The sequence below is a fragment of the Tympanuchus pallidicinctus genome, unplaced genomic scaffold (genome assembly GCF_026119805.1).
Source record: "Tympanuchus pallidicinctus isolate F22 unplaced genomic scaffold, pur_lepc_1.0 scaffold2, whole genome shotgun sequence".
NCBI lineage: Eukaryota > Metazoa > Chordata > Aves > Galliformes > Phasianidae > Tympanuchus > Tympanuchus pallidicinctus.
In genome coordinates, this window is record NW_026294721.1 from 17,081,774 (window position 1) to 17,349,842 (window position 268,069).

Here is a 268,069-nt window from a genome sequence, read left to right on the forward strand (position 1 = left end):
TCATTCAACATTGCTGAGGTTCAGCTTGGTTTGGCATCTTAACTATAGCAGAATATAATCCCTAGTTACTTAATGAAGATCCTCTTTCCCTATTAATACTGCTACTACATCACAAGTTTTATGGACTTATACTTGTCTTTCAGCACATCCCTTTGTAAATAGGCATCGTCTTTTTGTTGGTTTGCAACCAGATTGGCTTGTAATCTCACGCATTGCAAGCTCTTTGTTACCAGAGGCAAAGCTGAGGTTTCTCTAAGTGTACAATCACCTGTTGAGCAACAGGGAACATCTCCTCTGTCATGCTTTGCATGCCATCAGGTTTGGGGCACAGTTATTTGTTTCCCTCCTGTGAGATGGACATAAATTTAAGTTTTTGTGTATTTACTGTGTTTAAATATCCCATGACATTTATTTCCTGAACTGTGAAATTCGAAAGTCAATACCCAATCTTTCTTCATGTCTGTGACAACTGTTGATATTTGCAAAGCATTATGCATCATCATAGCTGTGACCTCTGAGTTAGGTGAGTGTGGTTCAAAACACGAATGTGGCTGTAGCACAAATGCCCCTGAAGGTTACTGTTGCTTTAGGACAGATCTCTGGACTAGTTAAAATGTGCTCTGCTGCTCTACTTTGGTTGTACAATTACACTATTTCAGTTCTAGAGCTGGTTTGGCAGTATGTCATCAAACTTAATACTGACTCCATTGGTCACACAAATGTACATCAGACCTCTGTAAAGGTCATTGATAGGCAGCAAGCTCAGACTGTGGTTTAGCTTGTGGTACATCATAAAAGGAAATGTGGTGGTTTTTTTCCTCCACTTTTCTTGAAGGACTGTTCCTTACTATTCATAGTGCTTTACTACTCTTGTCTTCTAGCTTTACCTTTTGCCATAAGTGTGGGTTTGGCACAGGGCATCAACCACCTCTGTAGGAAGCCTCTCTCAGTGTCTGACCACCCATACCATAAATAAATTATTCCTAATGTCCACTCTGAACCTCCTTTGGTGCTGTGCTGGTTCCTAGTGTCCTGTCATTTGTGGGCTTCTGAGCTGCTTCTAGCACCCGCTGAGTAATGTGGATGTCAGTAGGAATATTGGAAGTACCAGCTGAAAGCTTGTCCTCTTTTTCTCTTCAGCTCAATATTTGTTAAATTTTCAGGAATTGATTTAACTTTGTTCCATCGCCTAGCATTTGAATGAATACTGATTTTAGAAATATTTATTTTGCTTTTTCTCTAGTGGGAATAAAGGATTTACAGAGAAGCTGTATTTTTCGGAACGAAGAAAACTAACCTCAGCAGCATCAAGACCATGTCAGTCTATTTCTCCAGAAATGTCAGTTTGTAACAATGTCATTATCTCTACACGTATCTCTCTGAGTTCTTTGATGATATTAGTCACATACATAAGTACTTTTTAGTTCTTCTTGGCAGTTCCTTGGTATTTTTTAAACAGCTACTTTTAGATGTATTGATTTAAACATCTGCATCAAATAAAAGGAAAGGAAGTCTTGTTGAGAAGAAGGACTTTTGATGTGAATTAATGATCAAAGAATGGTGGAATTATAGTTTGCTAAGATACCTGGAATAGGTAAGCACTGTCCTCCAATTGCTCTTAAGAGTTGATGTAAGAGATGCTTAAGGAAGTGATCAAAATTGGAAATTATTTAACACATTTCTTATTGAACATGTTATATTATGATTCTGGTGTAGCTTCATCTTTAGTTACATTTCTCACATGGTACTTTGTTTATTGTCTTTATCTGCTATATTTCCCTTTTCTGAACTTCTAAGTTGTAAACTTCCATATACGGTGACCTTCGCGTTTCTTTGCCTCTAAATGATACGTATACATATATATTTTTCCTGAGCTTCAATGTGGCTTGGTGCTATTAGGATGCAGAATTACTTTCACACACTTTTCTGCATCAGAGAGCATTACATCCCTGATATGGACTACAAAAAAAAAAAAAAAAAAAAAAAAAAGGCAGTTGTTTTCTCTGTTGTGTGACTGTTAGGTGAAACATACACATAAGATTGTTCCGTCTGTAGTCTTTGTCATCAAGACAATTGGCATTTGGTGATAAACATCCAAAGTTTATCTGCTGATTTCTATTGAAATTTTTGATGATTTCCCTCTGTATGAAGGGGAAGTCTGTAGGCTAAATGAGGTACACCATCAGGTCCCTGCCAGGTGGCTGCCTCTGCTACAAAGGTGGCTCTGTTAACTGAGTTGCTCAGATTATCAGCTCATAATCTTTTCATGTGAAAATGAGCTCAAGTAGCTCTGGATCCCAGCAATTTCTATTCAAATGACACTGCCCACAGATGTTTGCATGGAATTGTTGTGGTTAGAAGAGGATGTACAGTCAAGCCTTACTGAGAGTTAGTCATGAACTAAACCTTCTGGGTTTGCATCTCACAAACCTTTCCTCTTGTTTGAGCAGCAATACAATTTCCCGTCCAAGAAATCTTTCCTTTAGAAGATTTATCATTAAAAAATGCATGAATCACAAAGAGTTTTGACAAATCAGCCTTCCCAAGAAATTAAAATATGTTAAATACCTCCAGCTCTCACCTTTCCTGACTAATTGGGGTTTTAGGCAGCACTTCAAAAAGGCAGCTTAGTTAATTTGCTCCAATTTCTCTTTAAATGCTTAAATGACCAAGACCCAAATATATGACCAATGAGACACTGGAGTATTGTGTTGTTCCACTGAGTTGCACTGAGGTTCTTAAGTCATCCAGTGTTTCTTCCAAGTTCCTCATTATTCTTACATAAAATATTAATGGATAAAACTCAATGTTTACTGTGCCTTCTGCAAAATGAAAAAAAATGTACAAGTAAATTTGAATCAATTGTAATAGAAATAGAATTAATTGAAAGTTCTTAAAGGTGAAGTGTGGTGGAGTCCCTGGTCCGTGGGATCCTCGTTCTCATATGCAGTGTTTTCTGTATTGGGTAAGACTCAAATTGCACCAGCAAGCCTGACTGAGTTCCCAGGAAAGCCAGGAGACATTTCCTGAGTTTTTCTAGATTCTGTTTTAGTACTCAAAGGCTATGAAGTGGTTCCCTGCTCTTCAGAGGCTTCTTCTGTCCTGGCCTATTTATCTAACAGTGAACAGAGGAGGCTGACCACCACATGTTTAGCCACCATCCTAAGTTGGCCGTGTTTGTCCATGCCTTTGGCTGTGAGCAGCAGTATCAGACTGAGCAGGTACTTCTTAAAAGGTGTGAGTTATGTGACTTGGCACCACATGAACACTATGGCAGCTGCAGTGAATGACACACTAGATAAAATCTCTCTGCTGTCAGGTAGGAAAGTATTATTTACAGTAATGACCAAAAGCGTCCCCCATTTTGTTTCTCAGACATTTTTTGCACATTGCTTTGTCTGTATCACTTTGTATATGGCAAATAAGAGTTTTTCCAGTGAGTTTACATACCCCACATGCAACCCTGGACATTGTGTTCTTATATTTTATTATGTGTTTTAACAGCAGCTGAGGTGATGCAGTGCTCCACAAGGCAGTACTTACCTCCAAGATCTACATAATGGGAGAGAATAAAGGAATTTTAAAAAACAAATTTAAGTGCAAAAGCCTAAACATCAAAAGGCATCTGTCAACAAGAGTAAAGCAGAATGAATCCTCCATACAACATTTCTGGTTGTGGGGATGATAGGTGTAGTTTAAGTAGTGGCTACTGTAGCCTTTGCTTGTATACCTAGTGCAGGAGGAGTTATTCCATGGCTAAGTATATTTGTCAGGTGTTGCTCAAATGGTTTCAGACTTTATCACCAGAAGACATTCAGTTATGTGGCTATCTGTGTTTTCTATAAATTGAAATGTTCATGTTGCATATTTGAGGGGGAAAAGAGAGTACTGTGCAGGTTAGCTAGTGGTAGGCCTCAGAGCAATATAAAGGACAAGAGTTATTAACATATAAAGACAGATGGAAGTGAAATGCAGGTAGTTTGTGCTCAACTACAACTTTTTTTTTGGGGGGGGGGGAGGGAAGGGGGTACAAACAACATTTATTTTTTAAGCCTGCTGAATTCTTTATCCAGGTTCTTGTGAAACTTTGAATATATCCTCAAAAAGGAAATACTATTTCATTCCACGGGAAAAGTATTAGCGTGAGAACCGAGATATGATGAAGGACTACCTGATGGATGTATGTCAGTAAGTCAGTATGTAATGTCAGTTCACTGTGTACTACCAAAAATTCCTGAGGACTGTAATCCTGTAAATCAGTCTAAATGTGATAATAAAAAGGAGTGGACATCAAGAATATTAGCAGTAAACTGTTATCTGTGTTAGGTGGAGATGTAAGCCTAGATAGAACAGTTTATCTCGACAATAATTATCTGTGCTGTCCTTTAACACTGGAAGAGGCACCTTCCAACCACTAGAAACTCCAATGGTGCACTAATGTCACATTTAAACTTTATGAATATCTAACCAAGGCCACGTGGCAGAATTAATGCTGTGGCAGAAGTGACCTTAGAATTCAGGTCTTTCTGAAGCAGAAGAGAAATAAATAAAGAAAAAGTGGAGCTATATCCTACAAACATTTCTAGCAATCCTTGCAATCCAAAGTTCACAAAAAAAGATGCATTTCCTTATTTGTGAATAGTTTTACTGTATCACTGGGATCTATGGCATAGACAAAGCATCAGCATGGTATGCTCTGAACATCCGGAACTGCGGTTTTCCTTTCCTCTGGCAAGTTGTAAACTCTTTGGGGCCAGTGAGGTTTTCAGGTCTATCCTGTTCACTAGAGTGGGTGAACAACAGCATTATGTGGCAGGAAATTACAGCACAGATGGATTGGCTGGTGGCCTTGAGTGAGGATCAGCTTATACATTAACAACTCAGACTTCCGCAAGAGCACTACAGCCCTCATGTTCCTTTCCTGCCTCTATGCGTGTATGACCTTGCAAGTAATAGCGAAGCTGCCAAATATGCAATTTATGGGGCCTAATGGAATTATTGTGCCATTCCCCAGCCCTGCCAGCTCTTCCTCATTGCTGAGGTATGAACCCCAGATTACTCCCAGAAGATGGTCCAATTGTGGGTGCTTACTGTCCTGTCCCGGTGCAGGAGGCGGGTGTCTGTAGAGGGGACAGATACAATGATGGTTATGACATAGATGTGTTCTGAGGCTTGTTAGGGATTCTACCATTTCCTTACCTCTTGTTTAAGCCCAAGCATTACTTCAAATGGTGACAATATAGGCTGGGATGCCCAAGAGCAGCTGGACCAGGTGACCAAGAGGGCATCCCATTGTCAGGGGGAACTGCTCCATGGGTAGGCACTACTTGAACCTGTCACCTCACTGAGAGGTGCCAAATTCTGAACGTTTTTCAGCTTTCTCAACTTGGCCATCTTCTGTTCACCAGCATGCATACTATTACTAAACCACTTATTTTAAGAAAACACTTTCAGGTTCTTAGATAGGGTTGTTTAAAATGAGTATTTCCCTAGATTCTCTTTCTATGAACAATTTTAAACTCGGGACCATGTAAAATCTAGAAAGTTTAAGATAGAAACTACAAAATAGGGAAGTACTGGTGGATCGCCTGTGGTGTGACATCTATTCCAGGTAACAGTAACTTGTATATCAGGAGTTTCTCTTCACCAGTTGTGTCTCTCTTAATCCTATATCTTCAGCATGCTGTAACATAAGAATTCCTTTTAATGTGAAATATGCTCTGCACACATCAGTTGTTATGTTGCTATTGCAAATAATTAGCCTTATGTATTTTCTTTACAGAATACGTCAAAGAAACTGGAAACTGTTCTATATGCCTCTAATTTTCTACTGTGTCAGAGTACTTAATTTTTCCAGGTAAGTGCATGAGATGTATCATAGACATGAAAGGGCTGGTACAGCTGGTAACAGCACTTATATTAACTGCTTCTACGAGTTGACGGTTCTCCATGTTCCCATTTTCCACATTTTCCAGCATTCCTCTGAGTGCTTGTACTTCCTCACACTGTTTACTAGTTCAAAAGAAATACCCACGTGTTCCCAAAGATACCCCATGGCTTTCCTCTAGAAAGGGATGCTGAGCTGCCCTTAGTTCTTTGCATACTTGTTGCAGGGTGCACTGGAACCTTTGTAGGACCAGGGAGATTAACTTTTCTTGCAGCACTTCTGGGGCTGCAGCCTGGCACGGCAAGCACACAGCTCCTCCCTTCCTCTATTCTGAGTTGCTCCAACATGTCCTTTTGAAAATGACTCTATTTTAATGTCTATATTTCTCTCTCTTTTACTCACTAATATTTTTCAAATGAAAAAGCTCTGCGGATGTTTTTAAACTCATATAACATTGACATGAAATGCTAATATTGTAGATGGTATGTGAAAAATCTTGATGTGTAACTTCAAGGTTTTTGGAGAAGACTGATAAAGTCATATTTCTCGTAACTGTAACAGCCTATGAGGCACTTGGAGAGCCAGCTGTTAAATGGATAGCAGGCCAATCAGATCATGGCATGGGGATCAAGGACAGCACGTAACATATTTGTAAATGGGCTTTACATAATTTATTGAAATTAGCATAAAGTTACAGCTTTACAACACTGTAAGTCTTGAGTTACGCATTGTCTGTAACAGAGAAGACTGTTTAAATCTTAATAAATGCAAAATGACACTTGATACCTCCGGCTGAAAGAAAAAGTCCTTCCAGTGCAGTAAAGAAGCAATTATTGTCTTCTTGCTGCACTATTTCATACATGTTACAAAGAAGCACTTATTTTTAGAGAAATGGAAGTCTTAGTTTTGTGTTATTGTCATTATATTGATACTGCAACATTTTAAATGAAAGTATATGAACCAAGTAATGATTATGAAGACTGTGCATCTAAAGAATGATATTTATCAATACTGAAATCAACTGCTTAATTAGGTCATATGATGCCAGAAAATTTAAGCTCGTCAATAAGCATAGCATTGGGGTTATGTTTGGTTTTTGAGGAACCTTTATAGAGCAAACCAATTATATACTCAGGTTTACCAATTTATCTGTTTTAGAGATATAAAATTATATTTTCCTATATAGTGGAATTGTTCACAATCATTTTACGAGTAATAGCTAATATCAATTAGAACTGCAGTACTACTACTTTTGGTTTGAATGTCAAGCCAAAGTTTGCATTAGGAAAGAAAGTTGAAGATGGAGTTGCCTAAACAACACAACAGAGAACATTTTGCTTTGATTTCATTTTTAACTTCCTTGGTTACATTTCCCTGCCTCACTGCTGAAAGCCTCCTTCTGCCAATAAATATTGAGCCCAAAGTTCAGAGATTTAGTCAATAAATCTCTGCTTTGTGTGTCCCCACATTGGTGGAAGACTTCCTTTGGAAAACACAAACATTGGTCACGTTAACCCTTTAATGCCCTTTTAAAAAGTTGAAGGAATATTTGTGTAAATGTATGAACAAGCCAATATGATGCCTTACATGCGTGTAGATAAGTGTATGCAAGTTTTTCTAAAGCAGTAGGAACTGTGATCTTTAGTAGATTATTATTTTTAAATGTTGTCAAGATGCCATGCCATAAACAGTGGAGGTGGCCTTATTCTAGTGGCTCCTCTTACTAAATACATCTTAAATACGTATGCACCTGAAGTCTACATAAAGTCCATGAGAATAGAATTATGTTTAAAACAAACAGAACAAAAAATTACATTTCTCTGTATGTAATTTTTTTGTGAAGGCTGAAGACTGACATCCAATTTAAGCTGCAAGAAAGTGGGTTTGATTCCTGTGCCATGCAGAGTGCCATGCTCACTGGAATAAAACCCTCCAAAAACACCCACACTTTTCATAGGCAATAGCTGAATTTGATCAAAATAGTTTATGTGGAATGGATTGCTGTGACAGAAAGAGAATTTTTTTCTGGTGTGTGGCACAGAGAAATCTCCTAATTGTACAATCTTGCAGCTACGCATCAAAATCCATTTGTTGAATACGACAAGAAAACTGCTACTGTACTCACTCCAAGAAGGTCTTTCCTTGCATGGGGTTCTTTGAACAATTTGACCTGAGATCCTTTACTCATTATTCTGACAGAAGTGTTAGTTGATAATCACAAACTGCTAATGCTCAGAAACTTTATCTTAAGGAAAGTTACTCCCTCAGAGATGCATAAAATGACAGAAAGTTTAATTTTACTGTTAATTTTTCAGATTTTGTTTAAAGATATGTACAAGATTAGCATGTTATAGGATAATTAATTGTATGGGAAATAAGGTTATAGAGAAGAAATTTATTCTCTCACCTTATGGCAATGGATATCCTCTGGAGATCTGAGTTTAGACAGAATTATCTAAAAGCCATCTCAGGGATGAAAACTTTGAAAGGAGATACTGCCAAGGATTTTGCAATAAGTAACAAACGTCAATTTTGGTTTCTACACTAGAATTCGAGGTATTTAATGCTTCATTTCAAATGTGCAATTCTATGTGGAATTAATACTCATTTACTCTTTGAAAGAGTAGTATTTCTGTGGGAGATTCTTTCAGTAAAGTCATCATCAAATCAGCCTTTTGATTTGGCGTGTCATTTAGGTAGAAGACAAATAAGTGTGGCAATGGTAAATGTCAAGCGTGATGTGTGGAGGCCAGCAAACTGGCCAGCTCACGGGCAGCAGAAGTGTACAGGTTGGGAACGTGAGAGGAGTCCTCCCTGCAGTGTGAACACGCTTAGCTGGCTGCCTGGTAATTATACTTGCTTATTCTGCTACCGGCAACACCGTGCCCAGTGTCAGCCAAGGGTTAACAAATTGTGTAGGAGGAAAACAATGGATTTAAAAAAAAAGTCTTTGAACTGTCTTTGAATAATAAAGAAGCTAACAATACCTACTTTCCCGAAGCACTTTGAGATCTGTAAATTAAGGTTTACATAAGAGTGTAAATATTATTATTTATTTAAGAGCTCTCACATTTCTCTTCACTTCTTCTCTTCTTCCTCCTCCCCATTACTTGCTAGTGGGAAGATGCTATTTGCATTCATTAATATGTGTCCAAAATGGGAGGCAGTAGCCGGATGTGGAACATAAGATTAACTGAGAGAGAGAACCAGAGGAGGAAGGCGAAGGGGCTATGCGGTGGGAATTAGACTATAAAATAGGTAAGGAGGGGTTAGCAAGAGGGGAATCATATTGGATTTCTTTTGTGATTAAAAATTTCTTACCCTGGAGAATTCAGCAGATCTTCATTTTGGACCTGTTTTTTTTCTCAAATCTTTTAGTTAAACATTCAAGACAAATGATCAAAGTTGAGAGCAGTTGTGATAAAAATATATTGTAGCAGTGTCTGGGTTTTCATCTTCAAAGTGACACAATTCATATTTTATGAGTTCTGATTGAAATCACGTTCAGGCTTGCACTGGTGCTATTTTGCACGTTGCATCGTGGGTACATTTTTGTTTGCTCTTTTGCTTCCCCTGTAGTGGGTAGGACATATTTAGGGTCTCCAAGAAGAAAAAAAAAAAAATTGTCATGTGTGTGTCCTTTATGGAGAAACCTGCTATCATGTAGGATGCAAACCACAAACCCCACTAACTTTTGCCCCAGTGAGGCGTTGGTACTGATGAAAACATTTGAAGCATGGTTGTAATGAGAATAAACTGGTTCTATAGTGGAGGGGCTGCTCAATTATTAGAAAACCAAGTCCCTCTTTCCTTTCAAAAATATCTATCTGTCTAAAGCTGTTGGACATATTAGTCCTTTGTAAGAACTGTTCGTGTGTTGAAATATTTATTTCCCCTTTAATTTATGAAAGCCCTTCCTGTAGTTTTTGTGACTCCTTCACATTTTGTTTCTCTCACCCATTCCTGGCACTGACTCTGTTGAATGTGATTTCTTTATGACTCTACTTGCTATTCAGCTCCAGAAATATGCTAACTACAGTATCTCCATTAATTATTTTACCTATCATTGATGTGAGAGACAACAAACTATACAGTATTGTAATTCATAACCTTGCGATAGGTTTCAAACTCTTTATATGTTGAATCAAGAGCTTTCTTATTGCTGTCATAGTAGTCAGGAGTTCTTTATTATCTCTGACTATTGTAGAAACACTGGGCAAAAATTCTCAGGAATGCATCTACACCCACCAGATGACTTCCTGGTAGACACCGAAGTCTCAAAGACAAATTTACACTTCCTAATGGGATATAAGTGTGTTAATCAACTGCAAAGTTTTAGCATTTATGAACGTTCTTTAACAAAAAGAATGGGGCATCCTATATAACACCAGGGAAAGAGTCTGCTGCAAATATTGATCCCAGCTGTACATCAATGTGGAATTTCATAATCACAGTGCATATCTGACTGTGCTTTTTCATTAACAAACTGCATTGTTAAGATGTTTACATGTCAAATACATTTCAGACAATAGAGAAAACCAGGGCTTGAACTCTTTTCAGTAACTGCACCATGCAAGAATGTTCTCCTCAGCTGACTAGGGCTAAGTCCTTAGCTAAATAACTGTTGCAGTTGTAATTTGTCTTTAAGTCTGCACTGATCTCTTTTTAATGCTTTGTGTCTTTACGGACCTGCAAGAGGAAAGACTGATTTAAACTAATGCAGTTCCCAAATACAGATGGCTACATTTGTTCAAGGTTTCAAAACAAGTTAAAATGTACAATGTTGTTTCCAAATGCTGGAAGTAATACCACTCTTCAGTAAAAAGCCATACAGTTGTTTCCTTCTGTCTCAACGTGTCAAAGATCTGGTGTTTAGCTCTACATTCTTTGAGTTTATGGAACATTGAAAATTAAAGTGTCGGATGAACATTTTCTCTCTTGATCATGCCTGCTGTCTTCTTAAGCTGTGTCTACTAGAAGAGTAGACTCGATCATGTGAATTTTGTTGTTCTTGAAAACACATCTTCAGCTACTCTGATACCTTGATACCTTTGCAGGATGGGATGATCATTTATGTTACTTGCCTTTAATTATTTAAATTTTGTTATGAGGTATTTTGTTATGAGGTATGTTATTAGGTACAGTGGTTTTCTATGCTAAGGCCTGGGTTTTAAAGATGTACAGGGTCAACCCCTTGCCAGCAAATTTCCCATTTGTTTGGGAAAACCGTAAGAGAACTTGCAGAGATGATACCTGTTTTGCAGGCACATTTCCCTCCTGTGTGATGGCTTCCTGCAAAACAGAACAGCACCTGGACAGAGTTCAGCTCATGCTGGATTTGCACGTGCCAGGAATTTTTTCTTGTGCTCTGTTTGAGATGTTACCTGTGCTTGCACCTCCTATAACCCATACTATCTCTGGTGAGTTTTAGGCTGGTGTAGGTTGATTCCAAGAAACTGCAGAGTAATTTAGCACCTTTGTAATAGGAAGTAATAACTCTTGACATTTACTTGAATGTTTTGTTCTAGAAAACATTCTCTATCCAGGAGTGTTTTTTGGTATAAGGTCTGTGGCCTCTAGAAGGGGAAAAAAAGAATTAAATTGGTCTTCAGTAGCATCATCTCTTGAATCTGTTCCTGAAGAATGAAAATTTAGTGCATTGGGCTATAGCTCTCACGGCTTGGTATCTTGTGAAGTGTTTAATCCTCTTCTCCTTTGATCCTGAATGAGGCAAAGGCTCCTGTCAATGAACACCCTCCTTCATGCCTTGAGACTCCTTATGGAGAAAACCAGCCCCAGGCTGCCAGAGGCAGACCCTGCGTTGCCTGCCTCTCCATAAGTGACTAGGTTTTTCTTTCAAAATTTTTTTGGAAACATGATGAGTCTGATCCCAGCCTAAAACATTAACGTGGTCAGTGCATAATATTGTGCTTAGCAAATGAACAGCCTCGGAATAAAAATCCTGTCTTAAGACGTCATCACACATGAATGAGTCCCAGCCTGGCACTGCAAAGGTGAGCATCTCGTCACTTCTCACCGTCAGAGCTGGGTTTCACAAACAGTGACTCAGAGGAGAATAAACCACAGCTTACAGAATTAGAAGGATTCCCAGTCAAAAGTTTCAGCTACTTCTGAGGTGGAGGTCATCAATCACAAACAACTATTTTTATAGGCAGTGTTAAAGGACAGTTTTGTTAAAAGAACGGAGCCTCTGAAAATGGACCTTGATGCCATTTCCTAGCACTTCTTCCCCACTTCAGGCTATTTTCAAGTCCCCGTGGGCTCCAACATCACCTGTAATCAGGGTAAAGGCAGCGGTTAGCTTTACACCAGCAGGTGCTTGGCGATTCTGAAGATGGGGCTTGGAGGCTTTGCAGCCACCACTTACACATACTAAACATTCCTGAGACCGATGAAGGTGAGGAGCAGGTTCTGGCCCCCAGCCCCAAAGGCTGGGTGTCTATTATGTTGAAAGGTGCAAAAAGCAAGAGTTTTATTTTTCTCGCTGAGTTACTGAGTCACTGAGCTGCAAGGAAATAGCACTGCATATGTACAGACGAAGCAGACCTGCTGATTCAGTTGCTGCTTTACAGCTTACTTTCTCAATACAGATTGCCTGCTGAAAAAGTAAAAATTCAAAGAAAATAAAGCTATGGTGCCTGAGATAGCCCCTCAAGTTCCCCATTAAAATCATCAGTAAAATACTGATTTGTGCCTTCTTGGTAATAGCTTACTGTATTTATTGGGTAACATATCTCTTTACTGTAATCTTCCTTGATAGTGCTCCGAACGCAGTTATCAAAGGTGTCCTCACAACTTTAACTCATTTATAATGAGAACCATAGCCAAAATGCTAATGAACTCTCCTTAATCGTAAACACGGAGCACTGATAAGAAGGAAATTTCATCCTCTGTTCTCAAAGAAGTTCTTACGTGTTTCCTACTTACACCACGTTTTATCTGATTCCTCTTCACTTCTGTTCTTAGGCAGATTAATAGGCACCCGAACAGGCAAATAACAGTACTGCCACTTCTCTGCATCCTTCTGACAGACTTCTGAGATTGCAAAATATTGTTTGAAAATTACTATTGGAAAAAAGATTACTGAGTGATCAGGCAGACTGCAATTTCCCCGGCTGGAACAAACCGTCCCATAGCACTCACATGAACACATTAGTAACTCTTACTTAAGTGCTGATGGGACGTTTTTTAGAATGTGATAAGTGTGAAATAGCCTGTAGTTTTATCACTCTCGGTTGCTGCCCACTCCTTTTGAAAAAGGGTTGATCGTGATTACTGAGGTAGGCACTGCCTTCGGACTGTAAAAATGTTACTGCGTAATGATGAAAGCAAACTTTGCTCAACACCTGTCTATATATATTGCAGGTTGCAGTGGCTGCCCAGTTGGTCCGTTCGCTCTGTTGCCTGGGGAGAAAGAAGTGGTAAGTAAAGCCAACTAAGAACAAGGAGTGCTGTGGTTTTTATTTCGTTTTCTTTCTTTCTTCTTCTTCTTTCCCCCCTCCCCCCAAAATTTTAAACTTAATTAGCTTATAAATCAACAGCTCTGCTTTCACAGCTCAAGAAAAAGGCAGCAGAGAGCTAATGTAGGGAGCAGGAGGGGCGTGTGAAATGTCACCCGGTTGGTAGCATTTTCAGCTTGTGTGCTTCACTGCATTTATATTTTAAGGAAGCAATAACAAACTGTAATTCTAAAAACAAACTTTGCTTCTTTTTGTTTGCAAGTAACTAGTTGCTATTTAAAATATCACAGGAAAAGACCCAGTGTATTTGCAGCTGTCACTAGCAAAACCAACAAAAACACAAGTAACAACTGCCTATAAGATAAGATGTTATTGTTTTCAGTATTATTTGGATTGAAAAGTGGTGAGATTTTAAGTCATGGTGGTACTGGATACTGGAAAATGCCCGCGATATGATTAATGAAACATTGGAATGAAATACTGTCGGTCCATGTGCTGGAGCAGATAGCCGCAGTGTGTGCAGCACTACGGCAGGGCCAGGCTATTCTCCACGGAAACATTTTCTTATGCTAATTCAGTTTGATACACTGGGGTAGAAGGAATACATTAGTCTAATGCAGTTAGCTCAACTAATGTGACAGTAGACAGAAATCAGCTGGTTTCTCAGTAACTTTTATTAGCAGCTCTTCCATTAGATCAGTAAGTCTTTTTAATGTCATTATTCTTTCCTCTCCAATCTTTGCTGTGTGTTTTTGTCTTTGGGATGGGGTAATTTGTTGGGTTTCCTTATTGCTGGGGACATTTTTTTGTTGTTGTTGCTTTATTCTAGAAAAAGGAATTGTTTGATTTAAATAAATACCTCCTGGGCTTTACAAGCAGGTCACTGAAGTTTCTCCATTCTGGCTCTTAAGTGGCATTGTTTGGTGCTTTGCCGGTTGTGAATGCTAAAACTAGTGTTTGGGATTTATTTTCTCTCTGCAGTAGCTTAGACATCAGTTTTCTTCTTAGTTTTATCTATTTTTTAGCTTTGCCATGTATTAGATATGAGAAAAAAAGAGTCAGAGATGCATAGGAATAGAGCAGTGAGTACAATGCTGACTTTTTTTCCAGCTTTCACACATCCTTTTTTTTCTCATTTGCTGCTACATTAGTTGAAAACTCACACAGTGGCTGAGCCTGCTGTCTTATTCAGAGAGAAAGCCCCAAGGAGGTGCCAGGGCAGAGATGAGGTTTGCTCTGAGGCTGGATTCTATCTGACATTTATTTACCCAATTTTCTCTTCTGCTGCACTTGGGGCTTTGTGGCTGCAATGGGCATTAGGGTACAACTGTCAAGTAATGTAAAGAAACTAAATTAATTTGTGCTGGCTAAGGTCTTTCCCTCCCCCTCTCAATATGATTTGCTTCTCTGTCTGAGATGATACATTTTGAGGAAAAGCTGTATTTCTTCCAACTGTACATTAGAAGGATTGCTGTTTAGCTGTGTATTTACTGCTATGAAATATGTGTTGCATATAATCTTTACTAAATTATACAGTTGGATCTTAGATTAGCTGGTAAATGCCTAAATAAACTGCAACATGGTCTGGATGGCAAAAAGTGGTACGTGCTTGTGGGAATGCTGGGAGAGAAGTGTGGAGAGTCTCGCTGAAGCCAAAGCTTGATTTGGAGCTGCTTAAGCAATCTGGGGATTTTTTATTTCCCCAGAAAAACCTGATTTTGTTGGGTCTGTTCCCGTAGGTGAGATGTGTTCCAGGCTCACAGCTCTGTAGTTCTCACGTGGGCACAACCTGCCCTTTGAGTGGATGGTCACGGGTGGAGAGGTACAAACAATACCGTCCAGGCATGTGCAAATGGAACTTCATATTTTCTGTGTTAAGCCCAACAAAATAAACAGATTTGTCGCTGTTGCTGCTTTAAGACAGAATAGCACTGGCACAGAGCCGTACAGCAGCAGCAGCAGCACTGTTACAGCTGTGCAGTGGCTGGGGACGGCAGTGCGGGCGCTGCGTGACGCCAAGCGTCGCTCTTGTCCTTCCCTGGACTTCAACTCTGACATGCAGCAGTAAGGGAGAGAACATGGCTCTGACTTCATACCTCTCACGTTTTCTTGCAGCATTTGTTCCCTCCGTTTATGCTGATCTCCCCCTGAGGAGCAGGAGGTTTCAGTTTCCTTTGCAGCCAGAAAGGACGTCATATACAGTTAGCATTTTCCGAAGGAGAGGAAAGACTATACCTGCTGTGCCGTGGTGTGAGAGGCTTTGCCGCACGGCTTGCTGGCACAGGCTGGGTTACAGCCTCATGGCGTTAGCTTTCAGCCCTTTGCAATATGCATAGTGCGCTGTGACCTGCCACTTTCGGGTGAAATCAGGCTCCTGTTTCAGCACAGCACTGAGCAGCGTAACCAGCCTGTACCAGGGCCTAGCTGAGCTCCTCCTGGCAGCCTGTGTGGGCACAGGCCTGTCCTCTACACATTCTCTAACATGTTCCTTCACAGTTGTCATCACTGCTCAAGAGGAAACAACTATTGGTGTTTTCATAGTGTACAATGGTGCTGGGACTGACGTCAACTAATCCAAGGGACTGGGAGCGATGTGGGCAGCCCCGTCACTCTCTGCTCCTCCACAACATCTGGGTTGTCTTCTGTATGTTTTTCTCAAGATATTGACATTTGTATTGAGGTCAAGAAAGAGTTGTTTGAAGGGAAAATTGCATCCTTGTAGTGCAGCAATCAATTAACAGTAAATTGCTGTGGCCAGGACTCTGACAACTGCAGTATCAGGTGTAAGTTATCAGCTATAAGTTATCTTCTCTGCCATTTTGTTTAACAATACCTGGGATCTGGAGAAAGCTAACAGTCTGGGTGGCACTGCAGGTCTGTGTAGGTATGCTTCTGTCCATCCTGATAGCAGTTGTGTGGAATTGGGTTCAAGGAACACCACTGCATGCCCAGCCGCACAAGGCAAATACTGTTAGGGTGTCCAGTACTCAAGTCTACCTTAACGAATCTGAGGTTGACCAGGACTTATATGAATAATTATATAAACATAATTATAAAAAAACTTGTACCACAGAAGTGCTCAATTCTCATTCTAGTGTATTTAATCATATAAAGCAAAAACAATAATAATACATGACGTACCTGTGGGATCCTGAGCACCTCAGGAACATGAGTGATGTTTATTAAGATGCCGTGCTGAATTCTTGAGCTGGAAGAGTTTATGTAGGAGAACCACAGGTTGCTTTTCTGCCAAAATTTTCAAGCTCCAGTTTCTGTAACAAATGCATCAATTCAGTTTCCATACTCCAGTCATGCAGGCTGAATCTTTCATTTCCATTATCAAAAGAGCTGTAAAAATACTGATGACCTCCTGGACTGGTGCTATTTAGTATATCCTGTATTACTCCGTGGCAAGGAGTACGTTGGCAATACAACTTTGTACCTGATTTTCCAATGCATTTTCATGATTGCATTTCACTTAAGGAGCATTTGTGCTGAGCAGTTACACTTCTTCATAGCTCTTTGAATGCTGAATGTGTATGACTAAAACTTGTTTGACAAGACTGAGGTGTTCTGGCACAGGTGGGGCTTGGAGGTTGTTCTGGCATGGATGAAAATACCAGAATTTGCTCCAAGCAGATGAAAAACCTTGTTGAAACAAGCAAAAGCAATTTTCCTCCATTTATTCTGAGATCTTGGCGTGTCTTAGGAACTGCGCTGGATCTCATGCCACTGATAACAAATGTGCAAAAGTATATATTTTGCTAATGATCTTTTACTACCCTTCTTGCTAATGTGGAAGGGTAGAAATTCTTAACATGGGAAGTGGCAGAAAACAGTAACTTGCTACAGTGGTATATTGTTAGTGTTGTCTGTGCCTTTTCCTTCCCAGCTGTAGGAGTAGGGATGTGTGGCTGTTAACATGGGCAGGGACAAAACATCAGCTACCAAAATGATTGTGATTAAACAAATGATTAATTATACTCCCCAAGAGTGGCTGCTAACCACAGCCGAGCCTTGTTTATGGGTGTATGATATGGACACCTGCCCTTGAAGGTTGGGGGCAGGTGCTTTGTTTATCAGGGAATGTTGCAGGCAAATGTGCTCACCTTTGTTTCAGCCATGTGGGTGCAAGACATGGCAACCAGCAGGTATGGTGGTGGAAGAAACAGGTCCTGTGGTGAGACTTTTCTGTGTAGGGAAAAGCCTGGGAGCATGAAAATATTATCATGTATCGCTAGGAGCCCTGTGATCACCTTGCCCCTCTCTGGCTCCCTGCGTTGCTGAAGTAAATGGTTTGAATCTTCCAAGTTTTGGTGCAAGAAACATCTGCCTCCTGAGATTTTGCCTGGCCTTGGACTGCCGCATGTTCTTGTAACTCTGCTTTCACTTAGACCAGCAGGATTTGGCCACGTGATTTCTTATTTTGATTATATTTGATTATTGGACAATATTACAATGAATTCTAAATGCTTGACTTAAAAATGGGTTAGAAAGGAAGCGGTTCACAAATAAAGCCTGGATGAGCTGACTGAAACTGAAGCTGCAAATACAGTCCTGCAAATACAGTCCTGAAAATGGCCACTGCTATTCGATGATGCTCTTGTCTGGTCCTTCAGCAGAGATTGCTCTGGAGCTTCTGGAGCTTGGGTCTTCCTTCAAATTGTCCAGGATCACTTTGCCATCCACCCTTCCATAGGAATGAACCAGTAAAGGCTTCAAGATCAATCAAAAAATCATCAAGAAGTTTTTTTTTTAAGCATATTTGACCACCCAGAGTAGGGGAAGAATGAATTACCAGTTTGGTAATATGTCAAAACCTGAAGATGGAAGCAAGTAAAGCTTTTTGCTGAAGGAAGATAAAATGAGTTAGAGAAATGCTTAAGGTTTGCAAGGTTAAGCCAAGAGAAAACTTGGCTTTGATGCAAGTTGAAAGTGAACAAAAATTCAGACATACATATGTATAAAATTTTGTAAATTGTGCAAATGAAATCAACAGTGTGATTTCAAAATTAATTAAGATATCAATTTCACAAATAAAGGAATAATTCAGAAAGATTAGTAAAAATGTGTGTTCGAAGACAAGTTGCTTCCATTCCATCTCTTTTAATCATGTTTTTCACATACCTTGTTGTAAGCTGTATTTGTTGACTGCACACAAATTTTAATCAGCTCTACTTTATTGGTCACAGATCATGGCTCCTTGGCCTGAGGTAGACAAGCCTGAAACCAATAACTATATTGGTGATTCCTCCAAACAAAACCAGAACGTGCCTGGAAAAGAAGGAGAAAATCACAAAGGTAAGTTGTGTTGACCTGCAGGTTACAGAAATATGTATGCTTGAGGCTCCTTGGAGAAGAGATAAAATAATTAAAACATTTTTAATGTTCTGTTTCATCAGGGAACGTGGCTTCACTTGGAAACAAAGTGGAAATTCAACCTGCATTTTCCACAATAGCATTGATAGACGAGACAAGGCAAGAAGAAGAAGACCCATGGGCTCTGCCAGAACTGCAGGACACTGGAGTCAAGTGGTCAGGTAGACATTTCTCAGTAAATAAGTTATGTGCACTTATTTTTTCCGTGATTTCTGATGTCTGAATTTAGGATTTGAGCAGTTTTCAGATGTAGACTTTACACTTTGTCTCATGTTCCCCAGTGGTGAAGCTGGGATATGACATTCTGGCTGCTAATAAGGAATTGGAAACCGTACTGCTTACCCTCCTTAATGCACAAGGAGATATATGGAAAACAATCTAAAAGTAGTGTGATCTTATTTTCAGGCTCATATTGAACTTTCTTTATTCAGTAAGATGAATGTGTAAAACTAAGGGCCAGTCTAAGACTTCATTAGATAAATGAACTGTCTGCTTCTGCAGTTAAAATTTGGATTAAGAAGAGCAATTTTGGATTTATTTACATGCAGGAGTCACAACACTGTACTTAGCTCCATAGCCTCTTCTTCTGCACTAAACTGTTCTGGAGAGAACAGTAGATAAATGAACGTGTTTCTTTATGCACAATGTATTTGTTTTACAGAACTGGATAGAAAAGGAAAGATTATTCGTGTACTCTATGGAATAGGAAAGTTTATTATGTTGCTTGGATTACTCTACATGTTCGTGTGTTCTCTGGATATACTGAGCTCTGCTTTTCAACTAGTAGGAGGTATGAAAATACATTTAAAGTATCAAAAATAGGCTATGAATGGGGCAGTAAATCTCATCTGAATCACTAAATTGCAAGTATCACTCTTAAAGATCATATGACAGATTTATGTGTAGAGATGTAGGTTTAGAAGGAAGTATCTCTGCGTGAAGACTGACCTTCCTCTGTGTGAAAGGACCTTTGTTTCTAAGTTTCCAAACAGCTGTGGATGAAGAGATTGATCTCAATTTCTTAGGAAGCTCTGTTACATTAGTGACAGAAGCATTCAGCACTGAAATGTCCCCTAAGTCATTCAAAGATGAAAATTGTTGAAATATAATTTTACATTTACCTTTCTTTAAGGGTTGAATTTGGCTCATGGATTCAGAAGTGGCTATCAAATAAATATGTGAGCTTTTTTAGAATTTTTTTCTGGATTTTTGGCAACCTAGAAAGCTACAGGAACAGTATTACTCAGAATTATTAAAACAACTCTTCTTGATTTGGTAACCAAAAATCATCAAGGCAGTAATAGCATTTATATCTGTGCATATGTGCTTTTTTACTCTACAGTCTTTACTCTTTTGCTAGTTTTGTATGGTTTTCTGTGGAATTCACTGGAACTTGTGTAGTCACTGAAATGAGAAAATATAAGGCATATAACTGATAAACTGAGACTTCAGAACCTGAATTTGGATCCTTTGGCTACATCACCTTGTACATTTTTCTGCTTGCAAGCATGCATGCATATGTATCGTGTTAAATTGTTGCATGGTCTTCTACTAAATGCTCTGCTAATTCCTATTGACTTCACCTTGTACTCCTCTCACTGAGAATATGTTTTGGTAGGTAAAGCAGCAGGGGACATTTTTAAAGATGATTCAGTGCTCTCCAATCCTGTTGCGGGGCTGGTGATAGGAGTTTTGGTGACTGTGATGGTCCAGAGCTCCAGCACTTCTTCATCCATTATCGTCAGCATGGTGTCCTCTACATGTAAGTCTGCTTGCTGTGTCTTCCTGGAAATCACCCACAAATCTTGGTGCAGCATGTAACTGTCCCCACCTGTGTTGAAGTTGTAAAAGCATTGAATTTAAGAGTAGGGATTGCAGGAAGACTTTCACTGCTGATGCCTTTGATGTTAAAAAAAAGAGAGAGAGAGAGAGAGAGAGATAAAGTTAATTTGCTGCAGAAAACAGTGGAATAATGTTCATAACTGCAGTGAAAATCACTGGAAACATTGGCATTGAATATACTAAGTTTGGAAGTATCCACATACCTTTCTTGTGTTAACCAGTTACAGAATTTTGTTTCTGGCAACATTTCAAAATTCTTTAGAAAGAGGGTTATGCCTGGGGAAGAAGAGACAGTTGCTCTGTCCATCAAATGTCTGATGAAAAGAGATAATAAGGGACTACAGTGGGGATCACGAGACTGTTGGAATGGCATGTTCCTGAGGGGCGTGGTTAAAGCAAACATATCTGCAATGGAGTCCCTTATTCCAGTGACATTGAAGAGAGTCTGTTCCTGTGGCCTTAAATAGGTTAATTTTTACTGGATCAAATAGCTCAGAGATTATCTCATTTTTTTTCATTCAATGCTTCATTTTCTACTTTCTAGTGCTGACTGTACAATCAGCTATTCCTATCATTATGGGGGCAAACATTGGTACCTCAGTTACAAACACAATTGTGGCGCTCATGCAAGCCGGGGACAGGAATGAATTTAGAAGGTATTGTACTTAAACATTAGATCTGAAAAGCTGCTTTTCTTCCTTCTTAGTAAGTTTTCTTCTATATTGCCTTAGTAAGTTTTCTTCTACTACAGCCATTCAATCCTTCTATTGTCCAGAAGTTGAATGTCTGGTTATGAAAGCTGCAAGCAAACTTCTAAAGCAACTTTTATGACCTCTAAATCTCCATGGAGATATTTAAAAAAAAAAAAAAAAAAAAAAAGATCCTGTTTTTTTCTTTGTCATAAGGAAGTAAAGAAGTCAATTCTGTGATTTTCTTTCAGAGGATAGCAAATTGTAAGCTGTCATCATTCCTGCCATGGCCAAAGTAGAATAGCTAGGTGTATGGTTTCACATACTTGAAGAAAAGCGTATTGTTCCTTCAAATTTTTGTGGTTTTATAAAAGTCCATCATTTTTAATAGGATCTTACACAAGGATAAAGTTTCAGACAGCTTCCAGGACATCACCCACCTTTGTTTACCTCTTAATTATAGGAGTTAGTAGATTGATATTACACTATTTTGATTGTTCTACTTAAGAGAGACATCAGTGTTCAAAGTTTTGGAAGTCTACAACAGGCAAAAGATGGTAACCATAGAAAATATGATATGTTCTGGCAGTCACGTTATAACAAGTCTGCCATTTGGCATTATCATTGAGAGTTCACGGCAGCAAACTTGGGAGGGATATGGGGCTTTGGTACCTTATCATTTATGACATACTGAACATACGAAGTACCAAAGCATACTTCTACAAGACTTGCTGTCCTTGTTTGTGTTGGACTTAAACTCCAGTGACAAAGTAGCCCATTTGTTTTGGGCCAGGTAAAAAAAAAAAAAAGGTTAAATAAGTTGATTTCATTGTAACCTTTAACAACCACTTTGGTCTCTAAATACTTTTGTTGTCCTACTTTGAGCCTTCCACCTAATTTCCCCTCAAGCAATTTGGAAGGTAAATTGCAGGATTACCATTTCAAGGAATATTTCCTCCACATTTTCTTCCTTTTCAATGCTTAATTTAAGGAGTTATATTTTAAAACAAATATAGGCAAGTTGCACAGAACTAAGAGCTATTAGGAAACAGCTATTAGGAATGTGGGAAAGAGTGCCCTTGAGGAAACAGTTGTGGCTCTTCAGGTTGTGGAGGACAAGCTGGGAAGACAAAATTGCATTTTGCAAGAACATATGAGAGGGCTGCAAAGAGCCACTTCTGCATGAGTCAGGTAGAATAAGTCCTGGAGGCAAATCCTGTTTCAGGATCAAAAAAATATCAAAAATAGGAGAGAGGTAAGATGAATGTAGGCTATACAGCCACTCTTCAACTGCGTACTGTTAGCAGCCTTCTGTTAAGGATCACTTGTCTTTCCTAGTTTTTTCTTGTTTCAGTGACCTTAGCTGACTCTTTTGCTTGGTTAACAGTTTGGAGAAAATGTGGAGCTCTGTAATAAAGCTGCCATTTTCTGGGACCTTAGAAATGAAATAATGCCTGTCTTGAGATTGGCTTCATCTCCACTTCTATGATTTCATATTTAAGTGGAAGTTGTGCACATATTGTTTAATTAAAAGCAGTTCTATTTTTTAATTTCTAGGGCCTTTGCTGGGGCAACAATTCATGATTTCTTTAACTGGCTTGCTGTGTTTGCATTGTTGCCCATTGAAGTCATTTCTGGCTATCTTTACCATCTCACCAATGTTATAGTTGAGTCCTTTCATCTTGAAAGCGGTGATGATGCCCCTGAGCTACTAAAAGTCATCACAGACCCTTTTACAAAGCTCATCATTGAGGTAAGCTTTTTAGGTCTTAAATTAAGCTGCTACACAGAGAGCCTTAGCTCCATATTTCCCATTTCTATTTCCCCCACATTTCACCTTAGTGAGGATGGACCTCACTAGGAGGGCTGGGAAGGCAGGTGACACATAGGATGGGTGGAGTGTCAGACTATTGCATAGGCACTGGCAGACAATGCAACTTGAGGCAACCTGGCACGTCCGGAAGATCTGCATAAGACTTGAAGAAATAGTATAAATTATGGGAAACTTACACACCATTGGAGGAGCAGCTGGAGGCCAGATGAATTGCATGCCGCTCCTAAAATGGCAGTAAACATGTTTAGGCAGTTATGTCAGTGTAGCTGCTTGAATAAAATGGCTGAGATATGTGTGTGGGTGATTTGGGGAGAATGAGAATTTGGTGTAGAATTTAACCTTCTCTGGCAGTAAAGCCCCTCTTCCTTGTTGGGCAGCAGCTCCAGTGTTAGGGATCGTCTTGGGTGGTTTACATGGTTCAGTTTCCAATGAAAGTTATTATTTGAGTCGAGCTGAACAAAAGTGTATGATGCAAGTTGAAGTAATGCTGTTTGTTGTTCTTTCCTTAAAGCTTGATAAATCCGTAATAAATGCAATTGCTACGAACGACGAATCAGCAAAAAACAAAAGCCTGGTAAAGATTTGGTGCGTAACTGAAACCAATGTGGTGAGTATTATGTTAAATTAGTTGTCAGGCTCCTTATGAAAGATATTACTGATCCGTAGCTGGCTAATACTAATGTGAAATTAGATTTTTAAATGAGTATTTGTTGCAGCAGAAGAATGAACACAATATAATCTAGCATTTGCATCACTTAAACCAAACATGGTATTCCAGTGGTAAGCTGACTTGGGTGCTTTAGGTACTGTACCATGCAGGGCCCTGCTTATCAGAATTTGTGGTTTGGGGCCAAGCCTTTCACTTCTTTCACAATCAAATACCTTTAAACTTGGTGCTTTTATCGACTCCCTGAGAGTGCAAAAAGCTGCAATGGAGGACCAAGAAACTTTCTTTTTTGCCACCATTCATCTATCCGATCTGAGCACCTAGACTTAATATGTGCAAGAGTAATCTGCTGGCAGTTGGTTACTTCAGCTTTCTTGGAAAAGCTATCCTCAGACAAAGCGTCTCTCGAGCTAAAATCGTTTTATCTTCACCTGTGTAACACTGCAGTATGAAGAAAGTTGTTGCCCAGAGTGACACCAACGAGTACTTTGGTTGGCCGTGGATCTGTGTTTGATTTGTGTTGTTCAGCTAAACTAAAAGTAAAGCATTATCTTGGACCTTTATTTGTTAATGTGTATATAAAACTAACTCCTGAAGTCATAATGCACAAGATACTTGAGGACACACAGCAGAGATTAAAATTCAGTGCTTGCATTTTCAGAGGAGCCCAGCTCCTATTGAATGTCTATCCGGATGGCCAGTGAAATGCTAGCTATGGGAGATAGTGGTAGGAGCAGAGCCATGCTAATGTGAAACTCTGCTCGGGTTACCCTGCGGAAGCTCTGGGTCTTTAATCCCAGGTAAGGCAGAGACTGGGGCAGGCCTGCTGCTTCCAATCCTTCGGCAGCTCTTGGTTGCCCTGTTTGCTGCACTTGCAAGCTCAGCAGGGCCCGAGCCTCCTGCAGTCCTCTCACTGTTAGAAGGCAAGTGATGGCACAGGGAGCATAGGCTGAAGGTTGCATTTCAACACGGATAATTTTTCTGTAGGCGTCTGCGTTTTGGCTATGTACTACAGCCCCAATGTACAATCAAATTACAAAGTCACACGAAACCCCTACAAGTTTGAACTGAGCTTGGTTGGGGAAGAGGAAGATATTTAACTGATTTGCATTCCTAGAAAGTTAAATTAATTTCTGGCAAAAATAATCAAATGGATTTACATCAAGGAGGAATTTATACAGAATGTATTGAAAGCAAAAGATAAGGACAGACATTTCAGTCTGATGAAGCTGCTTTGATACCACATTCTCTGAAAGAATTTCAGAGAACTGTGATGTTTTCAGTAGGCTGGAGGCTAGGTGCTCCCTGACGTGGTGGGGCCATCCCTGGCTTTGTCCATCCTGGGCTGCTCTGCATCAGCTGGAAGGGGAATGTGAATGGTGCAACAAAATAGGATCTGATGTGATCTCTTTCCCCATTTCTGAGACAGTATCACTCCAACATATCTTACAGATAACGCCTGTTTGGCAGCGTGTAGTTCAGAGTCCATTCTGCTGTTAGCTGTATTGATATGGGGAAGTACAGTTCAGTCATGGAAGTTTCTTAATCTACATAAGGACTTGTGGACTCAGTGTCATCTGAGCTATCAGCTGGAGTTCTTGCAAGCAAGGTTGTATTTCATAAAGAGAAATTCAGGCTCAAGTCAATAGTACTAGTACTAGTCATGATGAAAATTATTAGCTCTTAGAGAATCTTTGAGCTTTAGAAAATAAAGTAGTAGCTGCACATCTACATCTCTGTTTCTACAGATGTGAAAGCAGAGGTTCACAAGGATGTTGTGGCCAACCAATGCTCATTCAGCAGCAGATACTGCACTAGTATTGTGATAGTCTGAGTCACAGTCCTGTGCAATGCTCATCACACCATTTCAGAATCACAGAATCACCAAATGGATGAGGTGGTCAGAGACCATCTTTTCCAACCCCTCTCCATCAGGGATACTCTGAGCAGGGCGCCCAGAAGCACACTCAGGTGGCTTTTGAAGATCTCCAAGGAGGAGACTCCACAGCCTCTGGTCAATTAACTGCAGTTAAGCTCACAGTAAAGAGGTAGAAATTGCTTTGATCCAAGGAAATTGTGGCGCTGACTGGAAAGGAATGCCTTTGTCCCGCATCTGCAACCTGATGTGAATTTTTTTCCATGAACCCTCAAATCAGTTATTAAGCTTCTTAGCTCCTGACAACACGGTGCTATGGTTGAAATGATGTAGCAGGTTTGGGAAATATTTTCACCTTTAAAAGTTGTGCTGAACAACTTGAGTGAAAGCACAGCTGTTTATTTGGAAAATAGAAGAAAATGTGCCATGTCATTAACAGGGTACAATTGAGTTACACTCCAGCTTACAAATCTGCCTTTAGTTGGGGAATTCTTTGTTACAGTAAAAAACCCTAGAATTTTGTATGAGCTCTTAATGAATGTTAGTTGCCTGAAACAACTGCTTTTTCTGGCAATCTTTAGACACTGCAGAATGTCACAATTCCACCTTCAGAGAACTGCACGTCTCCTGAACTTTGTTGGTCAGAAGGAAATGTGACATGGACCTTGAAAAACATATCTGAAACAGAATACATCACTAAATGTAAGTAGTAGAAACATTTTGCCTTTGATATAATACCTTTACAGAAATACATATTGTTCTAACAGTGTTAACAGACCACTGTAGAGGAGTATCGAGGCACTCACCTGCATGTGTACACAAGATACTTCTATCGCTGCAGTCAGAACAGCTTGTGCTTTGTTATTCAGCTGGAGTTACCAGCATCATCACTGTATCTGGCAGTACATGGATCTCTTTCCATGCCCCCTAGTATCAGTAAATGAGGTCTTCAGTATCACGTCACCCTGGTTATTCAGGTGACTTGGTGCTACAGTTACAGTCACTTTGCTGTAGCAGGTGCTTGGATATCTCCATCCAGGTGCACTGTTCAGGAATTTCAGCAGCAGTTCTCAGGCACAAAGCCATCTCTTGCTGACCTATCACCCAGCTAGGAGCACATCACGATTTTCTCATTTTGTTGTACTCTCCCTCCATGCACAAAGCTGTACGTGGTCAGCCAGACTTTGCCTGCTCTGCAGATGTGCCTGCTATATATTTTATGAAAGTGTCATGTAAGAGCCCCTCTCAGACACAAATTTTGTGCAGCTAAGGAGATAGCAGTTTCAATTTTTGCCATGTGTGCTCTGATCCCATTTTCTTAGGCTGTGCAAGCAAACCAGAGCTGGCCTTGGGATCAGAAACAAAAATGAGAGACTAGGACGATTTGTTCTCCTTTTCTTTTTTTCCAGGCCGGCATCTCTTTACAGAATCAGACCTGCCTGATCTTGCCATCGGTCTCATACTTTTGGCTTTGTCCCTGCTTGTTCTTTGCTCCTGTCTGGTGATGATCGTTAAGCTGTTAAACTCTGTGCTTAAAGGACAAGTAGCAAGTGTTATCAAGAAGACAATCAACACTGGTAATTACCTGCTTCCCCTGAAGCTTGTTCTTAGTAACAGCAAGGACACTGGGTACATTTACTGACATCCTCTGTTCTGTTATTGCAGAATAGTTTCAAGAAAATAATATTAAACCAGAAATGTTGCCTCTAAATATTTCTTCAGCTCAGCATGTGATTTTCTTCCTTAAAAATTTTTATTAGTGAACAGTTTGCTATTTAACTGCAGATTAAAAGCAACAGAGACTAAAGTCCAGGCTCTCTTTCTAATGTGTAATCAATAGCTGTTAGAAATGTAATCTTCACATCCCCAAAAGATAGCACTGAAATGCTGAGATCATGATTGCCTACTTGCACACAAGATCTGCACACTCCTTTTAAAGTAAGTTTGACAAATGTACGTAGAGATTATTTGATCTAATTTCCTTTACTTGGCACGTTCCATTCTTCAACTTCCTCAGTAAGATAAGCAGCCCTGCATATTGATACTTTCTGTCTTTCCCTGTGTTATCCAGGTGATTTTCGCTTTTGCTTTCATTGTGTGCAAACTAGGGTGCTTGTTTTGTTTGGTTTTCCACTTGGCTGCCTTTTCTCCATTTTCCACCGAATGGAGACTTCAGAACCTGCACCAGTGAAAATCAGTCCTGGCGTGCACCTGATTGTATGAGAGGGGTCGCAGCCATGGGGAAGAAAACGAAGTGGTCCCCATTCTGTCTTCTCCTGGGCAAAGATCACTGCCCAAATCAAAATAATTGGGTAGAAAGTGGCCAATTACTGTTCATTTGTGATTTGCTCAGAATCTCTCTGTGTCATCTCAGCTGAGGAAGTCCTGACCTCTTGGCTAAGTCATAAGTCTGCAGATTACAAGGGACCATTGTACTTAGTTTCTCTAATCAGTGTGATTAGCTTTTATTTGCAAGAGTAACAAATGAATAATTAGATGTTCAACTTGCAACCAGGTAGGAGCCTTATGATTTTAGTATGGTGGTCTTCAGAGCCTTTTGAAGATCCCATCTACATAGCGAATGCCTGGTTGCCAAAACCAGGAAACTCTAGACAGGTGGAAGGTGTTGAGTTGAAACATGTCTGGTACCTAATTGTATTACAGCATATATACTGCCCTGGGTCAGTACAAAGGTCTACCTAGGCTAACATTCATCTCACAGTGTGTCCAGTGGGGGAAAGCTGGAGAGAATACAAATAAGAGGGCAAATTAAAGTGGTAGAACTGACTCTAACCTCCAATCTTTTTTTAGACAACATGTAAACAGTGTATATACATTCAGAACGCTTAGTAGGGTTTTCTCTGTTATATGATTTTGCATGGAATGTTTTGTTATTCTAAAGGCATTGTCCTCCCTCTATTTTTCTAGATTTCCCATTTCCTTTTACTTGGCTGGCTGGATACCTGGCTATGCTTGCAGGGGCTGGTATGACCTTCGTTGTTCAAAGTAGTTCTGTCTTCACATCTGCTATTACACCTCTTGTTGGTAAGTTGTCAGTATTTTATTCTTCATCCCCACATTTTAGCTTCTTTATCATTCTAAAACTGCTTAATGCCATTTCTTTTCTTCTAGGCATCGGTGTTATAAGCATTGAGCGTTCTTATCCCCTCACCCTAGGAGCTAACATTGGCACAACCACAACAGCTATACTTGCAGCTTTAGCAAGCCCAGGGAGTACATTAAAGTATTCATTACAGGTCAGTATAAACCAATGGTTCCTTGAATTTATTTAGAAGCTGCAACTTTTCTGAGTGAAAACCCAACAAAATATGTCCTGGACATTGAGCTTGATTCTATATGTGGTACTAATTTCAACTACTACAGCAAAAAGCTTCTGTTAAGCATTCCTAGCATATCAATATGTAGTAAAATCTTTCCTAAGTTTAGCTTGATCTGATTGAATTCATTCAGAAATCCAGCAGGATTGGCCACTTGGCTGCAGAGCATTGAATCTCAACATCTTAGAATTCAGAGCCCAAATCTAACAACTCTCTTAGGTAACCCTCTTTGAAGGTTACTAATATCTGTAAGTTCCTTGCTCAGGATCCTGATGCTTGCTTTACCAGCTTTATTTGTGGTAGACTCAATTTATTTCATTACAGTGTTGCATTTTAAAACTTCTCCATCTGCAGGGAGATATCTTGTCTCCGTTGGGCTTCTCTTGTTTCAGATGCTTGTTTCCTTGTTTCAGATGCTGTGACCTATTTATCATCTTTGATCTTTAGTATGTGTGAGGTATTTCCAAGTCCTTTTTTCATGCTAGGGAAGGTCTAGCAGTAAAGTAGAAGCAAAGACGAGAAAAGATCAAAGTGAGGAGCAAGAGAAGGGAAACTATGAAGTCAGTACCACTGGAAGTTATTACTGTGTGGGTAGGACTATTTAATGTCATTTGAGGTAATAAACTTTTCAAATGTTTTTTGCTTTTAGATTGCCTTGTGCCACTTTTTCTTCAATGTCTCTGGGATTATCCTGTTTTACCCACTGCCTTTTACCCGGCTGCCAATCCGCATGAGCAAGAGCTTGGGAAACATAACAGCCAAGTACAGATGGTTTGCTATATTTTATCTTCTCATCTGCTTCTTTCTTTTGCCTTTGTTTGTATTTGGTCTGTCACTGGCGGGCTGGCCAGTCCTTTTGGGTGTTTGCCTTCCCCTGTTGGCTCTGTTTATTGGTGTGATTGTAGTTAATATTATGCAGACAAGGCGGCCACATTCACTGCCTGAGAAGCTTCAAAACTGGGATTTCCTACCCGTCTGGATGCACTCTCTAGAGCCCTGGGACAATATGATTATGTCTTCACTCTCCTTTTGTGGGAAGCATTGCTGCAGATTCTGCAAGTGCTGCAAAGTCAATGCAGAACAGGAGGGTGCCAAAGATAATCAGCTAAAAACTATGGAGGTTTATGAAAACGCCATTACAATGGCTGATGAAGAAAGAGGTGTAAGAAGGGCTCCAGCTGCAGCTTGTGTTGAAAAAACAGGCACAAACAACACAGCCTTATAGTAGCGGATCAACCCATAATAGCAGAGGTAAAGCATAGGACAGTCAGGCTCTTGAAAACTACCTTGAACAATGCACTGAGAACAGAGTGAATATTTTGTTAGGTTCCTGCAGCCAGTGATATATCACTCATCAAGGAATGGAGTCAAGCAAGCTTGACAGAGTCCCTAGAAAATCTACGATCAGTTGAAAAGCTAAAGACAGATTTGCTTACAGAGCATCTACTGTGTGGTACCTTCATCCAATGCTATCAGTTGCAACCAAAAGAAATCTTGATGTAGTCCTATGAAGAGAGGGATGAAAGGAGCGTGATTAATTAAAAACCAGTCAACCCAACAATGTGCTTGTAGGACAACCTTTCTGGCCTATTGGCTTATTCAGTAGAAGTTACTTTATGATACCCTAAAGGTTCTGTAAATGAAAAAAGAAAAAAAAGTAAAAAAGAAAACAAATCCAAATGTTTTCATTGGCTTATGTTCAGTGGTCAAAATAGGAAACAATATTCCAAATATGGACAAAATCTGTTGTCTGTGTGGAGGAAAATGAAATTCTGGGACATGCCTCAGGAGCTCTGGGAGTCCTAGTCTGGCATAAGGGTATGCATAAGCCCATTTTGAGCTCTTTGTCTCTTTTAACACAAGAACGGGAGCTGCTGTCTTTTGTTGTCTCAAGCTAAAGGCCAAACATTAATTGCTGATCACTTTGCCTGCTGAAGTTAAACACTGGGTTTGAAGACACTGGGTGGCTATGAAAGAGCTTTGTGGACTCAGGGTGTGGTTGCATGGCTGTCTGTCTCTCTAGATGGTCCTCCCCCATCCTGTCCACTGAGTAATCCCATAAGCACTTGTCCTGGCACAATTAGAGAAAGGTGCAGGACGGAGGACAAGTGACTGGCACAGGCGTGTAGAGAGCTGCCCAACTCCAGGCTGACACCACAAGATCTGTCTGCAACTTGGGACTGAGCCACAACATGGCATTTAAATGTAGGAGTGGAGACTGGCTTTAGAGCTACAAACGAGGGAACCTGGAGAACAGACTATGGTTAGAGTGGGACACGCAGCAGCATTAACAGGTGAGAAATGAGTGTTCCTTCTGCATGGTCACTGCGTGCTCTGAACCACCCACCTTCGAAATAATGTGAATTTTATTGGCAATTGTATGTAGCAATCCAAATTCCAAATAAAATCCCTAGGTAGTGTAGTCAACAGCACACGTAGTCAATCCAGAGGTAATATAGCACTTGGTGTAAAGCTACTTGTGCTCAGGCCTTAAATTACTGATTGTTTAGTAAATGCTTACGAGACAGCACTGAATCATGGGCTGACAAAAGGTATCATTTCAACGTCAGAAAAAGAGCATTTCAAAGACACACTGAGTACTTCTGCTGGCCTTTAATAACTTCGATATGAGTGAGCATGGGATAGTACCTGGGGTCCAACCACTAATGGAAAAAAGATCATGTGGCAGAGTGTAGGCCAATCAGTATCATGTAAAGCCGATTTGCATGGTTGATTTGTAGATTAAATCTGTAATGGAAAAACTGAGAGGACCCTTAGTTTATCATAGCCACTCAGTGCTGCTATAACACATTTACTTCTGAATAGTTGGTAGTTTTCTGCAGAACTAGGATTAGTAGGCTGCATTTGTACATGTTTTAAAAGGGAAAATTTTTTCATTTGCTTTTTTAAGCTCGCATTGAAAATAGCAAATTGAGCTGCTTGAAACATGTTTGCAAATTGTATTCATGCTGAGATTCCAGCTGTTTCTGCAATAATGAGCCAGTGACAAAATGCCTAGCATCAGAGTACATTTTCAAAATAATTTAATTCTGGTACAGTTCTGCTCTTAGTGGGTTTAATAACAGAGAACGGAGTTCTACCAAACTGTTCTGTTTCAAATTTACTTTTTCTCCATATAGTTCAAACAGAAATTTGTCAGCATTTCATTTTCAAGGTGGAATTATTCTTCATTTTATTTTCCCAGTTCTGGATTCTTTCACATTCTGCGTTTCTGTAAGTTCCATTTCCCATGCTCTGTTTTGACGGGGGGAAAAAAAAAAAAAAGAGAAAATATGTGAAAAATGCGGAATTCTTTCAAAGGTATCTTGAATTTCCACTGACCATTCATTGAAACAAGAAACATTTCCATCTACTCTTTCTGATTTCTTACCATGCACCTTATTTTGCGTCTTGAAGTAAAGCTGTCAAGAGCAGTGATAATAACACTCAGCAAAACATCAGAGGAAAAGCAACTCTTACAGAAGAATCAGGGTAAAAATTATAGTCAGACATATCAGTACTTCATGTTCCTCATTAACTTTCCCCTAGGATGTATCGAGTTTGTGCCCTCCTCTCTCCTTGCTGGTGAACTTCAGGCCATATTGTGCCGTTGTTTTAGGCAGATTCCAAAACAGACTTCTGTTTAACACTTGACAGCACAACATGTCCTGGAAAACGTCCCTCCCACTCTTAACAAAAACTATTTACACTTTATTTATAATGATTTGAGTGTACAGAACTTTTCATAAGTTATACAGAAAAAGGCTTGTGATTGTGTTATATATACGTATTTGAAAACCACACGATGTTTAAAATGTAAAAAGGAACTACTGTATATTTGTAATATAAGTTTTAAAATCGTTTGTAACTGTGCATACTGTGTATTACGGAGGCTGTTGGCTCCACCAATAGGTTACATAAAGATTGTTAGTAATGCAGAGACAGATTTCTTAAAATAAAGATGAGAAACACCTATGTATTTTCATAATATGGCTCTGTGCACAAGGATGCAGAACTCCACTTTTCTAACAAAGATCTGAATTTTCTGCAATGAGGAATTTTGGAAATGCGAGATTTCTAAAATGCTTTTTTAAACTCTTACACGTTTTATCTTTTACTGTTTTGGGGACAGCATATGGCTTTATACTTCGTCACGAACACTCATCTTGTCTGTCCTCATGCATTGAATGTAAAAATAAAGAGAAATTTTAAAAAATGAAGATTTTCATATCTGTTTGTAGACGTATCATGGAAGATGCAGAAAAATGAGGATGCATAGACTAGTTTGAGGTGATACAGTGTAAAGGAGCTGGGGTTAGCTTCAGGCACTGCAGAAACCCTTCAGAGAGCTCCGTAGCCATCATCAGAGATTTTCATATGAAGCAAAAAATGAAGAATTGCTCAGCTCAGTTGCATAGGTTGAGGTACTTTCCAGCAGCGCCCTGCAGATCATCCTCAGTGAAGGTAAGTGTGGGAGACCAACACCAAGGCTGCGTGACTGCTGGATACACCTGATGCAGTAGTGGCACTGGGCTCAAGTTCTCACTTCTACATGAAAGATGGCAAACACAGCATTTCTGAAATACCTTCCATGACCTGAGTGACATCTGGCTTATGGCAAAAAAAAAGTAGACATCTTACTTTTTTTTTCATCACATGTGGTCTGTGGAGCTTAAAATGGAAGAGATGGAGAAGAATAAGAAGCTGTCTTTAAATACCTTAAAGATTATTTTAACAGGTTGTATTTCCTAAGTCTAGGCTCAGCACTGGCTGAGGAACCAGCCCCAAAGCAGCTGCCATTTTAATCACCATATGAAATGAAGATAACAGAAGTATTTCATATAGCACAAATAACTATGCAACACAGTGTAAACTGTCTTCTAATGTGCAAGCAGCACTGTAGGCCTATGATTTAAGACTTACAGCTTCTTATAGTCATGCAGAAATACTTCAGTTCTGTGTGCCATCACTCTCTGTGACTCACTGTCCATCATGAATCAAAGCACATCCAGGAAACAGGCAGAGGTTGTGCCATCCATCTCACTGTTTCCAAACCGTCTGCAGAGCTGCCTAGGGAAAAGTTCAGCAACGCCTATCAGTATTTAACAGCAGATACATGCTGAAGCCTTTAAAATGTTCAAAATAATGCTTCAGCTAATTGCTGGGTTGATCCAGTTTCTGCAACTGGAATCCATCCTCTTCCTCTCTGTTTATGACTTAACCATTATGATGGTCACAGCTCCTTCTGGTATTCCCAGTCTTGTTAGCTCTCTGCTGAATCTTCATACTCACTTCCCCCTCTTCCAAACTGTTGATAACACCACACTTAACTGAGCTGCACTTGCCACCATGATAAATTCTTGTCGATCAGAAACATGGGTTGAATTCTTTAACATTTCTTTTTTCAGCTCGCCAAGTAGTGGTGAGAAGTCCACCAGGTGCCCCAGATGGCCTCTGTCTGTGCTGCTGAGAAAGGCTGCTCTTATCACAGCAGAGTATTTGTTAGTGCAGTTTGGCACTGGTGCCACTGGTGACAGCTTAAAATGAACAGTACCAAGCAAGAAACCACTATTTCAGAAAGGTGCATCGGTGAGGATATATTTGATATACAAACTAGGGAATGACAGGCCATTTCCATGGGCTGTGGTTCTGAGCAAGTACTTTACTTGCATTCAAGTAGCTTGTTTTCTAGCTAAAGGCCATTCCATGCCAAAGGCATGACACTGTAAGTGTAAACCCACTAATGATGCTTTTATGGTGAACATTCTACAGATGACAATCTCTTAGTTACAGTTTTTCTACAAAGGAAACGTTTCTATGAGAGAGCTAAATGTTGACATATTAGATATATGCTGATTTCCATTGGGTTGTCCCCAGACAGATTTACTATTAACAACTGAGACCTAAGTACTTCAACAAGACGGAAGCAGAGCAAAGACGAACGTTCAAATGTCACAAAGATTCCATCTTAATCAGCACCTGATGAAATTAGCTAATTGCCATTTACACTTTTGGAGTGTATCAGTCTTTTTACACAGCTTAATGTCTAAGGACATCACCATGGCATAAACAATCAGGGTAATTGCAGGAAAAGATGTTTTGCAACCAACAACACAGTTGATTGGGTTATTTACACAACGCAAAAAAAGCCATAAATTACAGGGCATGCTGTACCAGGACCAAATGCTGCCCTTGGTTAGGCAACATACAACCATAATTGACATTAGGAAAATTCATGCACGTGTAAACTAGGGAAGCATTAAGCCCCATTTTAGCTGACTAATGCAATAGCCCCAGGCACTGGATAACAACTGATTGACAGAGCCAGCTCCCACCAAGCATTCTCCTGCTGGAGCCTTTATGAAGTGCTTTTGGTATCTCTCCAGCTGAGCCACCTCAGGTGTCTGACAGATGTGCTCTCCCCTCCCTTCCAGCATGCCAATGGCTCTGAACCAAGGAAACCCCAAGGTGATGTTCACTCAGCTTGGGATAAGCAGGAGCAGGGGATGATATTTCATTTCTTCCCATCATCTTTCTCCTCCATCACAAGCCTGGGATGCTTCCGGAGGGCAGATAAGATGAGTTAACACCAGGGCTGGGTGACAGGTTGGGCCAGGTGGTTCAGTGGTTGCATCCCAGCAGGCAGAGATCACTTTGGATTCATCAGCAGCAGTTTCAACACTAGCTCAAGGTGCGGGGAAAAGAATCCATTTTTCTTCTTTTGGAGTGAAACAACACTTGGTGAGCTTAGTGAGGCATCATAAGTTTGGGCTCGGAGCTAGCAGTCCTTTTCCACGCACCTCGTGGTCATAGATGTTATGGAGCATCTGCAGTCCATACTTCCTAATCAGGCAGCTCACCAGCCATGCATTCACAATTTCCAAAGAGACCTCAACAGAATGGGCTCAAAGCATCTACTGAAGTCTTCAGGAGAGAAGACAACCAGTGGTGTTCATCAGGGCTTCATCTCAAGCACTGCTTGGGGAAGCAATAGAGGATGAGCTGGCAGCCAAGCCCTCCCTCCTAAGATATGTACACACAGAGGGCTGTGGTGTGGGTGTGAGTGCTGCATGTTTGTATGGTCACACTCATTTTGTTGGGGTCAGCCTGGGATGCAAAACACAGTGCTGTGGGGTTGAGCAGAAGTACGCTGGCTACCTTGGGTACCTATGAGGTTTGACTGATGAACCCTACTGACTTTAAAGGTTGTAATGTGTTTTCACACAGGAAGGAAGCATATTCATATAGAAGAAAATATAAAGATACGGAGTGGTTTATGAAAATCACTTGAGGGAGCACCTGTATTTTACAACAACAGTATTTGCTTTGCAGGAAAGAATGTCTTCTCTGGAGACACCAATTAGGAAAAAAAAAGGAAAAAGATCAAAGCAGGTTAAAGCTGAAAGTAGATTAATTTCACTTTGGCTCACTTTGATCCCCAAGAAGCATTAAATAGTTTTGTAGGATGCCTTGTTCCTCACTAGAGCGTGAACACTTAGTGCTTTCACATCAAATTTAGCATTATTGCAAAACTACAAGAAGATTACAGGGGAAACTGGACAGCAAAATTCCTTCAGAGTGCACAAAGCATCTCAGACTGCAGGTAAAGATGAACATTATGGTCCTGGCAACTCTCCCAGGTGCAAATCCTGAAAGTGTTAAAACTTTTTCCCTGGACCAGATAGAATCATAGAATCACTCAGGTTGGAAAAGACATTAAAGATCATTGAGTCCAACCATGACTGAACCATATTACACTAACAACTCTGCAGAATCACGTCCGTGAGCAGAGGACATTGCTCAGAAATGGGCAGAGGATGGCCTCTGCAAGGTAGATTTCACAAATACTTGCTATAGGACAGGCATTACTTAGTCCTAGAGCTCTGAATGACAGCTGGGATAAGTGATGCTCTGTGAGATACGAGAAACAGTTGTCATTGGTTTTTAAATACTGACTTATATTTGATGAACACAAAGTTTTGCCTAAAATATACTGCTACAAGTGAACACCTCTCAAGATGGGCTGGGAAAAGGAGCTTTTCAACTTGAAGAGTGTGAGAAACCCTACTCTGGAGAGAGAAAGTATCTGAACTAGTTGTGCAGGTGCTCCTTGTGCACACCTGGTGATGCTTTAAAAGGGAATGATTGAAAACAGCTGAAAAGTGACTGAAAGAAAAGAGAAATGCCACTATGGGCAGCCAGTCTGTGGCTTAAGGAGGTGTACTGGAAAGTGTTTTGTACTCTTCTGAGGATTATCTTATGGTAAGTAAGGTTGGTTTTGGAGATACGTGGTCTGGGATTGTGGATGTGTAATGGGTTGATGAGATGTTTGATGATTTTCTGGTTTTTTTTTTTTTTTTTTTTTAGTGAATTGTTATTTGAATTTATTTTACTAGAGCAAAAGGCTTCTGTTTAGAGTGAGTATGTTGTTGAACTGGAGGAGACTGAATGGGAGGTGGGAGTATTATATGTCCAGATATGTTAGTGGCATTCTGAAAAATGTATTTGGTGAGGATCCTGTTATTGATTTAAATTGCATGAATGTCAGACTTCTTCCTCCTTCTCTGGTCTTCAGTTAATTCCTGTGAAGGTGTGATACACTGCTCATCCATGTCTACAATCCTGTCTCATAACTGTGTGTTGGATGTGATAGGGAAAGTTCTGTCCCTTGGATAGGGTGGAGAAAAAATAAGTAGGATAGTAGATATCTATGTGTTCTTGTTGCTTATTGCTCCTATAATGTCTGTAGGGATGGATGAGATTTTTGTGCTTTTGAACACAAAGGAGAAAGGTCATCTTTTTTAGAAAGCTTTTGTTGGGGGAATAAGGAGACTTAAAATGTGGCTGACAATTACCGGTTACCATCACCACGCTACATGGACACCTTATGCGAAGAATGTTGTGGTAACTGTGGTGCTGAGAGTTTTATATTTAAGGAACGGATAGGAAAACTTCTGGCATGTGAAGGCACAAGGAGATGCAAGCTACATGCAGTGCCTGATTGGTTGTAGAACTGCAGAATGCCTTGGGTTGGAAAGGACTTAAAAACCATCCAGTTCCAAACACTGCTATGGACAAGGCAGCCACTCACCAGCTCAGGCTGCGTAGAGCCCATCCAACCTGGCCTTGAATGCCTCCAGGGATGGGGCTCCCACGCCTTCTCTGGGCAGCATCTGCCAGGTGTCTCAGTTCTGAATTATTGCAATTGACTACCTGAGTGTTACCTCTTGTAACAGTTAGAAATATTAATTTTTAATAAGTTCAGATGTTCAGCTTCTGAATTGACCCTCTAGCTCCTGACTACTTGTACTTGATATACTCTCCTCTTGTCAAGGACCTACAATATTTGATTGGGAAAAGTATTTGTGTTTAGTTAGATCTAACAGATTTTAATTCAGTCTCCTTTTACATGACACAAGTGCATTCGTGTTTCTCTCTGCAATCAGGGGAACTGCTGCAGACCACTGTTTTACTTACTTAGTAAGATATGAAGTCTTCCTGCAATAATAACCTATTTATATCAGAAGCTGTTCTGAGTGTGTTGTTATATCTGGAAGTCAAATGTACAAGGGAAGCCCCAGCACATTATGTTTTTATTGGGATGACATGAGTCGTGTGGAGGTAACCTTTGGTTTGCTTGTAGCAAGCAGCAGTCTTAGAGGATGCTGCCAGAATGATGCAACGCCCTTAATCTGATGGAGATAAAGTAATTTAATAAAGTGCACTATCTATATTGAAAACAATTTTGTTTTAACTGTGCCAGTAGACTTATGTAAGCATGCTGGGAGCAGTGGGGGCTGAGGAAAGAGAACTGGGGTAAGGGCAGTGGTAGATAAAATTCCCAGGTTACAAGCTCTTGATCACAGTCCAATTGTATCCTTGTCCAAGTACAGACAGAAGTGTGTGCATGTTCAATCTTTGTGCCTCTTACCACCAAACATCAGAGATGGAGACAGTTTATTAACTGAAGTGGATCCAAGTATTACTATTGGCTGAACTTTGCCCAGTACAGTGGGCTGAAAACACATGGTAAACCTCACTTGATCATTGCTGCTGAGATAACCTGATGATAGCACCTGGGACAGTCCATGCAAGAAACTACCCTAATGAATCCTCTCTAAGTTGCTTTGTCAAGACTGATGCCACGTGGACTTCTGTTGCTGTAAACAGGCAGAGTTATAAAATTACTGTAATGAGAGATTTTATTTTACGAACAAATCATTGCCAACCTTTTAATGCATCACAAGAGAATCCAAGGATTCCTGGTGTAACAGTACTGAGGCACAAGTCATGACATTGGGAAGGGTTTTGTTATTGATAAGCCGAGTCTGATTGAATCTGATTGATTTCTTTTATTTTTCCCACGTTAACTAAATTAGCATATAGGATGATAAAATATTCTTAGTGGTCTTTTCCCACTTCAATGATTCTGTGAAATCTTCAAGGCAGTTCTTAATGTATTGGGACTGTTAGAAGGCACAAAATGATTATCAGGTTGGTGAAATTGGGACTAACATTACAGTTGGTGCTGGAAGTAAAAGTGGTCCTACAGCCTGAACCAGAGGCCGTCAGCCTCAGTTCATCTGCACAATTAATCTAAACAGGGCATAAAGTATGTACTTAGACACTGGTTCATGGTCATCTGTGCTATCTGGCTCTGTGCTTCCCAGCCTCACCTACAGCTTGAAAAGCAGTAACCCTGTCGACAATGTCAGGACAAAGCTGAGGGGGTTTTATGGACCAGGACTGTTGAACAGGCAGAATTTGAGGCATCCACATTCTGAAGATGAGTTGAACTGTGGTCATGCTGTACCACTTTCTTTCCAGCCAGGTAGTGAGTGGAGTGGAATCTGCACTTTATTATAGTGCATTCATACAAATTTAGCCAAAGATTGTGCAAGTTTAGAAACAAATTAAAGATGCTTGCTGTATAAATCTGCAATGCTAGGCCACAATGTAATGAACAGATGGAAAAAAGCCATTGAGGTTTCTCAGTTTCTGCTTTGCCAACTGCCATAAAATGGTGTGTGCTAAGCACTGCTGATGAAGTTGTGCTTTCTGCTGTCTGCCTGGTGAAACTGATATGAACAAATAGCACTGCTGATGACTAGGAGCTATCTAGAGGTTTGGTGAGTGATCAAAAAGGCAGAGGTTGGCCTGGACAAACAAGGGGTGAACCAGGAACCATACGATGGGATCTGGGAGGGAATCAAGGTCAGTGGGTACATTAGAGAAGGAAAGATCATTGATGAAGTTATAAAACAACCTACTGCAGCCAGCTTTCATCTTAAGTATTATTAAGGTGTCAGAAGGCAGGTATCTGATACATTTACCAAGAGGCTCAAGTACCTTAAGTCAAGGGGCACAAAAGCATAGGTGCAATTTGTTTAGAATATCAGCGCTTCAGAGTATCTAATCTGCAGCAAGATTTTGCAAACACACAACGTCTAATGCTTACAGTAAAGTAAGCATAATCTGTGTGTACTGTACTTAAACTTTTTGTTCCCACTTTGGTTACTCATTACTCCTTTTTCTAGATATGATTCTCACGTGCATGAATCTGTATGTAACTACAAAAGGATGCCTTATATTTAGGCATGGACTTGCTATTTCTTTTTTTTCAACTGAAAATAAGTTGGGCCTTCTGGCATAGCAGTTGGTTTCAACACAGATTGTGCTTTTAAGGAAATGTTTCCAGCATTGTACATTTGTACACTGTCTGCTTTTTCTTCGTTTTCTTTCAAGTGTTTCTATTCAGGTGTTGTATTTCTCACCTACATCCTATCACATGTGCATATATGCATATTTACGTACACGTATGTGTTAGTCCTGGTCCTCTGTGGGTATATTCCAAGTATGTCTCCTAGAGGAATTATAATATTTCTATTTGAGCTACTAGGAAAGCACAGACAATCTTTAAAAGCATATGGAAAAAGTTATCTGTGATTAGATTTGTTTTATGGCAGATTCTTGCCTGCATAATGTGTCCTCATTGACTGCAGGAATATGATATTTAATGCCAGATGACTGCTGACCTTTCACTTCGAAGTGCAGGACAAAGGTACAGAGCAGGTTCATTAAGTTTTGACAGAAATTACTCCCCACACGCATTTCTCCTTCCAATAAACATATAAATTGAATTAAAATACAAAGATGTAGAAAGAGAATAAAAGGGAAAGAACAGCTGGAATTTTCAAAGACTGAGTCTAAGTGTAAGGAAGCTCAAGAATAATGAGGGGAGTCTAGACATAGAGCAATTTCCCTTGCTATCATCTCCATAGGTTGCTCCGAAAATAATACCTCCTATCTATTTCCTTGCAAGGAACAACAGATATAAAGATCAAAATTATACTACTTGATAGAGTAAATCTTCGCTATAAAACACTATTTGTCAGCATAATCACACCATTAATTATACAACTTCACTAGTGATGAACAAGAGTCTGTGTGCTGCTCTTATAACAATCCGTAACAGTGGAAGCAATCCACTTTCACAGCTGCTATGACTGCATTGTTACTAGGACAGTGTTGCCTATACAGTCCACCTTCTATAGACTTGAACAGAAGGAAGTCAGAAGGTGCCCAATACTTGCCATATGGTGGGCATGGTAGGACAGTCCAGCCAAGATTGGAAATGTGCTCCACAGTCTTCAAACTGGTGTGTGGCCTAGAGCTACCATCTTGCAAGCCAAACTTCTTCTCTGGCCTGACCCTGGAAGTTGAAGCCTTCAGCTTAGTCAGAATCAGGATGTAGCAGTCACAGTGGTTGGGTTCCCAGAAATCCAGAAGGATCACCACATTCTTATCTCAAGAGAGTGTGTGTCACTATACCTACTGAGGGCTGCATTTTGAACATTTCTTCTGATGGGGAATTCACACGTTCCCAGCACTCCTAGCATGGACTGCTGTTTTGACTCTGGTTTCTAGTGGTGATCACATCTTGTCACCAGAATGATGCGAACCAGGAAACTGTCACCTTCAGCCTTGTGCTGGTTCCATCAGTCCTGACAAACTTGCATATTGTATTTTTTTCTGCTCCTGTCAGCATTTATGGGATCAGCAGATGAGTGGATGTAGATGCTCTTCATTTCCTGGTGTGATAGCTGTCTGGAACATAGCTTTTCTTTCATGTTGCTGTTGCTGAAATGTAACACCTCGCTGCTTTGCTGTGCTTGCATCCAGTGCATTGTCTCCATAAATGTTCAGCAAGTGTTGAAGAAAGTCAATGGGTGCAATTTTTTCCACACAGAGGAATCCAATGAGACACTTTTTCTTCATATGTACTTCCATAACAGGCTCCAATTTGTAAGACTGCCCCTCTGCCATCTGTCACATGGCAACAGCATGTAACGAGATACTGGCAGTAAGGTTCAACTTCTATTGCCACACCAGCAACATACACCTCTGATGTTGGGTGCCAGCATAATAAAATAAGAGGCATTACTTTTGGAACAGACCTCATAAAAGTGCTTATGTAAACACTTCACAATACCTAGCAGAAAGGAATATCGGACTGTATATGCTAACAAAATCTGTTACTTGACTTCCCTCTACAACCATAAAAACAACAACAATCTGTTTGCAGTGTTCTTGTTCAAATAAGTGAGAAACCTAAAAATATGAGTATACTTCCTCACTATATATTTGGAGATAGAGAGGGGAAAAAACTTCAACATCTGAATTTTCTCCGTTCCTTATTGAGTAGAACAGCTGGCTCAATGCAGCAACTCAGAACATTGTTGAATTTTTATGTATATATTTTTTGCAGGAGAAACATACACTGATGTATGTGTGTATATATATATTTCAATCTCTGAAGGTTTTTTTTTTTTCCCTTTTAATTCATTCATAATGAAAACTCCTACTTCTTGAATGACAAAAACCTTCCTAGGTCCACTCTGTGAGAATGCTGTGTTCTTCAAAGAAAGTAATGGTTGACTGTCCCACTTCAATCTAAGAAAACAGACACCTAGATAATATCCTTGAACATCTGCAATAGTAAGATAATATTATAAGAGAATCTCACCTGACAGGTGCTTTCAAAAAAAAATCCTCACGTTAAGGCTGAATTAGAAAAATATTTTTATTTACAAGCGTAAATAACGTAGTGCAAGGAGAGTGGATTTAACCCTCAGTAATGCATAGATTGATGCAGTTTATAGTCTGTGATCTAAACACATTTGCAGAAGTGAATGTACATCTGCACTAGAAGTCAGACCTCTCCTACAGCCACTTACCCCACAGCTCTAAATCAGACAGAAGACACTTGCACCATATTCTTATTATCCATATTTTCCATCTAGTGTTTAATCAAAATGTCATTTAAAGAGGTATCTTTTAAGAGGTACTGTAGAATCTGAAATAAATCCTTTTGAGTGTTACCTATGTAAACTCAAGAAAATGAATTGTTCACTCATTTCATGTCACCTGGCACACTTGAATATTCTCTTATTTATCCATTAAGGACTCTACTTTCTCCAATCAATATCTCTTGGGTGGAGGAAATATTAACTGTTGTGTTCCTAGGAAATTGCTGACACTCATGAAACTTTGACATTTCAAGGGTTAGCCAGTAGTACTACTACATTATGACTGCACTGCAAATCCCCCCAGTGTTTATTTTTCAAAAGAGAATGTTTTCTGCACCAAAGAATTGGGATGGAATATAAGGTGTCAAAAAAAAAAAAACCACAAGAAACTGTTACGAGTACCAAATTCCTGGCTGGTGTGTGTGGCACGGAACTTGAAAAGCAGAAGTGGCTGAGTTTCACTTATTTATCATTTCCATGCTTCCAACTCAGAAAACTTCAGTAATTATACCAGTAAAGTGACCTTTACTGCATTTGAGCTTATCTAGTAAGTCATTAGATATGCGAGCAAAATATTTGCTTCAGCAAAACCAAGGGGGAGTTTTTGCATCAGTTAGGTATTGACTTTGTCGTCTTCTAGTCCTTCAATAAAATACACAAAGATCATTTGTTGGGTATAGTAAGATAAGCTGTATTCCCTGTTTGGAGTGTTAAAGTTATTATAGGGGTGGTTTTCTACTAGAATAATTAGATCTGTGGATTTCCCTGTAATTTTGGATGTTGGGCTGTATTATTAATGTTACTAATAAGGTTGGTTGCCAGTACTTAGGTTGGTGGTTGTTCATATCCCGTATTCCCGTAGAGCCTTAAGAAGAATACACGTCAGCTGGTAACAAGAGGATTCAGAGGGTTTAACTCCTGCTGTGCTAAATCATTTGATAAAGTAGATTCATCTTGTTGCACTGGTCTTGTAGCATCCTCATTGCTGTTCCCTGAGGAAGGCTCAGCCAATGACAGTTGCGATCTTGTTCCAGGAGAATTACTGGCTTCAGGAAAAAAAGCAAAAGAAATTATTAAAAAGAAACTCCATTCCATGTAAGAAAATGACAAATTAAAAACTCAATCTTTAAATATTAAGTGGCTGTAAAATTGCAATATAAATATGATACTACACAAAGGCTAGGAAATATAAAATAATTAAAAAAAGAGTATCTGTAACTTTAACTATGCCGTTTGTACACATGCATTGCGACTCCCAAGTTGGATCAATTAAAGCTAGTAAGAAAGGACATGCAGATTTCTGAATTACTTCCATAATCAGCACATTATTTACAGTGATGTCCTAAATGCTGTCTAGTAATTAGAAAGTTCAAATAATCTTATATGTCTATCTCAGCATTAAATATATTTTAAAAACACTATTCCCTTTTGGTGTAGATTGGCAGCTGGGAAGATATTTATATTGCAGAAATGTTTTTCTTTTCTAAAGTAAATGCTTTTAGTGGAAGAAAACTCTAGTTCTGGACAGGAAGAATCTGCAATTGCTAATTCAGTGTATTTACTGATTCTGTTACTGGTCTGAAGAGGAACTGACTAGTCTCAAGTTATTCCTCTGTACTAGTTCTCTGAACTGCACTTTTACTCCCATGCTCTGACTGGATGCAGCTGTACAGAACATGGGATGCAGTCTTACACACTGGAGAAACAATGTATGAACTCTCACAGTCATATAATTAGTGACTGCATAATCTCCTGCAGTTAGTGTTTTTATTAAGAATCAAAGGTTTTATCAAGGGAAATTCTCAAGAAACTAACAGGTTTAAACCAGTTATCTGTGTCTGACTTCATGTGATTCTTTCAACAATCAAACAATGACTTGCATATCAAAGAACTTGCTGTGCACAGGCCGTTCTACCATATCTAGAATTCCCACTGTTATTTTTAAAGTTCTTACTGAAACAAAAAGGTCACTCCTATTATTTATTCAGTTTTATTATGAAAAATACTTACCAGATAGAGCCTGAAAATAGTGTACTGAAAATGCAACCAGAATTGATAGAAGAAAGGTTCCCATGAAATATATCTGTGACAGGAAGATTAAAAATGTTAGATCAATGGAAAGCAAAGATAGTGCTCCAAATGAACTGGTGCATGCACCGAAGGAACAATACATACCAAAGTAGATTGTAAAATATTGTTCCACAAAACTCTTGTGTAGAAATAAAGCAATGCTAATGAGCATGGGCTAATTGATTCTTGGTTACTATGGTTCCAGCACCTACAAACAAAAGATTTTAAAAAAATTAGTCCTACTTTGTAATTTTGTGGCATCTGTAATCTGAGAATCTCCAGTGTGCTTGCAGTAGCCTATAACAACAATCAGATATGATTAGCAGTATCTCACATATGGTGAAGTAAAAATTCAAAGAAATCCCAGATTAGCCTCATCACGCACAGAATACCTTATCCTAGGAGTATATTTATATTTTCTGATTTGTCAACAACTGGTCCAGGGCATCCAGGCTGCCCTTGCTGAGAACTACAGTACAATGTCATATCTGTGTGTCATATCTAGGATATTTTATAACTCATGTGAGTCACCAGCAGTTGGACTTGTTTCAAGATTAGGTCTACAAAATCGGGCTGTCTGTGCAGGAAATTGGTGCTTAAAACTCCTTCAGAGAAAACGGAGTACTATGTAGTGCTATCAGAGTTCAGAGTGCTTTACTGATTAACTGCGAGGGATCTGGTGTGAACTGAGTTGTGCTCTTGGTTTCATGAGTTAGGACTTTACCAGCTAGGAGAGTTTTAACTTCTAAATCATGGATACTTTGAGTTTGAATTGATTTTATTTACTTTTTTTTTTTTTTTTTTAACCAAGCTGAGGCTGTGTAGGTCTACGTGCACATGCCATTCTGGACAAAAGTGTAGAATGATGGGAAATTACAGCAGTGCTGTCCACTCTGGTGTCTTTCTCCCTGCAAAGCAGATGCCTTCAGCTCAAGTGAAGGTTAAAATTCAGGTTCAGGTTTACAATCCTAGGAAGACCTACTTAGCTGACTGCTAATTTAATTTAATGGAAGCAATTTAAGGTACAAGTTCAGGCTAACTGCGACGAAGGATCATTTTGGTGGACTGTTGACAAATTAACAAGTGAACCCTTAGTGTTGGTATCATCTTTTTTTTTTTTTTTTTTTTCCTTTTTGTTGCAGCACTCAATGACAAAGCAAAAAAAAACAAAAATAAACAAAAAAACCCACCAAAAACAAAACAAACAAAAAACAAAACAAAACAAAAACAACAACAAAGAAAAACCAACCACTTGTACTTTCTTTGCAGCCTCATATTTAATCATTAGCTCCACTTCCCTTAAATATATGGAAAGGCAGTTCCCCATATCCACCAAATAATGTGTAAGCTTTCAATTTGCACCATGTATTTCCAACACTGGGAAAAGAAACCTAAGATCTGTACTGGAAGTACTGGAACCAGAGTTCTTTAGGTGATTCCTGCATATATAGTACTCGCACAGCAGTTTAGGCAGTGGATCTGCAATGTTCTCCTATCTACCACTGTGCCACCCCAGTGCCAGGATGATCTGTGGCACAGTAGGACCAGGAATACATTGGAATGTCTTTGCATAAACAGCAGAAAGAACTACTGTTTTTCCAGTTACATGCTTTTAAATTCTATATTCTATATATATATATATATATATTACAAAAAAAAAAAGTTTTTGGACAGATGCAAATTATTAATGACTAAGTTAGGAACTTAAAAACATAGAATTGTAAAAGTCTATCTGGATCATTAAATTTAGTCACTGCTAATTCAGGGAACCACATACAATCAGGTCTCACATAACAAGCACAAACTGAAGTGTATTTAGCAGTTAAAGCATTTAAAACAGGTTGACCTGCCTTAAATCATACAGGGGTATGAAGTTAATAATTACAAGAATTGCTGTTCTCCAAAGTAAATGCTACTCGTGATAAAATAGAAGGCTAAAAAAAAAAAAAAGCCCACAAAAAAACCCCCTCACCTGTAATAAAGTTCCTGAAGAAGTGAAGTATTACCAGAATGCAATGCCTGATCAATTTCCAAGTAATCCAGAATGTAGGAAGGTATGGAGTTGCCCTCTTCTATGAGAAGGGCCAAATTAAAGAAACCCTAGTAGTAAAAAAAAGTATATATGCATTTTAACCATTAATATTCCATATATGTATTTGGAGACTAGTATAAGTATCAAGTATCTGAACAATTATATTAGTGTAACATAATATTCACTGAATAATTACAAGAGACTTACATTCTAACTGAATACCCAGTTAAATACAGAAAATGCAAAAGAATTAGCAGTCATTTGCTGCGACAGTTTTCTCAGAAAGTCAATAAAAATCAGAACGGTGAAACTGAGAGGAGAAATTTGCTCCAAGTAATTTAAATCCTTAATGTTACACTTGGCCTACTTGGACTTGCTGTAGCCATCAATATGACCCCTTAGAGCCTTGAATATGAATGCATGGGAGATGTACTGGAGGACTCCCTATCAATCTGGCTTTCATACTTCAAAATAACTGTTCATGTTTACCTTCTTCCCTTTACTAGCTTATCAGTATTTTTTTGTCCTAATATCCTGAAACAGAGATCCCAAGTATGCCACCTCTAATAAATTAGCATACAATATATTATCTGTAGACACGGACACTGTCAGAGATATAGGGAGAATACTGGATATAGGACATGCCCAAACACCATGAAGGCAGAATGAAGAGTTGAAATATTGCATGTTTCTACTAATGTAACATCATATATTTCTTCATTATGAAACATTTTAAGATGGATCTTTTGTTGATGGAGAGAACAACATTTACTTTTGCATATTCTTGGTACCGTGAATGGAAATGGACCATTCTTCCTATTTTCAAAACAGCAAACAATTGAAATGGAAGAAAATTCAGGCACTTAGCTCTTCTGCTTGCAGTGCAAGAAATGCCAAAGGTCAAAAAAGAATCAAGTGTATCGAGGTATGGTAGTAGTGAATTAGGCTTTTCATCTTCAGCAACCTAACTCTAAGCATGTCCTTCTATTCTAGGTCTGCCTTCTATTATGAAATAGTAACTACTGATCTACAATAACCAGTCTCAGATTAGATTGCTCTAGTGTTTCACTAACATGTTACAACAGCAGACCTACCTGTGAATCTCCCTCTAATGCAGCCTGTGCATACATCCGCACTGACCGATCAAGGTCTTTAGACTGGTTCTGGTAACCATAGTAGTAGAAGTCTCCCATCTTCAAATAAACTGTGGAAGAAACCAGTACCACGTTATTTAAAGCACTTGTAGAGACAGAATAAAGTAACCAGTAATGTGATGGAGAATTTAATAATCTTCCTACTTTGAGTGTATAAAAAAATAGAGGTATTCTTCCTCAATTGTCTCTGTGACTATTTTATATCTGACTGACAACTAAAAATATTTATCTCAACAGCAGCGGCAGAAAGAGAATATGCACTGGCTGGCAAAGATTCAGAGCAGTAGTGCAAAAACACTGTAGTGAATCACAGAGAGGAGATTCCTCTTGACTGTAACAGGCATGTCGTGCCAGCCCTGTCATGAGAACTCTCCAGGAATAAGCAGTGGCCTTGTGGTCACACTGCTGATGATAACGTAGCTCACAGAATCTCTACTGCCAGGATTAGACTCTCCTACAAGGAGGGCTTGATCCTCCACTAATGCAGAAAGGAGCCTAAGATTAATGTCCCTTTATGCTATTCACGTGAAGAGAGAAAAAGTAATAAAATCCTTAATTTGCTGAAGTCAACAAGTCATCTTTCCTTTAATGCAATGACAGTCTCACCTCATGAGTCTGAACTGCAGAAGCTCTTCTAATGTAAGATTTAAGCAGTGGATCTGGAGGAATGTCAAAACTGCACCCTGCTAAGCTATCAAACTCCTCACAAAGGCTAACAGCTTTTGCACTGTTTTGCAGCTTTAAGCACTATCAATGCAGTACTTAGTTCTAGTGCTTGAATTATTTTAAAACTGCATTCTTTCACATTCTTTTTATAGAAACTTTCTTATGAAGAAAAAAAAAAAAAGATGAGCACATTGAAATACTGAACTATCAAGGGTAACAAAATGATTTAGACATTAAAATCACAGATGTATTAACGCTTAAGACCAGAGGAATCTAACTTAAATGTGAATAAACCTTTTCTTTCAGAAAGGCATATATTTTGTTTTACAGAGAGAATCTTTCAGTTCCCCCATGGTAATCTGTGCCTATGATGATAAACTCTGTACCCTGACAGAAAAACTCACGATAAATTAGTTTAGCCTTCATTTGTTTCTCATGACTCAATTATGATATGGAAGTATATTTGCTTTTGGATTTTCTCTCTGATAAACTAAACAGAGTGAGCTCTTAAAGTCTGCTGCTATTTTTTCCTTCAACGTTGAATCAATTGCTCAGGCTCCTAAATGTCTGGATGTCTGGTGCTTTCTAAGCATAGTTGTTTTGTTGTTTTTTTTGTTTTTTTTTTTTAATTGTTCCTCAGAATTTTTAAGAATTTCCCTTTTCTATGATAAGTGTGCTGAAACACAACACGTAGCACACTTCTAATATTCCTGTTAAGACACTGAAAAGAAAGTCTAAGCATGGATTACTCTTTCCTTAACTTGCTCACTCGCACAGAAGTTGCAACAAACGTAACTTTTGAAAATTATATATATATTTATATAAAAATTCAGAAAGAATTCCTTATACATACCAAATGAGGGTGCATTGATTTGAGACACAGAGAAATTGTAGTATCTCCAAACACAATCAATTGCTAGGTATTTCCTTGCTAGATCCTTGAAAGAAAATGAATTCATCCATTTATATCACACACAAGACATTAGGATCACCTTTCTACTAGAAGGTGTTCCTTTTAGAGTAATGAGTTATGAATACATGTACTTACTGGTCTTTCTTCACAGATGTGTGCTAAATTTGACTGTGACACTTCAATCCCAGTTTCAGCTGCTAGAACATAATGCAGCAAAGCTTCATGCCTAAAGTTAAATAGAATAAATTTGTGAAAGTATTAACAAAAGTCACAAGCATTTTACTTACATTTAAAATTATTACATAAATCGATAAAATCACCTAGGAGTAAAACCTGTGTGTAAGATTTAAAAGCAAAAGGCTGACGAGCCCATGCAACAGCTACATCTACTGGCAGTGCTTGGTGTAACAAGAATTGCTGGATCTCAAGAATTTTCAGTATTTCCTCTGTTCTACTGAAGCTAGATTAGCTCCAGTGTGCATTTACTGCATTTATTCTTTTACAGTGCAATGCTGATGATATAGCTATATTGATATTAAGCCCAATAATTTATTTAAATGTTTAGGATATAACATTCTTAAAAGACTCTTACCCTGTGCTCTTAAAAAATATCCATTATTAATCTGTTTATACCTGTCAAGCATTCATGTGGATACATCTTTGAAACACTTTACCTGTTCATTCATATGACTCTGTTCTATCTTTATAGACTATTGGTATTTTGGAATAGGAATTGTCTTTAACACTAGGATGTGTGAGTAAAGGACGATGTTGGTCCCTCTATGGGCTGTAGGCATTTCATTTATTGTAAAGCAAGCAATAGAAGATAATTTTGCATTTGCAATATGGCATTTCAGTATAGCGATACAGTGTTACAGAATTGAGGACAGTCCCTGCTTCTCTTCACATCAGTGGGTGTTTCGCCACTGATTTTGGTACTGCTGTTATTTCTTTTACTTGAGTTGGTGGCCTAATGTTAATTATTTTATTCTGCTATTAAGTAAATAAAAAATAGAACATGAACTTGAAGAGAACAGAACAAACATACCACGAAAGTTCCAGATAAGCATTGAGTGCTTTTCTAATGACATGACCTAAGTAACCATTCTTCTCTGCAACATGCTTTGCCCAGCTGTAGAAAAGAACAAACAAAATATTAACAGCTGTGCTCCAGTAATCCCAACCCACTTTGACATGAAGAACACAAAAGGATACAGGATCACCTTCTGAATTCCTTCATAATATGAACAATAAGATTTCACAGTAATTGCTGCAACAGTCATGCAGGTGTTGACTGAATGGGTCCTGGAGTGTATCCAGAAAAAGGCAACAAAACTGATGAGGGGTCTGGAGCACAAGTCTTATGAGGAGCAGCTGAGGGAACTGGGATTGTTTAGTCTGGAGACTGAGGAGGCTGAGGGGAGACCTTATAGCTCTCTACAACTACCTGAAAGGAGGGTGTGGTGAGGTGACAGTCAGCCTCCTCTCCTGCATAACTGGCAGTGGGGGGGGGAATGGTCTCAATTTGTGCTACTGGAGGTTCAAGTTGAATATTAGGAAAAATTTCTCCATTTCCCCTCCAAAAGTGGCCAGGTGCTGGAATGGGCAGCCCAGGAGGTAGCTGAGTCACTATTCCTGGAAGTGTTCTAGAAAAGTTTAGATGTTGTACTAAGGGATATAGTTTTGTGGGGAAATATTGGTGATAAGTAGACTGTTGGACTAGGTAATCTTGGAGGTCTTTTCCAAACTTGGTGAATCCATGATTCTATGAATAAGAACATATTTGCCAGTTTGCTTCCATAGGCATATCAGAGACATTCTGTGGTTTTTCTTAGCTTTCTATTTTTGAAAAAGGAAACACCAAATGCCCAAACTTAGTGATAAGTGCTATAATTTCTCATCAGCCTCTTTGTACAATAAGTCTTACATCTCTTAACATGCTAATATGCACTGCTGTGTTACATGGTACCTGCATTTTCTTTTCCTGCCCTTGGATCAACTCAGAGAACTAATGTACTTGGGTGCATCTGAAAGTACACCAGAAGTACTCAGCATCTCTCAGAATCTACTGGTAATTTAAATAATGCTCATATTAACGGGGATCAAACTTTACTACAGATTTGTTTCTCAGAGAGGTAAGCACCATGAAATAAAAGACATTTTGACTGTGGACTTAAAAATCACCAATAATCAGAATAACAGAAATAAATTCCCCTTTAGCAAATGATTTCATTCCTTACATTACAGCTTTTTCTGGATCTCTGGGGAATTCTTTCATATTTCCTGTGATGTAGTACAGAGAACATCGTAAAGTCCCTTCTATATGTCCTCCTTGAGCAGCTTTATAGAAATATTGTGCAGCTACTGTCTGTGAAGAAACAAAACACAGTTAAACAACTCTACATTGTTAATGCTTAGTGAGTTTTGGTTCCTAGGTCTCATTTAAAATCAATTTAAAACTTACAGCTACTTTTACTGCACTTAGGTGAAATTAATTACTTTCTTCAACTTTTTGGAAGTTTAGGCTGGAAAAGATTTTTAAAAACTAAAATTCTGAATGAAAAATTCAAGATCAGAGTAACAGAACTTAAATGTGAATAAACCTTCTTTCCCAAAAGCCTGGAGAACAACACAATGCTCAGTATGTCTTGCTGTGTATAGCCACCATACTCAAGTCTCTGAAAGTGATTTGTAAAAGATAACTCAGGCTGTGCAGGTGGGGCTAGAGCCCCAAAAGCAGGAAGGATGCTTTGCTTCAAGTGCTTTGTTTCTAAATTAAAGGAACACAAACACACACAGCTGGGATACTTGAATAACAGTCTAAGAAAAAGCATCAAAAACAAGCGAGTGAACCTAGCAGTCTCAAGAATAAAGCCCCAATCTTTAAATTGGGCACTAATGTAAACAATACCACCATGAAATACTGACTTACTTGATTTCTACTGAGTACTCCAGGGTAAATCCCATCTAAATAAAGGACACCAAGATTGTAGGATGCATCTGGATTTCCCAATTCTTCAGCAATTAACCAGTGCTTGGCTGCTTTTCTGTAGTCTCTTCTAAAATTGTGGTAATACCATCCCAGTCCATTCACTGCTTGGGGCAAGCCCTCAGGGAAGAAGAGCAGTTTCAGGTCACACATTTAACTCTGCTTTGGGTCATGCTGCACTCCCAACCTGCTGCCTAATTTTAGGTGCTCTCATGGGCTTTCCTGTCTGGGCACGTGGCACACACATTCAATCGAAATTCCAATTGAAATGCAGGGATAGAAAAGTTTACTTTTTTTGTCTTTTTACTTTTTTTTCTTTTTTTCCCTAGAGCTTTTCTTCCTCATGGCCTCGTGTTGACAGCAAGGAACAATAGTCAGTCCTCTTAGTATCTGTCAGGGTGTTCATTAAGAAATGATTCCACTCTGAAATCCAGCTCCTCTTTCTTCTTATTCTACAGAGTCTCAGTCATGTCTGCGTTCAGATTTGTACTTGGTGACAAGACCAGAGACTGTTTTTCACTCATTTTCTCTGCAGAGCCTAAATGGAAGACCTATCTTTGTGCATCTGCAGTGGAAATAAGACAATAAGAGAAGCCAGGGAGATAACCACACTTCCAGACAGGATTAGCAATCAAAGCTTTTGTTTTGGCTGCAGTGAGTCACTGTCTCCTTGCATAAATGTGTGGGTCATATGGTGGCTATCAGTTTGGTAGCAATTCAAATTCCTCAGAACCAGTAAATAAGTTTGGACATGCTATTTTTTCTTATTTGATGATGCACGTTTAATAGCACAGCCCTGCCGGAAACAATGACATAAGGTAACACAAAAACAAAAACAAAACCAAGCAATTTGTTTGCTACTGACTGCTAACATCATCTACCCTGCATATCCTCTTTCTTTAATCTTTGTAGAAAGAGCTGTGTACTAATGGCACTGACGAAGACATTCTGGAAGAGCATTTATTTTCCTTTCAAATGTGAGTAGTGTTGCTAGCTTATCTATCAAAATCCAAATGGTGTTCAATTTGTCATTAATTACGGTGTTATTGTTCTAAAGGTACACAGGATCACAAAAATGTAAATATGTGAGCCTAGCAAGAGTAAGAAAGTTATCTCTGGGCTGTTCCCTGGAATTTGCTGCTAAGATCCTGACTTAAAGGAATTTTTGTTATATTGTGAAAGTCATTCTGCTTACTTAAGCCTTTCTCAGTTTGGGAAAATAAGGTTTTCACCATTTAAGGTAAAGGCAATGGGAACCTATTATTTACACAAAATCATTATACACATTTTTATATTTTATGTAAAAGCTGGAGGCCATTATTATTGGCAGCTAGAATAGAAATTCTATGATAAGATATTAATTCCATTTTACCTTGGCTGCCGCTTTCTTCATCAGCTCTAAAGCAAGTTTTGTGTTCTTTTTCACACCTTGGCCCTAGGAAATATATAGTGAAACAATCACTGCTTACAATTACAGAATACATTCTCATGAAAATTCACATATATAATTTCAAATGCATTTTAATGTCAACACAAACACTTACTAGGTGTTATTCAGCTTTAAAAAGCTGTAATTTAAAGTACAGCTTTGGGCTTATCCTTCATTCACAGCTTTGCAAAACAGTAATGAATTTTGGAGGTACAAACAAGAAACATTGCTTACCTTAAACAACACAATGGCATAATCATATATTAACACTGGATCTTCTGTTTCTATTGCACCCTTTGCATACCATTCTATTGCTGCTTCAGGATTTTTTGCCACTCCTTGTTGGCCCCAAAACAGCATCTGAGCCAATCGTTGCTAAAAGAAAACAAGGTAAGCACCAACATTACAAATGTTAGCACTGAAACTGGGAATTTTCAGTGGAACCCACTTTTGCAGGCTTAAATAATGACTTATTAAATACATTAAATACTTATTAAATACAGATTTATTATGAGTGAAGAAACAATATCGCTTTGAGATACAGTTATGTCTTTAACAGTCGGGATGTAATTAGCTATCAGGAATCTTCATAGAGCTTCCTGATGATGAAATGTACTGATAAAGTCTGTAGTAATTGTATGCAAATCATATGATTCAGTATCACAAATTACGATGGTAATCTGAAGTTAGCAGCAATAACTGCACCATATCAAAGAAGAACCCAGGGAAAATGATCAGAGAAAGAGTTTGCCAAGTCACAACAACTCCTCCCGTGCACTGTTGTTATGGCTTTTTATGCCCACTGGATATTTTCAGACAGAAACACGGGAAACAGTACAAGCCTTTCTGTGTATGAGCAATTCTGTGTGTATAGAGAAAAAGTCTGTCTGCTATACTCCATAACTCTACTGATGCATACGTTATGTGTGTATAAAGCTAAGGAGGGCAAGTATTATTTTATACCTGTGCAGCTGCATTTCCTCTCATTGCTTCATGTTTTAACCACATAAAGACATCGCCGTTTTCTTTTGTTTGAGCTTTAAGCAGCTCATCATCCATTAGCCTTATAGTTTCAACAAATGCCTAAAGAGTAGAACAGAACAAAAAACACTGCACAATAAATTCATACACCTGCCACCTAATGAAGCTGCCTGCTGCCTACTTATCCTTAAAAATCTGTGGCCAGTTCCGAGTTCTACAATTCTCATCACCTCTTTGCTGACCAGAACATTAAGGAATATCCTTACCTCAACTACTTACTGCTTCATTATAGTACACAGCTCGAAGTCCACTCTACAGTGGAAAAGTATGCCAATGTGCCCACAGAAAAAAAAAAATTCTTAGTTTTGAATGCAATTAATAATGACAAAGAAGTGCTTTTGAATACATTTGAAATAAAAGAAATAGAATTTTCAAGAGATTTTTAAGGTTTTTTAGTTCGTATAGAAAACTCTTCAAACAAAACCCAAAATCTGGCAGAAAGCTTAATAAAGACATGCCTATAGTCATTCTTTTTGGTGGGTCAAAATTTTAGTACTGGCCTACCTTGACTAGCCTTTCCAGAAAAGCTTTGCTACCTTCTGATCAGCAACTAATTCTGAGATTGTTTTGCTGTAACTTTATGTCCTCAGGTAGGCCTTTAATAACCAAATTTTTTACATTTGATTTTAGAAAAGGTAGAAGTATGGAAAGGATAATGAACATTTCACTGAATTTCATGATGTTCGGCTACTGAAACAGCAGACCAGATGCTTAATAATGATGGTTATCAATATTAATGATTAAAAATCTGAGTGAGAAATTAGGGCCTAGGAATAAAACTTAGACTTTACTGAAAGATAAACACATGGACAATCCTGGGGACTTTTGCCTAACATTGGGTTGGTTTCCCCCTTCCTATGAAATGAAGTTATAATACTTATACATAATTTGTGGGATTTTCTAACAATCAGACGAGTTAATGCTTGTAAATCAAGATGTCCACACCTTTAGTATTAACATATGAAAAGTCACTTTCACAGAAAACAATCCGGTTACACTTAAAATTCTTTTACCTGTTCCCCTTTTATAGTGTGCTGATCCAAGGAGGTCTTTATTGCAATATTACTGTAATAAGCATATGACAGCTCCAAATCAAGTGGATAGTTATTAATGCCTTGGTAATGCTTATAGCCAAGATTCATCACAGAAAGTCTCTCATTCCCCTGAGCCCCGACCAAACTGTACAGCAGTCCCTGGCAAAAATCAACAGAAAAGCTAGAGTGAATTCACAGTGTATATCACACATTTAACATTTTCATGTAGAGGTACAAGCAACAGAGGGTTGCCTGTAGTAACAGTAGCTAATATAGCAGCTATATTAACACAGAATCAACAATGGCCCCAAAGTAGTTAAAGTGTGCTTTATATGCATAAAAAGCTTTGTAAAAAAAGCTAGTCTCTCTAAATACATTTAAAATTACTGTACACTGTGTGCAGTGTTTTTGTAAGGCCACATTATTATAGAACTAATAAGACTCTAATACTCTGATACTTTTTATAGTCAGCAGTGGCCTCTAACTATTGTCACTGATATCATCTGTGTTTTAGCACCGAATTCCCTGGAAACACATAGTGGCAAACAAACAGCACTCAAAAATTTTACCCTCAGGATCCAACAGGACTAGGAGGGGACTTGTGTAGCTAAAGGGAGCTTTGTGTTAAAACCCTGTAAGTCATATTGTTTGGTGCTAGAAATAGCCTAGGTACTGTAAATTTGCCAACACAATTTTCAGCACTGTTGCATTATTACAATTTTTCATCTGCATAGTAATAAAAAAAGTGGTGTCCCATCTACAATGGACATTAAATCATCTATTACACTATTAGAAGCAGATCCAATGGAAATATTTTTCAGCCACCATAATTAGTACTAGGTACACTCCACAGTTAGGGTACTAAGAATATTCCTGTCTAAGATTTCCTGTGTTTCTGAAACTGAAGTGAACTTGGTCTCTTTGGAGTTTTTATGAATTGTAACTACATTAGGCAGAGCTGCTATTCTTTATTAGCATCTTACATTACGTTATTGTATCATCGCTAAATATCTTTTGGCAATTTCAATACAACCCTTTTCCAGTGATAGATACCTTCTTCCCTGACCTTAGAATGGAATCCAGAAACACCTCGGTTATTTGCAATTTGCCTTAACAGTCTAGAGAACACATACTCCATGCAGCTACTCAGCCAAAGCATGGTCATTTTATTTTCTAAGAATATAAAGGTATTTCCTTTCTTTACCCAATTTTAGACATTGACAAGCAATTTAGGTAGTTTCAGAAATTTCTGAGTTGTGCAACTTTTGAGCTTCTGAAAACCTGAGATTTAATACTAAGACTCTGTATTGCAGTAGACCAGCAGCTCTCCCATGGCTAATGATCAGGTCTCCAGAAAGAACCATTAACTTTCTAAATTCTTCTACTGTGGTTACCTTTAATAACTTGATCATATACTCAGAACCATATTTTTGTAAACTGTACCGTGAAACTTCTTTTCTGACTCTACCATAAAACCTTTTTGCTTTAGGAGATCTGCCTTAAAGGACATATTTTCATTGCCACCTGTGGGTCTGTGGGTAACTCAAGGGTTACTTCCTCATTCTGCTTCCTCAGCAACTGGGAAAAGAAGCATGTTTCCATCCTGCCATTAGTACCATTTTTAGATCTTATTAAATCATTTATTTTCATGCCATAAGGAATGAATAAAGATTTCACTGCCACAGAGTTATTTAGGACTAGCTGTATTAGAGAGCCCCTTCAACCACAGCCTGAAAAGGGATCTGGAGGCCACTTCACATTTCTTATTTCTGTTGATCCTAACTTTATCCCACTTCTAACTTGCCTTTAAAGATAATTATGTTCACAGAAATAACAAAATGTATTAAATGTACTACCTTTGCATGATCCACAGACACACCAAGCCCTGTTTCAAATATAACTGCAAGGAAATAAGAAGCCTTGTGGTATCCACAGCAACTGGAGTCCACCAAGAAAGGGATGGAGGAGCCCACGTTACTCAGGCCATCAGGACTTGATAAATTCTTTGCAATCTTCTCAAATATCCTCTGGCCTATTTCTAGAACTGTATCACTTTCCTCTTCTGACACTGAAAACACAACACAATATACAATGTTACTGCAGTGGTTAAAATCAGGGACTGATTCCTCTCTCCAATTTAGTACAACCAACTCAGATTCTCCTATTTGTTACACTGAAAGGTATTCAGTTCAGACAACCAAAATTCCTAGGTATTATTGAACAGGGCTGTAGGGGAACTGTTATGTCACAGTCTAAACTGATGATTGAGCACCTGGAGTGGCTGGTCTGGGAAGCACAGATGTAAGCAATTCTCCTGTGCCTCCTACCTGATTGGAAGGGGGCAGACCTTGGGCTCATTTAAAGACTAGCCTCTAAAGGGAGGATGTCTCCTGGATGAGGCTGCTTTTTGAGAAGGAGAGGTCTGCAGCCAGAGATCCTATCACTAGTTGGTGAGTCAACTTCTTCCTACATATGATTATTGACATTCTTAATGGTACTTTTCCTAGCATCACAAAAGATTTATCAGAAGTGATTTTACTGCCTCCAAGGACCAAGAAGTAAATAAAAATTAGGACGGCTTTCTCAAATTAGCTAAAAACTAAAAACATATTTCTGCTTTCTTCTACATGATAAGCCATCTTTTGTTTGTGGTGCTATGTATCAGCTAACTTAGTAAAAACTTATATGAGAAAAAAAATATCTATGAAACATGAAGTTAGAATGTACTGACTTACATCAAATATATTGTGGAGTTATTTCAAAACAGTAAAATTAATTATGATTATCACCTGGAGCACTGAAATCCATCTCTTGCAACAGTCTGAACAAGGTGTGGTACTTTTCCCTGAGCTCTTTTCTCCATGTGAAGGCGTCGCATGTAGACTTTCCTCTGTATTTGTGAAGCTGCTCTAAGTAATAGTTTTCAGAGTAATCTTAAGAAAACAACATATTTAAGTGAGATATGAAAGCTGACTTGGCTGCCCTGTAAACAAGACTCTGGTAGAACTGTTTCAAGAGTAAATTAAAAACTTGTGGACAAGATGGGTGCTTCTGTAACAAAGCAGTGTTAAAATTGGTACGGTTAGCACAGTTTACAAATGTATAAGGGTCATTCTATTCCATAATCTTGTCACAACGCGTATAGTCAAATTCTAACTGGAAACATTAGCTTCTGGTCAGCATGCACGTAGACTATGAATCTCTTCTTTAACTGATATGGTTGGTTTGGTATAAGCTTGTTAATTAGTTGATATTAGGCAACTGTGGAAAAGACACTTGCAAAAAATATATATTTTGGGAAAAGGCTTAAAAAGCATCTGCCTCTAGAGCAATTTGCAAATGAAGCTGAAGAAAGGTAACTGAAGAAAGGTAAATGTAAATAGCTTACATTTAAGCTTAGAAATGTTTCTTTGTCCCTTCATGTACCTGTCTTGTTAGAGAAGAATTATGAGAATGTAATTTAGGTTTGAATTCTACTGCATAAAAGTCTTTGCAGGAACAAAAACTGTTTTGGCAACCAGTAAGACTGAACTCTTCAAACTGACTTTTTTCTTGTTATGTATGGCTGGATTTAAGTATACTTCTGATAATCATTAGCCAGGATGGGATAAGAGGAAAGGTAACAGGTCTCCAAAAACAGTTGAAAACTCATATCCCACAGGTTAATACTTACAAGCTCTTTGTGATAGTTGGGCTTTCCTTACAATATGACTGTACTCATAAACTATATCTTGAATGTCCATACATCTCTCGTAGTAGTGTTCAATTTGTTCCACTGTTTCTTCGTCATGCAGAGGGTTAGAAATCTAGAAAAATACACATAATATTTATATTACCTGTTGTTTGTTGTCTATACTTTGTAATAAGCAAGCGTTCTAGGCAAATAATGAAAGGAAAGAGATTATTTACTACAACCAGCTTATTTGGCACATCATGTTAATGTGCCAAACAATATGATGCCAGCCATGACAAGACTATGATTTCAAATAGTCAGCATAATTCACAGATAAATTTGAAAAACTGATGAAACGCAAATGGTGTTTACCAGCAACTTCAACAAAATCACAGATTATCAAATGTGTCCTGTACCTTCCATTACTCTAGAAAACTGAGCAACACTTTAACTGTATTTAAATAAGGACTTAATTTGAGGAATATTGCTTTACATACTTGTTTTGAGAAGTCTTATCCTCTAACATTTGAAATACTAACATTGCAAGATGTGACATGAAATGATCATATACTGCTTATATGTTCCCAAGTTCCATTACGTTTCATATTGCTGGCTGCTAATATTTAAATGTTTGCCCAAATACTGCTCCTGTTTACCTGGTCTGTTTCCAAGACATTAAGACGATAGTACTTCACAGGTCCAAAGAATGCTTCAATACCATTTACATATCCACTGCCTCCAAGGACAAAATATCCAGCAGTGTCATCGCAGTAGAAATCTTCCCTGAAACTTGAAAACACAAGAGATGTGAGCTGGTTATCCAAGAGGTATTATGAAAGGGGGGGGGGAAAAAAATCTCAATTTCAGTGTCCAACATGATCCAGTTTTTTAGAATCAAGGATAAATAAGAATATTTTAGACAGCAGGATTTCTACCAAAGCAAAGCAGATAACAATTGCCCAGGTGAAATTCTAGCTGCCTCATGCAACAGCAAAACTTCCTTTGACTTCGTTAGCAAGGCTAAGACTTCATCTGACGACTGATCCCAATACTACTGATTTATTTTTTTTTTCATTCAGTTTCTAGCACAGAGATCAGACCACAGCACTACAATGTACAGCACATTACCTCAAACTGGCTCATGGCAAAATTACCAAGTTACTCAGATCATTCTCAGTGTAAGTATAGTGATGCAAACTGGTTTAGAAAAAGATAACAAATTCTGAACATCTGGCATCTTGGTTATGAACTTGTCCTCCAGTTTTCCGTATCTGAATACATATATTACTTGGCAGAAGGGAAAAGACTGCTTACATAAAAGACTGGTGATGTTGTCTTTTCAAATTCTTCCCAACGCTGCTTACTTCTACCTAGAAGGAAACACAATATTAACTCCAATAGACTAAATATTGCAAGGAATCTAAAACACTTCAATACACAGTTCACAAGATTACAACTGCAGATGTCTTGCGTGTCCTCTGCATCATTGTCATGTATCTGATTTGTGTTGGGAAAGTTCAGTGGAAAGCACTGACAGTGGTCTGTGGTGGCCAATCACAAGAGGAAAAAAATAGCACAGATATTACCTACTTCAGCTATTTAATTTCTATCTTAACTATGACATGCCTATACTTCACTGAAGCATTTACTCTTCCAAAGTGTGAAAGTATGTTTTGCTTTTACACAGTAGAGAAATGAAGAGAATATTCATCTCCTCAAGAAGTTGTAGCTTACAGGTAAAGAATGGCCAAAAAGTTAATGAATCTAGGAATAAGATGCCTGAAAAGGAAGACAAGTTAAAGTTTTCATATATGTTGCTATTTTAAAAAGTTGTCTAAGGACACACAAAACAACCTTGAAAAATTTCATCAAGTGCTGAATGGATTCATCTTCCAGTGCTCTTAAAGTAAGACTCTCAATTTCTTGATGCCTCAATCTCCCATTCTTCTGTAACTTAAATATTTTGTCTATGATCCTGTTGTATTAAACATGTGAAAGTGAAGTAACTAAATAAGGAGATTTCTGTGCACCTCTGGAGTATCAAAGCATTAAAAAAACTCACTAAAGGAAGATGTGTAAATGGAATTGTACTGAACCATAGTTTTATCTGTCCCAAGAATGACTCTAAGTACTGAAATATTTTTAAGTTTGGTTATACTTTCTCTTCCTGCTGCAAGAGTACTCAGCTGAGTGATATGTTCAGGAATTTGTCAGAGGCATAATCAAATCAGAAGATTCTCAGTCTTGATCCTGTAATTTAGTCAGATACATACCTGTCCACCCTTGAAAGAGAGATCCAGTCGAAACCACTGCTTCAGAGGAAGGCTGAAGCTTGTTTTTACTGCAAGGTCATCTCCTCTAATGAGGTGCATCTGAACATGCACATAACCTGACAGAACAACAAAGGAGAAAAATACACTAAACATTACAAAAACATCAATATTAAGAGTGGATTTCCTTATATCCTTATATTTCACCTGTACTCTTGTCAGCAACAGAAATCTGGAGACACGCTATGCCATATGTGAGCTCTAACAGGGAAACATGCTCTCAGGTGCTAATGCACAGGCTGCTACATGAAACTACTGAATCAAAACCAACTTGTCTGGGGAATAAGGATATTAAATGTGTCAAACAGGAAGGACAGGAAGTTGATCTCAAAATGCTATACATAACTTTGAACAGCACAGGGGGACATGAATATCTGTTCAGTGTTCAACTATTAGCACATGAGAATGTAATTACTGACCAGGTACAAGATGGCTCCAGACCCCATTACCTGGACCTGCAGAAGCTAAGCTCATAGTCTGAACTCATAAGAACAAAATAGTCTAAGATAACCTAATAAGTAGGTTATCTTAGATAAGATACCTAATAAGATAACCTAAAAGTAGGCCTTAGAACTCTCAAAGCAAGTCCCTTATTGAGGAAGTAGCTTCCAGTGGAGCTGTCAACTTCTGTTTTCTCTTTCAAAGGAAAGTATTCAGTTTGTAATGGAAATACAATGAATAATGGAAAATTTACCACAGTGCTATATCAACTATTCTAATGATTTATTATTTAAATTGGTAATGAGACAGAGAAAATAGAAATAGCAAAAATAGCTGGGAGGAAGACATTAGTTGTGAAACCTGCACCTGTTATGAGAAAGCCAATGGTGCACTCTTAACTTTTTCCTCTTTGAGACTGCCAGTGAGCCCTTATTTGCTGAATTTCTTTCTGTTTCTGAGATAGAAGAGCTGCCTTCTGGCAGGGAAGTTCTTTGATTGTAACTATTGCTAAGATAAGCATTACCTCTGAACCTTTTTTTGCATTAGGGAAATAGACCTACCTTGAACATCACAACATATGCAAGAACTTGAATTATTTGAACTTCTGAGGCTATTCCAAATTTTCAAAAATTTTTATGCATTATGTATTTAATAATTGAGAGCAATATTAAAGTAATACGTCAATAACAATAATTAAGGTTGTTTACCAAAATAAGACTTTAATCACAATGCTTTTTCCTAATCTGCAAGGCCCAGTGCTTCCTCCTGGCAATGCAGATATGCAGACATTTCCCAAGTTATCCAAGCCTAGATGCTATGCAACTGTTTTTCAGTTTTGTTCTACTTATTTAGCAGTTACCTTTCTTTTCAGATGCAATAGCAAAAAACAAACAAACAAAAAAAACCAACATTTTTTCAAGATCAATTTCGCAAAATAAGTTATTTGTTATTGCTGTGTATAGACACAGACCTACAGAGGCTGCATTAAATCCTTTCTGAAAATAATTAATGAAATCCCTTACCTTCCTCATTTAGAAATATAGCAGGAGTACTATACATCTCTTTTGAATCAATAAAATAGAGTATACCACACAGATCCTTTTCACAGTGATGCAATAAGTATAGCCAGATTGAAACAGTGAACCTGCACAAGGGAAAGCAAACAAGAAATCCACTCCTGATGAGAAATCTCTTTATGTAAATTCAAAAGCACAGATTTCACCTTCATTTGGCAAACTGTTTCACACTTGTAGTCTTTGGAATGCATCCTGTGTAGTAAAAACCTTCAAACTAACTCTGTTTAACATTTTCTAGCTATGATCTGCTTATAATTATGCACTTCTGTGGCACTAATATGAGAGTAAAGTTAAAGAAGCATGATTTGAATCAGTTCCACAATGGTGGATCAGAACCCACATCACTAAGGAACTGAAAAAGCAGCTGAGACAACCTGGAGCCACCTTCCCACGTGCAGACTGTACAAAATCTCCCCATGCATGTTTTTGTAGTCTTGATTGTGGAAGCCAGTAAAAACTAAGTTGTGTCTTCTGTACTAAATACCAGCAGTGAAAATGTACTTAGGAAGAGAAATAGAATTTGTAACCTCTGGGTAGTACAAATAGGTATGAATACCTGTCATGGAGTTTATCAAAGGATAAATAAAGGTGGAGTGTGTTCAAACCATTGAGCAGTGGGAGAAAGAGGGGGGGGGGGAAAAAAAAACCCTCAACTTTATGTATTAAGCAATTTTTGTACAAAGCCAGAGTGGTTTGACCAGCTCTGATGACATTACAAAGGAGATTTGCTGAAGAACTAAAATCAGAATTTATGCCACTGCATGATGTGACTAAACTAAAAACTGCTTCTGTCCTATTGACAAGAACCTGGCACTTATTTCTGTAACAACAAAGTCAGATCAATGCTGAATGCCTTTGAAAATCAAACCTCTAATGTACAACCCAGCAAAGCATGAACAATTACAATCTTTGACAACATTTTCCTACTGGCTTGTAGAAGGAGGTATTAATTGCATTTGTGTATTTAAGAAAAAATATTTGTTTGTTGGTCAGCTTGCCTTATATTTCTGGAGAGAAGTTGCTAAACATAGAGCACCTTGTATCTCTTCCTTAACTAAACCACTGTAGGTCTGAAAGTGTAATAGCTGCTCTGATGTTAAAAATAAAAAATGTAGAAGTGATGCAGTTTTCCCTAATACAGTCTACACCTTAAATAGCTAGCAAGGTCATATTCTCCACAGATGGAACATGGGTGAAATAGAGGTGTTTATAATTCACAATCACTTGTAAATAAGTTATTATGACCTGCAGGCAAACACTGTGCTTCCAGAAATACTGTTTGTTTGTACATTGTTCTTTCCACCTTTCATCTCTGGCAATATAGCAAGCTTAAATTCTGCACTCTTTATTTGCTCCCTGACTGCCAGTCATACCCCATCTGGACAAATTTCCTGGGACACAGCTGGGAACAGTGCTGACACATTTTGCTTTCTCTGTTCCTATGGAATGCCATGTAGAGTCAGTAGTCCCTCAGATTCCCAGCCTATCCCTACAGCAGGCTGTCTGCTGGTAGCTGCCCCGAATGACAGTTGCCTACTCTGCTAAAAGATAAAGGCAAATCTCTATTGGAAAGCTTTTTCATTCAACAAAATCCTTGATGAAACTGAGAAACCTGTTCGATTAATCTTTTCAGTTGTCTTTTGATGTGGTGGGGAGCCACCATTCACATACAAGCAGCTAAAGGAAAAATCTTTTCCACTTCTTAACAGAGCTACCCACAGATGTCATGCAACTGCAACACACAGGCAATAATTCATGCTAGTACTGAAAAGACAACCTGAAGGAAAGAGAAGGTGGAACAGTGTGAAGCAGGTACAGGTCTGCTTAAATTTATGCTGTGTTTTGTCAACCAGAGCTTCAGCACCTCTGTACCAGAAGCAAATGCGTGTCTAAGAGCAGCAGACAGTGCAAACTAGGCTGTCACACATCCTAAAAAGGCCAGGAGATAAAATCTGCACTGAACTAAGTTATGGTTTGTGGGCTGCTAATCTGTACAGAACCTGCACTCGTTGGTTACTCTTCTTTGGCTCTCACTGCTCACAGACCAAACACAAACAAGCAGGCAAGTTCAAGTTGCTGTGATCATGTCCTGTTTCTGTGGTAGTGTTTCTGGGGTAACAGCATCTGGTGGAAATAGATATGTATGCACATGTACGTACGCACATTTTGTCTGAAGTAGCAAAATATGGCTGGAGAGTTGTGGGAAGGGGAAGAGGAGCACAGAAAGATGCTAGTGTGATTCCTCTGTAACTGAATAGTGTGTCTGACTTGGAGAGTTTACATAGGGATGGTGGAAGGGAATAGCATAAGCTCAAGCTGGATGACTCAACTAGGCAAGAGTCTATTGTTAAGAGCTTGTCAGGCTGCAAACTAGTGTGAATTCATATGGAAAAAAAGATGTTATACACTGTCTGTCTGGTAGGAAACAGTACTCTGCAAATGGTCTGCAAATGGTGTTTGAAATACAGATCGTTCTGTAACATAGAAAACCTCAGGAGAGGCAGTCACAAGGCGGCTGTGTGATCACAACAGTATGTAACAGCTAACCTAACCTCCTAGTGGTACCAAACCAGCTTAGTTACATCTACAGTAGTATCTCTCATGGTATGTCTTATAGTAAGTATGCCTCTTAGGCTCAGCTTAACTCCCCACAAAACTGCAATCAAAGAACAGAAGGAACTGCTAACTACTTTGAACCTTTTCTCAAAGTATCAGGTGGTATTTCTTTAATTATGAACCAAGCTTAAGAACTGAAGTGTACATATAAGCATATTCTATAGCCTACAAGAATCAATTACAGCACATTTCAGCTATTTGCCTATACTTACATTGGATAATCAATCTGATGTTGTCTGACTGTTTCAAGTTCTCTGTTTTCAAATCGTTCAAATCTCTTCACAATTCCTGTCTTCTCCCCACTGGAAGCATATATGAAGTTGAGAATCTGAACACCATCTGCAAAAATACAGATTTCCTTAATCTGCCAGAAAACAACCATTGTTAACTGAGTAATTAATTAGCTCACACTTGTATAGTCAAATATTTGAAACACATAATTGATTAAAAATTGCAAACTTCCAGTAAGTTCTGAAGCACAAGTTCATTTGCTGATATTAAATGCATTAGTCTTGGAGTGAATAACTCACAGGAAAGTGAAATGGAATCTATTTCCAGCTGCTGCTGGAAGCAGGGAAAACACTCTGAGGTGCTTAGATTTGAAGCATGAGCTAGCTTAAACAAAAGTTAGTACGGAGGAAAATCTTAATTTATGTTATGTGTTTAAAATCTCATTCTACCTTTGGTTATGCCAGTGTGCGATTAACCCACAGCTCTTCAGCTTACTCTCCAGTTATACTGCATGTATAGATAGATACCAGTTCTGTTCTTAACTGATACACACAATCTAGTAATAAATCTAACTGATAATGCTGCCTCGATAAGAAACAGAAGACATTAACAGTTCTTCCAAGGCATATTCTTTTCTAAAATTGAGCAATTTGTCATAAGTTCATTTTTAAAAATTAATGGCTTTTGTTATACTAAGTGTTCTCATCTATAATGTAATTAGATAATGCATTAACATGTTTACACTGTTGTCAAAGATCACATGCTCAGACTCCAAGAAGTAGCTCAGAAAGTCTCTGGAAGCAAGAACTACTTTGCTTCCTGGTTCTTCTCAATGCATTCACATGTCAATGTAGCAAAAACAAATGATAAAAATGCTTTTACAGGTTTTGGTAGGAGAGAACTCTTTAGAAGCTAATAACCTTTTTGCTGTTAGGTTGTACTATGAATGTGTACTGAGGACAAAGGCAACTGGAAGTGGACATAAACCTAGAAATAGGCAGATGAGAAAAAATAAAAAAATAATCAGGAGAACTCCAACAAAACCTAGAAGGTAAAGTTGTGAGTTTCAAGAATTCATGTAATTGGGTAGGACTTTTTATTTACATATATAAATACTTCCATCTATCAACTTAGCCCAAAATAAAATTCTTCTTGCTAAACAACAGGGTATACCAGATATAAAATTTATTTTTACACTATCTCTGAAGTTTAATATTCTGTTAGTAAATTGTAACCAATATAATTCTTATTTAGCAGATGATAGTTATTTTTTCTTTTTATTTGTGTGGATCTATGAGTACACTTGAAGAGAAATGAGAATTAAAATGTTCAAATATAACATATTTAGTTTATAAACACTAGAACAAATGTTGAAAAACTAGCACTGTTGAAAAATAAATTTATTTTAAAACTTTTGTTTTAAACCCATTCATTTTATCAACACTCCTTGACCATGAAGGGAAAAAAAAAAAAAAAAAAAAAGTACTGCAACATTTCTTGCACTATGAAGTCTTAAAAACTTGTTTTTGAGCATATGGTCTTTACCTCAAGCAGAGGAGAAGTAGACTACCTGCATGAGAATTATGTATGCAAGATGTTAAAATAATACAATCACAGACTCTCTTTGAAAATAAAGTTTGAAGATGAGGGATTGATGTCCAGTGACCTATGTGAGTTCTAAATACAATTTTGTGAATATGCTCAGAAAATAAAAGGCAGTGCCACTGTGCTGAAGCCAACTTTGAAAGACACGATGATTTTTGTCATTTGAAGCTCTGATCTCGCACTTACTAATCTTACACTCAACAGTGTGGGTCAAATAAATTGTACTACCCAACTTTTACTACAGCTACATATTTTTTAACATCTTACAACATTTTCTGATGTTCTTTTGGTCCTATTAGTCCACTTGGAAACAAACAACAACAAAAATGGACATAACACATACCGCTTTCATGAGGGCACTGAGGTATCTTGTTTGCCTGAAGCATCCACAAATAGTCAGCACCCCACTGAAGACAGACTTTGTGGTCTTTATATGGGCGTTCAAAAGGTGGAACTGCTTCTAAAAAAGTGTAATTCTTGGCAACTGCCTCCTGGTAGCTTTCATTCTGCTCAACATCGTAGCTGCTAACTGATTGGTGACTAATCCATGCATATAATATCACACTGTGCACTATTATTGAGTTTCTGATGATGTAATCATCTCTGTAAACCATGATGCTTGGAAATTTCAAACGTATTTGTCGGGTTTGACGAACATCAATATTCTTCTCATCCTTCCACCTTCTTCTGTATACTGGTACACCAGTCCTGAACTCTGAGGACGCTACTGCTTCCAAATTAATTATACAAGGCTTAGAACATAAATATTGAACATAAACCTCAGAACTGTTAAGGACTTTCTTATCCAAAACATTTAAATGAATGAAGTCCACAGAATCCATCTTTTTTCCAAACTGCGGTGTAACTGCTGTTATCCGTACTGTCTCCTTTCCAAAAGATGGCACAAAATTCTGTAAATAAAGAAACACAATAAAACAATTATGTTAACCAGAGAACCAAATTTACACAATTACTAATATAGTTCAACCAATAGCAGATGGTTTATAGACAGTACTCGGACTCCAAACCACAGGATTCTTTCACACACCAAGTAGCTATGGATTACTGAAAATATACCACCAAGATTTTAATGGCAACAGTTTCCCTACCACTGACTTCTCAAAGCCACATATGCTTCTATAAAACAGTACTTAGAGGGTGTATCCTGCAAGTGGAATCTGGTCCACTAAGATACTGACTTACACGTCATGCTATTTACACATGTTCCTAGGATCAAGCTAAAAGAATATCTACAAAAAGGTGCAGGCGTTTATTCATCATATCACTGTTCATTTGCACTGCTGCAGCCTGATATTTTTATCTTCCTAAGAAGTTAGATCATTTTGTTTCCTGCATGAGAGGTATCTGAAGAGCAGGAATGATCACCAAGGCAGACCACTGTTGTTTCCTGAAAATCAATTCATATTCATAAAGCACTTCATAACTTACTACTCAAATGTTCCTAAGTGAAAGATGGACTTGTAAATCTGAGCAACAAGTCTGGCAGACAGGACTTCGTTTCTGCTCCCTATAGCTATGTACAATATATTCTTTATGAGTTCTTGGACATGCACAAGGATTATCCTCCATGCTGAAGTTCTTGTCTCTGAAGCTTCTGACTGCTTTTTTTCTTTCTGCTCAGCAGCCAGCAACTGGCTTGATGTGCTGCCAGGGATACTGAGGATTACTGAGCCTGGGGAGCCACCACCATCACTGTGCTTCTGCCAGATTCCCTGATCTGCATAAAACGTTCCAAACTGTCACTCTGGACTACCAGGGAAGCTGGTCGTTAAGGTTATTCAAAATGAGAAGCTCTATTTTCAGTGACTTTTAATTTTGTGAAGCTTAAATAGAGTGAACTGAAATAGCTTGGATAGCTACTTCACGCTGATGACTTTTTCACTGCAATTCTCAAAATATTTAAAAACTTGAACCAAGTACTTTGTACATTTCTATATACCAGATGTATGTGCTGTTAACCTGAAGGAAAAGACCTCACTCCTGTGCCAAGATGGGGATCAGTAAATAAAATGAATAGTTCTCCTTTTTATATCTTAAGAATACATTAACAGTCCTTGAAAGCTACTCTGAGAACAAATATTTGCCCGCTTAACTTAAAAAGCTGTAACTATCAGGAAAAGCTTACCTGTACTCCCCTCCTCGTTCCTATTTTAGATTTAACTGTGTGACCAAACTTTTACCCTTTATTTAAAGCAGAAAGAAAAGCGAGGGAATTTTTGAATGAAGAAGGTGAGTATCGCTGCTAGCAGCTGGTAACTCCAGATAACCAGATTTATTCACAGGCTATAGATCTTTCTGTACTTGTTACTCAAACTGCTTTCTACAAGAACAGACAAGAGTTCCTTACTTCCTTGTGTCCAGCATGAGAGGCAGGAAACCAAATGTTCAGTGATGCTGCACAAAAACATGGAAACCCCAAGATACTTACACAAAGTATTTATTTTGGACAAATAAAAATGCAAACCACACCACCATGCCAGGATTTTGGCTTTTTACAATAGGCTGTGTCTTCACAGCAACAGCCTTCCTCTCCCTCTGTCTTGTTTCCCATTCTATAAAATGGATAAAATTATATTGAAACTAAATCACCATTTCAATCATTAGTGGCAAAGGACAGTAGAAATACCCATGAATCTAACAAATCTATCTGCACGCAGTGCTTAAATGATGTGTATTAAGAAGGATTTACTGAAGGGGATAAAAGAGAATGACCGGTAGGAGGCTGGTGTCTATTGGAAAACTGACCACCGCATCCTGCAGTAACATACGTGCAGAAATACTGATACAAAAGCTGACAAAAACTTTATTACTAATTCTAATATCTTCTAAATATACAATCATATATTTCCTTATTTGGTTCTAGTTACCTCTACATAGCACACGCAATGGCATCCACAAATTATGCTACAAGTCCTCTACTTGATCAATACCACTCATATTTATCAAACAATTTTTGGACCTTGCGAGAAACAGTACTGGAAAACAGCTTAATCTGTATGATATATCAGAATCTTCCCTGTGATCTGGCCGCCAGATTATAGAAGTAAGACTGTATATTTATCACAGTATGCTGAAGTACACCAGGTAGACAGTACGAAGCATCACATTACTGCTGCTTTTCATATATATCTATTTACAGCCCAAATGTACACAGCCAGCCCTCACTTCGCAAGGGTTTATCCAACACAGAGACACAGGATTTGGCTCCCAGCAGACACTGCCTGGGTCTGGCAGTTTTCATTAGCAAAGACACAGCAGTATGTGAACGCAGCCATCTGGCTTCCAACAGAAGGCCAATTCTGGCAGAAACAACGCTACTTTTTGTGGTGCGTATGTGCCAAGGCAGCAAGCACTGCAACCCACAGCCAGCTCTTGCAGAATAAGCTCCATGATGCTCCTAGAGCACCAAGGCATGACATAGTGTGACCGCTGATGTGCAGATCAACCTCAGCTGTGTGTCTTCCCTCATCACCTGTTCTGCAAAACAGCTCCCACAGGTTTACTCCTGAACATTTTCTCATGGGTGTCTGATATACTGACTGAGACATGTTTGGGTCTGCTGCTGCATCACATCTGCTGAACTCCTCAGGATGCTCATCTAGGCATCCCCCACTGATGCAGCTATGACAGAGACCAGGGACAGTGCAGTCTCCCAAATCACAGCCCAGTGTTTGTTCCCACCTGGCTGTCTCCCTGCATTGCTTTCCGGGCATTGTACAGTGCATCTGCTAAGTAAGTACCTCTGCTCTGTAGTAGGTCCCAGGTCTTTCCTCAGCATTACCTCAGACAGCGTGGAGTATATTATGCATAATCTCTGCCTACAGGGAGCTGAGATGAAAGGATTACAAAACGAGTGTGATTATGAGATTTAAATACAACATTTTCCCTGTGCAGTAAACAGGACAGCTACAGCAGATCAAAAATGTACTGTAGGACAGGCAGAGTTCAATGAGGAAGGCACAGAGGCTTCACTGTGTGGGGCACCTTAATCACAAAGGCTGTACAGGTTCTGTTCTTGGATCTTCTCCTGAAACTCATTGAACCTGAGGGCACTAGCCCATGCCATCACATCAGATGTCAGGACAGAATCACAGCCATTAGTAGGAAAGTGAATATTTCAGTGGTGAAATACTATAGAAAAGGCTCGGAATCGTGCTTTGCTTAGCTGGAATAAGATCTCAGCAGGAACAGCTGCAGAAATCCCCTGCATGATCCTATGGGACCGGGCCTGTTTGCTCAGAGCCTGGGGACAACCACAGCCCTGTACCTGGCTGGAATCGCCACGTCATGCTGATTTTTAAGCTGTGCGGAAAGGAGACACACCAGAGCAGGTGCCGCTCTGCTCCCCCTCAGCATCAGCGTCCCATACAAGTACGGGGACTCTAACTGGAGTCTGTGTTCAGCACAGTAGAAGAGGAACAAACTGCACTTAGCAGATGCAGTTACAGGCAGTTACAGTGCCTTCAGGCGTTACAGTGGCCACACAGGCATCTGACAGCGGAACCCCCATTCCCTGCAGCCCAAGAAGCCCAGCTCAGTGCCACCTGCCACACGGAGCGCGTTACCGGCCCGGCCCGGCCCGAGGGGCTGCATTCCCCGATCGCCGCGCACACGCTTCTCCGTGCCCGGGGTTTGGGCCGCGGCCGCCCGACGCCCTCCCGGCGGGCCGGGCCGCCCGAGCTCGGGGAGCCGCGGCAGGTGCGGGGTCCGCCACTCACCATCAGGAAGAGGAGGAGGAGAGGAGGAACGCTGCGGGGCTCGGCCGGGGGCCGCATGCTGCCGCGGCGGCTCAGGAGGCGGCGGCGCCCCGCGGCGTGGCGCTGCCCGCTGCTGCCCGGCCCGGCCGGCCCCGCCGACACGGATGCGGCAGATCCGGCTTCCTGGAGGAGGGGCTCGCGCAGCGCAGCGCCGCGCCCCGAGCGGCCGCCGCAGGTGCGGAGAAGAGGGCGCGGCTGGGTCGGGGCGGCATCCGGCCGCGGAGGGGCCGAGCAGCTTCAGAGCAGACGGAGCGCCGGTGCTCGGCAGGAAGTGTCCGTCCCGGCGCCGCCGTTGCGCCTGCGGAGCTCGGCGGCGCCACGCCGCCCTCCCCGTTCCGTCTCGCCCGGAAGCGGCGACCGCGGAGCTTCCGTCCCGGACGCGGGGCGTCTCTCAGCCGCCATGGCTGGGCTGTCGCGTACGCTCGGCATCTTCGGCTGCTTCGTGGCCGTGGTGGGGGCCGCCTTCTACCCCATCTACTTCCGGCCGCTGCTGCTGCCCGAGGAGTACAGTGAGTGCCTGGGGCGGGGCGGGGGAGCGGGCAGGGCCGCTGTAAAAACGACGCGAAACTCGGAAATGTTTGGTCTCAAGGTGACCCTGCGTCGTTGGCTGGGACGGGGCCGTGCGCAACTCACGCCCCCGTCGTTCTGTGAAGCGTCGTACCGGGAAGAGCCGGGATGCCCCGGTAGCGGCGTGGCGCGGAGTCGTGCTCCTGTGCCTCCGTGCCCCCGTGCCCCTGTGCCTGCCGAGCCGGGCGGCGGAGCGTTTGGGTGTGACGCATCTCAGCGTAAGAGCAGAGGGGCCGCTGCCGCAAAGGTGCACGCGGTTACTCTGAAGAGATTTCTAGGAAGAAAAACAAAATGGCAACGAAGTTGTTGATCGCCTCAGAGGGACTTTAGCCTCGCCTCGATGGAGGAGTAAAATTTAACTTGCAGGCATCCAAAATAATGGAAGGAAGCAATGTCTGTGAAGGTGGAAACTGCCCCGAGCACGATTTTGGTACACACGCAGTGGGCACTTAGCAAACACACATGCTGTGCAATACTTGATTCCGGGCTTCGTTTATCACATGTGCCTCCAGCTCTCCTTGGACCACACCTTTGTTAATTTCCTGTGTGCTTTTCTTGGTGCTTATCAGCTGTATGAGAGCTGCACAAGTGTTCGCCTGACTCTTAGATTCCATGGTTGTGGTACTTCACTGGGAATATTAATTTTAACCTTTAGGGTATGGAGAATTTAATTACTGGGGTAAGCTGTGTAACAACAGAACTGCTGTAGAAGCTCTTGCCCCTCATTGACTTGAGCTGTGGTGAAACGCTCATTATTTCTGTGTATTAGGAAGCTGGGTCTGAAGTCCCAGTTTTTAAGGGGAAATAGCTTCAAACTAAAAGAGGGGAGACTTAGATTGGGTGTGAGGAAGTAGTTTTTTACAATAAGGGTAGTGAAGCACTGGAACAGTTGCCCAGAAAAGAGGTGGTTGTTCTGCTCCTGGAGGCACTCAGGGTCAGGCTGGATGGGGCTCAGAGCAACCTGATCCAGCTGCAGGCATCCCTCTTCATTGCAGGGGGAGCTGGACTAGATGGCCTTTAAGGGTCTCTTCCAATTCAGATGATTCTATGATTCTAAGTCAGACATCTGGATCATCATCACGTAGTATTCTGCAATAGGGTTTTACTTCTCTGGAGTGATTCTTGACAATGTTTTTTAAAGGCTTAAAAAAAAATTCAGTGGGATGGTCAAGAGGCTGCTACAACCAAGTGCTTTGATGTTCTGCTTCAAAGCACTGTGGTAGTAAAGCAGTTAATAGTAGGCAGGGGGAAAAGTGGTGGTGGCAGCATTTATTAGGGTAAAATGATACAAATTTAACCATTTTTCTTCCTGAAAGTGGATGAATCTTCAAAAACATTTGTATATAATTATGCTGTAATTGATAGTTCATTGTCTCATATAGAACAAACTCATATAGAACAAACCTGGAATAAGCCCGCTGCATGGAAAATATGCCCCTAATATTTAGTTTCAAAAAATTTACAAGCAGTGGTTTTATAGATGCTGCCATGAAAAGTCCCTGGAACAACAGTTTCCAGAACATGAAGATGGAGATCACCAATTCTGGAATGAATAAATCCTCTGAGTAGTTTTATGCTGAGCATGTGAGGATTATCTCCCTGAAGTAGTGCGCCTTCCTTAAGTTAAGGGATCACAACAGGTGTTTTAGCATTGTTTGTAAAAAATAGTCATTACTTTAAGATGGTTATCTCATAGTTGGTTCTGCAAGGTTACAAACTAGCTCTTGGTTTCTCTGTGAAATGTGAATGTTACATTTGTGTTGTATACATGCATACTCATCAGGATTTTACTGTATGGGGTTCAGACCTCACTAGGTGAGGTCAAGATGTTTTCTTATTTTCTTTTTCTTAATATTGTTCTTTCTGTTCGTTTTTCAGAGAGAGAACAGTCAATAAACCGAGCTGGTATTGTTCAAGAGAATATCCAGCCTCCAGGTATACTTGATTCATGAGTATAACAGTACTGTACTGTTTTAAAGGTTTTCTTGAACACTTGAGTATTTGTATGGATTTAAGTAACGCAGTAAAGAATACATGTATTAAAAAAAAAATAAAATCTTACTACGAAAATATTTTCTCAGGCTAATTCTTAACTTAAAATTGTGGACTTAATAAAATCTGTTTTAAATTGAACTATCCAACAAAGTTTTAGGGATTCTGTTCTCTCTTAAATACTTTTTGCACAAGAAAATCACTTTTGCTTCAGTTCAGAGTAAACAAACCATGAGTGGTCTGAGCACTAGCTGTAGAAAATAGTTTGCTGCACCTTTGTTTTATTGAATGCTGCTTTACAAGTCAGCTGAAATGCAATTTGTGAGGAATTTTGTCATTACCTTCCAGCCTCATGGGAGGCAGAAATATGTGGCACTAAAGGAAATTTTGAATGCAGTGCTAATAGCTTTTTGATGCCTGCTGTTACAAGTAGAAGGAATAGGAAAGTGTGAGGGGAATAAAATCGTACTGCTCACTTATATACAATTATACCATAATTGATAATTCATTGTCTCATATAGTAAAACTGGCAAGGTTGAAATTTCTCACTTAGAGTTAAGGAATGCATGTCTTGTTGAAACAGTTTGTATTTGAATATGTTAAAGGGTAACTTAACTCTTATTTTTAGAAGAGCCTGACAGCAACAGCAGGGGAATATCCAATAGCATTAGTGTCACATAGTAAGCTATGCATATCAGTGAAATCATCAATGCAGGACTGACTTTCCAAGAAAGCAGTTAAATTTTGAAGAGGAGCAGGCAAGTTATATTGACATAAAAGTCTTGCAAACCTGCCTTTTGTTAAACAGTAAAGAAAATTGGACAGTTTCATTTATCCAAGATGCAGGTACTTGATGACCAGTTCTCCTCAGCATAAGTTTTTCATGTAAATTTAGCTGTTGATGAAAATTCATGAGATCCAGTAGTTGAATGTGAAATCTAGACAAACTGAAGTGTAAAATAAGATGGGATTCTACATGATTTTTTTCCCAACAATATTGTAATACCTAACATGCTGGTGTGAGGGACTTTTCTGCTATCTGAGGCTTAAGATGAAGATGAGGTTGAATTCCTAAATACATCTCAAGCTTAAGTAGATTTTTGAGCTCAGTGCAGAAAATGTTATTGAGATTCATTCATATTTTGTTTTTCCACGAGGCAGCAATAGCAGACAAGATTGTTTTGTTCCCAAAACTGTAGTTATGAACTGCTGGTATTTTTGTATTTGTTTTGTAGGGTTAAAAGTATGGTCTGATCCATTTGGAAGAAAGTAACGTTGTCAGCCTGGTGCACTTCAAGGCAGAACTGAAGATGAACTTCTTCAATTATTTCTTCTTACACTGAAGTGTGCCTTTGGGCGTCACTTGAGAAGAATTCTGATTATGCTGTGTGGGCACATGAGGAGCAACAAACGCTACTGGTTGGAAAGCCAAGAGGAAAAAACATCCCAGTTTTGGCAGGGTGCTGTGGTACAATGGACAGACTGCTAGGGAGGTGACTGTTTCTCGTGTTTAGAAGTAAAATATTTACTTCCTTGAGAAAAAGGAAAAACAATTATTTTTGTGGTTAACCTGTAAACATTTGGAGAACAAATTATGAATAGAATAAATTATGCAGACCACTGCAGTTTCCTCCCTAGTTTGAAAATTACTTTCTGTGGTTTAATTGTGAAAACATGATAGAAGTTTATACTGAGAAAGAGCAGTGAAGATTTGCTCTCTCTTAGGCAGAATATAACATGGTAAGTGAGAATTTGTGCATTAAAATTTCTTCCTTTCAAACCAATGTGTATTCTACTTTATTTGTTGTGTATTTTGTGAGCAGGTGTGATGGTTCAACTTGACTGGCTGCCAAGTGCTCACCTAGCCAATCTCTTGTTCCCATTCATCAGCAGGATGAGGGAGAAGACAAGGTGTAGAAGCTCATGGATTTTGATAGCAACAGGAAGATTGTTCACTGTCTACTACTGTGGGCAAAACAGACGTGTCTTTCATGGGTTGCCGTGTGGACATTGACTCTGGCGAGGTCCTCTCCACACACTGCAGGGAAATACCTTCTCCGGTGCCTGCAGCACCTCCTTGTTAGCTTTTTTTCTGCATTTTTACTCCTATTCCTCATTTTTTTTCTCCTAATTCTGCCTGTCTTGTCGTGTTATTTCTTAAATGTATTTTCACAAAGGTGCAACCCATTTGGCTGGTGTGCTGATCTGTGTCCTCTGTAGGTGCATCAGAGACCAGCTGGGACTGTGTGTGTCGTGATGTTGCAGCCTACCTCCCTCCCACAGAAACCTTGACAAGTATACCCAGTAAAGTAGGTTAAGACTGTTGGGGTAGAAAAGCAGGTATTTCAAAAGGTATTTTAAAAGCACCTTTATGATGAGTGTAATGATCATGAGAACAGCCTAGTAAAGGATTGCTCCTATTTAAAATCCTTACCCTAATTTGCCTTAATTTAATTGGTTAATTAGTGTTCTGAATAAATGGTATTTTCAGGGGAAAGAAATGATCTGTAACCTGCAGTTATGGGCTTTTTCCCAGGTGATATTATTGAATACAGGTGTAGCACATACATTCATACATTTAGATTGTATATGCTATCTTCTTTTCTATGTTATTCTTAGTATTTAATTGTGAGACAAACATTTTAAAGACTATTGCAAGAATGCATGTGCAGTGAGCATTACTTATTAAGTGAACAGGTGTTAGTCTTCTGCGTTGTTGTTTTTTTCAGACATCATCTGGCTTTTTTAAGGACAGATAAAAGACTCATCTTTTATAGTGTTCTTTGCCAAAACAGTTGTTACTTGGTATCCCTTTTCTGCCTTTTGTTGTTGATTCCCTCCCACACAGACACGTACTTCCTCTTCTGTATTTCTCACATCTTTAAAATCTTATATTAATGAATGTCTTTTTCAAATCTTTGATATTTCTTTCTGGCAAGAAAATAATTATTATTCATGCAAATCAATACAAAATAAAACTCTTAAAGCAACAGGGAAGATACTGCAGTAATTCTCAGTTTACACTGAAATTTTCTGTCATCTCTCTGCCATTTGCCAGTTGCCTAAAGATTTGCTCTGGACTCATTGTAATCCTGCAGTTGGCTTCCTGGGCATAGTGACAGTGCTTTGCTGTATTCCTGGGCACTGGACATATCTCCAATTGCTTAGTTGCAGGGGAGGTTGGTTAGATAGCCAGTTGTGTTCTCCAGAGCATTTTCCTTAGCTTGCTCTGAAGTTAAAAGGCTTCTGCTTTTGTGGACTGCAACTATCACTCATTTTCAACACAAGCATACAAAGCAGTTTGGTATTTTTACAATAATATGAATTCTGTATTACTTCTGGCACTTGGAAAATTTCAGTATGCCTAATCTGCCAGGGGTATCAATCTGATGCTTTTGTTCTATCTTTTCTGATTATTGTGATAAAATGTTTTCTAAGAATGTTTTTGAAAGTGTTGTTCTTTAATATGAACTCTAACATTTTACTTGTTTTAGCTGGAATATAAACAAAAAATTTGACTTTATCCTCTGATAGAGTCTGATAAATGTTCCAAAAAGTGTGCTTTGACAATCTGACAGAAGAAATTGCTTGTACTAAGTTTGGGTCTGCTATTTTAAGCTGATAAATTTTGACATTATTAGAACTTGTAGTATGGAGAGGGAGTTGGATGTTTTGATCTAAACCTAGACATGACTCTGAAATGTTGTAGATTGTTAATGGTACAATGGAACTCTCAAACACAAACACGATAGGATGGGTGAATACAGTGAAATGCATGGCAAAAAAGAAAATAGAGATTTTACAGTATGTGCTGAAGACTGCACTTGAATTGTTGAGATTGTTTTCATTGGGAAGAAGATAAGGGTTTTTTTTTCCCCTTTGGTACTTAAACACATTGAGTAGTGTTAACTGATCTTCAAGTATTACTGCGTAGATGGTCCTCTTTAAAAAAAGAAAAAAACAAGTCCAGAAAAAGAAGCAGTTGTTATTTTTTGTGGTTTTCTACACCAGAATAAATCATGCCTTTTCCCTTCTTGCAGTCTAATAATAATTAACTACTTATTTTCTCAGAACTGTGTACACTCCTACTGACCTTCTTCACGTTAATATGCAGACACAGCAGTAAATGGAAAGCTGCATTGACTTTTTCTGTGATGCCACACAACCCAAATAGTATGTTTGTTAGTGGAAGGAAATTATTTTCTAGCTTCTCAGAAAGTGCTGCAAACGATACAGTTTTTATGTGGACAATGTATGACTGGAGGGCAAAAACCAAAGTGCAGGGTAAAGCATATGATTATGAAAAACTGGACTGGGAACTAGATATTTCAGTCCTGAGTATTTCAATGTTTTAAAGAATCTTTTTCAAAAAGAAACAACTGAAATTTCCTGGGGCTTCATATGTTAAAATATGCTCTGAGTACAGAATTTTGGCTGTTTGGAATCAAAAAGGAAACTCACCTTCTCTTCACGGTACTGATGTTTATTTCAAAATCTCCAAATTTGAGCATGAACTTTCACATGTAAGTTGAAGTACAGCCCAATGTGAATATTACTACTTTTGCAGGAAAAAAAAAAAATTAGGAAAATGGACAGGTCTTACTGTGGGTTCAGGTGTCTGTTCTAAGCATACGCCGGACCATTTTGCATGTTCTTTGACTTGCCACTTTTGTTGTCTTCTGTAACAACGTGTCCTACCTTCTGTCCTCTGCACAGCAAAGAAGTAGCTAGAAGTCTTGCAATATAGCTGAAAGTATTGAGCAGGTGACACTGAGTACAACTTAAAAGAAGTGAGGGAGAACTGGAATGTTCTGTAGGAATACCTTTGAGGTAGGATGGCAGGCATGAATGGGAGACAGGGCATTCTGATAAACGGAATGAACAGGAGCATGAGGGCCATACATCCATGGGAAACCATCCTTTCTTAGCTCCACTGCTCACAAAATGGGACACCCCTTTCTCTCTTCTCTGTGTGCTCCCCAGCAATTCAGAGGTAAATGTTTCTGAAGAAAGTTCCTAGTAAAGACAGTGAGGTTATCATGAAAAGAGAGCATATAAGGAGATCGAATATAAGTATCCTTCACTCCTGCCTACCTTGGGAGGTCAGAAATCATAGAACAATTCAGGCTGAGAGAGACTTCATGCTGAAAAGTATCTGTCAGGTCACAGGGATAGGTGCCTCCTTCTCTGTCTGCTTTTTCCTGTAACTGTACAGTACAGTATCAAAAATACCAATCAGGGTAGAGGAGGAAGGTACTCCCATTGCTTCAGCAAAAATTCATGTAGGAGGAGTCCTTCTCAGCCACCCATTCACTCCCAGAACTGGATGGCTCTGGAAAGGTTTAGGATTGTATTAATTCTTTCAGCTTGGAAGAAGAGAAACCACTGTGGATACTAACCATTTGCTCCATGGCTGCTCCTGTGACTTTTGGGGTGTCAGTGATTGTAGCAGACCACCTCTAGATCCAGATTTCCTCCCCATCTACTGATAAGAGGGACGTTCATACAAGAGCTCTAACTTGTGCCATAACTGACTGCACCATTAGGAAACTTCTGAAGTCTGGAAAGCAGGTAATCTTAGTAACAGAATCTTCATTATCTGCATGTAGCTTCCTCTGAAAAAAACTCTCCATTCCACTGGTCCTTCTTATAGTTGTCCTGTGAGTTTCTGGCATAGGCTTGCAAGATGTTCCAACAAAGAATTTCTCATGGCTCAGTCCAAAATCCCATGTCCCACATTAAGAACTTGTGATGTATTATGTTCCCCTGCATTTTCTGTGTGCTTTTAATATGGTTTATGTGATTTTATGGCCTTTACTGCCTTCTGCCTTCCTACCCCTCTCTGCCTCTGGGTCAAAGCAATGATGCCAGCAGAACCATTAGCTGAAGGATCCTCTAAGCAGCTTGGAGGGTGATCCAAGGAATGTATTCTCATGCATTAAGTCTGCCATTTCTACTAGCCTGTTGCAGACTTTCTCATTTTTTTTTAGCTGACAAGCCTTTGGTTCAGAGCAAAAACTCTTGTTATTATTCTGTATCACACCTAGTACAGTTAGTTTTTGTCCCATAGTTATCACTCTAGCCTTTTAAAGTCTTTTTTACCTCTCAAATCATTTAATCAGAACACTCCATTAGTACACTGTTATTTTTTTTGTACCAAACAGCTACATTTGTCCTGAGACAGGTCTTTGAGAAATACCACCATTAAAATTCCTCCAGGCCAATGACTTCCCTTCTGTCTTATCTGCTTTATCTAGTTCCATGCTTGGTTTACGAATCTTGTAACTAATTGCTTTCCATATTGCATCATTTAAATGCTTTGCTAATGTCCAGACAGAATATACTCCCTGAATTTTTGTCATGCCAAGTTTATGAAGTAGCAAGACATGCTGACATGTTGACTTTTGGAATTTTGGTTTGCATCCCCATTTTTCAGTTTACCATGATCTTGTATGATCTTGTATTTTTTTTTTTTCTTTTTTACTTTTTTTCTTAAAATACTAACAGCTAGGTAGAAATTCTCCAAAAGAAGTCACAGATGTACTTGGACATTGCCCTATTTTCTTGTCTGGATGTACCGTAATGCACATGAAATGAAATACTGAAACTGTTAGAACTAGCTAAACATTGTGAGCATGACCTGTCTTACCAGCCTGAGATGTTTGCTGCTATTGGCTGTTTTCAAAAACTATTTGCAACTTCTGAGTTTTGTATCCAGTATCCACGCGGTTGATTATTGGTCTAACAGAAAGTTGCTGTAAATGTAGTTCAAGAACACAAGGCTGGTTTTATTTAGTCACTAAAGCTATAACACATCAAGCTTACAGAAGAGATTATTGACAAAATGTGATTTTTTAATGTGAAGTGTTATCTCTGCATCATTAGCAAAATTATTCAGGGTGATGTGAAAGCATTTACATCTGGTTCTGGTTTTCACAGGTCACTGAGTGCACATCACCTAGTAAGGCTCTTGACAAAGCAGGTATGACATTCAGATAATGACTGCCTAGAAGAAAATAGGAAGTCTCTCTTGGTTTCAAAGAAGAAGTACAGATTAAGGTAAAGATATAATCTTTCAGTTGTGCCAATGGTTTTAGAGGAAAGATACTTTGTGATTAATTTGTGAACTGTTGCATTCTTTGTGACTTACTTGGAATATGGTATGTAATTCTAAAGATGCCTCACTCTGTCTGATTTCGTGTTCTGTTTCCAACCAGTCATCTCACCTCACCCTTTGCCAGGAATCTTCTCATGGTGATGTGTTCCATCTAAAGTTCTGGTCATCTTTAAGTCTTAGAAGTGCAAAAGGTATTTCATTTCTGTTAATTTTGGCTTTCCAAGGTAAAGAGGGTTTGTATGCTACTCTGTTTAGATGAACACGAATCTTAAAGACTGAGCTGGCAGTTTCAGGCTGTATTTACAGCCTTAAATCTAGGGGAGATTTATAATCTTCTAGACTATTTTTCCTACCTAAGTTTGCAGGTAGATAGCTCTGCTTCTAGAGTGAACATGCTGTGTGCTCAACCAGTTACGTAGAAAGGCTTAGTCATGAACACAGTACTGTTCTGAAGAAGGATTCACTGTTGCATTACTTAGGAAACTTTCCTGTGGCAATTGACTACAGCAGGTATAAGGGTCCTTACTAATTCCTAATTCCTTCAGGATTCAATGATTTTGTCTCTTGCAGGTTTTGAGTTAAGTCAAGGGAAACTATTGCATACTTATAGTACAGGGACTCTTCTTTAGTTACGGATCTTCAGATTCCAACTATCAGAAAATCTTGTCATTTTCAATAAAATGTTCTCAACGCATAGCCTTCTTTGTGTGTGAGGCACCTTATGAAATGTTAGCTCTGCAGCATAGGGGAATATTTATGTTTGCTTTATTGATACTATCTCAATGAAAACAGAAGTTATACTCTTCAGACTCACGTGTTAGGTAATGTGTTGACTGTCCTGGTAACAAATTTCTCACTCAAAAGCATGGCAGGAGATTTCCCTTAAAACAACCCACATGTTCCAAGTATAATTGCATGATCTGATTCATATGGATGTTTCTGAATTAAATGCTAGCTCTTACTTTGGAAGTCTTTGTAATTCTGATGGATGTTGTATCATCACTGAAAACATAACATTATATAAAAAGTAATGAAGGTGGAGCTGCGTCCAATTAAATCTGAAGAGGGGGGATATTTAGTTGTTCCATAGATGTATTGGAACGAAATTTTTGCTGAGAAGTTATGTGCACACAGGGGAGGACACAAGACTAATACCAGAACTTCTGTGCTCTCTTGAGAGCACCAACACTGAGATGTTTGGGTCGTTGACTGGATTAATGTATCTTGCCAGGAGGCTCCATGCAGTCTGCAGTATGTTTAAGGAAACATAGGATCATGGTGAAGTCCCAGACTTTACTTGAGTACAGGCCAGTGTGATGAATGCACACATTATGTGTTCACTGTGCAAATTAAAACTATAAGAGCTGTGTTTGCTTTTCCCACTAAGGTTGGTGGGAAAGCAGTACTGCTCAATGACAGTATGGATGGAATGGGATTTTGAAGACTTGCACTGCCAGGAGAGGTGAGCTGGCATCTGGATGAGCTAGTCATGCTCCCTATCAAAGTATCTTTGATAGGAGGGCTTTGGCAGCTGGAAGGCTGCCATGTAGTGGAGCATGCATGATAATTCCAACTCTCTCCACCCAGCAGAGCAAGAGCTGCGGTCACATTTTTGCGAACTCCAGCAAGCGCTAGCAATAGATCCAGGACTGCTCAGGTCAGTCAAGACAAGAACAGAGCTATCCCTCCACACACCTCAAACCGTCCAAACCATCTACTGATATCCAGTTTAGGCAGTATTCTTATTTCTGTAAAGGAGTGGTATTAACAATTGAAAGCCCTCTGTGCAGGCTCTTTCCAAATGCTCGTCTCTCGTTTCCCTTGGTCTGGAAGTCATTTTAGATTTGCCAGCTGGGACTCAGCCCCTGGGCTGATTCCAGCACCTGAGCCTAGGTTTATGTCAGAGTGAGCTGGCTGCTCCCGTGGGACATTACGGCGTGCCCTGACTCAGGAGGTGCTCAGAAAGGTGCTGCTGGACCTCTGGAAGGAGACGGAAAGTGGCAGAGTCAAAGCTGAGTGGTTGGAGAGCAGTGATTTCCAGCTCCTTCAGATGTTTATTTCCTGGTGAGTGGTATGCTTAAGAATATTCTTAATGTTTGGGGTGGTAGCAAGAAATGATAGACTATTTACTTTTCCTATTTCTTCTGTTGTGAATTTTAGAATATCTGTGACTAAACATAGTCACTAGAAGAACCCCCTAAGTAGAGACTAACAAAGTGGATGATTATCTAGTCCTGAATGTCTGAATGTGGAGCGAAGCTTCTGGTTAGTGTTTTCCTAGTGAAAACAACTTGTTTTTTTTTTAATATAAAATACACAATGTCTGTATTTGTATCTCATACATTATTACTTAAAAAACAAAAGCAGTAGTCTATATGATTACAGCTAAAGAATGCAGATTTTGTCCTTAGGCAAAAGGTAAAGGAGAAGAAAAATGGCATTCATTTCTGTTATATAACCCAGAACGTAAAATCTTAGAGAACAGTGTTAGATTTTTCCATTCAGAAATACAGTGTATAATTAACACAATTAGTTATTGACTTATTCACAACCAGGAAAAAAGACTTTCATTTCATCTTGTTTTACAAAAAAAAATGGGTCCTCAATGTGTCAAGTGCCACGTTAATAGCAATTGCAGACTGTTTTTAAACAAGGATGGCAAAAAGTTAAGAGTTGAGGAGAATTATCTCACTTGTACTGATGGTGAAAGAAAAAGACTGAATGCTTTATCTGCAGTTCTGAACACAGCTTTCAGCTGAAGGCTGTTTTATATTCAAAACTCACTCCAAACATTCACCTTTGCCTGTTCCTTGATTATGTGTCAATTTAGATTGACATAAAATTTGGGCTCATTATGTAAGTTAGACATCTAAATCTGCCCTTGTGTAGGAAAAAAAGGGATTTTCCCAGCCTAATAACCCAGAATTTGACCCATCAAAGGTGTCTGTCAAGAGGTACTAGGCTAGTTAGGGAAGTTCAATACTAGTATGTGAAAGCCACCTTCAATAGCAACACTAATTAAAGGCTATTAAGCCTGGACTAGTGTCCTTTCAGCATCATGGTATGAATGTCCTTTCTTCATCGTGGCATCTTCTCTCAGAACTATCTGCTATGGCTTCTTTCAAGCATCTTTCACCTGGTCAGCTGCTCACAGAAGGTCCCCCCAGCACAGTCCAAGTCTTGACTCTAGAAATTTGACTATATTTTTCAGACCAAAATATACTCCTGGGAGGCAGCTAGGCAATCCTTTCATGATAATCTTCAAAGCAGTACATGTGCTTATGACCTCTTATGCACAACCCAGCACTTAGAGGTCTTGATCTACAGCCGGTAAATTCCTTCCCTGCCTACTGTATTTTGAAAGTAGTCATAATTACTTCTAAAGTTTATTACTCAAAGTGAATGAGCCTCGGTGGGGATGTTCCTCCTTCTTCTTTGCTGTCACTCCCCTTCTGTGGCCTGTTTTCTCTCATGCAGTCTTCTGGGTAATTAGAGTAATTGCTTCTGGTAATAGACGGTGGTACTTGGGCTTTGTCACCTGTGTTTCTTGAAGACAATGGCTCCTCATGTTGCAGTTGTGACAATAAGTTCTCTGTGAACTTTCGTGCCAGGCCCTGAGATATGCTGCTAGTTAAGTCCTGTCTCTTAGACTTTTCAAGACACAGCAGTCCTCTGGGCTGGAGAGATATGTGCCATGCAGGAGATGTAGTTACTTGCATGCTGACCTACTTAACTAAGCTGTTGTAGGTTTGCTGGGATGGATCATCTTGAGAAAATGCCTGGGAGTGAGATCTCACAGTGAATCAGCTTGCAGGTGGGTTACCTGCTAGGCAGCTCACTGCCAGGCTTTTTGATGGTCTTTCTGTTGGCTGCAGCTTCTCTCTAGGCACATCTGATTGGGTCTGCAACTAGGATGGATGTTAATGGAGAAGAGGGATTTTAAAAAGTGAGTGCAAGTGGTATCCTGAAATAACACGGGTGAAAGTTAGGCATATGCTCTAAGTGAATCATCTGACAGGACTTCCTACCTGTAGAAGTGTAAAAAGGCTCTTGAAGACAACCCAAACTTCATGTTTTCACTCTACAATCCAGCTTGTCCTCTAAAGGAGCAGACCTGCTTCCATAGGATGGATGCATAGAGTGCAGTAATGGAAAATATAAGGTCAGTTTGCCTTTAGGGAATTTGACTTGCTATTCAGTAAATATATATTTTAGATTTCCTTAAAAAGCTGTGTTAACCTTGTGGTGACCATACTGAGCTGCAGTATATGTGGCTGCTTTGTGAAAAGGATTCTATGGGCTGCTGTTTTACACTGTTATATGATCTAGGCAAAGTTCAGAACAAAATAAGACATACTTATTTAATTTCTTCTGGTAAAGAAGTCAGTGGTACTGCTCAGGCTGTCCTATTATTTTCTTTAAGTAGAATGCACTTTTCTCTTTGGTCACAGATAAGTAATTACTGCATTTCTGCCATGATGAACAGCCAGTCTGAAGCTCAGGGTAAAAAACGTATATGTCTTCCGAAAACCTACTGTCACTGGCATTTAATCATCTCTTTAAAGTTAGAGATAGGAACTGGAGAATGAGAGTGAATCATTAGTGGTGCGTTTCTTTGTTGCATAAATCCAGCCTTCCCATTGACCAGTAGATGGGGCAAGTGAACCTCCTTAGAGTTACAATCAAGATTTCTCAGAATGCAAGGTTAAAATGTAGCCCTCGTTGGCTCTTAGTTCAAAAGTCTAGTTCGAACTCTCTTTACCTTTGTACTGTAAGGGTAAATTACATACTTTGACGCAACTGGACTATTTTCTTTACAAACATGTGTCGTAAACAATTGTTCTATTCCTTGAAATTCTGAGATTTAAAATGATATTCCTTTTCACACAGGGTTGGAAACAAATGTTTTGAAAGTTTGTTTGTGAGGAGATATGGGAATGAGTGTTCCCTTCCCAAAACTAGCTAATAGTTAGGTGTTTACAACACTCATGAGGATGCAAAAGATCAAAGTTTTAGTCTCTGGTAGTCTTCCAAGTGACTGTAGAGTGTAATAATTACAAGATCACCTTCCATTCTTACTTTAGGTTACCCTCTCCAATTCTTCACCAAAAACTGTTCCCATTTTTATAGATTTACCACTGTACCAGGTTTGCATGGCCTACGTGAATGACCACAGTAGTTCATCTTAGACAACCTTTCTGTCCACATTTCTAGCTTCCCACTTGTACTTTGTGTGATGAGAGAAGCTGACCCACAAAATAAGTTCCTGAATGCTGCCTGTTACGGGATGAATAATCTTTTTCTTAAACATGAGGGAATATATAGCCCTTAGTTTCTCTTTAGCATCTGCTTTTTCTTCTACACTTTATCTTCATAGGCATGCTATGCTCTGGCCCCACTTCTTCATGCTCAGCTTGGTAGTATAGGTCCTGAAACTGATTGTATTCTTGCAGTCAATGTGGTGCAGGTGCAAGGACCATTTGCTGCCTCTCACAGAAGCAAATAATGTCAGTGAAGTTGGCCTTGTGGGGGGTAGCGGAGGATCTCCAGGTGCAGACTTGTTACAGCGGGAAGCTTCTGCTTGTTGCATAGACAAGACAGTATTGTTCAGCCAGTTGGGTATATCCTGCCATTGAGGAAGCAGATCCCACTGTTTAGCCTTGGAAAAAAAGTAAGTCTGCATTTCACTTATTTAAAGTGAAGTAGAGCATACTTCCTGAGATATTCGGTTGGAAGTGCAAAGAACCCTGTGTCTATACTGAACTGGATAGGTCAGAAAAACGTAGTATGTTCATATAAAACAGAACACCTGGGCTAAAGATCTTTTTTTTTTTTTTTTTTTTTTACAAAAAAAAAAGTCATTATTTTTTTTAAAAGCCTGTCCCCAAAATTTCAAATGCTGAAACAGGTAATAGGTGTAAGCCTACCTTCTCACACATGCTGGGGAAAACTTTGCTGTGCACTGACAAGTAGAGCACATGTGTGTCTGTATGCTACCATCTGTTATTATCCATTTATGATATACAAAATTTGTTTCTGGATGGGAGAAAGTTTCTAGAAGAGGAATTCCTAGCTGGATTAGCCATGACTTTTTGCTCTTGTTCAAAGCTGCAATGGAGATGGGTAGTAGTGAGTATGGGAGGAGACAATGCTGAAGTTGGTGTGAGCTGAGAGCAGCACCTTTGCAGACAGTGAAAGTAACCAAACTCTACAGAGGTCTGAAGTGGTAAGATTTTGGCTCTCCTTCAGTTCATAGTACTGAACCTGGGCATTGTCCTAACCTTCTCTGTGTTTCTAAAGAGCAATTTCTGTTAACTTTTCCACATGTGACTTAAAGAGTGCTTTACTTGCTCCTTCTTTTCTATCTCATGATGTTCTGAGACTCTAGCACTGATTCCTCCATGGTGAGCAGCCTAGCTCAGAGAAAGACTCTCACAACCAAATTTCTATAGTTTGCTGCAGTCCTTCTTTACTTTCCATTTGGTCCTACAGGAAAAATTCCTCTGACTTCTGTCATATCTACCTTTGCCTTTGAATGTTTTCATTGGATTGCTATGTTTCGGATGAAATTTAAATTGCTCTGTGTAGTTTTAGCTGGCGTTTGCATTTTGTACACTGAGTGCATCTTGACCATCTGCTGTCCTCTGATTTAACCACTGTCCTCATTGTCTTCTAATTATTTCTTTCAAGTCCTTCCCTGCTTCTGGAGAAATGTTCTCCTGCTAAGATGAGCAGTGCTACTATTGCTGAACATGCTCACTTTCACATTTCACTTTTCATATTCCCTTTAGATTTAGTACTTTTTCTCTTCATTTTCTGCCTTGATGATGAAAAGAGCTGTTTTATAAGAAACACACTGCTCCCATGGTAGGTATAAAAGCCTGGCTCAGACTGCATGGGTTCCTCAGGAACTTGGTCTGTGGCACAAATTGGCACGAGGCAGCTGGGAACACCTACAGCATGCAGTGGTTTATAGCAAGCCAACTGCTCAGTGACATGCTGGCCTCTGAGGAAAGCTATGCAAGCTGCTAGCCAGAGGTCTCTCAGGAGGATTGAGAGTTTGTCTGCTATTTGGCTCTTCACAGACAGCAGATGTTCCCTGAGAAGGTGAAACATGCAATAAATGACCATATTTACTTGAGGCAAATCAAGACAAGGCAGCAGTCCAGCCAAGTGTGTTTACTGCTGCAGGAATGCTTTTGTGCTGATACAGCATTTTTTCACCCAAAATCTTGGAACATTTTTAAAGTGTTAACAAATGTAAGCCAACACCAGTGTTTGCAGATCTATTTGAGACAGACTTTTATTACCTGCCTCGAATACCTCCATCCACATAGCCCTCACTGATTTTGGTATTTGACCATTTCCTTGGCTGCATATGGCATCTACAGGTGGTGCTGAGCTCATGTTGATACAACTACATGATGTGTGGGACCTGAGCAGGTTACTGTGCAGCTGGCTCAGGTAGGAGCATGAGGGGGGGTTGTCATTTCAGCTGAGGCACAATTATCCTTCTTTTTAAGAGGAAAAAAATCTAAAACCTGAGCAGAAGAAGGTCACAAAGATGCATCTCTCTTTTCTACTGCTTCTTCTGAGGGTGTGTGTGGGGTGGGTGGAATATTAAAATAAAAGTGAAACACTGAGTAGATTATTGCAATTTGAGATAAGTTCAGGCTACGTTGTGTCATATCTGTGTTCTGACTGAATGTTCAGCTAATGTCTAATCCAGTAATCCAGAAGGAAGAGAAGTAGTGTCTTCAAGTGCTTACAGTTTTAGGCTTAATCTTGTACATTCCTTGTGGACCAACAGATATGCTTGGATGCTTATTTGAGGTTGTCAACCTTCAGGGGCATGCAGAAGAGGACTATATCTTCAGCCAGCAGCAGAGTATTAATGCAGGGACTTCAAATTGTTTTGCTAGTGCAGAATGTGCTGCCAAATAAATATCACCTGGTTCTGGTTAAGTGCCAAGGGGTTAGCAGTGAGGTGGGAGCCAGCTGGGCTGCTCTTTCCTCAGCAGTTTTCTCCACTGCCTTGAAGACTGACAGCTGTGAGGTGAAGGGGGATGGCTCTTCCTCCCTGATGTTCTGCCTTATTTCTGGTGGATGGCTCCTCTGTGATGGTCTGGTAGCCTTCTACTAACCCTTTCCCTCAACACACAAAAGGGGCAGTCTCTGAAGGTTCCATGGGATGGACAAATAACTCCCTCCTTCCAACTTTCCTACTTGTTTTACTGAGAAGCTCACACTGTTTCCTTCTCCTCTGCTCAGCTCACTAGTGGCAGTTTTCTGTGGCCATTTCCCCCAAATGACCTTGCTGGAACCCAAGAGGGACAAAAAGCCCTGCCCACTTTCTGCTCAAAGTCCCCTAACTACAAGATGTATTTGGTCTGCAGAGAGGGTTTTTCCTCTCTCTTTCGTTCTCTCTGCTCTCTCTGGTTGCCCACAATGACAGCAATGTCAGTTTGGTTTGAGGGAAGCCTTGCATGCATTGTGACTGGCTCCTTCTGCTAATAATTTGTTCTCTGGAGCCTGTTGCCACATAGTATAAATAAATTTCACTGCTTAGTACTTTCCCTTTTTGCTGTTCAGCTGCTGGAAGGGAGCTGACACACCCTGTTTTGTTTTTCAAATTTGTATTTTTTCTCTTTTTGTACGAGACAAAATCACAAGATTACATTAACAGAGATGCATTACTGGCACATACTTTTTTAGTTGTCTTCTATTGCATTATGCAGTATTTAAATACTGCATAAAACAGGAATTGAAATGCATCTGCCATCCTGGAACAATATTCAGTTCGGTGCTGGGACAGATTATAGACTTCATCCTGCTTCAAAAATCCAATTGGTATATACTGACTTGATAGCATCTTTATGAAAATTGTTTTTCAGTTGTTCTATCATGTAAACTCACTCTTATTTTAAACAATCTTAATGTGGTTCATTCCATACATGTAGGTTGGTAGAATTACCAGGTTATATAGCACATCAGACCTAGTTGTACAGTGGACTGGAAGTTCTCTGTTTGTGGTAGCATGCATACCGCTGCAACCTCGAGCTCAGTGAAGGGTAAATATTTAGAGTGACTGAGCCCAAACTGGGCTCTGTGCTGTTTTAACTAGATTGCTTCTGCCTAATTTAAAGCTGGCTTAGGCTCTCCTCCACCACACCAGAATCGCTGCTGAGTACATGTTCATCTCATTTGGTACAGTGAAAGCCACAGTCATGTTTTTCGTGGTTCTAAGCCTGATGGTTAGAGCACTTGAGGTTGTTTTTACTGCGTGGATGTGATTGCATGTGCATTTTAATATAGGGAAAAACGGGCCATGATAAACTAATGAAGTCAGTAGACTGGTTACATTTGACTACTTTCTTGGAAATCTCCATCATCCCCATCTTCCTTGGAATGAGTACAAGGAATCTATCAATCTAGGCAAAATTCTTTCTGCATGTTTTTGAGTCTTTCTATAGAGAGTAGGTTTTAAGAAATGCAATATATCCAATGGTTTTTGCTTTTTCTTCCACTGATTCTCTCTAAGCAATGAAGCACATCTCCATCCGTATTGTAGAAAAAATTAGAAAGTAGCCCTGTGCCATATGCATTTTATAAACCAAATCTTGAAAAAAATGACTTGAAGGAGGGGAAACTTGTCACGTCAACATTGCAAATGATGTGAAACCAGAATGTCCTCCCACCACAGCATATGTTGGTGGTGGGTGGGTGGGGGAGATGCAGGGAAGAGGTGGTGGTATAAAAATACCTTGTAAAAACAAGTGTTTGGCAGGGTGAGTGGGTTTGTCACTTCAGCCAGACTGGAAGGGGGAAACCAGACAGACAGGGGGCGGATGGTGAAGGAGGGAAGAACATATGTCACTTCAGCAAGGTAAATAACTTGACACAGTACCTCAGAAATCACACTCGGATAATTAGCAGGAGAAGATCAGATATTAAGTGTCCAAGTGGAATAGAAAGTTAGAGGAAAAAGTAAAAGCTGCTTAAATATAACAACAAAGGTGATGACAAATGGTTAATGTGGCAAATCTGAGGCGAAAGCACACAGGTGGAAATCTCCAGACAAAGCACACATGCTTGCTAGTGGGCGCTTTTCCTGCTTTTTCATGAACAGAGCAGCATGTTTTTCTCATTTATCCTTGTAATAATTCAAAAGTTCTAAATCAAATGCAGATTATGGGCTCTGTATGATAACATTACTGCTAAATGAAGCTTTATCACAGATTGCTAGCATGGCCTCTGCATAGGACATCTATCTCTGCATGTGCTATGCAGCACTTGGTACACACCCAGTATTGCACAAAGGAGAGCAGACAGTGGCATGAGCACCCATGCTGGCAGCAAAGGTGGAATATGGCAGTTTGCCTTGTAATGCTTGGGAACATGCATGTGCTGTGGTGGGAGACTGGTGATTCCTGTAAGAATGCTGGGCTCTGTTTTGGGGCTGTGAGGTAGCCAGCAGGATGGGAGGACAGCCCTGGCCCTTTGCAGGTCATGTTGGCGGTGACAGCTGTGAACATTGGGAGGGCTTTTTCCTTCCTATGTGTGATATTTATATCTTTTATTTTATTTTAACTGGCTTGCCTCTGCACCCATGAAGCAGCTCAGCCCCAGTAAGAGTGCATGTGTATGTGAGGAAAAAGACAGAGAAAAGATGGGGATAGAGCAGGCTGGTGAGCTGCCCTTTGTCCAGTAATCTGCTAGCTAAAAATATTCTATGGATGGCTTCAGATGCTTTCATCTGACTTCAAATCTGAAAGAGGGTTTAAAGGAGCTCTCCATGAAGAAGAGGTGCATTGCCCAGTAGGACAAAACTTGTTTTGTAGGAAGTATGTCATTCTTGCACTCTAGTGGTGATTTTGCTGATTGTTATCATTCCTTATAGCAATCCATCCCCTGTGCTGGTGGGTTTCAAGGGTGGCATAAACTGTGGAGGTTGGCCAGTCACCAGTTTGCAATCTAGGATGGAAGATTCAGCTCTCATCTCCTACTCTGGCTGAAAGCATATTGCTGAGGTCTATTGTACAGCAGGGGACTTTCCACTAGTAGGTGTTCATACAAATTTTGCTGTATATGGGGATCTTCATACGCTGACAAGCCATCATTTCATACTTGCATTCCCCTGAAAAGCAATGGGTATTTTCCCTCTTCAAAAAATTTCAAAGAAAACACACTAGCACATTTTTGGAGAAATTTTGCATGCTCCAGCCAGCAAGCAGAAGCCTCGAATACCTTCGGAGACCCTATCTGTGCAGCTGCGCCGTTGCTTTGTCCTCGAGGGCTAGCTTGGGGTAGCTGAAGGGATTAGTAGTCTGAGTTTCCTGACTTGCATGCATGTAATATTAATGAAATATTTTGGTGAAAATCTAGCTTTTACATATCAGATTTGTTTCGTTGCACCAGTTGGTGGACTGAAACTGCCATCACAGCAGCTGTCTGAATATCAAGTAACGCAACATGCCTTGATGCCTTGTCATATTTCTGTGTTTGCTCACAGCTTGAACAGTCCCAAGCATTGTGTTGCTATTTTTTTTATGAAGCTCCAGAGTTAGTGAAATAGAGAGGATATTTTCTCCCTCCACTTTCTCACAAATCCACTCAGAATCTCATGCCACACAAATCTCATGCCTTTTTACTATGCCTTCCACTGATTTAATGATTCAGCCTTTGTGGTAGAAGTGCTTTGGGGCACTTACACGATGATAAGAATTACACTACTACTGTTTGATGCTTCTGCATTCATGTCTTATTGAATACATTGTGCCATAGTATCTGAAGAGTGGATGTTAGAATAGTGAAAGATAAGATACATTGTTTTTTGTTGTTTTTTTTTTTTTTTTTTTTTTTCCTGGAAGATGTTATAACTAAGACTTAAAACTTCATGAACATTTAGTACGTGTGATGAAAGCCTGGCAGTTTCTTCTGCTTAGCATGTAACTTCTGATGAAAAAAGAGAGAGAGTTTAATTGCAGAGTATCTAATAACTCAGTAATTAGGATGATCTTCAAGACATGCAAGGCCCAAATCCAAGTTCTCAGGGTGAACTAGAAGGAACAGGAATACAAATCAATCTCTGTAGTGTTGTAACAAGTGTCATAACTGTTGGGCTTTTGAGTGCTTAGGGAGGATACGTGAGTCTGTTTTTTGTAATTTCTTTGTGTAAAGACTATTAGAGTCTTCCTTTAATTCTTAGAGTCTATGAATTTTTTAATTTTTTCATCTGGGATCGAAACGTCATTATTTTGCAAAATGGAAATCTTGTTTCTGAGGCACTTAGAATAATAGAAGTTGTAGATGCATTGTCAACATGGGGCAAAGAAAAAAATGTGTTGCTTTACCAGCTTTGTGCAAGAGGAAAATCTGGGCTTAATCTACAAGTCAAAAGTAAATATATTTTTGGCTTACAACAGATCAACATTTAAAATATTCTCCTTTTTCCTTGGGAGCTGCAAATGTTTCAGTCCCACTTGATCAAAATCTGCTATCTCATTTGGCAGATGGCACCTGGACTGTGTGGGTGTGATGGCTACCTTGGGGCAGACAACCTGCAAATGGCAACAGCATTTTAAAGAAAAGATGTCAGAGTGTTGGAGAGCAGCTTGGTTTTCTCACTTGTCATCGTTATTTGTTTCTCTCCTGGCCGAACCACCAGCAGCAGGTTAAGGATGACACAAACTAGCAACAAATCACGGGGTGGAGGACAGAGCATGTGACAATGCCCTGGCTATGGTGCAAACATTTGAGCTACATTTCGAAAGCCTGCGTTTGTGTTCAGCAGGGTTCACGAGTGGAAAATAAAAGTCTTTGAGGATAACAATCAGCAAGCTTGGTCTCATCAGTGTCTGCCCTTCAGAGAGGAGGCTGGAGCAGATCCCACCAAGCTGCGATTTGGTTCAGCGCACTAGGGAAGGTTCCTAGAAGCATTCCCCCAGCTTCTTCACACTGTGCACTGAAGGGAAAAAAACAACATTTGGCAATTTGTTGTCAATATTTGTATAACTCCTGATGCCACTAAAACTGCATATGCAGGCTTTAAACTAACAAAAACAAAGCCATGGCCAAGCTGGAAAGCTGGATTTGTTTCCACGCACAATTAGGTTTATTTGTTTAGGTCTCATTTTATTTGCTTTCAGATGACTCAGATAGGAGTATTGCAATCCTTTCAAAGTGAAGTAGTGTTCTGTGTATTTTGGGCATTGCGCTTAGCCAAATGTGGAAAAAATTGGCTGCTCAATAGTATTTTCCTATCCAGAGGTTTTTCAAACTTTTGAGAGGAACTGAAGGAATGTCCCTTCCATGCCAGATTTTTTTTTTTTTTTCCCCCCTTCATAGCGTCTCTCCACATCATTGTTAAAGAGCACAGGAATTTTAAAACACTCCTCTGTTGTGCAACTGTTAGCAACTGCCCTTATTAACTGCTTTAACATTATGTTGCATGCTTAAAGTCTCGCTGGTGTCATCCATAACGTGCTGCTGTGAGCACCTTTTAACCCATTCCAATAAGAATGTATGCACAGTGTACTGCTCAGAACCTCCCAGCTTGCTTGACCAGCTCAGGTTTTGCTGAAAATGATTTCCTGCATATACAAATGGATATTTACATGTTGGCCTGTCGCCAAGCTTTCTGCTGGGAGTTAGCCACTGAGGGCAGATTATTTTCCAATGGACACGCTTGCATGCTATTGGTGTTAAGAGAATTGTCTCAAGTCTCAGTACAGTAGTGTGGTGTGGATTTTTTACTTTATTTCTCCCCTCTAAACCCTGTAACAAACAAATGAAGGTAAAAATGCAGGACTTCTTAATCTCTTCTCCTGTCCTAAATGGGCAGGAGGTGGTGGTTTGCAACTAGTGCTTAAGGCATCTCTATTTTGGGGGAGGTTTTTTGCTTTATTTTCCTTTTGTTTTCTTCTCCTGATCATTTTCCTTCTGGAAATTCCACCTCTGGTGGTGTTTCAGACAATGTAGACAATATGAACAAATCCACATTTATTCCTATTTATACGAAACATAAAGGTTAAATGATTTCCTGCACTCACCAGAAATATGCGTCTGATTTATGGCTTTTTTTTAATGCTCTTCCCACTCAGGCTCATAAAAGAAATATATTACAAAAGCTAATAGACAATCTATTTTAAAGTTTGCCTTGATAAAACCAACTGGAAATTTATTCAGTCTTAAATGTCAGTTTAAAAAATCTGAATGTTTTTCTAATCAAGAACAATAAACGTGGAAAGTGTCTCCATGGAACAGAGCCGTGGCTCAGCACGCTGCTGGCCCAGTGCTGCACACCAGGGCAGATGGAGTCGGCACATCACGTAGCCCGCTCTGCAATAGCTTGCTATATAAGACTGTTTTGACCCCAGGAGGGACTGAACAATGCTTAGGATGTGCAATTTGTTCTTCTTCTTTTTTTTTTTTTTGAGGATAGGAGCCCAAAATACCAAAATATACCTATGACAAAGTGCCAAATTGAGAAGGGATGTAAATTTTCAAATACAATATAGAAAGGAGAAATAACATAGTTTTCCAAGCCTGTCTTAAATACTGAAAGTAGTCATAAGGTGAGCAAATAGATCAGAAGGTGCTCAGAGATTCATTCCAGGCCTATGATCCTTTGCTTCCCTCCCTCTTGCTTTGGAACTAAGGCTGTCAAAATGAAACCCATTCTGTGGTATCAATTTATAACACTTTTAGGCTGATTTTTACCATGGATTGGCTCCTAAGTTGCCATGTACAGCTAAGCAATAAGACAGAGGTTTCTTGGCATGCTATATATATTTAGGCCTTTTTACTTGTAACACATAGTGAGCTGGGCTGGTGCTGATTTCAATCTAAGATGGGTTTTTACCCCTTCCTTCCTGCAGATGTGTAGTTGTGTGTAGGCAGATGCCTGGCAAGTAATTCAGATATTGAGACTTGTGGGCTGATCACCACTTCCTGATGTGCATTACAGGTGAGCCTGCAAGGGGAAGGAGACCCTGAGGAGGAAAGCTAGGAGAAAAGGACCTTAAGGTTTAAAAGCATCAACCTTAAAGCTAAAAGGCAGAGGCAGCACATGAAGGGAATTCAGATAGTACTCTTTTCCCAGATGATGAGTGACCTGGAAAAGTTCAGCAGCAGTTAAATCCTACAGCAGTGCCAAGTGTAAATAAGGTGGTGCACACATTAGTCTTCTGTTATTCTATCCTTCCACAGAATCACAGAATGACCAGGGTTGGAAGGGACCTCAAGGACCATGAATTTCCAACTCCCCTGCCACATGCAGGGCCACCAACCTCCCTATTTAATACTAGACGAGGCTGCCCAGGGCCCCATCCAATCTCGCCTTTAACACCTCTAGGGATGAGGCATCCACAACCTCTCTGGGCAGCCTGTTCCAGCACCTCACACTCTCATGGTGAAGAACCTCACCACACTCATTAAGTGAAGAACTTAAACTTAACTTCCACTGTTCTTTCTTTTACTTAAGACAGAATAAAATATTTTAAAAAATCTAATGGCATGCTTTTTTCCTACTTTACGGCAAACTAAAGTTGCCTACCTTGAAGCACCTCTTTAGGAAAGGTGAATTGGAGGATCTTGAGTAGTTTGGGTGACGTGTGCACACTTTTCATTTGTTGGAATGTCGCATCTTAGTTAGGATGAGGAGAAGAGGTTACCACCTGAACAGCAAACATAATCAGTAATGGCAGTGCCAAATGCTGGGAAACATGAGAGGGAAGAGAGGTGGAGGAAGATGAGCAACTCTGAGGGCATGATAGCATGGCAGTAGCAAGGAAGGCTCTGAGAGCTTTGAAATACCTTGGCCGGGTGTCCTTTGACACTGGATTTTTCTCTGTATCTGAGACTTATTGTACATAATATGACTCAGACCCATAATGCAGAGGATAAACGTCAGCCTGTTTTGACCTACAGCTGCTACTGTCCATAAAACCACTTTTTTCCCCACTAATGCAAATTAGTTTTTCATCCAAAAATCACGTATATTGGTAACTCCTCTGGTTGCTTCTTTGTGATGTTTCATTTTCCACAGACAGTCTTTATTACCTTTTTCTGTTCATTTGAAGCAGGACCTTTGATTCAGCTATGATTAACTACTTTATTACAGTGATGCATGTTTACTTCCTCATTGCTGGATTTCATAAGGTTGTCATCTTCGAACTTTGCAGTCTTCAACAAAGTAAAGTTTGTCAGATGTCTTCCAGCAAATTTTGGTATGTGGGTTTTCTTATTATTATTATTCACTTCCTATGCGTATAGCTATGTGGTTGTTCACCAGCAGATATTAGTTTCCACTGCTTGTGCTCTGAACTGTGACTGCAGTTAGCAGGGTGCAGAGCCCAGCTAATAAACATGCAGCTATGGCTTAACACTTCTCTAACATGGCTACACAGCTTCCATTCAGCCTGCATCACTGAAACATCTGTCTGCAATGTACCTTGTGAAAAACCCTGCATGAGTCTGTGTAGTGGCTTCCTAGGTAGAGAACTATTAGTATGTAATTAAGAAGCATATGGAAGAAACCTGTCTATGTCATGGATGATGCAAACTTGAGTTAGAAGCTCATTAGAGATAAATGACCTATAACCCAGTAAGTCACACATGCAGGCAAAGTGAAAAAGATCATGTTGGAAATAAGGAACATGTTACAAGTGAAGGTAAACTTGCAAGCTGAAATCATAGGGTTGCAACTTGAGACAAACCTTCAGATATAGATGAGGAGAAAATGGTATAGTGCAGGAGAGGAAATCCTGTCCTGATCTTCTGAACTGACGTATGCAACAGAACTGCTGTATAATAGTTTGATTTGTGGTATTATCTTTTTCTTCTCCTCATGATTCTGTATCAGAAAGGTAGAGTTGGGGGCTGAAATACTATGAAAGTAAGTGGCACCCATGGCATCATGTTATCTGCCACTCACGCAAAGAAAAGACAATGTTCTAGAGAGCAGGACAGATTTGTGGTACAAAACATTGTATGAGGAGGTGAGTCTGAGAGATATGAAACTCTAGGCTGATTTCTTGCAGTGCATGGGTGAGCTCTTACTTCCAGGTGGAAGGAGGGAAATCCCTGTGATCTGACATCAAGACAAAAGTCCATGCTTTTTGTCCTGCTTTCATTTACCCCTTGCTAACTGTGTGACTAAGGGTTTCTCTTTATTTTTTCTGTCTCCTGCTTCTTCTGCTTCACATGTAATTTCTTGTTCCCAAAAAATCCCACTGAGGAGCTCTGCAGTATCTCTAAATGTTGTGGGTGAGGCTGGGATAGTGTTGAAACCAGCAGTCCTAGGCTGGTTCTCACTTTTGTCTCTCTCTGTCCTGTCCGCTTTAAGAACAGCCATGTCTAAACACCACTGAATACAGCTCCTGGATCTGACTTTAACATTTGGAAAGGGCTTTTTTTTTCTTTTTTTTTTTTCCTTTTTCCCCTAGAGGAGCATGTCTGACAGTTTTGCATTGGTCTTTGGAGTTAGCTGTGCTCTCACTACCTCACATGTCAGAGTCAGCCATAGCAAGAGGTGTTGCTTCCAAACTAGACCTTTACTCTGGGTCAGATGATACCTGCTGATCTCATGCTGGCCCACGTGCAGTGGACCATGGCCTCTGATACGGCCACTTCTGACAAAGCAACTGCTCTGAAAACACTCTTCCCATCCAGCCAGTTTCCATGTAAAGACTAAAGCTCAGCTGGCTGCAATGAAATGTACCACTTGCATAGTAATTGCTCCACATAAGGTCATTCACAGAAATAAATGAAAGCTGTGCTGGTAGCTGTCAATGCTTTAAAGCAGCTCCAAGAGCTGTTCTGCTCAGCTAAAGTGGTGCCAGGATGCTTTTGTTGTCTGACAGGCTGTTGGCAAGAGTTCCCCTTCTGGGTATTTTTGATGGTGGTGCTGCTTAATACTTATGGGATGCAGTGATGGCTGGCAGGTCCCTGGGGCTGGTGCAAAGGGGCTCCCCATGAGGCAGCAGGGCAGGGCCTGGCAGCCAGAGACAGGATGGGGAATCTCCAAGGTGGTGTCAGAGACAGGGCTGGCAGGACTCTCGGGCCCTCACCAGCAGTAGCATGCATAGGCCACGGACCTCCAGCTGAACACACCTGCTTGCTCCAAATGGAGACCTTCCCTGACTGCCTTCTCCAGTTCATAAACCTGAAATTTAATAGAATACCAGATCTTAATGCTTCTTCCAGAAGAGAGTGACTGCTGCAGTCTGGTCTTTTTCCTGGATAGCTAGAGATGCTTTACAAATGGTGATGTCCCTTGAGTGCAGCCAGACAAAATCATCATCTGGCCAGACAATAAACAAAACCATTTGTTAAAGGTGAGCACAAAACTAAGCATCAGCTTGGACCTTGGACTATAATAAAAATATTTTGCCCATTTAGATAAAATTCTTCCCATAAGCCAGAGTAATTTTAAAAATCAGCAGAGTACCCTTAAAAGGATTTTTTTTTCTTAAGAGTATGTAAGGCAAAACCAGTTAGAGTGGCTCTTGACAAAAAAGCATGTAATGGAGCTGCAGGACTCTGTGGTGGCCACTTTGTTTTCCTGCAGCTGGGTTATAGCTGTTATGCCTCCAGGTGAAACCAAGGAGAACTGCAAGTACTCAGCTGAAAAGTCACTCCCTGAGTGACATTACTCACTCCACAGCAAAGCCAACATCTACGAACAAGTGAAATGATCTCAAAGGGAAGTCAGTTTCTGGAAGACAAACAGGACCTGAGGGTAACCTGTTGCTTAACAGCCACTGGGGAAAAGAATAACATGATAAGGAATGGCTTCAGTTAATTTCAGAGGCACAATTCTTCCTCCGTGCTCATAGCATTATTCTTCATTTGAGCAGTGTTTTCCACCCAAGCACCAATGCTGCTATAGAAAAGACTGTATGGTTGGTGAGATATTTTACATTAGTTTTCCTGTCAGAAGAGTGAAAGGGTATGCATTTGTCATACTTCAATGATGTCACTTTGGGAAGGGACATCAAGATAATTAATATCTGCAAGATAATTAATCTCTGTTAACCCTGATGGTTTGATTAAACAATCAAGTACCAAGTGACATCTTTGCCACGTGACACTTCTTTGGAAACCGTAAGCACCAGAACAGCATTTCATGGTATACTTTTGCTAATGTGGAGCCACCACTCCTCCTCAGGGCTGAATCTGTCATGACTCCTGGATGCTGAGGAATCCTGGGTCTCTTGAAATAGGTTGTTTCCTTTTTTGGAGTGAAATAATAAGTTGCAAGCAAGGGATTAGTAAAATTTTTAGGTAGAATTCCTGCATCAAGGAATTGAAATGGATATGAAAAAGTGATAGTGCTCAGACAATGGGCTGTGTGGACAAGAAGGAATATTTGCATTTCACAATAAGCACAGAATGAGAAATTATTAGTTTTGTTTTTTTTTTTGGTAGGTGTTTAAAATGTATTAACTATTGCTGACACCAATGAATCTCCTTACACTGAAGAAAAGGCACTAATAAGAAACAAGCTTGTACCCATCTGAGAGTAAAGGTTTATGAATTATGATGAAAGGCAAATCAAAGGAAGCAAGAAGTGGAAGGAGATACAGGTGACAAGAAAAGAGTGACAAAAATATGGGAGAAAAGCAGACAGGGCAACTGCTAGAAAGTTAATTGGGGTATCATTCCGACATACTGAAAATTTGTCAGTCTGCCATGTGAGTAGGTCCTACTCTGTCAATAAGCCTATCTCAGCTTCCACTTTTGAAAGGTCATGTCTGTACTGATCCTCAGACGTCTTCTGCAATTGTATTCAAGGGCTGTGATTATCAGTTAAATCCCAGGCATAAAAACTCTGTAGACCAATAAATACAGCAGGTGCGAAAATGGAGACCTCTTTAAGTATAAGAATTTGAATGCTGTCACATTCCATGTTCTGCCATGGAGCTTAAAGTGGAATTCATTTGCTTTTGAAAGTAGGGGCGGGGGGGGGAATAGTTGTTATTATATCCTATTTTTTTACTACTTTACGAAAGAGTATCACAAAATTTTATTATATTTTGCTTTTTTATTATATTCTGCTTTCTCTATGTACAAAGGTGAGTTTTTGTCCTGCTCTTTAACCTCAGGACTATTAATGACACCACAGTCATGATGCTTTTTTGCTCCTGAAGAGTTCCAATTGGAGGGAAGTTTTTTGAGTACATGAAACAATAGCTATGAAAATAGTAAGGGCAGGAACATTCCCTAAACTCTTCTGAACTTCTTATGTTCCAAAGCAGGACAAAGAGAGGAGGATAAGTGAAATTTAATTTGATTTTTTTTTTCTATTAGATTTTTTTTGAAAGTTTCCATGAAAAGATTCAGTATTTTAGTGGTTTTTTTTTTTTCCAATTCCTAAATTTCTTTTGGATGGAGCTAAACTTTTAGGACAGTAGATCTTCTACTAGCTATAATTTTTGGTTGGTGTTAGGAAATTCTGGCTTTGATTTCTTAAACTCTCATTCACCTATGTCAGACAAAATGCCAGATAAACAGTTTGGGTATGAGAGGTAGTTTCCATAAAAGAGGTATTTATAATGTTGTCCCATCATTCAGAATGCATTTCCTTCTTTTTCACACACTGCAGCAGAAACTGTGTCCAATTTCAGTGATCTTGAACAAAAATTGTTGTGTTGGCATGATGTGGAAAGCCGAAATTTTGTTCAATCAAAAGCCATAGTTAACTGACCAAATATATGATGAAATTGTTCCAGACAGACTCAGCTTTCATTTAAATGTTTTACTAATAATCATGTGATCTGGCATAGTTTGTTCTGAGTGTTTGTGTGTTTCTTAGTTTTCTAGCCTAGAGCACGGGATTGGAGAATCCCAAGAAATCTATCATGCTTCAAGGAAAGCAGCGATTTATTTTCTTTTCCAGAATCAATCCGGAAATTCTGTGCTTTACGGGAGAAATATATATTCTCTTCCTAAGTGAATTTACTTGTGCTGAAAAAGAAATAAATTAATTGTTATGGTTTGGACTAGAGAAATAAGCTCGTAATACTAGTACAAGAGGCAACAGCGAATAGCAGGCTTCATTCTTCAGCTGTCCCTGCATTTTAGGTCCCTGCACAAGTCACTTTCCCATTATGTTGCATTATTCTCTAGAAATCTGCTTTGTAGTTCTTGGAACATCCTCCTGTTGCAGCAGCAGTTTATTGCATCTTCGGCATTACTTCAGGAAGTAGAATGAAGTTCAAAGTCCCACCATTTTCTGGAGGTAGACAGCGTATAACAACATTTCCTGATTAAAGGCTAAAATCAATGTTCAGTGTTCACAGAAGTCATTCTTGCAAGAGCTTTCCGTTGAAGTATCCAATTGAAGCTCTTGCAAGATAGCTATGGTTGAAAGGAATTTTTTTTTCTCGTGTGGAGACAGGGTAGTACATAGGAGGAAGTAATGCTGCTGCTTTGTTGGTAATGATGTCTTACACTGTTCAAACAACTAAGACACATGTGGCACCTGTGTAGGAGCATATAAAAGCTCACCCGAAGAAGCACAGCCTTTTTTGCTTCCTCTTATGATAGCTGTCAGCCCTGCTGGGGGCACTTGAAAGAATAACCTGGATGTGAGAAATCAAAAAGAACAGGCAGGTGTTTATGTACTTGCATGGGGACCTAGTCTTATTGTTGCTGTGCCAGAATGAGTTGTCATATCATGGCTTTTTGTACAGAAAAGAAAGTGATTATTTGTTTTTTGGGAGTCTGATTTCTTGTCAGGAAAGGAATGAGGGAGTGAAAATTTCCACCTTTGGGTCACAAGTAGAAACAATGTGCCAATATGCAAAGCTTTGACTTAGAGATGATCTCTGTGATCGTGTCTAGGTAGCATACTAGAAATCAATGAATCATTTAAAATTATTAGAATTCTTGTATATGAAGGAATCTTTTGGAGTACTGATATTTCACTTCTGTGCTTTCCCAATAAAATGTACAATTACCTTAGTAAAATATAAGTTCAATAAACGTTGCCAGAATATTTAGGAATGCTGAACTTTATGGAGTCAACCAGGTACTGGTTCTACACATATGGCAGATCTGAGGTGTGTCTGCTTTTTCACTACTAAACACATTCCCAGATTTCACAAACAGAGAGAATCACCCGGTCAATAATATTCTCAGTGGAGGGCAGACAGTGGGATCTGGTGATACACAGCCTTGTCACTATTAACTGTTACTGCTGGCAACGGTGAATGTGGGATTTATAGGTGAATGGCCTACCCATAGCTTTGGGAATTCATTCTTCTCATGCTTTATTAATAATCTGTCTTCCTTTTGCTGAAAGAATTTATAGCAGTATGGATTGTTATTGTTGGTAGACTGAAGAGCACGGAGACTTTTGAAAAGGACCCTCATCTTTTATTAAGTGAGAGAGAAGAGAGTGTATGGAGAGCTGGGGTGAAAATTAAAGTATCGGAGCATACCACATCTGGCTTTTCTGGTGAGGTGTCTTGCACCCTTAGCTGGAACATTTCCTGCCCAGTGCTTAGAAGAAGGCATTCTGGTCTAAACCGACCTTGTGTCTGAGCAAACCTGGCCATTCCTATGTCAAATGTTAAATCATTTTTAGAGTATATAAATAAAAGAGCAGATAACAGGTTGCTATTAAAGCAGCGTTCATTTCCTTTCATACTCCTTTAAAACTGTGGACCTTGGGATACAGATATTCAGTGAATACATAGTTTATTTCATTCTAATTTGTTATTATATGTCAAAGGCATGTTTCTGAGTCAGTGTTCTAGTCATTTTTTCCTTAGCTGTTGATTATTCCTTGATTGGTTGATTTTGGAAGCTTTTATTATTTACTTTACTCTCACAATCTGGAAGTAGCTCTTGGTTTCCAAACTGGTCTCAGAATGTCTTGCTTCTGTAAACTGGTACCTTGTTTTGATTTGTTCTTCAGATTGATATGTTATGTCAAAGTTCCCCTTGCACAGCATTTCACCACTATCCTGGTGTGCCCATCTTCTAGAAGCACATTGGAATATAAGAAATGGACAAATCGTACCTGAATGACTTCCTCTTTGCCTACTGAGATACTAAAGAGTATGCTACAGAAAATATTTCAACTTCTTTTTTAAAGATCTGGGGTTCTAGCCAGCCTTATTCTATTAGGACTAGGATCATGAGCTATTGTAAGACCAGATTTTTCAGGTTGACTTTAAATGGCTTATGTAGGTGCTTTGTTTTTAAATAGCTCAGTATGTTTTATTTTATTAATGTGTTGCAACAAAGTATACTGAGTGTTCATCACAGAGTGACCAGAGACCTGGGACAGAGGGTCGGGAAGAACAGATGGGGCTTTACAGATGCAGGTTAGAAGTTCACTTGAGTAGGAGGGGAAATAGTTATATCTGTCTCAATTGAACACAGCAAAACAGGAGAGAGACAGCAAGTTACAAATGTCTTCAGAATGTCTTGCATCTATAGGATGCTGCTTTATCTGAAGAGTTTCTTTTTTGCTCTCCTGAATTTCCAGAAGGCACAGAAAGCATTAATCTGAAACATGAAACCAGGCCCAAGTTCCTAAGCCCCACTAAAATAGCAGTGTTGTTTCATTTTCCAGCTGAGTAATTATTCCTAGGAGCCAGTGAGAAGGAGGGGCTTGGAATGTCACTTGGAAATGACTTCCCCCCCCACACACCTCCACAGTTTTTTAAAGACTTTCCATGCAATGAAGTCAGTGCTTAATTCCAAACAGCACCCAAAAGGTGATCAGTATACAGTATGCAAGAGAAATATCTCTTCAGAACTGCTGGGGGACTATTTTAAAGAGAAAAAAAAGGGAAAGAATCACTGAATCATAGAATGGTTTGGCTCAGAAAGGGATCTTAAAGACCACCTAGTTCCAACCCTCCTGCTGTGGGCAGTTTCCACCCTCTAGGTCAAGTTGCCCAGGGCCCCATCCAGCCTGGCCTTGAATGCCTCTAGGGATGGGAGCACCCACAGCTTCTCTGAGAAGCTTTTGCCAGTGCCTCAGCACCCTCCAAGTAAAGAATTTGCTCCCAGCATCTAATTTAAATCTCCTTTCTTTTATTATAAAGCTATCCTCCCTTTTCCTATCACTGTCTGTATATTCAATCTCAATCTTTTTTATGAGCCTCCTGAAGTACTGGAAGACCTCAATGAGGTCTCCCCAGAGCCTTCTCCACACTGAGCAAGCCCAGCTCCTCAACCTTTCTTCATAGGAAGTGAGAGAAGCCAATTTACATTCCAAGTTGTCAAAAACATGAACATACATCCAAGGTCCATTCCAGCTTTTCTGTACTACTAGAATGGCAGAAAATTGTCCCATTAATTTGGGCCAGATACACAGTATATCAGTTTTGTATTTTTATTCTTAGGATGGTCCATCTTAAAAAGGACGAGATACTATCCAATGCTTTACATTTTACTTGTTATACTAAAAAAAAAACCACCTGAGTATTTAGGTACTCATTTGTGCACTCTAAAAAAAAAAGCCTTCCTTCAACTTTTCCTTTTTAAAAAAATCTTCCTATTCTGGTTACTATTAGTCTCACTACCTAGGTTTCTGTTCCTGGGCTTTTTTCCTCCTGATTATTGAATTTATCTGTTTATGGGATTGGTATCCCTGTCTATCACTACACTGTGCAAATTCTTTCTTCAAAACTCAGCTAAATGTGTTCTAGATTTCCTGTCGTTTCATGTGTATATTGCTCATTTACAAATCATGCTTAGGTAGAGTTTGTTGAAGATTAGGAAGATGTATGGGGTTTGCTGAAGACAAGGACTGTGATGTGATGGAAGGCTTTGCTGCATTGTGGTTGTGTTTTCCCAGGGAATAAAGCAGCTTCAGAAGCTTGTTGATAAGTGTTCATTTTCATTTATGTGATTTAACCCACTGAATACTTGAGAAAGTATGAGCAAATATTCAAACCATCTTCCAAAGCCTCTGGAAGGGGATGTTCACAGTGGTCTGAGGGGATTACAAAGAGGACAGAAGAAATTTATTATAACTTAAAGGTTGTTTGTCTACAGCAAATAATAGAATCATAGCATCATTAAGGTTGGAAAAGGCCTCTAAGATCATCTAGTCCAACTGTCCACTTACCACCAGTACCACCCACTAAACCATGTTCCTTAGTACCACATCTTCACTTTTGTTAAACACCTCCAGGGATGGTGACTCAAACACTTGCCCAGGCAGCCTGTTCCAGTCAGTGCCTGACCACTGTTTTGGAGAGCTTTTTCTAATATTCAACCTGAACCTCTCCTGGTGCGACTTGAGGCCCCTTCCTCCTGTCCTATCACTAACAGATCACTACAGATGCGATTTCTTGCTAGTGAGTTATTCTGAAGTTGTAAAATAGAGGCTGCCTAATGTTGTTTTCTACCAAGGAGTAGGTTGATCTTCATGAAGAAGTAAGGAATAATCTTCCCAGCAGATAAGAGGAGGAAACTGATTCTCTTTGGGCATCCACATTTAGCAGAATATCAGTCAGTGCCACATAACTTTGACATCTCAGCTGGCTTCTAGTATATTTTCAGGCATTTAAAATCTTTTTTCCCCAGTCTGAATAACAGTGACTCAGTCTTGCCTAAGCTCAGCTTGAACCATACCTCATCTAGGAACTGATTTCCTGTAGATGTTCTGCCTTTCCAAAAATAGCAATAGCTATAGCTGTTGAAAATAAGCATCTCTTGCACTGCTATCAACTATACCTCACCTGGGAGTATTCAACAGTGATCTTGTGCAGCTGTTAAAAAAGATTAAGGATATAACCTGGGGCCCTATGAGCAAAGACTTGGACAGAAGATGCCGTTATCTACCATTCTGAGCTTTGCTTCAAACAAGACATTGCAAGTACTGTTGTGCAGGATCTCCGCTTTGTATATGCAGTATTTTTGGCTTATTAAACCCCTGCGTATGGCTGTATATGGGAGTATCAGACTTCTTTCTATGGTAATAATGGGCTGAGTGGCAATAAAGACAATCTCTATTCTGTGTCCTGATGTGAACCCTGACTGCAAGGTCTTCAGAAAACTGGCAGTTGTATACTGTTGGCACGTTATGGTTTCTGATTTTTTTAAAATAGTTTTGCCCAGGAATGAGATGGCAATAGCAGAGATCTTCAGGGGATAGTGTTTCCTTCCTGAGGAGTGGAAAAACTACTTATTTTCCAAGGAGCTCGGTTGGTGAATCTCTGACTGAAGTACTGGCTGTTTCCACCTTTGGCAGGCAAACTTGTTCTTCTCTGTTACCAATACTGAAAGCCATACAACTGTTTTGTAGTTCATGGTTCTGTTTTTTTTTTTCCCCTTATTTTTCTTGAGCTTTGCCATAGGTATATGGAAGTCATGAAAAAAGTGAATAGTATCTGTTGTAAGATGGAACCTTTTTTCCCCATGAACTTTATCTCACCAGTTCCAAATATTGACAGCTCTTTGCAGCTTCCAGGTCCTCAGTCTAACGTCACTGCTGAATTCTTTGGCTTGATGATCTAATTTAGGTACTGAAGTAACTATGCAGGTTGTAATTGTGCTATACTTTTTAGAAAGTAATTTTTGGCTTTCTGATTCATTTGTCATGAGCCATTTCTGAACCATGATGTATTTCCTATCAGTGTGGGCAGTTTGGAATTTACATGTTATTGACAACTAACATCATGTAGTTGGGCTGCTGGTTAAGACATTAATCAATATTCTGCTCCTGTAAGGTGAGTAAACTTTGCAGAGAGGGCGTTCTTTTTGGAGCAGACCTGTTGGTAAGAAAGCTTTGAAGCACTGAGAAAGCAGTGGTGAAAGGAGGAACATAAGCTTGATAATGTCCTGATCTAACCAAATAAGTGGTATGTAGGTTTTGGTCCATCAGCCACTCTTAAGCATTCAGTCAGATGTGTAAGATCTGTACAGCACTTGTTCAGTGCTTTCTGTTTGACCACTTCTAGTGAAAACCTTATAGGTATTATTTTCCTATTGGTCCCCTGTCATTAAAAGATTCTGGTGTCAAGTGGCTATTCAGATGCAATCTTCCTATCTTTTATTTGCTGTCTACACTTTCTGTGATTTGTTCTCCCAGAGAAATCATGACTTAGTTAACATGAGAAATGGTGTTCTGGACAAGGCTGGCTAGTCCTTGCTCAATATGCCAACATATCTTAGAGAACTGTTAGTACTTCATATGCTACAGCTTAGCTTTAGGGTGAGGCAGAGTTGTGGGGAATTACTTTTTGTATGTGAGTGTATATGTTGTGATTTTTTTGTTGCTGTTTATTTTGTTTTAAATGAGAGCTGTGACTCTATTTCTGGAAGATCTAAATCTTACTTCTGTTTCTTGCCACTTGTAACCAATTCCAGTTTTATAAAATATTTTGTAAACTTGTATATTTTTGTTTCCTATGATAACCAGTGGGACTGAAAAATAAATACACATAAAATGGCCAGAAATTTGTCACAACTGAGATTACTGCCGTTTACAGCATCTGAAAGTTCCTGTTCTTTTCACTTACTGTATCTTCAGCTACTGTTTTTTGTTTTTGTTTTTCAAGTTTAGTCAAAAGCATGTTGTTCTTGTTCTAGTTATATTAGAATTACAGTATCACCAAGATGGGAAAAGACTTTTAAGATCAAACTGTCTAACTATCACCAATTAACACTGTTGCCATTAACAGAACACACAACTTTTCATTTTCATTCTTAATCTCATTATGGTAATACAAAGTTACAAAGCAAATCTAAACAAAGGAGAACCTCTATCCAATCGTTAAGTTCCACTGCAGGATACATGCTTCAAAAGCCCCATATATGCAGCTTATTTGACAATCAAGCAGTTCTTCTGTGACTCATTTTAAACTACTGGATAAGGTATAATAAGAAGCATTTCCCAAATTATGTGAGGAAAAAGAGTGCTTCACCACTGGGAATCTCCAGACACTGGTTACTCAATACCCACAAGTGGAGGAATGTAGCTGTGCATTTGCCCCTCAAATGGTATTCTGGGTCAGCAAGAAATTCTTAAGGCTCTGTAGGTGTGCTTTCTTGGACTCCTCCAAAGGAGGAAAAAGACAAGCTAGTTTTTAAGATTGGGTCTTCTCTTCCTTTTCTTTCTTCCGTCATCTTCTTGTGCGTGTAAACGTAGGGTGCTGATAGTACTGCTGCCAGAGACAGCTCTTACATTAGCGAAGGAACTAGTTTGCTTACCTCCATTGTAGGCTTGTAGGTGTGGGAAAAAAATATGAGTGGAAAATGCCATCCTGGCTATTAGACTTGACTTTAATTCTCTTTTGGAATATTCATGTATGAGCCTTTTAAACAAGTAATTATTGTGAGCAGTGGAGTTGGAGAATTATTCCTTCTTACGGCATTAATCTCTTTGTCACTGCTGTACATATGATCTTCTAAAACTGGATTAAATCTGTGGCTTGGATTTGTGGGAGCTGGTTTTTTCTTTTTTTTTTTTTGGCTTTGTTATGTAACTACCCTTATAACTATGCCAAACAGCCTACTTGATGGAATGATAATTCACGAGAACAGGAGGGAGAAGAGAGAAGGGTTGAAATGCCATTTCTGCTTGGCTTTGCAAATATGGCACCTCGAACCCACAAAGTATTTGCAAATGTATAGCTACCAGTGTAGGTGGAAGTTGCATAGCATATTTCAGAAATTATTTCTGAGGCTTGAAAAGAAATACTATGGGCTCAAAAATCTGCATCAACATATTGGTGTTTATTAAATTACCATCTGTCAGATGACACGGTAAATCCAGTGTGAATGCCTTTAGCCCATGGAAAATGTAAGGCAATTTGACATAGCTTTGACTGCAAAGCAAGATGGCCAATAAGCCATATTACCATGTGTTTGGACAAATTGAAAGTGCGAATCCAGCTATTTCCTGGGCCTCAGCTGATTAATGATAGCTTGACCCTTGATTGTGAGTCCTTCTGCACCTTCATCTACAGCCAAATGATAGTCAGAAACTGAAATCTTGAGGGATAGCTAAATATAGCCAATTTTTAATTTAGTTCAACTTCTTTGGCACCAGAAAATCTTTCTGAATTTGCTCTGGCAAAGATGCATGGAAAGATTACTTCTCTGACAATGTAATGCTGATGATTTTATGGTTTTCCATGTAGAGGTCACTTTGACGTAGCAAGCACACAGGAGATACCCTCCAAAATCTCTAGTGTGATCTTATGGGAGATTTCAGAGAATAACTTGAGAAAAAAGGATTCAGGCACTTGCTTTTTGCTACTCAACGTTGATTTCTTTTGAAAACTTGCAAGGAAAATTCTTGAGTTGAAGTGTACAACTTGCACTATGCAGTATATTACTAAATACAGTGCTGTCTTGCACAAAGTAAAGTTTGAAAATCACTCTCCTGGCTTCATTATAATGGGAAATGAACAGGAATTAACATTCACTCATGTATCAAATGACATTTTTCTTTGGAAATTCAACTTCTAATAGATTTTATTTTATTTTATTTCATTTTTAAGGCTAGAAGGGACATTATGATGACCAGTCTAGTCCCATTACATGACAAATTTTGCAAAACCTAATTTTACAATTCTTGGTTGAAACAAGCCTAGGATCTAAGGAAGGTGAACACTGAAATTTTGAAAAAGACCATTTTTAAGAAGAGAAGTTGAAAACCGTGGGCTGCAACACACACTAACTTTGGAGGAAAGTGAATATGGTCTAGGAGGGTCGATCTGAAAGTAATGCCTCCAATTTCATTATGTTGGCCCCTTATGTAAGAGACAGATGTTTGTGGAATGGCAGCAGAGACTGAACCTTCCCACCAATATTCCCTTACATGTTGTTGCAGTGTGACACATGGCAGTAGAGGGGTCACTCTGACAAAATGTTGTCTGACATGGAAGTGTGTAATGAAGAAAAGGTGTGTCACTGAATTCTTGCGTGTGAAAAAATTGTACTGATTGGCATTCACTGATGTTTGTAGATGACCCAAGAGTGGATGTGAGCACAGTGAAGAGACGGGTGGTGTGTTTCAGTAGTGGTGTGAGTGGATCACCTCCATTGGTACAGATGTTTTCAAGCATGGCATGCAGGCTCCTGTTAACTGCTGGTGAAAATGCATAGATAATAGTGGTGACTGTGTTGAAGAAGAGTGTTTTGTAGCTGAGAATTTGTTGTTGTCACTGTTGAAACAGTGTTGTTGTGCTCTTTGTATCTTTTGTTTTTTCCATGGAAGTAAAGAGGGGTATTACTTTTGGACCTACATAGTTCTGAGCTTTATGCTTTGGCCTTAATTCAATTTTTTTCCAAGTAAAATTAGCCTTTGGCAAAAGTACCCCAAACCCCTTGCTTATTGGGTGACATAGTTCATTAGTCATTTAAAGAAATGTAAAAAGATATACTTGGGAGGCTTGGAAGGATGCAGAGTACCTTAAAGGCACAACAGTCCCTGCTATATTTTGAAGTGCAGCAGTATTATTTTGAAAAAGCAACTGATTGCAAAAAATTCTGATCAAAACCAAGATAAAAGTAATCTTGATCTAGTCAAACTTTGCTAAGGCAATGACCCATTTGAAAAAAAAAAAAAAAAAAAAGTTTGGATTTAACTTCTATTTTTTATTTCACTTAGTGTAGACACTAAAGAAGGGAATTGCCTGTTTTTACTAGCTGATTCTCTTTCCTTCCTTCTTGGCTCATGTGTCTCTCTGGTGAGTAATGGGGAGGTTGCTTCTCTGGAACACAAGGGGAAAGTTTCAGTAAATTGCAAAAGCATGTTTGTTACTTGGAAGTCTTTTGGCACATTTTTGACCAAAGTTCATGGAAACCTTAAAAATATTCTGAAGAGAGACTTAGAGGCTACATTATCAAAAAAACAAGCAACTACGCATAGGGACCTGCTCATAGAGAGTTCATTGCAAGATCAAGAATCTAAACTGTTGTGCAGTCAAACAGGTGTGCATAAAATACACTGCTGCATCTGCAGACGAGGCAGTTCTCCCTGTCATGAAACATACAGCTCTCAATTTTGCATGGATGTCTCTGTGTTTTATAGGGGTGGATTAAGTGCATGGTTCTGTCTGAGAATTAAACTCTTCCCTTTCTTCTTTCCCCGACCCTTCTGTTTTCATTGTATACAAACTGTAAGTTCTCCCTGCAGAGCAATTCAGCAATTCCAAAATGCTTTGCCCTCAAAGACATCACATTGTGAGGCAAGGTTAGTAATAAGCTCAAAGTGAAGACTGATATATTCATAAAGAACCTTGATCTCAATAGAACATCTAAGTCCTGCCACAGTAACTTGGGTTTTATATTCTTGCTTTGGGAAAACTCATTGGAACATAAGGATTTCTAGGGAAAATAAACAGATCTGCAGGATGGCAAAAGGAGGTTTTGAAAGGGAGGGAAGAACAGGATGGATGTTCTCTGGCAGGGTTTGAGGTCTAGATGAATATGCTCAAACTAGGCTTTTGGATGGCTGGATTACATCTGCAGCTGCTCATGTGCTCTCTGTTTTATGTGTTTGCTTGCTCACTTTAGTCACTGCTCTTAAAAAAACTCCTTAAAATAATCATTAAAAACAAATATTGTAACTTTCTGAAAGGTGCTAAATCGGCATGCTGATTTATACATACATACATAGAATAGAAAGATCTCGCTACCAACATCTTTCCCACTCAGGCTGGAGAAAACAGCTGTAATAGAAAAAGGAAGCTTCATTTTCCATAGTTCTTTAGGTCTTGGCTTCCCCAACAAGGAAGTCATATTAACATCTCTGATGATGGCTTATGTGATGCAAATGGACCTATGATGAGAATGGAACTGAGAAGACATCTTAATTTCCTACAACTTTTATAAATAGATGTAGGTGATCATTAACAAATTTTAATTGGAAAACTAGCTTACATGCCAGCATAATTTTCCAGAGCTCCTTATCATTTTTTTTTAACTCAAACATTTTTACCTGTCTTAGAGAAGAATCAGGAAACTGTCTCAGAGAAGGTTACAGCCTGTCCGACAATCATGTGTCTGCATGTTTGCAGTTGACTTAATATCTTGCAGGTATGCAGGTATGGCTGTTGTCAGCAGTTTGCTCTACCTGCCTTTGTCCTTTTTTTGCAAACTCACATAACCTGCGAATTCTGTGAAGACTTTTACTTCACTTGTGATTTACCTAATTATTTTTTTAACAAGTCATGTCAGAATACATAAGCATGGAGTTTGTCTTCTATAACATACTTTCCTTGAGGTGAGGATAGGGACAAATGGATGCTGAAGTTATTGAAAAATCAATGTGTGTGATTTAAATGTCCTGTTTTGGGAGTACGTAGGAACATAAACCACAATACAGCAAGCAAAATAAATTTGAATAGCAAGTGAGAGCTGCAGTGAGAGCTCACATAAGCGATCTATCTGCCTAACATGAGAAACATTAATTTTCTAGAAATGCCCCATACGTGCTGACTACAGCAGCCTAACCCTAGAAACATTCATACACAAGATTTTACACGATTCAAAAGAGTAACAACTCTGACACTGGGTGTTGCCTGAGAATTAATGACTGTCCACGATTAATAGCCCTCAACTGCATTTGAGCCATCAGCTCCTCCCAGCTAGTCATTAATCCCTACAAACAGTTCACAAACTCCTGTTGTCCATTTGAAAAGGGCATGCTGAAAATACACTGTCTTTAACCAGTGAAAAGCTTGTAGCAATATAAACATTCAGTAACTCTACTGCTTGCTTCAGGCTTGTGCTAGGGCAATTTCTGCACTGAGTTTGGTCCTAAATTATGTCTTTACATACCTTTTGATTCCCACAATTAATCATTGCACAGCACTATGGCAAAGGAGGAATTCCATATGCTGCAGTAATAAGAAGCTTCTAAGAAATGTGACTAATAAAGGAAATGTGCAGCTTAAGCTGTGAATTAATAATTGATGTGAATTGCAAACAGGATTTTGCATATGGTGCTTGTATGATTACAGATGAAGCTGAAATGCAAATAAAAGGCTTTGCAAAAAACAGTTGCACAACTCAGGACCCAGCTCCATTCAAGGACGTGCCCTTATAACATGGAAAAGACAGAGCTCATTCATGCACAATTTCATCTGGGCCTCTGACTTTGGTGTTAGAGAATGATTATGGTACACAGAGATGCTTCCAGTAAACCTGCATTCTTATTTCCAGCTCTGTATGTAGAATCATATCTGCTAACCTTGGAGACATAAACCCTGAGCCAAAAGGCAGCAGTAATGTAGGAAGCTGCAGAACTGGCATTGGAGCTGGAATGGGATGGAAGGAATCAACCAGACACTGCACTGCTTTAGGACAGGAATGAGTTAAAAGGCATGATTTCCATGTCATGGAAAATATTGTCACTTCACAAATTGCTTTCCTTCAGAATGAAAACAGTCTGAAATTTCCCATGGAAAGGAAATATTCTGTAAAAATGTGTCACAGTACAAACAGAAGACATTCCAATCCATAAAATAAGAATTTCTGCCTTCTCTAAGACAGAGCTGTCTATACATAAAACAAAATAACAGAATATCAAAGGTACTGTAAGTCTTTTCATGCCATATGAGACAGTACTGTGACACTACTATATGAGATGTCAGTAAGAATATTATTAAAATCCCCTCAAACAAATGACTTTTCGTTATGGATACAATTTTTAAATGCTTGTAGACCGTTTTTAGGGCAATTTGAAATCTTTACAAAATTAAGTCATTTTGGCTTTAGGTAAAATAAAACAACAACTTTTTAAAGCTCTTACAGACCAGTGCTTTGAAAAGATAAAGCCATGCCAATCTAGCATGGAATAGCAGTGCTGGTACATCATGTGAACAGGGCAACCAAACTACAGAGCAAAGTGCATTGGATCTGTTTTGAATTGACTCCTGTCATGATGTCCATCATAATGGTGTCTGCAAGTCTGAGAATGTAAAGTTGCTTGCTCTGCGGCCAACCTCTAACTACTAATAAGGGTTAGAGAGAAAGTTTCCTTGGAGGTGGTTCATCCCCTAATTGCTTGCACAGATTTTCTGAAGCTTTTCTCAGATGAAGCTAGTGTTAAGTACTGTCAGAAACAAAGATTTAGGCTTTGCAGACAACAGCAAATCCTCTGCTCCCATGGCCTGGCTGTCAGTGCCCTGGGACAGGTAGAGCTTTTGGTAGAGGTACACTCTGCTGGGGCCAGCTGCCGGCACAGGCAGGGCAGAGCACTGTCACAGTAGCCTAGAGGCAGCACAAGGTGCTGCAGCCTGCTGTGTCTGTCAGAGCCCTGCACCTTGGTTTGCCACTGCACTCTTAGATGGGGATGGGCTGAGGGGCCGCACAGTGGGGCTGAGGGCCAATTCCAACAGCAGGGTGAGTAAGAGGGCTTTCTCCCCTCTCTGTCCTCCCTCATTCCTTTGCCTTCCCTTCCAATGTCAGAAACAACCTGACCTCTCCTACTGGACATGAAAATGCAGTTTTGCCTGCTTTGTTGAGAATCGGAGTCTCTTCTGGTGCAGTAACCTGTAACTCCCTTTCCTAGAACAAGGACTCTGGCAATCTGAGTTTCTGAACACAGATAGATAAGGGCCTAGTGACATGCAAAATTATGTCAAAGTGAGATTTAGCAGTAATCATGTATGTCTGGAGATGGGGAATATATTAAGTATGGCCAGATATATTTGTGCTGGAGTCCTTGGAGCTCTATGAGTGTGACCAAGCTCTGACCTGAAAGATGGTGGGTAGCAAGCCAGCTTTAGACTTGGTTCTTGTCTTTTACCATGACTATGGTCTGCAAAGTTTTTCTTTCATCAGGCTGTTTAGAGTTGGACCTTCTGATCTGGTAGATTCAACATAAGATGAAATCAAACAAGCAAAGCTCCTAACTTTACACTGGTTTTGCTAGTGTCGTCCATCCCAGCGTTTCAAAGCTTTTTACAAACTCTATAAGGAAGGTCTGAAAAGGTGTCATTGTCTCACAAATGAAGAAATTGAAGGACAAAAATGTATGAAGGCTCATGCAGAGTGGTCATGAGTGTGAGAACAGAGGAATCTTTGCACTGCAACTTGAGCCCTTGACAGCAGGCACTGGGAAACGCTGTAACCACTTTAAGCCTTGATATTAGTTAATTGGTATTGTGTATCAGAAATGTTGCTATCATTATACGCACCAGAACTTTTGAAATATGTAGGCCTCTCCAAAAATAATGCCTCCTAATATCTTTTTTTTTAATACTTGCTGTGAGCATAGTTAAACCTGGCAGCAACATCCAGTACAAAGTCATCCAGTGCTTATTATCAACAGTTCTAATTAATCTCAAGTCAGCTCAATGTAAACAAAAAAAATACAAAACCAACAATAATTAAAAACAAAAACAAAAAACTTGCAGTCAATCTTCAGAAGCATTCTGTAGCATCTGGTAGATTCTCCCTCCTGCAATATTCTTATCAGTCAGTCTATCTGCCAGACCAGAACTGTTGTGAGCTCCTCAACATTGTTTTCTATAATAACAAACCAGTGTTTACAAGATGACATGACAAAACTGCAAAGTCATCTGAAAATACTTTCTTCCAGTGGTTCAATATGTAATTGATAAAGCGAGGCAAGTGTGAAACAGGTGTAAGAGGGATGAAATGGCTTAACTAAGGTCAGCCTGTGTTAAAAGATTAGGGGCTCAAAAGCATCAGTGAGGTGGTGGTGGGTTGGAGTTGTTGGAAGGGCTTGGGGGTATCATGCCATCTTGATGTAAGCGAACCATGTGCTTGAGTCATAAGTAACTATAAGCTCTAGAACTGGAAGCTATTTTGTTCACGTTCAAGTGGCCTGTGCATGGCTGTGCAACAATGAAACTTTGGCTGGAGAATTTCTACACAGTAGAGACAGGCAACTCTGCCAGGTACTGTAGGAGTGGTGAAAAGGAGTGGTAGGGGTGGAGAAAACTTGGACATGAAACTGCCCAATACTGACATGAGATAGGATATCCATATACATTCCTGGCAGATAGCTTATCATTAGTCATTATCTGGATTACTGTTTTCAGTTTTGTATTCCCCAGTTCAAGAAAGACAAGAAACTGCTGGAAAGAGTCCAGCAGAGGCCACAAAGATGGCTTCAAGCATCTTTTGTACAAGGAAAGGCTGAGAGACTTGGGACTGTTCAGCCTATAGAGGACTGAGGGGGGATCTTATCAATGCTTATAAATATCTAATGATCAGGTGTGGATAGGGCCAGGCTCTTTACAGTGGTGCTCAGCAGCAGAGTAAGGGACAATAGACACAAACTGGAATGTAAGAAGTACCAAAAAAACACAAGGAAGAACTTCTTTACTGTGATAATGACAGAACACCGGAACAGGCTGCCCAGAGAGGCTGTGTAGTTTCCTTCTGTGATGATAATCAAAACCTATGTGAATGCTTTTGTGTGTGACTTGATGTAGGAGAACCTACTTTAGCTGGAAGTTGGAGGTCCCATTCAACTATGATTCTGTGTTTGTGTGAAGGAAGTTATACATTTTTTTTTCCCCAAGAGGTTATTGCAGTCTTTCCTATCTCTAACTGAAATCTGTGCTTAATAACTGAGAGCCAACAGTGTACATATGTGGAGGAATTGCTCTGGGGATTGTGACACAGAAGGAGGAAAAATCTGTGACCTACCCCTGCTGCTGAATGGGTTGCTATGTCTCATGAACACAAGATCAGTTTGCCAAGTTAATTCCCCAAAATCTTTGAAATTTCAAAAAAACTTAAGTTGATCACAATGAAGTTCACTCAGCTCTGAAATAAGCTCGCTTTGCCTCTTACAGAGATCCTGGAGTGCAAAGCTGGAAGGCAGAAGACAGAGAGTGTGTCATATCTTATAAAAACAAAGTTATGTCAGTTTCTTAGAGAAGACTCATAATGGTCAATGCTCTTTTTTTCTTGGAAGGCAAAAAATAAATACAATTATTCATCAACTTGGCCAATTACAAGAGGAGATTTACTGTAAAATCTCTACTGTCAAGAGTCCAGTGAAGAGTCATCTGTGAAGATGATGAAGGAACTGTAACATCTCCTATATGCATAAAGGCTGAGAGAAGGTGCAGGGGAGGCCTTTTCTATATATATAGATATCTGAAGGTGAGTGCAAAGAAGTTGGAGACAGGCTTTTTTTATTAGAACCTAGTACCAGAACAAGAGACAGCAGGCACAAACTGGAACTTTGAACATCAGGAAGAACTTTATTGTGAGCTTGCTTTGGGAGTCTATGGAGTCTTCTCCTTGGAGATCCTCAGAAGCTGCTTGGTCAAGGGCCTGGGCACACTGCTCTGGGTGGTCCTGCTTGAGCAGTGCTTGGGATCAGATGGACATAGAGGTCCCTGCCAAACTCTGCTTTGCTGTGATTCTGTGAAAATATTTTCTGTTGTTAGATGTGCTGTCTTAGACTTGTTTATTCAGGACTTCATTTATCTTAGTAATCAATCAAACAACTGCACCAACTGCATAAAACAAAAATCTCCAATCTTGATGTTGTACTAGGGTACGTTTCTTCATATCACCCCTTCAGTTTGAATCAAAACAAAAACATTAGTTCTAAGTAAGTAAGAAGGCCATTCGAACAGTGAACTGGGTTAGGCAATGTGAGAAGTAGTCAGTCCTCAACCTGTTGCTGCAGCTCTGTGACTATAAGCAGGTGCCTTTCCTCATGCTTGTCCAGATGGAAAAAAGGAAAAAACAAAAGAAGCTATGCAAGCTGAAATGACATCTCTTGTGTGGTTATTCAGAACTGACTCAGCATCTGCTAGATGTGGAACTGTAGCCCTGAAAAGTGAAAAGAGGGGCTAGCATGAAACGGCCCAGTGGCTTTTTGAATTGTTTTGAGATGGATCATTTTGAGGACCTCCTTTCTGTTATTTTACCGTTACCTGAAGCACTGCCGAATTCGAACACTAGCTGTGACTGTGGTAGTGTCATGCTTACTTCCTCTTTCTTTAAATAACTGGTTAGAAGGAGACCCTTAGCAAAGTAACTGATTTTGATAGCACAGCTTTCTTGGCTATTTCTTTAGTATTGAAAATTCTCTCTCTCTGCCAGGATTAAATACTGTTTTTTCATGCATAAAGCTGAAACTCATTTTATCAGAATAATATGTTGCTTTCGACCATAGCCTGTTTTCACACATGATGCATATACTCACATCTTTCTTTTTACTGTGAATGAGAATCTGTATTTTCCCTTTTTATTTCTGTACTTTCATTCTCTATAGAAGCAAAATTAAACATTTTCTGTCACAGTGTATTAGTAGAGATTATACTTCAGTTAGATAATATATAGATTTTTGAATTTGGGAGCTCCTTCTTACTAGGATAGGAGTGTGGATATTAAGGACAGTGATGTCACTGATGTCTGCTATTTTTCCTTTTGCACACATGCTTGTTTTAAAAGAGTTGTATAGAAATCTTACAGCAGTGAAAACCAACAAAAATGGTCCAGTCTATATTTTCAGTGCTATTTTCAACATGTGGTTATGGCTGCCAGGAACACGGTTTCACCAGGCACACCCTTCTCCTTTTCCCAGCTTCCTCAAACAGTTCCTCGGTGCTTGAGCAGATTCACTCCACGTGGAGCAATTGTGCAATCTTGCATCATCCCTCACACTTCTCCTCCCCATTCTTCTTATCCTCCATGAAAAGACTTGCTCCAGAATATTCAGGACATAACCAGAGACTTGTTTTAATCAAAGGCCATACAGTAGGCATTGCTGTAATCGATTTGCATATTTTCTACCTATCAATTACCTACAGTTTCATTTCTAATGTATGTGAATTTCATATTGGAAATTTTTTTAACAATCTTTCTACCTCTGGCAGCAATTATTGCAGAAGACAAAATTTTGTTGGATTCTTTTCTCACATGACTTGGAATTCAGCAGAAAACTTAAAAATTTCCTAAGTTATTGGCATAGGTCTGCAGAATTGTAGCTGAAATTAGGAGTAAATGACAGGGATGAATACGGAGACCTTTCTGTGTTAATTTCAGTTAATATTGACATCTGCCTAATTGCTATTATATATTGCTTGTGTCAACATTGTACCTGGTCATTAATACATCTGTTTCAATACACATTCCTATCACACAAGGAAATAATTCTATTTAATGGATAAGGATTGAGAAACAGAAGTTAAGCAATGTATACAAAGTCACACAGGAAATGTATGGCTAAACCCTCATCTCCTGAATGACAGTGTGGTGGTGCAACTACAGCAGCAGCCATCTGCTTGCCAAAAAATGAGTTGTGCTAAAGGTCTTACCTCAGCTATTGTAAAAAATCAAGGTGATTATTAAATTCTAACATATTAAGAATGATGAAATGTATAGCCCTCTATGTAGTAATTATGAATCCTAGTTTAAATTCTACCAGTCATATTGCTCCAAACTGCTGCTGCTCAGAACACAGGGTTTTGGATGAAAATCTACAAAGGTTGACGTACCATTTTGGCAAGAAGTGAATGAATACTTTCATCACTGTTATGTAAAAAAGATATTTCCCTTCTGTTAATGTAAAGTGCAATTCTATAGAAAACTGCTTAATAAAATTGTTTAATGAAACAACTTCTTGTGACTCTAGTTACCAGCTAGATGTGTGGTTGATGTGTGCTTATGCTTATGTGCAGCATTCAGATTACCTTGCTCACAATATCTCGTATTCCCATGACACCGTTGAATGTTTTAGAAATATCCTGGTGGAACACAGACATTGGCTACCAATATAAGATTATTTTCAACAGCTTTGGATAGAATATTTAGATAAATTCAGCTGTGAAAGTACAGTTGTTTGTACACCCTCTTAGACTTCATATGTTTCTTTAGTAATCTATGTAGTGCTTGTATAACCAAGGGCATGGACTACTGTGCCATTCTTGTTGGTCCCTTGACTCATGTCCCCTCATGACCATGAGGTACAAGCGTGTTGAATTCACCACATGACAGTCCCTCTTACAGCTCCTCCAAAACCTCTTGTTCAGGTTTTGGTTTCAGTTTACCCCTTGCCTTTTTATTTACATGCTCCCATCCAAGTCCTGTGAGGCTGTAGGAGACCTGCCCATCTGTTCCCTCTGCTGTGCTCCATCTGCTCTCTCACAGCCTCGGTGGGGTGCTTGTTGTGGATCCCGGGCACAAGGAGTCTATTTTCATTCTCTCATCTGTTATGTCTCTGGCAGAGAGCTGCTGCACAAAATCCATCAGTCCCTTGGTTGTTGTCAGAGATCCTTGGAAGGGTGTTTCTTTCGGTGTCCAAATAGGATTTTTCATTTCTAACCTATGACCATGAACACAATCCCTTTCTTTCATTTGTTGCCCCCCATCACTGTTTTATCTCTAGTTTCTTTTTCTTTTGCTCACACTCTTTGCCTGGAGATTGTGGGAAGAGGGTGTTCAGCTTCCTTTGAGATTGGCTAAAGCCTGTAACTTCTGGAGGAAAACCCACTAACAACAGTGACCAACTCCAGGCGCGCTCAGAGGAGTGTAAGAACAGGATAGACAACCAGCAGTATTTTCCAGATTGCTTCATATCTACCCACTGACGTGTAGTCTATCTGATGTATCTGTAGGTCACAGTTCTCCTTTGAATATGATAAATTTGCTTTACTTTTAGGTAGAAGTCATTTGGAGGTACTGAGTAAGATGTAGATTTGGGTACAGGTATTATTGCAAGCCTCTGGGCAAAAGCATCAGGAAATGTTCTGGAACAAACCTTTCTGATGGGAAATGAACGCAACTTTTTTTTTTTTTTTTTTTTTTTTTAAGTTCTGGGTGCCTTAATAAAAACTCAGCTGATATTCTGTACAGTGAGATGATGGTTCACATTAACTGGGGGTAAGGCCACTTGCACAAGCTTCCTGTATTAGCTTTCATGTCCAGAGTGAATATTCATACAGATTTTCAAACTTCTTTAGCCACTCCAAATAATTTCACATCAAGGAAAAATGCTGAGAAACTCAGCAGTGAGGTATCCATGAGTGATATTAAGTGGACAGTTTCATCCTTTTTAATTCTTCAGTTATCTTCTTGTGGTGGATACTTAGATATTTGGGCATAAGTGACTAGTGAAGAAAAGGAAAAAGCGAATGGAAGCTCGGAGGCTTCAAAAGTGAAAGTACCAGTGAAGAGTCCTTGTGAGTGAAGTAATGATGCCATGAAGAACATTAAACAAATTCAAATGAGCGAATCAGGGCTAACAGCATGATTACTAGTCTGACTGGTGTATTAAGCAAGGATGAAGAAAGAATTAGGTCTTAGAGCAACTATTCTGTGCTATGTTGTTGCTCAGAGGTGGTGCTGGGGGAGTCCCTGATCCTTTCGTGCTCTAATAGACTGCTGACTAATGGAGTGTTTGGTACACTGGCACAGGGGAAATGAAACTAGAACTTGCAAACTATCAGATTTGCATTGGAAGCTTCGGAAATAATATAGAAGTGGACAGTATCACCCTGATCTTACCTATATTCTTAAAGAGGTTCTAGAAAAACTTGCTGATAAAATGATTCAGCACCGAGTAATACGTGAGAGTGTTCCTATCAGGTGTTGACAACTAGCATCAGAAATACATTCCTATCAGCTATCCATAAATCCCATCTTCTCTTTCTCCTCTATTGGGTGTGTGTTCATGAGGTTTGACTAACCTTGGTAAATAATGCTAGGTAAAATCATAGTATTTGATTTCATGACAAGAGGAGAGTAAACACTGCGGTTTAGAGTTAGTCAGCTTGAAATAAAGTCCTGCCACAGCCAAAACGCTTTTCAAATGAGGTAAGTAGCCAAGCAAAGATTGATTAAGCTCTGTGTGAGGTCTGTTGTCTCTGATAAGTACAACTCTGCTAGTTTTGTACAGCAGTATTCATCTTTATTGTTGTCACATTGACAATCCAGAATTTCTGTTTTGAGCAGACCCATGGTATCTTCTGCCTGTAAAGATACTCCTTGCCTTTAAGATTTCAGTTAAGTACCAAATTTTTTAAGTTGCTTGGGTACTTGCTTTATTTCTCAGACATCTCAAAGAGAGGTTCCATCTTTCATGTGAGTTACCTAGATGAGTGAGAACCTAACTCCGGAATAAAATGCTTCAGCTGAATTCTGTTATTGGCCTTATTTAGGTATATGTAGATATGGGAAGAGGAGTACATTTCTGCTAACTTCACGGTGTAGATGTTCACAGTTTCTTCTCTGTGACTATATTAATGTCAGGAACTGGGGAACTGGGCAATGTCTATCTGAAAAAAATTTTTAGGTAGTCACATAAGGAACAAGATAGATAGCAAATGACCCTGTAGAATAAGTACTAATACTATTTGTTAAGGCTATTGAAGTGTTGGGATCCAGATGGAATCCCCTGGAAAGCTTGATGAACACAGAGTCCTAGAATCATAGAATCATCAAGGTTGGAAAAGACCTCTAAGATCACTCAGTCCAACCGTCCATCTATAACCAATGTTTCCCTCTAAATCATGTCCCTCAGTACAAGATCTAAATATTCCTTGAATACTCCCAGGGTTGGTGACTCCACCACATCTCTGGACTGCCCATTCCAGTGCCTGACCACTCCCTTGGAGAAAAAGTATTTTCTAACGTCCAACCTGAATCTCTCTTGCCACAACTTGAGGCCATTCCCTCCAATTCTATTGCTAGTTACATGGGAGAAGAGGTCGACTCCCATCTCACCACGACCTCAGGTAGCTGTAGTGATTGATAAGGTCTCCTCTGAGCCTCCTCTTCTCCAGACGAAACAATCCCAGCTCCCTCAGCTGCTCCCCCTAAGACTCCTCCAGACCCTTCATCAGCTTCGTTGCCCTTCTTTGAACACACTCCAGGGCCTCCATATCTTTCTTGTAGTGAAGGGCCCAAATCAACGTTATAAGGTTTATTACCTGTGTTGTGAGAAAGGAAATCACTACACAATTTATAAAAACCTTGGGAAACATGGGTCAATTTACTGTTAGCTCTTTGGCCAACAAGACAAAGTCCCAGCATGCTGACAAATCCACTGAAAATGGAAATTAGGTCTAAGCACAACTCTAGTGAATAGCGAAGGTCTTAAAATCTGTCTTCTCTTAATGACTGGGTCAGGCAGATTTTACATTTCATCACAGCGACAGGACAGAATCTAATCTGAATCTGATCCACAACACTTAAAAGATTACTCTGGAGGTACTGCAAAGCATAATGATTAGCAGGACGTAGCAGTGAATTAGCACATGACATGACAAGTGGAGCTAAATAGCACTTTCATTTTCTACCCTGAAAAGTGAAAAGGATAAAAGAGAGTGATGGTGGTGGAAAGCAATTCAGTGTTCATAGAATTCAGCCATATGAACAAAAGATGCAGCTGGTATTTGACTTGGTGTTACAAAAATTGATGATTTCATATGGGGATGCATTATTATATATCTCATTTCCAAATTACCTAGCTTATTCAAGCAAATCTTACCAAAATGTATCAATTAGATTAGCTCAGTGCATCAATCAGCAGCATTCAAGATGTGCTGACTTCAGTTTTTGTGGTGTCTTCTTTGCAGCATTGTTACTCTTACAAAAAATTGTTTCTGTGGTCCTTTCAGATTTCCAAAGCTGGCTGCATCCAAGTTTTTTCTAGCAGTGGACATTTTGGGTAGTTAGGAACAGCTATTTCCAAAACCACATTTAATTTATTTATTACCTCATCCCAGAACTTATTTTACCCTAGAGCACAACTAAAACATATGTAACTAATTATCCTGAGAATGTCCACAGCTCCCACAGCTCCAGTAAATACAATTCTTTTTTCCTCTTTTCTCATTTTTTTTTAATCCTGCTATTTTTCATCCTTTCTGATGTCAGCTAAGTCCTACAGAGAAATTTTCACTGAATAAATTCCCATTTGCATTCATGTGCAAATTCATTTATGTTTTAGAATATTGTTTCAGAATATCTTCTTCTCTTCAAGTAATAACCTAGATTTTGGTCCATGAATCCTTAAGTCAGTTTCTGACACTTAGGGATATTAAACCAGAAAGTCACATAATGAAGACACCAAGGCCCAGATTTAGACCATTTAAATTCCTTTTTAATCTCCATTCCTGGTAATTTCTCTTGGCTACACATGGCTGAAGGTGCAGAGCCTGCCAGGAAGAAATATTAGGCAAGAAGAATAAAGTAAAATTTAGCCAATATAAATGAGATTTTGGGTCTCTGATTTTGATTAAAAACCAAACCACAAAAACTCTGAGTTCTTCAGGAAAGAAAGTTGTCCTATGAACCTGAAGATTGTTTAAATGCAGCTATTTTCACTGTCCTCCTTCCCAACACAAAAAAGAATAAACACAAAATACTTAGTGAAATGCAGTGGAATCATAGGAGCAATAAAGTCAACTCATTCTGCTTAGAATTCTTTTTGATGGAATATCTGTGAAGTTTGGGTGATAAAGTGAATCCAGATTCTCAGACTGTGATAAAGTGTTTAAAAGCAAACAAGAAAAAAAAGCAATATAATAAAGTTTGAGGACAGTTTCAGTCAGATGAGTGCTAAAATTTTCTCCACAGATTTTCTGTTCTTCATTGCCACAGAATAGACTCTTCTAACTTGCTCGTGGGAATCAGGAGGGTTGCACATTAGAAGTGTGTTCTGGCCCTACTTCAATGCAGTGTAGAGAACCAAACCTGTTCAGTCAAAGAATTAGAAGCAGCTTAATTCTCATGGAGAGGAGTTCCAAGTATGCTAATTTATCTTATCAAGAATGCTGAAAAATTAGCCTGAAGCAGCCCTCACCAGTCTGAAAAACAGATGTGTGTACCGCAGAGAAGTTAGTAAATACTTACAGGTCTTGTTTACATTACAGAGGACCCAGAAGCTCAGCACATTTCATATTCAGGCTCTTGACCAGAGGTAAAATTCTAGCATCAGAGAAATCAGTGGCAAAGCTCTCCTGAGCTTCAGTAAGGCAAGATCAGCCTGATTAGGCTAATAGAGGACAAGGACTTTTTCAACACAAGAGCAGTTTCATAGCAGCATTCAGAGTATCTGACCATGGAATATGATTCTGTGGCTGATTCTGTTAGCATTTCTTTGTGGGAGTGAGTTCTCATTGAAAGTGTTTCTAATCCTGTAAACAAAGAAATTTAATCTTGGCCAATCTATGTTTGTAAAATCCCTTCATATTTTTTCCATGAATATGAAAAGGAATATTTTGCATTCCTGCTTTTTTTTTTTTTTTAATTAGTCAAATGACAACAGTATGTTTTATTCCATAAATGACTTGTAAGTCAGTGTGTCCCCAGAAATATTAATCTTCCAGACAAGAAAAGTGGATTTAATGGAAGACATAGAATAAGGATCTGCCCCAGATTTTTAACTAACTGAGTTTCCATATACTCTGTTGGACTTTTGGGGTACAACTATCTTTGGGAGTGTGAACTACATTTGAGAAAATTTATACAGAAACTTATCCCACATGTTCCTGCTGTGTATGTCATTTGTTTTACTTGTTGTCCACTGAAGCTAATGAGCCTATCCACAAGAGTAAACATAAGATGATAAAATTTTCCCTGTTTAGACCCTAGTTCACATCTCAAGATGTGTGACCAAATGTTGGACATTCCATTCAGAAGTCCAGATGAACTCATCATAGATAACTCACTGTGTTTCCATCTGTTTCAGATTTGGAGAAAACTATTTGGTTGGAAGAAGAAAAATACATTTTGTATCATTTTAATGCTGAACAGATTTAGTGACATACTTGCTTATTTAATCTACAATATAAGAGAATCTAATGAACTGAGTGAGATACATATCTTGGCTTCAAATCTGTGCTAAGAGACACCAGAGAAGCTCCATTTGACTTAAATGGAATAGCATTTTTGTTAATGAGTGCAAAATGTATTCCGATGAAAAATATGTGCAAGCATGAATACAAATATTTCAAACTATTGGAAATTACTTAACAGTTCATCTGCATCTTGTATGTGTGTTTTTTCAGAGGAACAGTACTGTTTAGTCAATAAAGAAGTCTGTTTTTCTCCACTGAAGAGTGACTCCCACTCACAATAGCTGCAGAAATAATAGCTAAGTGAATCTTCCAAATGCTGCTAGGAGAATGAAGTGCAGTGTTGTGCTGTGCATCAGACACTGCTGTTGTGTGTGCCAGACAGGTTACCTTTGATAAAACACAGCCTGGGGCTGTCCAGTGCCAAGCACCTCCTACAGAGCTCATGGCCATCTGCAACATATCGGGAAAATAGGTTTTCTCAGGATGGTCCCAATATGCTTCCTTTCTGTTGTACTGAATACACAGAGGGGTAACTGACATAAAAAATAGGCCTCCCCATAGACCAACTTTGCTGGGGAAATTTGCAGCTTCCAGTGACTGTGACTGGGGAAGATACCAGGTTTCTTACTCCTTTCCCAGCTCTGCTGCATCATTTGCTCCTGTCACACGCACCTGGGAGGCCTCAAAGGAGCAATGCCAGGGTGCAAACTGAGCTGAAGCTATCCTGTTGTTTGTCTGTGTGGGAAAGGACCATACAGACAAGGTACAAAGGTGGGAAAGAGAAGTATTAACTGCATCAAGGGTTGAGCCATATTCTTAGTGGTTGTTCCATTTTGCACTGGTTTAAAGCATGGCCCAGTAGAGCTGAGAGTATGTTTTCAGTTACCAGCAGCAGGTCCACAACTTTCTCAGATCAGCTACTGTAAGGCCTCGTTTTATAGTCCCTAGCTCAAAATTCATCTATACTTTCATTTGTTTGCAATATTTTTTTTTTCCCATGCTAAGTAATGCCTATAAGACACTGCAAGCAATACTGCAGAACAATGCAAGGGTTCAGAATAAAAATTGAGTCTAATTTTAATTTATGTGTTTGTTTTGTTGTGCAGTTCAGGTTTCTTAAATGTTGTGTTGTCAATTGGCTTCCCTACAGTTGTTCTGTCTTCTAAGTTGTAGGATAAAAGACACGATTCTTAAGCACTGAGACTGGAGTTCCTCCTTCAGTGCAACTGAATTGAGGGAAAAATCAGAGGGCTGCTTCTTTCAAAAAAATTATACAGTATCAAATTTTATAGAAGTTTATTTGGGCATTCTTCTATGAAACATCACGAGTGTTCTGGCAGATCTTCTTGTTAGAAAGTGTCACTTTGTTGTTGCAATCTAACTTTGTAATGCCAATTCACCAAAAATTGACAGGATATCTTTTCCAGATGAAGAATTGAATGGAGAAATCAAGATACGAGAACAGCTCTGGCTTTCTCCCAAGTGTGGGGGAACCAACTTTCCAAGTCCATTGTGATTACTGGAAGCTGTGCATGTCACACTCACCATTTCCTGAGGTAGAACAGAAAGAAAAATGTAGTTGAAAGTCTTATCAGCCACTCTGAAACCTGGCAAGCTTACTCTAGCATTGGGCTATTAAAGCCAGTGCTCTCAGTTATCTTTGTGGTTGCAAACTTGCAGCAGTATTGCAAAAGAAAGTGTAGGACAGACTGACTGAACAGATGGCAGAATTAGAGAAAGATTAACTGAAGTGCAGGTGGGAAAAGAGAGATACAAGGCAGAGGCTGAGAACAGGAATGTGAGCTTTACATGCTGGATTTCATTCAGAAGCAGGTGGTAGTAGAAATGGGATTATCCTTTGTATCCTTTCCACTGACCCTGACTGTCCTTGTAATCTTCAGGGATCAGGAGACTTGGAGTACTACAGTGTCATAAAGGATTCTCAAATACTAGCAGAAGGTGGGCATTTTTGGCCATGAAGGTGAATCTCCTTCCTTCCAGCCTCTGTGATGTAAAATTATAGTCACAACAGGGGCAATAAGCTTTCTTGTTGCTGTTCACCAGGTAGGTGAGATTTCCTGCCCATCAGTTTAGGCAGTTGCATTTCTCAGATGTAATCTCACATAGCACTTCATTCATTAAGCCTGTTTTCTCTGAGCCTCTTCAATCTTGTTAACTGCGATCTTTTCTGGATATATACTGTCCTATACAACAGGCAGAAGAGACATTTGTTATTTGGACAGTGATATATACAAGCAATATATCTTCACAGAATTATAGAGTAACAGAATGTCTTGAGTTGGAAGGGACCTTAAAGATCATCTAGTTCCAACTCCACTGCCATGGGCAGGATTGCCACCCACTAGATCAGATGTTTTGGAGCAGTGATTTAACAACTAATAGTTTCCTTTAAAAATAAATAAAATATTCTTTTATAAAGATGTATTAATCATCTTCTAAAAAATCTGGTGTCTACTATCAGAGAGGACGATTTGAACACCGGTATGCTAGTAGTCTTAGGGCTTCTGGTACAGGTAACTACCAGTTTCTAAAAGTGTATTTCTCTCACAGAAATGCCTTTAAAAATATATTGAGATCACTTGATGGAAATCAAAATGGAAGTGTTACTATACAATGTGCCTGTCTCCTTAAAGATTTGTAACGATCAGAAGTAAGTGAATCCTGCACTCTCAAGAGGATCAGTTATACAATGCTATCCAGTATTCATGTGATCGTGGGGTGACACTGAGGTCAGCCTGGGCACTGGGCACCTCCTGGGGCCTTTGCAAAAAGCCACTCAGCTGGGTCCTCAGCCCTCATTTGCTGTCTGGGTAAAAGATGTCATGGGCACACTGAGGTCATGTAGCAATCATTTCTTCCTTCTGCCATGTGTAAATGGAATAAGAAATGAGAACGTTATGTGAAGAACACTGCAGGGAACACTAAGCAAAAATTGTTCTACAGTTGGAAAAATGTAATTATTAGATTTCCTCTTTCTGCTTCTATAAATTGCAGTGCAAGGAGAAGGGGAAATGTAGAAGGAGGGAAGAAGGCTGAAGTTCAAATTTTAATTAGCCATTTACATTGTAGTTGGAACATAGACCAGGAAGTCTTCTGATCAGAAGTGATACTTCCTGAAGTTGTCTCAAGTTCTTAAAAGTTTAATGCTGAATTTTATTGCACTGTCTCAGTAATGCAATGAACTCTGCAATGAAATGGTCGCTCTCTAGTGTGTGGTGTGTAACTTCTTCAGTGTGCAAAGGATCACTTTGCTGCAAATAACACTTCAGCCTGAAAGGCAGAAAAGTAGTGTTTTGCAAGTCACATTTTTCTTTCCCAGTTCATCTCGTGTTCCCTGTAGCTGATGGAAAAACTACCAAAAACAGTGGACCAAAGAAGGACAAAATGAGGAGATGGATGGAAAAGCTGGTAGTCTTTCATATTTAGTTTAAGACACTTGAACTTTGAGCATTCATGGTCCTGTGACTCTGAGTCATGTCTGTGTTCTCTGAAATATGTTGGCTTCCCTTCCAGCTCCTCTTCTCTGTGATGTCCTCTGGTTCAGTTACTCATATTCAATCACATTTCAAATCTGCTCTCTTGCTCTATTGAGTGCTGCCATGTGTACCACTAACAGAACAGCACTGGTATGGCTGCAGTGCCACAAGATGAGTCCCACGGCTGGAGCATGAGCCCTGTGGGAAGAAGGTTGGTCCAGGCAGGTGGAGCGGGGCAAGGAGCTGCTGTATACTTCAGACAGAACAGTGCATCACGGACCAGTGAGCACTGAGCCTCATCTACACATGTGGCTCACATCTGCCAGGTTCTGAAAGATGAACTAGTGATGACCATTTGCAGATTGATCAGTCCTTGTACACATGGGGATGTAGTTTGGTAGCATTAAGAAGAACTCACCTTACATGCGTTCAACTTGTATTTGCTGGATATATAATGGAGTACTCTAAGTGAGATTCTAAAAATAAGAGCCAACTTTCTGTATTTAAAAGTCTTGCACCCAGGAGAGGATGACTTAAAATAGGAATTGCACCTAGCAGTGGAAGAGTGCTCAATGGTTTTGTTACTGTATGCTATTAGAATGGGGCATGAAATGATTCCAGAAAAACTGCAAGCCAGCTCTCCAAAGCTGAAAGCAGTTCCCAAGCATAGTTAATTAGGAACAGAAAATTAACATGAGAATTGTTCATTAAAATTAGTACTGTTTAAGAATCTACTGCTGTTTTTTCCATGTACCGCATAAAGGAGAAGTAAAAGGAAACAAGACTAAGTTACAAGTCAGTGTGCAGAGATGATAAAGGGAAGTAAAAAGAATAAATGGATTATTTAGAGATAATTCTGTTCCATATTTGCAGCAGAACAGGAATGCATATTGCCCCAGATGGATGGGAAACAGCACTGCACTGTGCCATTATCTGCCTGACACAGAGCTGTGTAGCTGCCTTTAGTGTGCCTTGCCATTCTCTGGAGCTGGAGCATTAATCTGACATATGGTGGGCATATGGGAGGAAATCTTCAAATACTGAATTCCAAATGAATGGGCTTGTATATTTACAGGTTACCTACAAACAAAGGTACATTTATCGCCCTGTCACAGCAATGTATCTGTGTACCTATGTATCTTCTTGGCTATATCACTCAGCACTGCCATACAGTCAGGCTGTTTCATGCTTGGATCATTTCATGACCAGCTTCACTTTTTAACCCTACACTCGCACGAGTCAAGGAAGCAACAAACTATTGCACAGCAATTAGGTTATTGGTGATAAAAGATCCCCTACAGTTTAACCTAACTATACCTTACAGATAAGTTGAAAGTAAGGGACGGTTTATTCATGTACACATTATGTAGGTGTTAGCAAGTGAGAAGTGACAAGTTGCCATCCTGTGTGGTAGTAAAAGAAAGACACTAAGAAGTGATAATGAAAGAGGAATCAGAAAGAAATGGGGTGCAAAGAAGAACAGTCTCAATGCCCCTTAGATGCATCATTTGAGTAAACATTTAGAGAATACTGGAAAATTGGGAAATTTCCAAAGAGAGATGGGATTGTGCTGTCTACTATTTTAAGATCTAAAAAGAGGTTATCCAGAGGTGTCCAGTTCATATGAAACATATTTGAGATGAATTCTTCATAAAGATAATTGAAGTTTCAATCGTGTATCAAAAATGTAAGTATAAAATTATATTGAATTCCATTTGATACAGTTTTTTAGTTTCCTTGAAAAAATTGATTTTCTGCAGTGGGATTTCTTGCAGGATAGCATGTGTGCTGGATGCTGTTACAACAGACTTCCAATCTGATATTTATTTCGAGGGCATAATAAATTTGCTGTCAGAGAAAAAAAATGACACCTGAATCATTTAGATTCTCTTCACCAATTTAAATATCTTGAAGACATCCATAAAATACATCAAGAAATCAAGTTGTTTCCCAGAGTTAATTTGGATTTTTCGAAGATTCATTTCTCATCAGTTTCCCACAGTTGACCAATGTCCAATTAAAGTTGACTTTATGTAGAAGTTTTGATGAAGACTTAGGAATATTAGTAAAGGGAAGATGGCCAAAGTCTATTCTGCCTAGGGATCTCCTCTGATGGGACTCAGGCAGAGACTTGTCTCATCTGGAAGTACTGAAGCTAGCAGACAGAGAGGGAGACCTTGAAGTTTGTCTTCCAAGGAAAACTTAACCCAAGTCAGCACATGAGGCTGCAGGTTTATTAACTGGTGTGGTATGGTGTGGTGTGGTATGGTATGATGTGGCTGTAGACAGTGAAGTCATAATCAATGCCACATCAGTAGTCATGAATGAGGATAGTGGCAGGAACTGACTGGTACTATTCATGATGAAAATTTTTCAATAGGAAAATGTACATCTCTTGGGAAAAAATAATCATTCTTTCAGTTTTCTTTTTAAGAGTGAAAAATATTTCCTCCTTTCTGCTCTTCTCTTTCACCAGGGAAGATGAAATGGAAAGAGAACACAGGAAAAGAAAGCAAACCAGCAAACCTGTAGCAGATAGGGTATTTTTCTGACATGTTTTCTAAGAAAACATTTTTTTCCCTGGCTCTAGTAAGCGTGACAGACTTGCTGTGTTCTGGTGCTTCCTACACCATCCAGATGGCAGCCAAGTAGAAGTAAGGGTATTTGTTTTGGGTTCTTTTTTCTTGTGGCGTTTTCACAGAATTGTTCCGTCTTCATCTTTTTTATTTCCATTAGAACTTAACACAAAGCAAACCCTAATATTTGCAAGCATTTCCTTAGTAACTAGCACTTAAAATAGTAAAATCTCAGCATTGACCTCATTCCTTGCTCTCTGCTCTCCTTCATTTGATATAGAGGATTCTAAGAAAAGGAAATGGGATGGGCAGGCATGGTCCAAGCAAGGGATTAGCTCTGTGAAGACCTGAATCCAGGAAAGGAGTTCATCAGAGAAGTTGTCTGTCAGATGCTGCTGTATATATGCTGTTGAAAATACCACTTTTTCTCTTATTGCAACAAAACTCTATTAACATCACTATTTAACTTCCACTTTTTGTGTTTTCCTTGGAGAGAAAAACTGCCAAAAGGAAATTCTTTTGCCTACGGCCAAGTAATTTTATTCAAAACTCTTGTGTTGGAAAGGGGTTGCTAAAATCCCATTGGAATCTCCCTTCTGCAATGTTTCTGTACAAACACAGCATGGCACTATGTTAAATCACCATGGCTAAATGAGCTCTGCAATCCATGACCTCAGAAAAATAAACTGATCATATGGGTTGTATCACAATAGAAAAGATGAATACAGAATATATCTTCTTTAATTAGGAAATCTTTCTGTTCCAGGTATTCAAAAAGTGAGGCTAATTCGTGTGAGCATATTACATCTGGGCAGACTTAAAAATGCATCAACACAGAATATTTTAAAGTTGCAGCTTCCTAGGGGAAATTCAATAATTTTTTAGGGCCAAACACTGAAGCCAATAGGATTTCGTTCTGTAAAATCAGAATAAAACAAAACAGCCCCATGTTTCCCCTTGACTACTGATGACAGGCACCAGAGCTCCACAAAGGAAAACAGAAAATGAGCAGTAATGAATTTAGAAGTGATGTTGCCAAGTTACAATACTATCTTCATTTAAGTCTGTTCTAAGAATTTTTCCAAGGTATTCACAGGAAATAAATAGCTTATGAAATCAGCAGTATAGTTTCAGTGGAACCATTGACATACCCAAGAGCCCAAGTTAGAGCTTTTTCATGTGAGTGAGACTATCACCACCAGCAGAACTAAGCATGGTTCAACAGTCAGTTGAGTCAGTAAGGTAGTTTGGCAAAAAATGTGGGTACAATCACTCGCTCTGTCCTGATTTTTGCAAGTCTTTGGTACTTCAGGATGATCCGTTGTGTTCCATTGGATACTTTTACACACAATGACCACATCAACTCTTGACATTTTCACATCATGCTAATTTCTAAGGTCAAATTTCAGACACTAAAAGAAAGTCCACACACGAGCAGTCTTTGAAAACAGGATCATCACATTGGCAAGGCATAGGTTACTTCCTGAAGGGCTGACTAACTGCACTGTCATGGCTGTTGTCTTACCAGTGCCTGCTGTTCTGTTAACATCACTGGGTTCTTTGGATGTAAAATGAGAGCATCAATAACCTCCTCCTGCCTGGCACATATGTAAAGGGGAAAATATTACAAGACAGACAGGCATGTGGGTGTTTCTTGTAAAGGACGCTGTCTAGCATCTCAGAACTGTTTTTCTTACAACTCCATGAATTTTGTCAAGTGGTGATGTGATTTCACAGTTTTATCCTTTGCCTTGCATTCATGCTCTCTTGCTCCTCTCTGTCACATCCATGTTTGAAGAGCACAGAATCCCGGAGGAGTGGTGAGGAAGAGACAGACAGCTGTCACAGCTGCCGATGCCGGGGCTGTGTGAGCTGCAGGCTTCAAATGCCACTGGCAATGCCATTCAAAACAGTCATATGAGTCATATGTTGAGTCGCCTGCTCAGGTTGAGGTTTGGATGGACATAATGACTGCTTCTGTACATAAACAAAGAAATATACTGTCCTACAAAGTAGGAAGGAAAAAGCTCTTTGAGGCTGTTAGAAGTTCAGGCAAATCTCTCTGCATCCCCTCTGCCTTTCTGTGGGTAAGATGCCTCATACACGATATATGTTCCACATGACTCATTTTCCTTCTCTTACTTATAAAACAAAACTTTCAGTCATTAAAAGCAAGTCTCTGGCATTTTGTATTCAGTAAAAGTTAAATGACTTCTCTAAAATCTTTCTGAATTTCTCTGCAGTGGGTTTGTGAGGTTGTGTCACAGATCTGACAGTCATAGTGAAAGAGGAATATAGCCTGCTCCATATACAAATGAGGAAGTCTGCTCTTTTACGTAGAATCAGTATACTGCACATGAAAGATCTGGAAAGCTTGCCTTTTCCACCTCAAGCTGAAAATACCATAGCTCAGCCCAGAAACCTCTCTGCTTGGGAATTGCAGAGGATGGGGTAAGGCTGTTCTGTGGCTCAGTGATTCAGGGCACTGCAAGAACGTCGCATGCTGATGCTGTAAGCCAAGCCAAATGAAAGTCTTGTAAGTGCTTATTGTACGATTTAAACACACTCTTAAACCTTTCTGCACTGTTACTCTGCTTTCATCTTACTTTATATTAGCTCTTTTAACAATACGTTTAAGATATTTTAACAATATATTTATATTTTGCATGAAGAGAACTTCATGCAAAAATTGAATAATTAATTAAATGATCTATGTCTAGTGCCATAAAGCAGAACTATGTCAGTTTTTATTGAATTGAATTATATTTTGCCTGCCCTTCCTAACTAATATTGAAAGTTCTCATACTGGAAGATGAGGAGACTGCTCTGAAGCTGAAATTTTCTCTCTGTGAACCATATAGCTATAATTTTAGGCCTTTGAGGAAAGTCTAAATGTCTCTCTGAACAAGTGCTGTTGCTGCTCTTGAGGTGTCTGATTCAAGCAGACAGCCTGTGTGTAACTGGTCCCTCTTGCCCGTGAGTCCTTCCCTCTAGGTGGAATGGTGAGATCTGAACAGGCATCTGAACCTCCATGGCATGTGTGTGTGCAGGATGACTGAACTTTTGCATGGTGGGGAATCGATGTTTCATGTTCATAGGCCTTTGATAAGGATCTTGAGGATCACTGATAATCTTATTGATTGTTCTGTGCCTCTGAGCAGGAGGGAGGAGTTAACATTAACCTGAAAGACAAGTGAGTTGGCTACAAGTTTCTGCTCTTGCTTGTTGCCTCAAACAGCTTCTAGAATACTGCAGTTAGAATACTGCAGTTTTTGCTTTTACCATTCAAGAATTGTCTTAAAAAAATAATGAACTCAAAGATGATCCGTAGCAACAGGTAAACAATGGGACAATGTACAGAAAAAGATTTGAGGAGCTCTGCATATTGGGTGGATGACAAAGTTGAGGGAAAGTCTGCAAATCATGCTCTCTGAAGAAGAAAAGAACATGATGGAAAGAAGGGCTTTGCAATCCAATGAAAAAATATGTAACTAAGTAAATGAGATCTGAGGCCTCCCCTAAAATCCCAACAGAAAAGAAAAGCTTTCATATGAAGTCCAGCAGCTCCATTTTTGGTCTGACAGAGATGAAAGCAAAGGGAACTGTTCCTGCTGCTGGGTCAAGTGAGGGCACTGCCTTGGCAAGATGAGGTGTGGCCATGGCTTTGGCCCAGCAGCAGTGGCAAAGATGTGTTGTTGCATTAAATGTGGAGATGCACTGGGGAGGTACACAGGAAGCCCAGCAATGAAATGCCTGTACCATTGACAGGACACATGAACTGCTGCAAGTTTCTCCAGAAGCATGGATTGATTTTAGTACCCTTGGTAAAGCAATCCTTTTATCGTGCATTAAGATTGAGTAAATAAGAAAAAGAAATAAAAACTAAAAAGAGTAACAAATCTCTTTTTGGCTTTCAGAGAAAGTACTTTTTAAGTTTATTTTTTGGGTCAAATGATCAAATTTGACAATCTAGAGTCATAGGCAAAGCCACCAACATGCCAGGATACTGTTTGCTCCCACAAATGTCAGACAAATTCTGAAGAGATAAGGAAACTGTCTCCACTCTCACCATAATTCAGAATCAACATTTCAGGTAAAAGAGGATGAGAGCATTTCAGATCTCTGACTGAACTGTGTATTTTACAAGTGTAAAATGCCAAGTATTTGGCATCTGCTATATACCATTTCAAATGATAATAGATCCTGCCATCAAAAGCAGCGCGGATCAAAACTCAGACAGCACACTGCCAGTGACTGCAGGAAGGGCCTGGCTTATAAAAATGTCTGAAAACTTTCTTGTGAAGTACAAAAAAATGGCCAGTTTTAGAACATTTTTTTTTCCTTTTCTGGAAGTGATTAGATTTGGTGATGAAAGTTATAACAGAGTGTAGAGACCGGAAAGTTTTTCTGGAATAATGAAGGAACTACAGAATGGAAGATGTCATTCCAAAATCTTTAAAGAAACTCCATAGCAGGTACGAATAAATCCATGAACAACTTGATTCATAGATCGCTTTATACTTGTTGTCCTAATGGGGAGAGAAGTGAGCTTCCAAAATTATAATCTCCATATCGAGGAAAACTAAGAAAAATCAATTGCAGAATATTTACTGCCCTTAAAATTTCTCTATTAGTTTTTGGCAGAGTAACATGTAACTGGTCAAAGTCAACACATAATTAAATCTATCTGAATTCCACTACTTGCCTAAGCTGACATATACTATCAAACTTTTTCATACACCTGTACTACGTGTCTTCCTTTTCTAAATACAATAATTTTGATGTATATTTTTTGAATTTTTTTGTTTTGTAAAATAGTTTTGAACTCTTTATGGAAAAAGTAATTCAGAATAATTACAGGGATAACTACCCACATGGTGCACAAAGCCTACTTTAGTCTGACACAAGCAATCACATAGAACTCTGGTGTTAGTGGGGAAAAAGAAGGAATGTCACTTCATAGGTTACTAGAGGTGCAACAGTTTAAGTTGCACAGCTAACAGTTATCCTTAAATCATAATAGATTGACATTCATAACTTATTTTTCATTAGTAATGATTTACAATAATAAAAAACCTGAAACAGCACATTTTTGTTTTTTTTTTAAACATACATTTGACACTAAAGTGAAAGGGAAGCCATTTAATAAAAGTAATGACCAGAAGAGACCATAAATATCCCATTTAGACATTATTAGAGGAAAATTAGAAATAATGAAGAATATACAGCAAAGTTCGATAAGTGGTTTTTGTTCTTTTTTTCATGGGAGAGAAAATACAGTGCTCTATTTGTATAATCGATTGATGCTGTACTTTCCACTACATTATCAAAAGCCATCTATAATTAACATACAGGGATGGGAGCTTTTACTGCTCATTTATCCCACCTGCTCAGGACACCTTTCTCAGGAGAGACTAAATTACTTTCTGAAAGTACCTAAAGACAGAGGATGTGAATTCCATCCTCTGGATCAAACAACATGTATTATTATTGTAAAGTGGCCTTCTTCATCAGACTACAACAACAACAACAACAACAACCAGCAAAAAAAAAAAGGCTTTTGTCAGGCAGAGGAACAAAGTGAGCTGAATGTAGGCATAAGTAATCTCAACATGAATCAGGTGAGAGAATTTCTTTTTTAAAATCAGAAAATATTAATTTTCTTCATTGAGAGTAAGATGCTCCGTGGAAAATCTGTTTGCTCACATTTGAGAATTTAGACTTACACATGTACAGCAGGCACTTGAGTGAATTGTGAAAACTGCTCTTTGAGAGTAATGAAGGAGCTTGTCTTATTTATCACAGCAGAAGAAAGTCTGGAATGTAATGTGATTGCTTTCTGGGAACACAACTGAGGGCTAAGTACCAAGACAGATAGGTGAACTAAGGGCACGTATGGGAGACTGATAGATATGGGACCGCTATTAAATTTAAACTTGTAATTAGGCAACCATTTTAAATCACCAGATTGGTACAACTATTTTAGCAAAACCTAGGGGAAGGGTAAAAACATGAGAGATTATGCTGATGCTGGTACCTTTGTACCAGTTGCAGGACTATTTTATCTGGCTCTGGAGTTCAGGTAGCTCATCCTTCAACCCATACTGAGGGAAGCCATTGGCTCTGAAAACAGGCATTTTAAATCAAAGCGACTCCTTCCTTTAGCAGCGGTATCAGAGGCTGAAACAGTCAGAAGCTGAAACTAAACAAATTCAAATCAAAATAAGATGAAAATGTTAATCCTGAATGTAATCGTAGCAATTTGTCAGTTTGCATTTCCTCTAAGTAGAAACTTTGAAATCAAAATGGCATGTTTTCCCTAAAAGATAGTTTTTTGTTCATTCATAGTACTGGGCTTGAATCAGGAACAGATTCATGGAAATCATGTGGCTTGTATTTTGCTGTGTGTCAGACAGATTACTCCCATAGTGCCTAAAACCTCATTGCTATCATTCGACTTATTTACATTCAACCTCATTTTAAAATGCAAGAACAGCGTAAATCAGACTTAATCAGTGTAAATGAGAGTTGGGGCCTACGGTTCAGCGCTTCTGTGAAACAAAAATACATTGTTTTATGATATGTCTTTAATCTTGAATCGCTTTACTTCATGCATGGTGATAGCTCGCAACAGTAGATTATATTCCAGTACTTTTTTGTGTAGCTTCCTTTGCAGAGGAGGCCAGCCTCTAAGTTAACTTCTGGAAGTAACTTTGGAAACTAAATTTCAGGCAATGCTCCAAGAAAAAGAGGCACATGTTAAGGAACTGACATAACTTTTTAACACCACAACCAGCATATTTCTTCAGAAAAACACAGCCAAAAAGAGTTGCCAAAACCAATATTGATCTAGTCCTCCATCCAATCAACAAATGCCATTGTTTATAAGATATAACTTTTCTTGGTAAAAGTTCAAAGCTAAATGCCAAGGATTTAAAAAACTATTAAAATAAGAGGATTTAGATTTCCAGAAACTCTGGCCTGTTTTCAGCCCCAGTGAGTATTCTAAGCCATTAGAAAAGTATCCAAAAAAACCTCCTTGGTTTTTATATGGAATCTAATGGTGAAATGACAGCAAAAGAAACATGGGTGCAGGCACATAGTATGTGTATGGTATAGTTATACATAAAAAAATGTTTAAAAAATTTTGTATCCAAAAATGGCACTTCAGATTTTCTGAATCACCGAAATTCAATCTGACGCAAAGAAAAGAGAATTATGTGGTATGATCAAATGAAGTTTGCAGAATCTCCTGTGTATTGATAAAATGTCTGCTGTTCTAATCCAGCAAAATAAAAACTGTGTTGCGTTCAAAATTCCATGAGCTTAGGTTTTAAAATCATAAATCCATTGAATCATTGCATAGGCATGAGATTTATTTACCTTTTCCTTAAGATGCTTCTTAGCAGAATCAGTCAAATGTTCCTGAATTTTCCATGGCAGTAATAGATCCAGAACTAAGCAAACCCAGAATAAGTAGAGCAAACATTTATCTTTTTGTAAGAGATTTTCACAGTTCCTGTCAACAAGGGTGAATCTGGGCTTAGTTTATGAAAGACACTACAGGAGCTTTAAATTACATGTATTCAGGTAGGCTGTACTGCAAAAAGCCAACTTTTCAACTAATCTTCAGTATCCTCAACAAGTGGGAGTTGAGCTTTTGAAAGGTTGGAGTGGTAGTCTGTGTTCTAGATAGCACCATAAGAGCATTCTTGGAATATTAGTTTTACATTTAGTTTAACAGGCCTTTTAGGTAATGATGAAGTGTCCTGTTTAGACATTGAATGGTAATATTGGGTTTGTTTTCATAACCTTTAAATTCCTGGAACCCTAGTGTGGCCATCTGATGGTCAACAGAGTTCCGTGGAGCTCTGTTTGAGGCACTCCTGCTTTTTGCTTAGATTTAAGATTTTGGTGTTGAGGTGAGGTGATTGGATGTTAACTCCTAAGAAAGCACCAGTTTGTCTATTTGCTAGGAATCCTCATTATTTACTGAGCTAAGTAGCAACAGTACTTCCTTCTCTCTTTTGCTATTTTAGTGGCCCATGAGAGCCTCCAAAGAGACATAGCACATCCTCTTTTTTGCCTCTACATGCACAGGACTTAAAGTTTCTGTCCTGTGACACAGCACACAACAGTGGCTTGAATTCTGAGTGTTACATCGATAGCCCAGGATATGACAGGGAACTGTTCCATTTCTAAAATGTCTTCCTATATATATATATATATATATATAAATACTTCTTATATATATACTTCTTATATATATATATATATAAATACTCTGGTATTTTTCTGTAAACAGGAATGTCTCCAATTACAGCGAAATAAATACAAATTGCACTGGTTTAAGTTAGCTTTTTATTGTCTTCCCCTTCAAATATGTGACATGTTATATAAATGTGACTATATGTTATATAAATGTGAATATATATATATATGTATAATAACCAGTATCTGATAATGAGGATGTAAGATTAAAAGCCCAGCATATTACAGAGTAGGAATTTGGTACAAAAGTACAAAAAGGGTATTGTATTTTTAGGTATTCCAGGAGCTCTTGAGGTTTATCTGAGGTTTTCTTCCACGTGGAAAATACAAGAATCTGTGCTGTTTTCTGGTGAACTCTCATAGAAAAAAATTCTAGTTTTCCCAGAAATTGTGCATTATTGTGGACTTGAACAATACCATAATTTAACTTTTGGCTTTAATGGTCCTGGCACAGATTCTTTAGTAAGATATACATCTTGTGCATCTATTTGCACAATTTATTAAAATAAAATAAAATAAAACCAGAAGATATTCCCAAAGAAAACCCCTTGTCTCTATGTACTGGGTTTTTAAAATCCATCATTCTAACTTTTAAATGTAGCTTGAAAACGCATCCTTCTCAGATACTAGTTGGCAGCAAAATATTTATCCCTGATCTGCAGGTGAAATGCCTTATTAAGAGTAACTTGCACTGGTTTGATGGCAAATGTAGATAAGGACAGTTATCAGTGTTGCCTTCTCTTCCACCTCACCATAGCCAGTACTCCAAACAAGAGCACAGGTACTTTTTGTCAATCCCATGTAAGAACTCTGACCAATCCCATAAAATGAAGAAATATTAGGCAGAAGGATGAGACCCTGAGGGGTCAGGATGGATATTTAACAGTAGGTGAGGGGCTCCTTGCCTGGCCTGGCTGGCAGGAGGCAACCCTGGCCTTCCGCAAAGGTGGAAAATACTTCACTGTAGATGAAATGTTTTTCATTCTGTTGTCCTCTTCTTAAAAGTTTCACCCATGGGCAGCTCTGAGGAGATATTGGTAGCATTTTAAGCCCCTATGGTAGCAAGGTACTAATCATCCCATTGGATTCTGCAAGACCTGTGAAGCAGTGATGGATTGGACACACACCACAGGCTGTGCTCACCAGCGGGAGGAGCTCCTCGTGTCGCTGCTGTTAACCTGTCCTCAGCTGTCTACCTGTTTTTATCTGATTCAGGATTCTCTAAGGGGCTCTTGCATAACTGCTTTGCTGTGATGAACAATCATTTATAAGACTACATTGGGTTCATTTGTTCAGCATTTTAAGATGAACTGCTTCTGTATAGCAAAACCTGACAAGCCTACTTGGTCACATTTTTTTTTAATTTTTATTTTTTTTTTAGATCTTCCTGGTTCTTGCTCAAAACTAGGTGTACCATTCTTTTTTATTTTCCTCTTCTGATAAAGAAAGCCATTCTGGAGTGGACGTTCAATGACATATTTTGTTTTCAGAGAGATGTTTAAAAATATTTGAAATCTATTGCCAGCAACTATTCATAATATTCCCTCTGGAAAATCTTGTTCCCAGAAGTTGCCATAGGTGACATGGAAGTTCAGGAATGATAAATGTTTCTTTTTGCTGATGATTTCACATTTTCTTCTTGCTGCTGACATTTAGACAAAGTTTTCTGCTGACATTAGAAAAAAAATGATTTTCCCTGTCCAGAAGTTCTTGGCCAAAACATCACTTTTGTGCTTGCTTTCACATTCTTAAGTTCCCAGTTGTCCTAAATGAATTCTTTTTTATTGATCTAATGATTACTAGGTTCAAATTCTCCCTGAGTATTCTTTCGTTTTATGCCTTAATTCTGTAGCTGTAGTAAGAAAGCTCATCTGTTTCATTTCAATGTTTGCTGTAATCTTCCTTTCTCTCTGCCCAGCCACACAATAACTTTCACTTGATTTTAAGTTATTTAATACCAGGTGGCTACCCAAAATCAAATTGAGGTTTTTTCACCTCCTTTTCGATCTCGAATTACTGATTCTTTCATTCACACTCATTATTGAAAGTGTACATACACCATCAGTTTGGTGCTTTTGTTTATATCCTGCTCTACAGCAGTATGATTGCAATTTCTTTCTTTGCTACTCTTATATTGTCAGGCTCCTCTATTTCACTGACTCCATCTAGCATACTCTATTTTTCTCTCTTAATGTCATGCCTTATTTTCTTTAGTTCTGAACGCAGTCAGTTCAGGCTGAAACTTAACGCTGTATAGTGCAATGGCCACAAACTAACATATTTTGTAATGGTCTTTCTTTGTGGAATTACTACTATTCAGTAGAAGCCTTATTAGTTCCAGATACTCTGAGATTTTTAAATGCTGCTAATTCAAAACTTTTGAATTTACTTTTGTAACACCCAGACAATTAAAAGCAGGCTGGAAAACAATGAAGAGATCTGGGACTTGTTATGACACTCTTGTTGTTATAACAGTTTTGGTTGTTTGTGTTTTAAAGTGAGAAAATTGAAAGTTATTGTGAACAAATCCAATGCTTGTGAATGCTAAACTTTTAAATTCATTTCAGTAATAGCATTTCAATGCCTTTTACTGCTATGAAAAAAAAAATCCTAAGAAAACTAGCAACCCATGACCAAAATCAATACTTGAGTACCATAAAGTGGCTGCTAATCAGTAAACTATGCAAGAAGTCTGTAATAAAATAGAAAAGGCAAAAGAATATCTGCAGCCCAAATCCTAGCAGATCTGAAAAATTAAACTAGTGTAACTCCAAAAGCCAAGACTCTGGGAAGAGGCAATGAAAACAACCTGCAGAGAAGCCTATGTACCTCTGTAAGCGGGAAGGATTTGTTCCATGTATTGCTGCCACGGGAGAGGAGAAAGAGGACAGAGAGTTTTGCAGGAAGCCTGTGCTTGTTACATGGCTTTTTAATGCTCTCCTTGTTTATGCCCTAAAATGCTATTAACCCGTGCACAACTGCTGCTGACAGAAGAAAAACCTCTTACAGTTGTAGTGAAGACTGAGGATAAACACCTTCTTTGGGGTTTATAACTTTATTCCCTACAGAAAACTCACAACACAGACACCTGCTGACTCTCAGGATTCTGGATTCCTGGGATCAGCACCTGTATGTAACACAGCACAGTGATGTGGAGCCAGATCCCCGTTTCCAGGCTTTCTGTTATGGAAATTCAGTTGTAGTCTGTAGCAAGGAGCTGTGCAGTAAAGAGGATTCAACATTATATTTTCTGCCCTCTAACTACCAACACCCTGTAAAAGCTTCTCATCTATGATACAGGATTGGAAAAAGTGGTATGTAATGGGGACACACTTGCCAAGAAAATTAAAATATTGAAGAGGTAGAAAAATAATGCAGTCTCCTAATTTATAGCACCGTAATCTCACAGTGCCACACACCACTCTGCTGTAGCACACTGCTCTGTTCCACCTTCATAGAATCATAGAATGGCCTCGGTTGAAAAGGACCACAATGACCATCCAGTTTCAACCCCCTGCTCTGTGCAGCGTCACCAACCACCAGACCAGGCTGCCCAGAGCCACATCCAGCCTGGCCTTGAATGCCTCCAGGGATGGGGCATCCACTACCTCCTTGGGCAACCTGTTCTAGTGCATCACCACCCTCTATGTGATAATCTTCCTCCTAATATCTAACCTAAATCTCCCTAAACCTGTCTCTCCCTTCTCCTATCACTATCCACTTTAACAAACACAAAAGAAATCCTATTCTACTGTGTCTTGTTTGTAGCCGTAAGCCTTAAATACCTGGAGCACTAAAGACCCTCTTCATGAAGGCTCAGCTGTGGGCAAAACAGCACTGAAAGTGCATACAGCACTGTTGAAAGTGTATTAGAGGATAGAATTTTCTCACCTCTCAAAAAAAGCCTTTTAATATAAAAATAATGAGAATTTCTAGTGGAAAATAGTAATCCAGAAACTTCCTCATTTTGCTTTTCTCTTCAGGCCACTCCTTGCATAGCCCCTATAAATGAAGCAATGTAAATTGGAATTGATTCATCTTCTTGGAGGTATAAAACTTGGTGTGTTGCACTGCATTTTGTTTATAAACTTGACACCTCACATTAGGTGACAGAGAGGATATATAAATAACAGGGAGTTTCCTGCTAAAACAGGAAACTATTTTTAATTTTTTTCAGGAGCACTGCACAGAGGTAGGGTAGCTACAAAGCAGTGATGCTTTGCTCCTTTTCTTCTATCCATCTGACCCCACACAGTGACTACAGGGTCTTCCTGGTTTGGAAAACCCAGTACTCAAGAAGTAAAGCTTTTAAAAATATAAATAATTAACTGCAGATGAAAGTAGTGCTAATGCAGTACGAGATGTTCAGGCAAATGGCAGCCTTGGAGCTTTCTGCAATGACATTTAGGTACATCCTGAAGTAACAGTGTAATCCCAAACTCAGCCAGGTACCACTGGGAACTCGCTTTCCTTCTGAACACAATGCTATATTGTTCAACTGCATGAGCACAGGAAGTTTGAAACTTAGGAAACCGCACACCTTTCCTTATGCATCAACAGTGACTTTTCTGTTATGTACAACTGGGCACTTACCTGCCTGCCTGAGAAGGAGATATTTTACGAAACTACCCAGATAGAGCATTACAAATAACATCTTACCAAATTATTGATAATCCTACAGCTGGGCAGTGACGCTACCAGAGTTGTAGGAAGAAAAAGTTACCTCAGTGAATTCCCAATTCTTGTTCAGCATTGCTCACTATTTTTGTTTAGATTAAAGACTGTGGAAAAGAAAAAGAAAGGAAAAAAAAGAGGAAAAAACCGACTGCAATCCCTTCACAGGATGATCTTTCTACAGTTTTAGTATAAAGAAGGTGGAATATGTCAGCAAAGCTCTACCATTCCATCTCTTAGGGTAACCCTGTGCAATCTGCTGAATTTTGGAAGAATTTCTCCATTTGAATGTATTCTATCTTTGTTGGGGTTTAAATACCCACACTTATTATGCTACAATGGGCAAACACCAGAATATCTGAAGAGGTGAAGTGTTGGCATTTTAAAATTTGTTTATGTGCAAATTAGAGTGGGAGGAAAATTCTGTAAGATTTTCTGTTGAGCAGGCGGAGTGGGGAAAAAAAAGGAAATACGCATATACAAAATTTCCAAATTGAAAGGTGATCTGCCAGGATCACAGCAGCAGTTTTAAGAAAGTCTCTGCCAGCTGAGGGTAAGCAGTAGTTCAATCAACAGGATTCACATTAGCATTTGCTATGGCTTCTGGTCTGCAGGCAGGTTGTGGGGTCCAGCAAGCCAGCTGGACTGGGATCCTGGAAACCCTGCGACCCTCAGCCCACACTGGCCTGAATCAGCAGCAAACCTCTTCAGCCTCCTGCATGGCAGGATGCCTGGCAGGCAGGCAGGTTTTGGCTTAAGCTGGGATTGCAAGCTGACTGTGATAGAGGTGTAAGCCAAAATGAAGTTAAAGCCAGGGCTTTCATGGCTTCCTTGCTCTTGGCTTAAGTAGGATTCCAAATAACACACAGCACCAGGACTGCTCGTGTAGGGATGTCGTGGAGCTGCAGGCTCCCAGACAGAAACTGTATGGTGATGTGGCTGCATCACAGGAGGGAACTCTTCGGGTTTGACAACTTTGTAGAAAAATTTTGTAACTTTTTTTTGGAACTTAACTAGCTGACTTTTAAAGCAGTGCTTCCATCCTGGCTACAAGGATGTGAAGTGTAAAAGGAAAGTAAAGTGCAGTGGATGCAATCCTATGGGTTTTAACTCAGCAAAATAGGCTACGGATTTTTTCTACTGATCCTAATTATCTCACTGAGGCCAATACTGGGATTTTTTTTTCTAATATCTGGATCACAGCATGCTATCAGCTAATGAAGTGTCCTGTGTCACCTGAAAGTGAACTAGTAGAAGTGAACTAGTATAAGAACTTGCCTGAATCAGAAATGTCACTATGTCATTTTGCCACTAATGGCACTACCACTCTAGTTCTCTTTTTGTTTCCACTGTTCAAAGGACCATCTTGAGCTGGGAGTGGAGTATATTCTGAAGAAAGACTGCACTACTGAATCTGAACTGCAGACTACATTGGCATACAACACATTTTTAAGATGATACAGCAGTTTCCTTACACTGTAAAGGGTAAAAGCTGCCTATCAAAAACATTATGAAACATCACAGTGAAATAAAGTGATCCAGTTCAAGACACATATACACAAATTTGTAAAAACAGAAATCAGATGCTGAAACTGCACTCATGGATCTTGGTTGAAGGGTAATTCAATATTGTCTGTGAAAGCAACCAATATAATTTTCTCTTAAGGTATAGTACTTGGCTACTTCTTTCTGTGAGAGGGAGACATTTTGCCTACACCAAGCTAGCTGATAAGCCTATGAAGTAGGTTGGAAGCCCTCCCCCCATGGTAATGTAGCAGTAGTGGCAGATGCAAAGAAATTTCAGAATGTAACATTAATTTTTTATTGACTTGTCTTTATTTCTTTCACCCTGTATGTGAACAAATACTCAAAAAACGTTTCCCTTATTACTTATTAGAACGACTGATTGGTAGGCAAGAGGAAGAGCTGAATTTTACATGCCATCATAGTTCCCTTTTTTTGTTCCCCTTCCACATTTTTAAAATGTGGGCTGAGCTTACTATTCGATGCGGTGCTCTTTACTGACCCAAACTCCACGTTAGTCCCTCTTCCCATCTTACCATGCACTCGTAGAGCACAAAGCAATGGGAAAGTACTGTGGCTGCTTCTTACTGATTACTGCATATTGATGCGATAAAGTAGTTTGAGCAACTATCATGATGAACTCCCGCTGACTGCTTTCAGCCCAGCAATATTCCATACAACCAGGCACCAACCCTTGAAGCATTTCCTTCTTTCCTTCAGCTTTGCTGTAAGGAACACTGCCTACTTATCTGCACATCCTGAGTGCTTCTCTGTGTTTCTTTAAAGCAAGACAAAGAGGCATTCAATAGGAATTTGCCTGTATTATATAGCTTTGACTTCTGTTTTTGCCATTATCACATATCAGCTCTGCTTTTGTTCCCTAGCCAAGTTCTTCTCATATTTTCCAGATCATTCAAGTGTCTGCATCCAGTGCCCCAGCAAGGTTTAATGAACAAGTCAGTATTACTCTATAAGCAAGCAATTATTTTTGATTCATCCCTTTTCAGGTCTGTAAGGGAAACAGTGAATTAAAGGAAATAATGCAAATGAGTTCTTTTGCCATTACCATGTGCTGGCTACAAGCAGGCACCCGCAATAGTCATGAGCATGAAATGAAGATGGGCAAAGGCTCTTCAGTAAAATGATTAACTACTGGTCCACTTCTACTCTTCTCATGCAAAGGAGTTGGAAGAGCAAAACTCAAAAATATTCCTAGTCAGCCTGCAGTAGGGAACCAGGATATCCTCAGCCAGAGTTAGCTCATCCAATCTTTCCATCTATTCCCGAGCACACAAGAAATTCATAGACATGGGTAAGTTTGGGAGTTAGGCACAGATGATTGCTGGAGGTCACCTCCAGACAACTGGAAGAAGAGGAGGTTATCAGGAGTAGTCAGCACAGGTTCACCAGGGGGAGGTCGTGCTTGACCAACCTAGTAGCCTTCTATGATGTTGTCTCTGGTTGGGTGGATGGGGGGAAAGCAGTGGATGTAGTCTACCTTGATTTCAGCAAGGCATTTGATACTGTCCCCCACAACATCCTTATAATAAAGCTGAAGAAGTGTGGGATAGATGAGTGGACAGTGAGGTGGGTTGAGAACTGGCTGACTGGCAGAGCACAGAGGGTTGTTGTTGGTGGTGCAGAGTCTGGTTGGAGGCCTGTAACTAGCGGTGTTCCTCAGGGGTCTGTGCTGGGTCTGGTCTTGTTCAACATCTTCATCAATGACCTTGATGAGGGGATAATGGCCACCCTCAGCAAGTTTGCTGATGATACGAAGTTGGGAGGATTGGCTGACACGCCTGAAGGCCGTGCTGCCATTCAGCAAGACCTGGACAGGCTGGAGAGCTGGGCAGAAAAAAACCGGATGAGGTTCAACAAAAGCAAATGTAGAGTCTTGTGTCTGGGGAGGAATAATTGCATGCACCGGTACAGGCTGGGGGATGAGCTGCTGGAGGGGAGCTCTGCGGAGAGGGACCTGGGTGTCCTGGTGGATGACAGGTTGGCCATGAGCCAGCAGTGTGCCCTTGTGGCCAAGAGGGCCAATGGCATCCTGGGGTGCATTAAAAAGAGTGTGGCCAGTAGGTCGAGGGAGGTGATCCTCCCCCTCTACTCTGCCCTGGTAAGGCCTCATCTGGAGTACTGCCTCCAGTTCTGGGCTCCCCAGTACAAAAAAGACAGGGATCTCTTGGAAAGAGTCCAGCAGAGGGCCACAAAGATGGTGAAGGGCCTGGAGCATCTCTCCTATGAAGAAAGGCTGAGTGAACTGGGTCTGTTCAGCATTGAGAAAAGAAGACTGAGAGGGGACCTGATCCAGGTCTATAAATATCTAAGGTGTGGGGGGCAGAATGGCGAGGCCGGACTCTTTTCAGCAGTGTGTGGAGACAGGACAAGGGGAAACGGCTGGAAACTGGAGCATAGGAAGTTCCACACAAATGTGCTCAGGAACTTCTTTACAGTGAGGGTGACGGAGCACTGGAACAGGCTGCCCAGGGAGGTGGTGGAGTCTCCTTCTCTGGAGATGTTCAAGACCTGCCTGGATGCCTACCTGTGCAACCTGCTGTAGGGAACCTGCTTTGGCAGGGGGGTTGGACTCGATGATCTCTGGAGGTCCCTTCCAACCCCTACAATTCTGTGATTCTGTGATTCTGTGAAGTGTCTCACATCGGCATTGGGTCTTGATGAAGATTTGGGCATATATATCTATTCATTTGAAGGTTATTTCTTTTCCCCTTTCATTGGTAAGGAGTACCTCCAGGTATGACATTTCTGCATGACAGTGTCCTAGAATTGTCATCCTTTAGGAGAAAAAAATGCTTGTCCATTTAACAAGAAAAATATGGCAAAAGTTGGCAGTTCCCTACCAAGTTCTGACTGAATAACATCATTTTTTTGTTCTCTTTTCACCTACAGTTTTTATAATCTCCTTGACATTTTGGCCTATAAGCATGACTTTGTTTTCTCTATATCACTAACAGCTCTTTCTGTCTTGCTGCATTTGAACAAGTGATCTAGCAGTCAGTGCCTCTGAAATGACCACATCTCCAGTCACCTTGGAGAGCAGAGGGAAGTTGCATATGCTGTAACCTGTGAGCAACTTCACTGTGTAATAGTTGATCTTTGGTCTTCCTTTATACAGGGATGACACATTAAAACTAGAATTCCAATTTTAGTCTCCTGGATGTATCTCATTTCAATGTCAGAAGCAGACAGCATGATTTCCTCCACATCAATTTCTGAGAAGAATAAGATTATTGTCATTTTTCCTTTCCTTTTTCTAATTAGAAAATATCCTTAAAATAAGTAGTCTTTTCAAAAGGAATTTTTTTTTTTCAGTAAAATATCTGTACTTGATAGGACTGAGTAGAATTTAACAGAAAACCTGAAGTGCTCCTGTCCTTAAATGTCTCATAACTGGAAAGGGAATAGAAAGTCACTGTTTACACATTACAGTGCCAGGAGATGATCCTTCTGTTTTGGTTTTCCATTTGGATTCTGACACCATACCAGAACATGAAGTGAATTTATCAGTGCTCTACTTCCACTGCATCATCCGCATGCTCCTGATGACCAAGATGTCAAAAGAGATGCTGATGCTAATAATATTGCATCTTCTCACACAGAATTCATGTTAGAGCTCTTTACTACTGTGATTGCATTTTAGCTTTTTTTCTATCTCTTTTTTCTTCATCTCTGGCTGCTGCTAATAGAAACGTCTAATACTCATGCTGATATAAAAATTTGAATTTGATTTTTTCTTATGTTGCGTCTCTTCAATTACAGTTAATATTTTCTCTTCAAAAGTGACTCAGCATTTAAAAAAAAATAAAAAAAAAAAGCAGTATTGAGTCCAAAAATGTTCCTTACACAAAAATATATTGAGTCCTTATATGTTCCTTATAAAAAAAATTTATGACAAAATCTGAGAATTTATGAAGATTGATCCTGGATTAGCAGGGATTATAGTACCTGAGGTGCTAATATGAGCTTGCAACTTTTATTTCATCCTGGTAAAGGTTCTTGTATTGTCCACACATACAGTGGCACTGATACAAGAAGATGAGCTTATACAGCACAGATTTAAACACATTTGTGTTGTCTCACACAGTTCAAGTTAGACTTTCATTAAGCTTGCATTACATCTAACATTTTGGTTTCAGAAGAGCTGTGAGAGCTACCTTTGCTGACCAGGGGAATCATAGAATCATAGAATCACAAGGTTGGAAACGACCTATAAGATCATCTAGTCCAACCGTCTCCTCATCACCATGGCCACCACTGGTACTAAACCATATCACGCAGCACGTCATCCAGACGCCTCTTGAACATTGCCAGAGACGGCGACTCCACCACCTGCCTGGGCAGCCATTCCAGTGCCTGACCACTCTCTGAGAGAAATAGTTCTTTCTTATGTCCAACCTGAACCTCCTCTGATACAACTTGCGGCCATTGCCCCTTAATGCTCACCTTGCTACAATTCTGAAGCTGCTGGAGCCTCCAGCATGCATCTCTTCTCATCCCATTCTGGAACCTGACCTGAAGGCAAGAAATGTGCTTAGGTTCTAAGCTTTTTATTTTGGCATTGATTTCTATTTGCATTGCAAATCCATTATTTCATTATCATTAAGAGGCCTTTATCACAGGAAAATGTGATTGTAGCTCCAAGCAGCATTACTTGTGTTGAACTTGTATAATCCACAGTATCTTACTATGCCTACCGGCAAGCCGCACACTACACTCTGCCTGGAAGTATCTCCCAACATTTCATCCTTTGGTTCCAAACATAGTTGTCAGTGCAAGTATTCTTCTGGACTGACTCTAATGGAGAAAAAAATAATAGTACAGAAATTTTTTAGGAAGAGTGTTCTGTTCTGTTTTGTTTTGTTTTTAAAAAGAAAACAAAGCCTATTGACTGGAAATGATCTGACTGTGAATCTAGCCTCTGCCAGCTTTCTTGGCAGCGTGAGCTGCCAGCTTTCCTTTCCTGTTGTATTTTCTTTTTCCTCTGATAACATATGTAAACAATCAGTAGTACACATCAGAGGGTTTTTCTTGGGCTTACGTAGAACCTGCAGTATAAAGCACACACACGATATGGGATGGCGAAATCTATTCCATCAGAGATATGACTTGCTGTGTTATAGGGCAAATTTGCATTTGTATGATGGTAAAACAGCATGATAATAATGGAATGATTTGCAGTTCGGGGAAAGAGATGCTGAGGACAGGGTCAGATTACTGCAAACCTCTGCCCGAGGCACAGCATGACATGAAGCTTGCGTGGTTCTGGTTTCTCATGGCCATCCTATAGTTCATTCCCATTCGCCCCTCGTAGGCTGGTGGAGGCAAGGAGGCCCAAGAAATTACTCCAGAAGTCAATGTTTTAGTGAGTTTAATAGGGTCTTCACAAGTTTTCTCCTCCTGGTGCACAGAATAATTCCATAAAGGTGTCAATGAGCTCCAACATCTCTACTTCAACTTCTTGATGCAGATCATGATTACTCACAGCTATTGTTCCAGACTGCACACTCAGACATCAGTATGGGCATAAATATTTCTACAAAGAGACTTATTTTTAAATGAAAACCAAGACTGTGATACAACCAAATAAACCTCAGGATGTTTTTGCCCCAAACTGTGCAAAGTAATGATACAAAGTAAAGATGTATCACATTAAGACATGAACAAGCAGATTATAGGCAAGATAAGCTTAGGAATTTACAAGGAATAAAATAGTAAATTAGGGGCTTTTTTTGTGCTGATATGGCTACACCTAGAATGCTGTGTACAGTTTTGGGTGACATGGTCCAAAGTTGCCAGAGTTGAAGAAGTGTTTGGACAACATTCTCACATAGAATGAGATTTTTGAGTCGTCATGTGTGGAGCCAGGAGTTGGAGCGGATGAACCTTGTGGGTCCCTTCCAACTCAGAATGAATTCACATAAAAATAAAAAAGACATACATGTAACTACTTTCTTAGAGACACTGAGACAGTGAATATCCCCAATATTAAAGGAATTACAGGGATACCATCAAATGAACCCCTGATTCAAGCAGCTAAGCCTTCATTATCTTTGACATTTTTTAAACAGAAGTGAACAATGCTATTTGTCACTTAATTTTTAGCAACTAATCCAGATAATTCTCACTCACAGAAATATAGGTTTCATTGTTAAATGTCATTTGCCAGCATATTTGACACGGTGATGTCAGTCAGACAGTAAGGTGAATAAATGGCAAAGTTAAAAACAAGTGGACAAAAGGTACTGTCCCTATACAAAGAAAGTTGCATGTAAGTCCTCCACTACCTCATCCTCCCAACACTTCCATGCTTTCTGACAGAAAGCAGGGGCATAAAGAAGAGGCTTGAGAACCTGAATGGTCTGTGAAATGTGTTATTCTTTCTGAAGAGCCTTGAAAGTATTTCACCCACTGGCTGTAAAGACTACCTATTTTGCAGCTGGCAGCAGGCACATATGCCCACATAAATGTTATGCTCACAAGTTCACGCTTCCCCATATTCAAGTCCTCTTTTTCCTGTACACTCTACCTTTGCTGTAAATGGTATAGCCAAACTATCCACATGCACACCTTCACTCTTACTATAAAACCTAGCATGTGGTAAGACTTGTGCAGTTTGTTTTCACTGGCCTACTCTCCTCAATAAGATAAGGAAAAGTCACTAAAAGCTGGGCTGTTTTCATTTCATTTTTTCAGACTGACTCATATGCTCCAATCCTTGTCCTCAGGGAAGATACAAGGAAATGATGTAATTCTTTTTTTTTTTTTCATGCTTCGGACTTTTTCTTTTGGCATCAACTGCACTGGGCCTGTTTTCTAATTAATCTGTATAGACTACGCTACAGTAAAAGCCTGCCCCATCTGTCTCTGTGTACTCACTTGTAGTAGAGAATGTAATGGTTGAGGATAAGAAGTATTGATTTCAATGACTTATCAGGTTACCTATTAACAATTGCTCAGGGATTCTGCAAGCGCTCTTTGGAGACTGAAATAAAAAAGACTGACATCTGTTTGAGACACAGAGTTGTTGTAAGTCCTGCAACTCTAAATTTGTTGCAGGCCAGAGGTGGAAGGGAAGATTTAGGAAGGAAAAAAATCAGAAAACACTCAATATTCAAAATCTGGATGCTTCCAGTCCAGATTGAAACCAATTTTGAAACTATCAGTAGTCTGACTATGAGGATACTTCTAAGTTCAGCAAAAATCAAGTGTTGAACTTTACAATAATTTCTTCTAATCAGTAAACAAATACACTTTTGTTCTCTTAGGATCAGAATGAAAAAGAGAGAGAAGGAGTACTGAGGTATAGGAGATGGAAAATGTAAATTTGAGTCCTCTTAGACTTGGACAGAAGATGAGCATGGCTGTCTCTGTAAGTTTCCTAAACCACAATGACATTTCAAGGCAAAGCACAAAATAACATGCCAGAAGCAGGTTTTAATTAGCATGAGGTCTGCTGGGAGTTTGGAGCCACAGCTGCCTAACAATGTCCTGCTCCCTAGGAAGCAACATCTATCATTTCTCCAGCCAAATTTTGCCTCTGGTCAGGGGACAGGGAAATTCCAGTGCATGAAATGGATAGCAGACATTCCAACTTCTGCCTCTTAGAGAGAAAAAAATATTTACTGCTGCTGTCGCTCATACCAAATCCTTCATGAGCCCAGGTGTGGCTGTGCTGAAACTGGCATCAGCTGGGCCTCACAGTAGTGAGCAGCAAGCTGGCAGATGCAGCTGAGGAAAAGCAAATGCAAACTCACAGAGGTCCTAAAAGAGCTTCCAGGTCAAAATGACACAGCTCTTGGTGAGCTTAGACACCTCCATGGCAACTGAGTGTGTTTGCCTGAAATCTCCCCAGTGCCTGTGATTTAAGTGGTGGTGTTCCCTTTTGTGATCAGCAAAGCAAAGTAACCTTGGAGGCAGGTAAGCAGATGGGAGTATAATTGGTAGTGTAAATGTAGATGCTGTCTATTAGTAGAAGCTGAGATGGAGTTCTAGCAATGCCTACTTCAAGCTTGAGGACAAATTGCTGTTTTAAGTGACAAACTACGGATCAGCCCCCTGTGGAAAAAATTCAAGAATATTAGAGCTAAGCCAACACAGTACATTACTCTGGGAGTTCAGTCAAGTCACTCTTCACTTCACATTCCTCTCTCTTGGCTTTTTGGAAATGTATTCACTCAACACGTGCCTGATCATTTGTTGAGAGCAAATGCGAAGATCACATACACAAGAGTTAACAGAAACTGGATTTTGTACTTGTACAAGCAGCTGCATTAGAAAATTGCCTGAGCTATGGCAACCCAAACAGGGAAGAGAAATTACACAGATGAATGTAGCTGTAATCAGCAATAATTCTTTCAAATAAACTAAAAATCAAAAGGTAAACTATTGTGTTAAACTTTTCCTTTTGATTTTTGAAGCATTAATGTCCCTTTTCTCAGGTGTGAGCTGAGAGTCAAAAATCATTGACAAAATTAAAATTGCCATTTGGGAGTTCTGACTTCTGATCTCGTGGTCAATACATTGATGTTATATACCGTGTCTGCATTTCTGACATTACCTGTAATCACCTCTGGTAGAGAGAAGAAAGAAAAAACAAAAATTAACTAATTTTTCTGACTTCAGATTGGATGCATTCCAGGTTTTGACTGATGCTTTGGGATAACTTTTCCCTTGACAAATTTGGAAAGAGATTGCAGATTTCACTCTTAATGAAAGTCTGAAGCATGCAGCTCACTTTGCAAGGTTAAACATCAAAATAAGTGAGTCGAAAGGAAAATGCTTTTTTTTGTTCAAACCCTGAAATATTCTTATGTGCTGTACTTGTTGTTCAGAATGTAGGCAAAAACAGAAGTTGATGGTAAAACCTAAGATGGAACGGATATATTGCTTAGCAGCAAAACCAAACTTTTCACGTGAATGAAGTGTAAAATATCAGCTGCTTAAATATCCCAAGTATCATCATGTTGTTACTGGATCTATGTCCTTTCTTCTGCCTGAGGCGCACCAAGAGTGAAAGCTGGTCTGCTGAGGGAAGCAATGAGTACTGTGGTTATTTTTGATTTGAGAAGACAGAATGAACTGACTTATTTTGATACCTAGTATTTGAGTGAATGAATTTTCAAGCATGTTGCTTTATACGAAGCTTACATGATTCCAGTCCTTTTTTCTTCACGCTTTGTGTTCTCATGAAGTCCTGCCTTTGATCATAGACAATACAGTATGCCTCTTTTCCTGATTTGGTAAACCCATAACTTTCTTTTTTTGGAGGTTTTGGAGTAGCAGTTTCTCAACTTTCATTGCAGTTATCTCATTATGCAGCTTGGAAAACAATTTTTCATATTGTTTATGCCTGTTAAGTTGTATGTGAGGTGTATATATGTAAGGATTCTTCTGCTTACATAGAGATTCAATGTAACTGTTGTTGGTCTTTGCATAATTAAACACAGAGAATTTACTCAAGTTTGTTGGTTAGGAAATCATAAAAGCAGGTATACAACCATTACTGTGCAAAATTATTTGGTTAATTAGAAAAATAGTAAGTACCTTCCCAAAGTCACAAAAAATCTATGTGGTTCTATGTACATTAATGTTCTGGTTCAGAGCAGTAGGGTTGTTTTCTAAAAAAATCCTCATCGTCCCCATCTGTAGTGCATTTGTGCAGTTCAGAGAGCAGCTCTGGTGCACAGCAGCTTCAGCTTCTCTCCAGGGGGAGCCAGGCCAGCAACAATGTCCAATGAACAGAAAATGCACTCCAAACTCCAACGAGATGTAAGAGTCCAAACCAGCAGGTGGGCCTTTGGAGAGGTTTAAACCATTCACGTGGTGAGAACAGTCGGTTGGAGGGATCAAGTCAAAGGCAGCCTGAAGTTCAAACCCCCAATGGACTTGCACTGAACATGCGAATTCTTAGCGCAGACTACTTCAGTGTGGTGATCTATTTCTGTTATGATAAATCACTCATTAACGTAGACATAGCAAGCCTAGGAGACATACGCCAAAGAGAAAACAAATCCAGAGAATTACAGAATAGGCTTTTGCACAGTATTTTGAGAGTTATGTTTATGTTTCTTTACCATGCTGACAGTCCTTCTGCAGCCACAGCCATCACCTCCCCTTACAATATAAAAGATAGAGCTAAGTTTTTCCAGCTGAAGCAAGATATCTTTAAATAAACATACAGTTCAGTTAGAAATATCCTGAAATGCTGAATTCAAAAAGATGATCTACTGTACATGAACTGAGCTGATGAAATGCAGTAAACACTATCCCATTCTTAAACTAGTATGCAATGGGGGATTTCTGAGGATAGACACACGGTAGTGGTTTAACTTTACAACTGCTAAAGGACCTGGAGGTTCTTTCAAAATTATGACACACTGCAACTTGCTAGTAAAAGTTTCTCCAAAAAAAATCAATTTCATCCCGTACTATGTACCATTCCTACAAAGACAACCTGATAACTGATCTGAAAACTGGAGATTGTATAGACGTCATGAATAATGCTCAAATCAAATTTCCTTTGGAGAAACGACTATTGTACTGACCAATGCAGTAATATACTTTAAAGGAGTAATTTCCCAAGACTGAAAATAAAAGCTAACTTAACAGAGCAAAGGGAAACCATTTATTTTGAACCTGAATGATAACTGAGAATTTTTAAAAGCTGTTTTATTAACTCCAAATCTCCTGTCTTCAGGGCAGGAGACTTCCTTGGGTTAGAAAGAAAAATTCATTTACAGTGATCAAAGCAGTATGCTTACCAGGCAAACACGCAGATAAATCAAACTTAGCCACTTTCAGTGTAAGCAATACAGGATTCTCCCTGTATAGGGTTTTTGACATGCCTGTTGAAATTAGCAATGACATTCATATTTCTCCACCTCAATTTTTGTGGTGTACTTCTCTGACATCTCAGAAAGTACCAAGAATTCCCAGAAAATGTGTAGACGTTAGTGATCTCTCACAAGCAATACTCTCTTTTGCAAGTCTATATTACCAAGCCATTCCCAACTTACTGCAGCTATCTAGATTGGAACTGCTGGTGCTGAAGACACTGTGCTCAGTATGTGATTCACAAATTTTATTTTGACGTAGCTAGAGCCTGACCCATAGACTGAAAGGCCAGGAGTAAGGAGGGGATATAGGGGATCTTCTTCCAGTCCAGTTGCTCGGTTATAAATTTTAGTTCCTGTGTTCCCAGTCTGCCCTTCTTTCTGGCTAAGAACAGCAAACAGAGGTAGCTGGGAGATTGCAAAAACACATCAGACACATCCTACGAGCTTTTGGGTGCCTCTCTCAGATGCTCCACAATGCAGCCAGGCACACCATGGTATTTTGAGCTGTCAGCAGTACCCCAGTTTTTACTCTGCTATACCTTCTGTTTGCTGATTTAATGAAGTACAAAGGAAAGGGGAAATGGCTTTGTTTCAAGTAGCATTTGTTCTCATTCTGAATTTGTTATTCTGATTGTTATGCACACAAGCTCCTGGCTTGCAGAGGTCTGAACTCTTCCTTCTTCTCTCTGAAACTAAGGATGAGAATGTGAGCTCTACTGTTTGCAATGCCTGTACAGATCTGTTGGGAACTTGGAGAAAGGTTTTCACACAGAGAGTAGTGACACACTGGAACAGGTTGCCCAAGGAGGTTGCGGATTCCCCAGGGGGGTTGAAACTAGATAATCATTGTGGTCCTTTTCAACCTAGGCCATTCTATGATTCTATGACTTGTGAAATTGGGGGACAAAAACAAGCCTGCCTGTGTCCTGGAAAATCAGTGAGAGTGAATATTAGTAAAGTATTTGTTTTCTCAGATCTTGTTATCTCAACCATCTGCTTTGACAAAGCATGTCAAGAGGTGTTGAATGTGACGATTATGATTTATTTTTACCACCACTTTTGCAGATTAGCACATTCTCCTTTTGATTCTGTCGCACTGCCTTTAGCTTGCTCCCACAGTCCCACTTAATTCTCCCTCCTCCCCTCTTTTTTCCCCCTTCCTTGTTTTGTCCCTCTAAGGTTCTTTCATCGTCACATTGTGCTCCTTCAAATGCAGCACACATTTTGTCAATGGAGCCTCTGTAGTGGCTGGAAAGCGAGAAGACCCTGTGCTGCAGCCTGCCAGGCAGCGGGGGACCGCAGTTCTCTCAGTCTCCAGCTGCTTCAGAAGCAGCACTGATTGGTTTCTCTCAGTGCTGCAGAAAAGGCTGGCACACAGGAGCAACAAATTCAGCATGTCCTTCTGGCCTGTTTTCAAAAGATCCACAAGTGCCAGAACAGAGATCGGGAGCAGTTCCATGCTGCCTGCTCAGCTATCCCTCTCTACTTATTGAAGCAAACAATCACTCCCTTTGCTTTTCCATTCTACCCCCCCCCTTTTTCCTCCCCCTTCCCCCCCCCCCCCCCTTTACTCCATCTACAATTTCTCTCTGCCACGTCTCTTTCCAGTTCACTACTCTAGCTACAGGACCTTCAAGACAACGTTTTTCTGTTGTGCTACTTTTCTAGCTTTGTTTAAGCAGCGGATGAGCAGGAAGAGCTAAGCAGCTCTGTGAGGGCATACATGGCCATTAATAGTGCAGTGGCTTAGAAGGTGCAAAGGAAATGTAATAACGTCTTTTGTAATTAACATAAAGGGCGAAACAAAAGTTTACTAAGTTGATTAAAACAAGACAATCCTTTCAGCAACTTTTCAGAAGATTTCTATAACTATAAACAATGGAGAGAAATATACTTAAATATTAAAAGCTTTGAATCTGTTTTTCTCCCATATGAAATTTTAAACATCTTCAATATGTTTGGGGAATTCCCTGTATCCTGTACTTTGGAATTATTGCTCAATTTGCAATCAGGGAAATTCAAGGGGCTGAAATACAATGCTAGAAGTGGGTAGAGCAGGCAGTGAGAAGGGCCGGAGGACAAAAGACCAGAAGTCCACAATAACCATATGTATCCCTAGGCTTGCTGCAAATCACTAAACTATTGCTTCATAAAGCTACCTAATTATATTTAATGAATCCATTATTTCCTAATGGCCATTTATCTAGCCATTAGGCATTAGAAGCTTCTTGCAGACAGTATTGCGGAAGAAATTCAGAGAAAAGATTTGGAAGAAGATAGGTTATTAAATTTATAAATGAGTTCGAGACAGATATGTAAGTAATGGTATCTAAGTGGTTTGGGGGTAAAAAGTCAGGCCAAGGCTCCACCAGGCAGTAAAGCAGTTAATCCTGGACCAGAGATGTCACACCTCTTGGTGCAATGTCCTCAACTGGTACAGATCGCAATACTGGATTATTTTTGTTCAGAAAGGCAAAACATTGCACCTTCACAATTCAGGTTTGATCAAATATCACCATTTCTCCCATAGCTGTCATTGAGACAGCATAAAGAATAAAGCTGGTATAAGCACTGTATTTTGTGTTCTGGCCAATTCAACAGATATCTCATTGTTCCTGATCTGGACTGAAGTTGTATTGCCCTGCAGTCCGGTAACTCACAGAACTACTCTCTATAAAAACACTATGTACAGCCTCAGAGATGAAGGGTGATGTTGAGGCAATATATGAGAGAGGCAATATAATAAATAATAATAATTTAAAAAAACAGCATAAAAACCCCACTGTTATTTTAGCAAAGATTTTCTCAACATCTCATTTCCCAAGTATCTAAACAAAAAGTTTCCAGTGCAGCCAATGGATGCTGTGTGATTTCAGCATTTGCCTCTTAATCTGTAGTATCTAACCGGGTACCCCAGGATCAGGCATTACATTAGTTCCTTTCATCTAAGCAATTAAGAGAAATAAACTAAACTCTCTAGTTCACAGAATGACAGATTTATGAAATAGAAGTTGAGATTAAGGTTCATCTAGAGCACCGTTTCTTTTTAAGTATGCCACAATATGCTGGAGAGGGGATTATTGCACAGGCTTCATCAAAGAGCGTGGTTTATCAGGATCATGCCATAAGAGTAGCAGTTTAATTGTTCAATTGTTCATTTGGTAAAAGCTTTGTTTTTATAAGAAAAAAAGTATTTCAGTAGGCCGGAATGTATCTGTTCTTACGTTTTTCCATTTGCTACTGAACATAGGAGTTTTGTAAAATATCTTCTGAATGCTGAAGTCCCTTATTTATGTGCAGAATACACAAAACCAGTTCTAAATTACTCCAGGATTGTCTGAAGGATATGTTTGACCTCTGTCCAGAAGGATGACTTGCAGGCTGAGAAACCCAAGCTGCTGCCTGTGCTAATGTAGACAGCGGATGCTGGAATAAAGCTGCCAACAGAGGTGCAAGCAAGAGCTGAAAGGCATGACTTCCACCACGCAGCACCTGTCTATTGTGGACTAGGCACAGAAAAAAAGATATTTCTCTTGGATTACTGATGGGAATGACTTTCAGTCCCTACACATTTAGGGCAGATTTATATCTGTTTTCTACAGGTTAAAAGACTGTTCAGAGAATCTCTCTCCAAAACTACAGGCATCAAGTCATTTACACTTTGCATCCACTATGACACCTAAAATGTCCTTTGACTGCTGTTCTGCATCTTATTGCTTCATTCTCAGGCTGTGGCACTAGATCATTAAAAACAACCCTTTCTTTGGTTCTGATCCCATGCTGAAAGACTGCCTCATTGCGGTACGAACCAGAGCAGTTCAGCTCAGTGCTGAACAGCTCAGAGTAAGTGCTCTGCAAGTACAAATACGCAGTTGAGTCCCATGACACCCTGCAAAGGAGCATAGCAGTGCTGTTCCACATTTTCCTTGCAGGCTTCAGAACCAGCTCTGCTGCTCTGGCAGTGGGATGTGCTGGTGCCAGGAAGGCTGAGAGGTGGAGTTTGGAAATGTGTAGGTGCAGCTACCTGGAGGTCTCCTGCTCCGTGTTATGTTTCAGGTGAAGTGTGTGCATCCAAGATGCTGTCAAATGCTACATGGACTCAAAAGGCTTAATGCAAAAATACCCAGAGTGAAGCTTTGTAAATATGAAAACAATCAAGGATAGGACCTAACAAGACTGGGTTTGCTCATACTAAAATCACTAATTATTAGATGAAATATCAAATATTATGTATGTGGTAGTGCTGTGACAGACACTGCAGCTAGGTGAGGCAGAAAGCACAGCAGTCCGTACTGTCATTTTGCTTGTACAGCATGGTTTGCAGTTATTTGGCTGTGGGCCTCACTTAAAAATGCTCTGGGTCCAGCTCTGCTTGCTCTCTTCACAGCTTTCCAGGGCTGCTGCCCACTTTTCTTACCTTGTGTTGGCACTGTTGCCTGCTTTAGCAGTATGGATGCTAAGAACAAGCTCAGCTGAATACTGCTGAATTTGTCACAAGCCATGCTGATGTCTTTGCTCTGAGCTCCATTGCTGCACTGCATCCCCTTGGATGAAATACAAGAACACAGGGCTTATCCCAGCAGCAAGCTAGCCCAAATTGAAGAGAGAAGTTGTGCTTTATCTCTATGCCTCTGCGCTGTGCACTAGTGCACAGCAAGCAGACCCACTTCCAACTGCATAAACCAAAGGTCTCCTGTCTGTGGGCAGTCATGGGTTCAGGAAAGCACTATGAGTGGCTAGCTGTACCGCATGCTCTTGCACGGGGTTGTTACACTATTACTGTTGAAGCAGCCACTCTTAGCAGAAGAAATGAATTACTCACTAGTTCTTTGGGCTGAAGAGATGGTAAAACTGCTCGTTCAGTTTCAACATCATGCTGACACACCATGCCAGTCCTGTTTCCAGGAACTGTTTGGCTTACATCAGCTCAGGGCTCTCTGTCCCTCACCCCAGCGCACGCCATAGCCTGCTAAGAAGATGCAGACAGTGGCAAGTTGGGCTTGGTGCAAGCCAAACTGGCCGCCATTACAGAATAATATATCCAAGTGTTTAGCATTTCTTGTCAGAGCTTTCCCTAATTAATTAACCTTTACATAGAACTTTATAAATAGGAAAAGGGGAAATGTGGAAAGCCAGGCACCCTTTTAGAGATGCCACATCAATTATAAATACAGTGATCCCTAGGTTTGAGCTTATTGGTGACAGTTTTTTTTCCCTTCAATTTGTGTTACGGCCTGAAATCACAAAGCTGTGATCTCTGAGAACCCCCTTTGTAATGCATATCAACTTTCGTTGTGCCCCTTTGTTGGAAATGTGATGGAGCATTGTGGTGCCTGTGTCCGGGGAGCAGGTTCGCTTTATTGTTCTTGTAAATATGTACTGCTGGGCGCAGCTCAGTGGAAGGCATTGAGTTTGTGCATGACTGACGCCGACCCGGACAACTGCTCTGACCCCCAGCAGATGGTGGTGCAGGGACTGCAATGATCTGGAAGTAATAGCATGTGCCATTTCTTTTTGTTTGGAACAGACAGCCAGACCCTACATTTCCCTCCCCTGTGCAGCAACAGCTGTATATACAGTACAAACTGGCAGAGCCCTAACTGTCACTCGAATGTTCCTCCTCTGCCATTAATCATAAAACCTTGGGCACTGAGACTTCATCAAGATTAAACACTATATGAACACCACATGGCTCTTTCTAACGTTCATAAAATCACGTGCATTGGGGCATAGTTCAGTGGCTTTCCTAAAAAAAAAAAAAAGAAAAAAAAAAGAGTTAATAATATCCACCACTCCTAGCACTAGACTTGGTAGTGGTGGATTTGCTGTTTTTTTAACCTCTACTCAGAAAAAGCCAAAGGAAGGCAGTCTATCTTCACTACATTTTTAAACTTTTGGACTACAAATAGCCACTACTGTACCTCTATTCAGTTTTTGTCATCAGTTGTTCTTATGAGGAATCAAAATAAGTGTTTGTTTTGCAAATAAGGTATAAAGTGGGTGAAAGTCCACAAGTGATGCATTTTTTCCAAGGCCAGGGGAGATTTATTGCTTCACAATGATAGCAGGACAGTTGGTATTTGTTTTTATAAGTGAGAGGCCAGATTGTTTATAATTTATTGTATACACAACATCTCACCAGAGATCAAAAATAACAAATAACAGCTTATTCAAAACTGAAGTTAATCACTCACTGTACATTTGATCTGTGGTACCAATGGCCATAAAACTGTCCTGATGATCCAGCAGGGAATTTCCTTGGGGTAGTGAATGGAGGTAGAGTAACTGCTCCCTGCCGCTCCTCTCTCAGCTCAAGCCAAGATAGCTATCAGAGAAAGGGGCTGAAACACATCTGCTCTCTAAATACAGTATTTCTGGCTGCAATACTGTTTTTGTGAGGCTTTCAGCAGGCATGTCACAGACAGGCAGCCTCACAGTGCCTGAAATGAAGTACAAAGGTAGGACAGTCTCTTGTCCCTGGAGACATTCAAAGTTGGGCTGGACCAGGCTCTGAGCAGCCTGAGATAGCTGTAGATGTCCCTGTTTGCAGGGGAGTTGGACTAGATGACTTTTAAAGGTCCCTCTCTACCGAAATAGACATATCTTAATTTCACACAAAAGACCTACTAAACCTACAAGCCTCTGTCCTAGCTGTCAGGCCAGTCCTCTAAAACAACAAGTACTTTTACTTTGCTTAATTCAGGGCAATCCTCCTCATCTTGCGTGAGCAAAACCTGTTCTGGGTTTTCCTGGTTTGCAGCGTTGTACCATAGTTACAGTCAGCCTTCTTTGCTGGGCTTCTGGCCAGAATTTGCATTTCTCATTATCTCTCGTTAGAAATGTCATTCTAAAAGACCTGGTAAAGTTTGTTGAAACCAGCTCCAGTTTCGGCAAGCTGGCCTTTTATGAAGGGAAATCAATGTTAGAAAATTCTTGTTTACTTGCCACATGAAACCACCTTCATATTAACTGACAAATCGTCTGTGTCTGACAAAGGCTGGATGTTGTGCTGATGGACATGGTTTAGTGGGAGCTATTGGTAATAGGCGAACGGTTGGACTGGATGATCTTTTAGGTCTTTTCCAACCTTGGTGATTCTATGATTCTATGATTCTGTGATAAATTAAGTACAAAAAACCTTTCTCATGTGTCAAAACTGGGAAAGGGTAATACACAGATGGAAGGCAAACAAGAAGGAAATTCAGAAGTGAGAACCCTTCTGTGGAAATCTGTAGCTACAATCTTGAAAGCTAAGTACCTGGAAAGCTGCTTGGAAACAGTGGCAGCCATTGCTCATCACCTACCAAGCTTGGGTCAAGGAAAAATTGTTTGAATTTCTCTTTATGTGACATTTAATGAAAATTCTTGTTTGGTCTGAATTCCTTCCAGTTTCTTGATTTTGTTTCTTGTCAACCAGCTCCAAATGGCAAACACTTAAGCAGAAGTAGCTTTAATTTCTTGACTAATCCCATTAGCTTTAATAAGTCTAATCGCATGAATAAAATCATGCATGTGCTTAGCTCTTGGCAAGGTCAGTGCCACTAATGATCAGAAAAACAAACAAATGACGAAGCCATACGTAATAAGAATGGTTGGCTGTTGGGATTTCTAGAAATAGATACAGCTGTCCAAGATATGAAACATCGTTGGTTGTGATAAAAGAAGTGACAGTGATAGTGACTTCTGAATCAACACTGACAATAATTAAAATTATACAGAAATTCTTTAATTAGCATCAGTGACATATCTTCAGTTACCTCTGTAACAGCTATCAGCTCATTACCTTGGTTATGCCTTATCTGTTCATCTATTCATTTATGCAAAGCTCATCAATATGATATCCAAGCACTAATGAACTTTATCATTAAAAGGTCACTTGTAATCCACTACAAGGGAAAAATTCAAATGGGTATTTTATTCAAAAGTGTCAGCCACCCTTTAACTGAGCAATGAAATATTCTGAGGCAATTTGTACGGAATTTATTTTCAAGTGCTACCAGAAATGGTCCTTCTTTGGGAGCGAGGTGGGATGAGGATTTTGGAAAAAGGGCTACAGCACAACAGAGGTTCTAAGGGATATTCTGAGGGAGAGTGGTATGAAAATTAGATAAAGCCCACAGCTACTAAAATCTGTGACTGTTCTTGACCAAAAAAAAAAACCAAAAAACAACCACAAAAAAAAACAACAACAAAAAACCCAAACAGATATCAAGATGGCAGTATTGTAAGATAAGTAGTTTTTGGGATTACATGTTCTTTGACTACGTGTTCAGAATACTTAAAAAAAATCTTATGTTTCGGGAATATATAACTTCCTCAGTGTTTTAATAAAGAATCAGACAAAAAAACTAGTGTTATCTTCCTGGCTTGAGGTCACTTACAATCTTCATAAGCCACCAAACATGCAAAATCAGTTTAACTTCTTCATCCAGGACTAGCATAAGGCCTAATCGAAATAGCGGAACCTAGCTTTATGTTCTCTGTGAAACAATTAATTTCTTAGCTCCTCTCTCTAGTCATTACAAGGAAAATGTGTGTGCACATATTTGTATTGAGAATTACAGGTTAAGAATTTCTGTCTAAGTTTTTTCCCATTCTGCAGAGCATGTGGCTACATCTGGGACCTAGACTTGCCTAGTTTATAGTAAAATGGGTTGGATTATAATTTCAAATAGGTTTTCAGTGGTAATTTTATCAAGGGGTTATGTGCAGTTTGTGGTTTTCTTTTACAGTAGGCTGCTGAGCTCTTTTTCATACCTTTTTATAGCTAGTCTGAAGTGCCCTTAAGCACTAAATACAAGAGAAAAACACATATAATCAAGAGTCTAAGTTTCCTTCGTGTTTTGTTGAGTCAAATGAGTTCTCATTCTTTGGTGGCTTTCCCAAAACCACATTTTACTTGCAGGTAAAGAAGTATGTTAGAATAGGCTTTCTCTGAGGGAGCAGACTATCTGAAAAAATCCACTCAGACACTGAATTGTAGGTTTAAGTGTGAGTGTCTCTGCTAGCATAGACGGTATAGCAACACACATCATGAAAATGAAAGAAATGAGACAGTGTCTCTGGTTAAGTGCCTTTTCTGCATAAAGACATCTGTTTTCACATTGGCTCAAAACCATAACATTGCAAATTCAATTTATATTTATATACAAATAAAGTTGATAAAACATCTGGAGCTGTATCATAACCTATAAATCTTCCTTTTTACTTTATCTGAGTAATTCATAGTCTAACTGACAAATTCAGTCTTCCCTGTCCTGTCTACTTCAGTGGGATGGAATTAATTCACCTTTGTTGCATTCTTCTGAAACATTAAATGGCCATATAAAAAAAGGAACAGCGTGTTCTCCCGTATGTCTTGGAAAAGCAAAAGAGATTTTTTTACAGTTCATCCTGCCATATTCCCCTTCAGTAATCCTTCTGTAATCCCATGTACTGCGGTTTAATCCAAGAACTGGTTCGGTGGGTACACACTCTACTGGTGGCACGAGGCCCCAGCATCACCAAGGTGTGGCCCTGTAAATCTCGCCTTAGCCGGAGTTTGGGGTTGTGGGTACAGGAGCTGGAGGTCACTGGATGGTGTCCAGGCACTGCCAGGATGCTCTCTGGTTCAGGGATTCACTGCAGTAGACGTGCAGCAGGTCTGTACAGGGCACACCAACAGCAGGAGGCTGAGGGTACCAGGCACCACTGCAGGCAGTCCCCCTGCAGGAGGATCACCAGGTGCCCCAAAATCTCTGGGCTGGGTACCCCATGTGAGTAGCAGTGGAAAGGAGCACTATGCAGGAGATGGATAGCTGTTTCTTTGAAGAGCCTGAGGAGAACAGATATACAGAGTGCAAATAGAGAATTCTATTCATCTATATACTTCATCTAATGGAAAATAACTGAAGGGACAGGGTGAGGGGCAAAGTTCAATACAAAATGTGTCTTAACAGTGTGTTTTAGAAAAGTGTTTAAAAATAAAAGGGTACAGAAGTCAGTCATCAAGCTGTTCACACTGTTAACCTACATAACCACATGATGTTATTACTGTTAACCTCATCTTCCCTCCCCCTCTTCCTTCCTATTGTTTGTTATTCTCACTTCTTGCATCTTGCCTTTAGATTCTAAAAATGCTTGATGCTGTGCTTGCTTGCAAAGCATTCTTGAGTGAAGCACAAGCCTGAATGTGGCTTTTGGGATATACTGTGCTAAGGCACACTTATGCCCTAACTGGCATAATTCTTTGTTCTACTGAGATTATGACACACGAGTGAAAACTATTCAGCAACTTGTTTAAAATCGCTAACTATTCTTCACTGTTATCATCTCAGGACAGTGTAACAAATCCTCAGAGCTACGCTGAACAATATCTTCCATTTCGAGCAGCAGAAGCACTTCTGACATCTAGTTGTCCAGCCAGAAGTTAAGGCAATAACTTTAGCTGGCATATACACAGAAGCTCAGATGTAAGATATGCTCTGTGGGCAACTGCCTGTTTATTTTCTTTCCTAGACACGCGGTTAAACCACATTGTACATCCTGTGCTTATAAAATTCCAGAAGAGTTATATCATAGTATGTACTACTAGAATGTGTGATTTTCATCACCAGATATAAAATGCAGCATCTAGAGAAACCTGTTACTTGCACTGAACTAAAGATTCAGATAAGTGTGATTCTACTACCTACAATGTTTTTTAAGGTCACTGTATTTTATAAATAGCTTGGATTTTACAAGTGGTGCTATGAGTTACTTTTTCTCAGAAGCAAGATTAAGATGGGAAAGAGGACTCACTGTCCTAAGTATGCAACAGATGTTCAGAGACACAGAGTGCTCCTACAGGCACGGATGCAGATCTTTTGTCTTCTAACATTATCCAAATCATCCAGGATCCAAGCTGTAGCCAAATGAGCAGGCAGGCAGTACTGTGTCAGGCTCAAAGGAATGAGCCTGGGAAGACCAGAGCTACAGCTGAGCTGGATAAAGTTTGGCCTGGACTGGTCAAGCAGGCTGTTGCAATCTCAAGCCCTTTTATTACAGCTTGCAGCCAGTGCTCCCCAATTCTGCCAGGCCAGGGCCAGGCTGTGCTCAGCCCAGTAGGCAGCTCCTTCAGCCTCATGATAACCATGAGGATGAGGGAACCACACGACTTCCCAGATGGAGCTGCAGGCATCTGGACAGACTACAGATAGACAGACCTATAGACCTCTGTCCACACCTCTATGAGCCAGAGAGCCCAAAAAGCAGGAGGGAGCCCTGCCCCACAGTCTACAGAATGCCAGCAGAAAAGATTTCCTTCCCTTTCTAAAGACAGCTGGTGGTTCTGGCACTCAGCTGAAGGAGTGCGGCCCCATGCCTTATGAATCCCATCCTTCAGTGGCACTTCTGAGCCATGCTTCCCCATTTCTGAAGCCATGTATCTAGCTCAAAACTAACCCACTGACCTCAGCAGGGCTAAAATCACCTAGTATTGAAAGGTTCAACTGTTGATTGCGAAGCACATACAAAAATTTTAATTGTGAAAACTTTGTCTTCACATTTGCCCCTCTGCCTCAGGTCTGGAAGTGTTTACAATTCATTAAAGAAGGCGAGCGGGGCCCAGTATCCTGAGGCATGAGATGCTTTCAGTTTGCCCTCACGTCAATAGAAATTGCTTGCACTGCTATGCGAAATAGGAACTTTAAGCCATGAGGAGTAAAATTCAATGCATGAACAATACCTAAGAAACCCTCTGTGGTTTTATTATCTGTCTTTCTACCTCGAGATACTCGAGGCTATTGTTTTTGACATGAATAGTATTCCTGGCCTTTCACACTGCAGATTGTTTATAACTGAAAAGAAAGGAAAAAAAAAATTCAATGGTCATTTGTTTTATAACATAACTGTCAGTAATGGAAAGAATTATGACAATTTCTGTAATTATTAATTCTTCAAAATAATGTGTCTGCATCAGTATTCAATTAATTTGATTATTAATACAAACGCCTTCTTTGTAAAATATCAAAAGAGTCTAGACACGGCATGTTATTGTGTGCAGTATTTTTAGATTTTCCATTTTGATTTAAAACACACTAAAAGAGGGGCCTCAGAAAATGACCATCTAGAGACAGGCCATGGCATATGTCCAGGAACCATTCTTAATGGAATGGAGCTAGCATGAACTGAGATCATTCTTTAGCCTTGGAAAAAAAAAAAAAAAAAAAAAAAAAAAAAAGGATGTTAGGAAGAGATTTCTAAAGGGATTATTAGTTGCTCTTCACAAACAACACAGAGGATTTTCAGTATGTATTGTGCTTTCAAGAACCGTGCCTTCGTGGTTCCTTCATGAAGCCAATCAATGTCCTTTGATAATTAATGAGAAGAGAGAAATCAGAATTGAAAGAATGGTTTTAATGATAGAAGACAACAGCTGTTCGTACAGTTAATAAAACTACAGCAAACTATGTGGCCAACCAACCTCTTAAAGCACGATTTTACCCATCTAAGACATTCATTGGATTAGTGTTAACAGAAGACAGTGTACTGCATGAAGACATACAGAAGCACCATGTTAATGGTATTATTGAAAATACATTACCTTTTCCTAACTTGGGAGACAGCAGAGGTATGGAGGTGAAGTAATAAAAATGACCCACTTTTTGGAGCCTAGGGGATTTTTAAATTAAAGTTGCACCGGCTTTTGAAGTTACATGTGTTATACTAAATGCATAAAGAGCTTGAATAGTACTTTTTTGAAACAGTGGGCAGGCACTGGAATGGGCTGCCCAGGGAGGTGGTGGAGTCACCATCCCTGGAAGCATTCAAGGAACATTTGGATTTTGTGTTGAGGGACATGGTTTAGTGAGAACTATTGGTGATAGGTGGATGGTCGGACTGGATGATCTTGTGGGTCTTTTCCAACCTTGGTGATTCTGTGATTTCTGTGATTCTGTGAATGAAGACACAGGATACAATCTTTGATTAACTCTCATACACAGTCCTCTTACGGACAATCAGATCCTCACCTTGCAATGGTCATGCTGTTACGTGGACAAAATTCATGTCCTGTTATGTCAAGACTTTTGAGCAACCAGGCCAGCTTCTTTGTACAGATACATTCCTCTTACAGTACCTCTGCTGAGACTTCTGAGACATCATTACAAGGCTCACTTTATTGGTCAGTGCAAGCAGGGACCAAAATTGTAACTTACGTTTTTGATTGTAGGAAACACCAGAATCGTTAAAACAGGCATTTAAAGCTGGTTTTTCAAACAACACGATGTAGGAAACCTGATAGATATTTCAGTAACCGTGCCTTTAGGCCCCAGTCTCCTGCAGTCAGTTTTTATGCCCAGTTTGCAAAAAGACTTCTTTTGGTTTTCATAGCTGTTCTGCGTGCTTGGTATGAAACAAACAGGAGCGACAGAGCATTTGACCCGCACTCCCAGGCAGTGCTACTGGGAATAACAACACTGTTTTTTTCACTATAAGCTTTAGCAGGAAGCCCACTCTGCCCAACTGTTTCCAACCCAGGTTTCACACTCGAGCAGTGAAGACCCGCATCGCATTACCAGCAGAACTCCTGAGAATACCTTCTTATCTGAGTACACCGTTTGCCTTCCCAGCGCACCGCAGTGCTCTCCCACCCGCCCCTGCACGCCGTCCTTGTTGGCCAGGCTCGCTGGGAGCAGCAGGAGGCCCAAGAGCCGGGCTGGCTCCTCACCGCACACGCAGCTTAAGACTCCGCTGCCGCGGCCCGCCGACGCTTCGCACGTGGCCGCACAGCCCTGAGCACGACGTGGGCGGGCCCACCTCTGCCTCCCTCCCAGAGGCGGGGGGATGAGGAGAAGGCGGCCCCTGGTTCTCCTGGACCGTGCTGAGCTGCCTTCGCTACCTGGCGCCCCTTGCTCGCCTGCTGCCAGCCACCTCCTCCCCTCCTCGCCCGGGACGGTTTCCTCCCTGCGGGCAGGCGATGCTGCTTTCCCACCCCCGCCCCTCGTCGGTCTGGCCGCCCCGCCGGCCGGGGGAAACGCATGACCAGGCGTACGAGCGGGCAGAGGGAATCCCCCGCCCCACCCACCACGCTCAGCTCTCGCGAGAATTCCCCACTCTCTCCTCTGCTCGCTATCTGTCCGTGCCGTATTCTCGCGAGCTTAGCGCGGTTCCCACGCCCGGGCTGTTGTGTCTGAGGGGAGAACCCGGGCGCTGAGTGGGCGGGGCGCGCTGCCCCCGCCCCCCCACCCCGCGCGTGTCTCACGGGCTCGCGCACGCGCGCTCCAGGTGCGGGGAGGGGGGCGCTCTCGCGAGAGTAGGAGTTTTAGCGAGAGTTTGTGGAAGATGGCGCCTGTTGTGACAGGGTAAGTGTGGGGGGTTCGCGGCGCCGCGCCGGGAGCGCTCGGCTTTGGGGGCCGCCGGGTCGCCGGCTACCCGGCTCCCGCCCCTCGGCCTCCCCGTCGCCGCCCTGGCGGAGTCACAGCATGTCTCCGGGCGGCCCGCGGGCGGGCCCTGAGGCGCAAACCCCGGGGGGCTGGCATCCCCCCGGGTGGGCGCACGGCAGGAGGCCCCCCTGGGCCGGGGCAGCGGCTGCCGGCGGTGGGGCTGCCCGGCCGGCTCCCGGCACGGGGTGCCCGCGGGACAGGAGCTTTCCCTTCGCTCCCCTTCTGCCCGGCGCTGCCGGAGCGGTCGGGACCCCGCGCCGGGTCGGTTCTTGTCCCCGCCGGCCCGGGGCGCTGACTGTCGGAGGGCTTGCTCCCCGCAAGGGGAGGCACCTCGGCCGTTACGGTAGTTACCCCCGCTCGGCCGGCCCGGCCCACCCCGTCGCCGGAGAGGACCCCCGGGTTCCCTCGGCCCTGGCCGGGAGCGCTCGGACAAAGACTCTCGTGGCTGCGAGAAGTTGAGCGCTGGGCTCTGTCTCTGCCCCAGCGCCTGCCGGAGCCGCTACAGGTCCCTGGCTACGGCCTCGTTGGGCGCTGTTGCGGAGCGCTCCCGGCCGCCGGAGCTGGCAGGCTGCGGGAAGGACTCTCTTGTCCCGGGGCAGGGCTCCGAGCTCCCCGTTCTCTGCACCGTGAACTATTCCCCGTTCTCTGGGCTTTGCGGAGCTTTCTTAGTTGCCTTCCTGCTCGTGTTGCGTGGTGTTGAAGTGAAGGGCAGTAGCCTTCCCTCCCCACTAAGCCACAGTGGATCGCAATGAACGATAGCTGCCGTCTCTTCCAACCGCACTGGGTAATACTTAATCATGGCTAGCCTGCTGTGGTGTGTCACTGTAATAAGTGACACCCTTGTAGCCACCTACAGCTGGTGAATAATAACAGCCCCACTGCTGCCATACAGCACGGAGTCTCACCTGCAGCATTACTCTGAATATTGCCACCCTTACCACATGTGCACTTCTGCTCACTCTAAGTGCTGTGCCCTTAATTTTGGACTATGCTGAACACTTGCAACCTTCCTCTGTGTGTTGAGGGAAGGGACGGTGTGTTGAGAGAAGAACAGGCTGTGTCCACACTCCACCTGCTTGTTCCAAATGAAATCCTGACTGGTGAAAGCACTGCTGTTTCTTTCTGAAACGTGGACCTTATTTTATGATTTCACGGTGTGTCCCTGACCTTCTGTCTTCCCTGTGGGGATTACATTGTCTGCAGCATTGGCTATGTGGTTAGAGAGAGCAACAGCCTGCTTGGGGGTGGGGTGGAGCTGGTGGTTGGTGCTTTTGTTCTTGTGAAGAAGGTAGCATTATGGCACTCAGATATTTTATTTGGCTGCAGCTATGTTTCCAATTCCTCATTCTTGTTTGTTGAAAACTAAATTGTAGCTTTTGCTTGATTTCTCCTGATAAAGGCATCTTGCGGCTCATACACGTTTTCCCAATTAAGTGTTCTATGGGGAAACTGGTCTTATTTGTTATGGTTCCTGGAGCGTGCTATTTTAGAGGTTAGAGTTGAAAGAATGAAATAAATGCTCTTAAAGTTTGCTGTGAGGAGTAGTCTGTGCTCTAGTTAGCAATTAAGTTTTTCCACATTTACATTAGTTTACTCATCCTAATATTTGGGTTTTGTTTCCTTTTGTTTGTTGATTATTACAGGTTTGTCAGACGTTCTTATGTTCATGATGTTACATTTACCCTTGGATATACATTAAAATGTTGAGAATAACAAACTACTTTTTTTTTTTTTTTTCAAATGAATGATCAAATAATTTGAATAGTAGGAAGGAATACCGACATTTTAACGGGAGCACAAACAAGTTGTATGTGGTTTTGGATTTTAATCCCAAAGTTATTGTTTAAAATCTGTCAGTTAAGTGATTCTCTGAACGAGTATTCTCATCTTCTTATTGTTAAGTATTTTTAGCTTTGATAAAAAGAAGCATGTTAAATCCAGTGATTATTATAGCTAGATTGCATTAAGGAGCGTGCGGTTTTTATGTATGAACTGTTTTTGGCTTACAGCTCTGGTACCAAGACCAGTTATCAGCATTGAAAGTTGATGATTCTCCAATAACAAATTTTATTTCAAAATAACCTGTGAAAACATTTTCTTCCTAGATTGTTCTGTAAAAGCTGTGTTATTGAACAGGAAAAAGAAGTGCTTGAAATTAAGAAGTTGTAACTGAAGAATGCAGTACCCAAATACTGCATCGTAATTTAATGAGCGGCTTGCCGTTCTTACGGGTGCCCGAACTTGAGATAAAGCATATGGCTTTGCTGTAGCTAGTGTAGGCTGAGTGTAAAAACACAGTTCTTCCTGTGAAAACTGAATGCCTGAGCCTGAATTGTGGTTTCTGTAGTGCTGGATGGAACAGTAAGAATTTACTATAGTGATTTTTGGAGGGAGTGGGTACATTATGGTTTTATTATTTGCAGTGTGTGTTGTATACTTGTAGCATGAAGAGCGTTTTGATCAAAACTACTTGTATGGACAATGTGACTGAACCTAAATTGCCCTTATCAGAGCTTGATGTAATAAGGTACACAGAAGTGTGAATCGTGAACAGAACTGAAATTGTATTTGTACTGTAATTTCCAGTGAAGTGGGTAATTTGTGACTGCAGTATGAGAATTGTCTTTTGGGCTTTTGTCAGGTATTTTTGATTTTACTTGTGAATACTTTATGGGAGCTCATCATTTAAAGACAGTAAAATTAACAAAAATGTTATTTAACCAGAGATGCGCATTTTGAGTTCAAAACGCTTTAAGTAGCGATACTGCTTTTATATTACTTTGAGAATCTCTGTGCTACAGAAGCATGGCAGAATTTCTGTTCTTAAGAGTTTACTTTTCTATCACTTTAAAATGGCTTAAAATGCAGAGTTCTCTTTTCTGTGTCTCTTGAGTCTGGGATAAGGCGGATGTAGACAATAATGCAAGAAGTCTAACCCTAAAACCTTTGCAAAGATTTCTGTGGCAGCAAATAACTAAAAACATTTAGAAAGGGTAGGTAAAAGTGGCAAATGCTAGACATAACTTTGTGTACTTGATTATCAGTGAAAACCTGTATAATAGCAGTAAGCAAGATAGCACTTGGATTATTTTTCGAGCAGCTTTTGGAGAAGCCCTGAAAAAGCCGATAACGGAACAAGCTTATCACTGTGATGTTTACCAGAGGCTCCATAAAGTAGGAAAGTGTTTTAGTACCACTTTTCAAAGTTGCAGACCAAGTTGTGTGCCTGATTTAGTCACTGCAAAGTTGTGTGGTTAAGAGGTGTTTCCTGACCCAGCTTCAGGGGAAGGGAAGGTGAATCAGACTGGTGATGACACAGGAGAGACATTGGCACCAATGGAGTGAATTTTAGTGCAGTGGTGGTGGTCTGGGCATGCCAGGCATCTAGTTGCTTTGTTTTAATGGGAAGGTGGTGTTCAGAGATGCAAATGTCACTGGCAACTCATTAAACCTGCATGTTTGACAACATGATTAGAAATTTTAGGGTGAAGTTGACCAGTAAGGGGCTTGGAGCAGAGAGCGGGGCAGATGCTGCTGAAGTACTGTGAAGGAAGGTTTACGTGGTCTGGTGTTAGTTTGCAAAAACTGTCCAGAGAGGAATGTTCACAAAGAATGGAATAGGGTCAGTTCTGGATTGTGGAGGATGGAGAAAGGTTCTTCAGTAGTTCTGATGTGAGCTGATGTGGTCATGAGATAAAATCCAAGCTATTAAAGTTGTGACGTGGTAGATACTGCCAGGATCCCCAGAGCTGGCTATTTTTATCTTCTACGGAGAACTTTCGTTTTAGAGCTGATGCTTAGAAAAGAGTCCTGAAGGGTAATGACTTGCAGTGATAGAAAGGAGACTGAAGCAGTGATAGAGAGTAAAGACCTGTGTTTTGTCTGTGCTGAAACCGAGCTGTGATAGCAAGGCGTCTGTATGGAAAAAATGGAGATGTAAGCTGAGGTGTTAACTTGGTGAAACACAGCAGATATGAAGTTGAAGGTATGTTTCTGACTTTGTAGCAGGAAGATAATAGTTTCATGTGAATCTTGGTACTAGGCTGAGTGAAGGGGAATGGGAAGGAATGCAAGACAAACTTATTAAATGATTAGTAAAATAGTACAGGTGTATGATGATACTTCAGAAAGGTGCACAGGAAAGACGATGAGAGTGGGAAGGGGTGAATCAGGAGAAATGGTGGCAAGGAAATCGGATAACATTTCTGGAAAAGAAGCACTGCTGATAGTCATGGCTGATTGGCATGTCTAGGAGGATATGAATTGCACTTTGGTTCTGAGCCTCATCAGAGTGTTTGGCTGCATGAGTTCTCACTGAGAATGGTGTTGGTGGAGATAAAGGACTGGAAATTGGGTTAGTCAGACTGCAGAGGGACATCTCAGGGATAGGATCTTCAGGCTACAGTTTTTACTCTCACTGGAGGTTTACATGTAGTGCTTATTAAGATTTGAGTAATAGCCTGACTGAGGCTATTATACTGTGTCTGCACACATGATGAGTGTTAAAGGTTGTTAAGAAAAACTAGTTTATAACCAAACGGGTAGATGGTTTTGTGTGACTAACATTTAAATCATTATCAAGGAGCGTGTCAGTGTCTTAATTCTGGGTATTGGGAAATGTTTGTGAGCAGCATGTTTTCAAGCGTCTTTTGAGGCTCGGTTTCAGTAATGGTAATTTTATGAAGTTAAGCTCTTGATTTGGATTTTATTTGCTTTCCTTGTTTACTCATTGTTTGAAGTTGCTCTTTGTCATTTCTTAACTATGATGATACATGATACAGAGCTCAAAGAAATAATTTTTCATAGATTGATTTCTGTAAAAATAATGTGGGGAATGTGCTTGGTTTGTTTTTTTTTCTATGTAAAACGCGGCGTCCATTACCAGTATCTCTTTGCTTTCAGAAAGCTGTGATTCTGTGCCATGAATTACATAAATGAGCCACGGGCTTGTGCGTGGGGGTGGATACTCTTCCTTCCTTCTGAATTGCTAAATTCTACTTTGCAGTAGCAATTCGTTCTATCTTTTTAATTATTATTATAAGCTGAAGTAATTTCTACATTTGAAAAGAATACAGAAAGAAGCTACAGTAGCCTGCAGCAGCAGTGACTTAGAAAGGCTTCCTGAAATACCTGCAAGCATCTTCATTGGGTAAAGGCCTGCAAAACCAGCTTAGTAGTTGGTAATTCATTGTTAGTGGAGGGTGCAGTTAGGTTGCATTACTTAACTACTCTGCATTACATTTGTTCTGCTTTTATATAAAATTGAATGGAGAAATTGTAATTTTAGATCAATAAAATACGTATTTAGCACAAACAAGTATTGTGTTTTATGCAGTACGTGACTGTCTATTGAGAATCAAGAATGTAGTTATTCCATATATCAGCTTCACACTTGGAGAAATCACATCAGCGGGATTTAAAAGTTTCAGGACATGCTTTCTATATTTGCAGTACTCATCACCTGAAATGCTTTGGGTGTTAATTGCAAGCACATTGTTGACTAACCTGTATGGCATTCAGTATGCTGAATCAGTGCCTCCCGAGCGCATTAACAGAGAAGGTGTACTTCTAGGTGTATTTTATTTTTAACCTATTATTACTCGATTTATTTTTTTTTAAAGCTTACAATTATAGATGTAAAATTTTATTATTGAACTTATTGCACTTCACTTTTTTATGTGACATGCTTGTAATCTAGTGTTGCACATTTTTCATATTTGTCTTGAACATAATTGCAGAAAGTAATGATTAGGATTGTGTGAGATGAGGAGATAGTATGGTCTTCACAGAGTCACAGAATGGCCAGGGTTGGAAGGGACCTCAAGTATCATGAATCTCCAACCTCCTGCCACATGCAGGGCCACCAACCTCCCCATTTAATACTAGACCAGGCTGCCCAGGGCCCCATCCAACCTGCCCTTGAACACCTCCAAGGACGAGGCATTCACAGCCTCTCAGGGCAGCCTGTTCCAGCACCTCACCACTCTCTGTAAAGAATTTCCCCCTGACATCCAACCTAAATCTTCCCTTCCTCAACTTGAAACCATTTCCCCTTGTCCTGCAGTTATCAACCCTTTCAAAGAGTTGATCCCCTCCTGTTTGTAGGCTGCAATTAGGTCACCCTGTGGCCTTTTCTCCAGGCTGAACTTATGGTCATTCCTTTCCAGAGTAAAAACCTCAGAAACAGCTGATAAATTTAAGCAAAAATTATTAATAGAAGTATTAATTTCCGTATCATGATGTTCTTATCGAGTTGTGGAAAAGTAAGCTCTAAATTCAGAGTTTGACATTATCTCATTTCCTGGGGTTCTGCTCAGGTTGTGGTGTGCTTTACTTGTAAGTTACCTGTGCGTATTTTGTGGTTGCTGCTATTTTTTGAAATGCTAAGTGCTCTTTCCAGCCTAAAGAAATTTTCTCATTGCTTATTTCTTTGCGACGTCACAGACCGCTTCTCAGAGGCAGCATATGGAACACCACTTAAAATGATCTTCTGTGCTGAAAAAATACTTCATTCACTTCAGCTGGAGTGATTAACCAGATAGTGATATACACGTTCTTGCTCTTGTGCTTGTCAGTGTGTAAATGGTGTATTTGCAGCAATAAACTGTTTCACCAAGAAAAGAAAGAATGTAGGATTTCACCACGTACAGTGTAATCTCGTGATTAAAGGCTGTTCAATAGGAAAACACGAAGACGAAGGTGTTTGTACAGAAGTAAATCTTTTCTCCTTCCTTTTATGGTGGTATGATTAACTTGTATGATGTGACATTTAATCAGTGTGCTCCAAAGCCACGGCTTTTGTGCTAAAAGGCAACAAGTGGTATTGGCAAGTGGTCGTTTCTGACTGCTCAGTGTGAGATTACACCTGTTACTTCATTTAATTTTTCTAGTGAGATTCAAGAGTTGTACTGCAGCAGGTCCTAGTCAGTATTAATTTAATTATTTATAGTTATGTGAGTAGCTACACAGATATTTTTAATTTTTCCATTGTGAGTACAGAGAAGTGTAGACATTTTTCTGTACGTGCCAGAAAACGATCTTTCTACTGGTATTTGTGATAAGATTGCTTAGTCTGTAGAACATTTAATCTGCACTTTTTTTCTCATTTATACTGGTGGCATATTTCCAATGTGTGGTGCTTTGGGAGATTACCAGCAAACCTGGTATCAGAAGGAAACTTGATCAGGCAGGCATGAAATTTAGAATTTTCGAAGCCTGAGAGAAGGAATCAAATTTGCAAAATACTGGTGCCTAATTGTGCTGTTACTACGGTCTGGCAAAAGAGGGAAAAATACACTCTAGGCAATATCCTGCTTTTCTTTTCCTGGCTGCTCTTCTTTTAACTCAGTGATTTAATTTTGTCTAGGAGCAGTGAATCTTGCAGGCAGAGCTTCTTTTGAAAGCCATAGGTTAGGAATGGCCAGTGTAGAAAATAAGGTTAAACTTTTTTGCTTAGCAGAGAAATTAGTGAAAATAAGCTTTCATCAGATTTTGATGCAGTAAGAGGAGTCTCTACTAATTGTTTACTGCTTTCACCAGTGTTGTGGCAGAAAGGGGCCTTCAGACTGAAGGTCTGGACAGCCAGAGGGGGGCTGGCACTCACTCAGAGCTTATCCCACAGCGGAGGGTTCTAAGGCAGGCATAATAGAATAAATAATAATTAAAATTGGTTGTGGTGTTGTTGTTGTTCTCACCTTTTGTGTGAAAGTCCTTCATGTCCTGAACATGAGAAAACAAGTTGAAAAAGAACAGTGAGTTGCCAAGATCAGATGTAGAGTCTGTGGAGAGGTGGAAGTAGAGCTGCTGTCTCGTGCCTGGCTCTTGTTGCTCTGTATGGTTGGAGGCCGCGCTCTGGTCAGTGCTTGTGGGGTTTCACCAGGCGGTGTCGTACCTTCTGTCCCTGCTGCAGCTGTGTTCCAGGGTGAGAGATGGGCGGAAGGTGTCAAGCTTCCTGAGGTGCTTAGTTTGCATGATGAAAAAAACGTGGCGAAGAAGTGTGACTGTACTTGTAATTAATGTGTTTTGGTGAAGGGTGTTAGTATTAGCACTAGAAAAATGCTACTCTTCTGTAACTGAGACAGAAGGGATGGATGGGGCATGACTGGTGGATAAATGGGGCCTGAAAAAAGATGAAGTGGTGCGTGCCACGGTGTGCTGGAGCTGTGTCTTTATACTACAAAAGAAATCATTCTATGTAAGTATTTATTTTTAAGTTCAGGATACTTTACTACTTTCCGATTCAACCAGCCAACACTGGCTTCAGTAGTAAGAAGTCAGGAAAGAAAAAGTTTTATTGAAGGACTGGTATTCTTCTGCATGTGTGTGTTTCTTTTCACGCTCTCTTAGTTTTGTAGTAGATACACAGTGACGACTAGTAAAATCCTTCATAATGTAATATCTTCCAGAAGCGTGGGGGGATATAACACAAACTATTTTGGATGTGTCTTTTCTGTCCAAGTATTTTTCTGGCCAAACTTTTTTCTTCTGCTGTTCAACACTTCTATGGACTCGCACTGAGTCCTGGAGTGTTTTTTTTTCTGATTTTTTTTTTTTCCTTTCTGCATTCCAAATTTTTATTTAATATTGTATGATTGATGTTATTTTTGTTTTGTTTACACATGCATTACAAATCTCTCAGTAATGAACTTTGCTGAGCGGTTAATAAAAAGTATTAAGTCCAGGCTTCCTCTTTGAAGGAGGCTTAAGGCACACTGTGCATTGTGACAGTCTGTTTCAGTCTGCACAGGTGATACCAAGTGAATCCTAATGATATAAAATTTAGGTATTTGAGAAATCTTTGCCTGAGTGCTGAACTTACAAGTGTTGCCATTGCTTCTAACATTGTTTGGCTGCCAAGTATATAGGGGTGAATGTGCCTCCTCGTTTGTCTGTATAATAGGTAAATATGTTGTATAGATAAAGGAGATAATGAGTTCTCCACATCTGAAGTATATTTGACTGTTAAGGACATCAGAAATAGGAATCTTAATGCATAAAACCTTAATAAAATATCTGTTTTAATAACACAAATGTTGGCCAAGTTAGTGTTCGGTTTTGATAACACAACAAGTTGCTTGCAGTGCTTACACATAGATAGTAGCACTGGAAATACTGAGCTGCGTTAAAACAAACGTCAGAACTTTTCGTGTTTTTATTTGCAGTGGCAGAATACCTGTGTTTCACAATAGCTAACGGGCAAAATAAAAGGGCAGTTATGAAACAGTGTTTAAAGAAAGGTTTATTGAGGAATTCTGCTCGTAATTGACTTGCTGAAGTGATAAGTCATACTTCAGATGGTAGCAAAGGAAGAACAGTCCAGGTTCTTACAGCCATTTCTGAGGCTGCTAGGAATTTTGAGGCAACTCTTTTTTCTTTCATTATTCCTTGAGCTGTGAGTAAAACCATTTTTCTTTCTGACAAGCTGCAGCATCTACATGGAGCTTTTGAGACAGCAGTAGATGAAAGCTGATCTTGGAAGCTAACTGAAGTCAGTGTGAGTGTTCACTGAATCTAGGCTGAATTCCTGTATGAAAATAAGATGTATAAGAAAATGCTGGACATATCCAGTAATTTATGCAGATATTTTTTGGACAAATTCATTCTTATACTGCTCAGTGTACAATCAGAAAAGCTGATTGTTTCTCGTCTGCTTTACCTTATTGCTGTATGGCACTTGAAGTTATCAGTAGACTACTCAACGCTCAGCTTGTCAGTTTGCATAGTCATGAAGGTTGTATTGCATCAGTTCAAATCTAGAAGTTCATCTTTTTCAGTTAGAACAGTTCTTTAAAAAAAAAAAAAAGAAAAAGCAACAGGCCAACATTTGCCATAAGTTATTAGGCAGTGATTAGTATTACATCTGCAGAGATAAGAGGCTTCTTTGCTGACCAGAAGTTGTCCTACGTGCTTCTGGCGTGTGGCATTCAAGTTATGAATATTGTTGTTTAAGGTACTTTTTAAACATAGATTTTACTGATTGCAGTTTTGGTTACCATTTCTATTACCTTCAGTATTTTCCTATGTAATGTCCAGACTTCAGGTGTTTTCATTCAGAAATGATCAGTCTTGTTTTTTTTTTCTTTAGATGAAAGACACTTCTATACTATACAATTTTGTTAAGTGCTGGAATAGGCTCCACAGGGAGGTGATGGAGTCCCCAGTCCTGGATGTGTTTTAAAACCATTTGGATTGGTGCTCAGGGACATGATTCAGCAGAGGGATGTTAGAGACAGAGTAGTATGGTTAGGTTGTGGTTGGACTTGATGATCATTAAGGTCTTTTTCAACCTTAGCTATTCTATGATTCTATGATCCTTGCAGTGTCCAAATTATTTTCTTTATACTCTATCCTTTTGTTTAAAATTAGTTGAAGGACACTTATAGCCACTGATTGACATTCCTTTCCTCTAACTCCAATTCAGACCCAATCTGCTTTTTTTGTTATTATGTAGAAAGTGTATTAAAATAATGTGTTATTTGTTGTTTTTAGTTATTTCCTCACTTTTGTGACCAGATGTCAATTCATTTTGCTTTTACATCTCTCTTTTCTCTCCCTTTTTTATTCTATGGAGTCTGTTTCTGGGCATTCTGTATTCATTTGCATTTGTTCAGAGCAGAACTTCCAGAGAACTTCCCAGCCAACCATTCTGTTTCTTATTCTGAATCCATCAACTTCATCTGTCGCGTCAGTTGTTGCTATTGCTGTGAGGCTCATGGTGTGCTTATAGCATCAGCACCGCTATCTGTGGAACGAGGAAGTCACTGTTATGACTCAGCCAATACAATAAGCATCAGCTGCGTGTTTCGTTAAATCCAAACCCTGTTTCTTTCTTTTTGGAACTTAGAGCTTGGCCAGATCGGTGTCTTTGATCCTGAGAGAGTGTTTCTTACTGCTGTGCTGTTGTCTTCCAGCTGAAGGCCTCGCTGCCGTAACTTAGAGAACTTGTGAGGACTGGGGAGAAAATAGATTCAAGAACCTCAAGTATCTGTTGTAGCAAAACTTGTATGCAGAGAGGTGCAGAGAATTAAGTTGTATGGGGAAAGCCAAAAGAAAAATCATAAATTTTAACTAGGTGAAGGGAGGAAGTTTGGGAGGGATAGAAACAGTGGAGGATAGCTTTATTTTGGAGGAGTTCTGTTATTTCTTTTCTCTACCCTTGTCTCTTTTGTCTTGTTGGAGTCCTGTTCTTGATTTCATTTCATGATTTAGAAGCGTTTGGGAAGCTATTACTATTTTGTTATCTTCTTACTGCTCCAAGAGGGATGGATAAAATAGAACTTCAAATGGACTGAGAGTGGACTAGCAAGCTGTTGCTAGTGCCTTCATAGGGAATGGATTGTAGGAATTGTAGGAATGGATTGTGCCTTCATAGGGAATGAAAGTAGGAAAGGGAACACTTTGTTCTTACTAATACATTAGTAATGTATTAGTTAGTATTCTGATGTATTTCAGAAGCAACAGAAACAGGAGAAAGGATTGTTGTTGAAATGCTGAAAGTAAACAAAGTAAAACTGAGAGCAGTTCTTGAGAGCTAAATTCTGTAACTAAGCAATGTCCAAAATGTTTGTGTGAATGTGTGAATCAAGTTCAGATAGTTTGTTGTACAGCTTTGTTTTGCAGCTTGAATTGATATTTACTATACAGAAAGTTTATCCTAACATAGAATGGGTTAAAAGGGGTAACTATCAGTAAAACTGTAGCTTTTCTTCTTTTGCCTGGATCAGTGCTTGAATACTAGCATTAGTTGTGCCTTTTCAGAACCTTTCAGAAGCAGTATTCATGCAGGGGTGATTTGATGTAGGTTAAAAACTTGAAGTTCAATTGTATTATTTCTCTTCAACATCTCATCTGTCTTTCTCATCAGAGAAGGAATCCTTATTAGTTTGTGGATTTTTGTGATCCACTTGTCATGAACTTTCCTGTTGTTGTTGCATCACTCATTTTGAAGGCTAACATCAAGGTGTTACTCAAATTGATGCAATCAGCAACAAAACTGCTGCCTCAGTTTACTCTCTGATGAAGCAGCTAATGTGGCTCTTCAGCTGAAGCACTCCTTCCCTCTTCATTTTGCAAGAAAATTTATGTAGGCATGGCCTGCAGATCTCAGAACTGAATAATGGTTCTGGCAGGCCAGTATTGATGTCTGCAGTCTTTCTCCTTTGATAGAGGGAATCTTTAAAAATTCAAACTTGCAACACAGGGTTACATTTGTAGAAACAGGAAGCAAGCACTTAAAGCTTTGTCCCAGATCTTCATTGCTCCTTGTGACTCTGATCTCTTCCTTTTTCAGCTGCTTTCTTAATTTCTGTCTTAGAAGCCAAAAGTAGCTTCGTGCTTTTCTCCTAAGAGTTGAGTCATTTATTGACTTCTCCTTGCCAAATATCTGTAATGAAATCCACTAAATTTTCTTCTGCCTGAGGCTGTTTATTGCATTGTCCACCTGATTTTTGCCTTTGTCTCATTCCTCATGATTCCTTATTCTAAATGTGTTGTACAGTGTCTACAGTTAATTGTAGCTGTTAGAAACGTCTTGAGGACTGAAATTTTCAAGTGCCCTGGTCCTGGCATGGTATCATACCTGTGAGTAGCTTGTACTCATTTGCAAACTTCAAAACTTCATCTGTTGGGTGGCATACAGGTTCAGAGCAGTGGTGTTTGCTTACCTGAGCTGACAGACCATGCTCAGTTTTCATTACAAGAGCAGTTGGGATAACTGGAGCTCACAGGCTCTCTCACTGTTCCTTGTGTATTGTGAAGAGTGAAGGAAAAAAATGTTCTTAAAACTTAGACATATCTGGTAAAGGAACTGTATTCATGGCAGCAAAGCAGAACTGCATGGAACCATCAGAAGCTCCGTCAAATTGACTTTTTGAGAAACAAATACGTGACTAGTTGAGCCTCGTTGTGCTTTCCTCTTTAGTTGCTCCTTGCAGTTATTGAAAGCTTTGTATTCTCATCCCGCACCTGATGCCAGGCCTTGCCTCCCATTTGCTGTAGCATCCTGCTGCAGCCTTCAGATCAGTGCCTGCAGCTGCTGGGCTAGGTGATTTGCAGGCTTTTTAAGTGTTGCTTCAATGTGGAACTGCCTTTGCTGGCATGTTGAAGGTTCTGAGATTGGATGACCTTTAAACTCTGATCATGCTGATGGTGCCTTGTTGCATTGGGGTTCTCCTGCACATCAGGGTAGTCCTATGTTATAGTTGAACGCTCCCTTAGTCTCTTCTCTGCCCCTCTGGACCCCAAAGCACGTAGCATACATAATGTACTGTCTACAGCGTGCTTAGATCATGTGAGGGTACGGTTATTAATAAAGGCTGTGTTCATTCCTGGCATCAACATTGGGCTCAGAAATCCCCTGAACTGAAAATAGTCATAGACAAGGAGAGTGTTTCAACTAGACTTGTCTGGTTCTTACTCTTCTGCTGTTCATTAATCCTGCTGTTGGAGATGGTCCTGCAACATGTTGGACCTGCAAGTGGTCTGGTGGACTCAGCATGGCCCACGCATTCCATAGCAGTGGGAGTGGAGGGCCTTGAGCCTCAAGTGTACTTTGTCAGCTCTGCCCTACTTCTTCCTCAGTGCTGCTTTTACTCTACAATATCAGAAAGAGGATTGCTGAAAATGAAGGGAAGGGGGCTGAGATGTGTAAATACCGGAGTAGATCCTAATGTGCATTCTCATGTGTGGAGGCATTCTGGTCTTTTCTTTTGCTTCTCTTGAGTTTTCTACTTCTGTAAAGCTGGCTTTCGTTGTCTGACGGTATTTTGGAGGTAGGAAAAATACATTTTGCTACCTCAAATTTTAAGTTTTTGTCTAATTTTTCATTTAAAAAGAAAAGTCGTGGCAACACTTAAGGCTTACGGCCTTACTTTTTTACATGTGTTCATGTATTTAGCTGTAGGGAAGTTGGTCTTTCTCCTCCCCCAAGGGAGTTTCCTGTGTATATGGAAAAAGTACAAAGCAGAAGTGAAAGATACCTCAGGCTTCCAAACCTGCCGCTTGCATTTCACTTCTCCCGCTACCCTCCTCCTACAAACAGCCCTGCAGTTCTTCCTCTGTCTCCACAGCAGTACCAACTCTGTAAAGAGTTACTCACATCATAGCTAATATGGCAGGAAACTCGACACATGCACAAAATTATTGCAACAACCTGTTAGCCACTAGGGAAATTAAAAAATTAAAATAAAAGATTACATAGTGAATTAATTTTCTGGTGTTTAAATTGCCAGAATTTAGACTTTCTTTGGGCTAGTAAATATAACATAATTTGATCCCTGTTACAGGAGGTTTATAATCATAAGTAGATTTAGAATTCAACCCTTGTTGTCGTGTTGTTTCTTTTTTTTAATTTAAAAATTCACTTGAGGCTGGTTCCCTAACATTGTGTGCAACTCAATATCTAAGTTACGTTTCAGAATTCATTGTTAATGTTCTAGAGACCCTCTTGTTGTAACCTACTGTGGAGCTAACAGTAGGGTTTTATGCTTCTTATGCCTGAGTGAACAGCATGTAGATAACATATTTAGGACTTAGATGATGAAACAGAATATTCTGTACGCACAAAAGCTATTCTGAGAGTATGTACAGTTTCTTGTAAAGCCTTCAGAACTGACCTGAATTTTGTTCAGTATTTTGTGTGTGTTATTGCCAAGTAATAGTTTGTTGTCGTGTTGTTCTACAAACAGCAGGACTAATGAACTTTCCTCCTGTATGATGAGAAGAGTTGATGGAACAATACTATGAGCTTCTTCATCCCTAACGGGCAAAGTCGAGTGTGTGGGATGACAGAAATGTGCTCTGTCCAGATGGCACGTGGAAATGACAAATTGTTTTGTAGCTGGGCACTTTTCAAGTTCTGCCTTTCTTTTTCAGTGACATCAGTATTTTGGAAACGTCTGCCCAGACCCTAATTTTTGTAGAACTCAGAGCAGTGCACAGAGCTGAATTATAGGTTCCAAAATTATAGCGAGGATGGATAATCAGTTCTCTAACATGAGATTAATTTTTTAATAAACTGGGAACCAAAAGCAATGTAGGAGTCTTTGCAGTTAGTAGGCTAATAAGCATGTCTGTATTTTCCAGAATGCATTAGTGGCTTGGAAGAAGACACTGCCTGCCTCTCTGTAGTGCTGAACTCTAAGCCACAGTTCCTAATATAGGTCACCCTCAGAATTTGCTTAGAATGAAACTTTTTCTGTTCATTTGTCTTGGCTGCGTGGGCATCTGTACGCTTTAACCCAGGAATTCGGCTTCCCTGCCTCATTTCTGGCCCTTAATTATTGCATTTGTCCATGATTCCCATTTTTCTTGGAGAGCTCGATCTGCCTTGTTTGTAGCAGCAGTAAGCAGGAGTGGCAGAAGGGAAATCTCACCATCGAGCAGCGCATTCCATGTCCTACACTCTTGGCATTCCCTTGCTGGCTATGATTTTTGAACCAGGCAAGGTATATGTAAGGCAGTGGTAGTTGCTAACTAAAATGCCTTCTTAAATTTGGTGGTTTTGTACTTCAAAACAGCTTTGACAATTTACTTTCCCTTCTGGCTGAATGTACTTGAAAGGATGAGACAATGTTTTGAAAAGAGGTTGGGTTCAGAGCTCAGCAGTTGGGAGCCTTTGCAGCACTGCTTAGGCACGCTTATCATGCAGTAAAATCCTCACACACAAATCTGTGCCAGCACAAGCATTTTTCTGGGAAATCTGTGCTGTGGCAGACTGGGGCACAAGATCATGTAGAATCTAAGTACTGTTGGGAAAGCTTCCTTCTAATGTCCTACTAATGGCTTAGAATGCCTTGGTCTGGTAAATTCATGTTAAAAACATTCTTGTTTTTAAGTTGGCTTCATAGTTTATAATGTCCTCATTAACATTCAGGGAGAAGTTTTACCAGTAATTTGCATCTGTGTGGAGTTTAAACTTGACAAACCTGAAAAGCAAGCCTACTTGAATTAAGTATGATTCACGCAATTTCCATTAAAAAAATGGACAATAATAACTGTTCTGCATTTTGTGCTCTGCAGATTCTTTTTCTTATGAAAAATAGCTATAAAAGCTATTTTGGCGCAAGAGAAATGTGTAATTGTGTGGAACTGCAATACTGTAATATCAGAGGAAAGGAAAAGAAGGTGTTAGTCTGCTGACAGCTCAGGCATATAACCTAAACTTTTCATTTGATTGTTATAAATGTACTGTGATAAGGAGTGAAGTTGTGTCTTTAGAGTATCTCTTTAATTGCCCTGTTCTGTAATCCCTGACCCATTTTACAATAACAGTTACAAAAATATTATTGTATTTGATGGCAGGCATTGTGGAAGTTAAATTTCTCTAGCAATTTGTTTTTAAAAATGAAGTTATGCAATTAAGAATAGCAGTAATTGAAAGTCTAGCTTTGATCAGAAATGCATTTTTGTGTGTGGTTTTTTTTTTTATTTAAATAAAAGCCCATTTTCTCTTTTTCTTTTAAAAGTCAAGTATTTGTTTAATGGGAATATGAGTTTCTGTCTCCTTCCTGTGTAGGAACACTCCTTTATTATTGCTGTGGCAGTAGTTGAAGTCTAAATTGATGACTTAATTTACCCATGAGTCAATTGAACAAACAAAAAAAAAACCACCAAAGCTTTTAGATGTTTTGATATGTTTGTTATTAAAATGCAGTGTTATGAATTGCAGGCAGACTAGCACCTAACTTTGCCATCTTGTGTGACTTTAAAGGTTTAAGAATACTGTTTTGTAACATGCTCCCTGGCTGTGTGCTGCTAGCACAAGCACAGAGGGCTTGACGAAAAATGGCCTCTGCATGATTTAGCTGTCCTAGAAAGTGAAAAAGAGCCTCTAATTCTCCCTCTTTTCTGTGTTTATTGCTGCTGTTTTTATATTCATGGGATGAAGTATTCATAAGCTTAATTACAAAACAATATACTTGAGATTGATTAATTCTAGGATACTGACAGCTCATTTTGCAACTGCACCCAGTTAATGTTAATGTAACCACATAATTCCTGAGTGATGCAAGAAGAAAATGTCTGAAATCTAGGAAAACCTGTAATTTTGTAGAACAGGTTGGTGCCAAATAAAGCTTTGTTAAAAAGTATGCGTGTTCACAGGTTTTGTGTCATCACATCTATTGAAGAGACTAATTTTATTTGACAGTTTGGAACACTGTGTGCATGAAAACCTGCTTATGAGCTGATACCTCTTCTCTGATTTAACACTGATAATTATTTATGAATTGTTCTACAAATCTAGAAGCAGTGGATGAGACACTAGTTGCATAGATGTAAGCTTACATAACTGCAGTAATTTTCTTTTAATGACTAGGAGGAGCTGCTTCCATTTTACATTTGGAAGTGTTACTGCAGTATGGAAGTTGGAAGAGGAAAAGAAATGACGAGAGGAAGCAGAAATGATGGCGTTGTGTGTTCTTTCGTTCTTTGTTTAGTTTTTATAGAAACATGGAAAGGTTGATGTAGCTAAAACATAGAAGGTTGATGTAGCTGACTGATTTACTGGAGCAAGGAGATGATAGAGTATATTCCAAAGGTATTCTTTAGAAGTATGAAAGTACAGTAAGGACTTGTACAAGTGGTTTTTGAAACTTTCACTTTGGTGGGCTGAGAGTTGTATCAGTTCCTAGAGTGAGATCAGTAAATGCAGTGTACAAATTCTTTTTTTAATTCTATAATTACATATAAAATGGTCTGTACTTTCTCATGGAAGGCCACGTTCTGCTCTCGCTGTTCTTGTTAGTGGCACTGTGCTTGGTGCTACTGCTTAGTGCATTCCTGCTGAATCAATAAAGCTCACTTGTCTTTACCCTCCCCACCCAGGGGCTTTTGGGCTGGATTTGAATCAGTGTGTGGGAAGCTGTGCCAGGTGCTGTGCTGGGTGTGTGGGAAGGTAAGGGTAGCTCCAAGGAAGCTGGCTGGTGAGACCTGTGCTTGGTGGTGACAGAGCGGCGCAGCTGTTGCGAAGCCGTGGTCCAGCCGAGATTTGGGGCAGCTGAGACATGAGTAGATGTCTGCTTGTCCTGACCTAATGCAGACAGAGGCAGTTGAGAGGTAGTGACTCAGCTGTCACAGAAGAACTTGTTGATGGGCTTGTTGAGACTGTGAAGGTATTAGTGCACTCACTGTCATTTTGCATTCAGTTTTGGCTGCAGTTGGGTGACAGTCTTGTACTGTGCGAAGCTAAACTTCAGCTCAGGGTCTTAGTCCACTAATCTCTTGATTATGTTTAAGACTTGTTGTCTTGTTTTGTCTCTCATTTTCCTTTTCAAAAGGGTTTACTTTTTTAGATTTTTAACAACAGATTTGAGTCACTCAAGAATTGAAATAGTGTGGGTTATTCACTTTTTTAACTTCTAGGAAACTTAATTATTCTGTGCTTTATTTTCTTGCACACAGTTCCTCTCTACAAGAGTTACAGTGTCTTCTCTGGCTTCTGTTAAATCAAGTTTGTTGAGATGAGCAAACTACTTTATGCAACCAAAACTCCTTTTTGCCTTCTGTCTCCTGCTTCCCAGTGCATTAGGGTGTGACAGATGGGTGGGCTGAGCTGGCTCCCTGGGCAGTGCTGAGCTCTGCACGCAATGTGGTGGAAGCTGGTTGAGGAGATTGGAGTGGTCCTGGCAGCCAGGGACACTGTAAGCCCCTTAGGGACAGATTAGTGTGTTCTCCTTGGGCCCTGTACTGATAGGACACTACGCTGAAGTAATGAAGCTCCTTAGCTTATGTAGTAAAGGGTAAGAAAAAGCACACAGAAGGATTATTAACCTGGTATTTTATCGAACAGTAATTAGAAATGTTGAGCTGACCAGTGACTTTCCCTGTCAAGAACCATTTATTTCATCAAGAACCGTTCAAAAGAAATACATACATGCCTTTATGGTTAGTGAGGTTAGGCTGGCTTTTTGAGGATCTTCCTCCTTTTTAAGTTTGGTATGGTTCTTTACCACTTCCTTGTAAGTCATTCACAATTTCTGCTTCTGTGAGGTACTTTTGGCATTACTGTGAAGTGGCAATTCAAAGAAAACCATAAACCTATTTTGTGCTTTTTGTTTCTTAACTTACTTTTTATAATTTGCCTTCTGCACAGATGATGAATGCTGCTCACCCAGCTAGAAATGGGCTGAACAGTCTCTTTAGGGAAAGGAAGCTGTTCTCTGGGTGCTGCAGACATTGATTCAGACAGGGAGAGAAATCAAGGTTGAGCAAAGCCTCGGATACTATAATGTAGGGAAAGGTTCTTGTATTGTCAGCAGCCTAGTTTTAAAAAGTGTTGTTCTGAGTCTAATTTGTGACTTTTGTCAAATGTTAGGCGTCAGAAGCAACAGTCAGTAGGCTTTTAAAAATTGATTCCTCATGCATCTAAAACTGCTCTGCTTCAGACTAAATCTTGTTTGTTTGTGATCATGGTCAGTTAGTAACCATAAAAAGCACTGTTCTATTACTCAATAGCTGTGTTCTTGCTGTATTTAGAAAGTTACTTTATTAAAAAGACAAGAGAGCTGATTGGTTTTGTTGTCGTTACTAAAGGCCAGCTGGTAGCTTGAATTATGGTTTAGTAGGGGACATAGCATCACTTTCTTAAGAAATAAAGATCAACCTCGGTTGAAATATCTGTTTGCAGATAATGTGCAAGGTGAGATACAGTGGGAAATTTACAGGGCTGGAGGAAAAAGAGGAATCCTAAGCACTGTACGCTCAGCAAAGTAGTCGTCACTGAAAGCTGTGAATGTGAAACTCTGCTCAGACTATTTTTGTATTAGCAGTTTACCATTATTTTAGTGGCTAACTGTGTGAACAACATGCACTAACTTTATTTTTTCTTAATAGTCTTTTTTTTGAGTGGATGAAGATAAAAGTAATTAGCCTTATATTACACATTCCTTACGCAGTTGCAATAGCTGAGCCAAATATGTTTTGGAGACTGAGATTCTGTTGTTATGCTGATTTTTCAACATGTTGACTCTTTCAGCTGCTAAGGTAAACCTGTGCAAATTGCAGTTTTCCATGAACATTCGAGCCAACATCAGGAAATCAGTCAAAAAGAAATAGCATGTGTATTTAATGGAATCTGTATAAATGGAGTCCTTTTTGATGGTGTCTCTTACACTTTGCACCATCTTGCCATTTTAATGTTCTAAGTAGATTATTTCTAACTTTTTTTAGTATACTTGAGATTTTTGAGGTTCTTGCAACAGGTACCTACAGCAAATATCAAAGCAGGGAAAATATATCTATTAAAACAGGTTTAGTCACTTTCTGATTCCTGAATAAGTTGTCGTTATGGGTTTTCTTGCCTTATTGTGGCATAGTTGTGCGATTTCTCTCTCAATTGGACTTGACTTTGATTTTTAGAATTGTGAAATCACGATATTTACTAAATGAAGTTTTTTTTTTTTCCTAAAGGCAGCTAGACTAGTATAAACTGGTGAATTTGCTTACTATTCTAAGTTGTTCAGAAGTCAGCCTTTTCACTGATGACAGTGCAAGCTGTATTTAAATTGCAGTTGTAGTTCTGTGATTTTCTTTTTATGGGGACTGGAAATGAGAGAGGACAATAATGAAAGCAATGTGGGAGGATGAAAGAGGTCAGAAAAGGGAGAGGGAGTTTCTAATTGAACCAGTGACCTCCAGTGAGAGGGTGTGACTAAATGAACCATTTTTTTCTATTGCATTTATGTCCTATTATTTGATATAGTGCCAGAAGTGTATATAGTGGTGCACAGTGGATTTGTTACATGCACATAACATGTTCCCTGTGCTTGAGGACTCGGTAAGGATACAGAGCAGTACAGGATCATGCAGTACAGAGATGTGAGAGTGCGTGGTTGGTGGCATTCACCCTGGAACAGGTGGGTCTTTTTTCATTTCCTTCAAGAGAGTGAATGCTTCGTGTATCAGTCAAAAATCCTTCTTGTTTTGTGACTTCAGGGCTGCTTTGCTTCTTGCTGCCAAAGTGCCAGAGCACAGCTTGACCACTCATTGGGTGCTCCTTGCAAGGGAGGACTTCAGGAGAAGCAGAAATGCTGGTGTTGTTCACATCCCTTAAGCATTGTGAAGTGCTGAGGTTTTGATTAATTTTATCTCCTTTTGTAGAGTGGATAGGAAAAGATAGTACATTGGATGAGTAATACTTCAAAGCAAGTTTTTTGAGGTTGACTGTACGTTACGTGTGGATGTGAAAACCATGGCTGATTTTAAAAGTAGATCAAACTTCAGAACGAAGTCTTTATAGTAGTGTTTATTGTAGCAGATGCTCTGTTTGGGTTCAGGGCTTAAGTACTGCTGGCTGGTGGAAGCGTGAGCCTGCTGCCATGCTGCTGGTTCTTGTGTTTGTCCTGAATGGTGTGCCAGCTGCGTGGCTGAGCAAAGACTGGTGCTGATGGTTGCAGTGGCTCTGAGGGATGGGACTTCTGAACACTGTTGCACTTGGTGGGAGCAACAGGGAACGCATGTCACTTTTTCAGTAGCTGCTATACCTAATACGTTGATCTGATTGAAGAAATTAGAGCCTCTGGAATGCTCATATATCTTTGGTTTTAGATACTTACGTCTTCTAACATAAATCTCTGTATGTTCTTAGCAAAAGAAAGAAATGTATGCTCTTTAGGTGCATGCATTACTGCAGAGTAATGAGTCTTCACTGTCTTGTGTATCTTTCATGGAATTGAATAATGGCCAATAATGGCAATATTTTTGTTGAGGATACTTCCTCAACAAAAAGTAGCACAGCAACGTCATCTGTGGTTCTGCAAAATGGAAGGAAAGAATAGAACACCATAAGAATAGAAGACCATATCATGTTTAAGATATGAGTAGCCTAAGGAATGAAAAACTCCTTTCTCTAAAACGCTGTGTAGATAAAGCCATGGTGTTGGTTAGGTCATGCTAGGCTGTCTGGCTTTATGTGATGACAAACTACAAAGGTTTCAGTGGAGGGCAAAAGAAAAATGCATGTGAGATGTTGGGGGATGAGAAAATTGACTCTGTGTGGAACTTTGTGAAAGGTAAGGATGTGTGGAATCATAGGCTGAGTGAACAGAGTGACTGAGAAAATAATTATTTCTGTCCTGTCTGTTAACAGTCTAATTTTGTTTTGATTCTTTCTTTTTAGTCTTCTTGTGTGTTGTTTGTTTAGCGCTGGATGTTACTGGGAGTACAACCTTCTCTTTCTCTTTGTGATCTGACCTGTGGATAGTGAACATATTTTGTTTTGGAGGAGATAAGATTTTCCTTCTGTACATCTTTCTTTTAACTGTTTTTATTGTTCGTTTATTTGCTGTTTGCATCCATGTAAAAATTAAGTGTGAAATGTTCTGCTTGAACATGAATATTTTTAACTGTTTGTTTTTCTGTTTTAACTGTTTTTCCCCAACTTAACTGTGTTATGTATCCAGTTTCTTTTGTATTAGTCACTTAAAAACTCCGTCGTTCAGGATGATTGAGTTGTTGGATTTTTTTGTGTCAATCCTCCACTTTCTGAGTTGGCAATTGGTAACAGTGCTGCATTTCCAACCTCAATAATAATCATCAGAGGTGGACTTAAGAAATCAAATGTATCAGGTAGCACCAATAGCAAACATGGAAAATGATGTGAATCAGCAGATATATTTAATGTGTAATTAACAGACCAATCATAGAGGAAAACACTGTATGAAATTTTGTATTCTTTTCTCTATGCCAGCTTATGCAGGATCACTAATGGCCTTTAATACCTAGGAATTCTCTTTGTGTCTGTGAAACCAACAGATGGAATATTGCTGTCTAGTGATAGATGATCTTTTCTCTAGGGAGTTATATTCTAACGTCTGTGAGAAAATATGGTTGTGTAGGTGAGTGCATAGAAATATTTTCAGTATTTGCATATTGTCTTCACAGAAGTAAGTTCACAGGAAAATAGATTTACGCTAAGAAAAAAAAATCCTGTGTTTTTAAACCTACACCGGCTGGCTTTTTTCTTATACTGTTGATGCAGCTTCAGTTCTAAGTAGTAAATGTAGAAATTTTCACATGTAGAAGCTAGGAATATATAAAGACAAAATGAGGCTGACCCGGAATAGTTGAGTCTTGCTATGTAGATTGCAGTATGCTGCTTAACCTTTATGAAATGTTTCTTACCCCCTCTTGTCGCATTTAATGGCTTTTGGGCTACCAACTGTTCCGTAGAAGTTAGAGTTGCTGGCAGTTAAATTTAACCTCTCATCAGACTTCATTGTCCCTTCATGTTGTTGGAGAGCAGAGGTTGAAATTTCTTATGTTCTTTCTTTCTGGCTAGCCTGGTTTTTTCTGAAACGTCTCTAGAGATGTTATAAAAACCTGAAGATCTTTTCATTAGGTTCCTTCTATTTCAAGCCTTGTTTCCCCCAGACCTCCTCTGAGGAAGTAAAACTTTATGTATTTAATTTGGTATTCTTAATCATCACTATCCCCTAATAAGTATCTTGTACGTGTCTCAAAGCCAATTATTTGGCGGCTTTGGTTAAGGCAAGTGAGACTTGCCACTTAATCAGTTTCTGGGCCTTATGCTGTGCTGGATTAGTGATTGTTGTATTTCATGTCTGACAGTGATGAGAGGTTTGTGCTTCAGGAGCAGGAGCTGGAACTGTCGTATTAAACAACCACGGGATGATAACTCTTTGGGTAGGTTTCCTTCTGAACCCTTGTCTGTGGATTGTTTCCAGAATCCATACTGAGGGATTACAGCCATCTACTACAGTTTATTAAAGAGTTCCTATGAAATGTTCTGCAAGTGCTGTGATACATGCTGTCATGGAGCCAGACAAAAAATCGGTTTTGCTATTCAGGAAAAATGATAGGCCTTTGCTCTACTGGTCTAAAACACCAGCGAGTTTGAAGGTCCAGTTGGAAATAGTTTGGCAGCGGGACATTTGGGAATGAAACTTAACCAATAAAATGAGCACTTTGTGCTTGTTCGAAATCTCACGCTTGGTTCCTGTGCAGAGAACATGTGGTTTTCCTTTAGTTTTCCCATTATACTGGGTCTGACTTGGCTGGAGTTAATTTTCTTCCTTGCAGCTGGTATGGTGCTGTGTTTTGGATTTGTGACCAAGACAGTACTGATAACGCAGCAGTGCTTTAGCTGTTGCTGACCGGTGTTTGCACAGCATCAAGGCCTTCCTGCTGCTTACCCAACCTCACAGACTGGGAGTATGGAAGAGGCTGGGAGGGAACATGAGCAGGCAGAGGACTTGAACTAACCAAGGATGTATTCCTTACTACTTAATATCATGCTCAGCAGTGGAAGAGAGAGAGGGACTTAGGCAGTTCAGACATCTTTTGTGTGGGAGCTTGCTGGGCATCCATCAGCCTGTGGGAGGTGGCAAGTGATTGCCTTTGCATGGCTTCTCTTGTTTTCTTTCATCTTCCTCTACATTTCCTTCATTCGTTAAACAGTATCACAGCCCACGGATGTTCTTGCTTCTTATTCCTCTTTACTTCTTCCCCTGTTCCACTGGGAGCTGGGAGAAGAGGGCAAGCAGCTGTATGGCACTTAACTCCCTGCTGGGCTTAATTTACAATACCCGTGAAGATTCTTGCATGAGGCAAAAATAGAGTTGCTCGTGCAAGTATCGCCACAGGGATATCTGCTATCATGTGTTTTGGAGTTCTTAATGGTAAGTCAACTATTTGCTTTTATTTTCAGTAAGGCTTGTCTGATGCCTTGGAAGCATCAGAGTTTTCCATAATGTACTTCTCAGGCCCATTCTCACCTAGCAAGTCTTAGTTTGCTGCTCATGTCTTCCCGTCTTCAGTTCTCTTCCCCCCTTGGTGGCCTCACCAGCACGCTCTGCTCAGCTGTTACTCCTACTGTATTCAAATATGACAGCTCCCTTTTTCTTTTTCCGTCTCTGGAGACCATTATTTACTGTAAGATCAATGACATTCATGCTATATGCCAAAAAGCATGTCAGACCATAGGCTAAGTGAAGACAGAATTCTTAAGGCAAATTGTTCAAGTTTGTCTGGTTGTTGTGGAAGTTTTTTTGTTTTTTTGTTGTTTTTTTTTTTGAAGGCTAACCAGCTCAGTGAATAAAGGTGAATGGACTTTCTCAAGGGCTGTAAAAACTTTGTTTTTAGTGAAAGGCCAGTGCTGGGAAAATGCAAAGTTCATATTCTAAGCGTGAGGATGCTTGAGCAGTGTAGTGACCACCGGTTTTCAAACTTGAGATTGAAACAGCTTGGGATCTTTTCATAATTTTTTTTTGTTCTTCCAAATGGCAGAATGTAGTTGATTTTAATAAATTATTTGTCCTTCCAAAGCCTTGAAATGCAGTCACTGGTTGGGGGGGGGGGGGGGGAGGGGTCAGAGTAGTTAAGGTTAGCAACAAAAGAAAGTTGGGTACTGTTAGTTGTGTCACAGAAGAACAGATAAATTTTCTTTCTTTGTGCTCTTGTGTAGATGCTAGAAATGCTGGGATTTCCCATTCTTTCAGCAATCGAAAGCTGTAATCTGGTGTATCTGAGGGGGGGTTTCCAAATAGGATATGACATTCTCATGTTTTCTGAAAACATTTGAAATGCACCATGTATTTTGTGTTTTGTTTTACCTAACCTGAGAATATTAAAGCTTGAACAAAACAAGGTTAATATTAGTGCGCTTCTTTATTTCAGCAGTAGCTTGAGAGGCAGGCAGGTATAGCATGTAAAGAAAGTAAATTTGTTTCCCATTGCTTGCACTTCTCAACGGAGAAGTTTAAGTAGTGAGAAACTGGGAATTGCTATGTAAAAGATAGATTTGAAAAGAGGAATGATTTGGGTCCTGATGTATTAGTAAAATTATTTCTGTAGTGCAGAAGGAACAAGTGAAATTCATGTAAACTATCATTAGTAAAATACATTAAGTAATAGAATATAAAGTGGTGATTGGAGAAAATACAGAACTGGGAAAATAATAGTTTGAACAGGTGCAGCTGTCTGCAGCAGCAGATTATGGCGAGCCTAATGCTCGTGTTCATGTTTGCAATTGCAAGTATGTTGGGAAAACAGTTTGCACTGAATTTGTTCATGAATTGTAGTGGTAACTTGGCTGTATGTTTGGCATTTCAGAACATTACATCTGAAACAGTCGTGGATAGTAAAGTTGAAAAGAAAAGTGAACATTCAATTGTATGTAGCTTATACTTAGATCTGCACATTACATATTTTTTGCTTGTTTAATGACCACCTGAAGAAAAAATATATATTTGTAGTTTCCTGCATATTTTTTTAACAATCAATCTGCATATTTTCAAGTTGCAGGCGAAGAGGAGTAAGAGTAGTGTTAAATATAAAAAGAAATCCCAGAAGAGTGAAATCCAAGAAAAATCGAAAATAAGGAATATATTGCAATTGCTGCCAAGTTTGTCAGATACCCTTGAAATAACTGAACTGGTGTTTTAACACGCCAGTCACATATGAAAGGTTGAAATAGAGGCAGTCATAGCTGTACAGTGTCTGTCATTTAGCACCAAACTGCTGATAATGTGTTTCTTGTGCTTGCAAATCCTTAGCAACACAAAATAAAAAAGCCCTCTGCATGGCAGTTGCTGGTGGTTTTTTTCTCTTCTGGTTGTATTGTTAATACAAGTATCTATAGCAAATTGAAAATGTATGGAAAGAGCAAACCAGATGAACAATGAAATGCGTGAGAGCTGCTCTGACAGTCTGAACATAATGCCTCCTGTCTTATGACGTTGGCTGACAATGCCAGAGGCAGATATTGGTGTTATGACAGTAGAGGTTGAACCTTCCCACCAATATTCCATTACATTTTGTTGCTGTGTGACAGATGGCAGCAGGGGGCAGTCTGACCTGTGGCAACTGATACACAGGTGTGTATGAAGCCAAGGTGCGTCATTGAATTCTGCTGTGTGGAAAAATTGGCACTGACTGACATTCATCATTTCTTGCTGAGTGTTTATGGAGACCCAGTAACGGATGAACAGTGAGATGATGGGTGGTGCATTTCAGCAGTGGTGAGAGCAATGCATAGAACAAATCATGTTCTTGATGGTCACTCGTGCCACAAAATGAAGAGTGTCTTGATCAGCTCATTGATGTGTATAGGTGGTGTGTGATCAGGCAGCTTTGTATGAGCTGAGTGTTGGCTTCTGTTTGTTGAAACAAGATAGCGACATTGAAATATCACAAGCTCTTTATGCCTGATCCCATGAATACTTACACAGGGACTGAGAAAACACCCTATGCATATCTGTCTGGACCTATTAAACCAGTTTCCAGTTTCGTGTCACTATCAGTAATGAGACATACTATTACCTCTACAAGCCTGAGTCAAAACAGCAGTCCATGGAGTGGGACATTTGAATTCCCCATTGAAGAGAAAGTTCAAGGTAGCCCTTGGCAGGTAAAGCACTGTCTTTTGGGTAGGAAAGTGGTGATTCTTTTGGATTTCCTGGTAGCTGAACAACTGTCAACTTTGACTGCATCACAGTGCTGGCTAAGCTGAAGACTCGAACTTCCAGAGTCAGGCCAGAGAAAAAAAGACAACCCTTATTACAACACAGTAATGCCAGGCTGTGTTCCAGTTTGAAGACCATGGAGCAGATTGCCAGTCTTGGCTGGACTGTCCTACCTCACCCACTGTACAGTCCAGGATTTGACTCCTTCAGTATTCTGTCTGTGCTGATGAAAGACATTGCATGGGCAGCGTTCTCCTAATAACAACACTGTCATTGCAGCTGTGAAACAGTGGGTCACTTCCCCTGGTGCAGATTTTTATGAGTGTGACATACTGGCTCTTGTTGATTGCTGGCAAAAATACCATAGCTAATAGGTGACTGCTGAAAAAGTATTTTATAGCTGAGAATTTGCTCTTTCAAGTGGTGTGTTGTTATGTATACTGTATCTGTTGTTATTTCCATGGAAATAAATAGGAAGCATTACTTTTAGAGCAACCTATGTAATATACCTGCTACTTCCTGCCTTATGTCTTATTTATTTATCTTGCATTATGCAATGTGAATAAAAATTTGGTATCCTGGATATAATGGCTGCTGTGGGATATATTGTGTTCACGTCAGTATGTGGGATGGTGCAGGAATGTGCTGGTTATTAATATCAAGGGTAGGATGCACCATGACCAGTGATTGGTCAACATCTCTGCTCCCTGGTGGCAGTGACAGGACCCAAGGGAGTGTTGTGGAGCTGTGTCAGGGGAGGGTCAGAATGGGGATTGGGAAAAGATTTTTCACCACAAAGTGGTTTGCCACTGAAACAGGCTCCCCAGGGCAACAAGCTGCATGAGTTCAAGAAGTGTTTGGACCACTCTCAGACATAAAGTTTGAATTTTGGGTGGTTCTATATGTAGTCAAGAGTTGGACTCAATGATCCTTGTGATTTCCTTCCAACTGGGGATATTCTGTAAGGTGACATTATTGAAGAGGTAGAAGCTGAGTTTACACAGTCAAAAATTGAACCACAGTAAATATTTGTAGCTACCTCCTGTTCTACCTTGCCCCATATGGACAGTGAAAGAGTAGCAAAAGATTCACTGAACTCAGTTTGCATCTGTTCAGAAGATTCATATTGCTACAGGCAGCTCCTGTGTTCACAAGGCAATTAGAATGAAGCCATTAACTTCAGTTTGGATGAGCAGGCTGGGGGAAGCTGGCATGTGGTTGATGGCGATGCATGCAGTGATTGGAGCTCGGTTTCTGGTCCTGTTGGTGGGCTGGAAGGGGACCCTGTGCATTTCTGGTGTGACTCAGTGCTGTCTCTGAGGAAAGGGCCTGTTGGTACTTAGAGGATGGGATTTATTATGTTACAATAATTGCAACTGTTCTGTTTCTGTGTAGGTTTGTACAGTTTTTTTTAGGCTGCAATTAGTGTACTTGCAAGGGGAATTAATCTACTGCTCCCAGAGCTGTACATGAGTAGATGTTGCCTTAAAGAATGAGCAGTCTTGTCTGTGGTTTCTGTGTGTCACGCAGTTTCAGGTGTCCTCGTGTCCTCATCTTGGATTGGAGCTGTTGGCTGCGGTGCAAGTACCATGTTGTTTCCTTTGCTCCATGTAGGCACCTCTTAACTTTCTTTCTTTACGAATTAAAAGGTGCAGAGTGATTGAATGTCATTCTACTCAAAGTGAGACAGCTAATCTATGGGGTTTTGTTTGTCTGAAGAGAATAGCTTAAGGGTAATCTGTTGTCTAGTCGGTGAGTCACAGAGAGATGAATCCTCTGCCATATGTACTGCTCCCACATTATGGAGAGGACGGAACCATAGAGGCGTGGAGGGGTGGGGGCGCACACCTTCTGTTAGTTGGGGGTGGGGGGAGGTGTCAGTGGCTCTTGATGTGCCTGGGAGGTGAAGGTCAGCATGCCTGCAAAAGGTAGATGCTAGGAGACATTAAGATTTGGGAGCCTGACTTTCTCATTGTAGCACCTGCCCGTGCGTATGTGACTGATGCTGTTGCCAAAGTTCCAAGCTGTTAGGGATGTTTAGTTAGTTTTCTGCATAACAAATATGACAGTGCAGTGGTGCAGAGAAAAATGCGAAGTACATGTTTTTTGTGTATTTTAAATTTTAAGATCTACTGGACAAGTTGTGCGGCAAGAATTTGTCGTTGTTTTCTTTTAGCTTAAAATAAGGCAAATAAGTGAGCAATAAACCAACAAAATGTGAACAGAGCTTAAGTCAGTTCAGATGCATTTAATTTTATTATTTAAACTGAAAAGCAAAAAAAAAAACCTTAATTTGTCTCAGTCCTCTATTTAGCTCTTCTGTATAGAGGGACCACAATGCGGATTTCTTGAGACATGAAAAATAACTTAGAATCCTGCACCCTGCTGAATGTTCTTGTTACTGCCTTTTAGCAGAGAGTGTTTTGCTTACCAATGAAAATTACACGAGCTGTGTATTTACGCTTTGCACATCTGGAGAATTACTGAAATGAAAGTCGAATGTATCGAGTCATTCAGGGCAGATGGACTGTGCAAATGGTTAAACGATGCAAGGAGAAGTTCCCCATCCCAGCTCTTGGCCTGGGGAGCCTCCAGCGCTGGCGTAGGGAAATATCAGAGGTGGGATTTTCATTATCCTGGAAGCACAAAGGCAAAGATACGCCCGCGTATCAAAGAGCTGGGCAAGTTGCAGCGATATTTATGAGCACTGGCAGCAGATGCGTTCTCTTATGCCCCGGTTTATTTTTAGATAGAAAAGTGTTAAGCTAAGCCTGTTAGATGTTTGTCTTAAAGCTGATAAGTGTTTTGGTTTTTTTTTCCTCTTTTCTTTGTCCTCATTTTAGCGTGTGGTTGTACTTCCTTAGCAGGTTGAGCAGATGTACACTGCAGATGTACGCTGCTGCTACAGCTTTGCTTTTTATTTTTGCAGGTCTTTTACCTGACTCTTTTTGTTTGTGAAAATGGGTCTGTCTGATGGAACTCAGTCTCAACTAGCGTAAGATAACTTTTAGAAAGCTTGCATAAAGAACATAGCCTCTCTCAAGAGCGATATAAAAGCACTAGAGCTGCCTGAAAACACTTTATGACTAAAAAGCATTCAATATATAGCACGATATTTCTTGCTTATAATTTGCTATGTTTCACCAGAGAGATTTTTTTGGTATAATTTTATGTGAGCACGCATGAAATACTTTGCCATCCTTTTTTATAAGAAGTAGTAAGAAGCAGATTTCTAAGAAGTTACCCTAATAAGGAGAATTCACCACGACTTGTCAGTTTGGCCTGTTAATTTCTGTTTATAGATAATTGCTTTTTGCCTGTTCTGGTCAATGCTGTGGCAAAGAGCTTCTGATTATTTACATAGTTATGATATCTTAACTTTGTGAAAGCAGTTTAGAGAAAAAGTAATTTGCAGAAAGTGTAATAAAAAGTCAGGAGTGAGATGCTGGAGACATTTTTAAAAATAATTTTAAGATAAATGAAAGACTTGCTTTGCATACAACTAATATAAACAAAATCTTTTTTTATTATTTGTGGATATTCAGCAAGGAAATTTGTCTGTTCTGATTAAAAAGCGCCTCTGCTTTTGTGGGAAAAACAGTTGGAAGGAGGCATAGTCTAGCTAGGAAACTACAAAGAGAATGCACCAGTATGTTGTCAGAGATCATAAAATTGGGCTAATGTTTCACTGAAAAACTATGACTAAACATTTTGGTTTTAAATTAACAACTTCTTCTTTTTTCAGGAAATTTGGAGAGCGACCTCAACCGAAGCGGCTCACCAGGTAAGCATTAAAGCAGTTCATTTTTTGATTTTGATTGAGTATTCTCAAGTTACCTTCTCTATCTCCCAAAGGATTTCCAAGTTAAAAAAAAAAAAAAAAAAAGTGAATTGTTTATCCTACAGTTTAAAATGTGAAAGCTTCTGAGAAAAAAATGTAATCGTTGTATGCAGTCAGCAGCCAGAATTAAAAATTTGAAGAGTCAGTAGTTTAATATGATAATCAAAATGCCTTTTTTTTTTTTTTTTAAATTGTGTTGAATTCACGTGTCAGTTATTATAGATCATTCTGTTGGATGTGAATCTGCTTAGTTTAAAATATCCAGGAATGAGCTGGATATCTTTTACTGGGTAAAAGTAATTTGTGAGGCCATACAAAATGGATTCTTTACTGCCAAAATTCAGCTATTATCTCAGTGCTGTCATGCTCCAGGTATGGGCAAAATTAACTCAGTGCTGTCAAGGAGTGGTCTTAACCAGTTTTTGGTAAAGCCTAAACAGAGATAAGTTGAATATAGTACCATCATCAGATCAAAGAGGCTGTGGAATAGTGTGCCTCAACCGCTCCTCGGCTGTTTGAGGAGCATTTGTACTACATGCTGCCAGAATTTATCAAACTGTAATAATACAGTCTGCGCTAACATCTACTGTTCTGTGCCACAAACTGCCCATCAAAAGCAGCTACTGTGTTTCAAATCCTCTGCAGTGTGTAACATTCACAGTTTTTTTGTTTGGTGTGATAGTATTGCTGTATAGGAACGTGGAAGCTGATTGTTTGTCTGGCCTACATCTTACTGAATGAAATCACAGAACCGCAGAGTCATTTGAGTTGGAAGGGACCCTTGAAAGTCTTCTGGCCCAAGTCCTTGCAACAAACAGGGACACCTACCGGTCTAAAACTTGGTCTTCAGGTTGCTCAGAGCCCCTTCCAGCCTGATCTTGAATGTCTCTGGTGATGGAACATCTGCCACTGCTCTCAGCAACCTGTACCAGTGCTATGTTACCCTCATTCTAAAAAGCTTTTTCCTTTTATCAATTCTAAATCTCCTCTCTCTTAGTTTGAAACCATTTCTCTTTGTCCAATCAAATTATGATATTTATGTAAAGTGTGGCAGGAAAACATAAGCATATTTCTCGTTGCCTTTCTGAATAAGCTTCAGGCTAGCTTGTGTGATTATTAAACTTGATTTCAATACAAAACAGTTCTGTACTGACTTAAAAGCGATTGACCTAACTATTTTCAGGGATATTTAAACATACTGGTATAAGTCATAAATCAATTTTTATTTTGAGCATTAACAGCTGTTGGTGTCACCCTGAAGTTAATGATTAAATTTACCTTCTGTGATTTAACAAGAATGACAAAATCGACTATCTAGTCATGTCATTTAACTTACATTGTCATGAGTTTGATTAGTTAGTGTAGGAACTCTTTTATGTGCAGGATCTTAGCTATTAGATATGCCAGGTAGATTTTCCTACTCTCAAAGGATATGCATCTAGGAGCTACTTGCCACCCTTGAAAGCAGTAACATATAAACTTTGTACTGATAAAGAAGAGCTAGAAGCAAAAGCAGCCTAAGTTTTTTTTCTCTTGAAGAGAAAAATGCTAAAAATAGGAGTCATCCATTTTTAAGAGTGCAATTTTTCTGTAATGCTTTAAAAAAAAAAAAAAAAAAAGGTGTAAACCCTTGAAGGCATTTAGTTCAATTATTGTGAAATTAGTTTGCTTTTTTGTTTAGGCAGTCCTGTCAACCTTGTAATGTATTCAGCCTCATGCTAACTCTCCAGTGTAACATGGGATGTATTTTTTCAGGCATGTACTTCTTAGAAAATGCTGAAACTTTCTTTTTCATTTTGTTGTACAAGTTCCTTGACAATAAAAATACTACTTCCGTTCATACTGAGCAAGTTGTTTTTGCGATAAGATGTAAATTGCAAGAGTAGAACCTTTCTGGAGAGGTTTGTCATTTAATAACAAAAGAAACCTTGTGAGAATTGTGGTATTTTTCTTTTATCAGTGGGAGGAGTTGGAGGGGAACATTCCTGGTTCTCTTAGGAGCTCAGATTGTACAGATATGTTGTAGCAACACATTAATAGAAGAGGCAGTATTTGTTCCTAGCGCAGTGCTAAAGAAACATTAGGTAGCACCTAGCATTTTAGTGAGTGGATTGCAGGCTTTGAGCTGCTGTTTAATGGTAGTCAAGCCAAAGGTTTTTAATATGACAGTTGTTATTTAGTGTGACTGTGTTATTCATAGAAAATTTCAAATTCTTAGATGAAAAGTTGCTAACCTACTTAAATGCAGCTAATATGTTAAATAAGAATAACTTCACAATGAAATACATTTCATGCCTTAAAACATTTGTATACAGTGATTGTAAATAATGTGTCTATATAGTTTAAGGCAGTTCTTGTAATTTATGCTGTCATGGATGAACATCAGTTTTACCAATGTTAAGTGTAAATAGGTCAAGTTAATCCAACTTTGAGATCTTTGCTCCTATATTCCCCTGCTCACAAAGAATCTAGTGCACTGATCCAGATCTTAGGCAGATGTGGCCAATGCAAGAGTTTACAGAGCATCATTAGCAAAGCTGGGCTGTCATTTCTTCCTTTGTCTCCCTCATGATTCTATGATTCTCATAGAATCACCAAGGTTGGAAAAGACCTACAAGATCATCCACTCCAACCATCCACTGATTACCAATAATGCTCACTAACCCTTGTCCCTCAGCACAACACCTGAACATTCCTTGAACACCTCCAGGGTCGTGACTCCACCACTTCCCTGGGCAGCCCATTCCGGTGCCTGACCGCTCTTTTGGGAAAGTAGTATTTCTTCATGTCCAGCCTGAATCTCCCCTATTGCAGCATGAGGCCATTCCCTCTAGTTCTATCACTGTTTACGTGAGAGAAGAGGCCTACCCTCAGCCCACTACAATCTCCAGGTAGTTGTAGAGATTGATAAGGTCTCCCCCGAGCTTCCTCTTGTTCAGGCTGAACAATCACAGCTTCCTCAGTCCCCTTAATGCCTCTGCTCCAGACCCCTTACCAGCTTAATTGCCCTTCTCTGGACATGCTCCAGAGCATCAATGTCTTTCTTGCAGTGAGGCTCCCAAAATTGAGCACATCTACTTGTTTTCCTCTGTGAAACTGTAGGGGGTTTCTTCTGGAAAAAAATTTTGTTTTTATCTACTGGGATTTTTCGCTGGAAAAGTTTTACAAAGACTCCAAAACATTGGTTTATTGTGGTGTTTCTGACCTCTCTAAAGGGAATTCAACCGTTGGGTGCAGCTTGCAAAAAAAAATAAAAATTCCTCTTCTGTAAGGTTTAATCTCTTTATGACTTCCTGTTAAATTCAGAGTTTGTTTCTATGGTTGGTAACTTTGAAGATGAGTGTGCTGATGGGCATTCAACCTGCAAAAGGCTCCTCCAGGGACTTAAAAATAATCTGTCAGCGCTCTTACACAGCTAAACCCCAGGGTGTTGAATTTGGCATGGTACTTTGTGAACAGTTAGATTGATATATGGAAGAATGATAGGGCGTATTGTTCTCTTATTTCTCTCAAGGAATGTCTTTTGGTGTGTCTGATGTAATTATAGCTTTTATATGACTTCTGTCATCATACAATGATGATGAATGATAGAAAAATCTCTTTTTTTTACTTGATTGTATGCAAGAAATCAAAACCTTTCTCTAGAAATCTAGATCAAAAAATGAAGAATTTAAACTTTTACTTCATAACTGAAAGAAAACTGACACGGATGACAAAAGCATTAATTCAGTTAATAATGTTTACAAAAAAAAAAAAAGGCAAAAAACCCCACAATATTTTCTGTTCAGCCAATACAGAAAGTATGTTCTAACCAAGTATTCATAGCACGGCATTTTATCAAGTCAGACATTGAGAGTGGTGTAGTGAAGGACATTGAAATGATTTTATGTCAGAATTTTTTTTCTGAAAAATGTAGTGGTAAGTATAAATGACCACAAACCACTGCTGTGGTGCTGTCTTGATACATGATAATTGCAGAGTGAAAGGAAGCAACTGTCTTAGGAAAAAAAAAACAACCTCACATCTAACTTGAACTTATTAATATACTGACAGTTGTCTTTTTTTTTAAATTCCAGGTGAATTTTTTGTTTTTTGATTTGTCCTAAAGCTGACCTTGAGTTACTGTAATTATAAATAAAACCAAAAGAACTTTCAAAGCTTATTTTGTCTTTTAATTTTTAGGGAAGCAATGCGAAATTACCTTAAGGAGCGAGGCGATCAAACAGTACTAATACTCCATGCAAAAGTTGCTCAGAAATCATATGGAAACGAAAAAAGGTAAGTCTCTCTCTGACATCCATTCACAATTCCAAGCTAGGGAAACTGAAATGTGTGGTCTGATGTCCATTATATAATTCCTCAGGTTGTGCTATAGTCAGAAAAAGATTAAATGAAACGAAAGATGTCCAGATAAATGCTACAGGCTTGCAGCACAGTACATAATTGTGGCATTCAACTTAGCTATGCCTGATTCTGCCTACAGATTCTCTATCTGTGGCTGTTTTTTCTTCCATTGGACTGAAATGGCTGTAATGGTGCTTTGATGGATCTGGGATGCATTGAAAAGAGCATGGCCAGCAGGTTGAGGGAGGTGATCATCCCCCTCTACTCTGCTCTTGTGAGGCCATGTTTAGAATACTGTGTCCAGTTCTTGGCTCTCCAGTTGAAGAAAAAAAAAAAAAGACAGGGATCTCCTAGAAGGAGTCGAAGAGAGGACTGCAAAGATGATAAAGGTCCTGGAGCATTTCTCATATATCTCTCATATGAGGGAAGACTGAGTAACCTGGGTCTTTTCAGTCTGGGGGAAAGACGACAGGATCTGATCAGTGTTTATAAATACTTAAAGGAAGGGGGGAGGCAAATGGATGAGGCCAGGCTCTTCTTGTTGGTGTATAGCAATAGGACAAGGAGTAATGGCCTAAAACTTGAACATAGGAAATTCCATACAAACAGATGGAAGAACTTCTTTATGGTAAGGGTGATGGAACATTGGAACAGTGGTTGCCCAGTGAGGTTGTGGAGTCTCCTTCTATGGAGATATTCAAGACCCATCTAGATGCCTACCTTTGTGACCTATTGTAGGGTACCTACCTTAGCATTGGGATTGGACTTGGTCTCTTGAGGCCCTTTCCACCCTTTGCAATTCTTTGATTCCGTGATGTGATTTTCAAGGAAGTTCTTACTTATTTTGTTGTTTTCTGAAAGGGATAACTGAAAACCTAAGCTGGGTCCTTTCTTTATGTCCCATCTCAGTAGTAGAACTGTACACCATACAGCTGCTTGTCTAGTCTTTCACTGGTTGGATTTTGTAATTATAGGCATCATCTTGAAGAGCAGAAAGAACCTGTTGTGATGATTGAAGGCATAATTGAACTTTTTTTTTTTTTTTGCAGACTAGCTTGATGATGATCTCAGTTTATTGTCTAACTTTAAATCAAATATTGGAGGGAAGAGAAATACAAACAGAAGGAAGCCTAAATGATTTCTCCATTCCTCATCGTTTTATAGTAAAAAAATAAAACTCCTAGCATGTATATTTTTAAAATTTCCATTTTTAAGTCTGGAGTGGATATGATGAGTGTTGGTGGCTATTTGTGGATGATTTTTTTCCCCAAGTAATTTCAAAATGATTTGAGTTTTGTTATGTTACAATTTGCATAATAGGTAAATAACAGAATCTACAGGAAGGCATGAGAATGAATGAATGAAAAAGATGGGCATAGTTAATACTCACTGTGTATAATTTCAGCATGTTACTCACCTAAAATGAGATGTGGGCCAGATGATGATAAAACAAATTTCCAAGCAGTGTGTTTGTAATTTCAGTCTGTTTCTTCTGGGACCAGGGCAGTTCATGAGAGCAGGAACATTTTGCAAACCTGCCCTGTCTTTCATCATTCTAGAAATCAAATTGCATCAAAAGAAGGTGTAAAATAAAAAGATAAAGTGCATTTTTAATTTTCGTTATTGAAAGTTTCACTGGAGTTTGGAAATCTTCAAATGTTCTGAAGAACCTCAAAACATTTGCTAATATTTAACTATTTGGAAACTCCTATGTAGATTTCATAGTCAATGCTACCTTGAATTCCCATTGCCTAAAATAATGTGCATACTCATTTGATGCTGCTGTAGTCACTTTGACACACTTATTGCCTAAATTTTCAAGTATTGATAACTCTGTAAATTAGTAGTTAGCTTTTCACTGCTTGAAAACTAAAATGAGGCATTTTTACTGCCTCCAATTTCATGAAGCACAATTTAGTTGCCTAAATTTGCGCCAGTGTTTGTTCACAAGAGGTATCTTAGATTCACTGCTCAGAAAAAGAAGCACATCAACGAAATTTAGAGGGTTTCGTAGCTTTGCAAAATAAGTCAGGAAAGCAGGTATTTGTTATAATATAATGATGACCTGATCGCCGTTCTGGTACGGAGATGGAATAGATGTTTGGAATACATGCTGAGAATTCTTTTTTCAATTTCTGCTACAGTTCTGATAGCTCTTTGACTGTTACCGTGAGTATTGTCATCCTGTTATCTGATGCTCAGCATAAACAGGAATGCTAGTTACTGTTTGCATCCTTGTGCACCCCCAAGGTATGCACTTTGTGCAACTGATTGATCAGCTGCTTTTTTTTTTATTGCTTGTTATATTTGTAGCAGAAAGTTCCTTTGGTTTTTCATATTGCTGGACTGAGAAGATCTGGTAAAATTTTAAGGCTACTTTATTCAACTGATTCATCAGATTTTCACCCTTTTTATGCTAAAAATGTCTTTTCTTTTATGAAGTGAGTTATTTTGTATTCATCTCTATAGATGAACCTACCCGTCTAACAGGCAGAATTCCAGGTTTTCCAAAGTATGGCATGCATATATTCTGGTTAAGTTTTGATCCATAGAGAGTAAGTTATGTTGTGCTCTCTTTGTAAGCAAGCATTAAGTCACAAAAGGCATTCTTTCTGAAGTAATGTATCCTGTAAGTAAATACGGAGTCTGAAACTACTTTCCAACTTCTGTTCCACTCTTTAAATTTTGCAGACTGGGAGATGATGGAAAATATTTATCATATTAAACTTCGCTTGGCACAGTTCAAAAGTCCAGCACAATAATGGTTTTCCTGCGTTTTTAAGGATATAAAGTGAATTACTCTGAAAACTCTCTGTAACCTGTACAGATCTAGCACAGTATGGTGTAGTTTAAACTTAAGTGAAGATTTCCTGTTAGATTGAGAATGCTCCTGATACTTGTCCCTAATTAATGGTGTGCTAGTGAAGGGATGGTTCTTTGAGTGCACCTTGTTAGCCTTGCTCTTTCCTAAGTTAATGTTGTTTAGTTGAATTAAGAAATTCGGTGGTAAGAAGCCCATTGCTGGCCTTGAGCTGAATTCAAGAATTTTTGTCTAATACTTCCTGCTGGGCGGCTGTCATTTTTCAGAGGCATTCATCTGATAGAGGCGCTCAGGTCACCTTTAGACCTAATGAGTGTAGGTGTTTGACGTGTGCTTGTGTTCTCCCACTCATGTGTGCTTACTGTTGGCTGAGATTTCTCTCTCAGCGGTTATCCTGCTAGTATAAGGGTCACAGTTTGAACAGCACGAACATTCAACAGTTTGAAGGACTGAAGTGCTTTGGATTCCAAGGTGTAGTTTGTCAAAGGTTGTGAGCCACATTGGTACTTGTTGTATGCTACTCAGCGTTAAAAAAATGCTTACTGCTGATTAGCCTTGAGAATGTTCTAGCTGCGTCTTGCTGTTAGTGAAGGAGCTTCTGCAATTTCTGCTCAAATATTTTCCTCCCTGCACTGTGTTGTTGAGAGCATAGTCTTTTCTAGTGCTTACCCTGTGGCTCCACTGCCTTATCCTTAGCATTCTAGCACCTAGTTATGTTTCATATGTTTCTTTTTTTTTAATGGATATTGTCAGTTCATTCTGCTTTCCTAAGAAAGAAAGATGACTGAGTGTTATCATGCTCAAAATAATTTTGGTAATTGACAAACAAATTCTGCCTTGACTGACTCCAAACTGACTGACTGGTACAAAGAACTATCTTCCCTGCTGTTGTCACCCGTGAAGTTAAAAGAGACAAGGGGGTAGGTACAGTTATCTGAAAGACAACCTCAAGAATGTCTTATCATAGAATGGCTTGGGTTGGAAGGGCTCATCACATTTTCAAGCCCCTTGCTGCGGGCAGGATTGCCAACCACTAGATCAAGAACTAGATCAGCTTGCCCCTGTCAAACCTGGCTTTGAATACCTCCAGGAACGGGGTTTAAAACCATTCCCCCTTTCCCTGTCCCTGCCTACCCTTGTATCAAATGTATTTCCTTCCTGTTTATAATTTCATTGTAAATATTGAAAGTCCACAATGAGGTATCCCCACAAGTCCAGCTCCTTCAGCATGTCTTTGTATGAGAGGTGCTCCAGCCCTCTGGTCATCTTCATGGCCTTCCTCTGGACCCCTTGCAGGGTCTTGGATATGTTGAAAAAGCTAACCTTTGTGAGCAGAATCCTGTGGTTTGAAAGTAGAACTGTCTATATCGGAAGTAGCTGGGAAAGGCATGAGCTGATTTTAGTTTGCTTGCTATCCTTTACAGCCTTGGTAAGTTCAATAAGGGTAGCTTCTCTACTAATATACCATATTTTCTCTTTATTTATTGGCTTTATTTGACTGAAGGGGCTGGGAGAATGTTTTTCTCTCCTTGGTGATTGTCTAATTAAAAACAATATTCCAGGTGGTGCCAAAGACTCAAATCTATTCCACTTTTGCTTGTTACAGTTAGGGCTCGGAAACCGTTAGAGATTATTTTGTTTTTCCCTTGAAGTCATTTGGAATAAAAGAGAGCATCCTTAGATACCTCAGCTTGGTGTTCTTGCCGTGGAAAAACATTCACTTTCCGGTCTGATGGACTGGATCTGTTAGGAAAAAAAGGAGTACCAGCTTGCTTTTGTTTACTGAGTTTCTAAGCTTAGGCTTAACGTGAGGTTGATAATGCTGTGGCCTTTTCTAGGCTAAGTTATCTATGAAATTAGGCCCCTGAAAGAGAGCACTCTGTGGAAGCCCTTTCCTCCTTGGTTGGAGGTAGATCCCCTGATCCTTCCTGACTAACATCAGTCACAACATCAGCTTAGTTGATAACATCATCAACTACCCATTGATGACAACATCAACTACTTGTCATTTTATTACATCAGTTACAAATCATTGGAAGTTGTGTAAGGAAAGCATTGTACGTAAGGTAAACTAGGAGTTCACAAGAGCACTGAGTACATGTTGTCATTAAATATATGAAGTATTTTTAGAGACCCGGTATCCAAAAGTGTTTTCCTGGCTCAGTCTGTCAACCATTGTGTTTTAAATCAGCAAATAGGAGATAATGAATCAGCTCTTGTCCAGAAACACCAACAGACACAGAGCGCGTTTTGTCTATGATATTCCTGGTTGCTATACTTGATTAATGGAGGAGCTTACAGAGTTCATCCCTAATAGATATTTGTGGTTTTCAAATCAAGTTGTTGGATGTTTACCTTATGGACAAATGTACTTTTTTGCTTTACTGCTGATTAAATAGTTATCAGTCCACTTGTAGCACAGAGAAAAGTTAGAAGATGTTATAAATCCTGATAGGCAGTTGCATCCTTCATGATTTTCCACTCTTACTTCTTGTCCTAAAAATTCTGACCAAACTCAGAGCAACCAGAGGCAGCTGCCTTTCCCCTTAGCACCTATCATTTTCTTCGTACTGTAGGTCAGATTAATACTTCAGAAGAATTTTTGCCTCCCACTCAGTCTTATTTTAGTTTGTGGTTAAAGAAAAAAGAGGTAGGCTCTGTAAATCAAAAGTTGAAGGAGGAATAGTTTCATTTGTTCCACCAAACATTGTCCTACCATTTTTCCCATCACCATTACTGGAAATTACCTACATGGGCTGTTTTGGGGAGGTGATTTTTTTTTATTTTTTAAACCTCTTCATGGGTATCTGAAAGCCAACTTGTGAGTGTTTATAATCCTGTTTACGTGGAAAATGTTTTATTAATGAGAAACTTTCTCTAATAGTTATTTTAAATGTACCTAAGTCACATTATTTAATACCCTTTAATACCCAATTCAAACTTGGAAACCTGTTGAAAAGGAAGTTTATAATTAACCTTTTCTATACATGAGTGCTTGTGGTTATAAGTACAAAGTGATGGAGAAGGAAGGTTGTTCAGACTGTGATAACTCGCTCTTTTCTTGTTTTGTAGGTTTAGCCTGTCATGAAATGGTCTAAGTGAGAGTTTCTTTCTTTGTTTGGTAATCTTTGTTTGGAATCTTCCAGTGTTTTTCTCTGTTTTTGTTTGTAAAGATGAAAAACTTGTTTCTTATGGGTCTTTACTGCCACCTCGTGGCTGTAGGTACGTAGAGGTCTTGATTTAGAATAAAGTCGAAAATCGGTAAGATAAGAAGTTTGGGATTTTTTTGTCTTCTAACCAGTAATATAAATACAAGATTTTATCTCGAACTGCTGCACCTCTTACTTCCAAGTTCTCAAAGAAAAAAGTAAGCCTCCTACACATGACACAATGAGTATAATAATATAGCCATAATCACTGTGCTAGCTTTTTGGGGTTTTTTTCCCTGTTTTCCTACAACTACCCAGAATTTTCAGCCATCAGTAGCTGATCTTCAAAAAAGGGTTTTTAGCAATAACTGTGGTATTTGCATCTAGGTATGGGCTGAAAAAAGTGATATGAATTATGTTGTTTCTGTAAACACCTTACACTTGGGTACTTTATTGTTACTTTAGCCATTGTCATTGTGTACTTTCCATTGCAAATGTAAATTCTCTTAAGATTGTCTTTCCTATTTGGTAGATGAGCATTTGAGAGAAATTAGGTGACATAGTCTGTGCTGATCTAATTTATGAAATGAGTGCAGGTGAAAAGCAGGGAATGCATTACTGGTCTGGTGATCGAAATTTTGTAGTAGGAAGAGAAATACTTGGGTAAATGTGTAAGAGATTTCCATAAGGATGTTAAATATGTCCTGCAGAGATAGTCAGCATTGTCATTAAGAAACCAGGAACAGATGTCAGGTAGCAAAAAATGAGAAAAAGACATGTAATAAGCTAAGGAAGTGGTGTACGTTATATGCTGTTTCATAAGAAACAGTTATTTCTATTTACTGTTTCTGTTTGAGGTTGTTTTCAACTTCTGTGCTTACAGCAGTAAAGTAATGCATTCTGGTGTCAGATAACTATAAACTCCAGCATTTTACTTCATGACTGCTTTACTGAAATTATTGTCTTGTGTGACTGCTGGAGAAGTGTTACATTTTATTTTTGAGCTAGTTTGTTGTGTAGGTTTTCAGGTTCCTGAGTCGTCAGGAAACATCTGTTTTGCAAATTGGCAAGTTGCTACCTGTTGTGTTGGTTCTGTGTTCTGCATGTTCAATTGGAAGGAAAAAAAATCCCAGAGCCTTCATCTGGCTCATAGTTACCTCCAGAGAATCAAATGCAAATAGTTAACACTGATGCAATAAGCACATGAAAAAATATTGTTTGGTGAACTTTGAGTAGCTCAATTCTACAAACAGATTTCCATTAACTCATAATTCCATAGTTAATTTTATATTCCATTTATATCCTTGACAACAGTGTGAAGGCAATAAAAGGAACAAATAATTGTTATGGTACATCTCTGGTGAAATGGATTATTGTAATGGAGGAAATACAGCATTTGGTTCTGAATTAAGTTTGAAAAGCAGTCTGTGTGAGCAGTTCCACTAATGAAATTAATGGGTTTTTCAAACATGCAGATTTTTTTGACCTCATATAGAGGTCTACTTTCTACAAATAACATTTTGCAGGCAATCTTTTTTTTCAAACCATGGAGAGTGTTGTGGTTTGAAAGATTTGCTTAGAGATTTAAGCCATGTGGTATGTTACATATAATCATTTTGGATGTGTTTTAGAAAGAGTGAGAAGTTGAAATGCCAAATAAATTAGCAGTGAAAATTTTTCAAGATCACTTGGTGTTTGCCTGCAAGTGTCTATTTTTGCTGGTTATCAGAACCACTGAAACTTTGAATGGCAGTAGAATCTTTAAAAACTATTTTTTGTTTTATGAACAAGGAATAAATATTGGCTATGTGCCCTAACTGAAATGATTATCAGTCTTTGCATTTACTTCTATGGATTTTTACTGTTTGTGTTTTTATTATGACTGTTAAGTCAGGATTTTGGTTTCCTCTTTTTAGAAATCTGTTACTTAAAAAAGCTTCTTATGTCTTTGAAAGATAATTGTGCTGATGGACTGAAGTGCTGAAGTTTATTAAATTTAATTTTCAAAATAAAGCTGATTTATGCTAATAAAAGCTTATGTAGTGTTTAAAGAATTTATCCATGAATTCAGTTGTTCCAGATCACATTTTGAAAACGTACCTACTTACAGGAATACAGTAGGAAATGTCATTGAATGTCAGAATTGCCAAATTAAGTACTACACTTCAGTGTCAAATAAATGGAATAAGAAACTTTTTCAGTTTTCCTTTCCTTTCGTGCCTCTTTAGTTTTTTTATAATTATGGTATGCTAATAATTCTTTCGCTTTTTCAACTTTGGTTTTAATTAAATAATGTTAAAAACACCTCACCTCTAGGTTAAACTAAATCCAAAAGCACTTAAGGCTGCGGAAGCTTCGAGGCTGATACATGGCATTAAGATGTTTTTCTTTTGAAGTTTTTGCTTTAAAATAACATCTAGAATGACTGCTAAAGAGTATACCATACCTTACAATTACTGCTCAAGGCACCTGATTTGTTTATAAACAGAAAATAAATTTGTGTTTGAACAGAATAGACTCCCTCCTTTTCCTTTGCTAATGATAAAAGCCTAAATATTTAAAAATTGCAGTTGCTAGATTTTCATTAAATTACTTGGTGGTACTGATGTGTCTTAATCATGTTGATTACAAAAGCAAAACATTGTCATCACTTGGAAGACTTCTGCTTTCTTTAGGAGAATTTCCTTTTTGTGAGGGTAAAAAATGCTTTTATTTTACAGAGATGGAGTTTCTTTTCTATTTCCTTGAAATGGAAACATGCTCAGTGACAGGGCATCTAATGCTGTTTTTCCTTCCTTTTTCTCTTTTTTCGATTTGTGTTTCAGAAAATCTTTAAGGCTAATGAAAAGCATACAGATAATAAAGTGCAATGAACATCCAGATTGACTGAGAAAGCTTTGGGTCTATAACAGTTTGAATGCTTGTTTTTATTTTTTCCTTAAAAATTGGATGTAATCTTGCAATATGTTTTTCATTTTCAGGTTCTTTTGTCCCCCTCCGTGTGTGTATCTTATGGGCAGTGGATGGAAGAAAAAAAAAGAGCAAATGGAACGGGATGGTTGCACTGAGCAAGAGTCACAACCCTGCGCCTTCATTGGAATAGGAAACAGTGACCAAGAAATGCAGCAGCTGAACTTGGAAGGAAAGGTAGGAGTGTAATAATGCATTAAGACCTCCACAAAGGATGTTATAACTATGCAGTGTCTTTCAGGGCATGCATTGGCTTATTGTAATTTCAGCTATTCTGTAGCAGATACTACATGAGTCATTCAAAAAAAAGCCTAGAAGATATACAAGACGATGGAGTCAATGGATGTGGCTCATGGAATTACAGCATGGTGCTAACTTTTCATCTGTAGGGTCTCCACTCAGTTCTGTTAGGTTATTTGGTAGGCCTCAGTGGTTAACTGAAGTAAGGTTGTTTGCCAAAACTCCTTGTCTGTCTTACTGGTTTGCACAAATGGATAATATCAAGGAAGCATCTGAACAACACCTGCTGCTGAAGTAGTCATTAAATTCCTTTGCATAAAAGAACATTTTAAGTGCTGCTTTATATGTATAGTACAGAGTACTATAGAGTAACATAAATTCCTACCAGATTTTTTTAACATATTTGTGGTGACTTAAACAACTGGAGTAAATCTGGCAGCACGTAAGAGCTCATTTTATCTGGTTGTCTAATTATGCAATATTACCTAGCTGATTACTACATTTTATTTGCAGCACCATCTCCTTAGAAATGTTTTATGCGTTACTGCATGTGTGTTGTTTTTTCTTTTCTTCCAAATATATAATGGAATCCATCTAAATTCCATATTGTGTTTACTCTTCATGTTGCTGCCGTGGAAGGTCAAGGTCACCAAGTTGGTCACCACGGATTAGATTATTTGGATTTGAACAGATTCTTTGAATGGTTCTGAAAACTGACTTGTTACTTCCATGAGCAATTACTAACTGTGGGAGTTGTCACAGAATACATGCCATGTCTGCCTTACAGCTTAGAGCACGTGGTTTCACACAATCCTACTACAGGTTGTATGGCTTAAAGATTTTTTAGTATAACTTCTCAGAATCATGTTTGTTATACCAAGGTGGACACTGCTCTTGTATATACTTGTTTCTTGAAATGAAAGATAGCTGAAGTCTTTCTGGAGGTCTTTAATCTCTTCTTGTTGCCTAGCTTAAGCATTTAGCTCTTTGTAACTTTCCAATGACTTCAAAACTCAATCCTCTCCAATGCTTTCAAGGAAAGCTTGGTTTAATGTTTGGTGGTGGTGCTGGTGGTGTTTCATTTGTGTTTTTTGGTTGTTTTGTTGTTGGTTTGTTTGTTTTTGCACAAGCAGTTTCTTGTGCATATCTGCTGTACTGACTTTATAGCCGTACTTGAATGTAACTTTTAGTGGTGCTCTTACCCTCTCAGATGTGGCTTTGATACAGCTACAGTCTGTAATCACCTGCTTTCCGGTCTTAGTAAGGAAATGAATTACTGAAGTAAGATGCTGTACTTCACAAAGCTAAAAAGTAGTTTATAAATGATTTCCATATGGAAGGATTCCGTACATATTAGAGAAAAAAAAAGTCAAGTGTTGTTATTAGTGGGGAAGAGAGGAGAAAGCAATTTTTGATCTGTTTGAGAAACTGGTACACCATTTCCATTCACAATTACATATGGAGCTCCTTGTACTGAGCTAATTTGAAAAAGGGAACAATAATATGTTTTTACCCACAGAATTATTGCACTGCCAAAACGTTATACATATCAGATTCAGACAAGAGAAAGCACTTCATGCTATCAGTAAAAATGTTCTATGGCAATAGTGATGACATCGGTGTGTTCCTCAGTAAACGAATCAAAGTCATCTCCAAGCCTTCTAAAAAGAAGCAGTCGCTGAAAAATGCAGACTGTAAGTATTTTACAGTTCTTTTCTTTCTGTAGCAATTTTTTCTCCATTTTGTTTTTAATCTATTGAGATGTGACAACAGTATAAAATATGAAACTTTCAATTAAAACACAGCAGTATATTTTAAAATGTTCCTATATTGATTATACTGTCTAGTTTTATACATTCACAATTATTTAGTAAATGCAAAAGATCCACCCAAAACCTTTATTCTGAGGAGTAAATCCTTATAAGCAAATTCATAAGGAATGCTCTGTCTCAGCTTTCTAAGCTGTTGAATCCCTTAAGCTGCCTTGATCTGGTGCTTAGGATGTTTTGATCAGTAGTGAAGAGATAACTTTCAGATTGTGGTAGGAATACTTCCATGTTTCCCAGACTGTACCTCTTCATGTCACGGCCACCTTCTTTCTGTCTCATGCCATTTTTGTGATTTTATTTTTAATATATTTTGCATGGTCACTTTTAAATAATTGGTTAAGAAATCTGTATGATGATATTTCACCCAGGTTGATTTGCTTGCCCTATTTTTTAACTGAAGATATCTCTGGTGCTATTGGGAGCGTTTTTGCTTTTTCTCCGAAGTTTTTGCCTGCTACCACTGGAGCACCTCAAGAGATGCCATTATTTTTTTTGTTTTTCTCTCTTCACTAGTGCTTTAAAGGGCTCTTCCACCTGTGTTGGGCTGGAACCCATTCTCCTATGGAATGTGGATCTCGGGGCTGCTAGCTTGCCACATGAATAAAGGCGGTCTGTTGCTGTGCAGTTTACGCCCGTGGGCTCAGAGTATGCACTGTTGACTTTGTGTTCAGATAGTTTTGATGGGCAGCGAATATGAACTAAGCGTTTTCAGTAGTAAATATTAACAGTAGAAGAAACGTGCCTGTATTGCTGACAGTGATAGTAGCTGAATTTTTTTAGGGGCGCAGACAGCCTTTCGCCCTCTTGAGTCATGAGAAAGTTCAGATCTGAGAAAATTTCAAGTTGCATGGTTACAATTTTCTGTATTTGTCTGTTTTCATTTCAATTGGTTGTGATTTGTAAGAATAATTTTTCTTTATACTTCAAATGCATTGACCACTGAGAGTAGTCTTAAATATTTCTCAAGGGTAAGCTAATGCTTCTGTTCAAATAATCAATTATTTGAAAGCTGTGAAAGGAGAATTTTCAGCTGGCAAGCACTGGCCCATTTGGCCAAGTAGCAGAATTTAGTGAACTAGCATGTCTTTGGAGAACAGCCTCTATATGTTTCCCTCTTATAATTTTGTAACTCTTTTTGGTCTGTCACAAATATAAGTATCAGATAATTCAATCAGTAATTGAGAATTATTTATTGATTTCCAATATTCATCGACTTATTTTATTGTATTTGTGACTTCTTACTTTTCTTTGTAATAATAACGAAGTAATTTTATAATCTGAAGTCTGTATGTATTCCTTGCAGTATGTATTGCATCAGGGACAAAAGTGGCACTATTTAATAGACTTCGATCCCAAACAGTTAGCACCAGATATTTGCACGTAGAAGGCGGTAATTTCCATGCCAGTTCACAACAGTGGGGAGCATTTTACATTCACCTCTGTAAGTAAAAATGAAGGAATATATATTTTTAACTTCCCTCCCTCCACCCGCACAAAAAAAGTCCTTTGTTTTTCTTCCTTATTAATTGCCCAAGCACAGATTTGTTTTGTTACCAAATGTATATTTGATGTAGTAGTGTGGTATTAAGTGTTCCTCGTACTGAGAAAAACATTTATTTAAGCAAGTAATGTGGAACTTCCTTTTTCATGCAGTGGATGATGATGAATCGGAAGGAGAAGAATTCACGGTGAGAGATGGCTACATTCATTATGGGCAGACTGTCAAACTTGTATGCTCCGTTACTGGCATGGCACTCCCAAGACTGGTAATGTTTAATTCCTCCACTGTTAAAGTTAACTTGTGTGTGGCTGCTTAGTGTTATTTGTAATTGGGTTTTCACTCTTTACAGTTGTGGCTTTGTACACTTAGTTTTAGTAATACGCATTTTATATGAAAATGACATTTGTTTCAATGAAAGCGTATTTTTATATCTGCAGATTAATGCTAAAAGAACAGCTTGTAAGTTAAGCACAAGGAACTTTTCAAGACTCAAACCTACCTAAGTAGGTTAATCTGCAAGCTGTCATTAAAAAAAAAGTAGGTCTTTTTAAAAAACAGTGATGTAGGTCCCACTGTAGCAAAATACTTTATTCATTATTCAATATCAATACTTCAAGGCTTTGCGACCAGTAGGACAATTTTTTTTTTTGACTTCAGCCTCGATTTAAAAGTATTCTCCTGATTTGAAGCTAGAAGATAGTTAGCTAAGAAATCTTTGAACACTATGGCTGTTGCTTCTGCTGATGTTTTATAACATGAAATATTAAACTTTTTCTAGAAGTTGAGATAAAATTCCAGTATTCCAACATATTTCCACCGCCTGTAAGGGAATAATTGAATTTTTAAAAATAAAATAATACTCTGAACTAAGTCAACATTTTTTTTGTGCCAGTAACAATTGTTCTTTTCAGTTGGTCATTTAAATGTTACTTAAAGGAAACTGTTAAGATAACCAGTGATTGTTGTATTTGCAGTATTATGTTTAAGGCCATCTCAATACATCTAGAGTAGATCCTTATTTCTCAACTGGTTTGGTTCAGCAGCCAGTCTGCCATAGAATGTTAATCGATACTATCAGTGTTGGAAGCATGTGCTTCTGTAGAAGACTACTGATAGTTGACCTACTTTTCTTTCATTGTCAAGAAACAAACCAAAAGTAGATTTTGCTGAATCTCAGACTTCTTTTTTCTTGCTGTTGGAATGAGGAAAAAGGTGAAATATATACGCATACTGCATTTTGAGGGAGTAGTACTGATTGCAACTGGAATATTGTGTTCTTGATGAAAAATTATTAGAAATTATGAATTTGATGTTATTAACACAGGAGGCTTGGAAACTTGAAAATTATGATTGTTCACTTCCTCTACTTAACATTACATGCATAATTTTCAGTGTAATCTTCAATGTAATGAGGTACAGAAATTGTCCTAAATGTGCATACAACTTTCATTCACAGATCATTCGAAAAGTAGATAAGCAAACAGCATTATTGGATGCAGATGATCCAGTATCACAGCTCCATAAATGTGCATTTTACCTTAAAGACACTGAGAGAATGTATTTGTGCCTTTCCCAGGAGAGAATAATCCAATTTCAAGTGAGTTGTTTAACTTATTTTGATAGATGAAAAGCATGGTTGCAGACTTTTCCCAAATATTTACAAATATAGATGAATGCCAGTTTTGTAGTTGGTTTTGAATGAGAATATTTCTTTTGAAAAATCAGCAAATAGAATTCATTATAGCCTTTCATGATGCACTTAGCAGTGTTGAATTGTCTTCCTCTTGGCTAAGTGTAAATAGTAGACTAAAGCTGCAGAAATTTGATTTGTCAATAAATAATGTGCTAATTTGTCTTCAGTAATTTTTCTTCATAGGTGGAAAAAACTATCCCCAGTGAGTTACTTTTATGGGAAACAACCCGAAGAAATAGCTGCCTAAAAAAATAATAGCTTGCATTTTGCTTTGACGTCTCTTAATATACCAGCAGGCTGCTTTAGTCTTGTGTGTGTTAGTGTGCTTTTAGCAGACTTCTACTGTGGTAATTCCAGACAATAGCAGGAGTGGTAATCAGATTTAATCTCAACTGAGAGATCTCTTTAAAAATCCAGGGCTGCTCAAATAGTAAAGGGTATTGAGAGAGAATACTGTATTCCAAGAAAGGCAACAAAAGATCAGGAATTTCTTAGAACAGTTCTGGTTTCCAGAGGAATAAAGGTAGAAACAGGGAAGTGGAAAGCTAGCATTTTTAAGGGAGGAGGCAAGAAAGATTGGTAAAGTCTCAGGTAACTTCTTTCCACTATCACAATTTAGGATAGAATACAAGAAGCTTTGTTAGTATTTCAGGAAGCATTCGTAACCTAAAGGTCAGAAGTGGACAAGGCCTGTCATTTCTTCCACTAGGAGATAGCAGAGATATCTATCAATGTATTTTCTTGTAAAGCAGAATGGATCTTTGCCAGGAAGAAAAGAGAGCAATGAAACAGGAATTGCATTGTCTCAGAGTCAGCCTTGCTGTTGTTTGATCTTTTTCTAACTGCTTTGTGGGAAGGCTGAATGAACAAGGAATTCGTGCTACTCTGACAGCTGCTGGAAATGGCTGTGGAACTGCAGGGGCATACTAACACTCTTTAGTATCATGATACTTGCGGAGCCCAGTCTGAAAAGAGATCCAAACTTTCCATGTGGAAGGATGAAAGGACACTCCACTCTTTTTTTATTCTGCTTGTTGAATAAAATCTGTTAACGTGCACATCAGACTGTAATCACTTTTTGGTAACTGGAATCATGACAAAATATAAAAAAATATATATAAAATCTTGCTGCCAGTGTCAGGAAAGACATCTCATTTTATCTGTTTCTTCTCTTGGACCAGAAGACAAAGACTGGGGAAGAAAGCACATGTGCCATCTTTCACTGAATATTGATCGCTGAATCTAGTTTCTGAAGTAGGTGTCTAGCCAGTCTGTGCTCACTTTGTGGAAGAAGAGCCACTTGTTCATGAGTGAAAAACCACAATTCTTTCATGAGTGAATGAAAACATCCCTGTATAAAGAAATAGAAGACTTAAAGCAGAAGGGGTATATTAAGCCAGCAGTTCAGCATGAACTACTAAAAAAGAGCTGAGATTGTTTACTGGAGTGTACCAGTCAGATCTCTTTTCAAAGACTCATATCTGCAGGCTACAGAAAGGATTGTAAATAATGCCATGCTTGATCAGAGCGTAGTCATTGTCTAAGAGCAGCATTAGTAGATGCTGTTTATAGAAACAGGCAGACCTGGTCATTTTATGAAGTCATAGATTCATAGAATGTTTTGAGTTGGAAGGGACCTTAAAGATCATCTAGTTCCAACCCTTGTGCTGTGTGCTCAGTTGCCACTAAAAGATCAGGTTGCCCAGGGCCCCATTTCTTCCTGACCTTGAACCCCTCCAGGAATGGGACATCCACAGTTTCTCTGGCCAGCCTGTGCCATTGCCTTAACCCCATCTGTGGCATTTTCTTTCTACTTCAAATCAGGTGTTTAGCAGAAACGATGGAGCTAGCCAAGGATCTTGTTCACTTCTGATATCTGTGTTTTTGTTGGTAGGAGTTAAAGCATGTCTGTCCACTCAAGCCAGCAGGAAAATGTCCTTTGTCAAAATAGTATACAACAGTTTCTCTTTTGAAGTTGGGCTAGTAATTTTTACATTTCATATGCTTCTAATAAAAATATCGGTTGGGTATTAAGCAGGGAAAGGTCAGTGGTTACTGTCCTCACTGTGCTATCTGTCTTGCAAGCTATTTTATAGTAGAAGTTTTTAATCTGATCATATCAGAATGAAGAGTCTGCCTGAATTCAGCTTTGGTCCTGACTTCATTTCAACTAGCCAATTTGTGTTAGATTTGTGAAGTTTATCTAATGTTTTTTTGAGAGTAAAGTAATATAATTGATTGGATGGATGGTTGTATATCAAGATGCCCCTAAAACTTTATGTAAGCAAGCAGAATTTAGCTATTAAAAGTTTTCTCGTCTGTTTTTTTTTTTCTGTCTGTGATTAACCTGTGCACAACTTTTGTATTGCAAAATAATGGAATTGTTCAGAGTGGGCTTTTGCTGCCATAAAAGAAACAGTACACAAAGATGTAAAACTGATGCTACGTGATTTACAAAGAGATAGCAGAAGTTTCTAGCTTATTGTCAGGGTCTTCATTTTGGCTTCTTCCATGTCTTTGAACAAACATTGGAATATTAGCTTGTTTTTTTTATCTTTTTGTAGATAAAGAACAAGTTCTTGTTCTTAAATAAGTGCTTGGTGCTTGGCCAGGTATAATTCATAACATGAGAAATATTCGCTGCTTTCTGTTGGAGGTTAAAGATGGAGAAACATATGATGAAAATAATAGATATTGTTACTGACTGAGATGCTTTTTAGCTCTCCGTCTGTCAAACAGTTCTACAGATCAGACTTCAAACTTACTTTCTTTTTAAGGCCACTCCATGCCCAAAAGAACCAAATAAAGAAATGATTAATGATGGAGCTTCTTGGACAATCATTAGCACAGATAAAGCAGAGTACACATTTTATGAGGGGATGGGACCTGTCCATGCTCCAGTGACACCTGTGCCTGTTGTAGAAAGTCTTCAAGTAAGTGATGTATTTGTTTGTTTATTTTCATAAACTCTTTCATATGAGATTATTCTTATCATAGTGATTCAAATGTTATAGTGCTATTGTGGGCTACTGTAGGAGAAGATTCCTATCAGCTTTATATAAGATAACTACATTGCAATGATTTTGTTCAGCTGCATTTCAGAATGTGTATCACATGAATACTATTAATATTGGTCACATGAATAATAATAATATTACTCTATACATTAAGAATTTTATTTTTTAGAATACTATGGTGGTGATATCTTTAGGACTTTCACTTCCCTTTTGGTTATTTAGAAAAGCATTTTGACTCTTGAAACAGCCATTTACTCATCAAACATTATGAGGCTGAAACTGTGTTAAGAAAATGTGCTATCTGCTGTTGAATAACTTAAAGCTCTCCTAGTGTTCTCTGGAAGATGTTGTTCTTTGTTTGGTAATATCTTTTTGAGTTTACTTTTTTACAGTTCACTTATGTAGGTCTGTTTATTTTTGTTTCATCCAACTGATACCAGTAGCACATTTTACAGTTCATATGTGCACTAAAAAGAATTTTTCTAGGGTATTTTTCTTCTTAATTAAAGTGTTTCTTTTTTGTGGGTTTTCTTCTATTGTCCTCGTCCCCTCATCCAGTTGAATGGCGGCGGGGATGTAGCAATGTTGGAACTTACAGGACAGAATTTCACTCCAAATTTACGTGTCTGGTTTGGCGATGTGGAAGCTGAAACTATGTACAGGTATGGTGTTTCCTACTACTTGTATGGGATGTTTTTCATAGTGTATGCTCATTCTTTAAGGTTAAGTTTTGTTTACTAAGTTGACTCTCCTGTTTTTCAGATGTGCAGAGAGCATGCTATGTGTTGTTCCAGATATTTCTGCATTTCGAGAGGGTTGGAGGTGGGTCCGTCAACCAGTCCAAGTTCCAGTAACTTTGGTCCGTAACGATGGCATAATTTACTCCACCAGCCTTACCTTTACATACACACCAGAACCAGGGCCACGACCACACTGCAGTGCTGCTGGAGCAATCCTCAGAGCCAACTCAAGCCTCATGGCTTCCAGTGAAACAAATGCAAACAGCGAGGGAAGTTACACAAATGTCAGCACAAATCCAACCAACGTCACATCATCTACAGCAACTGTAGTTTCCTAACTACCGTTGTTTGTTTGGACTCTAACTGACTTTTAAGTGCTACGTTCAAGAGAACTGAACAATTTTTGTGGTTTCATGGGAAAACACCTTTCCATTTTAGATGATGGTATTTCGAACCTGGTTACCTGCAAGTGCTAATCTTAAATATAGAAGCCACAATAAAAAAAAAAAACAAACAAACATCCAAAACATAAGAACTTTATTGAAAATCTATTTTTCAGCTGTTTTTTTTTTTAAATGGGCAAGAAATAAAAATGTGGCTGGGATACATGTTGAGCAAACTAGAAAACATGAACACAACATAGTTTTTATGGACCAAGGAACTTGTATAAGCTTTAGTATAAAAGGTACATTTTCACCATACCTTTTTTGTATCACAACATATAGTACACTTTTGTTACCAAATAGTTTATATTTTTTGTTCTCTGAGCTTTTGCTCCGAAGTATATTCAGGTTCCAAGCCTGACCATGCTTGTATAATCTAATTACCATACTCTTCCAGTTTTAAAAAAAAGTATATATATTTTTGGTCTGTGGCTGGAACTGTTCCTTTTTTTAAACTGAAGTCTTGTGACTTTTTATGAACTGAAATTGTTTTTATTTCAGCAAGTAGAACCTTGTAAAGGCCAGCATATTTTTTTTAAGATTATATGAAGTCTGTGCAAAAGCTTTAAAAAATGCCTCTGCCTTGCCTGCAATACATGCAATGTATGTTAACTTTAGTGCTCTGTTTTCAGTCATTGTTAATAGTTATTTCTGTTTTCCTTTTTTTTAAATATATATTTATAGTGATAATTCATGAGGTTCTAACATTACATGAGTTTTGTTTTTTTAAAGGTGACATCTCATGCAGTCATGTTAATGATTGTTCATGTCACAGGCATACGTTGGTGTTTTTGAAGGGTTGTTACTGGGTTACTCTCCCTCTTTCTTTCACAGTCATATTGCATCTGAAAATGTTTCAGAATCTGTTCAGGTTTTTCTATTCTTGTACATAATTTGTATTAAGTGTAAGTTAAATGTTTTATTTCAAAAGTGGAATGTTCCCAATAACTTCATTTGGCAGCATGTCTTCTGTCTTGTTGGCATGTAACTAAAATACCATGAGAAGTATATGCTACAAATAGGATTGGTAGGTGATGCCCTTGATGGCTAAGAGTCACAACAAGCATGTTTTTCTTCATAGTGTTTGGTAAATTAGGCCAAACTTAAGTGTAACACTTGTACTGAGAACGTGCTTTCATTGTGAGGTGATCATACCATAATAACTAAAGTAAATTTTATTACTTAGGAATGGGCAAATAGAAAATCATAAAAGCACTATGAAGATGTCAACTCCTCCCATCCTTATTTCCTATGGGTTTCTCTTTCCCTGCCAACAGCTTGTGCAACATTCAAGTCTTCTCTCCATCATAAATTTAAGGCTCATTTGCACTTTGACTTTGTTGGTTGTTGTGTTTGTTTTTCATTTTGACTTTGCTGTGTTTTAGCTCTCCTTGCAGACCTGCCTGTTTCGTCTGTAATTGAAAATATATCCCACTAGTTCATTCATAGTCACAGAACTAGGCATAGAATCGTAGGACAAGTTCTGATAGCGTGATCTTGAAATGCCAAAATATGAATTTTATGGTGTGTTCAGCCTTTTTTATTCCCTGAAGCATGAGCCACAACTGCTGTGTAAATGTGAACCTGTGGCTTCCTACACTGCGTTGCTTTCAAGCTTACCTGTTGACCATTTTCATAGGGTTTTTATTTCTGACCACTTACTCCAGTTCCAACACCCACCAACATTTTAAAGCATTTTCACTGCACCATGTTTGTGTACTCCGACGCTCCATTTTACCTGTTTGTTTTAGTGCTCCACTGTGAGAACAGTGTGGTTAAAAGAGGAAATTGGTTGTAAAACATATTTAGCTGATAGTTTAAATCAGTGCCACTGTCCTTCTGAAACGTGCTTGTATCCTACCACAGGCCTTCATATTTGCTCTGCTGTATTATGAAACAGACTCCCATGACATAGTCACAATGCTGGTCCTTAGCACTGGTGGATACTGCCTCACCTCATCTCTGTTTCAGTGACCAAGGGCAGAATTCATTGTGGCCTTATCTCTGTTTTGAACTGTTTACTGGCATTTACTTGCAGATCTGTTTACTTGTGTATATGTTATAAAGCTTCATGTTGGTCTTGTTGTGGCAGGAATCATTTCACAGTGTTTTCGTTTGAAGCACATAAGTATCTTACAGCACTGTTTAATTCAGAAGCCACAGATTTTCATCGCTAATTAGACTGAGAGTTGAAGTGGTGCATATATTGAATTCAGAAGGGTATCCAAGAACAAACCACGATATACACACAATAGGCAAACCATAGTGAGTCTTTTGACCTTCAGAGGATACTTTAAACAGCGTTTCAGAACTTGACACCTGCTTTTGTACTCATTGTTTGAAAATTTCTACATGTAAATGCAATACTTTTTATATTCAGTTTAGTTGCAATAATTTTGCCCAATAGGTATATTCCTTGACTTGTAAAGAACCTAATGACCTAGCCTTATTTCTGCTGTTCTACACACTACAGCTGTCTGGGTGAAAAACAGATTACTAAGTTGTGCTTACAAGACCATTTAAAACCCCATTTTTCCTTTGGGCTTGTGGCACTGTTTTTGCCAGTAGTTACTTTGTAGTACAGAAATGGTCTTCCAAGTCCTTACTGTTGTTCAGATGTCCTGTTGTTCAGACATATAATCCTCCTGAACTTTTTCCTGTTTGAGGTGTTACTGTTACATTTATTGGCCTTGTGAGCTTTTAACCAATTTTCATGATATTCACAATATCTCAACGTTTTGATACAACTACTTTTAGAATGTTTCAGTATGAAACAATTATAATTGTTCAAGTCTAGCTGTGAAGTCTGCTGTTAATTCTGTATACATAGAAACTGAGTCTGTGTTCAGAATGTTGTTATAGTTCCAACTGTAGGATGAAAAAGCAAATTAAGTGCTCAGATTTAGCTCTGCCTTTTCTTGTTTTCTTTTGTTTGGAACTGCATTTCAGAATTCAACACTAGCATAGTCTTTAATAACCTGCTGCTGCTGTTGTTCTTTCCTAATTATTTGCCCTGAGGGCATCCCACGATCATGTTAGTAATTCTATTCTGTACTTCTTTTCATTGCACAGACTTGTGAGATCAGAATGGTTACATGAAAAGATGTGAACTTAAGTTGTAAATCTGTGAATTCCCGTATACAAAATATTAACGCCAAGTAAAACAAAATATCTATGGGAAGTAAACTGCCCACTCGTAGATTAAATGACTCCGTAGAGGTGTCCATCCTGAAACTAGATGCTCTTCAATTATTAACCATATTATTTACTTTATTTCAAAAGCAGCTGTGTTTATGAGTACTGAACAAATGTGTGTACTTGCCTGTGCCAGACTTTTGACTTTGTTTTCAAGCACTGTACTGTGGGATTGAGTGGCAGCTTTGTTAGAAGAATTATATTAGGGTTTCTATTTAACCCTTTTAAGACTGAACTATTTCTTTCCTTTAGAGGTTATAAAGGAGCTGTTCTATCTTTGTAAATGTTCTGTGTTCAATGTTGCATTCGCCCCGTATGGAGGTGCTATGCTAATATCATTAAAAAAAATAATAATAATCCTGTAGCATGTATATACATTCAGTCTTAAAAGGGTTATTTTTACAAACTGTGCACCTGTAAAGTTTCTTAGCAATAAGGTAGAAAAAATGAGCAAGTTTTTACTATAATTTTGTAGAGTTAACTGCTCAGTTCCATATTTCATCAAGAAAAAAAAACAAACCCTGCAATATGGGCAGTTTTGAGGATTAAATAAAAGTGAAATGTAAACCACGTAAGTGTTTTTTGTCAAGTGTACTGTGTGTGTATATGTGCATATAATATCAGGCTGCATTTTTTCTACAAGGCTAAAGATACAATGCCATGTTACTGTTGATGTGACAAACCGAACTGAACATCTGTACGATGATTCCGTCAAAGTAATTACGATTGATCACCTGTTGAATCTTTGCCACGTTTTTGTGGGCTTTTTTTTTTTTCAATTTTAACTAAAGAGTGTCTTTGTTTCGGGGTTTCTTGTTGCAAATGAACAGTGAGGTCATCTGTGGAACCAGAACGACATAAAGAAGACCAAGCCCAGGAGTGGAAAAGTCATCAGTAGTTGTGAGGCTGTGCACACTGGACTCCACTTAAACGGGATATGGAATGGCCACCAAAAAAGCTGGCTTCCAAATCTGAGTCTGTTTCGTTATGGCTTGTATAATTGCTGGAGTTAGATAAGAAGCTGTTTTTTTTTTTTTTTTTCTTCCAATAATGTAACAAAAGTTCACTTTTTTATATTATTTATTAAATAAGAAAAAAAACCCGTGTTTAATTGTTTAACTTTAGCAACTTTATTATTACAATTAGCACTGACCCGAGTTATTTTCATCCTTTTCTTATCTACAGACTTTCAGGCATTTCTCTGTTAATAAGACCCATAGAAATTTAGGAGGCTATTTATTCCTTTTTGAGGTACTACTCTGGAAGGGTTAAGAGGAATAACTAGAATTGATACCTTATTTTAGCTTCCAGTCACAGTGGAGAGTTTAAAGAAAAGTTTCTAGGACTTATAGAAGGGAAATGGATGCAGCAGCAAAAGAATTTGGAGTGGCAGAAATGTATCACTGCGGAAGAACTACTGGTGTGGTACAAAACTTGCTCGACTGTAAGACTGTGGTGGGCCCTGGAGTGGTTGTTAAGATGTGGAGAGAAGCAAGAAAGGGAGAGTTTTGATGACATAAGCATATTCTTCTGTCTATAAAGAAATATTTCAGATGTATTTTTGAAACATATAAAGGTAAATGCAATTCTTGGCTATCAAACAGCCAGAAATTCAGCGCTGGTAGAACTTCTGCTGTTTGAAACAGCACGATGTGATCAGGTTATACCTCAGAACTGTTTTGAATACAGTTGAAAGTCTGTTTCTGGAGTGATAAACTGGCTTTTCTGGAAGAGAAAAGAAATCAGATCTTTTCTGAGGCTTTGGTGAAAAGAACGGTCACTGACTGAGCATTCCTGTTGGCAGAGTTGGAAGAAGTAGGGTTGTGTTCATCTTGTATGAAGAAATACAGATTTCGAAGAGTAGTGTCAGATTGTAGGACTGGAGGAAAGGATTCATTTGGGGGTTTGCATGGCATATCTGTTATTTCAGATCCGGGACAGGGTTACTCTTCTCAATGCCCCGTGCTTAATTAGCGTGCCCACAAAGAATATTTATTTCTGATAAGCACGTGCTTCTGAGTGTAGCATGAGAAGCTACACGGTGTATTGCTTATTTTAAAGTATGTTTGTACTGAATATTAATTGTGCAATTCGTTTTGCTTGATAAAAAGTCTTCATTCTCTGCAGATGAAAGCTATGCTGTCTGAAGAAGTGGTGATGCTGCTCTCTGAATTTGATATCATGCCTTCATAGTTGTACTTGAAAAATCTTCACAGCTGTGTTAGGGAGAAAAGCACAGATGTGTACAGCCTGTGATTTCTGCCTGGAAACTGTCTCTTAATAGCTGACTAGCCACAAACGTAATTTACTCTTAAAATCTGTACTTAATTCTGTCTGGAGCCCCAAGGTTTGTTTATTTATTTATTCCAATAGCAGAGCTTGTTTAACTTTGATAATTTCGATAGAATTGTATCTGTTCAGAGCTAATGCAGCCAAGGTGCTGTGAAATGGCACGTGCTAAAACAGTGCCATCGGCGTGCTCGCAGCAAACCTGTCAGCAAAGGGCTTCAAACCTGTCGTTGGTCTCCGTTCAAGGTAACTTTGTGTGGTACTTTGTGTGCGTTACAGAGTGCATTTCCGTCTACTTTCTTGACTTGCAGAAGGGTGCCCATGCAGCACTATGTGGATAGGCAAAAATCCCCAAAAAGACAAATGTTCTGTTAGCTTCCACTGTTACCTTTAATCCCCAGTAATTTATTTTAATACTTTCTTTAAATGTATTTTCTGGTATTTGTACTTTTTCAGTTTGTTCTTAGCTGTGTGTGCTTCAAGTTCCGTTTGAGCACTCGTTGCCAGCAATCTGACTGTGGAGACTGGGAGAGGGCAGACGGGATTCATGGTGGTTGTGTTTGGTGCCTCATAGAAAGTAATTGGGAATTGCAAACAAACAAAAAACAAAACAAGAAGTGTGAGAGAGATTCAGCAATATCTTTTTTTACTGTGCTCCTTTTGGTTCTAATTAAGCGTTTCTATGTTTTGTCTTTGAAAGCAAGAGTTTTCAATAAGGATTTCTCACAAGTGAACATAATTCTGTGGAATCTCTTTGCAAGAGTGACAAAGCGAGCTGTGATTAAGTACAGGTGCTGAGGGGTTACAGTCCAGCAGTCTGCTGTAATGCGAACCAGAATGTTGTACAAAACCATTACAAAGAAACAAATAGTGATCTTCAAAAATAATTAAATCCAGTATTGACAAAGGAAGCAGCCAGCTTCTCAGTGAAGGAGGAGGTTGGTTATCTTTGCCGAGTGAAAATGTCTTTGAGTCTGTGCTGTGCACGAGTGACCACAAATTGTAGTGTTTCAAGCCAATCAAATTATTTCTGAAGGGCCTGATGTGGGCTTGTGTGCAAGTGCTCTGAGCGCCCTTGTGCTGCTCCATCCCTCTCTTTGCAGGGTGCTCTGGTTTGAGGGGACATCTGGTGTTTGGGATCTGCCCAAAGGGATGAGCTCAGTGCATGAGTCTGAAGTTGATGTCAGCTTGCCAATTTTGCACATTCAAATGCTTTAGATTTTTAAATCAATTTTTGACAAGCGGTTTTAGCTTGGAAATGTAATAGTTATAAAGTTCAAATTGTATGGTCCAGGAAAATGGTCTGTTTTTAATTTAGCCTGCAGGTAATGCTGATAAAGATTATTATTTTTGTTATTTTGTGAGGAAAAATCCAGTTAGGTGAATGTTTAGGCTTTGGGATTGTACATTTTGATAAAGTTCTACTTGTGCACATTTTTTTCTCTCAGCTACTAAGTAGAATGATACAGAACAGGAGTTACCAGTATAAATGTGTTTAAATTAGAAAACGAAAATATCCTTCTCTCACAGGAAGTGAGGCTGGCAATGCAATAGATAAGGTGGAGTTCGTACCTGTATGCGATTAGCTTTGCAGCAACAAGGAGATTTCATGCAGCCAAAACTTCCAAAAATTGTATGGTGAGAATTGTCTTTGCAGCTGGATCCTCCAGCTGTCTGGAGAAAATGTCTGAAGCGTGGGTAGCACTTTGCCTTTCATTTCTTGGTATTTCAGACCTTTGGGAACCTGTTTTCCCTTGTGTTACGATGTAACTTCTTTCTTTCCCTCACCCTTTTTGTCCTGTTGTGACAATCACAGTCTTTGCAGCTGGTCTTGTTGGAGTGAACACCAACCACATTGATGTCTACCTTGTTATCTTCAGTTAATGCATCATTTACGTATCTATGAGAATGTCCCTTTTTAAAATGCTTCAGTGCTGGTCAGTTGGTGAAGTGCTCTCAAAGTATGATGAGTTCAGTGCAAATCAGACATTTTCCATTGGCCTGCAGAAATTTCACAGTCCCCATGCAGTGATATCCTGAAGCGAAGGCCATTTGCCCGGATCCCAGGCTGAGGCTGAAGCAGTGAGTTCAGACCTTCAGTTAAATGTAAGTAGCACCAAACCATTGCATAGGGCAGGAGGAAACAGGTAACAGCAGGGTGGGAATGCTGGCTTTTAAACCAGGTAGATGGAAATTCCAGGGCAGGTAATTGAGTCATGTATTAGATGCAGCCATTCAATCTGAGTGATACCTCTGATATAGGCAGCAGTCCTTTGGCTTTTTGCACTGACCAACGATGATCTTGATTCAATATGAGGAATGATTGCTCGTGAAACCTTCTGCCAAACATGAGTTAAGGAGTCTCTATGATGGGCCGAACTTACGAAACGCTTAATTCTGAAATCTAATAGTGAAAAATGGGGAAAATTAAAATAATTTAATAGACAAATTATAATAAGGAATATAATAAGCTGTTGGGCTCAAGCAGAACTGACAACCTTGTTCTCTGGCAATGGGTGAACAGCCAAGAAGATCGGGTATAAAATATCAAATGATGTAGGACGTATTTACTGGGGGAGCTCAGACCCAAGGTCAGATCATCTTGAAATTATCTGATCTTAACCAATTTCATGTTTTACTGGGTCCTGTACAGAAAGTAAAATGATGGGGAAAGGGGTTGGAAAAGAAGGAAGTCTGATTGAGATACTTGCTTTGAATGTGAAGATGGACACAATCTCCGCTCCTGTATTGCACTGAAGTACAGTAATTGTTGCTGTAGGGTTCCATCATCTATATCCCTGCTTTTTTCTACGTCATGGGCATTGGTAAAGCCTCAGATCAGTGAGGTTTAAAGTCTGTCTTCCAGGTAACCCGTCAGTGGGTGGTAAACTGAGAATTAAGTCCCTATTCTGAAGCAGGATCACATAGAACTAAAACCAAATTCTCTCTGTTCTGAAACCACAAATTCTGTCTTGGACTAGATATGGTTGTTTTTTTTCATGCAAAAAAGGTTCACTGTCATTGGTTCATTTCCTTCAAAATCTGTTTAATTAGGTATTTCAGTAGGAAAATTCTTGATAAACTTCCACTTCCCCGTTGAGCTGTATGTTCTAGGAGTGGATTATAGCCCTGCATTGGAGAAGTCTGAATTATTTGGTATTAAGGAACCATCATCTGCAGTGCTTTCGGCCCACAGTAATGATCGGGAGACAGAAATGCCTAGGAATGGATTTGTGTATAAGGGAAGCTGGGCTACTACATTCCTACCAGTGGGGTAGGAGGCTTCAGTTTCTGCAGCTTCCCAAGCCCCATCCCCTTCGTAAATGAGTTGATGGTCGACAGCCCCTGCTGGAAGTGCTTGAGCAGGATTCTGGACTGATGCAGTGCCCTGTGATGCAGTGCAGTGATGCTCTGACCAGTGGGAGCAAACAGTTGAAAATTAATATGAATGCCCAGGGAAAGGCAAGCTTTGCTTTATTCTGCTATCCTTACCCGGACAAAGCTCTTGCTGACAACAGAACCTACAGAACAAGCAGGACTGGATGGGTTCCCAAGCTGGGTCTGGAGCAGAACTGACTCTTGGAGCACGCAAGGTTTCCAAGTGGTCGGTGCCACCTCGGGTGTTCTGCACTTCTACTTGGAATCTTTCTTGTAAGGTTTATCCCTTTTCAAGGCTCACCAAAGTGCAACAGGAGCAATCGCTTTTGTTTTCCGGAAATAGTCGGGCAAAATTGCTGACGATGATTTGTTGTGAGCAAGCTGGGTGTGAGAGCACCGGCTGTGCTGTACTGCATGTGGAAAAGGAAAATCGCCGAAACCAGAGGCTGGTTGTAGGAGGGATAAGAGGTTTGGAGAGAGGAAGTTAACGCTGAGAAATTGGCAAAGGGACCTCAAGCCACATAGGAAATGTAACAGTTAAAAAAGAAAAAGGTTTCTAAGCAGGCAGGTGAAGAAAGGTAACGTTTACCAGTCCGGTTTCTTTTCAAAGCCCTTCCAACTGCTATCTAAGATAACGTTCACACAGATGGAGAGATCCCACAGCCACAGAGAAGCACTCAGAGCACAAATGTGTTCCTCTGAGAGGACCAAGGACAACGTCAGCAGATAACAGCTCCTGGCTCCAAAGCAGTGCCTGAAGTTGCGCAGATGGCTGCATTTGGGCTCCCAGGCAGATGGGGAAAATATCAAAGTTCCTCGGTTTGTTTTATGGAGCACTAGATTAGGAAACATTGCTCAAACTAAATTTGGAGGGAGCGCAGACGCAACATGAATCAGTTATGAAATTGCATTTTGGTAGGTTTTTGTCAATTTAAAACCATGCTGCTCTGGGTGGAGTTAGCAGAGTAATTTAATGTACGTGGTGCTGTGGTCTAACCAAATCTCCATTCGCAAATTGCTACTAGTGAAGCCAACTTGTGGGAAGGGGGCATGTAGTGGGCTGTCAGTCAACACAAGCACTCAGCCCTGTGTGAAAGGCATTTAGCAAAAATTGTTGGAGATGGGGCGGGCAGGGCTTTGGTTTCTGGGAGTGTAGGATTCTAATGCTCACAGTGCTAGGTTAATTGTTGGCCTCGATGATCTTTGGAGGTCTGTAATTCTGAGCCCATCAGTTAGACTAGAACAGAGCAGTACCACACAGTGCAGTTCAAATTCCTCAAATGAGGGAATGTGTGGCACCCAGCTGCCTTTTCTCTCATCCACAACATGGCTGCAACAGCTCAGAACCGACAAGTGGTGCAATGATCGTCTCACATTGCCCTTTCTTCCTTTTTATAATTGCAATTTTATTTATTTTATTTCCACCTGCTTTACTAGGCTGAACTTCTCATTCACGCCTGGCCCTCTAGCTTCTCTCCCAGCCCTGTATTCACTTTTTGCAGAACAACCTTTCCAGCTGCAGGAACATCACCCTCAGTTTTGCCTTCATTCACTGCATCTCTGAATATCCACTGCTCCCATTGATCCCTTACAAATCTCACAAAGGCAATACAGGACAAATGCAGCCCTGTGGCTTTCTCTCTCTCTTTCCATACCGGACCTGGAGCCCTGTCTCCTTCAGCTCCGCACACAGCAGAGAAGTCTGTCTCTTCTTCAATAAATATTTGACAAACCGATGCAGCAGGGAAGTTATGTTGAATGTCAGTAAACATTTGATGTCTTGTGGAAAAACCCTGCGTTCAGTAGAAATTCTAAGAACATTCACTACTTTGCAAAAAGCAAAGAAATGCGTACAAAAGAGAAGGGAAAGAAAAAAAAAAAAAAGCTTAAAAAATAGCAGGGAATGCAGAGCTCTGCCTCACAGTCTCCCCTGGTCTGTATTGTTTTGCTTCAGCTGGTTGACACTATTTAAACAGGTTCCTTATTTAATAAACACAAGGGCACTGAGATATGTTTTCTGGATCCTTTTCCTAGAACTGAAACCTCAGCCAGGGCTTAGATACTCACAGAGCTTTCTCCTCCTAACAAATCCAGCATGATGGCCCTGCTTTATAGCTAAGAACTTGCTTCTGCTTTCCTTGTATGTTCCTTCAGCCCTGACCATGTCCCCACAGGGCTGTGCCCACTGCAGGCTCCCCGCACTTGCAGCGGCCTCCCAAAACGAGGGACCAGAGGTCTGTTGAGTTGGGTATGGCATATGTGAAACCTAGAGGGGAATGCTGGGAGGGCATCACTATCCTCATTTTCTGCTGTAATGACTGAGTTTTGAGTCAGGTTCAGAGCAAGGAAGCAGCTCTAGTCACTGCCCGTCTTCCTCTGCTCAGCACTGAAATGCTGAAGAGGTCAGGTATGGAAAAAGTCCCATGGCGGGCTTGTAAGCTGCTCAGAAGCTTGGGGTATTCTTGGCTGCACTAGGCGTGGTATTGCCTGCAAATCAGCAGGGGTGATCCTCCCTCTCTGCTCAGCACTGGTGAGGCTGCATCTGGAGGGTGTCTGGGCAGGGTCAGGTGGATGGATGTTAGGAAAAGGTTCACCCGAGGGTGGTGGGCACTGCACAGGGTTGCTGTAGTTCAAGAAGCATCAGAACAACATTCTCAGACATACGGTTTGATTTCTGGGTACTTGTGTGAAGCCAGGAGTTGGAGTCTGCGGTCCTTGTGGGTTCCTTCCAACTCAAGATATTCCACAATGCTATGCTCTGCCTGAAGAAGGGGAGGTTCAGGGAGACCCCATCAATGTGTATGAATGCCTAAAGGGAGAGTGCAGAAAATAGAGGGCCAGGACAAGCAGCGCCAGGTGCAAGCTGGTTTGCATTCCTATGCTGTGCAGGTGCTGGCACAGGCTGCCCAAAGGCTGTGGGACCCCTCCTTGGAGATGTTCAGAAGCCATGGGGTGTGGGCCTGAGCCCCCTGCTCTGGTGTCCATGCTGGAGCAGGAGTGGGACCAGGGGGATCCAGAGGACCCTTCCACCCCAGCCGTGCTGTGGTTCTGTGTCTGTAAGAGCAAACACAGCATTCTTAGCAGCAGAGCAGTTCTCCCCCATGTACTGTCGGCTCCCAGATGACAATCAACCCTGTGGCTTCAGCTCAAGGTGTCATCCTTCTCTTGGATGTGAACTGGGTAGGAAATAAAATAAGTAACTGCTGAAATAGGAAGAAGTCTATTAAAATTAAATAGTGTTTGCCTGCAGAGGATGGTTCCTACTTGGCACTTGCTTCCTGCTGGTGGTAATGAAGGCATTCTCTCATCTTGCAGTACCGTGGGTAGCCAGCATCTCGCTAGCTTGGAATGAGTGCCTTTGTTACACAACTGGGAGTGGCACTAATGAAAACTCTTTGTGCCATAATTATCTCTGAAGGTGCAGATAATAACTCCAAGCAGGGATAATTTGCCATTAGGCAAACAAAGCAGAAGCATTACCGTTCAAGAACGTTTCCTTTGCATTTTTCTTCCTTGTTAGGCTGCGTTGGATACCTACCAAGTGTTGCGGAAAAAAAGATAAAACCACAGTGCCAGAAATGGGAATTTTATAGACCACTTAGACAGAAATTCTGGGATTTTTTAGGCACTCACTAAAATGATGTGGAGGCTGCTGATGAAGAGCCAAGGAATGGCTGTATTGGAGATGTGTAACAGAAATTAATGCACAAAGAAAAATGGATAGGAAAACGGTGGTCAGAGGGTGAGCGGGTTGTCCTATAGGCACAGCAAGGGTGTGACATTTGGTCTATGTCATGTGATGCTGTAAGAAAAAGATGATAGACTCTCCTTCGTGTAGTTGTTGCTCAGAGCCAGTAATTTTGATCTTTCTTTTCTCTGAGAACAGACAACTTTCACCACTAGGAACCTTACGTGTAGCTCACCATCCATTCAATTTAGACTGAGAAAAAAGTCCCAAGAAGTGAAAGAGAGGTGAGTACATCCTTTGAATCTAGTGACACTCCATATATACCTTGATCTGTACAGAGAACCATCAGCAGTTGCCCAAGAGAAATGGATATCTGAGAAAATAAAGGGTGCAATCCTTCACCTGTTTGTCTGCTCCTGTCTGAAATCATCTGCTCCAAGCTGTAGGAGGGCTGTGATCAGCTGTCATTCAAGGGAGACAGTGTGCGAGCACAGGCAGGGTTGTGCAGCTGTGGGACAACTGGGAATGGGCAGGAGGTGGGGAGAAAGGAGAGAAAAGTTTAAGCGATTTATGGGCATTTTATATCTGAAATGTGGTGTTTGAGTTCTTTGCTGTTCATCTGCCCCATCCAGGAAGTAGCTTGCCTTTGTACCCCTGCTGCAGGTTGTCAAAGTAGGCTTGTAGGATAGGATTTCTCCCTCAGACACCTATAAACAAATGATGTTCAAATAAGGCAACTTCAGGTTTCCTTATGTTACCAACCTGTTCTGCTCATACTTACTGTTGAACACAAATTTTCTCTGAGAGCAGTATGTGAATTAAAGGTGCTGGGAGGACTCCAGGGCTCTAATGAGGAGAAGGCAACATACTGTAGCAGGGAACTTTCCTCTGAGGTGCACAAAGCGTTGCAGAAAGCCTGAAGTTTCCAGTGCTGGTAAATGGAATAAAGATGACAAAATGGTTCTGTATGAAAGAAGGGGACGGAATCTTGGACAAGGTCTGTGGTGATAGGACAAGGGAAAATGGATTCAAACTAAAAGAGGTTTAGATTGGATGTAAGGAGGACGATTTTTACACAGATAAATGTGATGGGGCACTGGCACAGGTTGCACAGAGAGGCAGTGGCTGCCCCATCCCTGGAGACTTTTGAGGTCAGGTTGGATGGGGCTCTGAGCAACCTGATCCAGCTGCAGGTGTCCCTGTTTGTTCCAAGGGGAGTTGGACTCGATGGCCTTTGAAGGTCCCCACAACTCAAACAATTTTATGCAAATGACTGAATTGCAATATTGAGTTTAAGGTTCATTTCTCTGGGAGCTAGCCAAAAGAGCTGATGTTCTTCTTATGCTTTAGAATAAAATGCATGTTTCAGAATAAAACCTATGTTAAAACTCATTCTAAAACTTACATTTCAGTGTGTAGTTAGCAATACTCAGATCTAATGTACCATTAAAACATGGTTTGCCGTATATAAGCAACAGCTATAACAAAGCCAGGCTTTCAAATGCTGTAGACTATTCAAAAAGTCTCATTTTCTGCCCTCACTCTTCCACATCAATCCAGAAGCAGCGGAGCTTGCTCCCTCAGTGTCAGCAGAAGGATGGGCTTGCAGAGGGTCTCATCCTGCAGCCTGAGATGGAGTAAAATTTTCATTTCATCGCTATGAATTAAATCCCTGAATAATTGAATTCAGTAGGTATTTGCAAAAGGTCAGATAGATGTTGGTAGTCTCAGCAGTTCCAGGAACAGTGCTGCTTTATTAACGTGGCAGGCAAAACGTTGTTTCTATGGATTGTGCATAAATAGTGTTTACAATTTTATTTTAATTTCCTGTCTCTGAGCAAGCTGGATGCAAAACAACCCAATAGCTGAAGTTGTACACTAAATTATATGGGGAAGGCACCGTGGGCAATAACTGAGTGCAGAGCATGGCTCTGGGTGCTTGAAACTCAAATCCTATTTCTAATTTAAAATCATTCTGTAAAGAGATCAGATTTTTCTGATTAAAACTTTGAGAGTGGTTGTATTTAATATCCACATCTTTATTCCACGCAGCACTCAAATTTAATCTCTGTCTAATAAGAAATTTTTTAAATGATATTGACTCAGCTAGGAGAGGGAAACATCTCCAATGGGATATTTTCACAGAACAAAATAGATTATCTGGCTTCTCCGGCCTGGCTCCACCAAGCACCCAGCCTCACCCATACACTGCACAGTGAAGAGACTGAATCCCTTGCTTGGTAGAACAGCAATAATTACAGCATTAAAAGATTTTCCTGTGTTGAGTCTGTTTACAAGTATGTGCGATTGGAAAAATAGCTCCAAAGTTAAGAAAATCCCCACACTGTACTGAAAACTTTCAGTCTGTGCTCATTTTTTTGTGCTGTTTCTGCTCTCCTGTGTCTCGTGGCTTCTATTTTGCTGTGTGCAGTACCTGACCAGGAGCGACTGGGAATGCATTTGTGCAATGCATTTCTACTGTGGGCATCGTTCCAGGCCTTCAGTCTTATCCAGGGTGGCAATTTCCACGTGAGCCTTCGAGGCTCAGCTCACATCTGCCTTTTACATACGTGGGTGCTCACAGCTGCAGGGAAGAAAGCTGCTTCTCTGTGCTTGTTCTAGGTTTTTTATTTAAAACAAAGATACATTTAAATGATGGTAATTTATCATAGATAATTGCCAGGTGAAGAATGCTTTCCATCCTCGTTTAAAGTCATCAATATTTATTTTCATTTTATTTAGAAAAAATAGTTCTACTTCAAAGCATTATTTTCACACAGACAAGCCCGTTCTCCCCACCCCAAAATGCTTTACTTGACTATGGCACCAGCATGATCTCGACACGTCTTAGCTCAACTAAAATAATGTTAAAAAAGTACTTCAAATGTAACCGAATGATTTTGATTGTAAGGCAGAGATACTGACGTGAAGACTGAAATACATGTATTTGTGTTTGAGGAGAATCTATTTGCAGCTTGGAAATTTTCAGAGATGCTTAGAAGTGCAGCTGAATACTGAGCTAAACTGTTGATGTTAAGGACACCAATTTTTTTACAGGAGAATTTATGACAAATAGACCATCTTCTAAGGCTTTTTATGAAGTCCCTTATCTTCAGAGAGCCCTCTTCCTCCTTTGTACTTTCGAAGGGAAAATGATATAAAGCTTAGACAGAGACAGCATCCATGAAGTTCTCACAGCGTTTTACTGTCAGCTGGAGTGTTTCATTACCTTGGAACTAAATCATATCAACTAATGCCACAGCCACTTCCCAAGACCAGACGATGTCCACTCGAATTTCTGTGGGCCACTTGTAGCCCCTTCTGATGCAACTCAGGGGGGTGCAGACATGTTCATGTGTGTGTAAGAGCACTTGGAGAGCGAAGCCCTTGTCGTCTTCCCCTCCTCTTCATCACCAACCTCTCCTCTAATCACAGGCTGCTTCTGCTTAGTGCAGCAGGTGAAAGTGGCTAGAAAACCCATGCGGAAACGCTTGTTCATGAAGCAGTATATGATAGGGTTCACACAGGCAGAAGTGTAGGACAGCAGGTGGATAAAGGAGATGGGAGCTCCCGAGAGATGCAGGTCTGCTGAGGCGGTGTCAAATGCACGCCAGGCATTCACGCTGAAGATGGGAGTCCAGCAAATGAAAAACAAAACCACTATCACCATCAGCATGCGGATGACAAGTTTCTTGGCCATCAGGTTGGCAGAAGAGCTGCTGCTTCTCACCCTGTCTATTTTGCTGTTTCTCATAGCAGAGAGTTGTTGCAATGGCACTTTCCTTTTCCTTTTGGCTTTGTGCAGGTAGCACCCATCTCCATCCTCGTATTTGGCGATGCTGGTATTTCCTTTTCTTTCTGTACACATAAAGGAATGCTTGAATAGTTGGCAAAAGGTCTCTGAATGGTGTCTCAAATTACAAAAATAATTGGTTCTAAGCCTAAATGAATATAACATAACTCACAGCTGAACAAGACAGAGAAAGCACAGCCCCAGTTTTGCACCACTCATGTATCAGCTGCTCTGTCTGCTGGCCCATAGTATTCTCCCATCATAATTGCACACAAACTGATGCAACAGAAGACTGTTTGCTCCAGTGTTTGCTTACGGTAGTTTTCACAGTAATGCTGCTGCTCTAATTTGACAATTTTGTTGTAAACTTTACTGACAGAAACAGTCCTCATCCACGGCCTGAAAAATATCCTGACATTTCTATAAAAATTTTAAATTTAAATCATCCCACATAGAACAACTGCAAAAAAAAACATAGGTGAAGAATTACTGGCAAGAGAATAATGGAATCACCTCAATAAAAAAATAAATGCTCCTGGCTGAAACAGATTATAACCATCATTTTTTACAAATAGAAAATTTTGGTTATTGTGGTCTCAAGGTGACTGCTCACATCTTCAACTTTAAGTTAGAAAATAACAGAAATGCACTGTTACCTCTTGATGATCTTCTCTGGCTGGTATCAAATTTTATTCCTCTGTAGAGCTCCAGTGAAATGAGGCCATATGCAACCATCATTATTATCCCAGGTATAAGAAAGAGTATGAGCAGCAGGAAGGTATACCTAAAGAATCAATAAATGGACAGAGACTGGGGAATAGTGCAAACCTTGTTGTTGTCATTGTTGTTTTAATATGTTCCTGGCCCCTTGCAGAAGCCACAGGAGTTGTTGTTGATCCTCAGAGGTGCCCTGGTACTGGCTTCCAGTACTGGGCTGAGATGCAGCTGGTGTGCACTTCCTTCCCATGGCTGAGGCATCTATTGCAGGAATGGTGCAGACATCACTGGGGTTCCCGTCTCTGGGTCTGTGCAGAGCCCCTGGGGCTGGAAGCCCCTTCTTTAAGGTGAGTGCCTTTTCTTTGTTTGCACATCACTGTCTGTTGTTCTCCTATGTAATGCACTGATGGCAGCTTCTCTAATGTGACTGAAAAATGGGGAAATCATCCTGTTTAATCATTCAGGAGCCTACATCTCTTCTGCTCCTCAGAACTTGTGTACCAGCTCATTAACACATCGTAGAACCTATAGTGATGCCTGGGAGGAAAGAAGTTTGACCAGCATCCTTCCTCCTCACCTGCACTCACACTGACAAACTCCTGAGGCTACTGAAAGCACTGGTATGGCTTTAATGTGAGTGGTGCATACTTTAATCTTGTTCCTACTTTCGACTGACCTTCAGGAGTGGAAAAAAAACCCCACCAAATTAAAATCTTACATCTTCTCAGCACCAGTTGAAGTACTTGATCATTGTGCAAGGACACAATGTCAAAATAATATTGCTGCTTGATGGTGCTACTGTTTACTTAGCCTGCCTGGAGGTGTACCACCTGGAGCTCTACCACTCCCCTCATTTCTCTTATGCTCTTCTCTACAAATAACCAAAAAGGCTGAGTTCTCAAGAAGGGCATTTGCAGTCTCTCCAGGGTTTCAAATTCTACTTATCTGCTTCAGAGGACGTTTGGATGCAAATATTAGCAGGCAAGGTAGCATCACACAGACAGGAGGGAGCCTGTGTACGTTTTTTTCTGAGATCAATGAAAATTTCTCTGAAAATATTGAAGTTTATGCTTAAATGAGTTAAAGCAGAAGTATTCTGACTTGATCAGTGACAGATGCTTTCTTTATAGCGGGGGCTTAGCAGACCAGTGGGAGAATCATTGCCATGTTAGGTGTCCTTCCTATGACAAGGCAGAAGTTGTGTAAGAGTCAAAATGTAAGCAGCTTAAAAATAAGATTCTTTTTCTATAAATAAACTTGAGAGAAGTGTACATGTTTCCTGGTAGCTAATGCTTAATTTTCAATAGGCTTAATGCTACCATGAAATCCTGTTTTCTGCCAGATAATTATGCATTTGCTTAGAGTTAGATAAATCTTACCAAGACTGTTGAATGACATCACTTGGCCAAAGGAGCCGACACATGTTGGCTGTGCTATTGTTGTACTTGGTGAAAGGGACCAGCTTGCTGTAAATTGGGTACGGTGACATGATGGTAAAGGAAACACACCAGGTAGCAGCAATCACTTTCAAGGCATGGGATTTTGTCTGCCAGACCCTGGACTGAAGAGGTTTGCAAATGGCACTGTACCGCTCCAAAGAGATGGCAACCAGGTTGAATGTAGACACACTTACAGAGATACCTGCACGTAGAAAACGAAGTAAAAGGTTATTCTCGTGTTTAAAATGCTTCTGCTGTTTACAAATAATCTTGCTAACTTTCTGTATAAACGTGGAGAGAACACAAATACAGCAAGCTAGTTGTAAGCAAAATTATTTGTAAATAACATGCTGATTAAGTTAGTGAAGAGTGCATAGAAATTGGGTCTAGGTCTCCATGCCGACACTCCTGCTCATTGCTCTAGTGCCAGAAGTCCAAGAGGAAAGATTCATTCATTCGAACTGTGAAATTCTGAAAGCAGAAGGAAAGCACTTTTCCTTCTAATTCTTTTTCGTACTGCGTGGTTTGTGCACCAGAGTAATTGTGTTTCATTTCAAATCAGCATTTGAAATAGTGGGATTTTGCTAATGCTCTTTTAACACAGTGCTGCAGTCCCTATTCTATTGCTTTAATTTTTTACTTGTCCTGCTAGATTGGTGATCTGATTTCCTCATTCAACTGAATTAAATACTTCCATTTTAAAAAAATTAGATCTAATGGAGTTAGAAAAGTAGGAGAACTGAAATTCTCCTATATAGATAAAGAAAATCTTTATCCTTCAAGTATCCCTAATTTCTCCTGTTCATATGTTATGAAATATAATGCAGTGGTCTCTGTTTCTTTCTCTGAAGCATCTCAGTTTACCACTGCAGGATTATAGATATTTTTGCTTAATTTTACAGCAATTTTTTCTTTCAGTGTATGAACTTTAATTTTTATGAATTCTCTGATGCCAGTCAAAAATTAAATACTGATGTCTTAATGTTTTGCTTTACTCAAATCACCTGTAATTGAATATATCTTCTTACATCTTACAATTAAAGACTGAGAGCAAAGGTGATAGAATGGTTGTCAGCACCTATTTATCAGTAGAAGCTTCTTAACCTGAGTTGCTAAAGGGAAATGTCCATGTTCTGATTCTTAAAGAAGACACCTTCGTAGCTGAAACGTGCAGAATCAGAAATATTTCACTGGATTTTTATAAACTTATAAATTGTGAAATAAGAGAAAGATGACATTGCTTAGGTAAATTTTTATGACATTTATGGCAGTAATTCATTATAACTGTTTAAACACAGCCTTTAGTTGTACTGGTTTTATCTACAAAAAGATGTTGATTTCCCATTCCCAGTTTAGGTGCATACTTCCACATTACATAAAAGTTCTCAAGGGCGTAAGTTAAAGGGGCACAGTGCAGGCATTTTGAAACTCCTGGCTCAGCCTCCACAAGCAAAAGGGGTGCAGCACAGCATACAGAGGTGTGACTTCCTGAAGTCAGACTGTAAGAGCTGCATCTGTACAGCCTGCATGTTGTGATCTACTGCTGACCTCAGATCTGACCTGATCTGTTCTTACAAAGCCCTTGCTCTAAAATCCAGTTCTGTGAATAGTACCTACTTCTGCTTCTGACTATTTTTGTCCTTCCAAGTACCACCGCTAACAAAAATCTGTGTAGTGAGGACTATACAGACCGTCCTTTTTGATGGATGATCTGGACACTGCTAATAGTTCTGTCAGTGATAGGTAAGCAACTGTACGTGCCAGGTTCCTCATTAAAGCTTATTTGTACAAAACACTTCTCACCTGATACAGTCAAACACTTCTGTGTGCAGTTAAAATTAACCGAGTATCTCTGTGTTTTGCTGGAAACCGGATCTAAAAAAACCTGCCCTACAGAGTTGTTTCTTGATGATTTTGGTAACTGCTCAATGGCAGATAGGAAAAATCAGGTCATTAATGAGCTTCTCACATATCCCACTAGTTAATATTCAAAACAAGAGTAAACTTCCAAGACTTACCCATGAAGTAAGTGGCAGTTTTGCAAACAGTGCTCCCAAAAATAAAATCTTTCAGCAGGTTGGGAATAAGGGTGAATGGCATGCAGAAGAGGCAGAGCATTAGGTCACTGACTGCCAGGGACAGCAGAAATATGTTGGTGACTGTTCTCATCTGTTTGTTTCTTATCAGCACAGTGATGACCAGAATGTTCCCCAAAACACTGAGCAGAAATATCAAACAATACAGCAGGATCCGGATTATCTGATGCAGATCTGAAAACAGTCACAGAGAGAAATCAGGTATGAATTATATAGATCATAGACTATTATATGATTCATTCTTTAATCAGTAGGTAAACCCTTTCAAAAACCTGCTTGGTGTTAGTCTTGCTGAGGTTTATGCCTTTGTACCAATCAGTTGAAGTTCTGAAATTCTTAAATGTATTTTGGTCTACTTCAATTGTATAACTTTAAGGTAGGACGCATACAGTGCACTTCTGAAGGCAAACACAATTTCTGAAAAGCATGTTCTGTTCAAACTGCTTTAAGTGCACTGCTCATTCACCACAGAAATTCTTCCTTTCTTGTGAAAGCATGAAATTATACAGCGACCAAAAACATTTTAATACAGTGATGATTATTTCAATCTCATAGTGTTATAATTTCATATTTAATCTCTTTTACATGTTGTGTCAGCCCACATAACTTCGGTGCTATGGATTTTCTCAGAGTCAAAATTGTGTTACTCCGTGTCCTTCATAGAGCTGTTTACATTTTGTACCCAATATTCCTACTGTCAGTTTTCCATTCTAACACAGTTTTGTTCCATCTGGACGTTTATCTTGGAAAACCAGTACATACTGAAATCTTTCCTGCCTGTTTCTCATCCTTACTTATCAGCAAGTAGTTGATTTTGCATTCCCCCACAGAAAAAGCCTTGTCTGGCTGTTTTGCTACGTGCTCGCTTCCAGCTACAACTCAAACTGCCTGAAAGAATCTATTTTCTATACCTACCTTTAGAAGAATAAGGTGGATCATCCACGCAGTAAAAAGTCTCATTTTCCAGGAGGATATCACACAGCAAAGCAGTGATATTGGTACTGTTCTCAAGGAAGCTAGCATCAACTATTTCCATCCTTCAGGATCCACAGGTTAGCTGCTACGAAGAAGGCTGGTTTGTAACTATCTGCCCATTCTTTCAGTAAACAGATATCTTCTGAATGAAGTCTTCAAGAGGAATACGAGAGAGGCAGAGGTGCAAGTAAGTTCTGTAACCATCCGTCAGGAACGCTCTGGTCAGGCTGAAAAAGATTTATGCCATACGAGGCAGTTTAGAAAAGCAGGGCAAGCATGCAGACATACATTCACACATATGCACACATGCACACATCCCCTCCTGTACTTTTTTAGATCCACCCTCTTTTGTTACTGGCCTACTGTTGGGATTATAAACAGACTAGAAAAAGATTACAGTGTTAACCCCTTGCAAGGTTGCTTCTGCTCACGTCTCTGCAACGTTTCTCAGAGGGAGGTTGCTGTGCCACAGCCAATAAATCACAACCGGTGAATGATGAGAGTGATAAATCCGTCTCTCAACCAACACCACTTAAAATGTCCAGAGGAACTAAATAAACAGGCAGAGAAAGGAAAAATAACACCAAGTTTTTGCAAGCCTTACGTGAAAGTGATTTTTTCTTCACATTTTTCAGAACAAACTGAAGACTGGGTGTGTAACTGACTCAGGAAAACAAGAGCTGTTACATCTATCTCATTTAGCAAAGCGCTGACTTTATACTGAAGATTTTCATGTCCCTGATGCAAAGCGCAATAAGGCCACAAATGCCAGTGTTCCTGGATTGAGCTCTATGGACATATGCCATTAGAACTGTTGGCTAATATAAGCAGAAGCCTAAACATATTTTCCGTGCATGGGCTTCTATTTGACTTGTAAACTCAAGCTGATAAAATACTGCGCATTAGTTACGCATTAGTGCAAAATGTAACCTTGGCTGTTTGAAAGAAGCCCTTTCCTCTGAGTTCTGCTTTGTGAATACGTAAACACTATCCTCTCTGGTGCTCCACAGTGTCCTGGACTTTCAGCATAGCAGTGGATTTAAGATCTCTTTTTAAATACACAGGGCAATAATAGGTTCCTAATAGCACGTTCCTAACCCCTTGAAGTTGGTATACAATGACTGAAAGTCCTGGATTTCTTCTCCACCCTCTCCAACTTTGGCTTACAGTGCCATATTTGGAAGGGGTATGCAGGAGAGTAGATTGGAAAGTTCCGATTTCTAAATTACCTTTTCTGTAGCAATTTTATTATAGTAATTTCCTTTACATGCTCTTGTAGTTGAATTGTTGTTGTTGTTGTTGTTTTTTGTTTGGTTTGGTTTGGTTTTAATCTGAGACAAAACAGGATCAAACTTGCAGACAGGGTGTACAAAATGTCTCATCAGAAGGAAACATTAAGTCCAGTAGAATTCATTTTCAGCCTCAAAGGTATATCACACAGGTAGGAAATTAATCTTACTTTTATCTTTCTACTTGTTGCTTTCAAAAAATGATATTGAAGAAATAAAAGTTGAATTTTGTCTCCATTTTTGCAATAATTGACCATTAAGCTTGAACTTTAAGTGCTGAACTCTGATAAATCTTGCTCTCTTTTAGCTGCCTAATTCATCTGTAATTTTTTTGCATGTTTTAAGGACTACCTTGATGGATGCTATTAACCAGCCACTCTCTTAAATGACAGATTTGCCTATTTAATTAAACACAGATTTTTTTTTTTTCAGATTTAGTTTTGAATTATAGTTCAGATTATTTTGAATAACCGTTCAGATTTATTTTGAATTGTTCCAGTATTTCATAGTATTATGATATCCCTAACATCTGAGTGGCAGCTAAGGCAGGTGCTGATTCGGTGGTGGTAATCCACAGGAAAAGCCCTGTATGCTTTTTGGAAAGGACTTCTGGGTTTAGATTGCTTTCTCACTCCTCAGAGACAGCAAGGTGCAGAAATTCTAGTCTAAGTTGCCAAAACTTCTGGTTAACAGCTTCTCTTTCCTTTGAAAATCACTTCCTATGGAAGGAAAATCAAAACAAAACAAACTCAGACCAAATTTTCTAGCATCTATCTGCTTTTCTAAGATGTGCCTTGCTTTCAGTATCTGTGTCTGAGTCGTTTCATTTAAGTCTTCAAATTTTAGAGCAGTAATAAAGCACCATTCAGTGAACGATTTTGAGCTCTCTCATTTTTTCTGTCTGGGACCTTTGCATGTCAAAAGAAGCTATTATAATTATTTTCAATTATTATAATACTCTGACCTGCTGCAAACCACAGGCTGGGTAATTGTGTTTAGCAATTCCTTTACTGAATTAAATAACCTGTAATGGAGTTAGAGTCTTTCTGTAAGCAAGATGTCAAATTGTTGTTCTAGGCTTATTTTTAATGTGGAAAACTTCTTTCTGGTTTCCTGGCACCTTCTATTAGATCTGTGTTAGAGAAATGATTGGATGTGTTTTCAGTTTCGTTTGTGTTGACTGGTATTAGCAGTATTTCCTTCATTACCTTTTACCAGATGTATTGCTGCTTGGAGTTGGATTCTTTCTCAATTCATTTTTCATCTGCAGCTTTTATACTGGTTATACCACTGCACTTTTGGGGTTAGTTGCTGGTGTTCTGATGAGTTATACATTGTTTTTGCTCTGTGCCTTGAGGAAGCAGCAGTATATTAAATAGAAAGATGATGTTTTCTTTATGTTGTTAGATATAGACTGAGACTGAGAACTTACCTTCTGCTGGGCTTCCAGATTTGCTGGGCTAGATTTCCAAGTGTCATCTATGAAGACTCCAGGGAAGAAGCGGAGTGAGTTGTCTCTCAGTGCACCATTACAGCAAATTACCATTCTGAGCCAACTTCTCCATAGCTGTCATGACTTTATCATGTCTGAAGAACGTGAGGTTAGTTATTCATGCCTTGTGTATAAGCTGTTTCTTCCCTGGGCACTGTGGCCCAGATCTAAACCTTTTCTAGTTCATGTACAGTTTTTCACAGATGCTAACATCTGAAGATAAACCAAGGATTTTAATAATGGAATATTGAATTTTTGTGGTTTTTTTTTCTTTCTCTGTTCCTTTCCTGATAATTCCTGTAATCCTATTTGCCTTTTTTATAACTACTGAGAATTGAACTGATGTTTACATGGAAGAATAATATTGTAACTACAGCAATCTCTTTCCTGCATAGTGATAACTAGCTTAGAGCTCTACAATATTCATGAAGAATTATGTTTGTTTTCTACATTGCAGTGATTTTTATTTTAGAAAGATCTTCCTGCACCTCTTTGTAGTCAGCTTTTCTTCTTCTCTCCTTGATTGTTATAGCATCAGCTGAAAATTCTTTCATCTCACTCCTTTTTTCCATTTTGTGGAAATTTCTAAAAGTGATAAATGGCTGAGGCAAGGCTTCCTATGGGGCTCCATTCGTAATTCCTTTTCACATCTATTTTTTATGTTGTTCCCTGCTTTACTCTAAAACAATGGCCTCCTACCTGTCTATGATGTCTCTTTACTACTGAAATACCACTTCCATGATTCTCCTGATTCTTTCTGGCATCCAAGTCCATGCCAACTTCGATCCTTCAGCCTAGATTGGTATTTCAAGACTATTTGCAAACACTGATTGCTGCATATACTGAATTATCCAGGGCTTGGGAAACTCCCGTTGGAGAAGCAATGAAGATACAGACCCAGAAGTGATACAGCAGCTCAGTAACATGGGTTATGCCCTTAGCACAGCATAGACCATGTTCCACATTGAAGAAACAAAACACAAAGCCTGCAGCACTCATGAAAGTTAGGACTGCCATTTGAAAATCCTGTAGTGTAGACCAGGTGTTCAGAGATTTGTATGTGTTATTACAGTACCCACTAGATTTATTTCTGTGGATGCCAAGTTTATAAACTGGCTCGTCATCTCAAAGGTTTTCACTGTAACTCTGTTTGAATATTGGCTTTATGTTTGCAAGAGGTCATATTTAATAGTTTTACTATTTCCTTTAGAACTTCTGGATGAATACCATCTGGTCCTGGACTGAGCTGGATTCAATATCTGCTGGCTAAATAGCCAGACTAAATGAGTAAGAATTTGCTATGAACTCAACTCCCTTTTTGGAGTTGATTTCTGCATAAGACATACTAAGATCAAATGTTTTTGTTTTTCTAGGCATTTTTTGCATAGATTTACTCAAATGTACAGCCAACAATCTCAGTATTTGGACAGTTCTGAGTTGCCTTTTTAACATAATTTCTCTCTGATACATTTGACTAATTGCATGATAATAGATCACTCTCTTTCTAGCTGATCAGTACCATTTCATTGTCTCCCTACAAGCTTTAAGAAAGAAAAAAAGAAACTGTTTAAATGAAATGCTTGTTAACCATAAATGTCATTTTATTATTTAGGAGAAACAAAACATAAATGGTTGTCCTACCATACCACAATTTGGGATGTTGGGAATTTTAGGCAAGAACTTCCTTAGAGAAGGCTGCCTTATTAAATACATTGATTTATTAATAAAATTGGCTTTGATAATTAAGAAATAATGTCACAGTAGCATAATGAACCTCTGCAGGTAGTCTAAAGAAATGTGTACAATGTTTGTCCCAATATTTGAAGTAGAGAAGGCCTGATTACTCTGATAACAAAAGGATCTGGGTTGTTGTTTTTTTTTTTAATTTTAATTATATATTTTTTTCTGCTATGTCACATGATGAACACACCAGTTTAGTACCAAAACAGGTAGTGTGCTCTATCATTCCCTGCTATGTGTACCATACCTTTCTTATCCAAAATCAAACTGCATCAATTTACATTTTCCTCATAGATTTGCTTGAAGGTTAAGCGTCTGTTTTCCTCACTAATTTACCAAAGACCTTTTGTTATTCTAAATAGAAAGTCTACTTGTAAAATTATGAATTTGGAAAATCTTAGCTCTATCTTCTACGATACCTACAAACAGTTTTGGGTTTGTTGCCAGGTCTTTCATTTGTCTTGGCAAATGAAATAAGATAGATGAATTAGAAGAAATATATATGGAAAGTCACGGTCTAGTTCTGTTCTCAAAAGAGTTATGCTGGCATTAGGCCATTGATTCTGTGGAATTACTCTCATAAACCACAAGGAGATTTGAATAAGGCCACACTTTTGGAGAACTCACGAAATTCTCAGGAGCACATCTATTTTAGTGTATTACATTCAGGTAGGTTTTTTTTCAAGGTGATCTGACCTCGAGCCCCTTTAGGTTTTCAGAATAACTGCTGTGAAGACCAGTTTATTTAATCATCCAAACTCATCAATGTAAGGGTGAAAAACGTGTCATGACACCTACAAGGTAATGATATAACTGTTCTTGTCAGTACTAAACTCCTTAATAAATCTCAAAAGCAGAATAGACTGTTGAAAAAAACCCTATGTGTAACAATCAAGAACCGTAGTCTTTTCTTTTTAATTCTCCAGTGAAGACCCATAATAATCACTATCGTTTTACTGCTAGTAGTTTTTGTTAGTAGACCTTAAAGAAGTGTACAAAAGAGGTTATTTTATTTTAACCACAGTCACTATGATTTTCAAGTTAGAGACAAAAAAATGAAGCCTAGGAATGTGAAGTGATTTGGCACAGGTCACTCAATGCACCGGGGTGTTTATAAAAGAAAATAATCTCTTCAGGCTCTTTATGGCCTTCCCCTGGATCTTCTCTAACAGCTTTATGTCTTTCTTTTGTTGGGAGCACCATGCCTGGATGTAGTAGTCCAGACAGGGCCTCATAAGGGCAGAGCAGAGGGAGACAATCAACTCCTTCACCTTGCTGGCCACCTCTCTCTTGATGCAATCCAGTTGGCCTTCTGGGCTGCAAGCACTCACTACAGGCTCATGTCCAGCTTTCATAGAATCATAACATCATAGAATTATGATAGATAGAAGCTCAGCTTGGAAAAGACCTTAAAGATCATCGAGTCCAACCACAACCTAACCATGCTACCCTAAGAACCCTCCTCTAAATCATGTCCCTGAGCACCACATCCAAATGGTTTTAAAACACATCCAGGGATGGTGAGTCCAACCACCTCCCTGGGGAGCCTATTCCAGTGCTTAACAACCCTTTCAGTAAGGAAGTTTTTCCTGATATCCAACCTAAACCTACCCTGACACAACTTAAGGCCATTTCCCTTGTCCTATCACCTGTCACCAGTGACAAGAGATGAACCCCGCTCTCGCTGTAAGCACGTTTCAGATATTGGAAGAGAGCAATAAGGTCTCCCCTCAGCCTGCTTTTCCCCAGACTGAACAGCCCCAGTTCCTTCAGCAGCTCCTCGTAGGACATATTCTTCACAAGCCTTGTTGCCCTTCTTTGGACCTGCTCCAGCACCTCAATGTCCTTTCTGTACTGAGATGTCCAAAGCTGAACACAGTACTCGAGGTGAGGCCTCACCAATGCCTAGTACAGGGGCAGGATTACTTCCCTGCTCACCACACCATTCCTGATACAAGCCAGGTTGCCATTGGCCTTCTTGGCCGCCTGAGCACACTGCTAGATCATATTCAGCCAACTGTCCATCAGCAAACCACGGTCCCTTTCCAAGGCAGCTTTCCAGCCACTATCAGACAGCTTTCCAGCCATTAGGCAGCTTTCCAGCCACTGAAGACATCCACCAGACCCCCTTTTCCATGGGCTCCTCTAAGTTCTTCTGCCAGGCTGTACTCATATCTGGGATTGCCCCAGGGTAACATAGGTCTGCTCAGCCATGGGAAAAGAAGACCGAGGGAGAGAACTGATTAATGTTTATAAATACCTAAAGGGAGATGGGAGGCAAATGGATGAGGCCAGGCTCTTCTTGGTGGTGCTTAGAGATAAGAATCACCAACCCTGGAGATATTCAAGGAATGTTTAGAGGTTGTGTTGAGGGACATAGTTCGCTGAGAACTATTGGTGACAGGCAATTGGCTGGACAGTTGGAATGGATGATCTTGTAAGTCTTTTCCAACCTTGGTGATTCTATGATTCTATGAAAACCTGAACATAGGAAGTTCCATACAACATGCAAAATAACTTCTTTGTGGTAAGGGTGATGGAACACTGGAACAGGTTGCACAGAGGGGTTGTGGAGTCATTCAAGACCCATTTGAACACCTTCCCATTTTATGGAACCTGCTTTAGCAGGGGGATTGGACTTGATGATCTCTTGAGGTCCTTTCCACTCCCTGCAATTCTGGTTCTGTGAGTTTGTGTCCTGGCCCAAGTACATCACCTTGCACTTGGCCTTGTTGACCTTCTAAAAATGTTAGGGGATGCGTGTCTCATTTAGAAGGCCTTTTTACTATTACTTCTGGTTACAACATAGATACATCAACAAATTCCTACCAGAAATCTCCAAAAGAAATAAAATAACCTCCTTGAAAGAATCCAAGTAGAATTTTGATTGAAAAAAACCCAAAAGATTATAGGATGTTCAGAATTTTGCTGTTTTTCTATTGTCATGATTTTGCATGGAAGGATTAGAAGGGGAATGAGATTGTGAGATAATGGACTGTGCTGCTCAATTTCCAGGACTCCTAGGATGAAAGTGTGATTTTAAGTCAGACTCAGACTTGTGGCTATTTTGCTGGACACAGTTAAGTATTCTAAAGTTGTTTGACTCTTGCTCTTTATATTGTGACAATCTCCAGGCCGTATTTATTTATTTATTGCTTCACTGAAACTCTGCTAGCTACCAGTTTAGATTAATTATTGAACCAAGTAAGAGGAAGTATGAAGAAAGACAACTTGCAGAAGTCAAAATTCTGCTATCGGTCTTGATTTGTGGAATGTTTGTATTTATTTGCAAATTGGCCAAATTATCTTTGCATTTTGGACTGCAGTCAGGTTGTTGGTTTTTATTTTTTCTGAGAAACAGAATAGCGATGCCAAATACTTGGATTTATTTCAACTACTATACTGAGCTTTCTTGGTAGCATTTGATAGTATTTCCATAGAAAGTCATTTCAAAATGTTATTCAAACACTGAAAATAAATAGTAGTTTCCAGAGTTCCACCACAGATGTGCTGTTACTAGATAGAATTATTGATCTTGCCATGCTTTTTCTATGTAATTCTTAAGAAAACACACTCCAAGGAACAATTGTTTTAGCTAGTTTGGACTATTTGCTTATGTTTATATAATATTACATTGTGCAGGGAGTTAATGTGACAGAAAGCATGTAAGTTTTAAATTCATTTTAATTGTTCAGTCTTTGCTTACATTACAAAACTGTTTAAAGCTGCTAAGGAGAACATTCAACTCTCGAAGGAATAGGCAAAACCCCAAGAACAAATTCTGCTCAGAATTCTCTACATTCACTTGGCAGCCAACCTCAGTTAGTTTGGATGCTATGGCATTCCCCAGATATCCAGGGGCTTACAAATAAGGCAAATACATTGGAAGCTGGATCTTTGGGATGTAATCCCAAATGAAATATGAAAAAGATACACTTAGTTGATGCATTGTCAATTTTACTTTTACAAACATTAGAGAATTTGTAGCAAATGTGGATGATTACTTCAATAGTTTGTGCCTCTGAAGTCATTATCTTACATATGCAATTTCATGCATACTGGTTTCATCCTTCCTGTAATCACTGTCATTGATGATAAGCATTCTTTGCACAAACAAAGCAGTGTAAATGCAGAGGCTACTGCATTGTTTCTTGGATACCTAATTTCTCTCAGTATTTTCCCTCTATTCTGTAGCATTCATTTTTTAGTCTTGTAATGTGGAGAAACGAAAAAAAATGAGGAAGGAAAAGTATTTCTGATGAATCTACTAGAAAGGCTCAGTTACAATTAGTGATTCATTTTACAACCTCTGTTTCTTTAAGGTGCTTGAAGCAAGTAAAGCTTCTTTTAAATATTATAAGTATTATGCCAGTAGCACGCCCCCAGATTCTATTCACACTCACTCTGTCTTTAAACCTGATGTGTATGTATTTGCTCAAACCATAACTGTACAGCGTTCTTACCTATTTAATTTTTGTTTGCAGTTCAGTGAAGAAAGCCAGAACTGTCAACTTCAATTTTATGCCTTTTCATGCTGAAAAATCTTGTTCACAAGATATTATTTAGAGACGGCAGGAAATTTCAGATTAGATTATGTGAGAAATATTAAAATCAAATCTCAAAAACCAGACCATAATATAAAATTCTGAATACATTTTGATTTTCTTTTTAAGTAGGAGTAAGCCTAGGTCATGTTTTTGTCATGGATATGTTAGGGTTTTGGTAGCTTTGAACTACTGTATAATAATGCCAAAGTGGAGTGTTTTTCCAAGTAACTACAAGATTATCAAATGTATACATTTATATAAACATATATGGAACAGGTTTGGGATGAGGTATATATATGGGATGTGTGCATATATGTAAATACATACATTCTCTCCTCCAAATTGTTTACCATATCTGCTCTGTAGGCTATTCTAAGTCTTTGTGCCATGCCTAGTCTCATTGTAAACCTTTACATATATACCTGCAGGAAAATATTAACTAAGTTTTGAAAGTATCTTCCTCAAATAATTGGTGTCCTCTCCCTTTATTATTTCTCTACATGTCAGTACATATGTGGGGAGAAGTACATCTCATTGATCTAAATCCTCAGAAATGCTGCCTTTATTGTACATCTAATTTAACTTAAATGAAAAACTTTGTATGTGAGTGTTGACAAACCCCAAGAAGGAAATTTTCTGCTGTATTTTAAATAACTACACACTACCCAGCAGAAAATGTATCCTGATGCAGGTCTCTGTGAGTACAAGCCCAAATGCAATTTCAGACAAAGACCAGACATTTTTATCCATTTGGGCTACTAGCTTGTGTCTATATTCAAACTGGGGAGCAATTTTTGTCTCATCTGCTCTGGAAAATATGTCCATTGATAAACAGTGGGTAGGCAAGTTGACTGCAGGGATTCTTCCGATGAAGAACAAAAATAATTAAAGATAAAAATAATTAGAGAGAACAGGGAGGCATCTGAGGAAGATGGACTATGGCAATATTCAGCTCAGGGGTGTCAACTCTTGGAGCTGGATCATGGAAAATCTGGCTGTAAAACTTCCTCTGCCTTAGCTGTCTAGTAATTATTCCACAGTTATCCTTCTGACAGTATATATTCCTCCAATTCCACTCCTATATTATTACTTACTCCTGTCCATGATTGACAAGCTCAGCTATAGCAAATCTATACAGTTTTCCTGAACTGTTTTATCATTTTCTTCTCTCTTCTCTGCTCTGCTCTGCTCCCTTGCCTTCCCTTGCCTTCCCTTGCCTTCCCTTGCCCTCCCTTGCCTTCCCTTGCCCTCCCTTGCCTTCCCTTGCCTTCCCTTGCCCTCCCTTGCCTTCCCTTGCCTTCCCTTGCCCTCCCTTGCCTTCCCTTGCCTTCCCTTGCCCTCCCTTGCCCTCCCTTGCCCTCCCTTGCCCTCCCTTGCCCTCCCTTGCCCTCCCTTGCCTTCCCTTGCCTTCCCTTGCCTTCCCTTGCCTTCCCTTGCCTTCCCTTGCTTTCCCTTGCCTTCCCTTGCCTTCCCTTGCCTTCCCTTCATCCCTTCCCCCTTCCCCCCCTTTTTTTTTCCAATGAATATAAATAATTCCAACTGGTTGTATGTTGGATTTTTGTTTTACTGAGCTCTAAAAATGACACAGAACAGAAAATCAAACAGTGTTTATGTATTTTAAAAATTTTGTTTTCAGTGGGCAGAACTTTACCTGAAATCACGTCTCCTAGATTTTTTTTATGCTTCACTGAGCTGGATACAATGTTTGCCATTTTTGCATTATGGAGATTTGTATAAAAATTTATATTTGAGGAGTTAATGAGAACAAGGAGGTAGTCTGCAACTCAACGGCTTTGCATACAGCATGCAGAACTGTCTTACACACACTCGCACTTTCACCTGCTCATTCCACTTTTCTTAGGTGCTTGCCTTGAATTTTTGTGCACATTCTTATTTTGAACTTACTTCCACAGTAAAAGCAATAAAAGTAGTCTACCTACTTGTCTTTTGTGCCTACTCAACAATTCCCATAATAGGCAGAATAGTATTTAAACTTTGCATACAGTTTTCTGCCATAATCTATTCCTGTATGTAAATGGAGGAACTGTGTTTAGAAATCAGGGCTCCATTTTACATTTTGACTTAACCTCTTTTGGTCTAATACAGGACAATCCCAAGTATTTCAGTGTAGGATTCCTAGGCCCCTGACACTGCCTGTGATCTATCAGACAAGACTCCATTCCATAGTTGGTTAAGATATTTATTCAGTGTGCTGTGCTCCTTCTCAATGGTAGAAGGCATTTGTCTGTATGAAGAAAGAGAAGCATCATCAGTAGAGACAAAACTATGAGAAACTATGAGAAACTTTGGACTGTTCTGCTTGCCATGTTCAGTTCATTCAGCGTTTCCACCAGGTAATTTATCTTACTGGCATTTCTGGCTGTGTTTTGTTTGAGCAGACGTCAGGTTAAGGAAGCAGAAGTCAAGAAGAAGCATATCTGAAAAATGTTAGCAAGGGAAATAAGGATCCCTGTGAGCCAGAGTGTTCTTTTTAATGATTACTGTATCTGGTTGTTTTCCAACCCTACACTAACCAACGGAAAAGACCTACAGAACCCTACAGGAGCTTTCTTATCCTCTTGGTTTATTCTTCACTTCTGAATCTTCTATTTGAAAATACAACAAAGTATTCAATCAGCTTATCCTTCCTATTGATAATTAAGAACTTAGAAAGAGGATAAATTACCTTTAATGCTCATAAAGGAATAATTTTCATTAGAGGACTATTAAAAAAACTACCAATTGCCAATTACTTGGATACTATTGGTATCCAAGAAGAAATCCTTGTCTTGTCTCTGAAGTTTATGGCTCTGCTCTTAGTGATTTAGGTATCTTGCCACAACCAAATACAAGCTCTGCTTGTGTCTATATCATCCAGTCTCACTGAAATCAATAGGTTTAAAAAGGCAGCACAGAATCTTACAGTACCATACCTACGTACTAATAAACTGTGGCCTGAATATGTTCATTTCCTGCGAGAGAGTTTAATGCATTTCTTACCTACTGCCCTAATGTTTACAGAACCTCAAAAGAAATGTCTAAACTAAAGGTACATGCATATTGGGGAAATGCTTGTGAGCATTGAAGAATGTCTTTTTAACAGGTTTGCCTACATACAATAATTGTGTAAATCTCCAGACAGACTTACGGACAGCTGAACATACAATTCATAATGAAAATATATGTACGAAGTGCAAATGCTATGCTGTTCATAGACTGTAATTTAGAATGTTTTTTTTCTTCAAAATTGTCTTTGACCAATAGGTTCCGTTTCTTTTGTAAGCTTATGAAATCTGCATCTATATAATTATATTTTAAAAGTCTTGTTAAGTGTGCACATTTTAAGAACCAGAAAATGCAGAATGATAGTGCTCAAGGCTAGGTAGCTTGATTAATAACAAAACACATGGAAAGCAGTCTGAAATTAATAGCTCTAGAAAAATTACGGACTTTGTGCAGGTTTTATATGGCTAAAAACTGACAGTTGCTATTATGACAGCAACGCCATTAAAAAGTGCCAGCAAAAGATGCTACGACCTGAGATACATTATCCTCTGTAGGAAGGATTAAACCTACATAAATGCAAGGTCTGGTAGGAAATCACCTAAAATCAAGAGCTGAAGCAATGTGATACGCCTAAAGCTGGACTGATAATCCTTGATGTCATTGGCAGTCAAGTCTAGCTCTCAAGTTCAGCCATGTATTAGATAAAATATATTACTTTTCATGAACAATAGTCTGCAATAAGAGATGTTTTCTGCCCTTATAAGTGAAGATACATCTAAGCTTCCCACATTCTTCAGATTGCATCTGCAGTATTTGGGCAAAGAAAATCTCATTATTCCGCAGGGACTGATTATTTTAAAAAATTATTGAAACTTGTCAAAATGTACTGCCATTTTTGGGGCAGCAATTTAAATAAAGCTTAAAATTGATGAGAATGAGTCACTGACAGAAATTTAATATTCCTTGCATTTGTTGTTTTTGTTACATTTCTCTGTTATCAGCTATAAGGGATATATCCTGGTTCTGATTGCACAAGAAAACCAGTGGATGTTGGACCATAACTGAGATTAAAGCTCAATTTGCAATAGTCCAATATAAAGAGTGAGCACACTGAGCGAAGGACTGAATGTTATTCTCTGAAACAACCTGTATGAATGAGAAACCCAGGGAGTAGCTACTTGAACTTGATACTTTCAACTCACAAGCAAATTTCTGCTAGCATTAGAGGCATGATGGCACTTCAAAAGAGATGAGACATCAAATTCCACAAAAAGACTTCTTAGCAACTCTGTGACAGTAGTGGCAAACCTCCTGTACCCCTTAGGTTAGTGATCACAGGAGACCTCTCTCATTTGAACTATCTCTTAAAAATGATTTTAAATAATAACAATTAAAAAACAACAGAAAATAGAAATGCTTGAAGGCAACTCATGCATTCTTTTACTCTCACATGCCTTCCTCTTTGTGCTATTGTTGGTAAAACTATGCAGTTATGCAAGTCACGGTTTGACTAAATTACAATCATACCGAATGTTCATAAATTGGTCAGAATGGTGGTAGAAGCATGAAAACTAAAAGGAAATGTACATACTAGAAGAAGGACAGACAGGGAAAAGTAAAAAAAAAAAAAAAAAAAAAAAAAAAAAAGCAGCACTGAAAGTTTGGTGTTTCTTTGAGCAGTCTTATCTTGATGTTTTCTTTTGCATGGGTCAAGAAACAGTGATGTTACCATAGTGAGTGCAATGTGTAGCTCCCCTAGACAGCATTATCCCACTGTTACTCAGGAAAAAGCAAGTCTCATCTACAGTAGCAAATGCTACAGACTTTTAGGAGTGCAGCATGTGGGCTCTTGTCCATTGCTGGCAGAAATGCAAAGCTAATGGTGTTACTGTGCTCTTTGTATCTGTTGTAGTTTCTTTGGAAATTAAAGGAGGCAACCTACATACATTCCTGGAAAGAAAGTACTCTTCAGAATTACGAGGAAGCATTAAAATGTAAGTTGTTTCATGTGGCCTTAAAAATTACAGTGTCATGTATGATCTGTTGATTTAGTTTCCCTCCTTCTCTCAAAATAAACCCCAGTGGGAAAAGAGGGAGAGACTATAGATATTTTAGCTACTGACTTTGCAATTTTTACATTCCCTTGCCAAATTCTTGATGTTTTCCAGACCTGCACTGGCAGATAAATACAAGCCAGTTGGGATACTATATCAGTTACTGCAAACTGTAGTAACTCAGTACAAAGCACAGTAAAGAAAGATGTATTAAACTATAGAGCAATGAAACCGTACTAGAGGTGAGAAACGATGGTGAAGTTAGTGTTGAGGGTGTAGGATAAGGATGAAGAGGAGAAACTCCACAAAAACCAACCAAGTAAAAAGCCAAACCAAAAGAAAACAAACAAACAAACAAACAAAAAGCAAACGAAAACCGACACAGCAGATCTGCCAAAAACAGCATGCTACCTTTGGTATGTGGCATTGCACATCATGAAGCAATTTTATGTTGACTGTACTGCAGTTGCCTTCTTGAAATTTAAAAGTAAATCACAATGAAAAAGCAGGAATGGCCCAATACTTACCACATCGACAAAGTTAAACTAGTTGTGTCATCTAGTGGGGATGGGTAAGGGGAATGCCATTCATGATGGGATTTCTGCCAACGACTGTTATTCAAGTGATATTTTTTAACAATGATCCTATATTTCGCAAGCTGCTATGCTTAAGCTCCTTGTAAGGAAACAAAAAAGAAGCAAGCACTTAAGCATGAGATTTCTTAACTGGATATGGTAAGGATGCACACAAAGCGGTTAAGAGCACTTAGAGAGATGCTGTAGAAATAATCTCTCCATATTCCCTTGCTTTCTAGCTTTGATTGGCATTTATAAGAAACAATTTTCCTACTCATACCGGAGACGTAACTGGCAGGAGAAAAAACAATACATAGGAGGAAGGAAAACAGATTGGAAATAGCTGTGAAAAACAAGGAATAGATAGTGACAGATGTGGGAGTGAAGGTGACAAAGACTGGTTTAGAGTGGAGGTTGCCAGCTGTAGGAAATCATTCATTTACAGCTGAGCATTATGCCAGGTAAAGGAGTAAGGCTTCCTTACACACTAATTGCACCTTCAGTGTAAAAGCCTGAACTTATAGGTATTGAGCTCTGGAGCTTAATGGCATAAGTGCAGTGGTTTTTTTCTTGTACCTCCCGAAGCAGATGTTCCTACAGAAACAAATGGTCTTCCTCAACAACAACAAAGGAACTGTCTCCACGTAAACCCTTCGCAGAATTTTAGTCTAAACTAGCATGCAAAACTATTACACTTTATATTCTTGTTCAGTTGGAAACGTAGGCCAACATCCTGTTAACTCCCAACACAAGGAGAAAAGCAAATGTGATTAATTACTGTTGCCATTAACTTTGCATATGTTTGTGAGCAAAGAACTGATAAAAAATCTGATGTAAACTGAAAGTATTCAAGGCACTGGTAGACAACTGGGCATATGATTTCCCTGTCTCTCTGAGAACTGAGGAGAGAATTGCCCTTAGCATTTCAATTTAGCAGTTGGTTAAGGAACTTTCACCTCTGGCCTTCTATTGTATTCCTTTAAACTTCATTTCATCTAGAAAAGTTTTCAGAGAAGTCAGAAGAGGTAGCAGAGAGATGAGTTCAGATGTGTTTTTATACCTGTTACATCTACTGATTTTTTTCTCATCAGCAAGGTAACTGATTACAATTATCTTCTATTACAATAATCTTTGATTATGATTATCTTCATTTCCTTGCTTCTTCTTTGCTCACTTGCAAAGCTCACAGCAATGAAAACGTTACCCATACTTTAGAATGTTAGAAAATCTGTGTTTTAGAAGGATATGGTCATCCTCAGAGCTGAAAATGAATACTGATTATTGACTCTGGAAGTCAGACTTCAGCTTTTCCATGTTAACTCCTAAAAGTCTCTTAGATTGCTGATTAATAATTCTGGGGTTTTCTAAATTAATATTTTGACTTAGTAAATTAGGTTACTAAGTGGGAATTTGATTACATGGTGATGTACATAGGAATAGATTTTCCCAAAAGGGTTATGTGGGCTGAAGCTCCTTACATTCACACCAGCCAGTGTGATGCACCTGGTGCTACACAGCTGTCCTGTTTAAATGAAGGCTGTATTGGCTCCTGGTACTGAGCTTCAATTACAGAGCACACAAGGGTAAAATATTCAAGATTGCAATAAAGCTTTACTGGAGTACAGGTCTACTACCTCATATCATCCCCCATGAAGCACACACTAAAAAAAGCTGTGTAACTGAGGTTGCTTTTCATACTATCAGCATATGGTATGAAAATATAGCATAGAATATAGAAAATATACCTCAGGCACCTGACAGTAGCATTTTAAGCTCTCTCTCAAGCTTTAAGGGTGTGAATCCAGCTACCTCACACTAGTGACAAGACATTTAAATCACAGCTAAAGTTTCTTTTTCAAGCTAATCTTTCTGACTGCTCTAACATGGGTTGGAAGTTGTGTCAGTTCCAGCTGAGAAACAGTTCAAGAAGATTCTGCCTTGAAGTGCTGAAAGAATCACTGAATTAGAAAGCTTGGTCCTTTCCAGTGCAAAGGAAAACAGGTTAATTAAGCATTAAATAACGATGACAAAAATGCTGTTTTAAGTGACTATTGAGCCAGCTGTGAAATGCTCACAGCCAGTCCCCCAGGCCTGTTGGATGGTGAGTAGGGAGCAGCAGCAGCTACACGTGCTGCCACCAGCCCACCTTAACTGGAGGACCACTCAGGTATACACATAAAGCTAAGGCGTTCATGCTGGCTGCAGGAATGAGGCCATTTTGTCTGCAAAGCTCAGCTGCAGCACCCAGTGTGAGGTTGCTCGCGTACCCAAGTACAGGTTAAGGGCTGACCTACTGGAAAAGAGCTCTGCAGAGAAGGACCTGAGTGTCCAGGTGAACACTAGATTGGCCATGAGCCAGCAGTGTGCCCTTGTGGCCAATTATATAAGGCTGATGATATCCTGGGGTGCGTTAAAAAAGAGAATGGCCAGCAGGTTAAGAGGAGGTGATCCTCCCCTTCTACTCTGCCCTGGTGAGGCTGCATCTGGAGTGCAGTGTCCAGCTGTGGGCTCCTCAGTTCAAGAAAGACAAGGAACTTATAGAGAGAGTACAGCAGAGATGTTGAGCAGCCTTATGCTGAGAGACCTGGGACTGTTTGGCTGGGAGAAGACTGATGGAGGGATCTCATCACTACCTCATAGAATTACAGGATGGGTTGGAAGGGGCCTTTAAGATCATCGAGTCCCAAGTAGTTCCAACCCACCCGCTACAACAGACAACTCCCTCTAGACCAGGTTGCTCAAAGCCCCATTCAGCCTGACTTTGTAAACACCTAAAGCATGGGAGTCGAGCAGATGGTGGTGGACTCTTTCCAGCGGTGTGCAGCAACAGAACAAGGAGCAGCCTACTGCAGGGAACATATTTTAGCAGGAGGTTGGACTTGATGATCCCCACAGGTGCCTTCCAACACTTAGGATTCTGTGACTTGGCTGGGGGCTGATCCTGTGAGCCCCGGTGACGTTGCCCAGAGAAGCTGTGGATGCCCCATCCCTGGAGGCGTTCAAGGCCAGACTGGATGAGCAGCCTGACCTGCTGGGTGCCAGCCCCACCCTCAGCAGGGCCTTGGAATTGGATGTTTTCCATGTATGTGAAGCCCCTTCCAACCTAAACCGTTCCACGATTCTACAATTCTGCAGAATCCCTGGATCTTCTCACAGGCTTTCCTATACTTCCAATTTATCTCCAATTGGATCATATTAGAAG

At 39.5% G+C, this 268,069-nt stretch overlaps 5 protein-coding genes across 10 annotated transcripts; 3 read left to right on the forward strand and 2 right to left on the reverse strand.

Annotated features, from left to right (window-relative positions):
- Window positions 1-5,775: 5,775 nt before the first annotated feature.
- On the forward strand, window positions 5,776-33,191 carry SLC34A2 (solute carrier family 34 member 2). Of its 2 annotated transcripts, XM_052682535.1 has the most exons (15): window positions 5,782-5,857; window positions 8,584-8,733; window positions 13,274-13,329; window positions 18,561-18,669; window positions 18,771-18,908; window positions 19,409-19,537; window positions 20,366-20,509; window positions 21,134-21,245; window positions 22,836-23,031; window positions 23,624-23,719; window positions 26,237-26,357; window positions 27,065-27,232; window positions 28,584-28,700; window positions 28,788-28,912; window positions 29,643-33,191. In XM_052682535.1, exons 2-15 carry the CDS (start codon window positions 8,607-8,609, stop codon window positions 30,216-30,218), a joined length of 2,214 nt encoding a protein of 737 aa, XP_052538495.1. In that variant the 5' UTR covers window positions 5,782-5,857; window positions 8,584-8,606; the 3' UTR covers window positions 30,219-33,191. The 2 variants fall into 2 exon arrangements, with proteins under 2 accessions (XP_052538496.1, XP_052538495.1); XM_052682536.1 differs by lacking the exon at window positions 8,584-8,733 and having other exon boundaries at window positions 5,776-5,857.
- A 9,867-nt stretch (window positions 33,192-43,058) lies between these two features.
- Window positions 43,059-73,466, reverse strand: SEL1L3 (SEL1L family member 3). The gene is made up of 24 exons (XM_052683314.1): window positions 73,342-73,466; window positions 68,946-69,513; window positions 66,979-67,105; window positions 64,097-64,218; window positions 62,577-62,692; window positions 61,618-61,673; window positions 60,960-61,092; window positions 60,304-60,436; window positions 59,420-59,563; window positions 58,487-58,698; window positions 56,610-56,789; window positions 55,519-55,638; window positions 54,790-54,930; window positions 54,499-54,561; window positions 53,070-53,246; window positions 52,378-52,505; window positions 51,186-51,269; window positions 50,273-50,363; window positions 50,078-50,162; window positions 48,499-48,608; window positions 47,345-47,472; window positions 45,478-45,580; window positions 45,313-45,385; window positions 43,059-44,348 (listed from the first exon to the last, which is right to left on the reverse strand). The coding sequence occupies exons 1-24, from the start codon at window positions 73,396-73,398 to the stop codon at window positions 44,185-44,187; spliced, it is 3,315 nt and encodes a 1,104-aa protein (XP_052539274.1). The 5' UTR covers window positions 73,399-73,466; the 3' UTR covers window positions 43,059-44,184.
- A 65-nt stretch (window positions 73,467-73,531) lies between these two features.
- Window positions 73,532-77,719, forward strand: SMIM20 (small integral membrane protein 20). The gene is made up of 3 exons (XM_052683321.1): window positions 73,532-73,889; window positions 75,826-75,882; window positions 77,175-77,719. Exons 1-3 carry the CDS (start codon window positions 73,781-73,783, stop codon window positions 77,210-77,212), a joined length of 204 nt encoding a protein of 67 aa, XP_052539281.1. The 5' UTR covers window positions 73,532-73,780; the 3' UTR covers window positions 77,213-77,719.
- Window positions 77,720-84,909: 7,190 nt separating this feature from the next.
- On the forward strand, window positions 84,910-228,669 carry RBPJ (recombination signal binding protein for immunoglobulin kappa J region). Of its 5 annotated transcripts, none has more exons than XM_052683317.1 (11): window positions 84,910-85,120; window positions 205,752-205,790; window positions 210,030-210,125; window positions 219,143-219,308; window positions 220,891-221,065; window positions 222,504-222,641; window positions 222,854-222,966; window positions 224,158-224,298; window positions 227,172-227,327; window positions 227,970-228,073; window positions 228,174-228,669. In XM_052683317.1, exons 1-11 carry the CDS (start codon window positions 85,107-85,109, stop codon window positions 228,487-228,489), a joined length of 1,458 nt encoding a protein of 485 aa, XP_052539277.1. In that variant the 5' UTR covers window positions 84,910-85,106; the 3' UTR covers window positions 228,490-228,669. The 5 variants fall into 5 exon arrangements, with proteins under 5 accessions (XP_052539277.1, XP_052539280.1, XP_052539278.1 ...); XM_052683318.1 differs by lacking the exon at window positions 84,910-85,120 and adding an exon at window positions 137,285-137,396; XM_052683316.1 differs by lacking the exon at window positions 84,910-85,120 and adding an exon at window positions 174,441-174,506.
- A 15,104-nt stretch (window positions 228,670-243,773) lies between these two features.
- Window positions 243,774-250,441, reverse strand: CCKAR (cholecystokinin A receptor). The gene is made up of 5 exons (XM_052682019.1): window positions 250,105-250,441; window positions 249,112-249,363; window positions 247,034-247,295; window positions 245,594-245,721; window positions 243,774-245,002 (listed from the first exon to the last, which is right to left on the reverse strand). Exons 1-5 carry the CDS (start codon window positions 250,223-250,225, stop codon window positions 244,476-244,478), a joined length of 1,290 nt encoding a protein of 429 aa, XP_052537979.1. The 5' UTR covers window positions 250,226-250,441; the 3' UTR covers window positions 243,774-244,475.
- Between the last annotated feature and the right edge of the window lie 17,628 nt (window positions 250,442-268,069).

Excerpts from the sequence above, each read along its gene's own strand:
- SLC34A2 (XM_052682535.1), top strand. The coding sequence starts at position 8,607 with ATGGTAAATGTCAAGCGTGATGTGTGGAGGCCAGCAAACTGGCCAGCT. Across the intron at positions 20,510-21,133 it reads CAGCATGGTGTCCTCTACAT|TGCTGACTGTACAATCAGCT; the intron begins GTAAGTCTGCTT and ends TCTACTTTCTAG. Across the intron at positions 28,913-29,642 it reads CATTAAAGTATTCATTACAG|ATTGCCTTGTGCCACTTTTT; the intron begins GTCAGTATAAAC and ends TTTTGCTTTTAG.
- SEL1L3 (XM_052683314.1), bottom strand. The coding sequence starts at position 73,398 with ATGCGGCCCCCGGCCGAGCCCCGCAGCGTTCCTCCTCTCCTCCTCCTC. Across the intron at positions 64,219-66,978 it reads CATCAGATTGATTATCCAAT|GTTCACTGTTTCAATCTGGC; the intron begins GTAAGTATAGGC and ends TCCCTTGTGCAG. Across the intron at positions 55,639-56,609 it reads ACACTATAAAAGGGGAACAG|GCATTTGTTGAAACTATAAG; the intron begins GTAAAAGAATTT and ends TCTACTCTTTAG.
- SMIM20 (XM_052683321.1), top strand. The coding sequence starts at position 73,781 with ATGGCTGGGCTGTCGCGTACGCTCGGCATCTTCGGCTGCTTCGTGGCC. Across the intron at positions 73,890-75,825 it reads GCTGCTGCCCGAGGAGTACA|AGAGAGAACAGTCAATAAAC; the intron begins GTGAGTGCCTGG and ends TTCGTTTTTCAG. Across the intron at positions 75,883-77,174 it reads AGAGAATATCCAGCCTCCAG|GGTTAAAAGTATGGTCTGAT; the intron begins GTATACTTGATT and ends TTTGTTTTGTAG.
- RBPJ (XM_052683315.1), top strand. The coding sequence starts at position 204,967 with ATGGGTCTGTCTGATGGAACTCAGTCTCAACTAGC. Across the intron at positions 219,309-220,890 it reads AGCTGAACTTGGAAGGAAAG|AATTATTGCACTGCCAAAAC; the intron begins GTAGGAGTGTAA and ends TTTTACCCACAG. Across the intron at positions 224,299-227,171 it reads AGAGAATAATCCAATTTCAA|GCCACTCCATGCCCAAAAGA; the intron begins GTGAGTTGTTTA and ends TTTCTTTTTAAG.
- CCKAR (XM_052682019.1), bottom strand. The coding sequence starts at position 250,225 with ATGGAAATAGTTGATGCTAGCTTCCTTGAGAACAGTACCAATATCACT. Across the intron at positions 245,722-247,033 it reads GATGTCATTCAACAGTCTTG|GTATACCTTCCTGCTGCTCA; the intron begins GTAAGATTTATC and ends TTGATTCTTTAG. Across the intron at positions 245,003-245,593 it reads CCAGAGAAGATCATCAAGAG|AAAGAAAAGGAAATACCAGC; the intron begins GTAACAGTGCAT and ends TTATGTGTACAG.